General features: G+C 42.4%; 5 protein-coding genes across 12 annotated transcripts in view; 3 read left to right on the forward strand and 2 right to left on the reverse strand.

The window, feature by feature from the left end:
- Positions 1-652: 652 nt before the first annotated feature.
- On the reverse strand, positions 653-56,015 carry MOGAT1 (monoacylglycerol O-acyltransferase 1). 3 transcript variants are annotated; one of them, XM_073359950.2, is made up of 7 exons: positions 36,371-36,684; positions 35,964-36,262; positions 15,977-16,155; positions 15,362-15,566; positions 6,768-6,942; positions 3,298-3,497; positions 653-936 (listed from the first exon to the last, which is right to left on the reverse strand). In XM_073359950.2, the coding sequence occupies exons 2-7, from the start codon at positions 36,055-36,057 to the stop codon at positions 782-784; spliced, it is 1,008 nt and encodes a 335-aa protein (XP_073216051.1). In that variant the 5' UTR covers positions 36,058-36,262; positions 36,371-36,684; the 3' UTR covers positions 653-781. The 3 variants fall into 3 exon arrangements, with proteins under 3 accessions (XP_073216051.1, XP_078710566.1, XP_078710567.1); XM_078854440.1 differs by lacking the exons at positions 35,964-36,262; positions 36,371-36,684 and adding an exon at positions 55,148-56,004; XM_078854441.1 differs by lacking the exons at positions 653-936; positions 6,768-6,942; positions 35,964-36,262; positions 36,371-36,684 and adding an exon at positions 55,148-56,015 and having other exon boundaries at positions 3,304-3,497.
- FARSB (phenylalanyl-tRNA synthetase subunit beta) lies at positions 55,554-108,391 on the forward strand. Of its 3 annotated transcripts, XM_073359946.2 has the most exons (17): positions 55,559-55,663; positions 56,913-56,968; positions 57,904-58,058; positions 58,891-58,963; positions 59,473-59,588; positions 60,119-60,269; positions 62,386-62,494; positions 65,554-65,624; positions 67,614-67,675; positions 67,765-67,816; positions 69,491-69,552; positions 69,972-70,179; positions 70,596-70,676; positions 73,867-73,959; positions 75,694-75,811; positions 85,019-85,171; positions 107,713-108,391. In XM_073359946.2, exons 1-17 carry the CDS (start codon positions 55,573-55,575, stop codon positions 107,862-107,864), a joined length of 1,803 nt encoding a protein of 600 aa, XP_073216047.1. In that variant the 5' UTR covers positions 55,559-55,572; the 3' UTR covers positions 107,865-108,391. The 3 variants fall into 3 exon arrangements, 2 of the variants coding, with proteins under 2 accessions (XP_073216049.1, XP_073216047.1); XR_012160805.2 differs by lacking the exons at positions 85,019-85,171; positions 107,713-108,391 and adding an exon at positions 74,651-75,236 and having other exon boundaries at positions 55,554-55,663; positions 75,694-75,771; XM_073359948.2 differs by lacking the exon at positions 85,019-85,171 and having other exon boundaries at positions 55,557-55,663.
- Positions 108,392-117,259: 8,868 nt separating this feature from the next.
- On the reverse strand, positions 117,260-200,878 carry SGPP2 (sphingosine-1-phosphate phosphatase 2). Of its 2 annotated transcripts, XM_073359951.2 has the most exons (5): positions 200,620-200,878; positions 162,026-162,184; positions 135,340-135,513; positions 132,016-132,105; positions 117,260-120,631 (listed from the first exon to the last, which is right to left on the reverse strand). In XM_073359951.2, exons 1-5 carry the CDS (start codon positions 200,839-200,841, stop codon positions 120,086-120,088), a joined length of 1,191 nt encoding a protein of 396 aa, XP_073216052.1. In that variant the 5' UTR covers positions 200,842-200,878; the 3' UTR covers positions 117,260-120,085. The 2 variants fall into 2 exon arrangements, with proteins under 2 accessions (XP_073216052.1, XP_073216056.1); XM_073359955.2 differs by lacking the exon at positions 200,620-200,878 and having other exon boundaries at positions 162,030-162,115.
- Positions 200,879-241,110: 40,232 nt separating this feature from the next.
- Positions 241,111-245,841, forward strand: RNF228 (ring finger protein 228). The gene has a single exon (XM_073359956.1). The coding sequence runs from the start codon at positions 241,632-241,634 to the stop codon at positions 242,532-242,534; it is 903 nt and encodes a 300-aa protein (XP_073216057.1). The 5' UTR covers positions 241,111-241,631; the 3' UTR covers positions 242,535-245,841.
- A 20,053-nt stretch (positions 245,842-265,894) lies between these two features.
- PAX3 (paired box 3) overlaps positions 265,895-288,358 on the forward strand; it is a 122,142-nt gene continuing 99,678 nt past the window's right edge. Inside the window, exons 1-4 of one of the 3 annotated variants that reach the window (XM_073359957.1) lie at positions 265,895-266,317; positions 267,678-267,913; positions 269,608-269,737; positions 270,818-270,952. In XM_073359957.1, coding sequence (XP_073216058.1) covers positions 266,233-266,317; positions 267,678-267,913; positions 269,608-269,737; positions 270,818-270,952 — 586 coding nt within the window. In that variant the 5' untranslated portion in view covers positions 265,895-266,232. The remainder of the gene's footprint in view (positions 266,318-267,677; positions 267,914-269,607; positions 269,738-270,817; positions 270,953-288,358) is intronic. The other 2 variants (XM_073359958.1, XM_073359959.1) reach the window with 2 other exon arrangements.

Consider the following 288,358-nt stretch of genomic DNA (forward strand, 5'->3'; position numbering starts at 1 on the left):
GTGGGGGCACAGCCACTTGCTGCCCCCCACTGCAGCTCTGTGCTGGGATCCCAGAAAATACGGGACAATTGGCCCGTATTTAACAAAAAGTTGGCACACCTGGAAGAAGGCTTAAATACCGGATTGTCCCGTTAAAAATGGGGTGTCTGGTCACCCTACCCATTTTGGACAGCAACCTCAAACTATCCATTGTTTTGCATATTCAGGTTCTGTTCTTCATGGCCATAAGCTCTATATACATAGCTTCATTTCTACTGAAGATTAGCATGTGTTTTTCTTGGTATTCAGAGAACAACTCAATGTCACACCGAATAGAAGTTTAGTAAATCCCCTAACCTTAACTTACACACTCGTTGAGTAAAAGATAGGAACAAAGTTGCTGCAGTCAAGGGCCTTGTCTACACTAACACTTTTCCCACTGGTGATCTAGCACCAGTGCAGCTCCACCTTCTGAAACTAGGGCTGGACCACATGATGGTGAAGACACCTGTGTTCTGTCTACACTAGCATTCGCACCAGCAGAGCTGCTCAGCCACTAGTGGGAAAAGTACTTACAATTTTCAGTGCTGATTAAGCCACAGGGACCACTCACACAGAGAAGGTCTGCAGGACCAGACGCTAAATGAAGAAGGATTCTCCATGACTAAGAAGATGGGAAGGAATTCTATCAATTTAATCAAACACACACAGAGTTTTCTTATAGAAGAGTGGTTGCAAATTGAGAACTGTTTTGTTTCATCACAAGGCCACTGTCTTACATCTGGACATCCTGAATTTGCAGTTATTTAAAGATGAGCGATTCATGGTCTGGTATCCCATATTTATCTTTGTGTTCTTCAAATAATTTACTTAGTTCTCGCAGGTATGTTTGATGCAGCTGCTCGATCTCTTCAAGAGTAGGATTCAAATTCTGTTTTACAGTGATAGGTTTCCCCACTGCAAACAACAAACAAAATAGCAATGACGTTAGCTACACTGACATCTATTTGCTGCAGATAAAAGTACTCTTTCATATTGGCCAGATGCTTAGTTTTGTTGTTTTACAGATGGTTGATGAAATCCTGGGTCCACTGAAGTCACCAGCAGAACTCCCTTTGACTTCAATGGGGCTAGAATTTCACTGAGCATTAAATCAGCAAGCAGGAAGTCTTGATTTAAATTGATCTTAATCTTGTTTTGCACTTGTACTTTTTAGTTATTTTCCCAAGAAAAGTTGATTTTCAATGGTTGGAAACCATTGAAACATGCTGACCTGCAAATAAATAGAGCCTTTGCACTAAATTTGATGCTTCTTTTTGCTAACCAGGAAGTTACACATTTATTTATATAGCTTAACTTACAATTGTTCAGATCCTTAACTTTTAATTTTTTATTGTCAGAAAATGATGAATGATTCATTTCTCATTTACTAAATGGATAACTTTTTACTTGTGATTTGAGCTCTATTTGGATGGAAATTCAAATTCAATTAAAAATGCACAAAACCATCATTTTAAAGTTAGTTTTATTCCATAAATAAAAATCATCAAATGAGCTGGATACATAAGAAAAAAGTTAATCTAAACATATTTTGCATTTAAAACTAATTAAACAGAGGAATTATTATCTGTAGTTAGTGAATTGAACTGATTGTTTTGGGTCACTATATCCTTCAGGATTTTAGAACTAGTAGATTTCATCATCTCACACCTTGTTTTTATTCATACACTGGAAGAGAAAAACAAGTTTACTGTTTTTTCAATTCCCAATTGATTTTTTAACTTTGAATGAACTAGTCATTGCACTAAACAAGTAGGGTATAGTCTTCATTTCAGTTTATTTTCTCTATATCTGCAGAAAAGGATACTGCTGTCCTAAGCTAGTTTAGCACTTCAACAAATTCTGGTTCCAGGTGATTAGCCAGTGATTTCCACCAGCGCAACGGTCTGATTTTCTTTCAAACCTGGCAGCAAACATACTGCTTTTTTTCTTTCTTTCTTTTTTTTTTCTTTTTCTTTTCCTTTTTTTAAAATTTAAATGAATAGATAACAGTAAGTTTTGGCCTCAACATAGGTTGTCATAACTACAAGTTTAATTTTAAATAGGTTTATTTTTAAAGAACATAAACCTCAGTTTCATTGAAATAAAAAGTCCAGGTTTTTGAATGAATCGATTTCCCCACCACCCCACCCCAGACTATATGGGCAGACAGAACAGGACACAGGGAAATACAGACTGACTAGCGTGTTGGAATGAAGACGGAATTCCATTGTACTAGAAAATGGCTTTACCTGATAAATATCTAGGTTTTCAACCTTTGGCTTTGGGTAGCTTGCAGCATGACCTTGATTAAAGGGTGGGATTTTTCAAAAGCATTCAGCATTGGCCTAACTCCATTGAAGTTCATAGCAGTTCAACACTGTCTTTGATGAGAGAAGAATTGGGCCAATTTTGAAAAAAATGCCCCCAAATTTGATCTGTCAGCACCTTATATATATATATATGTTTCAATTAAACATTTAATGATCTGTCCATTAAAAACTCTTTTTAAAAGAAAAAGACCCATTCTATGGAGCTACAAATCCTGCATGCCACGTGCATCCTGCAGATGTGGAAGAACCTGAAGGGTGCAGAACAGAGATTACAGGAGCTGGAGGAGGCACATTCCCTGACCTGGAGCTGTGCTGTGTGCTGACTTCTGTGTTTTACTGTGGGTGGTGTGGGGACCTGTGGATCTAGCTGCCAAACTTGCCCAGAGAGAGGGATGAGGGGCTAAATATCTTCTGATGAAACTGCAAGGCTATGGAGATGCTCCACTGCTCTTCAATGGATTGGAACATCTCCCTGACTTCCTTAGGAATTCTTGAGCACTCAGCCGTCTCAGGTGGGCTGCATGCTGAGGAAAGGATTTGGGCAGGGATTAAAGTGCAGGGGAGTGCAAACAGCAGAGGGATGCTCCCCTTCCCCTCTTTGGCTTGTGTAAACAGTGCTCCCCTACACCCCACCCCATGGTTGATGCAGTCAAAGCTCTCCTCCTGTTTCAATCTACTGTAATCATTTATTACAGTGTGGCCCAGTTGGCATAAATTATTTATAAAGCCTTTTGCCTTTATCTCCTCCCCACTGCCAACAGAACAGGATAAAGACATTAGGAAAGACAAACATTTATTTCAAACCTCATGTGCTTGAGTTAGATGCACAGCAGCCAATTCTTTCTGGCAGACCAGATTTGTAAAGGAACACCGTTACTGGATTTAACCACAAATCACACATTTTAAACATTCCCATAAGAATGACAGAAACCACTAAGGAACTTACCAACAGTGTGAATAGATTTCCTGTAAGGCATCAAGCCAAAACTGTATTGAAATATTCCTCTAGCATGAAATAGTGGTAAAGTAAACCCCACTGCCTTCCTCAGTCTCTCCTGTAAAGTTCTGAGCCACGATCCTTCGGGGTTTGCAACTTGCTTAAACAGTTCATTTTCACCAAAAGAAAATATTGGAACCAAGTGAGCCCTGTAAAGTAAACAGAATTAATAATCACAGGGCGCTCAATGAAGCATGACTTGCAACTCACATCTACAGCATGATGAGTCAGATTAATAAATGCAGGTAATTTCCTCAATGCTTATAAAATTCATCAGTATTTGCATTATGCATTCAACTCTTCACTGAAATGCAGCTGAAATGCTTCTTTGTGCAGCTGGAAGGGGGCGCAATATTTAGTAAAAACAAAAAACATAGCCACCTACCGCCTCCTGCACAGCGTTCAAACCGCAGCAAACCTAAGTGAAGGTTTCCATTAAAGACAGAGGAATCCCTTTTTTCTGATTTTATGGCAACTGCTAAAATCTTATTCGTGACAAACAGCTGTTGGATTTGGGCCATCACAGTTTCACCGAGTTTGCTGTAGTTTCATAGCACCTTCTCTATCCTTATAGGTGACATTCAATGGGGGTTGGGTGTCTAACTCTATGTAGTGCCTGTGAAAATCCCAGTGTTGATCTTTTAACATTAGAGGCTGAATCCTGTTTGCAGGAGTTGCTCTAGTAGTCTGTTTCAGTTTTGAACTCAGCCTCTCCACATCATAAGGAATTCTTGGTCTTCTCCTCAGTGGGAATCTGTGGCTTGAAAGGGGTTATATAGCACCTGCAAAAACTCTCCAAATTCCACCCCATCCTAAGCATCGGAACTGCAATGGTTCTGCTGTTGTCAGGGTGAAAGGGGAAACCTTTATTGAAAGCCCTGGCTACTACAGCTGAGCTGTCAGTCTGGTAAACGTATGTGGCTATTAGAAAGCGTGTGGAACCAATACAATACTATTGTATAAAATTAAAATAAAGAGTAATCTTAAGTGATCTCTCCAGAAGCTTAACAGCTCTCAGTTTTTTTGCACTAAAATCCTAGGCAATCAATATGTTTCGTAAGCATTTTCATCTTACACCACGTTTGACAATCTCTCTATGGTGAATGGCACATGTCCACATCTTTCAGCACTTAATATCAGTGAATGCAAAATTCACAGAAATTAGGCTTGTTTATACACGAGCTAAATTCTGCTGTTACATAGTAGCTATGTATCTAGCAAGGTATTTCCTCAGTAACTAAACACTACACCTTAACAAGAAAGAGTTGAAATCATGTCAGTTCTTTGGTCATTATTGTCTTGGAGGGAGACTTGCTATAAACCAACCTCAGATTCTTCTTGAAGTAGTAGACTTATAGCCCTGGCTGGGCTGTTAAAATGGCAGTCTTGCAGCAAGATTACTCAAGGTGAAGATTTTAGAACTTGGAATGCATCAGTTGGGTATGCTAATAAGAGTAATGAAAATGAATCCTCCTGAATCAAGGATGCAGCTGTCTGGTATGTACAATGGATAGTCATGAGTTGTTTGCGTGGAACTAAGATAACTATTTATGTGGCTTCTTAGACTCTGGGATTCATAAGAAATACCCTTCCCTACCCCACACCCCTTGCCCCTCGAATGGTGTCTGCCTGGCCTAAAATTTTGAGGCGGCTTTCTCAGCAATGACAGTACTGCATCATACAGCTGCCACTGAAAGAAACATCTGAAGACTCTGTAAGCAGAGTGGATTTATAGGCTGCCAAGTTTTTGTTAGACCACTAAAGATGATGAACAGGAAAACCTTGTGGTGCAAAGGCATTTCTCTACGTGCCTGTGAATGTACTAGCTTTTGTTTTCATCTGAAAGACTTCCTACAGAGGGTTGATACACTGAAATAAGTAACATGGAGTTTTGGTTGTGAAACTCAGGAGAAACTAGTTTATTCTCTACTTGTGCTGTGTAATTATGATTTTTCTGTTTTGTATTCATCGTTTGTATGACCTTGAATCAACTGTCCTTGCCAGTAGTCCCATTGGAGAGAATGGAACTACTGAAATGCTTAAGGGACTTGATCCATCTCCCACTGAAATAAATGGAAAGACTCCCTTTGATCTCCACAGCAGTTGAACAAGGGGAGCAGGATTTGGCTCCTTACCTGAAGTTCTGCGTGTCAGTTAAATAGTAGCAACTCGCCATTGTGAATGACCTTGGACAACTCACCATTGTGAATAAGAACACAAAGCCACACTGTATCACACAGAGCTGCGCTTGGTTTAAATGGGAGCTTCATATAGGAGTAGGACAGGCGTTCTCAAACTTTATTGCACCGTGACCCCCTTCTGACAACAAAAATTACTACATGACCCTGGCAGAGGGGACTGAAGACTGAGCCCGCCCGAACTCTGCCACCCTCGGGAGGAGGGGGGGTGTGTCAAAGCCTGAGCCCCACTACCCCAGGCAGGGGAGACCAAAGACAAAGCCCATGTGCTTCAGCCCCAGGCAGGGTCCCATAACCTGAGTCCCGACACCCAGGGCCGAAGCCCTGGGGCTTCAGCTTTGGCTGCAGGTGAGGAGGCTTGGGCTTCAGTTTCAGCCCTGGGCCCCAGCAAGTCTAAGCCAGCCCTGGCAACCCCATTAAAATGGGGTCGAGACCCACTTTGGGTTCCTGACCCACAGTTTGAGAACCACTGGAGTAGGAGGATAGACCTTGGTCTCTATTTTTGATGATTTCTTCTGCTTAAACAAGTTATTAATATTACTACTATACAGACTTATGAAGGAGGCCTGAAATGCATCTGTATGCTTGGTTTTTACCTCCCCCACTTTGTGGGTCATCTTTAAAGGAAAAAGATGCCCTTTTTTCCCCAGGATTATGGCTCTGTTTCTCCAAAGCACTTAAGTGTGTGCTTAAATCCATCCCGATTCATCAACACACTTAAGCACACAATTCTGCGCTTTGCTGAATCCGGGCCTAAGGGTTATCACAATCAAGTCAAAGAGAAAAAATACTCTTTAAAATCAGTAGTGTTCAGAAGTACAGGAACAGTAGAGTCAGCAGAACTGCTATGGGACAGCCAGTAAATAGTGTGGCTGAGTGACTCAGCAACACAACCTGAGGAACTACAAAATGTTACTACATAGAGCGTCACAGTTTGTTTGCTGCTGTGGTTTAAAACAAGTCAGTCAAATCATTAGGATGTCCCAAAACCGCCACTGACCGTTGGATTATTTCTGGAAATGATAAGAAAAGGGATTTCACAACTGCCCCTGTATTATTTCTCTATTCTGTTTTAATCAAAGTACATCAGTTCTGGCTCTTATTTTAGACATCTGCATCCCAGGTCAATGCACAAATAACATGGTCAGATTCACAGTTTCTATGCTGTATTAACACTGCAAGAAGTGCAGTCACAGCCAACAGTGCTAATGGGACACCCACCCATTTTTCAAAGCCATTTTAATAAAACCTCTCCTCTTGAGGATATTCAGGGTTAAACTTCCGGGATAGGCATCCAAAGACTCTTCTGCTCCTCCAATCACAATCACTGCAATGTTTCCACCTCTGTCATTGTTCAGCACATGGGACAAACTCTTCTTGGAGGCTGACACCAGTCCTTAAGGATCAAACGTTTGTAATAGGGGATCAGTAAACCATTTGTATAACACCAAGAGAAGCTAGACATAGTTTTAAAATATTTTGAATGGCTAAGGCCCAGGATGGAGTCAAGAGACATGGGATTTGATCCTGGTTCTGTAACAAATTTGTATTTGACAAAGTTTTCTGTGCCTCTTTCCCCTTCATGCTAAATTCTGTTTTCCTGCCACGCTGGAACATTGTGAGATCTTCAGAGAGGAGGGGTCCACACAATGTAAATACAAATTCTTAATAATCAGGCATTTCTCATCTCAATGATTCTAATAATGCATTTTCTTCTCAGAAATGCGAGACTACAGAATCATGTGGAGAGAGTCAACAAGCTGAAGCTAACGCCATGGCAGATGGAGGGGTTAATTGAAAAGCAGGCGCATATAAACAATAAAAGAGAATTTGGGAGTTTGAGCAGGGTGGATATAGGATGTTGCAATCTAAACTAGGACCCATAGTGCCAGAACTGAAGTCAATGGAATGACAGTGTAATAAGGAGCAGAATCAGCTCTCTTAAACTACTTCATTAGCTTTTCCTTGAGGCACCCTGGCCATGCCACCTCCCAAGCCTGTGCTGCCCATCCCATTAGTTGGGCTGCACTTCCCATTATGTGGGCTTCACTAATTCTCTATATAACCCATCTCGGGCAAAAGGAGGCCTTCCCTTCTTCTCTGCTGACACAACCAACCCCTCTTCCATGGCTGACTTTCTGCTGCATGGGACCTTCACATCAGCTGAAGCCATGACAGACTTGGACTGAATCTGGCCCTTTGAAGACTGAGCATTACAGAAATTAGAAAGGAAAACATACCTTTGCCTAACCTAACCTAATCTCCCGCAGGATTCTTCCCCACAGCATATTTACTAGCGCTTTGTGCAACCACACTATCTTAGAGTAATATTTTTTAAAGAACAGTCTAGGGATCAAATCCAGCCTGTGCTTCTTTAAACTGGCACTGAATGCCTTTTCTTTTGGATTCAAATAAACAAATGGCCCCAACTTGAGCTGCTGTTTCCCATCTTTTCTGCTATTAGGGAAGTTATAATGTGAGAAAAGTAATGCAATTGTGTTGCTACATACTAAGAGAAATATCTTGCTAACAGACACTGAATTAAGTTTAACTAATGTTCCAGGGAGACTTGTAAATATGACCAGGAATAAGTTAACTGACTAAATGTGCTTCAAATGCTGATAGGAGAGCTCAATGTACAGATTTTTCCATATTCCAGCTGTGTCCTCACAGAGTACACAGCAGTTATTACATTGTTTGAAATGGGGGAAATTCTATGGCCTGTATTATACAGGGGATCAGATGAGATGGTCATAATGGTCCCCTGTGGCTCTAAGACCTGTGTGTCTATAAAAATCACTCAGACTATTCTACAACACTGACAATTTTGGGGCATGTCAAAATTACTTCTCATCGAGAAAGTAAAAGGATTGTTCCTATGGGTCAGAGTGGCAAAGCCGTGTGGAAACACTTCTGTACTGAGCTATATTTAGATTATGAATAACATTCTGTCAGGTCAGATATGCTCAGTTTCCATTACCACCAATTCCTGACCTGTGCAAGTTTAACAAAAATCCACTGAAAAATTATATCTTGGTGGAAGGTGATTCCTTTGCAATGTCATATGATTATAATTGGAAGTACATTCAGATTATGTTGTACTACATATTAGCCGTTTCTCTTCTCTCATACAATAATTAGTTCATTTCATCTGCAGATCTCAGCAAAAAAGCCTACAGATATTCTGATTTTAGCAATGGGTGAACGGAAGTACAGCAAGGTTGAACCACCAGCCTTAAGACACACACACTGAGTTAATGTCAGAGCCAGGAATAGAACCTAAGTCTCCTGGCTACACAGCACTCTTCCCACTATGCCATTTTGCCTTCTTGCTATAACTTCATGAACTTAAATAAAATAACTCATGATTTACACCGTAGCGAGAGGAGAAGCAGGCTCATGCTTCCTTCCATTCCTCCCGCTTTTACTATTATTTACTATTTGTATTGTGGTAACACCTAGGAGCTCTAGTCATGGACCAAGACCCCATTGTGCTAAGTGCTGGGCAGACATGGAACAACAACAAAAAGGATAGTTCCTTCCCCCAAAGAGCTTGGGGTTTATGGTGTAACTACACGTAAAACAAAAGTGTAAGTGAAGTCCTTCAGACCCCGGTAAGTAATCAAGTCCTTCACTGGAATGATGTTTGTACTGAGTAGGACTAGAATGTTCTTGGGACAGGAACTATCTCCAAGCTTGTTCTTCAACACCACAGAACATAGTATCATTGTTTAATAAACAATACTGTACTTAACTCCACCTGCCCTATTCTTCCCATGTAACCAGTACTTAGGACAGGAGTAAAACAGCTCATGGGTAGGCATGGGAAAATAATAGAGAAAGCTCAGTAATTGTCAGAGAGGAAGGATGGTCCAGTAGTTAACACCTAGCCTAGCACTTGGGCTCAAGTACTTGCTCCATCAGAGACTTCCTCGGGTAAGTCACTTTAGCCCTCTCATGCCTCAGTTCCCCATCTGTAAAATGGGGATAACAACACTGCCCTACCTCACAGAAGGATTTTGAGGAGGAATACTAGAGCTGACTGGAAAAATTCTGATGAAAAGGTATTTTTTGTCAGAATTTGCCAATTCATCGAGATCAAAACATTTTGCGGAGACGGTTTGATTTTGATGAAGTTCCTCTGGAAACCAGGCAGAGTTCTGACAGAAATCTGTCTGCATTCTGCCAACCCACCTCCTCAGTAGTCAATGTGGCAGGCTGCAGGAGAACCCACATTTCCAGAGTCCAGTGCTCTGGGTCAGCCTGCCCTGGAGCTGGGGCTCCATCCCTTATTGAGGAAAGTTTTGAAATTTTTGGTTTCCATTCTGAATTGGAACAAACCCAAATTTAGAAATAGCAAAATCTGAGTGAGGCAGGTTATCTTTCCTTAATAAATACAGCTCTGATAAATACATCAAAGGCTGTGAGGTACTCAGATATTGTAATAATAGGGAGGCCATACAAGTACCTAACATAGCTAGTTTCTCCTTCAACTCAAAAATTGATCCCACCATAAATAAAAGCTTTACGCTCCCATCCTGCAATCTGATCCTTGTAGATGAACCTCTGTGACCAGGCAGAGCTCCATTGATTGCATTGAGAGCTCAGATACTAGGGGAAGCTGCAGAAGGCTATCTGGCTCCCAGGGGTGAAAGTAAGTCTAGGGACCTACCGGTACTGGGCTGGGGTCACCTCTGGCCCCCCAAAGGGGTGGAGCCTTGGGTGGAAGGGGCGGGGCGGGGGGGTCAGAGCCAGCTCCGGCCCACCCTGTACCGGTAAGTGCCTCCTTCCCCCTACCCTCCCTTCCCCCCACCTGGGTAACAGTGGCAGCCGGGGGCTCTGGCAGCAGTTTAAAGGGCCCGGGGTGGTAGCAGCGGCCAGAACCCTGGGCCCTTTAAATCGTCCCCAGAGCCTGCTGGAACCCTGGGGAAGCGGCGGTGGGGCTCCGGGGACGATTTAAAGGGCCCAGGGCTCGGCTGCCGCTACTGCCCTGGGCCCTTTAAATCGCTGCCCCAGCCCCGCCGCTGCTACCCCAGGGCTCTGGCAGCAATTTAAAGGGCCGGGGTCTCCAGCCGCTGCTGGAAGCTGCAGGCCCTTTAAATTGCGCCTGGGGAAGCCGATCCACCCCAGTACAGCGCACCGGGGCGTACCGGCTTACTTTCACCTCTGCTGGCTCCTCTAGTAGACCCTGAGGAAGAGTATCTCCCAGGTAGATGGCCTGGAGGAGGGAGACAGGCTGCTACAGTAGGCCCTGAAACAGAAAGGAGAGAGAGGCAAAGGAGAAAAGCCCTTGGAATCTATAGCCCAGGGTGGGCTGAGGAACAGCTCTTGTGTTTGATGTCTGCCTAAATTGTACGTTTGGAGAATAAAACTGTGTCTGGAAAAAGACTCTAGGTGTGGTAGTGAGTTCTTCCTGTGCAGGTGAGATAGACCTACAGGCCTTACTTATCAATATATGTGGGAGGTGCCCAATCCTGCTACACTTACTTACGCATGCAGTTATATTGACCACAATGGGGATTACTTTGCATGAGCAAAGATGACTCAGTTTAGTAAGGGTCGGGATAAGTCAACTGAACCTTGTGTAAGCCAGTGCAACTCATTAAAGTAAATGGACTTGCAACCACTTGCAACAGATCTGAATGTGCAGCTGTAGGCAACTGGTTAATTCTTTTGTTGTGAGTGTCCTGCTCCTACATAATGTGAAATATTATGGTATTCATAGAATCATAGAATATCAGGGTTGGAAGGGACCCCAGAAGGTCATCTAGTCCAACCCCCTGCTCAAAGCAGGACCAATTCCCAGTTAAATCATCCCAGCCAGGGCTTTGTCAAGCCTGACCTTAAAAACCTCTAAGGAAGGAGATTCTACCACCTCCCTAGGTAACGCATTCCAGTGTTTCACCACCCTCTTAGTGAAAAAGTTTTTCCTAATATCCAATCTAAACCTCCCCCACTGCAACTTGAGACCATTACTCCTCGTTCTGTCATCTGCTACCATTGAGAACAGTCTAGAGCCATCCTCTTTGGAACCCCCTTTCAGGTAGTTGAAAGCAGCTATCAAATCCCCCCTCATTCTTCTCTTCTGCAGGCTAAACAATCCCAGCTCCCTCAGCCTCTCCTCATAACTCATGTGTTCCAGTCCCCTAATCATTTTTGTTGCCCTTCGCTGGACTCTCTCCAATTTATCCACATCCTTCTTGAAGTGTGGGGCCCAAAACTGGACACAGTACTCCAGATGAGGCCTCACCAATGTCGAATAGAGGGGAACGATCACATCCCTCGATCTGCTCGCTATGCCCCTACTTATACATCCCAAAATGCCATTGGCCTTCTTGGCAACAAGGGCACACTGCTGACTCATATCCAGCTTCTCGTCCACTGTCACCCCTAGGTCCTTTTCTGCAGAACTGCTGCCTAGCCATTCGGTCCCTAGTCTGTAGCTGTGCATTGGGTTCTTCCGTCCTAAGTGCAGGACCCTGCACTTATCCTTATTGAACCTCATCAGATTCCTTTTGGCCCAATCTTCCAATTGGTCTAGGTCCTTCTGTATCCTATCCCTCCCCTCCAGCGTATCTACCACTCCTCCCAGTTTAGTATCATCCGCAAATTTGCTGAGAGTGCAATCCACACCATCCTCCAGATCATTTATGAAGATATTGAATAAAACCGGCCCCAGGACCGACCCCTGGGGCACTCCACTTGATACCGGCTGCCAACTAGACATGGAGCCATTGATCACTACCCGTTGAGCCCGACAATTTAGCCAGCTTTCTACCCACCTTATGGTGCATTCATCCAGCCCATACTTCCTTAACTTGCTGACAAGAATACTATGGGAGACCGTGTCAAAAGCTTTGCTAAAGTCAAGAAACAATACATCCACTGCTTTCCCTTCATCCACAGAACCAGTAATCTCATCATAAAAGGCGATTAGATTAGTCAGGCATGACCTTCCCTTGGTGAATCCATGCTGGCTGTTCCTGATCACTTTCCTCTCATGCAAGTGCTTCAGGATTGATTCTTTGAGGACCTGCTCCATGATTTTTCCAGGGACTGAGGTGAGGCTGACTGGCCTGTAGTTCCCAGGATCTTCCTTCTTCCCTTTTTTAAAGATTGGCACTACATTAGCCTTTTTCCAGTCATCCGGGACTTCCCCGGTTCGCCATGAGTTTTCAAAGATAATGGCCAGTGGCTCTGCAATCACAGCCGCCAATTCCTTCAGCACTCTCGGATGCAACTCGTCCGGCCCCATGGACTTGTGCACGTCCAGCTTTTCTAAATAGTCCCTAACCGCCTCTATCTCCACAGAGGGCTGGCCATCTCTTCCGCATTTTGTGATGCCCAGCGCAGCAGTCAGGGAGCTGACCTTGTTAGTGAAAACAGAGGCAAAAAAAGCATTGAGTACATTAGCTTTTTCCACATCCTCTGTCACTAGGTTGCCTCCCTCATTCAGTAAGGGGCCCACACATTCCTTGGCTTTCTTCTTGTTGCCAACATACCTGAAGAAACCCTTCTTGTTACTCTTGACATCTCTGGCTAGCTGCAGCTCCAGGTGCGATTTGGCCCTCCTGATAACATTCCTACATGCCCGAGCAATATTTTTATACTCTTCCCTGGTCATATGTCCAACCTTCCACTTCTTGTAAGCTTCTTTTTTATGTTTAAGATCCGCTAGGATTTCACCATTAAGCCAAGTTGGTCGCCTGCCATATTTACTATTCTTTCGACTCATCGGGATGGTTTGTCCCTGTAACCTCAACAGGGATTCCTTGAAATACAGCCAGCTCTCCTGGACTCCTTTCCCCTTCAAGTTAGTCCCCCAGGGGATCCTGGCCATCCGTTCCCTGAGGGAGTCGAAGTCTGCTTTCCTGAAGTCCAGGGTCCGTATCCTGCTGCTTACCTTTGTTCCCTGCGTCAGGATCCTGAACTCAACCAACTCATGGTCACTGCCTCCCAGATTCCCATCCACTTTTGCTTCCCCCACTAATTCTACCCGGTTTGTGAGCAGCAGGTCAAGAAAAGCACCCCCCCTAGTTGGCTCCTCTAGCACTTGCGCCAGGAAATTGTCCCCCTACGCTTTCCAAAAACTTCCTGGATTGTCTATGCACCGCTGTATTGCTCTCCCAGCAGATATCAGGAAAATTAAAGTCACCCATGAGAATCAGGGCATGCGATCTAGTAGCTTCCGTGAGCTGCCGGAAGAAAGCCTCATCCACCTCATCCCCCTGGTCCGGTGGTCTATAGCAGACTCCCACCACTACATCACTCTTGTTGCACACACTTCTAAACTTAATCCAGAGACACTCAGGTTTTTCTGCAGTTTCGTACCGGAGCTCTGAGCAGTCATACTGCTCCCTTACATACAGTGCTACTCCCCCACCTTTTCTGCCCTGCCTGTCCTTCCTGAACAGTTTATAACCATCCATGACAGTACTCCAGTCATATGAGTTATCCCACCAAGTCTCTGTTATTCCGATCACGTCATAGTTCCTTGACATCACCAGGACCTCCAGTTCTCCCTGCTTGTTTCCAAGGCTTTGTGCATTTGTATATAAGCACTTGAGATAACCTGTTGATCGCCCCTCATTGCCAGTATGAGGCAGGAGCCCTCCCCTCACAGACATTCCTGCCTGTGCTTCCTCCCGGTATCCCGCTTTCCCACTTACCTCAGGGCTTTGGTCTCCTTCCCCCGGTGAACCTAGTTTAAAGCCCTCCTCACTAGGTTAGCCAGCCTGCTGGCAAAGATGCTCTTCCCTCTCTTCGTAAGATGGAGCCCGTCTCTACCCAGCACTCCTCCTTCATGGAACACCATCCCATGGTCAAAGAAACCAAAGCCTTCTCTCCGACACCATCTGCGTAGCCATTCGTTGACTTCCACGATTCGACGCTCCCTACCTAGGCCTTTTCCTTCCACGGGGAGGATGGACGAGAACACCACTTGCGCCTCCAACTCCTTTATTCTTCTTCCTAGAGCCACATAGTCCGCAGTGATCCGCTCAAGGTCATTCTTGGCAGTATCATTGGTGCCCACGTGGAGAAGCAGGAAGGGGTAGTGATCCGAGGGCTTGATGAGTCTCGGCAGTCTCTCCGTCACAATAATATATCAATCATAATATATTATGATTTTATTTTGGAATACCAGCATCTACTACCATTATATTTTGAATGACATTTTGCATCTAAGTTTGTCTTTTTATTTACAGCCAATGCAAAAATACTAAATAAAAATCAAAAACACTTGAAAATAATTACTATTATCCATCATGACCAGTGCATACACAACCTGTAATGACTTATCAGCTTTCACTATAATTATGTTTTAAAAAATTAAAGATCATTGCTCAATCAAAAAGTCTTCTAGCTTAGATTCCTCGTATAGTATAGTCACCCGTTCACCAAACAATCTCACTGCATGACAGATTTGCTATGGGCCTGATTCTGCTCCCTTGGCAAAGCTCTCATTGACTTCAGTGGTACAGAATTGGGCTGCGTAACTGCAATTACAATTCCCACATTATTATGTATTAAAATCATTCAAGAATTTCATTACAAGTCGCTTTCAATGATGATTCACTATATCAGAGTTCATTAAAAGTACAACAAAGCATACTGAATTGCTTTTGAAACAATCGTTCACTGTAAACAGATTTTCTACAGGGCCAGTCCTGGTTCTATTGAAGTTAAATGGCAGAACTTTTCATAGACTTCAGTAGATACAGGATAAGACCCTATATCTGAGATCACTTTATACAACTCATTTTAAACAAATGCCGTATCTGAAGCAGTGGCTAAGAAATCTTGGCTCCACCTACCAGTACTCAAAACGTAATCTCTGAAGAAAGGGCATCCGAACCAGACGGGCAAGATGTGAAGATATGGAGTAAAACCAGGGAATAATTCTTTAAAACCTGTATATTCTGTGCAAAAGTTTCCAAAGGCTCCAGCAGCAAGAATACCATGAGGGTGATATCCGAACAGATAGTTATGGCTTGGATCCAAATCTGACGTTTTTATGAGCTGCAAATAATATAAATGGAGTCTGAGTTTAAAACCATTTTCATCACACTGGTTCATAAACACAGGAAGGATTTTAAGAGTAGGGAGGCTGCACATAGTAGATCACTGATACTTTTTTTCCCTGTTATGAGCATCTTAGGTGATCCTAAGCAAAGTAAATATAAAGAGCTTAGTTCTGTCTCAGATTAATAGTTCTGTAATCTCTACAATATTTGAGCTTCTATCTTGTGGCTAGAAAGGTTCAGCTTAAAAGAACCAGTCCCCAGCTACTCTTCCTGTCACTAACCCCAGATTTTCTTCATCTAAGCTCGTGTTACAGAAGAGAGGTCAATTTCACGGCCCAAAACGTTCATGATAAAAAGCCATCTTGAGCTGCATTTTCACAATTTAGTGTGAAACTTTTTACTCACATGAATTGGAAAGTAATCCGTAAAGTACTTCCAAATAGTCCAGTTTCTGACCCACTTTGATCTTCTCCCTCCAGTTTGGGGGGTCTCCCAATCAAGATAGAGCCACAGTGCATAGAGGACAGGTATGAACCAGTAGTTTCCCAAAAGCAAAATGATAAAGACTCCCCAGCAACACTGTGCTACAAGAAACAAAAAGAAAACTACAGTGATTATTCATTACTATCTCACGATAGGAAAGAGTCCTTGGACCCAGTTTTGTTTTCATTTACACCTGTGTAAAACCAGAGGAACTCCATAGCAGTTACTCTGGCTATCCACCAGTATCAAACTGAAGTTGGCCTATTGTCTATTATTTGAATCTCTATCAGTGAGGAGAGATGCTGCCTGACAAAGAAGGTACATATTCACTTGGGTTTATTTTTACCCCAGCATATGTGTGAGGGATGGATCTTGTAAGGTGCTGAACCCCTTCACCTCTAATAGGACTAAACAGGAGCTTGGGGAAAAGGTCTGAGTAGTCCAGCACTCGGCAGGGTGCCAGCAGCAATTCAGGTCAAAGGAGTCTTATTCACTTAAGGGTAGGGGGAAGGAGAGAGCAAGAGTGAGCAACGACTTCACATATTCTGGTGGGTGAGGAGATGGAGCAGGGCTGACTGAGAGGGAGGCAGCATGATGGGGAGGGAGTGGATATACATTCCACACGTATTTTATCAGCCATTTAAACAAAACAGAATCTAACGCATATCTAATTAGATTGCTTATTAACTCTTTACAGGAGTGCTGACCTGCATTCCTGCTCTGGTCCCAGCCAGAGCAACACACAGACAGAGAGAAGCCTTTGTTTTTTCCCCCCCCTCCAGCTTTGAAAGTACCTTGTCTCCTCATTGGTCATTTTGGTCAGGTGCCAGCGAGTTTATCTTAGCTTCTTAACCCTTTGCAGGTGAGAGGGTTTTTCCTCTGGCCAGGAGGGATTTAAAGGTGTTTACCCTTCCCTTTATATTTATGACAGCGTCTTTACTAACTGTGCTAATAAAATTGCTTAAAGTTTGGCTTTGTCTTCAGTGATGACATCATTGTGCACTTTGGGGTTCCCAACCAGATACTGAACTTAACCTGAATTCTGTTGTGCGTGATTCTAGGACTAGAACCCTGCAATACCCTGTTCTTTAGGCTTGTAATTAACTGGAAACCAGTGATAATCAATAACCACTAAAGAACTGGGCAACACCCTGGCATGCCAAACAAGTCTGATATCCCAGATCTCCCCCTTACATGGTGGTCTGGCCTATTATAGGGCCTAGTGGTTATCAGGACTATTCATACAAATGCCACCCCTTTGTCCATATCTAACTTCCTCACCCTAATAATGTTGGGGTGTCTTTATCCTACAGGTTAGTATGTTAATAATTTTAACTTACATACATCAATTCAGCCCCAAGGCAAGTTCATTGTTAAGCATCTGCCAGTATTTCTATCCTAAAATATCTGTCAAGGCTAATTCCCCACTCTGGCACTTTGAGTGCTGAAGGTGGGGGCCCGCAAGGATCTAAAAAATTAATACTGTCCACTCCAGGCTTGTGTTAAACTCCCAAGGTTACAGCTTTTCTCTGAACTTGGATGGGTAGATGCTGCTACCACCCAAGTGCAAAAACCCCATTTTGAGAACCCAGAAAGGTGCACTTGGGAATTCCTTCCTGTGGGGTACCCTCAAGCCCTCCCCCCCCCGCCCCCAGGGAAGAGCTGAGAAAGGAAAACAAAGGAAATCAGCTGTTGCCACCAGCTAATTAAACAACATGGGGATTTGGGCACCAACACAATCGGGCTTGACCACTGACTGTGGGACTCTTCGATGACTCCCAGCTCCAACATCCTTCTTACTCCCTTTTTGCCGCTGGGACCCGATAGGGCCTTAAAGTTACCTTTGCCTCAGGGTCTGTAATAATGTGGTGATATGATTCGGTGGTCCGACCTGGTTTGGTTGAAAACACGTCCTGGTATTGGTTGATCATCTCAGTTACCGCCTTCTTCTGGTTTGGTGTCAGATCAGTGGATATCCTGATCTGCTCCTGCATATTATTTCCCTGGATCAGGGTCTCTTGGGCCACTACACATGCCTCTCGTTGGTGCCAAGGCTTTAAGAGGTTAATGTGATAAATTTGTTCTTGTTTCCGGCGTCCTGGCTGCCGCACCTTGTAGGTTACTTCCCCCTGGTTCAACCACCTCATAGGGCCCCTGCCATTGGGCCCAACGCTTGCTTTCTGCCATGGGTACCAACACCATCACCCAATCCCCTGGTTGGAACTGTCAGACTTTTGCCTGGCGATTGTAATGGGTTCGCTGGGCCTCCTGTGCCTTTTGCAAATGTTCCCATACAATAGGGGTGACCCGGACTATCCGTTCTTGCATCTGCAACACATGGTCAATTATATTTCTCCCCTCATTGGGTTCCTCTTCCCAGATTTCTTTTGCAACATCTTGTATGCCATGGAGGTGCCGTCTATATAATAACTCAAAGGGGGAAAACCCAGTTGAGGCCTGAGGTACCTCCCGGATTGCGAACATAAGGTAGCGTAGTAGAATGTCCCAATCCTTCCCGTCCAGACTTACCACTTTCCTTATCATTGCTTTGAGGGTTCGGTTAAACCTACCAACCCATTGGTCTGCGGATGATAGACTGAAGTTCTTAGGGTATGGATATGGAGCAGCGTACAGAGGTTCTTCGTTAGTTTCGACATAAATTGGTCTGTTAATATCTCCTTTGGTAGCCCCACTCGGGCAAAAATCCCCACCAACTCTTTAGCTATTGTTTTAGAGGCCGTGTTCCGCAGGGGGACAGCTTCTGGGTAACGAGTAGCATAATCCAGAACGACAAGTATATATCGGTGGCCCTGGGCTGTCTTCTCCAGGGGTCCCACTAGGTCCGTGGCTATTCACTCGAAGGGGACCTCTGTGATGGGAAGGGGTACTAAAGGTGCCCTCAAGCAGGGATGGGGACTGCACAGCTGGCACTCTGGGCAGGATGCACAGTACCTCCACACTTCTTCATGTACTCCGGGCCGGAAGAATCATTGCAGGAACCATGCCAGAGTCTTCTCAAGCCCCAAATGCCCCCCAAAAAGATGACTATGGGCAAGACCTAATACAGCATTCTGGTGTTTTTGAGGTACTAGGATCTGCTGTACGTTCTGCCCCTGTACTGGTACAACCCGGTATAAGAGATTCTTCTTCATTATGAAGTAGGGTCCTGGTCCCTGGGTTTTCCCTTCCATGGGGACCCCCATCTATTTCAGTCACCTCCTTCCTAATGTTGTCGTACTTTGGGTCTTCAGCCTGGTCCCGTCCAAAATTTCCTCTCCCAGGGCTAATCTGCCCGAGATCTAGGAGGCCAGACTCTGTTGCCTCTACTGGTTCAGAGGCATTAGGGTGTGGGTCAGACTCAGGTGCTTCTCCCTCCTGGGTGGCCTCCTTTTCAGCTGCTCAGGTCCGCCTACCTACGAGAGCGACCCTCTGGCTTTGGATCAGTATTCGGGTTCCCAAGACCTTAGCTGCCCTCCTTTCCCTTTTTGACTTTCTACCTTGTCTGGGAGTGGAGAACAAATCTGGGGATATTTCAGAGAAGATTGGGGGTTGACAGTCTACTGTGGATGCCTCACTGACTTCAGGGTTTCCCCCTTTCTCCAATTCCCCTACCAGGAGTAAGTCTCCAAACCCTGGGAAGTTCCTCCCTATGAGCACTGGGTATGGGAGTTTAGGGACTACACCTGCTGCTACCTCAGTAGTGTTCCCCTGAATCTTGATTTTTACTGGGATGGTGGGGTAATAACCAACTGTCCCATGGGCACGTTATCCCCGTACGCTTAGCCAACAGCAGCTGACTACGCTTCACGAGCTTCCCCGAGACAAGCGTGATAGCACTTCCCAAATCAACCAGTGCCATGGTCTCTACCCCATTTAGCTTCACTGGTCTGGTGTACATATGTGGGGTTAATGAGACCCCTACAAGGTGGATTACTGAGCATGGCTCTGCCCAGTTCCCCAGGTTACACTGCATAGGCTCCTCAGCGTTGGGATACTGTGCAGCTATGTGTCCCCACTCCCTGCAGGTGTAACATCTGTATGGAGCCGCAGGCGTTCCCCGGTCTCTTGGTTTGGGCAGTTTAACATCATGATCCTCTACCCCCTCAGTGGTCCGACTCTTTGTGGCTTCTGGTGGACCTTCAGTCCCTCTTTTTCCACCTGGGCTCTCCTGGTGGCCCAGTCACCCGACCTCTGGGGCTTGGTGCTGCTAGTTTAACCCTGGGTGCTTCTTCCTTAACTGATCGGGTCAGCTCCCTCACCGTCCTTCACCTCTCTACTCGTGCGACAACCTCATTGTAGGTGGAGGATTCGTTCTGGCTTACCCAAGCGTGAAGGTCTGGCGGTAGTCCTCTCATGTACCGGTCGATGACAAAAACCTCTAGTATCTCCTCCGGACTCCGGGACTCAGTTTGCAACCACTTTCGTGTGAGATGGATGAGGTCAAACAATTGGGACCGCGGTGTTTTGTTTTCCTGGTACCTCCACTCATGATACCACTGGGCCCGCACTGAGGTCGTTACCCCAGATCTGGCCAGGATCTCTGCTTTCAGCTGGGGGTAGTCTACTGCAGCTTCTTCAGGCAGATCATAGTAGGCCTTCTGGGCCTCCCCACACAGGAATGGGGCGAGGATGCCCCATGATCTCAAGGCCAGGCCTCCCATAGGGCTATCCTCTCAAAGGCCAGGAGATATGCCTCTATGTCATTCTCCCCCATCATTTTCTGCATTGCTGCCCTGTATGATCCGCGTCCCATCATGGCCGTGGTTCATCTCTGTAAGGGCCTTCACTTGATTTACCAGTTCCCACAACATAGCATGGTCTTGAGCAGCCTGGTCCATCAGCAGGCGATTGGCCTCCTGCTGCAGCCGCACTACCTCCTGTTGGGTGGCTGCCTGGACACAGGTAGCCTCCTACTGGGCAGCCGTGGCTTGTATCAGTGGCCGCACTACCTCTTCCATTGTGGTGAAAAAAAAACAACAGAACAAAAAAACCCTCTCTTTTTTTTTTTTTTAAATACCACCACCCTCCTTCTTCCGCCATGCTGTGCACACCAAATCCCACTGCTGACAACAGTTGTGACAAAGTTCCTTCTCTGCCTTGGTGGGTCCTGTGCTAATTGGCGGATTTTCTCGCCTCAGAGGTTCACGGCAGCCCTCAGTTTGGCCACTTTCGTGACGCAAATCTGCCGTTCACTCAGTTAGCCTCATCACTGGCCAGCATGGGGAAAGGAAGAACAATCCCCACAGTCTCTGCTGATCCACCTAGTGGGTCGGGGATCAGGCCAGAGACCTTCCCCTCTGGTGGAACCCACAGACCAGTTCAACTCCTCCGGTATCAAGTAGGGAGTTGGGGGGGATGGAGGGATGGGGGGAACCTGGGTCCACCCTCTACTCCGGGTTCCAGCCCACGGCTCTGTGGATTGCAGCTGTCTACAGCGGCTCCTGTAACAGCTGCGTGACAGCTACAACTCCCTGGGCTACTTCCCCATGGCCTTCTCCCAACACCTTCTTTATTCTCACAACAGGACCTTCCTCCTGATGTCTGATAATGCTTGTACTTCTCAGTCTTCCAGTAGTACGCCTTCTCACTCTCAGCTTCTTGCACCTCTTGCTCCCAGCTCCTTGCACGCACCACAAACTGAAGTGAGCTCCTTTTTAAACCCAGGTGCCCTGATTAGCCTGCTTTAATTGATTCTAGCAGCTTCTTGATTGGCTGCAGGTGTTCTAATCAGCCTGTCTGCCTTAATTGTTTCGAGAAGGTTCCTGATTGTTCTGGAACCTTCCCTGTTACCTTACCCAGGGAAAAGGGACCTACTTAACCTGGGGCTAATATATCTGCCTTCTGTCACTCTCCTGTAGCCATCTGGCCTGACCCTGTCACAGGGGAGAAGAATCCGTGCAGGCAGAACTCTGTTCCAAAAGATGAAATGCCAATATATTTGCCAAAATCTCCAAGGGCATGATGGACAGAGGCTACAACAGGGACACACAGCAGTGCCATGTGAAAGTTAAGGAGCTAGGCAAGCCTATCAAAAAACAAGGGATGCAAACGGTCGCTCCGGGTCAGAGCCCCATAGATGCTGCTTCTATCATGAGCTGCATGCAATTCTAGGGGGAGCCCCTACCACTTCCCCACCACTGTCCATAGACACCTGCAAGGGGGGAGTCTCAAGCAAAAGGGATGAGGATTTTGTGGATGAGGAAGATGACGAGAAGGAGGTGGTTGAGGATAGCGCACAGCAGGCAAGCGGAGAATCCCTTCTCCCTGGGAGCCAGGAACTCTTCATCACCCTGAAGCCAATCCCCTCCCATTCATCTCAAGGCGGGCTCCCAGACCATGAAGTCGGAGAAGGCACCTCTGGTGAGTGTACCTTTGTAAATATAATACAGGGTTTAAAAGCAAGTGTGTTTAATGATTAATTTGCCCTGAAGACTTGGGATGCATTTGAGGCCAGTATAGCTACTGGAAAAGTCTGTTAACATGTCTGGGGATGGAGCAGAAATCCTCCAGGGACATCTCCATGAAGCTCTCCTAGAGGTACTCTAAAAGCCTTTGCCACGAGCCCCGTTCATGCTGAGCTGTTCGCGTTTTGCTGAGAGGGATCTTCCCTGATACTAGCCACACACTTGTGGGGGGGAAGCGCAGATTAGAAGGTGAAAAAAACCGCACTCGCGATGACATGTTCTCAGAGCTCATGCAGTCCTCCCGCACTGAAAGAGCTCAGCAGAATGCATGGAGGCAAACAATGGCAGAGTCCAGAAAAGCGTTAAATGAATGCAATGAGAGGAGGGAGGAGCACGCTGACAGGGGATGGAATGCAATGCTAAGCCTAATGGGGGAGCAAACTGACATGCTCAGGCATCTGGTGGAGCTGCAGAAAAGGCAGCAGGAGCACAGACTGCCACTGCAGCCCCTGTATAACCTCCTGCCACCCTCCCCAAGTTCCATAGCCTCTTCACCCAGACGCCCAAGAATGCGTGGGGGGAGGCTACGGGCACCCAGCCACTCCACCCCAGAGAACTGCCCAAGCAACAGACGGCTAGCATTCAATAAGTTTTGAACTGTAGCGTGGTCTTCTCCTTCCCTCCTCCCCTCATCCACCACCCCACCCGGTGCTTCCCTCCTCACCCACCCCTCCTGGGCTACCTTGTGAGATTTCCCCCCTATGTGTGTGATGAATTAATAAAGAAAGAATGCATGATTTTGAAACGGTAATGACTTTATTGCCTCTGAAAGCGGTGATCAAAGGGGGGAGGTTGGTTGGCTTACAGGGAAGTAGAGTCAACCAAGGGGTGGGGGGTTTCATCAAGGAGAAACAAACAGAACTGTCACACCGTAGCCTGGCCAGTCATGAAACGGGTTTTCAAAGCTTCTCTGATGCGCAGGGCGCCCAGCTGTGCTCTTCTAATCGCCCTGGTGTCTGGCTGTGCGTAATCGGCCGCCAGGCGATTTGCCTCAACTTATCACCCCACCATAAACGTCTCCCCCTTACTCTCTCAGATATTGTGGAGCACACAGCAAGCAGCAATAACAATGGGAATATTGGTTGCGCTGAGGTTTAACTGAGTCAGTAAACTGCGCCAGCAAGCTTTTAAACGTCCAAATGCACATTCTACCACCATTCTGCACTTACTCAGTCTACAGTTGAACTGCTCCTTACTATTGTCCAGGGTGCCAGTGTATGGCTTCATAAGCCATGGCATTAAGTGGTAGGCTGGGTCCCCAAGGATAATTGTAGGCATTTCAACATCCCCAACAGTAATTTTCTGGTCTGGGAATTAAGTTCCTTCCTGCAGCTGTTCAAACAGACCAGAGTTCCTAAAGATGTGAGCGTCATGCACCTTTCCCGGCCATCCCACGTTGATGTCAGTGAAACGTCTCTTGTGATCCACCAGTGCTTTGCAGCACCATTGAAAAGTACCCCTTGCGGTTTACATACTGGCTGCCAAGGTGCTCCGGTCCCAAGATAGGGATATCCGTTCCATCTATTGCCCCACCACAGTTAGGGAACCCCATTGCAGCAAAGCCATCCAATAGGACCTGCACATTTTCCAGACTCACTACCCTTAATAGCAGCAGCTCAGTGATTGCGTTGGCTACTTGGATCATAGCAGCCCCCACAGTAGATTTACCCACTCCAAACTGATTCCCGACTGACCGGTAGCTGTCTGGTATTGCAAACTTCCACAGGGCTATCATCACTCGCTTCTCAGCTGTGAGGGCTGCTCTCATCTTGGTATTCTTGTGCTTCAGGGCAGAGGAAAGCAAATCACAAAGTTCCATGAAAGTGCCCTTATGCATGCAAAAGTTTCGCAGCCACTGGGAATCATCCCAGACCTGCAACACTATGCGGTCCCACCAGTCTGTGCTCATTTCCTGGGCCTAGAAACAGCGTTCCACTGCAGGAACCTGCCCCATTACCACCATGATGTCCAAATTGCCAGGGCCCGTGCTTTGAGAGAAGTCTGTGTCCATGTCCTCGTCACTATTGTGATCACGCTGTCGTCGCCTCCTCACCTGCTTTTGCAGGTTCTGCACATACTGCAGGATAACGTGCAAGGTGTTTACAATGCTCACAACAGCAGCGGTGAGCTGAGCGGGCTCCATGCTTTCCGTGGTATGTCGTCTGCAGGAAAGTAGGAGAGCAGAGTTGCAGCGGAAGCGGTGGATGATGACGGATGCCACGAGAACATATATTTATACAGAACGACGAGAGGACCTGCAAGGGGGATTCATGGCACCAGGAGAGCAGAGTTGCAGCGGAAGCGGTGGATGATGACGACAGTTAGCAGTCCTACTGCACTGTCTGCTGACAGCAGTACGGCGTCTGCACGGAAAAAAGGCGCGAAATGATTGTCTGCCATTGCTTTCACGGAGGGAGGGGCGACTGACGACATGTACCCAAAACCACCCGCAACAATGTTTTTGCCCCATCAGGGAGCTCAACCCAGAATTCCAATGGGCAGCCGAGACTGCGGGAACTGTAGGATAGCTACCCACAGTGCAATGCTCTGAAAGTTGACGCTAGCCATGGAACTGTGGATGCACTCCGCCGACTTAATGCGCTTAGTGGGGATACACACAATCGACTGTATAAAATTGCTTCCTAAAAACTGACTTCTATAAATTCGACCTAATTTTGTAGCGTAGACATACCCTTATTCACCTACCCTAACCAGAATAAGTTATACCAGTATAAGGCACCTTATACTGGTATAGCTACATCCACACTAAGTCCACGAAAAGTGACTGAAAATGAAGTTTTGGATCCCACAAAAGGCATTCTGTTTTTCTGATCAATCAAAAGTATGCGAATACCCCCACAGGTCAAAACCCAGAAGCGCTGGCGTTACTACAGGAGCCCACCATTCAGTGCCCTTTCTCACGCTGCGTCAAATGCCATGCTGAGTACCTGCAACATTTATAGTTGAATTCTGTTCAGTCAGTTTTCAGTCTTAGCCCTGGTCTACACTAGGACTTTAGGTCGAATTTAGCAGCGTTAAATCGATTTAAACCTGCACCCGTCCACACAGTGAAGCCCTTTATTTCGACTTAAAGGGCTCTTTAAATCGATTTCCTTACTCCACCCCTGACAAGTGGATTAGCGCTTAAATCGATGTTCCCAGCTCGAATTTGGGGTACTGTGGACACAATTCGATGGTATTGGCCTCCGGGAGCTATCCCAGAGTGCTCCATTCTGACCGCTCTGGACAGCACTCTCAACTCAGATGCACTGGCCAGGTAGACAGGAAAAGAACCACGAACTTTTGAATCTCATTTCCTGTTTGGCCAGCGTGGCAAGCTGCAGGTGACCATGCAGAGCTCATCAGCACAGGTGACCATGATGGAGTCCCAGAATCGCAAAAGAGCTCCAGCATGGACCGAACGGGAGGTACGGGATCTGATCGCTGTTTGGGGAGAGGAATCCGTGCTATCAGAACTCCGTTCCAGTTTTCGAAATGCCAAAACCTTTGTGAAAATCTCCCAGGGCATGAAGGACAGAGGCCATAACAGGGACCCGAAGCAGTGCCGCGTGAAACTGAAGGAGCTGAGGCAAGCCTACCAGAAAACCAGAGAGGCGAACAGCCGCTCTGGGTCAGAGCCCCAAACATGCCGCTTCTATGATGAGCTGCATGCCATTTTAGGGGGTTCAGCCACCACTACCCCAGCCGTGTTGTTTGACTCCTTCAATGGAGATGGAGGCAATACGGAAGCAGGTTTTGGGGACGAAGAAGATGATGATGATGAGGAGGTTGTAGATAGCTCACAGCAAGCAAGCGGAGAAACCGGTTTTCCCGACAGCCAGGAACTGTTTCTCACCCTAGACCTGGAGCCAGTACCCCCCGAACCCACCCAAGGCTGCCTCCTGGACCCAGCAGGCGGAGAAGGGACCTCTGGTGAGTGTACCTTTTAAAATGCTATACATGGTTTAAAAGCAAGCATGTGAAAGGATTACTTTGCCCTGGCATTTGCGGTTCTCCTAGATGTAGTCCTAAAGCCTTTGCAAAAGGTTTCTGGGGAGGGCAGCCTTATTTCGTCCTTCATGGTAGGACACTTTTATCACTCCAGGCCAGTAACACATACTCGGGAATCACTGTAGAACAAAGCATTGCAGTGTATGTTTGCTGGCATTCAACCAAAATCCGTTCTTTCTCTCTCTGTGTTATCCTCAGGAGAGTGAGATATAATTCATGGTCACCTGGTTGAAATAGGGTGCTTTTCTTCAGGGACACTCAGTATAGCCCATTCCTGCTGTGCTGTTTGCCTGTGGCTGAACAGAAATGTTCCCCGCTGTTAGCCACGGGGAGGGGGGAGGGTTGAGGGGGTAGTCACGCGGTGGGAGGAGGCAAAATGTGACCTTGTAACGAAAGCACATGTGCTATGTATGTAATGTTAACAGCAAGGTTTACCCTGAAAGAGTGTAGCGACTGTTTTATAAAATGTGTCTTTTTAAATACCGCTGTCCCTTTTTTTTTCTCCACCAGCTGCATGTGTTTCAATGATCACAGGATCTTCTCCTTCCCAGAGGCTAGTGAAGCTTAGAAAGAAAAAAAAACGCACTCGAGATGAAATGTTCTCCGAGCTAATGCTGTCCTCCTACACTGACAGAGCACAGACGAATGCGTGGAGGCAAATAATGTCAGAGTGCAGGAAAGCACAAAATGACCGGGAGGAGAGGTGGAGGGCTGAAGAGAGTAAGTGGCGGGCTGAAGAGAGGGCTGAAGCTCAAATGTGGCGGCAGCGTGATGAGAGGAGGCAGGATTCAATGCTGAGGCTGCTGCAGGACCAAACCAGAATGCTCCAGTGTATGGTTGAGCTGCAGCAAAGGCAGCTGGAGCACAGACTGCCACTGCTGCCCCTCTGTAACCAACCGCCCTCCTCCCCAAGTTCCATAGCCTCCACACCCAGACGCCCAAGAACGCGGTGGGGGGGCCTCCGGCCAACCAGCGACTCCACAACAGAGGATTGCCCAAAAAAAAGAAGGCTGTCATTCAATAAATTTTAAAGTTGTAAACTTTTAAAGTGCTGTGCTTAAAGTGCTGTGTGGCATTTTCCTTCCCTCCTCCACCACCCCTCCTGGGATACCTTGGTAGTCATCCCCCTATTTGTGTGATGAATGAATAACGAATGCATGACTGTGAAGCAGCAATGACTTTATTGCCTCTGCAAGCGGTGATTAAAGGGAGGAGGGGAGGGTGGTTAGCTTACAGGGAAGTAGAGTGAACCAAGGGGCGGGGGGGTTTCATCAAGGAGAAACAAACAGAACTTTCACACTGTAGCCTGGCCAGTCATGAAACTGGTTTTCAAAGCTTCTCTGATGCGTACCGCGCCCTCCTGAGCTCTTCTAACCGCCCTGGTGTCTGGCTGCACGTAACCAGCAGCCAGGCGATTTGCCTCAATCTCCCACCCCGCCATAAACGTCTCCCCCTTACTCTCACAGATATTGTGGAGCACACAGCAAGCAGTAATAACAGTGGGAATATTGGTTTCGCTGAGGTCTAAGCGAGTCAGTAAACTGCGCCAGCGCGCCTTTAAACGTCCAAATGCACATTCTACCACCATTCTGCACTTGCTCAGCCTGTAGTTGAACAGCTCCTGACTACTGTCCAGGCTGCCTGTGTACGGCTTCATGAGCCATGGCATTAAGGGGTAGGCTGGGTCCCCAAGGATACATATAGGCATTTCAACATCCCCAACAGTTATTTTCTGGTCTGGGAAGAAAGTCCCTTCCTGCAGCTTTTGAAACAGACCAGAGTTCCTGAAGATGCGAGTGTCATGCACCTTTCCCGGCCATCCCACGTTGATGTTGGTGAAACGTCCCTTGTGATCCACCAGAGCTTGCAGCACTATCGAAAAGTACCCCTTGCGGTTTATGTACTCAGCGGCTTGGTGCTCTGGTGCCAAGATAGGGATATGGGTTCCGTCTATAGCCCCACCACAGTTAGGGAATCCCATTGCAGCAAAGCCATCCACTATGACCTGCACATTTCCCAGGGTCACTACCCTTGATATCAGCAGATCTTTGATTGCGTGAGCTACTTGCATCACAGCAGCCCCCACAGTAGATTTGCCCACTCCAAATTGATTCCCAACTGACCGGTAGCTGTCTGGCGTTGCAAGCTTCCACAGGGCTATCGCCACTCGCTTCTCAACTGTGAGGGCTGCTCTCATCCTGGTATTCATGCGCTTCAGGGCAGGGGAAAGCAAGTCACAAAGTTCCATGAAAGTGCCCTTACGCATGCGAAAGTTTCGCAGCCACTGGGAATCGTCCCAGACCTGCAACACTATGCGGTCCCACCAGTCTGTGCTTGTTTCCCGAGCCCAGAATCGGCGTTCCACAGCATGAACCTGCCCCATTAGCACCATGATGCATGCATTGGCAGGGCCCATGCTTTCAGAGAAATCTGTGTCCATGTCCTGATCGCTCACGGGACCGCGCTGACGTCGCCTCCTCGCCCGGTATCGTGTTGCCATGTTCTGGTGCTGCATATACTGCTGGATAATGCGTGTGGTGGTTGATGTGCTCCTAATTGCCAAAATGAGCTCAGCGGCCTCCATGCTTGCCTTGGTATGGCGTCCGCACAGAAAGAAGGCGCGGAACGATTGTCTGCCGTTGCTCTGACGGAGGGAGGGGCGACTGACGACACGGCTTACAGGGTTGGCTTCAGGGAGCTAAAATCAACAAAGGGTGTGCCTGTACATCAAGGAGTATTTCAGGCAGGACTGCACGGAGGGTTCCAATAAGAAATGGTGCACCAAAGTTATCGTTGTTATTGGAACAAGGAGGTTAGCCTGGCCTCTGATTGATACATGGCTAGATTAACCTCGCTGCGCCTTCTCTGTGACTGACTGCAGTGTGATCTAGACAGGGGAGGAGGAAAATGAGTACAAAACAAATCTGGTCTATTTCTTGTTCTGACCCACTCCATCGATCCTTTACATCTTTGGCTGGCAGCAGACAAAAAAGGCGCGAAATGATTGTCTGCCCTTGCTTTCACGGGGGGAGGGAGGGTGGGAACGGGGTCCTGACGATATGTACCCAGAACCACCCGCAACAATGTTTTAGCCCCATCAGGCATTGGGATATCAACCCAGAATTCCAATGGGCAGCGGAGACTGCGGGAACTGTGGGATAGCTACCCACAGTGCAACGCTCCAGAAGTCGACGCTTGCCTCGGTACTGTGGAAGCGCTCCGCCAAGTTAATGCACTTAATGCACTTAGAGCATTTTCTGTGGGGACACACACACTCGAATATATAAAACCGATTTCAAAAAAACCGACTTCTATAAATTCGACCTAATTTCGTAGTGTAGACATACCCTAAGACTTCTATGGTAGGGGTCTGTGGACACCAGGTTGAATTTCCACCTCCATTTGACATTTTTTAAGGGTCCGCAAATGAAAAAAGGTTGAAAACCACTGTGTTACCTGCTGTGCAAACACAGAGGTGCTGCAACTAGCTGCATCAGTCCCCATGTGAATCACCACTTGGTAATCCACCAGATTTGATAGGAAATATGCCATGCAGAACAGCCACTTCCTGGCTCCTCGACCCGTGGCTCAGTGAGAGCATGCCATAGAGACTCCACTCACTCACTGCCCCACGCCGGCAGACTTAGAGCCCTTTGCACTGTTTTCTTTGCTCCTTAAGCTCCCCCTTGCTGCATGGAGTGAGGCCCCCCCAATAAGTTGCATAGTTTTGTATTTATCTTTGTACACAGCAGTTTCCATTGTCCCTGTGCGCACCTGGTACACGGAAGTTGGCAGTAAAGAAATAAGAATGTTATTGCTGACCTAACTCACCAGCTTGTAAAAGATCTTTAGTTCTTTCACTGCTCTTCTGTAATTTAATTCTTCCAAAATATGGATCAAAGAGGAAGAGAAATAACAGTTATTGCACCTTCACAACAGCTCATAAAACCAAACCTGATAAATGTTATTCACTGTGATTAAATTATCTTCATTTCAAGGGAGAAGGGAAATTAAATCTTTCTTCCTAGACATTGACCGTGTCCTAGCAGACTGATACAAATTGACTTGCTATCATTAATAGATCTGCAGTATTATATCACTCACCCCAGCATATCTGTGATCCTCAAATACAAGGGACAAGTACTGTATGTATACTGGAGTGGACCTACAAGCAATATATTGGGTAGGGGGATGGTGTACGTCACCATCTAGTGGGTTTCCCATCAAGAAGATGTGGGATCGTAGCAATAGCTGAACACATTTCAACAAAGGTTTTGACAAAGTGTCCAAGTCCAAAGTCAGAGGGCTTCTGTCTCCAGGGCTGTTAGCCCAGGACGTTTTGGAAGCATTAAATTTCATTTAATTTCTTTATAAAGGTTAAATAGAAAAATCACACACACAAAAAAGGACGAAATCCGACTCCAACTCTTACTGCCCACCCACGACCTGTGTGATTCTCAAAAGTTTGCAGATTCCACTTTTCAACAGGACTTGCTGCTTTTGAGACATGTGTGCTGTTTTAGTATATGGTTTGTAGGAATAAAGATAGGTTTCTTATCGAAATACTGTTTGTTTCAACTTTTTTCTTTTTGTTTAATACCCAAAGTTCACATTGTTAATATATTGCAAAACTGTGTGTAATGAGTTACTAGAGGATCACTATCAATTTAAAAAAAAAAAATCACATTTCCGTCAGAAGTTTTTTGACCTTCTGTTGTTAAAAGTAGCGTTGATGAATATTACAAGAGAGACAGCCAAGAGCAAAAGGACTTTGCGTATTTTTTTCAGGTTTAATTTTGTGGATTTGACAGCACTCTGTGTATGGTTAATTTCACTGTTTCGGTGCAGTCAGATTCCCATGTTATTTGCTTTAGATCTTTCATACAGGTACATGAGTGTAAAACTATATTTTAAAATAGTAAAATGTGATTATAAAAGCGCGAAAATTGGCTGCAGCACTCATGGATCACCATAGTGTCCAAAAGAAATTTTTAATATGACCAAATTTCACTACTAGATTTCAAATTTACATTATTTTTTTAAAAACACAACTTATTTAAACAGAATGAAAAATTGAAAATAAAAATAAGTCATTAAGAACTTTACTAAACTTTTTTTTAACCTACAGCAACCTTGGCTTTCATGATGATGCACACTGAGGTGAAACATATGGTGTAGTTTTAGCAGGTTCAGAGGAAGAGAATTGGAGGGAGGTTCCTCTTACCTGATCTATGTATTTCTAGGCATCACTCCCAATATTTTTAGGTTCATGTTTATCTCTGATGCTATGTCCCTTACCTTTACGGATGATTAAGGTGATCAGATAGCAACTGTGAAAATACGGGATGGGGTGGAGGGTAATAGGTGCCTGCATAAGAAAAAGTCCCAAAAAACAGGACTGTCCTTATAAAAACAGGACATCTGTTCACCCTACGGACGATTAATAGGAGAACAACTGCTATAATAAAAGTTTACAACAGAATTAGGCATGGGCAGTGGGTATCATAGGCAGGAGGCAGCTGTGCCTCCCTAAACAGCCTACTATGGCCCCGCCCACACTCTGCCCGCAGGCCAGGCCCCCTCCTGTGGTTCCCAGCGCTCTGCCCTGGCTGGCTGGCTCAGGCTGGCTGGCCTGCCTCTCGCATGGATTCAGGGTGGCTGGTTCTGGGGCCATGCCACGCACTGGGGTTGGAGGTGCTGCAGCCATGCCACCTGGAGCACCAGGGCTGCTGCTGCCTGGCACACCAGGGCTGGCTGCGCCACCCAGCCGCCCAAAGGTGGGTCTCGCCGCCCAGCGCTGGGGGCCGCTGTGAGGCTGCTCTGGGATCCTGAGGGGGAAGGGGGCAGAAGGGGAGGGGCAGGGCCTTGGGCACAAGGGGAGAGGCTGGGGGCTAGCCTCCCCCAACTGCTGGGTCACCGACTGCCCATGGAATTAGATAAATTCGTGAAGGATAGGCCCATCTGTGGCAATTAGCCAAGATGGTCATGGATGCGGCTCTAGGTGTCCCTAAACCAGATAGCCAGAAGATGGGTCTGGATAACAGGGTATAAATTACTCAATAAATTGCCCTGTTCTGCTCATTCCCTCTGAAGTATCTGGCATTGGCCACTGTCAGAAGACAGGATACTGGGCTAAATAGACCATTATTCTGACCCAGTGTGGCCATTCTTATGTTCTTAATGTCTTTTCTGCTTTAGGATAGACTTTGGCAGCTTAAAATACAAGAAAAGGGAGGCAAAGGAACTTGGTTCCAGAATTCTGAAGAGGTTTCACTGGCTTAATTAAATGGGTTAAACCAGTGGTTCTCAAACTTTAGCAACCCGAGGACCCCCATTTTGACTTAAATTTTTTGTGGACCCTAAGTCCCCTGCTCAGCCCCAGGCCCTGCCCCCACACCACACCTTCCACCAAGGCCCCACCCCTGCCCCACCTCTTCCAGCCCCAGCTCCACTCTTGCCTCTCCTCTTCCCTGCCTCTTTCTGCCCCTCCCCTGAGTCTGCCCTGTCCTCACTCCTTCCGCTCCCTCCCAGCGCCTCCTGCACACCACTGAACAGCTGTTCCATGGCGTGCAGGAGGCGATGGGAGGGAGGGGGAGGAGTTGCTCAGCAGGGCCAGCGGCCCTGGACATGACTTGCAGACCCCCGGAGTACCCTCACAGACCTCCAGGATCGCAGACCCCCATTTTAGAAACCCTGGGTTAAACCATATGGTATTAGCTAGTGTTAGTCATGGACAAACTGCTTTACACAGGAGAGGTCCCGTCACTGCAGGATATCTGGGATGACTAAACCTACCATGTGACCAATAGCATGCTACCCAGTGAAACCTACCAATAAAGGGAAATATGCCACTTGTTCTAAGCATGTGGGATGATGATTCATTTAAACAAAGACATTTTTGAGATATATAGATCAGGAGCTCTTGAATGATTAGATCATGGCATATCTATATTTGTTCAGTAGAAAAGAATTCTCTACTGGACATCCAAGACAAGAAAGAATGACGACGGTACTCACCTCTATGCCTCATTGTTGGCCAACCCATTATGAACTCTCTCTCCACTCTCATATTATCCACCCAACATTTTTAGATGGATTAGAGACATTTGATTAAGATTCAAGTCAGATAAGATGATCCTCCTGGGTACGGTGAAACATTCTGAGGACAGTTGACAACCTGTGCTTCCATTATGCAAGGAGTACGGACACAAAATGTGGAGGTTACCTTGACAGCTCCCTCAGCATGGAAGCTCTCCCAGCATGGCACCCAGTGGTGAATTCCTATTATTGCCATCCCCAATTTATCCAGAATATCAGACTGATTCTTGCAAGCATGGCCCTTTTCAAAGGCATGTGTGCATTTGTTATATTCAGTTTAGACTACTGAAATAGATGTCTAACTGGACTTCCCCTAAAATTGATCCATGGGGTGCAACAGTTGCAGAACACAGCTGTCTGCTTGTTCGTAGGATTGCAGCAAGGAAGTTCGTTGTACCTCTGCAATCTACACTCGTTTCCAGTATGCCAAAAGGATGTGATCTACTGTATCTGTCTTGGAGAGTGACACTCCATGGTCTTGGGCGGAGCAAGGATTGTGGATTCCTCCCACAACTCCAGCAGATTTCCACTGCACGTGACATTTATACTAGGGTTGTATGAAGGTTCAGGGGTTTGGCCCAACACTATAAAAGCTGCACAGACAATGGGCAATTATGCGACTATAAGCATAAACTGTTCAGACCTCAAATACAATTATTTGTAAACTGGAAAATACATTAAAAATATAAGGGGCTAAAGGCAAATATGTAAAGGTTAAAAAACAACCACCACATACATACACCTGGAAAAAGGGTTAAATTTACATTCTTTTCCCCTTTGTTTGTAGGTAATTAGACCACACCTAAATGTCTATACTGATCCAGACACAATTTTGGGATTTAAAAAAAATAAAATAATATATTGGCAGGCTTTGTAAGGAAGACATGTTTGTAAAACTCAAACTATGGGAATACTGAAATCACCTGACCACCACCACTAATACATAGAATAGTGAGCCTTCTCAGTGGATGCATCACAGTGTACTCCATTGACTTCAGCAAAGCTAAGCCAATTTATACTATCTTACTCATAAAAAGAAAAGGAGTAGTTGTGGCACCTTAGAGAGTAACCAATTTATTTGAGCATAAGCTTTCGTGAGCTACAGCTCACTTCATCGGATGCATACTGTGGAAAATACAGAAGATGTTTTTATACACACAAATCATGAAAAGATGGGTGTTAATCACTACAAAAGGTTTTCTCTCCCCCCACCCCACTCTCCTGCTGGTAATAGCTTATGTAAAGTGATTACTCTCCTTACAATGTGTATGATAATCAAGGTGGGCCATTTCCAGCACAAACCCAGGTTTTCTCCCCTCCGCCCCCATTGGGGGAGGGGGGGCGAAACCTTTTGTAGTGATTAACACCCATTTTTTCATGATTTGTGTGTATAAAAACATCTTCTGTATTTTCCACTGAATGCATCCGATGAAGTGAGCTGTAGCTCACAAAAGCTTATGCTCAAATAAATTGGTTACTCTCTAAGGTGCCACAAGTCCTCCTTTTCTTTTTGAGAATACAGACTAACAGGGCTACTACTCTGAAACCTATCTTACTCATGTGGATAAACATTGATTCTCAGACTTACTCCTATGATTAAACATTTAGTGGCAAGACTCCTAACTGAAATATTAGGAAAAAATCACCATCCAGTGATAAGTTAGTCAGTGGAACTAATTTAGTAAGATAACTTAGCATCACAAACTAGGTTAATTTTAGATAAAAATAAACAAGCATATGAAACAGGTAGAGTCCCATCCCCTGAAGCAGGAGGTTAATGACAGAGTAGTCCCTTATCACTGATGATTTAAGTTCTATTTGCATTGAGATTCACCACAGAAAACTGTCCTACAAAAACAGTTTAATAATCAAAGCTACATCAATCATATACAAATCTTTACATCAGACATTCTGAATTCTTTTTTGTTGTGGGGGTAGGATATTACTCAACATAAATCTAGCTCAGAGTGGGGGATTTGTTTTAATGGGAAGATACGCTCATTGTGAAATTCATTTGTAGCTGCTTTTAAAAAATATATCCATGCATAACAAAAACAAGTAATTTAGAAGAAAAACAGCAACAGCTTTTCAGACAACACAGAGCCAACAAAACTAGAAGTGATCTCCTTACTCCTTCCACTCTGAAATGCCCTGTCTAAAAATAATATAGTAAGAAAGCACCGTGGGAATTCACCAACGTTTACTACATATTCAGTAAGCCAGGCTTAGTCTCCACGTGGCGACTCAGTTTGGAGCAATCCTGCCTGTTGCTTTTTTTTAAATAATAAAGATTAATGATTTTTCCTCCAAGATGTAAGCAGGAAAAAGGCTGTTACCTTGTAAGAGGAAGGAGAAGAGCCACTGAATGACTGCAACTGTCTGAATTCTCCTGGCCAGGGGAATGTTGATGGGAGCAAACTCGACCTTCATGCTGTGTCTGTCCTGTCCTGCAGAGTTACAACCTTCGCTCTTCCTCGGAGAGGCGGATAGCAGCAAAAAGAGGAATGCAAACAACCGACTCCCAGCTCTGATCCCGCCAGGATTAAATCAGGTCCCCAGTGCTCCGGCTGGCCATCGCTCCCAGCAACTTGAAGTTCAGAGGGTGAAGGTTCCCGGCGCCGGGGCAGCCTGCTGCCTTAGGGTGAAACGATCACTGAGCGCAGCCAAAGCCTCGGGGCTTGCATGCGAGTCAGCCAAGCGGCGCAAGAGTGGCAGAGTCAGACCACAGCCCGCATGCACTTACCTTAAGGGAACTCGCTGCCCTCGGCTCCTCCCGCCAGAGGCAGGGCCCGCGCCCGGGAGGGCAGCGAAGGTGGAGAGGGGCAGTCCCGGGCCAGGAGGGCTGCCCGCAGAGCAGGAACCACTTTGCTGGGACGCGATAGGCTGCAGCTCTGGGAGGGGGCCGCCTGCTCCAGCCGTGGAGAGACTGCAAGTCAGCGAGGTGAGGGCCGGGGGAACCCTGACCGCAGGGCAGCCAGGGAGCATTGCAGGCCAGGAGACGATCCCAGCGGGGAGGGACAGCGGCCGGCCAGTGACAAGGGGAGATCCGAGAAGAGGTGGTTGTAATAAGATCTGGCTTGTCGGTACAAATAGGAACCATCAGCTGATCCCTTCTACGTGAAGCTCCACCCTGCACCATTGGACTGTGCAAAAGGTGCCTCGCATTAGGGGCGTGGGTCCAACAACTACGAGCAGAGTAAAAAGAAAAGGAGGACTTGTGGCACCTTAAAGACTAACCAAATTTATTTGAGCGTAAGCTTTCGTGAGCTACAGCTCACTTCATCGGATGCATTCAGCCTACACAGAACTCTTAAAACACCCAAAACCTGCATTAGATTTTCCCCCTAGCTTTAAGCAGCTGCCTCCACATGTCTACGGTCCCTAAACAGTATTGCCAACCCAAAAGGTTCAAAAATCACAAGTCAAACTCCAAAAAATTATGAGATTGGCCCAAATATGATGTTTTAAACTACACTGTAATTTTGGTCTGCCTTTAATCTTTTGAACTGAGCAGGGGGTTGGACTAGATGACCTCCTGAGGTCCCTTCCAATCCTGATATTCTATGATTCTATGATAACTCCCTCTGCCCGCCCTGGTGTGTGTGCATGCACACACGTCCAACCCAGAGTGGGTGTCAGTTACAGCATTAACAACTCTTCCTAATTTAGGGCTTGGCTATGTGACACTGGCAAACCAGGGGCCAGCTCTTGCCAAGGCTTTAGGCCCCTGCCAAGCACTGACAAATTAATTGCTGGGAATCAGTCTGTTTCACCCTGGGCCGGCCCACAACATTTTGGCACCTGAGGCGTGAAGCTCAAATGATGCCCCTCGCTTGGGCCAAAACTTTGAAAGGTCTCAGTTCTGCCTTCTTCCTGTTTTACTCCTCTCGTGGTACTGCTCTGCTACCTACCCCAGTAAAGGAGAGCTAACAACTTAAAATGACTTGTTCAAAAATTTTAAGTAACACTTAACTTTCTACATAGTAAACACTGGCATTTTTATCTGTTTGAATAATCAAAGTGGTGGTTTCCGTGCCTTCCTGGTTGCAAAGATTTGAACTGCTTCCTGAAAGTCCACAGTCTGGGCCAGCTCATGCTCTATTGCAGGGGTTGGCAACCTATGGCACATGTGCCAAAGAAGGCATGCAAGCCGGTTTTTAATGGCTCGCTGCTGCCTGCCGGGTCCCAGCCGCCAGCCCCGCTCAGCGCCTGTTGCCGAAAGCAGGCTGGGATCCCAGCAGGCAGCAGCGTGCCATTAAAAATCCTGCCCGCCCTAGCCCGCTCTTCTCTGCCCCCCCCCACGGGGCAGAGTGAAGAAGCTTGGTGCTGCCAGCTACTGCTGCAGAGCAGGGAAACTCACCCCTCCCCCCCGCCATACTGGGTTCCTGCCCCTCCCTCCCTGCCACCGATCAGCTGATAGCCCTTGCCAGGGAGGGGGAGAAGCTGCTCTGGGGAGAAGGCAGAGAAGAGGTGGGGACAGGGCATATCCCCACCAGCTCCCTGCCATGAGCCACTCTGGGCAGGGGGCTGAAAGCACCCCCACGACCCAAGCCCACACCCCCAGCCCTCGGCCCTGACCCCTGCACCCTCCCCACACACCCAGACCTCTGCCCTCACCCCTGCATCCCCTCACACACCCCAGCCTCCTGCCCTGACCCCTGCATCCCCCCATGACCCCAGTCCTGACTCCAGCACCCCCCTCACATGCCCTCTGCCCGACTCCTGCACCCTTCTCACACACTCCCAGCCCCTGCCCTGACCCCTGTACCCCCCACGACCCCAGCCTTGACTCCAGCACCCCCCACACATACTGAGCCCCCCCATGCCCTGACTCCTGCACCCTCCTCACACACCCCCAGTCCCCTGCCCTGACTCCTGCACCGACACACCCTGTGTCCTGACTCTTGCACCCCCCACATTCTCACCCCCACTGTGAGAACCAAACAGACTACTGAACACACACCCCATTCCTACTTGCATCCTTTGCCCAGATAAGCACTCCACACCCAAACCTCATGCCCCAACCCTGAGCCCCCTCCCTCATTCTAGCTCCTGGCCAGACCCTTCACCCCAACCCCCAGCCTGCTCCTTCACCCCCAGCCCTGTGCTCAGTGCAGAGAGAGAGAAAGAGAATGGGCTAGAAGGTAGGTACCCACTCTATGTGGGCAGGGCCGGGATCCCAGACCGGCAGCGGGCTGAGCGGGGCCGGCAGCCGGGACCCTGGCTGTCAGGAGCCGGCAGCCAGAACCCCAGACCAGCAGCAGGCTGAGCCGCTCAGCCCGCTGCCGGTCTGGGGTTCTGGCTGCTGGCCCCTTGCCATGCCGCTCAGCCTGCTGCCGGCCTCGGTGAATGGAACCCCAGGCTGGCAGCGAGCCAGCGGTGTAAGATCAGCATTTTAATTGAATTTTAAATGAAGCTTCTTAAACATTTTGAAAACCTTGTTTACTTTACATATGACAATAGTTTAGTTATATAATATATAGACTTATAGAGAGAGACCCTCTAAAAAACGTTAAAATGTATTACTGGCACGCAAAACCTTAAATTAAAGTGAATAAATGAAGACTCAGCACACCGCTTCTGAAAGGTTGCCAACCCCTGCTCTACTGAGATGGTTGCAAGGCCCACCAGCCTCTCCTGTGTCATTTTGGAGGGCAGATGTATTTTTATTAACTTCAGCTTGGAGAAGCTGTGTTCTCCACTGGCAACTGTCACAGGAAGTGTTAGAAGTGTGCGCAGAGCAACAAAAGCATTTGGAAAGAGGGTGCACATATATTCCAGAACAGCCTTTGGAGTTGACCCTGCTGAAATGTACCTTGAAAGGGCTTTCAGTTCATCACCTAAAGCACTCCCATCAATATCGCGCAGGTCATCATGTGTCAGCACTGTCTCTAGTGCCCTGCACTGCTGGTGTAGGTCTTCTTCAGGTGTAGTGAGGAGTTAGGGAATATCATACAACATCCCAAATATACTGCTGTGTTCCTTGAGCTCCATGAAACTTTCTTCAACTCACTGTACTGCACAAACTAGCACCTGCTTAAAGAATTCAACTTTGAATTGTTGTTTGGGGTCTCTTATGGGATTATCCCGTGCCTCGTAATCAAAATGTCATCTTCTTCAGTGACTCTTGTATTCTTGAATGGGTGGGAAAATAGCTTCACTGTGAAGTTCCTTTGCCAACTTCTGTGCACTCTTCAGAACATTTTGAAATCCCTCATCTGACCGGTAAGACTGTAGGTATGACTTTGCTTTGTCCAGTAATTCCATTGCTCCAGATATATCAAGGTCAACATCTTGGAGTCTCTTGCTTACAACATTTATTTCAAACAGCATGTCATGCCACAACACTAAGCCACACAGAAATCTGAAGTTATGTATGTTTCTGGTGATTCCATTTCCCTCTGCCACAGTTCTCCCACGAACAGTTCCTGTCATAGCATTATCCTCCATATGGCATCATCTATCTTCCCAATTTGGTGTTTGATAGGCTTTATCGCCTCCACTCAACTTTCCCATTGTGTGACACTCAGTGGTTTCAGTGTCAGAGAGGATGTTCCCAGATGTTGCTTCAAAATTTGCCATCAATGAGTTGATGCAGAGAAAAATACATATAGATGCTTTCAATTACATTAAAAAATTCAGCAGCCTCACTAGAAGCTGATGCTGCATCACTGACCACCAAGTTCAATGAATTAGAACTGCATGGGACAAAAAAAGCTCAAGGGTTTAACTCTCGGATCCGTGTCTGCACTCCTCTGTTCTTTCCTCTCATGTTGGCATCATTATCGTAGCCCTGATCTCTCATGTCAGCTATTACAATTCCTGTATCTTCTAGCTTTTTAAGAAGCACATTTGTCATACCAGCTCCTGTAGTATCATCAATGTCAATAAATTCTAGAAAATGCTCTCTGAGAGTCACCATTGCAGGGACATTTTCACTAAGTTCTGTGGTTGTTGCAAAACACACCATTAAAGTAATTTGTTCCGTATGACTGATGTCAGGTGTGCAGTCCAGAATAACACAGTAATATCTTGCTGACTTGTAATATCTGTTTGACTTTTGTTGCCAGTAACTGTATGATCTCATTTTGAATTGTTTTTCCAAGATAGTGGTGCGTGTACATTTCTTGGGTGGTGACTCTTCTTAGATGCTCCTGGAGTACAGCATCAAACTCAGCCATCAGCGCCACCATTTTAAGGAACTTTCCATTGTTTGGCACATACAGCTGATCTGAAGTGCCACGCAGTGCTAGGTTTTGGGTACCAAGCATTCTCACAATGGCAGTGAGCCTTTTCAGAACATTTTGCCAGTAAAGAGACTCTGATGCAATCTTCTCTTGATGCTGATCATCTATGGTGGCCTTTAACCTTAATCTCATCTCAAGCTCTTTCCACCTATGGATGCTCTCTGGTGATTTGCTGCCTTCTCATGGCATGCCAGATTTCTAGCCAGATTTTTCCAGACCTTTGTTCCTGTAGAACTCAATGTGGCTGGAACATTAGACTGGAAGAGTCTGCAACAAAAACTATATGCAGCATTCTGGGGTTTTGAGTACATAAGCCCTGGCCTCTCCACTTTGTCACCACTGGGGATTCACACCAGTAATGTGTTGGATGGAAACTTCTATTTTCATTGTCTTTCGGGCCCATGCAATACAAGGAAGTCCCTCAGGCTACTTCTCAAGTGGGTCCACAGTCCTGGATCATCTAGATTTAAGGAACTGAACTCAGCAGCAGCTGTTTCTTGCACCTCCACCACTCGTCTCTGATCTACACTTTTCTTCAGGAACGTGCATGGTTACATCCATTTGAGATGGAGATATGGATGCTGCAATAGCTGCCAGGTCACCTGCACTCTGACTAACTGGAAAATCAGGCATCTCCTCACCACTCACATCCTCACTGGGGCCGGAAGGCTCACCGTGAACATTTGGGTCTATCAACAGGTTTCAGAGTAGCAGCCGTGTTAGTCTATATTCTCAAAAAGAAAAGAAGTACTTGTGGCACCTTAGAGACTAACAAATTTATTTGAGCATAAACTTTCGTGAGCTACAGCTCACTTCATCGGATGCATTCAGTGGAATATACAGTGGGGAGATTTATATACATAGAGAACATGAAACAATGGGTGTTACCATACACACTGTAAGGAGAGTGATCACTTAAGGTGAGCTATTACCAGCAGGAGAGCCGGGGGGGGGGGAAGAAAACCTTTTCTAGTGATAATGAAGGTGGGCCATTTCCAGCAGTTGAACGTCTGAGGAACAGTGGGGGATAGGCGGTGGGAAATAAACATGGGGAAATAATTTTACTTTGTGTAATGACCCATCCACTCCCAGTCTCTATTCAAGCCTGAGGAAACTACAATCCATCGGTGATCTTCCTGAAAACACCATCCTGGCCACTATGGATGTAGAAGCCCTCCACACCAACATTCCACACAAAGATGGACTACAAGCCGTCAGGAACAGTGTCCCCGAAAATGTCACAGCAAACCTGATGGCTGAACTTTGACTTTGTCCTCACCCATAACTACTTCACATTTGGGGACAATGTATACCTTCAAATCAGTGGCACTGCTATGGGTACCCGCATGGCCGCACAGTATGCCAACATTTTTATGGCTGACTTAGAACAACGCTTCCTCAGCTCTCATCCCCTAATGCCCCTACTCTACTTGTGCTACACTGATGACATCTTCATTATCTGGACCCATGGAAAAGAAGCCCTTGAGGTATTCCACCATGATTTCAACAATTTCCATCCCAATATCAACCTCAGCCTGGACCAGTCCACACAAGAGATCCACTTCCTAGACACTATGGTGCTAATAAGTGATGGTCACATAAACACCACCCTATACCGGAAACCTACTGACCGCTATTCCTACCTACATGCCTCCAGCTTTCACCCAGACCACACCACACGATCCATTGTCTACAGCCAAGCTCTACGATACAACCGCATTTGCTCCAACCCCTCAGACAGAGACAAACACCGACAAGATCTCTATCAAGCATTCTTACAACTACAGTACCCACCTGCTGAAGTGAAGAAACAGATTGACAGAACCAGAAGAGTACCCAGAAGTCACCTACTACAGGACAGGCGCAACAAAGAACATAACAGAACGGCACTAGCCATCACCTTCAGCCCCCAACTAAAGCCTCTTCAACGCATCATCAAGGATCTACAACCTATCCTGAAGGATGACCCATCACTCTCACAGATCTTGGGAGACAGGCCAGTCCTTTCTTACAGACAGCCCCACAACCTGAAGCAAATACTCACCAGCAACCACACACCACGCAACAGAACCACTAACCCAGGAACCTATCCTTGTGTTGGATCATATTAAAGAAGTTCTGTATTAAAATCACAAATGAGTTTGATTCCCCATAGTTTAAATTCCAGGGTATTACGAATTAAGAGGTCTCTTGGTTTTTGGTACTATTTCTCTCCCTCTATGTGTGAAACTTGCAAGCTGCTAATTGTGTTAGTACATTCTAAGACAGAGTCTGTTCTCAAAGCAATTCACAGAGAGAGAGACTCAAAGCAATACTCTAACAACAGAAACAGCACCCAGAGACTCCCCGCCCTTTTGTTGTATTAACAATTGTGATTAAAATAGAGATAGAGGATGTATGTGGATGGATGCTTGGTGTGGATAATAACTGAATGATCAGGGAGGTGCCAGCCTAAGAATCCAGTGTCCATCGGCTGAAGAAGGCGTCAAATGGAAATAACCAGAGGACCGCCAGAGGGCAGACTGGAATCCACCCAACAGCCTCAAGAATGGGAGAACCAAAGAACAAGATAACATCTAGCAGCACGGAGCCATCAGGAATGTGCTATCTGCTGATTGATTCAGCAACAGCATGATGAAGCAATTCCCATAGACTGGCATAGGAAGAAATTCCTATAAAAAGAGACTCTAGAAAGTGAGAACTTTGGGGTCTGATTCTGCAAACCAACTTCCAGGAGCATCAGATGAGCATCTGACAAGGCCCTGCTCCCTCCTCATGTCCAGGTCACCTGGCCAGTGGCTTGGCATGAGCAACTCTAAGGCTGGTAACTATGATAACAACCTTGCAGAACCTGTGTGTGTGTGTTTATATGAATGAATGTGTGAATAAATATGAGATTGAATGGAATGTTATAGCTATAACTAACTGCTTACTATGATTCTTTCTGAATTCACAATAAATGTGGTATTTTGCCTTTTTCCCTTTAATAAGATCCTGCTGGTTTTTATTTTATTGGTATAACACTTGCAACAAAGCCCATTGCCAACTGTGTCCACATATCTATTCAGGGGACACCATCATAGGTCCTAATCACATCAGCCACACTATCAGAGGCTCGTTCACTTGCACATTTACCAATGTGATATATGCCATCATGTGCCAGCAATACCCCTCTGCTATGTACATTGGTCAAACTGGATAGTCTCTACGTAAAAGAATAAATGGACACAAATCAGACATCAAGAATTATAACAATCAAAAACCAGTCGGAGAACACTTCAATCTCTCTGGTCACTCGATTACAGACCTAAAAGTGGAAATTCTTCAACAAAAAAACTTCAAAAACAGACTCCAATGAGAGACTGCTGAATTTGAATTAATTTGCAAACTGGATACAATTAACTTGGGCTTGAATAGAGACTGGGAGCGGAATGGGTCATTACACAAAGTAAAACTATTTCCCCATGTTTATTTCCCACCCCCCACTGTTCCTCAGAGGTTCTTGTCAACTGCTGGAAATGGCCCACCTTGATTATCACTACAAAAGGTTTTCTTCCTCCCCTGCCGCTCTCCTGCTGGTAATAGCTCACCTTAAGTGATCACTCTCCTTACAGTGTGTATGGTAACACCCATTGTTTCATGTTCTCTATGTATATAAATCTCCCCACTGTATTTTCCACTGAATGCATCCGATGAAGTGAGCTGTAGCTCACAAAAGCTTATGCTCAAATAAATTGGTTAGTCTCTAAGGTGCCACAAGTCCTCCTTTTCTATTTGTGTCTATGTATCTCAGGAGCACTCCTTCCTGCTTAGACAGAAAAGCTTCCTTTGCTTTCTTTCTTTTTCTGAATGCTGCCCCAGAAGGGTGTTTTCTTCTTTCACTGATGACTGCTGTTCTGTGCCAGCTATAGTGGCTTTCAACACTCAGCTGAAGGGGACAAATAAGCAGGCTGGTAGCAGGGCCTGAGTGAGGGAAGATATCAGCGTCTTAAAGGCCTAACTGGCTCCTACTACTTCAGTTGACTGCCTGTTCTCCTCAAGCAGGTTCAGGGAAGCAGCAGAAAACAGGAAGCTTTCGTGAAAAGCTGGTGTTAATCAGTCCAGGCTCCTAGGGGTTCTAGAGAGGTACATAAGAGGCTCCTCCTCCTCTCTCTCCCTGCAGCTTCTGCTGCTTTCTGTTATTCCCACTCACCTTTTCTCCTGCCTGCCTGTTATGTCTCTTGTGTCCTCCTTGCTCCAGCACAGCACTCCACCCTCTCTGTGCATCTAGAGCAGAGAGAATACATATGCACCAGCAGCAGACACAATTTTCTACACTTTGGGTCGTACTGGTGCCCCCCCATAGTTTGGCACCTGAGGTGGCCGCCTTAGTTCGCCTCACAGTAAGGCCAGCCCTGGTTTCACCTATGTGTTAGCATGGCTAAGGTGGGTATTCAACTCATAACATTGTGTTAGTGTTGTAGGCTTTATGAAATGTTTGTAAATTGCTGCACGTGTTAATCTTGCTTCTATCTTTATCACCTGCTATAAAGTAATATTTAAGTTTTTGCTTTATAACTGAAAAAATGTTTAATCTGGAACTTTGAACATGTCAGGAAAGATTGTCTCCTGCTCATCAAGAAAGCTATCACAACTAAGAGCTTGGCTACACTGGCGACTTAGAGCGCATTAAAGGAGCCCCGGGCACCCTAATTTAAGACACTTCCACACTGGCAAGGCACATAGAGCGCTCTGACTCCGTGGCTAGCGCACTCCTGGTACCCCATCTCGGCGAGTGGAATAATGTTTTGTGCGCCCCTGCTGGAGCACTGCGACACCAGTGTGGATGCTCTGGTCTGTTAGTGCGCTCTGATCGGCCTCTAGAAGTGTCCCACAATGCCTGTTCTAGTTACTCTGGTCATCACTTTGAACTCTACTGCCCTCAGGTGACCGTCAGACCCGCCCTTTAAATTCTCTGGGAATTTTGAAAATCCCCTTCCTGTTTGCTCAGCCAGGCGTGGAGTGTTCTCAGCAAATCTTTTCAGGTGACCATGCTTCCACGCACCAGGTGATCCCCAGTATGGAGCAATGGCGAGGTGCTGGACCTCATCAGTGTTTGGGGGGAGGAAGCTGTCCAGTCCCAGCTGCGCTCCAGCCGTAGGAATTATGATACCTTCGGGCAGATATCAAGGGCAATGATGGACAGGGGCCGTGACCGGGACACACTGTAGTGCAGGGTTAAAGTGAAGGAGCTGCGGGATGCCTACCGCGAAGCCTGCGAGGAAAATAGCCACTCCGGTGCTGCCCATGTGACCTGCCATTTCTACAAAGAGCTGGATGCAATACTTGGAGTGGAGATGGGGTCACCCCCGAGTACCACCATGGACACTTCAGAACCCAGGTTTCAGAGTAGCAGCCGTGTTAGTCTGTATTCGCAAAAAGAAAAGGAGTACTTGTGGCACCTTAGAGACTAACCAATTTATTAGAGCATAAGCTTTCGTGAGCTACAGCTCACTTCATCAGATGCATATCGTGGAAACTGCAGCAGACTTTATATATACAGAGAGAATATGAACCAATACCTCCTCCCACCCCACTGTCCTGCTGGTAATAGCTTATCTAAAGTGATCATCAGGTGGGCCATTTCCAGCACAAATCCAGGTTTTCTCACCCTCCACCCCCCCACACAAATTCACTCTCCTAGAGGAGCAAAGCGGGAGCAAGGGTGCTGAGGAGGAGGAAAACACCCCGGCATCCCTAGATGCATGCAGCCAGGAGCTGTTCTCAAGCCAGGAGGAAGGTAGCCAGTCACGGTGGCCGGTGCTTGGGGAAGGACAAACACCAGAGGAGGTTCCCGGTAAGCGGCTTTCATTTTGGGAAGGAAATTATTTGGTGCGGGCTCTTGGGGCGAGGAGGGTTAGAGCTGCATGCATGCCTAAATGCGGAATAGAGCCTTGATGTGCTCTCTCACATTGCAGTAATTGGCCTCAGTGATCTCTTCAAAGGTCTCATCCAGAACTTGGGCAATGCGCTTGCGCAGGTTTCTCGGGAGAGCCACTGTGGTCCTTGTCCCAGTAAGGCTAACTTGTCCGCACCACTGTGCCGTGAGGGGCGGGGGGACCGGGCTGATGAACGACCTGCTGCTGTCATGGGCCTGGGAGGAACAGTGGTGCCGGGAGCGATGTCGCCCATGGGACCACGATCTCGATGCAGAGGACCGGTACCACCTGTAACTGCTGCTCCGCAGTCTGCTCGGACGGGTGGACCGGCGACGGCGCGGTGCTGGCAATCTATGCCCCGGGCTGTGGAGACGGTGCCTTGGCGGAGACTCGGAGCAGGATTCCAAGCGGGAACGGCAACGACGTCCGTGCTGCAACTGGCTGCGGTATCCCCTGCGAGATGAGGACCTCTGGCGACGTCTGCCTCGGTCTCATCGGTAATCGCTCCATGGCGTGGAGTGGTGCCAGGAGTCCCGGTCGGATGGTACCCAACCAGACAGTCTGCTGGGAGTTGAGGGCGATCCACATGGGCTGTGCCCTGAACACTCGCTGGGTGGAGAACGGCATCAGGAACGTTCCCGTGACCAAAACTGGTGCCGCGCCAGAGACCACTGTGGAGAACCCAGCAGTGGCTTGCCTCTGGAGCTGGGGGCCGACACCGGCGGCGCTCCTGGTACCGACATGGTCATGACGTCTCTGGCCACCTGCAGAGTCTCCGGCGTGGAAGGCATCCGGACATCCGGGGAGGCCCAATCTGACGCAGCTGGGCTACTCCGCTCAACGTGAGTCAGAGGCCTAGAGGCTGGAGGGGATCGAGGACTGCCCGACATGGGTCTAGTCTCTGCCCCGGTTTACCTCAGTGCCGCTGCAAAGAAGGCACTTTCTTAGCCTTCTTATGCCCCGTAGATGGGGAGCAGTGCCAACTAGTCGAAGGCACCGGGAGGTCACCGCACACTGATGCCCCAGTGCCTGGTGCCGACTCAGAGCAGCGCGCCCGAGCCAGGGTCAGCGCCAACTCCATGAGAATGGCCTGGAGCCTAATGTCTCTTTTGCTCTTAATCCAAGGTTTAAACAGCTTGCAAATCTTGCAACGATCACTGATATGGGACTCAACCAAACAGAGTAAACATTCTGCATGCGGATCACTCCTTGGCACAGATTGCCTGTAAGTGTCGCACGCCTTAAAACTGGGGGCACAAGGCATGCCCCAGCCCGGGCACTCTAACTAAATGAACTAACTGTAACAGCTAACTAACTACAGGTACTAGCACTGAATGAACAAAAAGTTCTGGGGACAAGCTACAGAAAAGCTGGAGCAGAGCAATTCCGATGCACCTTCACTGGTGGCAAGAAGGAACTGAGGGTGAGGGGGAGCACGCAGCTCCCTTTATACCATGCCATAGAGGTGTCACTCCAGGGGTCACTGGGGTGTTCCCCCTACGGGTACTGCTAGGGGAAAAACTTTCGGCACCGGTGCACGTGGCGAGCACACACACCTATTGTGGAATACACATGAGCAATCACTCGAAGAAGTGGCTTTTCTCATCCAAAAGTTCTGCAGCCACTGCTCATCATCCCAGACTTGTATGACAATGCGATCCCACCACTCAGTACTTGTTTCCCGAGTCCAAAAGCAGCGTTCCACGGTGGTGAGCATGTCCATGAATGCCACAAACAAACTCGTGTCAGATGCCTTACTCAAGTCGATATCATAGTCGGAGCCCTCGCTGTCACTTTGGATCATAAGGAATAACTCGACTGCCAAATGTGACGTGCTGGCGAGACTCATCAGCATACTCCTCAGCAGTTTGGGCTCCATTCCCGCTGACCAAAAGAGAAGACAGAGCGCGCAATACAAAAACATTGAAAAATAGCACCAAATGTGGACAGAAGCACAGGGATTGCTGGGATGCGAACCAATGCATCACGGGGCATTGGGACAGGACCCAGAATGCCCCGCCAGCACCCTTCCCACAAGCTACAGAGCCAGAATGGGAAGAGGTGCTCTGTGGGATAGCTGCCCATAATGCACCGCTCCCAATGCTGCTGCAAGTGCTGCAAATGTGGCCACACCAGTGTGCTTGCAGCTGTCAGTGTGGACAGACTGCAGCGCTTTCCCTACTGCGCTCTCCAAGGGCTGGTTTAACTGTTACAGTGCAGCGAAAGACCTGGATTACGACTTTGTGTGCTGCTTGCTGCACTTTTGGACTTTCAGCTGGTAAGCTGCAGATTCACACTATGACTTGCCACACAGTTACTCACTGTGTGGACATGTCCTTATCAAGTGATTTTGGTCCCCACTGCAAGAGCTTTCACTGGCTGCCTGATAGTGCAGAACTTCAAGCTTGTTTGCCAAACCAAAAACTCTAATTTTTTATGCCACCAGCTCCCCATCTATCTGCTCCTCAGTGCGGCTATTAATTATGCATCCCCTCATCAACTTTGTACCCTCAACCCCACATCTACCTGTCTACTGTTCTGAACAATGTCATGGCAATAAATTAATATGCAAGGTCAGCTGGCTGGAACTACATAAGCAAGGTTGGAAAGGTTAGGTTTTTAATTGGCAAATATTGATACAAATTGATTTCACCATATATGAACAAGCCAACAAAAAACTATTTCTACTTAACGTAAGAGAAGTTTACAAATGGGCAAAGTAAGAAAAATACCGCTTGAGAACTTTATTTATTTTGTATATTTTGACAATATGTTTTACCTGTTATAAAGTTTAACTTTTTAAAATTAATGTCTACTGACAGTAATTATTGTCTAACCCATCCTGTTGTCTGAATCCATCCCATAATTTCCCACAACTGTGAAAAATTGAAGCAATAAAATCTACAAAATGCTTAACTGTCAAAACTATAAAAATTAAAAAATTAGTTCTGCCAAGATTATGTATTAGGTACAAGAGGACTCACTGTCCTGTAAAATTTCCCCAACCCAAAACAGAAATAAAAACCAAAAAATCTGAGTCACATTTGCATAGGACTATCATTATATAGCTCATTATTTAGCTCAGATTTTGTAAGAATTTTCTGTGGGAAAACTCATGAAAGTCCAATTTGAGTAAGAAATTATAGAGTTGCAAGGAACTTCTGAGTCATCATCACCAATCCCCTGGCACAGCCAAATGGGGTATAGGCTATGATTTTCAAATACTAGCCAACCCTTGCTTTGAATGCACCTGATCCCACAAGGCTCAGAATGACTTTAATTGTTGTTAATGGGAATTGAGAGCATTCAGGGCCTCTTAGGAGGTGCTTAGTACCATGCAGGAACATGCTCCTAGAGTGCATGTGAATAAGTTACCTCCTTTGGAAAACCTGTTACGCTACTTGCTTGGTCTTGGGTTTCCCAACTCAATTACATTTATATTTCCATAAACCAGTTTAAAACATTAATCACGACTTCAATGATAGTTCCGTGCACGAAGAACGTGTAGGAGCAGGCATAGGGCTTCTGGATAATTTTTACAAAAAAGGGCCCAATCTTGTGAGTTGATATCAGCGAGGATTTGGCACCTCATCTCCCTTTTCAACAACAGATTTAACAACAGAGAGATTCAGCGAGGCCTCACATTACTAAGATCTCATTATTATTTTTTTTTAAACATGACAACATTTAGTAACATGCTGAAATATAAATAATTAAAACTAAAATACACATCAGCATAACTGAATAAAAATGCAATATCCTTGATTTTTCTTAAAGTTGCGCTTGTTTGCTAATTTGGAAAGTTTATCAGAAATGGGCCGCTGGGTCATTAATGTAAATGATCAAGATTCTGCTGCTACTGATAAAAAAAAGAGAAAAATGAGTTGTCTATCCTTTTCTAAGGGAGTCCACTGATTTTATTTTCATTAAAGTGTTTTTTTGTTTTGTTTTCTTTTTGAAATCAAACCTTGTGAAGGCTACTTTGATCTTAATTTAAATCAATTCCATACGTTATATTATTAAAACTAGTGTCAACTGCTATAATTAATTCTTGTTTAAACAAATAGGGTAAAATGTTTTTGCAATAAAAATAAAATGCATTTTTAAATGAAGCAGCATAGTTATTTGGACTTCCAGCTAGCTACAAGACAGGAAGAGAACTAGTTTGCCTTGCTATATATTCCCAAAGAAAGAGAGGGGATTATTTCTGTGCAAGACAGACTTTGACTTCTTATGTGGAAGAGACATTGCTGTTATGGTCTCCTCTATACAGAGCTATTGCTTTTATAAAGGACCCATAATAGCATATCACTTTTATGGATAAATGATAAACCACAACTGGAGGACCGCATTTTTGCTGATGACATTGTTCTGCTTAGTTCAACATGTCACTTAATGGAAAAAGAGACTCAGTTTTTGGCAGGTACAACAAAACAAATTGGTCTGTTCATCAACAAGGGGAAGATAAAATATAAGGCTATCAGTGTTGCAAAAGTAACCGTTAGAGTAGATGAAGAAATATTACAAGTCATTTTACCCATATAAGGAGTGCTACGTGCAATGATGGTGACACCATGTTAGATGTCAAACAACAAATATCAAAAGCAGCAAAGTGAAAAGATTTGGAAAAGTAGTATTATTGACATTGACACAAAAATACATTTTTAACACCTGCATCATGTCTGTCCTCCTCTATGGAGCAAGGTCATAGAAATCTACAACAAAAATTGATAAGATCAATTAATTCCAAAATAAATGCCTGCGGAAGATCTTCAAAGTCCATTGGAAAGAGTTTCTTGCAACATCAGAAATTCTAAGTAGAACAAACCAATCTACAGCATCAAATACTGTATTGTCAAACAATGCCAATGGACATATTTAGGACATGCTTTAAGGATGCCCCAACATAAGTTCCACAGCAAGTGATAATATGGGTCACAGGCACCGGCTTCTCCAGGCCCCAGGGTGCTCAACTCCCTGCTCTGCCCCAGGACCCGCCCCCACCCAACTCCTTCTCCCAAGCCTATGCCCCCACCCCCACCCCCTAGCACGGTCCATCCCTGCTCCTCCCTCCCCTCCCCCCCCCCAGCCCCTCCTGCACACCACAGAACTAATCATGGCGGGCGGGAGGCACTGGAGGGAGGGGGAGGAGTTGATTGGTGGAGCTGCTGGTGGACGGGAGGCGCTGGCGGGGGTGGGGGGAGGAGGGATGCTGGCTGCCAGTGGGTGCTAAGCACCCACTAATTTTTTTCTGTGGGTGCTCCAGCCCTGGAGTATCCACGGAGTCGGCACCTATGATATGGGCATCACCTGGAAAGAGGAAAAAGAGGGCAACCTAGAAAAACATTATGTAGAACAATAGAGAAGGAAGCCAAATCCATCAACATGAAACTCAGAAGCCTGAAAAGACCAGCATAAGACCAAAATAAATGGTGGAAACTGGTGGACACTTTATGCACCCGAGGATGTGGGAGGATAAAGAAAAGAATGAACACCAACATGTGTGAAACACCTTGAAATCTGAAAATAAAAAAAACCTCTTAGAAAACAATTATAAGGAGTGTCACAGATATCTCCATGATAGCATAATCCATTCTTTACAAAACAATGCTGAAGACAGTTTTTGTAATAGTTGAGGGTGACATCAGGCACTCTTAGATCTTTAGGACAGAATGGAAATGCTTTAGTCACTTCTCTGATATAACTGAATAGTGTTTAAAAGGGTGGTTACATGTTAGGCTTTTTATTCAATTTGTATATATTCTTATACACACTAAATGTAGCAGAACATAAATGTAGGATAAAACAGTAGGTTAATTAATTGATATATGCACTAAAAATGAAGTTTAAGGAAAAGTGGAAGAGAAATAAAAACAAAGCAACAAACCAGGAATTACCAGGTAATAAAACAAGGGTGACAGGATCCTCAGATGAAATCTGGGACTGTGGGCACACTCTACCCTATTTACTCACTGTTCTCACAATGCCTTATTGGTGGCAAACAGCAAACCCCTCCAGGTGCTGTCATCACTCAGCACAACAGCATGTGGAGCCCCACACCCACACCCAGCTAGATTGCATGAATGCTCCCAGAGCCACTCATGAATCATACAGAGAAAGGCGCCAGCCACATCCCCCCAGGTCCCAGCCTTACACCCTAAGAATATACCATCTCGAGCAAAACAAGTTTATTAATTGGTTTGCCACTTCATCAATGGAAAGTGGACATGCACCAACCTTTGGTAAATCTGCTCAGGTCACAAACACTTCAGGCAAACTCACTGGTAAAGATAAACAGTAAAACAAGTTTATTGATTACAAAAGATATAATCGCTTAAAATCTAAGTGGCAGGCAAAAAGTCAGAATTCGTTACCAAAGAAAACAAAATCAGCACACAATCTAAATCCTAAACCTGTAAGACACTAGGCAGTATTTAGATCAAGCAGTTCTCTCACTCCACTGGATGTTACATTTCATAAGGCACAGGTTTCACCCTTGAAACCTGGGCCAGTCTCCTCTGCTGGTGTCTTTAGTCTTCTGAGCAATCTTGTCACTTGCAGTGTAGGTGTGGGGAGGAGAAAAGGCCAAGCATGGGGCCACACTGTGTTCGGTTTTATGCCCTTGTTCCATATGCTTGGAGAACATAAGTCCAGGCATGTCTGGTGGGCGCTGCTGAGTCACCAGGCAAGGTAGAGCAACTCCCCTGGCGTCATCTTGTGCAAGTGAGTGATTTCATTGTACCTCCCTGTTGGACAATGGCTGTTGATAGTTGTTCGACACCTGCCCAGGCATTGGTTAGCTCCCTTGTTGTAATCTCTGGGGATCTAATATCTGGGCAAATCCGCACAGCATATTTTAGTGACAACCATACAACACAATCTCATAACTTCCTATGTACCAATGATATACATATTTAGATAGAACAATGGCTTTCTGCAGATCATAACCTTTCCTCTGATACCTCACATGGCATGCTTTATATGAAATATCACAATTATATATAAATGATAAATATGGGGGTTACGGGGCACTCCCCCAAGGTACAGAGTGTCACAAAGGGGCAGTATGCACAAGAAAATACTAATATGAAATATATGAAAATTCAATTTTTGTCTTAGTACTGCCTATCTGATAAGACAACTAGACTCACTTCTTCTATACTTGTAATAATGACAACTTTTATTACCTGTGTTGAGACCTAGTCTAACCTGTAGTAACTAGTCCTCACATGTCTCACTAACCTTCCTTCTTGGATTTATTATGCTCATTTCAATGGCCATTCAGATCAATGGAAAGATTCACAGACTGGCAATTAAAATACCAATATCCAGGAAAATATACCGTCTTAAGAGTTCTCTGCAGGACTCATGAACACTAGGGGTCTCCTGCTCTTATTTACACCTGTATTACATCAGCATAGCTTTGACTTCAATAAAATTACTCTTTATTTACACCAGTTTAACTTAGAAGAGCATCAGGCCTATTGATTTCACTGGAGTTATTCTCAATTTATACTAGTGTGAGAGGAGAGAGTCAGGTCTCACAACTGCACTCCTTCCAGAAAGAAGTCTCTCAGTTCCTGGGGCCTGATTTTCTGTTGCCCCACTCTTTGTGCGCTCATTTACACCACTGCAGAGTGCAAAATGGGCATGAACACTATCTAATCAGTTCGGTAACATTTTATGTTCAGTTTGCTACAGAATGTGCAGGGGTAATGGAGAAGCAGCTTTAGCTCTCCAAATGCAAATCTGACACAAAACCTGCAGAGCTTCAAGCAAACAACCTTCCTCAAGTGCATCTTGTTTTCCACTATTTCTCACTTTAAATGTCCAGCTAAAGATCCTGGAAACTGCACTTTGCTGTTACCTCAACAATCCCCCTTTATCACTACTTAGAAAGTCCCAGGGTTGCAGGCTAGCACTATAGCTATAACACCCTTCATTATAAGCGGCCTGCTGAAAAGCAGGTGTTTGTTAGTTAAACAGCTAAATTTCACACTGATTTGGGGGTTATATTTGTCCAAGGCACAGCCTACAGGCCTGGAAACTCAGCCTTTTGACTCTGACTGGGTGAGCCCCGCTTTGAAACAACCCGGTACAAGCCTTTAGTCCCCCCACAGAAAAGAAATCCTTAGCGCCCAGCACAGTCACGGAGAGCTTTACGCAGGCGCAGGGACTGCAAGACCGGGCCCACCAGCGGCACAATCACGGCTGGGAAGGGCGGCCCGGTGCCATTCCCAGGGGGCTGCGGTGCTCTGTCAGTGCCGCAGCCCCCCCGCACCGGGGCGCTGACCAGCCCGGGGGGAACGCCCCCCACGCCACCATTTGGGGTGGAAGTGTCACGTTCCGACCTACCCAAAGCCGCACCGCTCAGCACAGGGCCCTGGGTGGGAGCCGCTGAGTAAGGAGCGCGGGACGGCCAGGGAGAGGGCCAGGCCCTGCACTGGGGGCCGGTAGCCCCTAACCCAGCCCCACGCGCTGTCTGTTCACCGTCGGGAGCCGGCTCGGCCAAACCGACCCGCTGACGTATCGTCCTAGGTGCGCAGCTGTCCTGGCTCTGCCTGATCACACCAGACACATCCTTCCTTTCGTTCCGCTCGCACGCCGCGGGTGCCGCACGGGGAGCGCGTGTGCCAGCCGGCCACCGGGGCGGCGTGAGATGGGGAGAGCAGCCGCCCTGGTACAGGAGCAGAAGGAGACTCGGAAAATCAGGCGGTGCTGTTGGGCAGTCCCAAGGCCTGGTGAGTGTGGCGGAGCCGGGGCCTTCCTGCGGGCGGCGCATGCGCAGTGCGGCTGTAGTGCAGGTGTGTGACATGCCGACGGTCAGTGTGAAGCGGGAGCTGCTCTTCCAGGCGCTGGGCAGGCGCTATAGTGAGTGCGGGCGGCGAGCCGCGGTGCCGGAGCGGGGGCTGGGCAGGAGCGGGTGGGGCTTGGCGGGCGAGGGGGGCTCTCTGTTGCTCTGGCCTGTCACCAGCTCTCAGGTCACTGCCACCGGGGCACTTAGTTGCCTTCCCGCCTCTTCCTGCTTCTGTTTCTGGGGGCTGCTCCCCACCGACGGCTAGCTCCGGTGCCTGTGCCTGCCTTTGCTCGGGGCTTTCCCAGTTAGCAGCACGATGCTGCCGATCCGATCTGAGTGTCCTGGCTGTAATAGCGGCCAGCCGTGAAACTGGCAAGACTCTGGGCCGCTGTCATTGGGGGAAAGGAGCCGTCTGTGCCGTGTGGCGTTGGCTGTATGTAGGCTTAGACGTCACTGCAATAACTTACACTTAATTCCCCAGGAGGCGGTGTGTTTGCACAGCCATAAGGGCTAAAAACGCTTTTAATTAAAGCTTGGTTTCTTCAGAGGTTCCTAGCGTTTGCTTGGGGAAGCTTCTTGCTTACCGTGGCTTGGTGGATTTTTCAGGTTCTGTGTGCACATACATGTTATTTGAGTCTCGCTTACTGATAAAATATAGGTATACATTTAAAATTACAATCTAATTGTAAAACAGCGTATTGGGGAAAGCAGTTTTTAATTTGCTTGGCTTCTGAACCCTGAGTTCTGGATTCTGTTTTTCATTGTAATAGTTCATGGATTCAGAAATACATTTTTAAAAAATTAGGGAAGATAGGTAGGCCTGATAGGTAAGATAGTTTAGGCAAATTACCTTTTCCCGCAGCCCTTCCTTTTTCCTAATTTCTCTGGCAGACTGGACCTCCCCATAAGTCATAGGGTGAGTTATGCATCTAATTTATACCCAGCTGACTGAGAAGGTAATGGTTAATAGTGCACTGCTTCTCATAGGCTTGTCTGTTCTTTTGCTGATGTGATGTGTTCCTGCTCTGTTATACTGTGTGGAGACTAATCTGAAAAAAGCTAATGGTACAACAAATTGTATTCAATACTAACTCTGATATATTGTGATCTAAATCTTTTGCTATGAATTTCACAAATCAATAGCTACAATATGTATAGCAGATATTGTTACTAAAATAAAAGTAAAGATAAAATTCTCAATGACTTCCCCCCCTCCCCTTGCAAATAGTATTTAGGATTCTATTCAGGGAAAGTTGTCTTCAGAAGTCTGAGATCTGTTTTTTAGAAACCAGAATTAACCCGAGTATTTTTCTTTCTTCTTAGCTGATGAAGAATTTGATGAACTTTGCTTTGAGTTTGGTCTGGAGCTTGATGAAATTGTAAGTAATATGTTGTCATTTGTCACATTTACATTTGTCTTTAGCCACTTGGCTGTGCGGGATTGATTGCAGTTCTGTTTTGATAGAGGGAACCAGTCTGTTGTGTCTTTGGCAGTTTAGCTGCCCTCCACCAATAAAAGAGCCTTCTCCGTGAACATCATAAGTAGCGTATATGACGCACAGACACTACTGTTCTGCTGTAGTGGCCAAGAACTTCCAATGTTGGCATCCCAGTTACAGACTCTGTGTTGCAAATACTTTACAAACTGTACTTTGGCTTTATTTTTTTTATGCAAGGTTGTACAACTTCCACATAAACTTAGTGTTTTGAGCATTTTATATAGTGACTTAAAAGTAGTGGTTGAGGTCTTGATCCTGCATCAGAATTTTCTAGCACTGGCACCCACATTTTTGCAGAGTTCTGCTGAATCTAATACTGTGTTGATGTTTTTTTAATTTCTGGTTTAGTCTGAAGTGATTAAGTTGATCTTCTGATTAGATCATTTATATGTATTCAAAGGTTCTTTTCTTGTATGCTTTATTTCAGAATAGACTTCAGACATTACTGACGGGTTACTGATTTACAGCCAAAATGGAAGAAATAATTAGGTCCAGTTGTGTACTGGGATCTACTAGTCTAGCCACTTATGCCTGGGCTAGTCTTTGTTTCCAATAATTCAGTTCCAATAATAAACAAATATTCCTTTGCGTTATTGTATTAAGACTTCTGAATCTGAGAGGTACTTTCAATTAGTACAGTTTCTGATGCTTTAAGTACCCATTTCACGTATAAACCCACATTATGCCCTTTAAACCACACTTGTTAATGAATACTATTTATTTTTTTAATTTAAAATTATGCTATTTTCTAAGCATCTTCAATGCTCATTTACTCCATTATTCGTGACTCATTTCGTGATTTCATTTAATTGTAGACGTCTGAGAAGGACATAATAAGCAAAGAGCAAGGTGATGGAAAGGCGGAGGGTGCATCAGATATCATTCTCTATAAAATCGATGTTCCTGCTAACCGATATGATCTTCTTTGTCTGGAAGGATTGGTCCGAGGGCTTCAGGTCTTTAAAGAAAGGTACTGTAGCACTGTGAGATTTTTTTTATACTTTACTTATTAACGTTAAGCAGCTGATTAATAAAAGTGCTATTTGCTTGGCCTGTGAGGGATCTCTGATCTATAACTTCACTGTAATTGCCAAAATGTTTTCTACGTTCCAGAAATCTTGTCCAGAGAGGCTCACAGCAATACTCTTTCACAGAGTAGAAGGCAGCTGTGTCTGATATGCATAGTCTGAGAATGACAATAATGATTCCTTCTCCTAATTTCCTAAAGGAGGTCTTTAGGATTGTTGTTGTTGTTATTATTATTATTATTGATTGTTGATATTGTTATTGAAATAATATACAATGTTATAAAAATGTTCTCTTTTTTCAATTCACAATTTCTCTGAAATTTTCTGTGCAAGTAATTACCATTAACATTAATGATTGATCTGGCTAGACAACCTGGGATCGATCCTGCAAGGTGCTAAGTGCCCTCACCTCTGCTTGAAGGTAGTGGAAGTTGAGGGTACCCAGGATTGAATCCCCTGTGACAGAACCAGTTTTCTCTAGGTGTGTTCTTGTTTTCTTTAAATCTAGGGTTTTTTTTGGGAATCTCTGACAGCAGTGGAGTTGTCTTTTTGAGCGTATGTGTTTCATAGTACACTGTACTTAAGTTAGTAATATCCCGGTAGGAAACTTTTACATATACGTTAACAGTTTTTACAGAATTTTAAATGCTAATAAAAATTGATAACATTTTGACCATAAAGTGCATTGACACTGTTCTAATGTTTCCTCCTGGTGCTCTTTTTGGAAGAATGTTTCACCCTCAGTTGTAAACTTTATTTCCATTTTTGTTTTAGGATAAAGGCCCCTAGATACAAAAGGATTATGCCAGTGAATGTTGACGTTCAAAGGCTGATTATTACTGAAGAGGTGAAATTATTTGCTGAACCTTTGTCCGTATCTTGAAAGCTTCATCACCAGCAAACATACTCTGTAATAACTGAGTTTGTTTTAAATTTTAGTCAGACTAAGGCTACAACTTATTTCCTATGCAATAGAAGTTTAAATGTTTTCTCCATTCAGTGATGTACATTGTAACTAGTGGTCTTCATTGTAGCTCATATGGGAATACTGAACAAATTACTTTGTAAAGGATAACCATGTAATTTCAGGAAAATTCATACCTGTGCATCTCCAATGGTTTTCTGAAACCAAATTCTCTGTAGAGAAAATCCTGTTTCCTTTACCAAACTAAAAGTAAACTATTTCCTTTGGGGATATGGGTACTCTTTGTGCATTTTCCATTTTTATAAGAAAGTGTTAAGCATGTCAAAAAATTCAAGACGCACATTGTTTTCAATGTGAGAATTAAATTTTATAAATTCTGCATATATGAAATTTTTTATCGTTTGTAACTGTACTGCTCTTATAAATTGTAGACTGCTCAAGTTCGTCCTCATGCTGTAGCTGCAGTCCTTCGTAACATAACTTTTTCCAAGGATCGCTATGATAGTTTCATTGACTTGCAAGAAAAACTACATCAGAACATCTGCAGGTTAGTTTTTAAATCCAGTGAGAATAAAGCATATGGTACATCACCATTTATATTGACTTAATATTTTTTATTGTGAAATATTTAATTTTATTCTTGAGGTGGACTTGAGGTTCACTTTTCCAAAGAGATGTTATGTTTACACTCATGCTTAGACAAATATTTTTCAGCAATGCTCTTTGACATTCTTTATTTGTCTTGCTTGATGCTGGCAATTCTCAATGCATTTTGCCATAAGGGGGTGACGTCTGCTACATAAGTCGTGGAAGAAGCCTCTTGGGTAAACTCTCTGCCACAGTCCCATTAGATTTTGCATTTGACTGTTGTGTGTGTTGTTACAAAGCCAGTGTACCACGCATACTGCAGTCAGAATGCTCCTAGGTGTAAGTGCTTCCACGCTTGTAAAAATTGCTATTCTGCTTCAACAATTAGCTATGTGCATGTTTGAGACTGTAGTGCCTCAGAGGACATTACCTTAAATGAACTCCAAATACCTATAGAAAAGTCATTGTTTTTCCTTGTTTCCTTTGTAGGAAAAGAGCGTTAGTAGCGATTGGTACCCATGACCTGGACACCATCTCTGGTCCATTTACTTATACCGCTAGACCTCCTTCAGAAATTAGGTTCAAGCCCCTGAATCAGTCCAAGGAGTATACTGCTTCTGAAATTATGGATCTATATAGGGTAGGTGTCCTTTCCAAACCTTTCACATGCAGTGCTGAAATCTCAATTTCTAGAGGGATTGCAAGACTTGGGATTGGCACCTCTGCGGATCTTGCCAATAGTGGTGGTAATTTTATGTTGTGGCCACCTCTTCACTAGGAACTGGAACTAGATCACAAGTTCACTTTATGCAGAGCACCAAACAGACATATGGAAAGGTAACTTTTGTTTACTGCTGATGTGAGATCACAGTCTAATGTACAGATGTGAAATGGTATACAAGCTAAAAGGCTCCATACCCAGTTATCTCAGTCCTGGAGATGGTTGTATGAAATATGACAAATATTTTATTTGAAGGATTATAACTGGTGTATTCAGCTGTCTTTTTTTTTTAATTCCGCCTCAAAATGCTCCTTTTGTTTTCATGGGACAAAATAGAGGTCCACCAGTTGTCACAAAAATACCTTAAAATTCCTATGTGTGCTCACTGAAACATATTATAGTGAACAAAGTATCAGCCTCATATGTTGGTGGAACTAGTTTTAAATTTTGTTGCTATAGAAATTGTAATAAAAATACAGTGAGGTGGTTTGTTTTTTTTAATTCAATGCGATGAATTCTTATCACTAATAGAACATATCTGGATTTTACCTTTTTAAAAAAAACAACAAAAAAACCCCTATGTATCTTTTTACTGTTGTGATGTCTAAGACAGTGTGATTGACTGACTGAAATAATTTAGCCTTTCTCCATTTGAATCCTTACAGTTGTTTTGAATTGAGCAACTTCTGTTTCTCTCATATTTATTTGACATTACTCACCTAATTTCTGCAACTAGCTCTTGGGGTGAAATCCGGCCCCATTGACATCAATGGGAGTTTTGCAACTGAGTCTAATGGAGCGAGCATTTCACCGTTGGTCTTAGAATTGTTCATGAGCATTTGGTTGTATTTGATATTCAAAATTGTGCTGTGCAGTTCAGTTTTTATTACCCATGTAAGTCACGTGGTATTGTTTTTTGGATAAACATAACTCTTGGAATCAGGCTTCTGATGCAGATAGTCACATTTATCAACACAAAGATTGCTTTCCATGAACATTTTGCCTTAATGCTCAAGGTTCTGGAACATCCCATGAATATTCTAGGGATGAGCTTACTGGCAGGAAACTGAACACATGAAGGGTGAACTGAAGCAAGTGCAGTTTTTTTTTATTTGATCATGTATTTGCAGAAGATGTTGAAATATTCGCCTGGCTGTAGCAGGACAGGGTGGCTGTTTAAAGTGCTCAAGCTTAACAAGATGCCATTCTTGGCTCCCCTCCACAATGAAAAGAACCCCATGTGTGGGTCAATAATTAGTGGGAAGAAGTCATATCAAGTCTGTTTTAAAAAGTAACTTTTCTAATATGGAAGTGTTCATAGTGTTGTCATTTCTATAAAGCACCATGGGACACATGAGCTTTTCATAACAAGTAAAGAGAGCCCCAGTATGCTCTATCTAAGGTGATAGGACAGGACACTGAGGTAGAGAACAAGCAAGGAGGAATAGAGAAGCTAGAAGGAATACACAGAAGAAAACTGTGTTGTCTATGTTCTAGCAACAGATGTTTATATTTAAAATAACACCCACCCACCCCCAACACCCCTCATATCATGGGTCTTTTAAGATGAAATCGTTTGGATCAGATACTGGAGAGCATCTCCGTGTAAACCCATCAGTACTAGGAGACTAGAAATTTTTTTTTCTTTATTGTTCTAGAGCTAACGTTTTCACCTTTAAAACCAATTGCTGTAAACCAGGGACACAGTTACTTTCGCATGCTTAGTGCTCTCTGCTTAGGACAAGAAATGGAAGTTCCTTTACGATGAACAATCACAATGTTCGGCTTGAGTAAGATAGGGTGGCTGTGATCCTCGTACTCACAGATTAAGAAGTAATATTTTGAAGTTCGTGTTAAAATGAGAAAATAGAAAATTGTTTCTGGGCTTCCCTCCTTTTTTAAACAACTTTCTGTAGTGAAGTAATATCTGTGAGCCTAATCCTTTACTCAGGCAAAAACGTGGATGGATTATGTCATATGGTGATGGTTCGTGATTGAGATAATCTGAAATTCAACTTGTACTTTATTTCTCCAGACTGACAGCCAACTTAAGCATTATTTACACATAATTGAAAACAAGCCACTCTATCCAGTTATCTATGATAGCAACAGTGTCGTTCTTTCCATGCCACCAATTATCAATGGTAAGATTACATATTATTTTGCCACAATTATTTTTCTGATGGTGTAGCCAACAAACATTTGAGTATTATGTGGGTTGTTGCATTTTTCTTAAAATGGTGTCATGATTTTTTCATTTATTCTTCACTACTAATGCAATGTATGTTTCTGGTACCCTTGCCACTGGAAACTAAATGACGGACTTCTTTGTTGGGGCTTTCATGAGCAACTATGGGATAGGCATAACAGGTACAGACCTATTGCTCATCGGTCATTTGGCTGAAGAGTTTAGTTCAAGGTGAATCAATAACTGGTAGAATTTGTATCTCTCATTGTGTTGTAGGTAATAGTGAATGCTGGTCCATTTGCCTGGGCGTGAATCCAGTGTAATTATCAGTACTGTTAATCAATTACTGTGAGAGCATTTGGTATATAAAAAATTAGTCCAGAAGGCTTTGATTAAATAAATAATTTTTTTGGGCTGCAATTTTTGTTGGCACGGTTTCTAACAGTGTTTCCTCTGAGTATAAGAGGGACTCATGGATGATTTGAGAAGGGCATTTCTGGTGACTAGTGAAGCAGATCAATACTTGATACATGATCAATACATGATAATGGCAAGAATATTTCCTTAGACAGAAAGAGAGATGTAGTTTCATTTTACCCATAATAAGAGTTTAGACCAAGAGTCAGTATCTCTGATGTAATCAGGGTCTGACACACTCTCTACAGTGACTGATCTGATCACCAATGACATTCTCACTTTGGATGTGTTTTTCTAGTCATCCCTACAAATCTTAAACAGCTGACCTGAATTTTAAGAGGCAGTGCACTTTTATCTATCTCTGATGTTTAACACCTGTTCCAAATTCGAATATGATGTCAGCCACAGTCTCTGATCCTTTTGGAAATGTTCTTGATTAGGCTCATTGCAGCTTCAGATTATTCTAGCTCTAAACATTCCAGCTGCTTGCATTTTAATAATTCAAAAGGCTGAATTAAATTTCACATATCTTGGTGTATTTTAAGGGATGATGTTTCAGAGATGTTTCAAAGTTAGAATCAATGCATCATATAGTTCTTGAAATGTAAACACGTGAATGCTCATTTTAGATTATTGTGGGAACATTAACTAGAGCTGGTCAGGAATTTTCCAACTAAACATTTTTTCTTTGGAAAATGTTGAAACAGAACTTTTTGCCAGTGCATACCAGTTCCTACAAAAGTTTTGCTGAGAGAGGTTTCTCAGACCAAGAATGAATGGATGGGGCTGGAGCTGAGGGGCAGAGAAAGCAGAATAGCCAGTAACCAAGTCGTTGGGGTACTCACCTGGGATGTGGGAGAGGCAGGTTCAAATTCCTGCTCTATTAGATCAGGTGAGTGCCCTAGTGTGGATTTCTCTCTAGTTTATCACCAAAAAAAAAAAAAAAAAAAAATCAAAAGGTTTCAGGTTTGTCCTGATATGGAATGGGAAAATTTTTGAATCCTAAAAACTTCTTTACATCAGTCTAAGAGCGCTCCAAAATTTTACTTGCTCTTTTTTAGCTTTTGTGCTGCAAGTTGGAATCCTCCAAACTGTGAACTGGCCAAAAAAAACAAAACCCAGTAACCAATTCTTTCTTGTCAATGTTGTTCTGCTATCCATGTTATACAGCTCGCATTACCATGGGATCTGAGCACTCACAATTTTTACATATTTCTCCTTTCATCATCATGTGAAGTAGGTCAGTGCTATTCTTCTCCACCTCTCCCCAAGGGGAACTTAAGACACAGACTTGACCAAGGTCACACAGGAAGTCTGTAACAAAACAAGGAATTGAACCCAGGTCTTCCAAGTCCCAGGCGAGTGTTCTAACCAGTGCGCTATCCTTTCTGTCCATCCTTTCGGCAATTTTGAGGGAGGGGCAGAGGTGGGGAAGGTTATTGAATTTTCACAAGTAAGAAGTGTCTGACCAATAGACTGATAAGTAAGTATTGACCAATGTCCTTGGTTTAAATATGGGCTGTTTGTTTTCTCTCTCATTTTAAAGCAGGGAAGACCCTGTGTATCCCAATGTGCTTCCCATTAGGCTTTACCTAGGACATGTCAAGAAAAAGCCCTCAGTTCTTCAGAGTAGTGACTTAGACCTTGCCTACACTTGTGGTGGTATGTTGGGTACATGAACCTACAAACCCCAGTGAAAGACAGGCTGTGTAGCTACACGTGGCAGTGAAAGACTCCACCAGGGCAGGCACAACGAGGAAAGGTTGCGGCAGCGGGGCGCTGCTGGAGCCTTTCACCACTGCCTCCTCACTGCCAGAGTCTTTCTCTGCTGCCAAAGTCTTTCACTGCAGCAGGGAAAGGCTCTAGCAGGGGGACGCTACACTGCTAAAAAAGCAGTGTACATGTGGGAAGCACTGCTTGGTGTGTAGAGAGCCATGAAGGGTCTATACGCTAGAGTTAAAGCTTGTCTCTGCTTGGCTCGCCCAAGCAATGCCTTACTGTCTACACTGTTCTTTATACCCATGTTAGCTGGGTGTGCAATTTCTGTAGTCTACACATCTCCACAAGTGTAGTCCTACCCTTAGGCTATTTGTCAATCTGAGTGATGTTTTAAAAATGTTCATTCTCTTTATTCAGGGGTGCTTTCCTAATCCTGCAGCCTAATAAGCCACAATCATGATGTTGGCACTTGCTAGAGCAAACCACATCCTCTGAGAGTGCAGTGCTAGTTATGACCACGAGGTGGGCATTGTTTTGCTATTTTGCTTTCCCTGACTGGAGGCTGATATTGCCTTCATAGCTCCCACAGACCCATGCAATCTCCCAGAAATGAGTATCCCAAGTTCACTTTGAACCCCAGTCTTCCACACAAGAGTGTGTGTCCCTGCTATTATGCATTCACTCTTGCCTCTTGATTTATAAGAGGAGACTCGAATTTTCTATTTAAGAGCTGTTGGTGCTGCAAGAAAAGTGATTTTCTGGCCAGTGGAAGACAACAGCAATGTCATTGGATTCCGAATAAGGTGAATCAATATCTGTGTTGTTCCAAGAAATATGCTAACCTCTTTTAATATGTGTGTTTGGATTTGTTTATTGTAGGAGACCATACAAAAATAAGCCTAAATACCAGAAATGTGTTTGTTGAATGCACAGCCACTGATATTACAAAGGTAAATGAAGCTTTACTGTCTTTGATATGCTGTCATATCATGGTATACATGTAACTGTTTTCTTCTAGGGTAACAGGACCATCATGCAAACAAATAAAGTAGATGGGCATATATTATACATTTTGGAGCAGGAAAAGTTGAGGGGCCATTTGGGGAGTGTATTAACCAGCTTGTCCTCATGCTTCATTTTTATGACTGCTCTGGGGATAACTCAAGTTTTTTAAAATGTTTCTAGTTCCATTTGTTCAGGGCCAGACATTTTTGTTCCTGAATGGATACTGAGTGTTCAATTTGAGAGTAATTCAGATTAAATACTCTTTCTTGCTGATAGTTGTTCTGTGCTTGAACAGCTCTGAAAAGTGAAAAATACCTTGAGATTATTATATTTTAGCAGAGTTCTCTTCACAAAGAATCATTTCCCCCTTGACCCCTTAGCAATAAAACTTCTTGGGGATGCCTTTCTTCTTGATAATTCTATTCTAATTTGTTTAAAGAGAGAGAGTCAAATGAAACTGAAGATCAAGTTTCCAAGCATGAGTACACTTCTTTGTAGGGGTACAATTCTCATTGTGTCAACCCAGGGGCAACCTTTCCCCACCCAATTTTGGTAATCGCAAGTCCAAGCAACTTTTGTGGATGCACGTTCACTCCTTTGAGAATTTTGGCAGAGTCCAACTTATGCTTTGTAAAAGCAAGAACACTTTTTTAAAATTAATCCATATACTACAAGGGTTAAACTAGATTTTTGTGTTATGGGAGGACATTCTCGGGGCTGATAAATGTAATTAACACATTGAGGGAGGCCTCATTTTTTGAAAGATAGAAGTAGGGAAGCTAATGAATCATCAGGTTGAAAACAGTGTGTTTGTTCTAAATAAGGTAAGTGCATAGGTCAGCAGGCTAAGAAGACAGAATGTCTGAGCCAACTAAGAGAAGAGGGAAAAGACCCATGGAACTATTTACTATGAACTAGATAACAAGGACAAAATAAATTAGAAATGTGAAGATGAGGTAAAGAGGAAGTCAAACCATGAACAGTGCGTGGACAGTGCATGCTGTAAAGAAACCAAGCAAAGTAACCAAGCCAATCCAAAAACATGTGATGCAATGTATAATAAATACAATGAGATGTGTAATGTATATAAAGGGAGAGGGCTTTGTGTAACTTCGGAGCTGTGATGTATCCTGCATCCATCACCCCCTGCATTTGAGTCTGATCAACTCAGCCTAGCATTGCTGTGTGCCGAATAAAATTACCTGAGTGACAAAGTCTGGAGTCGAACTGTGTTCTTGAAGTTGAGTGGAAAGAGGTCTTGGAGGGAATCCCAACAATAAGCACCTTTATTGTGCTTTTTTTACTTCTTTACAACTTATGAACATTAAAATGGATGTTCAGTATGTGTAAAGGAAATGTCTGCCTCAGGCTAAATAGGTTTTTTGATGTCTCACAGAAACTGATTTGAATCTTATGACTCATGCACTAACTTCTCAAAATATCCTCCTCAAAAAACAGATTTTACAGTTTAGGTCAATCTGATCATGTTTTTTTTTTTACAGAAAACACACAGTCCTAGAGTTTATAGACTCTTACTTGCTTTAACTTCAGTGGGACTGTTCATTAGTGTAAGTCTTTGCAAGATCCAGACCCATATTGTAATAAAGGCTCTCATGTCTTTGGGAGCTGAATTTAGCTAAAATCTCTGTGTACTTCAGTGCCATCCAAAGCCTTCCATTTTTCATGTCTTTGAAGGGACTTCTTTGTTACAGAAGCCCATTTTTTTTTAATTGAATGTGACCCATGAGATGTAAAGTTGTATCTTGCATTCTAGATTTCCATTTTTTCGTTAAAGGAATAAACAGAGCAGTGTTCACTCTATTCTAAGTTAAACATCTGAAGCATGACAAAGAAAATCTGATATTTTGTGTCATTTAAAATTAAATAGCAGAACCCACAGATTTTAATGTGGTTGTATTTCTTCATTCTTGTAGGCAAAAATTGTCCTCGATATCTTAGTCACGATGTTTAGTGAATATTGTGAGAAGCAATTCACGTGAGTAGTATAATCCTTTACTGTCAGTGAGATCAGACTCGTTGGTCAAATCCCACATTTTACACACTTTGACTTTTTTCCCTCCTCAGTGTTGAAGCAGCAGAAGTAACTTATCTTAATGGAAAAACCTGCATCTATCCAGTAAGTATTCTAGTGATGACTGGGGGATAAGGATTTCTATACACATGAAGGTTTGGTAAAAGACAGTGGCACAGTCCTCATTTCCTGCTATCCCACTAGCCTGTTCACTGTAAACATTCCATTTCTGTCAAAGCTAAAAATATAGGGCTGCTAAAGTAGTCTGATATCCCAAAAGAAGGGGAAAGTTTGAAACGGGTTTGAGGTCACTGTTGTAGCTTAGAACCCATTTGAAACGTATTATGCCTGATCCAGTAGTAAGTATAGCTACAATCAAGGCATGTAATCTAGGGTCAAAAGCCCATAGAAGTTGCTTTTTCCTGCAATGATTGCTTAGCTTGAAGTTTTGCCCCCACAGCTGTCACCCCCTATAAATTGATGGGCAATTGAAATCATCCTTGGCTTAACTTTTTTGCTTATCAGATCTGGAAAGTTTTTTGATGCCTTTCAGTTAAATAACTTTAATGTTGCTTTTTTGGTCCTTTGCTCTTGGAAGCTCCAATCATACAAGGAACTGCCTGTGGGCAGATGTCTGCTCAGTGACTTCAGAGGGGCTCTGCATGTGCTCAGGTGCCCACCCATGGATTTCTCTGTAGGGTTAGGGTGATAGCTAATGCTTTTTTTGCTTTGTTAAAAATAAGCAGAATGGAAATGGTCCCACGTTTTCCCTGAAAGCAGCTGTGGACAACTGGAGATCTAGTTAGGCTTAGCATAGATATCAAGCAAGTGAAATTTGGTTAATTGAGAGGGGAAGTGACTTTTATTTAGATTCAGACTTCTTATAGTCCTATATTGGTATCTTTTGTTTTGATAATGTCTTTTTGACTCAGTGCGGTAAATGAACAGCGGGGTGGGGAGAGGAACCTCTCGTTAGATTCCAAATCCCTCCCCTTCAAATTAAGTATCCAGTATCTACATCTCTGGGTCAGACCTCCAGAAAAAAATGGAGAAAACCAGACATCATTCCAGATACTTCTAAAGCAGAACAAAAATCTTTTAAACCCCAAAATTTCCAGGCCTTTATATGGCAAAAAAAGAACTAACTCACTTTTTCCCTCTTGAGGCAACTGTTTAGGAGGGTTTGTTTTGTATTTAAACAATTTTACTAACGAATTTATCACAGGGTCTTGTTTTATTTTTTGGTTTGTGTGTGTGTTTTCCTGCTTTCTGTGGCTGCAAGAGCTGCACTGAGTTTTACAAAAGCCTATGTCTGATCTGATTTATACATCTGGTAAAACAAGGAAGAGAGAATTATGTCATCTCTCTGCTCTGCTCAAGGTGTCAGGAATTGCTACCTTCCTGGTAGTTTGATTTGCCCTACTCCCAATAGCAGAATTCCAAAGTCCATTCCAGAAACCTGAGTTCCCAGGCATGACCATTAATCGTGTCAGTGCTTTGTTTTTGGTATTCTCTTTGTCAAATGTTCACTTGAAAGGCATTAAAGGTGCCTAAAAACTTACATCTTAACTAAAAGTAACTTTATTTGAGCATATCAGGATGTTGTTTGTTTAAAGTGTATTATGGTTATTCTAAAATATTAAGCCCAACCCTGCATTCCAGAATTCTCCTCTGTGGCTGTCAGTGGTGTCAGAAGAAGTTGGATTAGAAAGATGTCACAGCTGGATCTTAGTAGTCACAAATGTAACTTTCTGTGTAAACCCTTTTTTTCCCTTGTAGGAACTGGCTTACAGAAGAGAAAAAGTGAAACCTGATTTAATTAACAAGAAAATTGGAATCAGGTATGTTGTGCAAACCTAGCTTTTATTTTAATTGAAATTAATGAGCTGTGGTAAAATACATCGGTTATTGTGATATTTTTATAATGTATATATTGTGTATTCAGTTGAATTTTAGAATGCACTAAAAACTGGCATGTTAACTTGAGTAATTATATCAGCTACCTAAAGATGCTCTTCAACTAAGTGAGTGATTCTTCATTTCCTCCTGTAATTATTGTGTAGTCTTGCTGGCAGAGAATTGCTGTCATGTTTTGTCTAAGAGATGGCACTGATAGGTGATACATATGTATACAGTTTGAAAGTACTTTGAAATTCTTTATCATGGAAGACACTGTGCAAATTAAAGGTAGTATCTTATTTAAAAGCTAATCAATGTGATGTAAAAGTCCCCTAATATTGATTCTGTTGTCTTGTTTTAGTGAAACACCATCAAGTCTTGCAAAGCTGCTGACCAGGATGTGTTTGAAGTCACATGTCACAGGGAATGGGAACAATATAGAAATTGAAATCCCTCCTACCAGAGCGGACATTATCCATGCATGTGATATCATAGAAGATGCAGCAATAGCTTATGGTTATAACAACATTCAGATGACTATTCCAAAAACATACACCATAGCCAATCAAGTAAGATTGTCCCCATAAATAAATCTCTATATTGTCAGTAAATGACTAGTGTACACTAGAAGGGTTTTGAGAAAAACAGAGCCAAAGAATTAAACAATATTTGGACATGCTTTGCTGTTGAAGGCATTTACCATGGATTGGATACAAAACATATGCCCAACTGATCTGAGTAGAGCCAAGACCAGTGGTTGCTGGTGCTTGGAAAAAAGACAGGGTTTAAGCGTGGACCTGTTGTTAGATCTTTAATTGGGAGATTCATTTTCTCAGTCAGCTGGTTGATGCTTTTTGTTTGTTTTTTAAAGCATGCAAGCAACCTTACTAGCAACATTCACTGTAGTGTAACATGCAGAGTTATCAAGGAAAAGCATCATAAATATTTTCAGATTGAAGATGAAAACTGTCTTGATTTCTTCTAGTTTCCTCTCAATAAGCTCACAGAACTTCTGAGACAGGACTTGGCAGCTGCTGGATTCACTGAAGCGCTCACTTTTGCACTGGTACATTTTTCTTAACTTTGGGATTTTTTGGTTGTATACTGAAACAATTAGGGAGCCAAATCAGAACATAATAGTCTTATGGTGTCATGCAGTGTAAATGCAGCAAATGTTATGTGATCTTGTTTTGGGACATGCTTGTTTGCTAATGTTTTGGTATTACAATATAATGAGTGTTGTGTGAGTTTGTGTCCTCAGAGGAATTGAATGGCTGACTGTTAATCTGGCATATATTTGAAAATATAGAGGTGAAATATGGATGCTGAAATGAACTGTTCTAAATTTCACTTAACATGAATAGTACTGAGGTAGAAGACTGTCAGACTGTTTCTCAAGATTGCCAGAGTTTAATAACAAACCAAATGTATTTGGTTACAATTTAATAATGTGGAAACAAAATGAATAGTGATACCCCATATATAACACTGCAGTTCATATAGTTCACAGCCATTCCATTCTGAACTCTTTTTTGGGTATTGTAACTTGTCTGTGAATGCTTGCTTCAGCTGTTTTAGTGTTATGCAAAGCCTCAGTCAGCAAAATTGTTTTTTTTTACAGATCTTTTTAAAGTTTTTAAAAAAGTATAAATTATGCATTAATTGTACTCTTACGTCCCCATGCAACAGTCTCACTTCCAGCTTCCTGCACAGATATAGACTGTTATAGTTGTTACAGTAGTACTCAGACCCTTGCAAGGGATTGGGGTTTCACAGCAAAGAGTACTTCTTACCACAGTTATGTCCGTAACTGCAGTTAGTATAGTTTTGAAAACTGGAATTGTGCAGACCATTAGTTGATAATACAGACTAGTAAATGTTTTTAAAAAATATTAAATGCACATGACCATATTTAGTTTAGCAAATCAGATATCAATGTACAGCAACTCTTCAGAATAGATTTTAAAACAATTTTTAGTATGCTAAATAAGTTCTTTAGAATAAAAGTACTTGGGTGAACATAATGGCAGGTGCCCACGTGCTAATATGGCCACAGAATTTGTACCAGATTGTGCCCTTATATTTGAGTAGATCTAGATGTATAAAGGATTTTCAGAAATGCATGAGATTTATATAACGAATAGCTGACCCTGTACGTGGTGCAAAAAATACACATGCACACATGCACCCTGAAAGGACACTCATCCTCCTTTCAGAGACTGTTATCTGATTTGCAGTTAATATTTGGATAATATTTTCAAAATCATCTAAGTGTCTTATGACACTGACTTTCAATTGGACTTAGGCTCCTACAGCACTTAAGTGCCTTTGAAAATTTTACCCTTTGAAACCAAATACCATAATCCCAATGTAATGGGATAATGTAAAACTATAAAAATTGGCTTCAAACTTCTGTCTCTTGACTTCCAGGAGGTTCAGATGTGATTTTTTTTTTTTTTCAACTTTGGCCTATCCAGGATAATAGCTACCAGTTATTTTTCACTCTACCAATATGCAGTGTAGTAAGATGATCTGTAGTAGTACAATGATAGGGGAAGCACAATGTGTTCCTGTGTTCAAAGCTTTCACAGATTTTATTCATGTATTAGTTCAATGAATGTCTCTTCAGTGTTTTCAACATCAGATAACTGGGATGCTTCAAAATGCTGAATTTATATGCATCCCGGCAGTACATGTTATCTGATCTTTATGAATTGCAGCAGCATGTGATTACAATAGTAAGGGCTGTTCACATAGGTAGGGATTTGTGAGATCGGGCACTTACATCATGTCATGCATGTTTCACATCTGTGTTTCTGCTGTGGCATTGATATCTGAGCTCTGGCGTATCACTGCCAGGTTCTTAAAACACAGATATGAAACACACCTATCATTTCAGTGTCATACATACTGCACCATTCCGCAACCTCATGTACATTTTGGATGAGAAATGTCCATTAGTCATTCTCACACGTAATCCATTCTTTGGTTTGAGCCCAAAACTATAGCTTCAAAAGAGTAACATTGAGTTCTGTATGATTTAGCTAGTGTGTATTCAGTCCCGTCATAGTCAGCTAACAAAGTTTAGCTAGACATCTGAAAACACTTGACCATAAAAAATTCCTGCTAAGGTCAGCAATAATTTTTTTCCATTCAGAAGCCCACTCTTTCCAATGGTGTCAGCTGCTAATTTTGCTCACATTTGCTCAATCAACACCCCTTTTGGAGCACTGCCAACACAAATAGAACACTCTGGGAGGATTGCAGAATACTAGCAAATCCTCAGTTACATGCAGAGTTCATGTATCAATTTCCTAATGCATTAGTAGAGCTATAAATTCTGGAAATCTGGACTGTGAACCTTAGGTCATGTCTACACTAGCATTTATGTCGGCAAAAATTTTATTGCTCAGGGGATGTGAAAAAACACACCCCTGAGCGACATATTTTTTGTCGGCATAAGCGCTTGTTGGCGGGAGTGTGTCTTCTGCTGACATAGCTACCGCTGCTCGTTGAGCTGGTTTTATTATGTTGATGGAAGAGCTCTCTCCTGTCTACGTAACGCGGCTACCGGAGTGATCTTATAGCAACACAGCTGTATTGGTACAGCTGTGCCACTGTAAGCTTGTAAGTGTAGGCATGGCCTTAATGGTAGTTTCTGTCACTCAGTGTGCACAGGTGATCAGTGAGCTAAATAGGTCACTTGTACTATTTTAGTAACTAGCTTTTTAATGATACCTTGAGAGCCTAATGGAGCCATGATAGTTGAGGGCTAGATTGTGTAACCCTTACCAATGCACAGTAGTAGCTTATTCTGCAAGTAGTCCCAGTGGGATTGGTTTCTCTGTGCGAAGGCTCAGTGTAGGACTGATTCCACTGGGACTACTTGCACAGGAAATTACTATTCAATGGAAATCAGAGTGGAAGAATCTGTCCTCTTATTTTTAAAATAGTTGATAATTACCCATGATAAAAGCTAATACACTCTTGCCTTTTCCTGTTAATCTAGCATTATTTTGGTTAGTAATTGATGCATAAATAAACCAGCCCATTTAGATAGAAGGCTGAGGCTTCATTCTTCGCTTTCTTTTGTGCTTACAAGTGAGTATTGCAGATCAGCAATAGCTCTGATGCCCCTTAACATGACTCTCGCTGATCTTGCATTGTTCTTGATATCAAGTTCTATCATCGGTTCTCTGTATATTTTAACCATTTGACTGTGTTTGGTTGGTGTTTTTTTTTTTCTCTCTCCTCAGTGTTCCCAAGAAGATATTGCAGATAAACTTGGTGCGGACATCTCTTCAACAAAAGCAGTGCACATAGCTAATCCCAAAACAGCGGAATTTCAGGTGAGTAGTTTAATTTCAGGTCTAATTCTTGCACTACCAGCTTCCCTAAACATCTGAGAAGGTAGTTACCAATCAGCAAGGTAACATTACGAAAATACAGGTAAAGCCTGCAATTTGGGAGGTAACTTAAATATCGAAAGGGAAGAAAATACATAAAATGTGGTGACCACTTTTAATGCAGTTAGAAGTCAATAGAGAGATTATGCACATGTAAAATACAGTTGCTTGCAGTTTCTTCTGAGGGCCCAATTCTATCCCCCTTATACTTAATAATATTTTAAACAGTGTAAACTTAGTGGAATGAGGTGCTACCCAATGGGATTAGGGGTGACAAAATGGGGCCCTGTTTTGTTACAGTAATTTCCACCTTTAAATCCTAAATCTCTAAATGTCCGTTTGTATCAGCAGAATCTAGACTAGTTGCAGAGTCCAAAATTCAGCAGAGAGATCAAGTTTCACCCAAAATATAGGTTAGTAAAGTCAGGCTTTTTGAGAATCTAAGTTCAGTAGAAGTGTTTTCATGATTTGTAAATTCCAGTGGAAAATCTAGTCCCACTGAGCCAATCTGAAAACTGGGGCACTTTATTAAGACAGCATTTGAAGGCAGGGCACAGTAAATGTGGGTGAATTGCATTTGAAAAAACACTAATGTGAGTACCTCGTGTTTTGTTTCCTTGTTTTTCTATCATAGGTACTTCTGGTTGTCCATCACTGTGGTCTCTCCACATATTTTAAGCATATTACAGTACAGTATCTTACAATATCACCTGTGCTATTGATAGTCACCAGCAGGCCTATGAATGACTGTTCAGAAGTCATCTTAGTATTTACTTTCTGTATCAACAGGAATTGTCTTTATATGTTTAAACTCCACATATTTATGCCCCCATCAGCTTAATCCAAATTTCAAAATTAAGTTTAAACCCATATTTTAACTTCCCTGTGTACCTGGCTGCCACCTTGCCAGGTCTCTTTGCTGCTGCTTTTGCACCACTCATCAGTCATCTGGCTGATGTCTTGAATTTTTAAGATTGGTTCACAGCTGGCTTACAAATAAATAGCTTTCATTTGTCCATTATATATACACTACTGCAAAGCAAAAGAGCTGCTGAGCTCCTAGCTACTAAATCCTCTATTCTGGAGCAAGAACCCTTTGAACTCACACCACTGACAATGAGAAGTAGAGGAAGCATCCCATCCCTCAGCCATTCTCTTGCTTAAAAATTCATGAGGACCCTTGCAATATGATGACACATTCCTTGAAAGTATAACTGATGGTACATGTCACTTTGCATCAGAAATATGTATGAATTGTTTTAGTTCCTTAGAGAAATTCTCAATCTATGTATTTGGAAGCAGTGTTACCTTGTAGTTAGAGCTGGGGACAGGGAATGAGAAGTCCTGAGTTTTTTTCCCTTCCTGTGTCACGGATGTGCCATACAAATTCAGACAAGCCTCTGAAGTGCTCTGTGCCTCGGTTTCCCCTGCAAAATGTGGGTATGAATGTTCATGCACATTCATAAGACACTTTGAGATCCTTGAGCAGTAAATGCATGAATCTACATTTTCAGGTTTAATAATCCTAAAATAAAGAGCGATAAACTTCTGAAATTACTGCATTATTTCACCTGGTTATTTTAAAACTAATTCCAAATAAGCAAACCCAGAAAAGATAAAGCACCTACGCAACCTGCCAGGTTGTTTTACGCATGCAATTTCATGTTTGACCTGTAGGTGGCACGCACCAGCCTCTTGCCTGGCCTCCTGAAGACTATTGCTGCTAATAGAAAGATGCCTTTGCCTCTGAAACTTTTTGAAATCTCTGACATTGTCTTAAAAGATTCCACCAAAGGTAAGAGAACCCCATTGAGCACACAAGAGCTTTTCATATCTTCTGTGCAAGGATTCATGATTTTTTGAAAGAACTCTGGCCTGCTCTGTTTTAAGTTGCTGTTTTTTAAGAGGTGCTACTTCTATAACTCTGTTAAAACAGGTCCTACAGTGTTAGTGGTTTTAATTTTTATAATGTCCAACCCTTTAGCTGTTTTGGCCTATGTCCTTCAGGGAATCTGTACTGTACCCAACTTCATGGGCAAGTGCCTCTCAAGAAATGCTTATTTACTTGATAAATGGTAATAGTGGGTAAATCTCTGTTTATCAAAAATATTGCTACAGAATTCATTCTCGCTTAGCTCATGCTCACAGCACCAGCGTGGAACTCCCTTGCTTCAAAGGCCAGATTTTTAATGGTATTTGGGCAACATGCAGATAGGTGCCTAACACGCACTGAAATCAATGGTTCCTGTGCACTTTTGAAAAGCTCGCTAGGTACCTAAACCAAGTGATTCCAAAGTCTTGGCTTGTCCCCCATAGAGAACTAAGTAGGTCAGAGATCAATAAGAAAAGCTCAACTCATAGCCACCTTGGCCCAGGGCAGGATCCAGGGCATAGTAAGTTTGCCAGTGAGGATTTGTCACTCATCACACGACAGCTCAGACCATGCTACAGAAGTTGGGTCTGATGATTGCAATGGTATTTTTAAATCTTTATTGCACATCTCCACCTGGGACAGCCTTTGTTGATGCTGAGATCCCAGTGTGGGGGTGGGGAGACGTCTCGTGCTGAACTACCATATCTGAGGCCCAGGAGGACCTGTACTGGGAGTGTGAGACATAGGAGAGAATCCTATAGGATAATACCGTCAAATCTGCAGAATTTATAAATAACTTTTTTTCCTTTTAGGGGTTTAGTAAAAAGTGATTATCTGATCTGACAGATTTGTCTAAGTACTTTTTATTTTGTGATACCCTCCCTCACTCGATAGCTAATGTCTCCTTTACCATTGTAATAGATATGTAACCTATGTTAGATCAATACTGGGGCTGTGCACACCCTCCCCTTGTGTAAGTGGATGTCTTGCAAGTGTATTGCTGTTTCTTGGAGAAGACTGGGGCAAGTCCACGTGCAAAAAAAACAAAAAGAAAGAAAGAAATTCTTGGTGTTATAAAATTCCCACACATCTATCAAATCATCTACTTGAGAGTATGTTCCCATTTTATGCAGAGTGCTGAGATAAACATGTCTCCTTCAGTATCATGCTGCAGTCTTAGTTGGGTTATATTTTAAATAGCCAAAGCAGTCAGTTCATGTTTCAAAGATTTTAATGGTATTCTGCCTGGTTGTAGGCAGGATTGGGGCCTAAAACAGCATAATTTTTATTTGGAAATATATAAAAGTGCTGCAAGCTGTAAGGAAAAGAAAACTAAACTATATAAAAAAAAAATCTAACTCAAGTTACTGAATTAGTTTTTCTTCACATGGTGGCTTGGTGGAGAAGGATGTATATAGATCTGTTTCTCTGCTGGCAAGACCTTGTGTGCTGCGTTGCAACCCTGAAGCAAATTTCTGCCACTTCATAATGAAAAATCCTGACACTACCTTAAATACAGTAGCAGAAATGAGTGCTGCTGTGTTATCTGGTTTCAGCTTTTCATGCTGTGTTTAACCTATTTGGTGTCTATGAAACAAAGGTTTACATAAGACGTAAACAAAATAGCAAGTAAATTGCTTTGTTGATGAACTTAATTTGTGGATTATTTTTTAAAAATTGCCAGGAAAAATAAGCAATTTTAGCAAAGCATGCAGACTCTTTATTAAATGCAGACAGTTTGGTGATCCAGGCTCATTACTTGTTGGGCAAGGAGGCTGCCAGCATGTACAAAACATGGTACAGATGGCAGAATAGCTTTAGCATTCTTCATAACTGGTGTAGAGGTTATTTATGTTGGAGGGAAGAGAGCATTCCTTCTGGCTGCATGAAATGTACTAGTTAAATAAATTACTGTTATTTCATGGGTTCTCACTGTAGGATTTTTTTAAGCTTCCACTTATACAAATGGCCACTTAACTGTGTTATAAAAGCCTACTCTTAAAGTGTACTTTAAGTTTAGCAGTAATCATTGCTGTGGATTAAAGATAAATTCTTTGAGATAAGGGCTTTGTATTCCGATGTATTTGCACAGTGCCTGGTACGGTATGAGAATTACTAGAATACAAATAATAAAATTATTTTGTGGTATATATTTTCAGTAAATCTGCTTAATGTCTTTCCCAGATTAATTTTTGGGCCTTAAATCTAAATGTGCTGTAATTCATAGTTTCAAAGGAAAAAAGGAATGAGAAATCAACAACAGTTCTGTAGACATTAAACAATATGGGGTTGTCCTGTTTTCACATATGGAATGAGACTCCCTGCAGTACACTTATGTTATCATTCTGACTAACTTAATTTTACTATTTCATATTTTTGGCATGCAAAATTTCCAGTTAATTTAAAAAGTATGGATCAGAAGATCACTGACACTCACGGAATGTGAAGTAGTCATTTGTATGTGAATAAATATAGCTGTATAAATGCATTGTTTTTTAATAAAAATATTTTTGCCCACACTTCATCTTTAGTAAGGTGAACAAAACATACTTCTCCTCCTCACATATGAGACATAGATTTTGATTTACTAAATTTGGAAAATGCATGCCAGATTTAATAAAAATAAATCCAAATCTGACTAAAGTTTCCTTCTCAAAGGATGAGAGAGAGAAAATGCAGGGTTTGAGTATGTGTCGCACAGTTCTGTGCACCCTCTGCAGAGTTGCATAGAATATTGTCTTGCGGTTTGGTCTTATTGTTAGGTTGGTAAAGTCTTCTCTAGTGTTATTACTATGTTATTGCAGCCTATAAATCAGGTTAGACCAGGCACAGAAACTTCACATCTTCCCTAACCATGATGAAAATATACATTTTACCCCCTCAAAAAGTTCTTTGAACAATTACCTAGTAGAATTTTGCAAGTATGCAGCAGTCTGCCTCTAGCATGGTTGAGATTAAATTGTGGATGCAGTTGAAGTTGTTTGTGTGCATTTTCTTGCAGGCCTTACTGTAATTATATACAAATGCGGATTTCTGTGAAATTGATTGATTGTGAGACTAGTGTTTAACTGAGCAGGTGTACGCTTTCAAAATCCCATCTTTTCTAAACCCTTTAAAGTTACTAGGGGGCAGCATGCACCACTGTTCTATCTTTCATTACATTGTTTTGGCTCGCAAAGTCCTAGCCAGCTGCCCATCCTTTAAGTTATTTTAGAGCAGCATCTCCAGGCAGTGCTTTGAAGTCGGTGAAATACATATATAATTTAGGCTGACATATTTGGCAGGCCCACAGAATTGTTTCATGGCATGATACAAGTGCTCTCTTAAATTATTTACAAAGAACTGAGGCATTTCCAACAAACCCCAGCTTTGGCATAAAGTTCCAAATACTGTTTTCCCCGTAGTGTGCAGTGAATGAACTTCCTGTGATATAATGTATTGACTCTCTGAACGACTGAGCGTTACAGCACTTACAAAGCTTGGAAGGATTGAGTGAACACAAAATGTACTCATTGGTTAAGGTTTGTTCAGTGATTTTGAAAATGTGAAGTATAAGAATTTGAAGTATTTTTTTTTGTCGTGGCCACCTTTTTGTTCGGGATAACGATATGAGGAAGTCATAAATTACCTGAGTAACTGTGAAGTAAAATTCAACCTAACTTTTGTTGCTGTGGTTTCTAATAGCGCCTACAATATGCTAAGCACTGTACAAAAAGATATCTCCAAAAAGCTTGCATTCTCAAAGGACATAACAGCCCAAGGGAATAGGAAATAGTAAACAAGGTTTTCTTCTTATCAGTTGTTTATATATGTAAACTTTTGCATACTTGCAAAATTCTATTAGCTCATTGGTCAGAGAACTTTTTGAGGGGGTAAAATGTATATTTTCATCATGGTTAGGGAGGATGTGAAGTTTCTGTGCCTGGTCTAACCTGATTTATAGGCTGCAATAACATAATAATATATATATTGCATATGTATGTACAAATTATCCTGTAACCGTGATGTTATAGTTACTTATAGGCATCAGGGAGAGGTGGGATACAAATGAAGAAAGTATTAGGTTTGAATTGCAAACCTTGGATACCCGAGAAGAGATATCAGATGTATCAGGCATCAGATCTGTTTTGTCTAGGTTTGCCATTCCGGCATTGGGAATTAACCCTAGTGAAACTACAGTTACTTTTTACAAGCTGAAAGCTACAATTCTAGTATTTAGAAGCTTCTTGGATAACAGAGAACCCTTCACTGAAGGCAGTGTCTGCACAGGCCTGCATGTCTAGCTTCTAGCAGTGGTCACTGGGCTGCAGGTTGAGAGCCACTGTTAGAGTCTAGCAAACATGGTACTAGATTATCTGCCTGCTGCTTTGTAAATATCTTCTGAAGACATGAATGACTTTTGGTCCACAAGGATGAGCTTTGATCTTGCCTGTGAGCTTTTACTCTTGTACTTTGTATTCCTCTTTAATGCAATACATTAGCCACCTAGTAACTGATGGTTCTAAATGCCTTTTTTGTTGTTCACTGGGAGATGGTACAGTAGGTATAGGTTAGTTATATGCCTGAGTTCTTGCTTTGTTGATATTAACCACTCTGAGTATGTCCAACATTTGGCAGAGTTTCTCTTTTGTTGTGTTTAGGATTGGTATAGAATAAGGAGAGAAGTGTCTCGTGAGATCTGTGGAGTACAGCTCAGATATTCTGCATGCAGATGTGATAGCTACCAGATTTACTACTTTGTATTAGAAGAGTGACACTGAAGAAATGGGTTCAGATAGTGGTTTGATAACTTGTACCAGGATCAAACCAAAATCCAAGTGACCTACTTTGAATTTTCTGAGGATTTATCAGTAATGATGTCCTCATGAATCACCTAACATGTGAGCGAGATGAAATCCACCTTTGTTCTACTCCTGTTATTGAGGAGACCGCTGACAAATATTTCCTGAAAAAAGCTTAGTCAGACCCAAACTGTCGGTATTCCAAGATTTGAATAATTTTTTATCCTTCTTCACCCTACTTGTTCTGTACTAGTTAGTACTTGAGCTCAGTAGAGATCTTGGAGCATTCTGAGCTTGGAAACTTTTCCTGAGCCCATCAGGATTCCTGGAGAATAGCTGGCGGGTTTTTTGTTTTTTTTAACTGATCAATCTCCAGCTGTTAGGGGATTTTTCAAGCTTCCCTCCATCTAAGTGCTTAAGAGGGCCTTGACACAGATGCTCTTTCCACTCCAACAGATGAAATAGGATTGTAGGGGACAGCTCCTTCATGCCAGACAGCCAGAGCCTCTGGGGCTGGTAAGATGGTGTTAAAATTACTCTCCAACTGAATTGTCTCCATCAAGGTAAGGGTAGAAAGGGATGGAAAAGGCTGACTGGCTTCATCTGGGTTCTAGTGTTGAGGCTGCTGCTTCTTGATCCCAACATCTGGTGTAGAGACATGAACTTCTGGTATTCTGTCTAGGCTTGGCAGGCTGGTCAGTTGACCACATATTATTTGTCCATGGTCAAGTGTTGTCACACATTCCATCAAGAATGCCCTGATATAGGCAGTGGCCTACCTTTTTGATTGTGGTATGGTAGTGTGTGTTAGCAAGCCTACACAAATGTCTTAAATCACTAACTTTGCTATACATTTATGTCATCTGTTGGGAAAAAGGCAAACTGACAGAAAGTTGAACATCTTGATTGTCCTGGAAGATTCCAGACAAACACTGTATATGTCTTTATTTGTATACCAAGCTATCAATGCAAAGATATAGATGAAGCAGTTGAAGCTGATAAAGAAAAAGAAGATAATGAAAAGCAGGATGCTTGAAGAGTTGGCCTGCTGCCTACCTAGCATAACTGCATTTAAAAATAACTTTTTTCTTTTATAGTTGCTATGGGTTTCTTTTATTTGTTTAATTTTTCTTTTTTTGTAACTCTTCAGCCTTGAATAACATTGACATTTAAATGCTAATCTAACATTGCTAAAAAAAAGATAATTATTCTTTCGTTTTGTAGAACTTCGTTTCATTTTACATTTTTCTGAGTTAAAATAACTCAGTTAAGTAACTTGGTTTTTGTAATTAGACATGAGTATCTACCTTACCCCTCAGGAGACCATAAAGTCTTAGTCTTTTTTGTTACTGTTGTTACTGTTCTAATAAATTAGTGTGTTTAAAATATTTGGACATTTTGGACATTATTTGACCAAATATGCTGAATTGACCAATTATTTTTGGAGCAGTCGAAGGCCAAACCCAAATTCTCTCTGACAGGGATTCCAAATTGGCGTTCCAAATCTCTTTAAGAATGCACCTAGCATCTGAATGGCAGCCATCGTAGCAAGTGGAGTGGGTCAACCCAATATACAGAAGTATGCACTAATCAAATTTAGAATGATAAATATGTGAATCACTGCTGCTAGGTCTGCATTGGAGAAAAGTGGACAGAGTTGTCTGATCAGTGGATGCGGCTTATGAGAGAGAATACAGTTCTGCCTACTGCTGCTATTTTAGGCATCCAGGTGCAAAAATATTTTAGCTATGGTAATCCGACCTGCTGCTCTTCTTTCAGGCTTTGTTTCATATTGAGAATTCTGTTGTCCATGTTTGTTTGAAAATGGGCTCGGATCCTAATGTTCCGTGATTCCTCTGAAGTCTCTAGCATCTCATGATCTTTCCCATTGGCTACACACAGATGTTGAATGAAAAGCACAAGGGGAAAAGCATGAAATATATTTTGCAGTAAAATGAGTCATCTTCATAAATAACTGTAACTTTAATTTTGGAGGCTTATAAAAACATGTCTCATAACATATTTTCTCCAAAAGGAGGAGAATTAAGGCAACCCTCCTCTCCCACTTTAAGGGAGAAGAGATGGACTCTGAGGGGAACAAAACCTAATCAGTAGGCTAAATGTTGGAGGACTCTCTACAATCTGAAAAAATCCATACATCTTGTGTGGTGCTGTACAAATAATCAGGCTCTAGCTGGTATTTTGTTGTGAGCAAATTCTATTCTAGAAGAAAGGGACTGTCAGTGAGGGCAAGTCTACACTGCAGCGCAGCTGAACCTCTGTAGTGCATCTGGTGAAGATGCGCTATTCCAACAGGAGAGAGCTCTCCCGTCAGCATAATTATTCCACCTCAGCAAAAGGCTGAAGCTTTATTGGTGGGAGAGAGTCTCCTGTCGACATAGAGCTGATGTGGACATACTTAGGTTCCTGTAACTTGTGTCGCTCGGGAGGTGTCTTTTTCACACCCTTAGGGGACGTAAGTTAGGTCGACTTAAGCAGTAGTGTAGACCAGCCCACAGAGAGCCCTTCCTGACTTCTGCAAGGGCCAGCTTTGGCACAGCCAGCCAGCAAGCCCCACCCTTGGCACGGCCAGGCAAGGGGTTTCTGCTGAGTGCACCATAAGGGGAGAAGTGACTTCTGAGAACTGGGCTATAGATAGGCTTGGGAGGATTAGATTTTCATTAATAAATGCTGGTAAATGTTGATTTCACCACACACACAGAAATTAACGAAAAAGTATTTCCATCAATGATGATTGAAATTTCATACAGACAAAGTAAAGAAAATGCAGTGTGAGAAGTTATTCATTTGATTTAAGGATGTTTACTCAGAATATCTTGAAATTTGAGATTGACAGTTTGTATTTTAACGGTTATAAAGCTTTAACTTTTTGAATCTCCACATCTGCTGTCATTAAATGATTCTGTCCCCTATATTGTCCATCCCCCCCATAATTTCCCATAACTGGAAATTTTAATTGATAAAGATAAAAAAGCTTAAAACCCATTTTACATAACTGAAAATTGCAATCAATAAAAAAATAGGGAAAATGCTTAAAAATAAACATTGATATCTGTTGAAAATATATTTTTTTTTAAAAGTCTGCCAAGCCTAGATATAGACAGCTTAGCAGGATGGTGGTATACTAACTATACCTTGAATTTCACCATAAGTGAACTGACAGATAAGAACGCATGTATTATCCTTTTCCTCTCAAAAAATTAAAAAGCAGGATTCTGTATTAGTTGAATCTTCTGAGTAACCTTTGACAGACCCAAGCAGAGTGCACTGCCATGGTCTAGTCTGGAGAGGCACAGGAATATAATGATTCTGTAGTACACTTGTGTCTAAAATGTATCCATGTGACAAGAAAATGACAAAGTATTCTGGTGAAATGAATAGTCTAATCAAAATGAATTTAAATTAAGCGGGGGGGAGGGGGAGGCTGCTGTAGTTTTAGTGCTTTGTGTGAACACATGATATATGGTGATTAATTTTGGAAATTACGAAGCTTTTTAAAATATACATTTGAGGTGTTTGATTTGACAGTCTGAGACTGATATCCATAAAACAGGTGCACCACACGTAACTGTAGCGTCTCTGCTCCACCACCGGTATTTCAATCCTGTCCTGAAAGCTGATGTGAAAATACAGTGCACTCTCATTGGATCTTCCATGCTTCTAGGACTACCAAGGAAGGTTTTAACTGTGTGGATGGCTTCTGTGATGTGGAAACCTGTCTTCTTGGAATTAGACTTAGACCAAGATCTCTCTTCACACACAGCCCCAAACATCCATGAGAGTATAATTATATTTGGCTACTTACAGAAGTGGGCTTGTTTTGTACTGGTAAAAGGCTGGGTCTCCCTGTTCATAAATCTACTTTTGCCACCAACCTTAAATTGTAAATTTAAAAAATAATAGATTCTAAGTATCAGGATCTTGTTGATTCTTGTTGAATATACATATTTTGGTTAATCTGCTTTTTAAATCCTTTAACCTTTTAATAACATGTTGGAAATATTCTGAGTTCTGTTGCTTACTTGGCAAGATATTTCTCCTTACCACATTTCTTCTCCATTTCCATCCTAATAAAGTACAGTATTTAAAATTTGTGCAGCATGATTTTTCCAAATGATGGGAGACCTATGAGTTAAAGCATGGCCAGTGCCTATAATCAACTCCGCAGAGTGTGGGATGGATGTCTGTGGGAGAGGCCATTCTGCATTCTCAGTTTCTCCCTGAGGTACAGATGTTTCCATGCACAACTGTAAAAACTGATGCAAAAGGGAAGGATAAACACGTGACAAAACCCAGAAGTACAACTGTTCGTTTGTTTCTTCTGCAGATGTAGGTGCAGGGAACCAGAGGAATCTCTGTGCCATTTACTACAACAAGAACCCCGGGTTTGAGGTCATCCATGGGTTGCTGGATAGAGTCATGCAGCTGCTGGCTGTGCCACCAAGCAAAGAGAGTGGATATCTAATCAAGGCAGCTGAAGGTAGGAGAGCAGTAGCATGGAGAGGGACCTATAAAGGAGTCCTACGATCCCATTACTATGTGGATTTAATTTTATATTGTCATTAACTGTTGGCACTACAGTACAAGAGTTGTTTTGAATATGTGTTAGCATGCTGAAAAATACTATGGGGCAAATGGGACTTTGTATTCTCATTGCCTCTTACACATTAGGAAATGGAATTGGACTTTTTTTTTTGGTCTCCGTATTTTTAGCTAGCTTCTGTGGTGGTGATCTTTACATAAGAGAGAATCCTAGTACAGTGGATATTTCTTACATGAGTAAGCTGCATGTGTATAGGAATGTGCTCTTCACAATGAGTGAATCCAGCAATTTGAGGGTTAGCTGTCAGTTTATTGAATGAGTTTTAATTAACACCAGGTATCTGCTGCTTTCCTATTGCTAGAAGTGCCTGGAAACAGACAAAAGATGACTCGTTACTCCTAATATTCTAGCTTGAAACGTTATCTAATTATTGTGGAACTAGAGCTGCTGCACAAGTGTGCTGTCTTCTAGACAAATGAGCCTGCTGCTGTATTAGTTATATTTATACAATAGGCCTGATGCTTCTTTATGCCAGGTTAGTTACATGTAGGGGACTGGACATGAAATCCTTACTTACTCTTTATTCTTCGTGTGTGTGTGCGCACACGCAAGAGAGAGGAGTGTGTGCTGGCCCACCAGCAGAAGTGGCTGAGCTGTAACCCCTGTAAAAAAAAAACTTGCTGGAGACCCTCTCTGGGCGAGGCATATGAGGGCTGCCCATCCACAGCCCCCTAGCTTCTGCTCCAGCACCTGACCTCCCACTTCCATGCTGCCCGTTGGCCATGCATTTCCTGCAAGAACTGTACTGGCCAAGGCTCCTGTGGAGTCTTTAGTTGCCCTCAGGTAGGTGCACAGTTGCAAGTCTCCATCTGTTATGAACTAGAACCGTCTAAAGTCAGATATTATTCCTAGATCAATGTTCCTGAGTTGCTTGGCTCTGGTGCATGCATTGGAAGGGTTTTTCAAAGCTTCCAGAAGTTTTGAGAAAGTTTCCAGTTCAGGAAGAAATTATGAATTGTATGGAGAATTCTGTGTCAATTTCTAACTGCTATAACCATCTCTTCCCCTCCCTCCTCTTCTACCTCATCTCCCATGTGTTAAGGAGGCGCTGTACACTCAGTGCCCAGCTGTCTACTCATTCTGATTCCACCCAGCTACCAGAATCCTCCAGCCTTACAACCCCTTTTACTTTTTCTTTATCTTTCTGTCTATCTTTTAACACTGTTAAGGAGCAGTTTAATTCCTATACAGAGAATCCTTGGTTGACAAAATTAGAGAATGTACCCCAGAAAGCCTCCAAAACCTTTCATAAATATATCTTTAAGGAGAAAGTTTTGAGTAAAGTTCTCCTTAATTGGTACCATCAAACTTGCAAAACTCAGATGTGAGAAAGGGGGTTTAATTAAATAAGTGAGCAAAGATTCATCCTGTACATCTGCATCAAAGCAATTCATAAACCATCTTGAACTTGCAGCAAGGCTGTCTCAATGCTGAAAATTTGTGATAATTTTTGTGCTACATTTTCTCGATTTTTGAATGAAAGAGGTCAAATCCCAAGGGTAGCACTGTATATCTCAGGGAAAGTGGGGATTGCAGCATTCCCGGGGCAATGTTGTTTTGGGGATTGGTATCCCATATTCAGCCCTTGTTCCAACATGCTGGAAACATGTTTGTTATCTAAACTACTTTCTGGGCTAGGAAAAGGCCTAGAATAGACTGAGATCTCTGCCTGCTGTATATTCTTTCCCACAAGAATTGGAATCTACTTGTTCCTCTATTTCTTGCCTAGGAAATTTACAGTGGAACTTTCGATCAGAAAATTGTTACTTGAGGATGATGGTGATTTATCTCCACTCCCAACTCTCTTTTCTGGTTTGTTGCATGAGTGTGTTTGTGGGAGGTTTAAAGGGGCCCAGGGACCAAAAAAATCGTGGTAGTTCTTGAGATTACTCCTGAAGCAAGGGCTAGCTGTCTTCCAAAAGAAAAGAAGCAGGAATCTGTACAAAAGAACAAGAACAGGCAGGTCATCCATTCTGTTTCTTAAAATAATGACAAAATCAATATGATAGAGAAAAACAAGACTCTGGGGATAGCAGCTGCTATTTTGTCTACTCACCATTCGTTAGTATACAAGTATGTGAGAGAGAAATTATGACCTCTGTCCTGCTTGAGGAGAAGTCTTAGCTCTGCATTTACTGTAACTAATGACCCTGGCACAACATCTTTGACAGTCCATAAGAAAGCATGTTTGAGTCCAAAGCTCTAAAGCAACTTTGTTAGATATACAGTAGAACCTCAGAGTTACAAACACCTTGGGAATGGAGGTTGTTCATAACCCTGAAATGTTCATAACTTGAACAAAACATTATTGCTGTTCCTTCAAAAGTTTACAATGGAAAATTGACTTAGTAATGTTTCAAAGCTGTATTATGCAGAAGAAAAATGCTGCTTTCTCTTTATTTTTATGTTTAACACAAAATTGTATTGTATTTGCTTTTTTTATTTGTCTCTGCTGCTGCCTGGTCGTATACTTCCGGTTCCAAATGAGATGTGTGGTTGACTGGTCAGTTTGTAACTCTGGTGTTCGTAACTTTGAGGTTCTATTGTATGTGCTGATTTTTTAGTTGTGTGTTGCTGGCTTGTCAACTTACTGAACATAACAGCACATGCAGTCTCCTAGCACTTATCCTTGATGAACATATACATGCTCACATTTTTAATGTAACTTTTTTCTATTTTACTAAGTAATGCCCTTTTAATTCTTGCAGATTTTCAAAAGATTTGCTAGCTGAAGTACTGAAAAATATAGTAAGAGCTGACTGTTGGCCAGTGAAATGTAATGCTGAAAGTACATTGTTCAGGTTGACCATATGGCTGTGCCATCAATCCAGTTCTTGTTCCCAACAGGGATAGGAGCAAGACTTCTAATTCCATTTGTAGGCTGGTATTTTCAAAGGATCCTCAGGGAGTTAGGTGCCTAACTCTTATTGAGTTTCCATTGGAGCTGAGCACCTAACTCCCTTAGGCTGTTTTTGAATATTCTAGCTGTAAATTGTTATTGAACAGACGTGTCGAAAGTGTTTGTTTTATAGCTAGAAATATTTCTAAATGTCATGCATTCTATACTGTATCCATCGCCATAATGTCTGAGCACCTTACAAAGAACAGGAAAAAGATCACAATAAAGAATTCTTATACAATATATAATTATTTTCTTGATACTAGTGCCGTTTAGTATTCCTTCTGTCTCAGCACATATTGGTTCCTTTAATAATTCCAACACCCCCATAATAATCCTCCTATATCCGCTTACTCTGGAGATACCTAATGAATGGATTAAGACTTGCTATGTACAACAGGCTGCAAACACTTTGTAGCTTTTGGGAGTGGATAAGTAGAATCCTGTTCTGTATGTTTGAAAACACTTCCCTCCTTCCTGTTACAAGAGAGATCCAGAAACTCTCTCAGAATGACTTGTAGATTCCATGCATTTCTACTGACATTGGAATTTAACCTTGGTAACAGTTCAGATGGCTGATGCTCTGGTGCTAGAGTGAATGCAGTGTCACTGCACTAACTTACTTGGAAAGTCCTTGACTGCGGAGAAAGTTGGAAGTCAAAGTTTTTGGGTTTTTTTTACTTGCCTTTCACCCTGCCAATTAAGCATATATGAGAGATAGAATGTCAAGCCAATGATGAAGTAAGGTCAATTGTGTGAAAAACAGATATCCTATAACATCTTATAAGACTGCAGAGCACTGAAGGATTCAAAAAAGAGTTGGTGCTCCTTGCCGTAGAGGTTTTAGATTAGGATATTATACCATGTGTAATCTTAATTTTTATGGAGGAAACCGTTTTAGGAGCTACACCACATGAAAATTTGTACACTTTAAAAATGGGTTTACCATATAAAACCATTTCTGAGCTGGAAGGAGTCAAACATTTTTTGTTTGTGTAGTCTTCAGCCAAATCTTGAAACTAATTTGTGTTTTAGTCCTCTGATAGTTCTGTATTCCTTGTTTAACTGATGGCAGTGGTTTGACTTAATTTGGAACATAAAGTACTGATTTCATTTCAGAAAGTGTCTGAGAAGATAGTTTGTTGCATGTTTAAATATAATTCCCATAAGGCTTCAATGCTGCTTCACCTCCTTTCTGAATTCATCGAGTAAAGTGAAGTGCCTGTGTGTCTGTTCAGTTCTTTTTACCATATGTGCAAACCATGGTTATTGAAGCACCTTCTGTTATACTAACACCTAAATGCCCACTGACTTGACCTTAGGGTCATAGCCTTTTTGCCCCTGTAGCAACACCTGTGGAAAAATTACAGATGCTGGAAAATATGGGTGAAATTGTGATGTTCCTCTGGCCTTCACACCACTCTTTAGTGTAATCTGAGCTGTACAATAAATGGAAAAGAAAAGACGTTGTGAGAGGCCTGGCAGAATAGGCTGTTTTTAAGTGACTAAGTTGAAGGATTTCAACATATATCTGATACTTAGTGATTTCAGTTTCTCAAAGGATGCTATGGCCAGTTAATATTTTCTTGCTACTAGTAGTAGTATTAAAATGATACATTCCTGAAGGGGGAGAATTGAAGTTCTACCCCACTTTGGAAAGTGTACAATACTGACATGTCTGTAGATTAATGGATCCTATAACTATTGGCATAGAAAAAATGTTTTACTTCCTTTATAGCAGATAACAATTCATACATCTATAACCAAACTTTAAATGGGTTAAAAAGAGCAGAGTTTTGTATTGGTCCTCTAATCTGTTCACTCTTAAGTGCTGTTTCTTTAAATAAAATTCTTTTATTGACATTTTAGCTAGTTCCATGTAGTTAGTAATATAAAGACCAAAGTTTATGGACTGTACAGCCATCAGGGAAAAAGAATCGATAAGCGGTCTAAACCCTTTTTGAGTAACCAGTCTATCAAGGAGAAGTAACAAAAAGATATGAGCTGAGAAGAGCCATCCAGTCAACCTGGATATGAAATGCCATCATTCCTGATTCATTTCTCTTTGTTATGGGTTTCACTGTCTTGAAATGGAAACTAACGGCATTTAGACAGATGGATTGAAAGGTAGTGTAATGTGAATCCAAGCTTGTAATCTCTGCTTAAACTTAAAATAACTCTTTCCGATAATTTTGGTCATCTCTTGTTCCTATTGGACCAGTGTACTAGAGAACTATTTTTCTTCACTCCGGTAGCTGAGTCCAGTATCGTAAAAGAGGATGCTGTACTAGGACTCCGGCCCATGCTAGTCTATAGTGGAGTCCTGAAACTTAAAAATACAGGTTTTTTATCTTTAATATCGGCATAACATTCTGCTTTGAAATCCTCAAACACAAGGTGCAATAGTATTAAAAATTCAAAGTATTTACTTGCCAGGGACACCTATGGTACTTTACTAAGTGTTATTAAAATGCAAATATTTAAGATTTGTGTGTGGGAAAATAACCCTTTTTAATGTGCCCCTCCAGCGGCTTTTATCTGATTCTCGAAGCATTTGACAAACATCAATGAATTAAACTTAACAACCTCTGTTTGAAGAAGATAAGTATTGTTATTTACAACTTTCACATAGGTAAGTGGGGCACAGAGGTGAAGCGACTTGCCCAGACTCACAGAAAAGCTCAGCAGCAAAGCTAGGAACAGAAATCAGATTGCTTGACTTTTAGTTCCACGTGCCTTCATAATGAGATTTATCAGAAAGTCTGGGAATAGTATTTATTTCAACAAAAAGGTTTTTTTTAAAATCTGGGTGTGTGTGTGTGTGCGCAAGCCCACAGCACACGCTGCTTTTATACCCTCTGAAACTTGTATGATTTTTTATTTTTGGTGTCGAATATCGGGGTAGCCATGTTAGTCTGTATCCACAAAAACAACAAGGAGTCCGGTGGCACCTTAAAGACTAACAGGTTTATTTGGGCATAAGCTTTCGTGGGTAAAAAATCTGGGTTTTTTACCCAAGAAAACTCATGCCCAAATAAATCTGTTAGTCTTTAAGGTGCTACCGGACTCCTCGTTGTTGTTTTTTGGTGTGTACTTTAACAGCTTTCACAGGACCTTTTTAATATGAGTTCAGTTCATGTCAATCATTCTTGTAGGGCATGCAACAGCTTAATACTGTAGATATGCTGGGAAATGAGCCAGTTTGGATTCAACTTAAAAATTACATACTTACAAATCTTTAGTTTTGCTTCTGTCACTAATTGCCACTTGTGTAATAACATTTAATCTTTACAAAGACTACATTACTTTCCTTCACCTGCCCCCATTTAATTAAATGAAAGGTGTGGTAAAGTGTAGAAAATTTTAATGACACAGTAAATCATAGTAATAGCTTTTCATCTAATAAGGTTTGGCTGTGAAATTATAGAGGTATAAGTAGCTATCTCTCCATAACTAAGAATGTGATGAACATTTTGGTTTTGGTTTTTACAATAAATATGCAACAGACCTGAAGACTCTCTTGAGCTTAGTTGACCTTAATTCACACTGTCCGTCCACTATCTGTAGTGTGATGCCTACAAACCTCTTCAGAGAGGAAGGATGATCCAGTGGTTCAGGTACAGTCTAGGCCTTGGGAGAGCCAGGTTTCATTTCCTGCTGTGCTACAGACTCCCTGTGTCATCGTGACCAAGTCATTTAGTCTCCCTATGCCTCAGTTCCCAATCTGTAAAATGGAGTGATCGCACTTCCCTTTCTCACATGTGTTGTAGGATAAATATGTTAAAGATTGAGGGGTGCTCAGATGCTACTGTACTGCAATGGGGGCCATAGAACCTAAAATATTGTTCGTATGTACAATAGCTAGACAACTTGTGTGCAGTGACCACTGCTTAATCTGCTGTTCATAATCATCTCATTGTTACATTGTGTTCCCCTGTCTGTTGGTGGTATCTACCTGTTATGTCTCATGACTGCAAGGTCTTTGAGGCAGGGACTGTCTTTTCATTTTGTGTATGTATGTACAGTGCCTAGTAGAAAGGACCCTGGCTTCTGACAGTACATCTAGGTGTTACTACAGCGCCGGTATAAACATAATAAATCATGTTTATGCCTCTGCTAGTATAAACTATGCCATTTCTACTTAGATGGCTCATCTTGTCTGTTAACATGTGGAAAATGTACAGCTCCAGTGTTGAGACTATCAAATAGTACAGCATAAAGGAATAAAAAGAAGCTTGTCATGGGTACTAGATGTCTGTCCTCTATTAATGAGGTAGGGAACAGGTGGTCTCCACCCACAGCTTGACAGTGTTCAAATAATGATGACCTTCATTATTACTAACATGAAATCACTAGTTCTCAAACCTTCTCCATCTGTGGGCCACTTTTTAAGATGGAGGTCTTGTGTACCACCACCCCTGCTAATCTCACAATCTAATTCTCTTGAGCAACTTTCCTTGTGGCACCGAGAGTGCTTGGTTACATGAAAAAGTAAGATTAGGACCGTTTTAAGAAGACAAGATAAAACTAAACTCACTTTAATTAGATGGGTGCGGCTGCTTGCTTACTGTCACAGTTTTAAAAAATCTATTTATGTCCTCTTTACATTTACACTTCAATACCAAATTTTCACTTCCTTCTTCATACCCCAGCTGCTCTAATCTTTGCAGGTTGCTGTCGTGTTAATTTGACCTACTGTGTATATACTATCCCTCCAGTTTGGTACTACAGATCTGATCAGGGTTCAATTTACATCCAAGGAAACACCTAAGAAAGATGTGAAGCAACAACCCTGGGTGTGGAAAGTTGTTTTTGTGTTTTGTTTAATTGGCTTGAAAAGCCTCTGGAGGTTCGAAGAGAGACCTAGATTACTGCAAGTAATAGGGAGCTTTGCAACTTGCCTGGCAGATGTTTGAGGATTGAAAAATGACAATAGTTATGTCAAACTCTGTAACACTCTGTGGAAAGAGCAGTGGTCCACTCACCACAGCCTCAAAGCCACTACACTATAAAATTATCTGTGGCCTTTAGTCACTTTGATTCTGTCTGTGAAATTCAAAACTTTTACGGTGTGTGAGAACCTAATAAAAATATGCACCGTCCAATGCAAATATAATGCATTTAGTAGCTTTATATTATATAGCCAGTCATAGATACTCCAAAACAATAGCTAGTGAGACTGTTATCTTGTTTCTAGTCTGCCTCTGAAAGTTTTTGATTGGAGTGTTCTTGTCCTATACTCTCCAAGTAGTCTGGCTGCAGAGGTCTCATCTCGGAAAGGAAAGCTTTGTTAGGTAGGGGAAAGAGGAAGAAAGGTTTTTATCTCAGCCCAATAAAGTGCTTGATGGAAATTTAAAAATACAACACTATCAGCAACTTCTTAAGTGATATAGGTGAGCATGATACCATTGGTGGGATGGGTGAGTGTTGTGGGTGTGTGTTTTTTTTAAAGACGGGGGGGACAAAGAAGTGCAAAGGAAGAAGAAGAAACTGTGCCAAGATAGCTCCTCTCTTAAGCTGAATTGCTGTCATTTGAATTGGCCTGTTTAGCAATATCTTTCTATGGTCCAGCACAGGAGTGGCAGTGGGAAGCATCTGAGCAAGGACTTCTGGTGAAAAGTCAGTGGGAAAGGTGTTTGTTTTTTGCTTCATTGTCAAATCACCTTTTGAGCTGAAAAATATTTTTCTATCCCCCTTCCTTCTGTCATAAGTGTGGTGATTACCTTGTTCCTGCTCCCATCTGGTTTTCTGCATGACTGGGTGGAAACATTCAAAAATATAAAATTCTCCTTTACATCTCAATACATTGCAGTAGTGATTTCACTGTTTACCAGTTCTATGTGAGAGGTCTTCCTTAAGAGGTCTTCCTTATGACCCTGGTATTCCGAGCTCTGATCTGGCTCTAAAGATGTTTTTCTTCTCTCTGCCCTTTGTTCTTTGCTTCATTGCTCTTTCTTCATTGTGGAGACTTCTGGGTTTAATCCCTTGCTTTCCTAATGTGACTATCTTTTTCTAATTGTACATCATAAGTAGTGTCTCTTCCTTAGTCTCAAAAGTCTAGAACCTCCAGCCTGACTCACATATTAAAACATTAGGTTGTCACTATCTTCCTCCTTCAGCCCCTTCCCTCCTCAGATTGCAAACTATTTCATAGCTAGACCAGATATTGTATTTTCAACTGTTTTGTGTCGCCCCCTCCCCCCCAAGATGATTTATATAAGTAGTTAAACATCGTATTACAAGCCTCCTTTCTTTGGGGAGGCAGCATGGTCCAGTGGCTAGGACACTGGACTGGGATCCCAAAGACTTGGGGTGCAGTTCTGTCCCCATTTAAGTCAATGATGAAACTCCCTTTAACTTTAGCAGAGCCAGAATTTCATCCTTCAGTTCTATCCCAGCTCTTGCACTAACCTGCTGTGATCTTATGCAAGACGCTTCCCCTCTCTGTGCCTCTGCTTTGTGCCCCTCCCCCCAATCCGGTCTGTCTTGCCAATTTACATTTTAAGCTCTTTCAGACAGGGACTGTGTTTATGTATTTTGTGCATCATCTAATACAATGGGGCCCTCCCCTGATCTCAGCTGAGACCTCAGTGGTCTACTACAAAACATATGTAAATAATGGTCATTTTTATGTATCCAAATTAAAAGCCCATAAAATGGGTGGATGTAAAAAGCAGTCATGTAAGTACTGTTTGTTAAAATAGTTCTAATTTTACTTAGCCCTGATTATTCTGGTTTTTTGTTTTTGTTTTTTTTCGGTGTAACTTTTTAAGAACTGGTGTAGACCTTTTCCCACGTATGCATCTGTTGTGACAGAAATGTAGAGACACATTGCGTGCCATCTGTCTTGTGAGATTCTGATTTTAAAGTTTGGGGCTCATCAGCCTGAAGTATGCTAAAAAACACAACGTCCGGCTCCTTGTAATGCAACATACAATTAAACAGTTGTTAGTATTCAAACAAGATTTTTTAAAAATTAATTTCTGAGGAAAATCATTCATCTTGAAATTGCTGTAAAATTCCAGACCTAAGCAGAGCCTTCCAAATCTTTCTCTTTAGAACACACACATGTTTCTCTTGCACTTAACTGGCAAGTGTTGAGTTCAGGATTCTGTTCTCCTTGCACAGGCGGATGCAGTAGACACCCAAAACAGAATAATTTTCAGGAAAATCTTCCCTTCAAGCTTGTTTTGTAAAGAGTAGGAAATGTGGACTCCTGTGACTGAGGAATTGACTTTACGTTCACCTAGAATCACTGAATTTTCAAGTTGAAAATGGTTTATTTCATCCTTAACATAGCTAAAAATCTTAGTCCTAATAATCTTAAAAATTCCCCTTAAAGATGAGTGATGGCTGAGGTCTTCAGTTTAATTATATAGTATTCTGCAGGTTAATTTGCTAGGCTGTTTTCTAAATAGCAGGAAAAGTGACAGTCATGAAAGTCCAATCACAAGTGGTTCTATGAATTTCAAACCAGGTAATGTCAGCATATCACAAAAGAAGATGGCTTACTCTGGGGCTTGAAATCAAATAATCCAAATAAAATAGACAGTTTTTCTGTCCAACTTAAATAAGGTCTTTCTGATGCACATGTAGACTGTGACTTGACTCTAGACTTACTATTATTTAACATTTATATTTGGGTCTACCTAATGGAGCCCTGTTGTGCTAGGTGCTGTACAAGCATATAATAAATTGCAGTCCCTGCTCCAAAGAGCTTTAGAAAATTAGATTTAATAATACTTTGTTCCCCAGTCTGTCTGTCAGATTCAAAGGACTTTAATGTTTTGGGAGGGTTTCCTTCCTTTTGATGATCAAAAGTAGATGAAAGGTAGCCATTGAATTGGAGGATTAGGCTTTCCAATGTTAAAGACTTTAGGTTCTGTAAATATTTCATTTCAAGTGTAAATTAAATGGTTATACATTTGAAAAAAGTCCGGTCTTTATGGTGGTTTGCCGTTAGGAATTCTCCTGTCTTATAAATGAGCAATGACATAAATAATGCCAGATTAACATTTGGGTTAGACAGGATGTAAGGTTTCACTGTACTTCAGTGTGAAACCACTACTTAATCATGTATAGTATTACTGAGATCTGGATTTCGGAATGGTCCTTAAAAATAGACAAAGGTGTGTAGCTGCTTCATAAAGTTAGCTTATATAACACAGGTAAATTCTGATCCCGGCCTGCCATTTTTCCTAACTGCTGCACCAAAGCAAATGCTGTGAGCTTAGTGCATTTACTGTGCACATGTGAATTCCTAAAGAAACATACAGAAATGGTGGGAGAATTCTCCCAAGGATTTGTATTCAATATATACTATACTCAGTATAAATTTTTCCATGGGCATATAATTTAGACACTCATTCTGTTCTGCTTTCAAAGAATAAATTAAATCCTGTCATTGAAATCAGTGATCTGAATCACTCATTTCCCTTAGTCGTCCTCAACATTCACAGAGATAATCAGGCTCTTGTGGGAGTGGTAGGAGTACATTATTTTTGCAGATAATGTTCAATTACATTGGAGGTTCTGTATCTATATGTACAACACTGTTTTACTGCTCCTATTTTGTTTCCTGTCTGTTATATTTCTAAGCTACCAAATGACAAAGTTAAAATACCAGCACAGAGTTTATTCTAGTACTCCAACTACTACTGCCACAGGGGGAGCAAGAATGAGCAAGAATTCTAGACTAGAGTTTGGAGTAGATGGGATGGAAGTTGCTTTTGTGCTCCAGTACAACAGGAAGAGAAATACTAGTATAGAGACAGCTTTGGAGCCTATATAAATAACATGGTTCCTTGGCATGTTTGTAACCATTAACTGTGGGCCCAAACAGTGTTATGACTGTGGACTGCAAGTGTGTTTGAAAACTATTTCAGGCATTGTTAAAAGCCAGAGTATGGACAGGAACTAAATAAACAGAATTTCAGCCAACATATTACGATAACATATACCCAGATCTGCTGGGAGGGTTTTAGAGCAGACACATCCATAGAAATAAAATCATTACAAGTCACAGAGATACTCTAAGATGAGTATAAGCTTCTATTTTATCTAAATATGACTTACAAATATATTATAAAAAGAAAAGGAGGACTTGTGGCACCTTAGAGACCAACAAATCTATTTGAGCATAAGCTTTCGTGAGCTACAGCTCACTTCATCGGATGCATTCAGTGGAAAATACAGTGGGGAGATTTATATACATAGAGAACATGAAACAATGGGTGTTACCATACACACTGTAAGGAGAGCGATCAGGTAAGGTGAGCTATTACCAGCAGGAGAGCCGGGGCGGGGGGGAGAAGGGGAACCTTTTGTAGTGATAATAAAGGTGGGCCATTTCCAGCAGTTGACAAGAACGTCTGAGGAACAGTGGGGGGACAGGGAGAATAAACATGAGGAAATAGTTTTACTTTGTGTAATGACACATCCACTCCCAGTCTTTATTCAAGCCTAAGTTAATTGTATCCAGTTTGCAAATTAATTCCAATTCAGCAGTCTCTCGTTGGAGTCTGTTTTTGAAGTTTTTTTGTTGAAGAATTGCCACTTTTAGATCTGTAATCGAGACCAGACTGGACAATCAACAGACTGGATTTCTACATAGAGTGCTTCCGCCGACGTGCACGGGCTGAAATTGTGGAAAAGCAGCATCACTTGCCCCATAACCTCAGCAGTGCAGAACACAATCCCATCCACAGCCTCAGAAACAACTCTGACATCATAATCAAAAAGGCTGACAAAGGAGGTGCTGTCATCATCATGAATAGGTCGGAATATGAACAAGAGGCTGCTAAGCAGCTCTCCAACACCACTTTCTACAAGCCATTCCCCTCTGATCCCACTGAGGGTTACCAAAAGAAACTACAGCATTTGCTCAAGAAACTCCCTGAAAAAGCAGAAGAACAAATCCGCACAGACACACCCCTGGAACTCCGACCAGGGGTATTCTATCTGCTACCCAAGATCCATAAACCTGGAAATCCTGGACACCCCATCTCAGGCATTGGCACCCTGACAGCAGGATTGTCTGGCTATGTAGACTCCCTCCTCAGGCCCTACGCTACCAGCACTCCCAGCTATCTTCGAGACACCACTGACTTCCTGAGGAAACTACAATCCATCGGTGATCTTCCTGAAAACACCATCCTAGCCACTATGGATGTAGAAGCCCTCTACACCAGCATTCCACACAAAGATGGACTACAAGCCGTCAGAAACAGTATCCCCGATAATGTCACGGCAAACCTAATGGCTGACCTTTGTGACTTTGTCCTCACCCATAACTACTTCACATTTGGGGACAATGTATACCTTCAAATCAGCAGCACTGCTATGGGTACCCGCATGGCCGCACAGTATGCCAACATTTTTATGGCTGACTTAGAACAATGCTTCCTCAGCTCTCGTCCCCTAATGCCCCTACTCTACTTGCGCTACATTGATGACATCTTCATCATCTGGACCCATGAAAAAGAAGCCCTTGAGGAATTCCACCATGATTTCAACAATTTCCTTCCTACCATCAATCTCAGTTGACCAGTCCACACAAGAGATCCACTTCCTGGACACTACAGTGCTAATAAGCGATGGTCACATAAACACCACCCTATACCGGAAACCTACTGACCGCTATTCCTACCTACATGCCTCCAGCTTTCGCCCAGACCACACCACACGATCCATTGTCTACAGCCAAGCTCTACGATACAACTGCATTTGCTCCAACCCTCAGACAGAGACAAACACCTACAAGATCTCTATCAAGCATTCTTACAACTACAGTACCCACCTGCTGAAGTGAAGAAACAGATTGACAGAGTCAGAAGAGTACTCAGAAGTTACCTACTACGGGACAGTCCCAACAAAGAAAATAACAGAATGCCACTAGCCATCACCTTCAGCCCCCAACTAAAACCTCTCCAACGCATCATCAAGGATCTACGACCTATCCTGAAGGACGACCCATCACTCTCTCAGATCTTGGGAGACAGGCCAGTCCTTGCTTACAGACAGCCCCCCAACCTGAAGCAAATACTCACCAGCAACCACACACTACACAACAGAACCACTAACACCAGGAACCTATCCTTGCAACAAAGCCCATTGCCAACTGTGTCCACGTATTTATTCAGGGGACACCATCAAAGGGCCTAATCACATCAGCCACACTATCAGAGGCTCGTTTACCTGCACATCTACCAATGTGATATATGCCATCATGTTCCAGCAATGCCCTCTGCAATGTACATAGGCCAAACTGGACAGTCTCTACGTAAAAGAATAAATGGACAAAAATCAGACGTCAAGAATTATAACGTTAAAAAACCAGTCGGAGAACTCTTCAGTCTCTTTGGTCACTCGATTACAGACCTAAAAGTGGCAATTCTTCAACAAAAAAACTTCAAAAACAGACTCCAACGAGAGACTGCTGAATTGGAATTAATTTGCAAACTGGATACAATTAACTTAGACTTGAATAAAGACTGGGAGTGGATGGGTCATTACACAAAGTAAAACTATTTCCCCATGTTTATTCCCTCCCTCCCCCCACTGTTCCTCAGACGTTCTTGTCAACTGCTGGAAATAACCCACCTTTATTATCACTACAAAAGGTTCCCCTTCTCCCCCGCCCCGCTCTCCTGCTGGTAATAGCTCACCTTACCTGATCGCTCTCCTTACAGTGTGTATGGTAACACCCATTGTTTCATGTTCTCTGTGTATATAAATCTCCCCACTGTATTTTCCACTGAATGCATCCGATGAAGTGAGCTGTAGCTCACGAAAGCTTATGCTCAAATAGATTTGTTGGTCTCTAAGGTGCCACAAGTCCTCCTTTTTTCTTTTTGCGGATACAGACTAACACGGCTGCTATTCTGAAATATATTATAGAGTTGTATCTGTATCTTGGGGGTCCGGTGACATATACAAATGATTTAGCTTTTGTCTGAGTGCTTATATTTTTACACAAAAATAGTTTGATAAAAATGTAGTCTCTTATTTAAAATTTGCATTGTGAACAGAAGATTTGTTTGCTGATAATTCCAAGTATGTCCAGGATTCTGCAGTCCCTGGGCTTATTGTCCTCCTCTCAAGGACTTCCAAGGTGAGCCCTATTTTGGGGGGTATCCACTATACCACACAGGTACATAATTGACTGTGCCATGGACCTTCCGTCCAAAACCTTTTGTCTTAATACCTGTGAAAATGAAAGAGAACCAGTATGATAAATATACATTTAATTTAACACATGCTGTGAATCTGTTATATCAGTGTGTCGTTGCAGGTGACTGTGTTGATATTTCAGTAATTATAACTTAGTAATTTTTTGGCTTTGCCTTTTCTCCCCCTAAAATTTTTACATTTAATATTACCTCTTTAAAAAAAAAGCGGGGGGGGGGCATGTAAAGGAACACGTAATGTGACCATACTGATTTGTTTGCCCTATTAGCCAGGTTATACCATCGTTATTTGGGGTATCCTGTGTAATAAGACATCTTGTTGAGAGAAAGGTCAAGTTTTTCAAAACCAGGAGCTTAAAGTTAATGGACCCCCCCAGCAGCTGCCATTGGCCTCAATAATTAACTGTATTCACTAGCCGTGACAGAGGGGTTGGTGACAATGGGTTGACTTTAATGGGAGCTCTTGGAGTCTCAATACTTCTGAAAAGTCAGGCAGGATTTGGGAGCTTCATTTTAGGATCCTGTTTTTGGACACCTTGAATTGTATCATGACAAGATGTAGTCGTGCAGAATAGTGTATTTTGAAGTCTAATTAATATTTATACAGTTTATACTGCATACAGCTATGCTAATTTGTGCCGATAGATTGTGTATTGTTATATAGATCAGGTATCGTCTTAAACCGATGATCAGAAATACAGTATTAGTAAATCTACCATTTTTAAAATAAACCAAAATAGAGAAGAATATAGAAAGTTATTTTCCCCCTGGAGTGGGGGAGAGATTATTTCCACTGACTGTTATAGGTAGGTCTAAGTTTATGGGGCCTGAGCCTGCACAGAATGCGCAAGGAATGCCAGTTTGTCTTTTCAGATGTTGACCTGTCAGGTACTGAATCATGACTTTTTTGTATATTTGCAAGAAAAAAAAGCAAATGTATAAAATGAAGAACGTGATTCAAAGAAAATCTGCAAATATAGAGAGCAGGTGAGACACTTAAAAAGAAGAATCCAGGATAAGGAAGTGAATGGGCAGATAAAGTAACCAGTGGGAATGGGAATTAAGAAGAAAGACTTTAGAAGCCACATGCTCAATAACACAGCTCTGCTGTTTTTAGAATTCAAGGTCCACTCAGTTACCCTCTTAAGCTTCGACTTCCGAAGTTCCCTCAAATTATAGGAATGAATTGGTATGTTCTAAAGCTTATCCTAACTCTAGGCCTATAATATTACCTTAATCTCTTTTAAAGGAGGGAGGGGCCAGGAATGGGCAGAGAAAAGAAACTGTGCAAGGTGTTTGACAACGAAGAGCATAGAGAGCTCACCAAGCCTTTTGAAGGTCAATTAGCCAGAAAATGTGCTAAAGACTACGTTCTTCATTGGATTACTGGCCAAAGAATTACCCCCAAAGCAATCAAAGTGGCCCTACTGTTTGAACACAGAAAGACAATTATAGATTTTGAGGAGATGCTACAAAAGCTTTAATTAAAGGCATTATTACCACCTCACTGAGTGCTGGAAATTAAATTCTTGTTTGCACCTATAAGATACGGCTTTTGTCTGTTGCTTGCATGTAGTATGCCTAAGACATTACTGGCTTTAGAGTCTTTTTGTCAGAAGGCATTGTATTGCATTTCACCCTACCCCTGTCATAGCTGCTGGTTATAATGTTGACATATTAAAAGATGATTTTCCCCCACTACCACCTTTGTTTGGCTTCTTCTGACATGTTAGGAGTCTCTATCAGCAATGACAATTAGATCTCTAACTGGATTTCAAGGTGAATTTTAGACACTTGAACTGGTATTTGCAAGTGAAGCTTTTTTAATTTCTCCTAGTTAGACAGGTTTGTTTACAGAGCATGAGGGAATTAGTTAAATCAGGAGACACTATTTTTTATCTAATAAATGTTAATTGTGAAAGTGAATGGAGTAGTAAGTTACAATCTTTAGCTAAGTGTGGGTTTTTAATAAGCTTATGGCACGAGCAGCCAGGATCTCCTTTAGGAGACTTACAACATAATTGCTTCAGTAATTATTGATGTGAAATCTCACCTAGCAGCAAAGGGTTAAGGCACGGTCCGTATGCTAGCTGATCATTACGGGAACTTTAGAGGTGAACTTGGACTTACCAACTTTTCACAACCATAGAACTCTAGAGGTGACTGTGTAGATATCCTTTCCACAGATATTACTGTTGATTCTGTATGCCCACACAAAGACCACAAATCGCCTGCTGCTAGCTTTGCTGGGAGAATGCCATTTGGACCCTTTTCTGCATTGAGGCTGTGTTGAAAATTGACTTCAGTTTAACTTTAACTTCATATGTGAACAGTCCAGTTTAATTCAAACAAGACAGGAACCCTTGCTTGTCCACTGCAGAGTTCAACAGTTGACTGGTCCAGGAGAGAGCCTAAAGCTTATGGCCCCAACCACTTTGTTCTCATTGCTTATTTACTATAGAATCTCACCTCTGTTATGTGATTTTCTTGTTTGTAAAGTAGCCTGCACACCTATTGCATTTGATAAATAATGGACATCCCAGACTGAGTAGAAACAGAAGTAAAGAGCAGGTGTGGAGGGTTGAATTGTCAGCACCATGTCCTGGGAGTCCATGGCATGACCCCTGTTAATGGGAGTTTTATGTCTAATTCCTCACACTGAGGGCGACAAGGAACCTCAAAGTAAGATATGAAATCAGAGTGCATTCTCCAAACTTAGCTGATAGGAATGAGAGCACAACATTGACAAACAGCCTGAAAGAGAACCCCCAGAACCACAGTGAGTTCTGTTCTATTCTCAGCCAGTGATGGCTACTGGGACCACACCCATATCAGTGTTCAGGTTCTAGCTGACCTTTTTTCTTCCTGCTGGTGCTTTCCTTTGTTACATTATTGCTCATTATTGATGTAGTACTAAAGAAATGCCTTTACAAAACAAGGATAAACTCCCTGCCCTAAAGAGTTTACAACCTAGTACTTGTACAATACTGAATTTTAGTTATTGCTTTTATAAGAGGTTGATTATGGTAAAATTACACATTATTGCTTTGTTAGAAAAAGTAACCAGTTTAGCATTTTATCCCATGGCATCCTAAAGTCTTAGTGTTTTAAGTTTAGCGTGTTAGTGTTTTGGGAAATATCTTTCTCAAAAACACGTAGAATTTCATGAATACCACTGCTTTTGGGTAGGGCAAAGCTGGGCGTAGCAAACTTTTTTTTTTCCCACCTAAGTGCTACTCGGTTGTGTGCATATTAGAAATGCCTGGCTAGTAGAGCATTCCTATGTAAACTAGTTTCACACAATGGGAAGCAGCATAAAGCCTGAGAAATGTGACCACTCTTCATTAAGTGCCCCTAAGCTCCCCACAGACTTATAACAGCAAATACTGTAACAGTTTCCAGGACGTCCAAATAAAACATTCTACATGTAGCATGGCTTACTGCTTTATATTCTGAAGAAAGTGTGCCATATTCTAGGATGTGTATTGGTCATATGATTCTAACTCTTCTGAAAAAAAAAAAAGGAGTACTAGTGGCACCTTAGAGACTAACCAATGCATCCAATGAAGTGAGCTGTAGCTCACGAAAGCTTATGCTCAAATAAATTGGTTAGTCTCTAAGGTGCCACAAGTACTCCTTTTCCTTTTGCAAATACAGACGAACACGGCTGCTACTCTGAAACCTAACTCTTCTGAGGCAACCGTTTTAGAACCAAAACAAAATACTGGCGTGGCTGTGGATTACTTTATGGAAGCTTTTGCTAATAACTTATTTAACTTTGATTCCAATAACAGCCCCCTTCCAGTAATGCAGCCATTCTGAAACCAATTACTTCAGCAGCCCCGCTCATTATGACCTCTAGCAAAGGAGTATCCAATATACATATGCCTTTTTATAGTTGGGACTCTACACCACGACTACTCTTTGCTGCACAAATGTATCAGTCAGAACTCCCAGAGAGAGATGTGGTATAATATGGTCCTTATTAAGCCCAGTGACAATTAAGTCCCTGCCTAAATATATGGCTTAGTATTAACTCACTGAATACCATAGGTTATATATCTCTCTTCTAACGAAAGGGCAGTTTGTATAGCCACAATAAAGATTCAGTGACAAAAACTGATTTTATTTTGGGGTGACCTCAGTACAATATTATTATAGCATGATCCAAAGATCTCAATGCATATTAAAAACAATTTAACCTAAGGAGGGAGGGTGTTGTACCCAGAAAACTGAGGCACCAGAGGATAAAGTAACCTTACTACACACTGACTGGCACAGACAGAAATTGGAGGAATAGATATCAGGAGTCCTGACTCTGTCTCCTGACTAACCGCTAGGCATATTGTTAACAGCATTTTTTGGCTACAGTTTAATGACCTTGACACAGTCTCTTGCTATAAGACCATATTGACACATTGCTCTTGTGCCTAAATTAAAAACTCAGGTCTTGAAGAGAACATCACTGTATCCTATTCAAATAAGTTGGTACAATACCAGCTTTATTCACCAAATAGATAACTCTGTCGTTACTGACAGCAAGCATACTCTTATTTCTTGAGTAGATTTTCATTGAAAGTGGAAGAGAGATTAGTATACACAACACTTGTTTAGCTTTTCTAAATTTCTTTTGTCAAGTTTTACTTTAAGGGACCATTCTGGGTACAACAGTTAGGCTGTAGAAAGAGACTATTTGGCTAGATCAACATTTCAGTAGAATTTAGGGTTCACATAATTTCAGTTTTAAATGTCCAGCATAAATACGTATACCAAAGTTGGATTGTCCTTATAACTGAGACTGGAATAGTGTGATTAGATTTAAAGACACACTTGCTCATTCAAAATATTTTTAAAACATCTCCTTATTTACATTACTATGATTGTTAAAACTGAAAGTGTTGGTAAACAAATAGTACAGAGTGAAAAATACATTTACATTCTGTTGGTATTTCCCAGAGGTTGGCTAATGAAAACAGGATAATTGATTTTACTTTCAGAGTCTTGCACATGTAAACTTTGTAGACAAACACTGCAGGGGGACATTTCAAAATAAGTTTCCATTGATGTTTTAAAGAAGAAAAAATTGGGGGCCCAGTGTCTGTTGGCCCTTTGAGTTTCATAAAAGATGAATCTGAGGTTCAGGGCTGAATTTGACCCGATGTTGCCATTTTAAGTGGCTCTTTCTAAGGACGTTATAATGACCTGAGCATTCCTGCCAGAATTTTAATAGCACTTCAGAGCAACCAAAGAGAAAACTGCCATTAGGGAATCTCTTTCTGGCCTTATGCAGTGCCCAGAGCATGTTGGCCCAGGGCTCTGGTGGGAGCTGAGTCAGTGGAGTGTCAATAAAACGGTGGCCTCCCTGCCACAGAGGGTGTGTCTGCAGAATGACCAGTCAGCACAGGGATGTGCTGTGCATCTCCAGAAGTGGGTGGTGGGGAGATGAGCTTCTCCCCTGCTGTGTCGTCCCCTGATTCTCACCGTACAAGGAGTGCTCCATTGGATTTTCTTGTAGAAGGTGTTTTGTGAGATTTTTTTTTCTTTTTTTTTTTTCTTTTTTTTTTTTTGGTACAGTAAAGGGAAGCGTAGGGCGCAGTAGAGTTGGGGATTGACTACTCTTTGTGGTCCTGTCCCCTGGTGACTCACCAGACTTCTGAGTGGAAATCCCTCTGGGTAGCAGCAGAACACTGTGGGCGATCAATGGAGTTGAGAGGCCTTGCCTACTCCTTGTACCCCTCCCCTCTCTTGAGGGGACTGTGCACAAGGAACTCTGCTAGAGCTACTAGCTACAGTTCTTCTGGTCCCATTGGGTAAATCACTGTGGTCCAGAGTTATATGCTTTGATTCCAGGAGGTCCCAGTACACTAGGACATGAGTCACAGGTCTCATTTTTAGTAATTTAAGATGAGATCAAATAGACCATAGACCCTTGCAGGTTCCTTCTGGTGTAATAAAATAACTCCCATCTACTGGTGCAGTTTAGTGCTTTGTTTGAGACTGGCCTGACAGCAAAAGAGAGGGAAGAGTTGTTTTTCCCAGTATTTTCCCTCCCTTCTCCACTTCTCCCTGGAACGTGTTTTTCCTGAATCTAAAAAAGCATTTTTGGAATCTTAAATCTTACTAACTTGGAAATACTATCCAGTAATGTCTGCCTACAGCAGTCACAGGGAATAACTACCAATAGTACGAAACTTTGTTCTTAAGCTCCCATTGCTAATTGTTGTTGATGATTGAATCCTGCACTTCATTATTAGAGAAGATAGAAGGAAATATTTATCAACTGTTTCAGAAATTTGTTAGCAGAGTAGAACTTTCTGCATCTGTGGCATTTAAGGCTTGTGTACACAGGAAAGTTTTACCAGTTATATTGGTATAATTATATAGACATTGTTAAACCAGTGTAGTTATACCTACACAACTCCCTGTGTGTATACTATTTTCAAGTATAAGAGTGACTCTCTTCAGTGTAGCTTAATACCCTTCCAAAGTGACGTGAGCTAATCCAAAATAAAAGCCACTTTTATAATGTGGAGGGATAGACCTGTGTAACTGTATTGGTTTAAATTCACGATTTAGCTTATACTGCTATAACTTCCCTAGGTAGGCAAGACCCTTATGTAGGTGTATAAGTTCCCAGACAGGGGAACTCATACTGGGCCCTCAGGAAGAAATCCTCATGTTTCTTCCTTTGCTGACTTCCTCTGTTACTGTTACAACTAATTTAAAAAAACAAAAACAAAAAAACCTACCAAATAACATTTAAAAACTTGGTGCTTGATTTGAGATATATAGAAGAAGATCTCAGGCTTCCTTTGAGTTAGTCGTTACTGTGGTTTTACAGTATACATGAAACTGCTTAAAAGCTCTTCTCCAGATAAGGAATGTAGGTCATGTTACTAGTAATGTGGCATGTAATCAAGCGTGACATTCCTGCTCGCCCCTTAGATGACAGCAAGCTTTATTTTCCTAAACATAATAAGGTGGGAAACATTCAGGTTTTGGATAATACTTGAAGTATACTAAATGTCTTAACTTCAGTGTGCCTCTGCTGACTTTACTCATCTGCACTGATTTCTATTATAGGAAAAATGCTGGTCAAAACAACTTTAGAGTGGGGGAAAATGTCCATGTTAGGGCTCCACATTTTATTTTTAACTTGAAGTGTTTCCTTGTTTTGTCAATCATTGCACATCTATTAATGCTAGAAAGTGAGAGAGCCCATTCTTAGCAGAGAAAACCGTTGAATAATAAAAGCTTTGTTCTCACTGTTAAATGTCTATTAACTTTTTTAGCCTGAAGAAATATTGATTTTTCTCTCACTTTCTTTTCAGACTCTGCTTTCTTCCCTGGCCGTTGTGCTGAAATCCTTGCCAAAGGTCAAAGTATTGGGAAGCTTGGAGTCCTTCACCCTGATGTTATCACCAAATTTGAGCTCACCATGCCATGCTCTGCCCTAGAGATCAATATTGAGCCCTTCTTGTGAAGACAAGACTGTTATATCACCTCCAAATATCCACTTCACATGCAACCATGCCCTTTAGTCTCTCTCTCTGCAGAGAACATACACTTACACTTCAATGTGCTAATAAACTAGAAAAATACGGTCTGGCTCCATGCGTAAATATGTTCCTTATATTACAATTAGGCTAGCATCTGCGATGTAAGAATGTGGTATCTAGGGCTAGAATGTGGCATCCATGTGTTTACTCTCCCCACCCCCCAAAAAAGTTGGGTAAAATCCCAAGGTCTTACAAGAGAAATGTAATGGCAAAGCACGTGATTAGTTTTCAAAATCAAAAATGTTCCACCGACAAAGCTTCACACTGTAACTGATTATGGCTGCATAACAGGAATCTCATTCTTTTCTTATTGCATGAAATAAGATAATTGATTAGCACAAATGTTGAACGAATGTGAGCAGAACTAAGGAATTGAGCTTTTATTCTGTACGGTTGTCATTTGCTCATCAGTGGTTGGGGGAGGAAAATAAACTTTTTCATGAAAACCAGAGTTATTTTGTAAGCAGGACTTATACAATATCTGTTGCAATGCAGTAAGCAAAACCTTTGATCTCTTATCATTCTAAAGTCAAAGAAAAATCAAAGTTGAAATTATTTTGTGGTAGATATAAGCCTTATCACTTTGAAGCTCGGCACTAACCAAATTGGAGAGAAAAATGTAAAAAAACCAAAAAGCAGACTGACCTTTTTGCTTAGAGTCCAAAAATATTGATCAAAGGTTTTATGGGATGGAGGCTATGATGTATGCCTGCAGAACCTGATACATTTCATGCTGCACTTGCATAGCCGTAGCAATGGATTTCACAACTCCTGCCACAGCATATGAGAGTGGACATTGATACAGTTGTTTTGCACCTCCTTACCCAGCCTTGTGCATTTGCTGTAATAACTGACCATCTGTGTTACCTACCTTGTCTTTCCAAACCTCAAGGCCTCTCCGTGCAGTTGTCATTTGCTCTGATCGCCTGTTGGAGCCTCTCAGTATGACAGAGGTATTGCTGTTCATGTAGGTCGGTTTTCACAAAGGTAGCACAACAGCTTTCTTCATGGCCTGCACTAGCCTGGAAAATGAGCCTGCCCCAAGCTGTAGCATTTCTCCAGATATCCATTCCCGCATAGAACATCTGAGTCCGTAGACTTCTTGTGTTGCTTTAAGCAATCTCTTTACTCATTGTCTAATAAACTTGACCATTTTTCACACTGCATTATAGCCAGTTCTAAAGTTGCCTGTTATGACTGTTACATATCTTGCACCAATACAGTATACCATTATTTCTACTGGGAGAGCCTGCCAGATCTAGTCCTGTAGGGCAGGGACAGTATAAATATAAGCAGCTGAGTGGTGGTGGACAAGAGTGTTACAACTGCCAACTAAATAACAGGGGAGATTTGTAGAAAATGGCGGTGGTAAGGTCAACTCAGTCTTCCAAGATGTATTACTGCAAAGCCCCCATGAATGGAACCATTAGGTCTTTTTAATGGTAAATCTTTCATTATTCTTAACAGGTGGGGGACTATGTGTTAATATATTATGAAAAATGCATTACAGCTACCCATCTGGAAATCCTATTATCAGTGAGTTACAGTTACTGTCACAGGGAAGTGTAGATTTTACTTCTCTGCATGACAAATGTGAAATGAGAAGATATTACATACGTAAGGCAGCTGAGACTACCGCGCACAGAGAGAGAGAACTGCAGCTTGCAGTTTAAAGTCCCTCGAGGATTATCATACCTTGTCAGCTGAAAGGTATATTCTCTGTGATGCCTACACAGCTACAACCAGGCAAGCTTTCAGTGTGGGAAGCAATCTTGAGCACAGATGGTAAGTATTAAAAAACCCTTTTTATTAGTGGGTCATACGTGGGGATTAGAACCACAGTAAGGCAGATTTGTATTTCAGCATCGCACAGGCATACTTCTGTACATTAAATATACTTCTATACACAAGATTTTTGGACACTGGGTGTCCCAATTCTCCTTTGAGCTTACCCTCTACTGAATAATGGCCTGGTTAGGTTGTTACTAATCACTGTGCTCGAGTGGTCTCTGTGGGAAGCGTTATGGGTCAGGTTTTTTCTCTCTGGTTTCATATCGCCGTGGCATCTGAATGCCTCACAACCAGTGATGTTATCCAATAATTCCTTGTCACAGAGAAAATTATACTTGTTACAGGGAGGGAAACTGAGGCACTAAGGAGCTGTTTTTCAGTTTCTGGCTCCCTACAACTGTACTTAACGACAGTGGAGCTCTAAGTGCTCAGTAACTGGAAGGTTCTAGTAAGTGAATTGTCCAAGGTCATCTGAGAAGTCTGACATCTGGGAATTGAACCCAAATCTCTTGCAGTTTGTACTGCAAGAGTTTATACCTTTCTTGCACCAGCAGTAAGTCTCCAGTCTATATACCCAGCTTCTTCTGCAAAAGATACTACATTTACTCTTAGCCACAGTATCCATTACACTAACTTAGCATTCATTGCCAAAGGAAACCACAGTTATGTGGTTTACTGCAATAGATTATTTTTCTGCCTCCCTTTGCTTGAATACCTCTCTCTGACACCATTGGAAGCCAATAACAAGGCGAAACTTTCAAACTGACGACTTTTAGAGAGGTTCAAAATTAGTTTGTCTCACTACTGATCCCAAACAATTATTGCTAGCACAGTCCACTGGTCATGGATAGAGCCTCTCTTCATTAGCTTTGAGCTCTGGCCATAAGTGGGAGCAAAACTGAGAAATGACTTGCAACTTCGGGAGGGAAGGATCTTGAAGATTCTGTATTTTGTACAGGTGAGAGACCCAACGTGCTGAGGGTTGAAGGTACAGACTTGTCTATAGAGTAGAACTGGTCAGAAAACATGAGATTGGGGGAGGGGGGGAGTTCAATTTTTTGTTTCTTTTTCCAGATAACTGTTAGCAGGCTGATCCCTTTTATAACACATTTAGAATTCAGTCAAGCAGCAGTAGCACCTAGGCAGCAAAATGATTGGCTCTTGTCAAGGTTAGGTGGCCAATGATGGGAACAAAACAGAAGAGGTCGTGGGCCTTCTTGCTTCTTAGACAATTCAACCTCCTTGTAACATGGGTTCTGGGAAGGAGTGTCTGCAGAGAAATTGTCAGCCAAAATTAAAGCTGAATTGTATTAGGAGATCACAGTCTGAGTAACCGAGGATTTACTATTGTCAACTGAGAGGCTTACCAATGGATCACAATATTTTACTGTTACCTGGGATTTCCAAGTGTTTAGACCAGTTTCCTGTCTTTGGTCTAAGTAAATACTCATTATCCAAACTCTGGAGAGGAGGATGTTACATTTTATTCCTTCTCAGTATATAATCCCCAAACTGACCAGTACAGTGCATATTTCTTTACCAGTTACCAGATACTAGTGCTGAGTATGAAAGAGCTAGAAAAATAAAGACAAACCTCTTCACAGAGAAAGGGAGCGTAGCAACACCTCATCATGCATTCCCCTTACTGCTAACATTACGGTAACTACCGTATTCATCAGAATACCTGCACTTAACATTTCATTTTCCTATCAGCTCTCATAATTCAGAGGCGGGTGTGTCATAAATATAAAGGGAAAGGTAAACACCTTTAAAATCCCTCCTGGCCAGAGGAAAAACCCTTTCACATGTAAAGGGTTAAGAAGCTAGGATAACCTTACTGGCACCTGACCAAAATGACCAATGAGGAGACAAGATACTTTCAAAGCTGGAGTGCGGGGAGAAACAAAGGCTCTCTCTGTCTGTGTGATGTTTTTGCTGGGAACAGAAAAGGAAGGGAGTCTTAGAACTTAGTAAGTAATCTAGCTAGATATGCGTTAGATTCTGTTTTGTTTAAATGGCTGATAAAATAGCTGTGCTGAATGGAATGGATATTCCTGTTTTTGTGTCTTTTTGTAACTTAAAAGGTTTTGCCTAGAGGGATTCTCTATGTTTTAATCTGATTACCCTGTAAGGTATTTACCATCCTGATTTTACAGAGGTGATTCTTTTACTTTTTCTTCTATTAAAATTCTTCTTTTCATTGTTCTTAAGATCCAAGGGTTTGGGTCTGTATTCACCTATGCAAATTGGTGAGGATTTTTATCAACCCTTCCCCAGGAAAGGGGGTGTAGGGCTTGGGGAGGATTTTGGGGGGAAAGACGTTTCCAAGCGGGCTCTTTCCCGATTATATATTTGTTAGACGCTTGGTGGTGGCAGCAAAATAAAGTCCAAGGGCAAAAGGTAAAATAGTTTGTACCTTGGGGAAGTTTTTACCTAAGCTGGTAAAAATAAGCTTAGGGGGTTTTCGTGCAGGTCCCCCACATCTGTACCCTAGAGTTCAGAGTGGGGAAGGAACCTTGACAGTGTGTATTTAATGTCTACTTAGAATGTTTTTCCCTCATCTATTACGAGGTCTGACTGACGTGCATTTATTTGTTTTTACAGGTGGAAGTGGGGATAATGAACTGATGGGGATAGCAAGAGGTTGGGATTCTTGGGTCTTATTCCCACTAACCTGCTGGATGACCTTTGGAAGGTGGCTCAGTTCAACCATCTATAAAACAAGTATACAACTTACTGCTCTGATGTCTTGTGAGGTTTAATAGTTGAGTTCCTCTGAAATTTGCTCTATATAGTAAGTGGGAGGAACTAGAAGTTATCTGATATATATCCCTCTACCCTAGTCTATGGTTACAACTACTATTTCTATTATGGATTAATGTCTACATTAAGGCAACTTCTGTCCTTGGGCAGTTTCTACTTTTGGATAGATGCCACTATTGTTTACAGTTTCAATGATTCTTAGCTTTGCCAAGGGGCGCTAAACAAGCACAACAGGAAATCAGAGAGCCAGGCTCTAGGTTCCTGCTTCACCTGGGAGACTGCTGTGCACATTACAGAGCTTCTTGTAAACTGGCAACCTCCCACCTCCACAAGTCATGTGACAGGAATCACCTCAGCCTAGTTGTCCTCTGGGAAGGATCACCAATCAGGATGGGTAGGGGAGGAATGGGGGACCATCACAGCCCTGTATGTGGAGTGACAGCCAGCATAGCTAAGGCTATATGGTAGGGGATTTGTGTAGAAATGTGTGTACACACACACACAGTGTCAGTTTACTTGTTTGTTTTTCTTCTCACTATCAAATACAGCGTTTGCTAACCCCCTTCCCCCGCCCCCTCATCCACACACACACACAGAAAATGTAGTTTGACAAAAGTAGGATTAAATTGGATTTTTGTGCAAGCAAACTCTGTACATGCAAATCTCCACCATCTTGTTATTCTCTCTTCCCCTTCTGGTTGGTTTGTGAAGCTCCCTCTAGTGCCTGTATATATTGCAAAAGAAAAGGAGTACTTGTGGCACCTTAGAGACTAACAAATTTATTTGAGCATGCATCCGATGAAGTGAGCTGTAGCTCATGAAAGCTTGTGCTCAAATAAATTGGTTAGTCTCTAAGGTGCCACCAGTACTCCTTTTCTTTTTGCGAATACAGACTAACACGGCTGCTACTCTGAAACCTGTATATATTGCATGTCCTAGCTTCCTCCCTATTCAGGGAGCATATGGCTTAGAACTAGAATGCAGACCAGGAATGTTGTTTCCCTTTCTTCCTTCCTCTTGTCCCCAAATCAATAAGGCGCTAGAATCCCCCTACCAGAAGAAAAGGTTGCTAATTTTGCATGTAGGTGGTAGAGAGAGTGGGCGGTTTGGGTCCATAAAGTGAGTTTACCCTTGGGCAGGGGTTCTCAAACTGTGGGACACAACCCTGTTTTAATGGGGTCGCCAAGGGTGGCTTAGACTTGCTGGGGCCCAGGGCCGAAGCCAAAGCCTGAGGGCTCCGGCTCTGAGTGGCAGGGCTCAGGTTACGGGCCACCTGCGTGGGGCTGAAGCCCTTTGGCTTTGGCCCCCCAGCCCCACCCAGGGCGATGGAGCTCTGGCAAGCTCAGGCTTCCGTCCCCCCTCCTGGGGTCATGTAACAATTTTTGTTGTCAGAAGGGGGTCGCAGTACAATGAAGTTTGAGACCCCTTGCCCTAGGGAACTGACAACAGTAAAATTTTTAAAAAAGATAACTAGTCAAACACATGTAGTATTCAGAATAGAGGGAACCATCCTGCTGGACCAGACCAAAGTATATGGTGGGAGGAAACCTCTTCCTACTCCCAGCTAGTGATCACCTTATGCCCAGATCTACTGAGACTTATAACCCATCTCCCAGCCTAGCGTCACCACGGAGACTAGATTTTGTTTCATTTGTATACACGGACCGAGCAATAGTCAGCAGGTGTAGTTCCACTATTAAATGTATATCAGAGATGAAAAACTGACAAATCAACTGAAAATGAACTTCCTACTGTGCAAAATCCATTTATCATAATTGCACTTACTGCTGAAATGGTGCACAGGGAGCGAGTGCTCTCTAGTAGCATGGATACAGCTTTATACATCAACACCTTAAACTGAACCTGGAAAAAAACGACAACACATGCTCCATACACAGACCACCCCTTGGTTGCAGCCAGCTGCTTTTTGCACTAGCTGAAATTTCCGAATAGGCCTCGGAGATAGCTCAGAGACATTTCCACTAATCTAAATACATAAAAAGTCATTTGTAGTTACTAATATTACTTAAAAGTCCTGGAGCAGTTGACTCCCAGATGGAAAATCTATAACTGGGGGATCTGGCCCCATCATCTCTGATAACAAGATTTTTAAAAGGATGGAGTTATCTCCTTCTCTCCATATGATAAATCTGACAATTATTGAACTTCACCTTGTAATTGCATATGCTCATTTAAAATCAGTGTGGCAATCCAGTGCCTGTGTGGAGCTACTTAAGGCAGTCATTACCAGTAATAGGAGCTTCTAATGCTCCCTTTCCTTACAAACCCATGGACGTCTGATTGGTGCCCTCCCATTTGTGATTTCACACAGGATGACAGCCACCACAAATATTTTGAAAATAACTTAGTAATCTTTAGCTGGCAGGACAAGAATGACAGTTTTCACACATCACACTGGCCACTCTGGCACTACGTTGTATAATCAGAGAAGCCAGCCTGTTCTCTAAGCCTATGAGAAACAATGCAACAGCTGAGAGCGAATTATTTTGAGACATAGTGTTGATGTAAAAATTGTATATGCACACACACACACACACACATATATATACACACCAAACATAAAAACCTAACTTCCCCAAAATGAGGCTTGCACTGCTAAAATCCTGGGTTCTGTGGCTAGTGATCCCTTTATCGATATATTTGTGCAGAACGGGCACAGTGAGGCAGGAAAAGTATCATGTATATGTACACAGAACATGTCTACACCACGGGCACCCCAGTGGCACAGCTGCAGCTATGGTGCCCTAGTGCTGTATTTTAGACACTTCCTAGGGTGACAGAATACTACCCTGACTGTTGGAAGCAAGGGTGACGGAAGAATTTTAGACTAGGGCAGGATTAGATCACCTTAACTAGATCACTCAGCGGTATGAATTTTTCACGCTCCTGAGTGATGTAGCTAGGTCAATCTAAATTTTAAATGTAGATTAGAGCGCTGAGGAAGCCAAGACATATTTGGTGCTATTGTTAAGAGCTAGGTTACACCTTAGTATGGGTTGAGTTAAAACTTCAATGAGACTGATGGGTAGGAACGCACCCTTCAATTAAGATAGTTGTAAGACCCATTTAAGGGGCTGACACCTAAAATAAGTCCTAACAGACTCTGCTGGGAAACTACCATCACTTGGGCTAAGGGTTTGACTAGGGATTGTGATCAGGTGGGGAGTGAGAGAGAGAAGCACAGGCAAAAAGCAAGAAAGCCACCAGTAGCCTATGAGCACAGTGTGACCCTGGGAAAATCTAGAGCGAGAGCTTTTGGGTCTGTTGTCTAAAGAGGCTTGGAGCTGTAAGCTAAGAAGCTGTTCCTTTTGTTCTTGGTTCCTCCTGTATTTGGAGAAGGTGGACTTTGTATATTCCTTGTAAATAAGATTGTATCAAAGGGAATACCAGACTCCATCAATTTCTACTTCCAACTGGAATATCCAAAATTTGACTAGTTACTCTGGTTGAAGTGCAGCCACACTATCTTTGGCAAGATTACCAGCAAGCAACAAAGCCATGTAGCACCATCTACAGAAGTAGTGTTTGCAGTGTGGGCATTTGTTGAGCAAGAACTAGACCTTCTATGTATGTCACCGAACAGTTATTAGACAATTTTTGTCCATCACAGCCAAATAACTGTGGATCTGAATCAGTGACACAAGGTATTAAACTCAGGTGTGTCTTAGGTCTGCCTGTGTTAGGAATCATCTCCCACCTCTAATGCCTGATATCCAATCACAGAGAAATAGCTGCATACTAGGAGAGTTTCTAAAGAAGGCCTCACTTCACAGTTGGTCACATACACTGCAGAGGACCATGTGAAGTCATAATAATGAGCATGTGTGTTAAACTGAGCAGTAGAGAGGGAGGGCAGGGAATGTGCAGGATCCTTTCCAAAATTATTTTTAAATAAAGAAAAGAGAAGTTTTTCTACTATTTTGATCCAATCCTTTTAAAAAAAAAAGATTTAGTACTTGGACTAATGGCTGCAATGTCTTACTGAGACACTGGAAAATCAGTACCACACAACAGAGACTGAATATTTTCACTTGATTGTGCCCAACAGCTGTGCAGGAAAAGAGCACATGTAGTTTGAGGAAGAGAGGGGATTTACTTGAGGCTATTTGGAACCCTATTATGGACTTTTTAGGTAACACAGTTGTTGATCCTGAGACATGTTTTTGTTTATTGCCACCATGTTCTTGGCTATAAATTGGCACTAACCTCATGCTGTTTTACACATGAGGGCTCATGCAGGGTTGATTGTGACTTGATACCACAATTGTAGAAGTGTTAAACCTCAATTATGCTTGGTTCTAAGTGGCATTTAAAATTGTTAGCTAGTGCTGTTTAATAAAAATAACCATAATCTAGACTAGTTATGCAGAGGGATTTTCTACTCTCTTACATTTAGGCCCACTATTAATCACTGCTACCATAATTAAAGGTTTGCACACCGAATTAAAAAAACATTTAATTTTCTGTGGCTAGCATATTTATGCGGTTTGGTAGGCTTTTTTAATTCTTCTTCCAATCTTTATTAACATCTTGCTGGGATAGTTGTAACTACAGAACATCTACATTAGTGACCATAACAGGTCTACTGTGGGAGATTATAGGTTTACTGCAGATGGAGGTGGCAATGGATTGCACAGGTCATGGTCACGTTTCAAACGGCAAGCCATTTCCCTGCTATATCAACCAATTTCAAAGATTAATAAAGATGTGTGGCAAGTTACAAAGTAAATAAAACCCACCAAGCTTTTGGAAATATATTTATTTTAAAGTTTGAGGCAAACCAGGTAGGACTTCTGGAAGAGAACAGTTTGTAGGGGTTGCATAAATCACAGGCAACTGAATGCTACAAAAAATAGAAATGTCCACATACTTTATAAATCCAAGCCTATATATATATAATAATAAAAGATTGATAGCAAAGAATAGCCACCGTTCAGAAAAGCAATATTTTAACTAAAACCATATGAAAGACCCAGCTAAACTTAAGCCACTTTTTGAGTCTAGTTGACTTAGTGTTATGAGTTAAGGAACTTCCACTTATTGTACCTTTTTTCTGCTTTAGTCCCTTCCACTATGACATGAAATAACACCTCCACAGGGCTTCAGATCTTTTGCCTTCATGCAGCCCTATATCATAAAATTCCTTTATTGGAAGGTGTTTTAAGGTACTTCTTGTGGTGTAGCGGTGAAGTGCAGCTTGATTTAGCTACAGTCTTCTATACATTTTGGTACTGAAGTGTTCATATTTACTAAACTGCTATTAAATTTTGGGTAGGCTGTGTGTGTGTACACAATTCTAAATTCAGTTAAACCACGGCCCTTATGAATCTAAAGAGAAGCACTGTATTTAAAATGTCAGCTTGTATCTCCTATTCTCCTGGAGTGGTTGCTAACTTTTTCTAAAAGCAAGAATTGCTTCCAAGTCTATTCAGTGGCGATCAGGGCAAAGCCATACTGTTTGAATACATTAATCTAAAACTAGCCAACCACTGGCCATTCGCCCTATTTACATTCTTCTTCTACATTTACTGCTGCTCACAAATTTAAAAAAAGCAGTGGCCAACAGGAAAGAGTGATGGCTCTACTTCTTATAAATTATCTAAGAAAAAGGCCCCCAGGCCATGCTTTCAGTTCTAAATGCAACAGTATAATGTGTAGGTTGGCACATTCATAATATGGGGGGGGAGAGTATAGGAGGAGTCAAGGTCCAGCAGCATTACCCATTTTTTTTTTTTTAACCACAATCACAGCTGAACTTCTAGCAGCTTATTGGTGCAATCTGTAATACTTTTTAGTAGCCTGGAAGTCACAGCAGCAGCAGACACCCTTAACTATTAATGGTTAAGAACATGACTATTCTTGTGTACTAATGCAAGATACATAGAAGACAAATAATAGTGGAGCCTAGCATCAGAAATGTATGGCCATTGTATCAGTGTATTTTATGGTCACTTGAATATTAATACTCAGCACTTTCCATAATACACTTCAAACACTAATTAGTCCTCACAACATCCCTGTGAGGTAGGCAGACATTATTGTTGCACTTTTACAGATGGGGGAGCTGAGGCAAGGTGGATAAGTGACTTGCCCAAGAGGGGAATCCATGTCAGGTGCAATATTGATTCAGGAGAATGTGGCTCCCAGTTGTGTACTCACTTCCCTAGTTGAAGCATAGCCAAGCAGAATTTTCAGTAACACTTCAGTCACATTTTTGGTATGAAACACAAAAGAAAAAAAGTTACCGGTAGTTCTTTGAAAAATTCCAATAGGTAAAACAAGTCTTAACAAGGAAAGCTGTCTGTACGGAGAAGACGGATTACGTCAAGTAGCAAGGACAAAAAGTGTCATAAAATTTCAACATTTAACAATTAAGAGCAGTCACAAGGGAAACACACACATGTAACCTTATCTAGGTTTATGGTTTCTGTGCATGTTAATTCCCAAGGGCATCTATTCAGAGAGCCTGATATGTTAGTCAGCAGGACACTTCCACTGAATCCATGCCAGTTTTAAAGTGCAGCTTCATAGCAGCATCAGGCCCTACATCATTTCCAGCCATTTTGGTTTTGGCTAACCACCCACTTAGCCAGGCTTAATTCTTTCTGATCACTTCTAATTTCCTGCTACCTTCCCTCTGGATTTGCCCCCCTCAGCAACTTCTTCCTTTGGCTGCCCAATTACCCAGGAGAACACAATATTGAGCACTGATAGGCTGGAGAGTGAAGCTTTAATACAGTGGTTCTCAAACTTTTGTACTGGTGAACCCTTTCAAATAGCAAGCCTCCAAATGCAACTCCCCTTATAAATTAAACACTTGTTTATATATTTAACACCATTATAAATGCTGGAGGCAAAGTAGGGTTTGGGGTGGAGGCTGACAGCTTGCAACCCCCTGAGGGGTCCCGACCTCAGTTTGAGGACCCCTGCTTTAATACTAGATTGGCAGCTTCTTCCCCACATGAGGCCTCCTCAACCGTGCTGCACACACGTGCATGCTTTTTTTTCCCCCTCCTTAATAGTAGTATTTTCACTAACCCCAATTCCTGACCACTGTGGAGCTGGTTCTGTCCCTGCAGCAGAATTGCTCTCTCGCATCTGCTACACCCTACATGGCATGCATAAAATAGAATCCCTTACTTGAAGCGTGGGAGACCAGCAGGGATTGCAGATGCCATGAGGGGAACCTACCCTATCTCCAGCCATGTGACCATCCCCTGAGTGATGTTTCCAAAACGGAGGAGTGAAGGACTGAGGCTGAACCCTGAGTGACACAACACTGATACTGTAGCACGTGCTGACTTTTTGGAAAGTAAACAAAAGCCATATAAACAGGAGTTCTTGTTTTTGTACTCGTCATACTAACCACCTGGATCACAGATCTGTAGCTGTGGGTACAGACTAGCCAATAATTTCTAATCTTAAATTATTTACATTCAGTGATTCCTTGGGATATTCAATAGTAGGTATTTTACACCAATGCAGAAAGGTCAAATCTTTACCTTTGTGTAAATTTTTTTGTATCTCTAACATGGTTTTGCCGTAAATTATTTCTAACAATGCACTGCACTCATATTAATCCTAATAGCTCATGCAACAATGGGACAAGCACTGTAGCACTGAAGCCAACAGAAGAATATGTTATAAATTTGTAGGGCACTTCTATTTCCAGTCGTCGCCTGGCTTCTAGATCGTTGACCGAAACCTGGTACCTAGAACACAACACACGGAGGGCCATGCCTTTGATGAAATAACGTGTAACCAAGAGAATAAAAATCCCTACTAAGAACTTTGCCAGCACCACCATCATCATCTCACTGATTGGAGGAAAGCTGAGGAGGAGAAGACTTTTGTTGGGATAGTTTGGTGCTGCACATAGGTTATTTAACCAGAATCCTATGGTTGCTCCAGCTCCTGCACCAAGGACAGTAGTTGTGTCTGCTCGGGTAGGGCTGTAATTCTCTAGTTTGGGATAGTTGTAACATAGGAGAAGGGGCACAATTATAGAAAGTATAGGGCAGAATGGACTAGTTAACATCAAGTGGTCTATGATATCCCATGCAGGATATGTGAGTGCAATTAACGCAGCTGAAATCAGAGTTCCACCAATCACATCCTGTAAACACGGGAAATTAAAAAAAAAAAAAAAAAAAACCTTGTTAAAACATGGAAGTATAAACAAGTTATCAGACTATCAAGCCAATTTTTCAGTTCAAAAGTGGGGAGTAAATTAGGAAGGTGCAGTCTCTTTACATTTAAATTTCCTTTTTTATTTTTTAAATGTATACTCTAAGATTGAACACGCTATGTTTTTTTCCCCCAAAAATACAGTTAACTACGAAGTAAAGCAGTAATATAGTGAGAAACAGGAACATTAACAGCATCAAGTATCTTATTTTTTCAAATGAACATGTATCCTGTCCTTCCTCCTCCTTCCCCTCCCCCCCACACCAGTCCAGTGCACTAATAATGAATTACTTGCCAAAAAGAGAGGTAACAGAGTGTTCAGCTAAAAATGTGATCCGACTGGCTGCAATTCCCTCAGTGCTTCATAAGAGGTTATACAGCAAAACAGACCTTTTATCTTGGCCACATAAAGATTCTATCTACCCAAATTCCCACTGCAGTGTCAGTTGGCTAGTGTTTTTCACTTATTGCCCAATGATAAACTGCAGCATTTCAGTACTGGCTGAAGTCAAAACTGCTGACTTCCAAATTCATGCCTAAGTACTGAGCTAACTGCCATCCTATATGTTTTTAATAGACATTTCTGGTCTCCGCTGTGTAACAGGCCATCATCATAACTTCTGACAATCATCAGCAATTATTTTCTGAGTTTACTTTCTGTTAATTACAATTTTTCAGTTCATGATTTAACAACACTGCATTTAACTTTGTTATTCTGGACTCTTTTAGCACACTTCAGACATTGACACAACCCTGCAAAAGCCCGTTGGTTTGCACACTGCTTTTTAAACAAGGGAGATAGGAGAAGCGCTGTACAGGGCCAATGTACTCAGTGGGCAGAGCTTTGCAGGCCCTACATTCTAGAACACTGCTACAGGTGATCAGGATGAACCAGGTTGGCCACATTAATGCACATTTGAAGCCCCATTTCTTTAGATATGAAAGAAACCTTTCCCTGAGCAAAGGAATATATTAGCTAAACAAGTGTCCCTCTTTCAGGCTTAATTCATTGTTAAATGTAGTGTTGTGTAGCCAGAGTCAAGATCCTATGCTGAAGAGTGGATGTATAAACACAGATTAGATACACAGATTTATGAGAGACAAAACAAAGTATACATTGGCCCTGATCCTTCTTGTCTCACACATGTGAGTATTCCTCTTGACTTCAGAGAGGATTTTTTCCTCCTGAGTAGGATAAGCAAGATTTTACCCATTGTCAGGGTAGATAAAAATCAATGATCTTTAAAAAATAAAAAATAAAAAAAATCAGGTTTTTTTATTGCTTTTTTTCCCCTCAAAAAGCATTTTATCTAAAGATAGTTTTAATTAAGATACATTATCGCTCAAAGACATCTCATCAGGGAATAGGGATCATAAATTCTAATTCTATAGTATGAGACAATATATTCATGTAATGTTTAAGAAAAGTTTTGTAAATGAGTTCCAATAGTTCCTGGATTAGGGGACCCAATCTTATGGGGTTCCACAGGCTTCTGTATAGATTATTTAGGTTAATCTTTCTATCTACCCAATGGGATTCAGTGCTCAGGCTAGAAGATACAGTCAGAAATGCTTAGTTTTGCAGTTCTCAAACTATGGATTTGTGTCTCCAGAGGTAACATGCTTATTAACAGCAAAAATGTTTTAAAATAAATAAATAATATAGAGAGGTGAGAAATAACAGACCTATTGCCCCTCTGCAAATTTGTGTACGCAGAGTCAATCCCTTACCTCTTTCTAAAAGTGCAAAGTTTCAAAAAGTCCAATGAAGAGAAGATTGTTGGGGCGGAATAGATCTGGACAAGGAGAAGTCTGGATATAGAGGTGAGAAGCGAGGGAAGTATGCTTGTTTTGTTAAAATATTATGTTTGCCATTGAAGGAAAAAATTCAGAATACTTAATGTTATTTTAGTTAAATAAAACAATTTAAATATCCGTTTCATGATGTTTTCCTCCTAATATAGCATGGCAAGAAAATCCTCCAAATATTAATGATTAACCTGTTGTAGAAAACCATGATTAAATCGAGTCTTCCTGATTAGTGATTTAAACCATGATTTAAATCAATTTGATCTAAATCAAATCCACCCTGCCCCTTGTACACTTGCTTTTTGAGAGCCAGTTAACTTCTGATAATTAATTAAATGGGAGAAACTATTTGCATGACTTAGTTTCAGGATCTCTATTAAAACAAGTTTAAACAGCAGATTTCTATTAATTCAAACCTTTCCCCACCCATAATCCCAAAGCTAATTTCATTCCATGGCAAAAGGATTATGATTTCTTCTTTTGCACAAGCAGGAGAAAGGTTATATGGTTCCTTTAACAAAAGAAACTTTATATTAAATTTGAGGGGGGAAACAACTGCAGAGATATGAGACAATGTAAAATATTTAAATGATGCATTTCTCTAGTTTGGCTGGGCACAGGCTCCTTTAGGCAATAACAATGCATAAGAACTCTTCTTATAGCCGTAATTGAAGTCTGGATTGTTAGTTAATTGCCTGAGGCAAGACCATGGAGGTTAAAACCTAATTTATTAAGGGAAATAAATAAGCTGCTTTGAGGACTTTTATAAAACTGTTGTCAACAGTGATACTGGGAAAGGAGACACATGCTACCCTGTGACAAACACTCTTACTGAAGTTTTGCAGCCTGCTGCAGGTAGGAAGGTCAAAAGCAATACAGACATTATTTTCCTCATAAATACTGTTCTAGTATCATTATCTAGCTGAAGAACCTGCATAAATAGCGGACTCAGTGTAATACTGCAAAAGCGCGAGTCAAGTAAATACTAAAAATTCCCTGGTTTCACAAGATCATAACTTTCTGAAAAGTTCTTTACAATTGAAAATTTCTATGCTTGGTCATAGCCCATAGGTGAATTGTTTTTGAGCAAACTCCATTTAGAATCATCAAGGCTGGATTTTTTTTTTTCCAGAAATATTTTGTGACAAGCACATAACTCAAACATGGGTGAATGTTAGAGGCTGAGAATTTTCACATGCTAGGTTCCAAGCAAATTTGAAATTAAAAAAAAAATTATTCAAAGAATCATTTTTGCATATGCTCAGTACCAGTTTCCATTAAGTTTAGTATTACAATTACAAGAAAATTATGTAAATACATAATATTGATGTTGCTTACCAAGATGCAACTTGGCATTGCTGTTTTATTATCAAGGATCCACAGTAACTGTAAACTGTTATCAATAAAGGGATTATTAACACTTAATATGCTAATGCTCTACTTGATCTAGCATAGAAGGTCCTGGCCTGAGAATCAGGATGCCTGGGTTATATACCCAAGCTAGACTTACTGGGTGATTTTCCTCAAGATCACTTCACCTCTTCATGCCTCTTTCCCCTCCCATCCTTTGTCTGTCTTATGTATGTAGGATGTAAGCTGTTTGGGGCAGGGACTCTCATGTTTGTAAAGTACCCAGCACAACGTGGTCCCAATTTCTGTTGCTCAAAATATAGAATCTGATCCTGAAATCGCAGCGTTGTCTACTCTTGCAATTTTAGTCATCAGTTGTGCGACATTTAATGCTTGTCTAAAAACTCCAGCTCCTGGAGTCTTGGGATTGTTTTAGAATCTCAGCTTTCATTTAAAAAAAAATGTTTAGGAAAACAAAGCTTGGAAAAACCAGAAAGCAAATAAAAAGAATCCAACATTTGCTTTAAAAAAACAAAACAAACAAAAAAAAACTACTCCTGACTTTTAAACCAATCATGATTTTTGGGCATGACTCATTATTTTTTTTTTAATACTTGGGGTTGGCAATACTGAAGCAACCAGAAAGTCACCAAAACCTCTCAGTAAATTCAGTGTTGTTGTTTTTAAATAGTTGTAGTTTAATGAATAGCCAAAAAGAGAATCAAGCATCAAAATCACTTATTGCTGTCAAAGCTCAAAAACTGAATGTACACAAATCCAAGTAAGTGGAGAGAAAATCACCAGAGGACCCCTTACAAACAGATCTTTTTATTAAACAACAATAATAAGTTAGACTTAAAGGTCTGAGTGAGTCTAGCTTGCCCGGGCTCAGAGAGTCTCAGTCGTGTCTGCATAGGGAATGATTAGTCACAGTACTTGTCTGTAAACATGCAATGACTTTCTGCATGGTAATAAACACACCTCTTTCTGAACCATTCAGTCACATTAGGGGTGCAAGTCTCTGCTCTAAAGCTGGTGCTTTGGACTGCTAGTAGAACGTGGTTGATAAACTCAGAAATATTGGCTGATGTTGCATTGTCTAATTAACCACACTCATAAACCTAACCAAGAGAATATTATTTACTCATTTGGAACACGGGGTTATTTCAGGCAGAGCTTTCATACTCAGATAACTATATATGCAACAACTGCAACCTACAGTGGTGCAAGCCTAATCTGAACAATAGATGCATGGGAAGTGGGGAAGGGCCTAATGTGGTATTGACTTTGGTAGCATTCATGCCATACGAAAATCTGTAAAACATTTGCAGTGAATAAACTTCACTTCCCTCCATCCCCCATCAAAAAGAGAGGCTATGATGTGACTTTAAAGGATGGCTATAGAAATCTTAATTCTCCTTCACCTTTTCCTCCTACATTCATTTTACTTGTAGTTTTTCTTTTATGAGTAAATGCAATTTATTTTTGTCTCTATTTGCCAACAGTTAACACTACATAGAAAGAAGAGGAGTACTTGTGGCACCTTAGAGACTAACCAATTTATTTGAGCATAAGTTTTCGTGAGCTACAGCTCACTTCATCTGCTGTGAGCTGTAGCTCACGAAAACTTATGTTCAAATAAATTGGTTAGTCGCTAAGGTGCCACAAGTACTCCTTTTCTTTTTGCGAATACAGACTAACATGGCTGCTACTCTGAAACTACATAGAAAGCGATCCCAGATACTAGATTTCAGGGGCTGAGAGGAAGGAAAGGAAGGTGCTGATGAAAAAGGGTTTAATTGGTTGCTTTAAAAAAACTGAGAGAAATACTGAATTCAATTTCTGCATTCAGGTGCTGGTCATTCTGTTCAGAGCACTCTTTTATTTAGAAATGTGCCTATACAAATGCCATATTTGATCAGCATCAAGCTGGGTGAAACACCATGGAAAAGAAATCTAAGTTTAAAGATCAATGAGATGCAAGGAGAAAAGTTATGCACCTGTTTGTGGCTCTTCATTAACCAAGACTGCCTTTAATTAGCTAATTAGTTACCTAAACTGCAAATATTAAGGCTTATTGGCACACTTAAATCCAAAAAGCTTCTTATACTTTCCAAGGTACATTTCTCCCCCAAATCCTTAGTGGTAACTTCAAGGAATACCTTTGTAAATCTGCATGTGGATTTATGTGAAGTCAGAGATTATTAATTCTTAAAGAATACAATGTAAAAAGGAAGGACTCAGCCTTAGGGGAAATAAGCATATGGTAAAATTCATCCATTTTGCATATGAATAGCTTCTCTTTCCAGTTAATACCTATTTTGCTACCTGCACTATATGATCACTAAAGACTACTTACATTTGGATAATAACTCCTGAACAGAGAACCTCTATTTACTGTGTTGATTAGTTAAAGTTTTTCCTTTGTGCACACTTTTATTCTGTCAGTCATTTCATAATGGAATAAAAGCTTTGTTTCTTATGGGAAACTAGATGAAAAAAATTTGGACTGAAATAATTTGGTATGCTGTACGATAGTGCATATACCAGATGTATTTTCTTCCAGTATACTTTTTTGGTGGGTTTAATTTTGTATGACTAACCTGAGATTTACCTACATGCGCATGTGCGTGTTCACACACACACACATACACACAATTACGGCATGACAGACAAGACTGAACTCCCTCTACAACGATTATAGAGATCTTAACTTGTACATGATTTTTCTGATTAACAAAGACAGTTTTAAATCTTGATCCCAAAGGCTAATAATACTGAGTAAAAAAAATTTTAAGCACCTGAGTAACTTAGAAGCCCAAGACTCATTGAAAGGTTCCTAAGTCCTTAAGTCATTTTTTGAAAATGGACCTTATGCTCCTAAATCATGTAGGTGCTTTTGAAAATATTACCTACAGTCAACAGGAATTTCTTCTAAATATGAGCAATAAACAAGTGAAGCTTATCATTCAAATACATTCTCTAAAAGCTCAACATTGTATATAAAAAGATGTTTATTACTATTTAGATTTTTTTTATTGGGCCAACTTCTATTGTGGGGGAGTGAGACTAGCTCTTGAGCTTACACAGAGCTCTTTTTCAGGTCTATCTTGGGGGGAGACCCATGTCTCAAGAAAGCCAATCCTATTTCATCTTGGGTATGCTTTTGCTTACTTTAATTCCTCTGATTGTTTTGTTTGGATATGACATTCTACCACACTGCTTGTCCCAAATTATTGAATAATATTTGCTACATACAAATATTGGACTGCCTTTCCACGGTGGGTGAAATGACCCATAGTTTGTATGTCAGTTTGTAAACCACTGAAAATCCCTTCAGGACTAATGGTGCTATCGGGGGGAAAAAAACCAAGATGTAACAGAGAATATAGGTGCATATTGTGGGATGCATATTACAGAACATAATCTGCTTCTTTTCTATGTCTTTGTAATTGTATAATCAGCAATAAATACATCAATCTTAGATCTATATTTCTTACACAAATTATTTACTTTGTTTTCAGAGGAAACTTTTTCAGAATTAAATAACAAATTACCTTTAGACTTTTCCTTATATACTGGCCAATATTTAGAATAGTATAAGATGATATTGCTTTTTAAATCATGACTGTATACATTGTGAACTGCAGTACTGATAACCTGTTGCAAGATTAAATGTGGCTCTCAAGTGACTGTCTGCTTCTACCATCTCATGTCGCTCCAGTGGTGCAACTGGTTAGTGTACAGTACTTATAAAACCGTACTTGACTGAGCAATGCTGAGGTTGTGAGTTTGAGCCTCACCTGGAGCAGGTGTTTTATGGGTATGGAATTCTCTGGCCTGTTCGGAGGAAGTCCAATGAATCCAAACAGGCAAGAGGGTCCCTCTGGCCTCAAAAATCAATGGACACTCACAAGGGGTGTGTGAGCTTTAAGCAATTAATGACTGTAAATAGCTTCCCTAGCTGCGTGTTTTGGGGGGGAGGGATAGCTCAGTGGTTTGAGCATTAGCCTGCTAAACCCAGGGTTGTGAGTTCAATCCTTGAGGGGGCCATTTGGGATCTGGGGCAAAAATTGGGGATTGGTCCTGCTTTGAGCAGGGGGTTGGACTAGATAACCTCCTGCGGTCCCTTCCAACCCTGATATTCTATGATTCTTGGAGACAGGAATGTATGCATTATGGTCAAGGGGAAACTGAGCTCTGCTCTGATCACTAATGCAAAATGGGTTAGTTTGATGCATTAGAAAATTCCCAATGCTGGCACTGAAGGGTTAAAAGGATGAAAGTCTTCCCACTGTGTACGTTTAGTGTTGTCTGTGATGTGATTCCTTATGCCTCTGTGTTATACTGTCCCACAAATGAAAGTCAGCATGCATAGTTTTCAAATCCTAGTAGATGTAGATGAATTTTGTCCCCTCCCCCACACCTATTCTACTGATCTTTAGACAGTGCACCAAGTCCTGTTTGCCTCACTCCTGCAAATGAAGTAAGTGATCAAGGATATCAGGAGTTGGCTCAGTTTTCAGGCACAGAATCTGGGGGAGATTTTCATAGATACCATTGGAGGTAGGCCCCAACTCCCATTGACTCTTGATTGGAGCACCTAATTGCCCTTTATGCCTTTTAAAACTTCCTCCTAATTATGGAATCTCTGCAGAAAAGTTAATCAAGAGTTTGGTTGTGCCTTTGAGTGACAGTTTCTCTGATTTACATACAGAACATCACTAATTCCTACTTTGCTAGTTCTTCACACCCTATAATTTGCAATCCCCCAAAAGAGTGGCATCTCCCCACTTCTCAACCAAGGTTCATTATTAGCAGATGTTGTAGAAGTTTCTCATAATAGTAGGGGTGCTGGAACAATTTGTATAGTGAGGGTGCTGAGGGCCATTGAACCAAACTTAAACCCTGTATATAATGGAAACCACTTCAAGACAGGAGGTGCAGCAGCACCTCCAGCACCCCTAATTCCAGCACCTATGCATATTAGTTAGGGCTTCTCTAGACTAACAAGCTACTCTAGTTAACTATACTAGTTAAAGCAGTACAACCCCCTAGAGTGTAAATTCAGTTATTAGTAAAAAGATGCTTTTACACCAGTATAGCTATTCCCATCCTGTATGGGGAATAACTATAATGGCGTAAGTCACCATAATCCACATTAGTCCTTTTGCAGGTATAACTATTTCAATAAAATAAACACACACACAAACCACCATGCTCCTAACCAAAATAGTTCTACCAGTAAAACTGCAAGTATACATCAGACCTTAGATTTCCTTACTTTTACAGCCTACAGTACAATGCATTTATTACATTGTGTGCTATTATTAAAACTCAAAGAAACCAAGTAAATCTCAGTGGTTTGAGCATTGGCCTGCTAAACCCAGGGTTGTGAGTTCAATCCTTGAGGGGGCCATTTAGGGATCTGGGGCAAAAATTGGGGATTGGTCCTGCTTTGAGCAGGGGGTTGGACTAGATGACGTCTTGAGGTCCCTTCCAACCCTGATATTCTATGATTCTATGAAATGCTGTGTTGCAATATTCTTGCTAATTTTTGTAAATTACATGTGTTCATTCACTTGCTAAATTTGAGGAAATTCAGTAAACCTCAGTGAATCAGCATGTTTTGTGTGAATATTTGCTTGAAGAAAATATTCATTTCCCTACAGATGTGTTCATGCACCTTCAGTGTTAGTTTTCCATCAATAGTCCAGTGGGAAATTTAGGTGGACAAAACCTTTGAGGGGAGTAAACTGAACTCAAATGTGATCATTTGTACCAGAAACCCGATTCTAAGAATTATTGTTTCTGCTTCCTGATGAACATAAAATGAGACCTGTGTCCAAACTTGGATGTCGAATACTGAATAATTGCACTGAACCACTTGAGGAGCAGTTTTCAGACAAAGTTATTCATAGAAATTTGGCAAATTGTTCTCAATATTTTACTCATTATCCCAGAAGAATCTTAAGTTGCACGTGGCCAGTTTGTGAACAGAAAGAGGTTATATTTATGAAATAATTATTCTATGTGAATTATTTCCTCAACTCCACTCACTCCCATGCCATTTTTAAGACGGTTTCAGAGTAACAGCCGTGTTAGTCTGTATTCGCAAAAAGAAAAGGAGGACTTGTGGCACCTTAGAGACTAACCAATTTATTTGAGCATAAGCTTTCGTTGGTTAGTCTCTAAGGTGCCACAAGTACTCCTTTTCTTTTTAAGACGAAGACTCTACGGAAATATGTTTCTCGCTGTTAAACTAAGGAGTTGGGGTTTAGAGGCAATCTGAGATAGGCACAAAGGGCTTTTTCTTTTTTACCCCAATTTAGAAAAGTCTCTTTCATTATCATGGAACACCAACGGAAATATGCTAAGAATTTTTACTGATTGACTTAGGGTCATCAGTTAAATCTAGACTGGAGACATCCTCTCTTTTTTTAAGACATTGTTTTGATCCAGTAAGGTTGGAAGGAAAGGTCAGGCCATATCTCATGGACAACCACCATTTTATTTATTTATTTACAATGCATCAAATTTATGTCTTCATTACAACTAATACAATTACTTTATTCATAATTCAGAATATACTTCATTACAACTAATACAATATTTCTTCATATACTATGAATGATGTATTATGCAAGTTGAAAATGTTTTCCATTCACTGAATTTCGTATTTAGAAAAGTGCTGCACATCTCTGCTAACTACATACCAATTACCATAAAGCTTCCTGTTATTATGGAGGCCACTAATGACTCCCTAATTAAGGTTTACATTGAGATGTGTACTTAACAGAAAAGTGCTATTTCCCATATGTCATAACCTAACTTAGCTCCACATACCCAAAGAGATTTAACTGAGTTCTGCCTGCACTGAAGGAACAGAAGTAAGTGTCCAGCATGCCTCACTGATTTGGCACTTCAGCACATTACATTTACCTCCTGACTAAATCAATCACTACTTAGTAGTTCTGGAATGCAATCGTGAAACTATCACACACACAATACTGTTACCTTGCTTAAGTACATTTCCTATCAATGCAATCACTGAATGGCCAGGACATCAACAATTAAATGGAGATTCACATTCACACCAACCTCCTCTCACCTGCCTTTTTGCCCAAACACTGTAATACCCAACATTCCACCAGGCTCCTCAGCTGCATGACACATTCTTTTTCAGTTACATATTTATCAGCCAACGTGCAAACATCCAGTTTCTCAAATGCACTCAAATACACAAGTTTAACCCCAAATTCAGCTACATTCAGATATCTCCCTAGAGGAAAATGTATAATGAGTCATTTGTACATGAAAAAGCATGTGGTCAGAATTCAGGTTGTGCATTTGTGTGTGGTTATGAGAAACTGGATGTGTGTATTACGGTTGGTTAGGTATTGGAATTCAAAGGGCGTGTCTTGTGGTGCTGGAGAGTGTGTTTTGGGGGCAGGTATGCACAGTGAGGTTGCTTTGGGTGGAAATATTGCTTAACTAACAATTTCCTGGATTTTTAATGATTGTGTTTGAGAAATGCATTTAGGAAAGTTTTTAAGTTGAAGTTCACAATGCTTTGTGCATGGGATAACCACAGTGACTAGTGCTGGCGCTCCTTCAGAAGTACTAGCTAGTGGCCTAGTCTACAGCCACCTTCTACTTAGTCAAACTGTTAATCAACAGAAAGTAGCTTATGGCCATGGGAGACAGAGCTTCATGGGAGCAGGACCAACAATATGGAAATCGCTAGCAGTTAAAATACCACTTACCTTTCCACATTCAGAGAGAAATGCCAATCCACCTTTTTGTCCTACTGTTCCTAGAAGTACCATTTATGCACTAAAAGAAAAGGAGGACTTGTGGCACCTTAGAGACTAACCAATTTATTTGAGCATGAGCTTTCCTGAGCTACAGCTCACTTCATCGGATGCACTGTCACTGCAATACTATTTCACACACCTAGATCTGTGTGTATGTAAAACATACCGTTTAAAATATATTTTTACATAAAACATTCCAACTTTCCCTCTGGTTGGTAGGGAAGGAAGCCAGAAATTGGCTTTTTTTATGGCTTACTCATAAGATGTGCTTAGATACTAAGGGGACGGCTGCCAGTAAAATGACACAGACAGAAGGACAGTATATCTTTACCCTTACCAGTACAGTGTGCATTCCAGTGTAAAGTCTGCTGAGACACACCAGAGTAGAAAATACAAATGCTGCCATTAGTCCTAGCACAAGTGGGTACTGTAGAAAGAAAGAGAAATGTTACCAGCATTCAGATTAAGTACATATACTGTCTGTCAGTACCTCAAATAAATTATCCAATGGCCATCACCCACATGGTAATCTAGAATCAGCTCTCGAGTTCTAACGTTCCAGAGAGCTAATGTGTGTCAGAGTTATGCATTCAGGTACTCTCAGGCTGAATGTTGGCAGCACTGTATCATGCTGAAAGCTACTTTATTACCTGTAGCCTGTGGAAGGTCTTAAGAGTCCATTTTCCCCCACTGGAAACTAGGCCTAATGATGGCATGAATGATAAGGCACCTGTAGTTTTTTTTTTTTTCTTAATGGGTGGGGGGGGCGGGATGGCTAGCCTAAAACTGTAATCCAGTTATTATAGCAGTCTAACCGGAATACCAAACTTTCTTTTGTCATTTAGGGTTTATATAAGGTTTATTCATTTTATTCTTTCTCAGAATGGCCTTACCAACATGGAATCAACTATTTTAAATTATTTGGTAAAGTATTTTCAGATTACAGAGAGGGGAGAAATGCTTGGTAGAGAACTAGGTTAATGTATTAGCCTTTCACGCCTTCATTCAAATCCTGGCTTAGGTCATCCATGAAAATGAGTCCGATGGCCTCATCTTAGCTCCAAGGGGACATTTGTCTGTATAACAAAAGTCATCACTCGATTGGCACAATTGACTCAGGAGAGTGCCATGACTGGATGGATGGTATGGGGTGATTGTAGGTCAGGTCAGAAATGCTTTTGCAGAGCTGTACGTTTGACAATCTATTTATGTGGCCTCATAGTAAATGTAGTATCCAAGACCCTCCTCTGGAAAGCTTGATCTGCACACACTGATCTGACTCCCTTTAATGCTGTTTTCCTTTCACTTTCCTGAGCCTCGGATTTATCTCCTACATAGAGTATTCCCAATTTATTCTCTCCTCCTCACGTAGTTTAGGGGCTGGTACAGATAAATAATCTATTATTGATGAAGGATTACTAATGATCAATTGCAGCTCTAGGTGACATCAAAGGAATGTACCAGCAGATATTTTCTAATAGAAACCATTTAAAAAGTTGCTTTATGGTGGTCTGTATTTTACAGCAAGTACAATACGGCTCTTCAGAAAAATGTAGGTTGCAATATTAGTGCACAAATTTATATATGGGGTGAAAATAAAGTACTGTAATGAATAAGGTAGTATGGATGTGTACTGCTGTCCTCTGCTGGGCAGGGTCAGAACTACCTAACTGGGTGCCTTGGCCCGGTACTGCTAAAAGATAAAGAAGTTTTCCTTTAGTTCCAGAAGTAGGGCTTAGCACAAGGGTGGGCAAAATACGGCCCCTGGGCTGGATCCAGCCCGTCTAACATTTCTGTCCGGCCTGCCATGACTAACTTTTCTGTTCAGCCTCTTCTGCCTCCTCGCGATCTCCGAGTCCGGGCCACTAAAAGTCCCAAGGCGCAGCAGGGCGCTCAGGCAGGATGCCTGCCTGCCACGGCCCCACGCCGCTCCTGGAAGTGGCCAGCTGCTGCTGGCACATCTCTGCGTGCCCCTGATGGGGTGGGAGGCAAGTCTACACGCTGCCCCCGCCCCCAGCACTGTCCTTACAGCTCCCATTGCCCAGAAACCGGCCAATGGGAGCTGCGGGGGTGGTGCTTGCGGGCATGGGCAGTGCACGGAGACCCACTGCCCTCTCCCCTCCAAGGGGTGCACAGAGACATTCCAGCAGCAGCCGGCCGCAGCCGCTTCTGGGAGTGGCATGGGGCCATAGCATGCAGGCAGCCAGCCTGAGCCCTTCTGTGCCACCAGCCAGGAGCCGCGTGTGGTAAGTGCCACCTGGTTAGAGCCTGCACCTTGCACCCCCTCCTACCCCCCCTCCCCTGCCCCAGGTCAGAACCTCCTCCTGCACCCGAACTCCCTCCCAGACCCTGCACCCCAATCCCCTGCCCCAGCTCGGTGCCCCTTTCTGCACCAAACTCCCTCCCAAAGCCCACACCCCTCACCCTCTCCTGCACCCCAACACTCTGTAGCAGCCCAGAGCTCCCTCCTGCACCCAGACTCCGCACCCTCTCCATTAATATAGTAGAAATGTGCGGCCCGCGACGACTTACCACAATTCATAGAGTGCCCCCCCTGTGAAAATTATTGCCCAACCCTGGTTTAGCAGGAGTAAGACCAGAGCTCTAGGCATGCTGTCATTATGCACTCCTTATAGCCATGTTATATACTATCGTGGCAAATGTGAAGTTCTAAGTGGTCCTAAATTTGCGACAGTTTCTTCATTTTTAAAGAACAGTAGCACATGGCCTGCTTTTCTAAGGTGCTGAGCTCGCACACCCCCTGGAAATTAATGGAATCTGCAGGTGTTCTGCAGCTTTGCCAATTGGGTCACTATACTAAGATTATGTCCTCAATAGAGCAAGAAGAAAGACATGTTGTGCCTCACGCTCACATTGATTGTACACCCTCACTAGGCACTATTCAAGTGAGTTTCTCTAGTTCTTGTCAATACATGGTAACAAGGAGAGGAAAATCCACACACAGCCTGACTCTTCAAACCTGAATTTCCCAATGAGTCTTTTTGATGAGGATTCTCCGAGTAGCCCACAATAATAGTGAGTGTGCAGTGAACTGGACAGTGTGACTTGCCCATCAGGTCTTGGTAATATTTTCCAATAGTACATTATAAAATATTTTAATATCTATTAATTTGTTAAGTGCAACAGGACTATTAAAGAGATTAAATTTTTAGAGGAATTTCACAAACATATTTCTTCTGCATCTGCCATTATCATTGTCAATGGCAGTAGAGAGCCCCTCTGCTGTCCATGGGACTCTGCAGTTCCTCATGTGCAATGTTGAGCTCTCTTAAAACACTACTCTGCAACTGATCCAGTGTAACTATTTCACTGTAACTGTACAATACAAGGCATACTTCATACCAGGACTGTTGTGAAGAGTTCCTTCTGTGTGATGAAGTGGTCAGTACCTAGTGAAAACACAGAACATTTCCCTGAAGCTTAACACAATTAACAAAATCCAACAATGACACTGAACTAGTGCCATCCCAGATGAGTTGGGAAATTTTCTACAACAGTTCTTGTCATATCTAGTATTAACCCACTACAACAATGGAAGGTAGGAGTGAGTGATGATGGAAGTATTGGTGGGTAAAAGCATTGGACCTTTTCATGGTTGCTGCAGTTCAATGGGATCAGACACATGCTTGTTCCTCCCTACCTTGTTTTGGTTTATTGTTGCAATACAAAATGTGAAGGAAATGGATGTAGCTGCCATGGCATGGGTGGATGGCATTCCATATTCTGCTCTCATTTCCAGCTTCACAACAGGAGGTGAATGAGGACGAGGCCATTTCAGGATGTCCTTAGTGACTTGGCCTATGTACATAGCAATCTGGGGGAAAACAGTGCACACAATTAGCTAAACCTGTTAAGGCGAGGGAATTCTCACTCCACTCACCCAAAGGCCTAATTTCAGTCTCAGCTATGTGGGCAACTATTACAGCATATAGTGTAAAATCCATTAGTTTGAGATCAGAATTTATCCCCTGAATAATTAAAGAGTACTTCATTATACTGGCACATGAGAGGAGCTGCAGTTTTACTGCACAGTGTTGTCACTGGATCAGATCTCGGATCAGAAAGATGTTACTCAGAAGAGGTACAGCATGGATAAGCAAATCACAGTTTGAGACAAGTGGTTCCCATCCTCCGGCATTTGTTTCCTCACCACTAACACATTATTAAACATTTATTTTAAATGTCAAGGTTTCTCCTCCTCCATTCACAACTACTCGACTCTGAGCAAACAGGCAGATTAGAGACTTCCTTATTACTTATTTTTCAGGCCCATGAAATTATCAGGTTTCATCTTTGAAATGTACACTGTAAAAAAAATAATAAACTGAATTAATTAAATTAAAATTAATTAAAATTAATTAAATTAAATTAAAACATTAAAATTAAATTGGTTCTCCGCAAGGATTAATTCCACCCTGATGTTTGGCATTTCTCAATTCTGCCAGCCCCACAATGTGGCATTTGAGGCACCCATAGGCATTGGTGGATATACTGTTTTAACATCCTTGGGTGGACGCAGCGGAGACAGCAGGATAGGCAGCACCATGTTTTCAAAGTTCCTCCTCCTGCCAGACTTCCCGGTAACAAACTGCTTTCATGCACTGCTTGGACAATTCCAAGTAACTGAGCCACTTTGTAATACCAGAAAGAGTTAGGTCAGGGAACTATTAATATGTTATTAACCACTGAAACACAGATGTTGTTTGAAAGATTTTTATTTATCAAAGGGAAGAAAAAAGTTATCCTCTCAAGCAGTTACTGCTTGTAAGCAGGTAGAAAGACTAAAAGAAAAGACATAGCTGTTGTCAGTGAAGTCCCCCATCTCCCCAGATGGATAGTATTTGTGATCAGAAAATAAAATAAGTTAACATAGCAGAAGACAAACATAGACTCCAACTTTGGGCTTCCACTCAGCCCATGGCCCTGGGTGCAATATGTGCTCTTCCCAAAAACAGGATTACAAGCTGCCACTCTTCAAGCCATCTGAGCATTTGTGTAAGAGGGAGAAGCTAAGCAGAAGTTAGTTCTTTATTCATTAAGGATCAGGTAGTGCTGCAACACCCTTTCCCAATTACAGTGATGGAAACCTGAAGGCCCTGTGCTCTCTGCACCTCTGACTATGAGGTTACTATATAAAACATTGCTTTTGAAATAAGTCTGCTTAGAATGTTGGTATGTCCTTTGCTGCCAGGTGTCAGCATTTTTAAAGAATGGAAAACAAGCTTTCTTTAGCCTTTTGCCATGAGGATGGTGCAGCTAGAGATATGCAAAGTAAGCCTCATAAAACAAAATAAAAACTCTCTACATAAAAATTAGATTCCACTGTGACTATCTATCATGGAAACTATTCAATTACCGTATAAGATGATTCTTTGTTCTGCTCTAGCACTGTGTGATGAGAAGTTTTCTTAAAAGCATAATTTTTTAAAACTGGTCTTGATCATGAAATATTTATAATAGTGCTAAGGTTGTTTTTATTTCATTTTCTATTTCAGAAGTGATTTCTCCTTATAAGGAGAGGCCTTGAGACTCAGGAATCTGCACTCAATCTACTTTTGAAAACAAAATCTGGCCTATACAAGGTAGCAATGAGACCAGACCATTATATGACCAAAATGTCATAACCAAACATCCCCTGAACTTCGGGGAAACAAAGTTCTGGGTCCTATCTCTGTTGGAGGGGACAGACCCTAGTAAAAATGATTCCCTTGAGGTTTTATATCATTTAACCCCTTTGTTGTCTCATGAATTTGTATATGTGGCCAATTTAACACCAACAATATGGCCCTACTGATCTTTTCCATTTCTCAGTAGCATTCTGGGAGTGGGTTTTAAACTGCAGTGTCCCAGACTGTTCACAGCATACTGTGGGTCAAAGGGAGAAAAAATCCTAGTGGATTTCTGTGGTTTAAAATTCTGTACCATTTCCAAGCAGAGATGCATTTCCATAAGCCAATTAAATTCCAGAACTAAAAGCAGAAATTATCTCTGATGGGTCGAGAAATATATTCCACTATTATTATGAAGCCTACTGTTTTTGGCATTAGCCTAGAGATAAGGCAGGGCAAGCCAGGCTGAGCTGGATTATTGTTGACATGAAAGCAGAGGTTGGAACTCCCATGCAAATGCTATATAATGAATGGAAGTAATTAAGTTTCATCGCTAATGTTTTTTAAATGGCAGCGTAAACTAGAAAACACGTCATGTTAAAATTTAAAAGCTCATGCTGCTACCACTATATATTAGGCAGTGGAAGGCTCACACTGAGCCTTTGGGTTTGTGCCCAAGAAGTCAATGTGCCTGTACTTCCTAGAAAAGTGTAATAAGGACAACACTGTATTGAGGGCAAAGATACTGCAAGTCTCCTTTAATCCAAGCTTTCTTTAGGAAGGTTGAGGGTGATGTGGGTAAGTCAAGATGGGGCAGAAGGGAACCTGGAGGCATGGGAGTGGTTGTACCAGGATAAAGATCTCGACAGTAGGGCACTTCATCTTCAATCCTTGACTTGACTCACTCGTTTTCAAAGTGTCTCAGAACCTGTGATGGCTGTGGAACAAGTTTAGCAGAGCTAGAGATGGCCACGACCATAGATCAAGTAATTGTGGGACTGGTTACGGTTACAAGGTCACAGGAAAGTTAAACAGGTTCCTTTGTGATTGGTTCACATCTAGAGAAGGCTGGGAATTGGTATTTCTGTGGCCGCTCTACAGATGTTGATCTTTTTTCACTCTAAATAGAACATGTTTGCTCCCACTTCCAGAAGCATCTCAGACTCCACACAAGGACAGCTCTTGTAAGAATTGTAGGTCAAGTTCTGTTCTTGGTTATACTGATATACGTCAGCAAAAGAACTTGACCAAGAGACAGTCAATCTGAAAAATATTCTACAGCAATGACCAGCTAATATAGATGAATGCAGCAAGATAGACACGTACAGTTGGTTTTACAATTAGAAAGTATACATCATAAGAGTAAGCTCTTTATATATTTTCTTAGGGCCTTCTTATGAATTTTCAACATATCTCCCAGTTGTCTTCACTAGACAAAATTAGGATGTTAGTGGGGCTGACTGTAAAACATTCCTACTGTTCCTGATCTTGCCTATGGCAAAACTTTGCCAATATCACAAGAATCTTTAGAATTTCTGTAAGTAAAATTCATTCCAGCAGACCCCACATGCCTGCAAAACTTTCCATCCAACAATCTCTCACGGAAAATCTGCCTACAGGCCCACACCTGAAAGTTTAGAAAGGAAAAAGGAGCAGGCTTTGAAAAGTTGGGTGAGAAGACAGAATTTGTCGTCATACAAATATACAGGAAAAGAATTAGCCAGAGCCACACAGAAAGAAACCTTTCCCCAAGCGAAGTATCATTTCCCTGCTTTGGTACTCCATTTTCATAGAATCATGGAATATCAGGGTTGGAAGGGACCTCAGGAGGTCATCTAGTCCGACCCCCTGCTCAAAGCAGCAGGACCAATCCCCAATTTTTGCCCCTTATCCCTAAATGGCCCCCTCGAAGATTGAACTCACAACACTGGGTTTAGCAGGCCAAAGCTCAAACCACTGAGCTATCCCTTCCCCCAAACTGTTTCTGCCCAGTTTCGAACTGGGGACCTTTCGCGTGTTAGGCAAACATGATAACCACTATGCTGTGGAAACTTGGCTAAACACTTTTGCTTCTTTCCTGTGTGGCTAGTGTTCAACACGTTGCTAGCGAACTATGGTTTTGGCTTTAACTGCTTTGCTCCTAAGTTTATTTCTAGGATGCACTCTGTTCTGTTCAATTTCTGAGTGATGCAGATCAAATGCATGTTTTTTTTTGTTTTTTTTTTCAGTTCTGGTGGAAAACATACAGGCAATTTCAGCATAAATCACTTTAATTTGCACATTAATAAATGTATTTTGTTTGTCTTGGCATGTGGAATTTTTCTGAACCTAAAGACTCCTCTTTTCCATTACTGAAGTAAGAAAATCAAGAAACATAATGGATTGTGCAAGACATAATTAAGTTGAGGAGACAGTTACAAAGCAATGCATGGGGATTTAAGTTGAGTGATTCATGAAATGTGGTGGGAGGAGCATGGCTAATTCCCTTTAGGTAGTTTTGAAAACTTAAGGAAGTGTATCTAAATGCAAGGTACCTCACAGTATGGAGCTGTTTTGCTTTTACAGCATGGTGTTTTTAACTCTTTCATGCCTGAATTATTTGCAAGTCAGGTTGGGATGCAAATTCCTAAGGAAAAATGGGTCTGCTGAGGTTAGTATAGAAACAATAGAGACTGGATGCTGGCAGGAGGGAGGTATGAGGAGCAGAAGGAACTCTGAGGCATCTGGGAAGTGAGAAGGTAGGATGGAGTCATGTCCAAGATCACAGTGGAAGGACTAAGGCAGCTAAGAGTTGGGCCAGGTGCATATTCAGAGGTAGAGGGGGAGGGTTGAGTGAGAGTCAGGCTTTTTTTTCCTTCTCTTTACATAGTAAGGCACACACAGCACAACTTCTCAGCGATGTCCTTAATTGCCTCCCTCACAGGGGTGTCATGGAGCCTCATTAATGCTTGTCATGTACTTGAGAGGAAGGATGAGTTTGTGGTGGAGGCGCTGGACTGAGACTCAGGAGATCTGAGATCATGTCTCCTTTCTGGCACAGATTCCCAACATGACCTTAGCCACATCTCTTAATCTTATCATGCCTCTGTTCCTTATCTGTACAATGGGGATAACATCTTTTCTGTATGAGTTTAAATTGTACACTCTTCCAGGCCGGGGCCAACTCTCACTCTATGTTGTCCAGTGAGTAGTACAAGGCCCCAGTCTATTATAATACCCCTCAAACTCCTACCCCTCCTTCTCCCAAATGGATCAGTTACAGCAGTGGTTCTCAAACTCTTGTATTGGTGACCCCTTTCACACAGCAGTCCTCTGAGTGTGCCCCACCTCCTTATATTTCAAAACACTTTTTAAATATATTTAATGCTATTATAAATGCGGGAGGTGAAGCAGGGTTTGGGGGTGGAGGTTGACAGCTGTGACCTCCTGTGTAATAACCTCACAACCCCCCTGAGGGGTCACGACCCTCAGTTTGAGAACCCCTAAGTTGCAGAATAGTAAAGAGCTGGGTTGAAGAAGAATATGTTGCAATTAGAAGAAAATAGATGGTCTAGCACACCTTGCAGGACTACTGTATTATTGGTAGCTTGTTCCATAGTCGAAGTCCGAAGGGATCATAACAATACCCTTGTTCTAGCTTTCAACAAGGGGCATCATGACTAGACGTGTACTTAGCACGGTTGGTGAAATGTCAAATGGTCTGGCATAGATCTTCACCGAAGCCTATGATTTAGCTTATGACTCCCATAATTGACAGAATGCCCTTCTACAGCTGCAATATTATAGCGTTTTATACTATTAGCACTGCATTTGTACATACTGCTGAGAAGGGGGCTGCTGAGGGTTACAGGAAAGAGGGTGGTTTTCTCCCTCCCCCCACACCCCCAAGTCAAAGTTTTTCATGTCCTTCTGTGAAAAGGAGTGCTCTGCTCTCTCCAAGCTACAATGCAGGTGTGAAGACACTGAGCATCACATTGCAATCATTTTATTTTCGTGAAGTCAAAGCATGTTCAGAGTGTTCTTACTGAACATTCATCTCTGCTATTTCAAAGCCAAATTTCTTCAAACTAGCTCACGCTCGCGCTCTCTCTCTCTCTCTCATCAGGACTATGCATGTATTAGGTCTGCACTTTTTTAAAATGAAAGCTGTTTGAACTGCGTGCAAGAAGTATAAAAAATTACTTAAGTGAAAGTTGTCCCCTTCACTTCCATTCCACACTGAGAATTCAAATAGCTGAACTAATTTAATCAAATGGTTTACTTCTGCATTGAGACAAGTATGTAAAATTTCAGCCCCAAAGGCAATTTTTAAAGTAAGTTATAAGCAGCTGAAAACAAGACTTCAGAATGGAGAAGCTTCTCAATGGTAACATTAGTCATTGGTGACAGTTGACAGCCCTGTGTTATGTGATACCTTTTATAACCCTGATGCATCAGGTGATTGAGACCAGGAAATAAAGTTTAGTTTCTTGTCAACACCTTTATTACATCAACCATAATTACAGTGTTACTACAGGGACATGACAAATCATTAAGAATCAACTAACTGCAGCTGACATTCTAGATCTGCATCATGAGTTTGTCTTCATGTCAAAAGGTGGTCAGCCTCCAAACCTACATTCTCTTGTGTGAGTTTGCAGCAAGGTCAGTGAGGGGAACCCAACCTGTGTGAGAGGAATACTTGAGAACTTCCCCTGGGGCCCAGAATTTCTGTTGGCGGGCCTGCTTGACAATGAGCAGCAACAACAAAAGGATAGTAACAGCAAGTCATGCGTCACCTCCAGCAGTCCCAGCCCCTTCATCTGAAACAGCCACATGACCAGCGTCAAGAACAGAATGAAACTCCACAGCAATTCGCATTTTTAAATAGTGATACAAAGAGTAAATCAGCCAGGATTTGAAATTTGCTTTGTTGTAGTCACATTAAGGTACTCTCCTCATCTATATCTGCGGACTTTCTTATCTGTGGATGTCCCATTCCTCCACCATTTGTTGGATCTCCCAAATATGGAGTGACCTAGTGGTCTACTCAACCCTTATGTGATATGATGAGACCCCAGGAAATGGTCTGCAGAATCATGCTGTTAGGCTTTTCAGATGGTGGTTTAAACACTGGCCTAATTCTGTCCCATTTGAAATCAATCAAACTCCCATTCACTTCAATGGAAGCAGAGTAGGACAATGATTAGCACTCTTGAAATTCCCTACCCTTAGAATTAAGCAGTGCTCTAGGCTTTCCATTAATGTCATTCCACACAAACAAACCTTGGCACTCACAAGATCCTCTGCTATTTTAAGAATTGCTACTTTAAAAAAAAAAGCCTAGTACTAGTTCTAACTAGTAACTGTGAGGTCTGTTGCAAAATACTCCCTATCTTTCAAAATTAGTAATCAAAACTAGTTCAAACACGGATAACGTAACCCACAATATACTATTTACTTTGACAGCTCTTGTTTTAATTCACAGGGCCTCAGTGCAATAGAAATGGTATTTTGTCTTCTGTAGAGATTATAAAGCCCCTGGAACTCCCTTTATTACATTGCTGCTAAAATGGGAGACATCACTGTATTTGCTTGTGAATTGCTGAGTGTGGGTTGTCAAGGCTTAACTCTGTTTTTATAAATGTATGTTACTCAAAAAGGCACTTATTTTGAATTTCTGTATAACACCCAACATATTTTCTAGACTGTATTAAATATGCATTTTTTGGGAAAATCCTGCCTTGAGATAACCTCACCCCACCCCCACCTTGATCTAATGGAGTAGGTACATTGTGTGGGAAGATAGGATGGACCCTTTGTGCATTGCAAGAAAGGAGGCCTGGAGAAGGCTGAGGGATCCATTACTGTGCAGAAGCACTGGTCAGTGCCACATTTTAAAGGGGGAAATGTAGTGGCTGAGAGAGCCATTGCAGCACCTTAATTTGCAGGAGCAGCTCTGTAGCATCTCCATAGCTTGAAAGGCAGAGGGTTCCTCCCATCCATGGGTGCCAGAGTTCTCCATTGTGCAGCTGGCTGCTTGACCTTTTATCCGGGACTAGTTTTACCACTTCTTATGAAGACAATAATGAGTGCATGTCTTTCCATCAATACTTACTTGTAGGTTTTTTTGTGTTTTCAGCATGTATATCAGTGTTGATTATCATTTCAGTCCTGCTTTATATAACCAAAAAAGGGTTTTCATGTATCTTAAGTTCATACTCAACTAAATGATCCTGCATTTTAAATAGTTCTCTCTCATATGTCACCATATCAGTCATTGCCTTTAACTGTTCTTCCTCTGCAGGATGCATGCAAATTGTATCGACACACAAGATATCCGTTAAATACCTCAATGAGTGGGAAGTGCTTTTGAGATCTACTACTTTTAAAAAGAAGCTATATAAGAGCTAGGTATTATTATATACACACTCCTACACACATATACAAAGTGTGTGTGTGTGTGTATACACACACGCATATGACATATGGTGTGGGAAGAGATAGGGAGTCTAAGCTCTCATCCCTCATATTGTTACGGTGGTTCCATAGAATCATCACAAAAGTCCCACTTGAGTAACTATTGAAGGGAAAAAGTCTGAGAATACAATAGAGAAAATAATTCATCTAGACAGTGGCTGGGTACCTTAATATAATAAGTGGCACTATTTTTGCAGCAGTTTCTTCTGTGAGAATATGTAATTTCCCATTTTACAATATTTGCACAGTAGTGCCAGGTTTCTGAAGTTGGTTGTTACATTTGCGAACTCTGGGGTGACTACATCTAATCCTAATCATTCTGTTGTGCAGGACATTATCCTGATATAAAAACAGCAACCTACTTCTAATTGAGGTCTCCAAAAAAATCTACTGTGAGAGCTTCGGTATGTGAGCTAGAAAGGTCCATTGTTCCTCAGATGTCTGAAGACTTGGCAGAGCACTTTGATCTATTTTTATACTCTGAAATATTCTTTTGCTGTCTAAAAAAGAAGCCAGAATGCATCCATTATATTTTATTTATTTTCAGCTTTCTATTTTGAGTTCTTATTATCTGAACTATTGATCCATTAATGAAAGTCAAGAGAATATCTGTGGGGTCAATGACATTGGTGAATTTTTCCTTGAGGCTTCTACTTACTCTGACTGCCTGACTTTGAACCTGTGGGTTTGCCTTTCTTTCTAAAGCATTTGTGTAGACTGGCACCAGAAATCCTGCATATCCACTCTCTTTCCTAGATTAACACACTGCTATTAGCAATCAGGCTGCTTTTGTTTTAACCTGACTGTTGTATCTGGACAGAAGTGACTTTAGAGCATCAAACACATTGGAGAGTGAAAATGTAAGGACTGGTGTCATTTGCAAGTGATATTTGCTACAAATAAGCTGGTTAAGAGAAGGAAAGGTAGAAAGACAAAACCTGTGAAAGCAGTCTTTATTTTTCAGATTTATAAAATGGATGTCTGACTCTAGGTGCACGAACAGAGATTAAAACAAAAATCTAGGATGCATTGCTTTACAGATCACCCTATCTAGCCTCCTCTGGCAAAAGCCTGAGTGAGTAGATGAACACTGTAACCCATACATTTAACTGCTTGATTCATTGAGAGGGAGATCTGAAATTGTGAAGAGACTAAGGGAGTATATTCTTTCAGGGGTATATCTGATTCCTTGTGCCAAGCCCAAGAACGAGGAGGGGTTGGCCTAAGGAGAAAGCCTAAGGTTGTAGACCTGTTCTGTTTTGTGGGTACACAGCTATTAGTCTCTGCACTGGCTACCGCCTACCTCCTCAGAAAGGGAATTGCTGGTGGATCCACTTAAGAGTAGATCCACTAAATCCCCAATCATCCGCCTTTCCGTCAGTTTACCCCCTACAGATCTCTAAAGAAACAAGCAAGGTGTCCTCGTGGACATGTTATCCATGATGCCTACATAAACCCTGGCATTCTCAGCCCCACCCCAGAGCCCACACCCCCAGCCAGAGCCCTCACCCCCTCTAACACCCCAGCCCCCTGAGCCAGCCCAGTGAAAATGAGCAAGTGATGATGGGGAGAACAAACAACGTGGGGGGAGGCCCTTGGAGAAGGGGCGGGGCATGGGCGGGGCTGCAGAGGAGGGGTAAGGCAGGGGACGGGGCAAGAGTGTTCAGTTTTGTGTGAGTAGAAAGCTGGCAACCCTACTTGGCATGAGGGTTTCCTGGTACAGTGATTTCCACAGACTGGCTACTGGATAAAGTAGTGCTTTCTTTTACATCAGTTCTAAATGAAATGCTTATTATTTTCATCAAAGCCACAGTCACCTCCAGAAAGTTAATTATAATTCACTATTCCCCCTTATTGATCGTACCAATTTTACACACAACTCCCACTTATTACTTCATTCCTCTCTCCCCATCTCACCTCTTCCTTGTTGCCCAAAGCTTTACCTCCTTTTTAAAGGATGATCAGAAACCAACGGTATTACTGAAACAAGGAGCAGCCTCAGACAACTGTGTACTGGTGTGCCATTTCCTCTAGCTCTTTTTAAACACGTGCCCTGTTACCTGCTTTTTATATGGGTGATTTGCAACAAAGAAACAGAGTGCCTGGCAGTTGCTACAACTGCTGAAGCCACATTTCTGCATCTCACCCTTATTCATTATCCAAGTTAAAATAAAAAGGCCTGGGAAAAGAATCAAAGTAGAAAAGAAGGGAAAGCACCATTAACTCTTCCAGTACCCTAACCTTTGTAATAAGCATGGAGTTATGAAATACGATTATTTCATAAGAGGGCTATTTATCACACATAGTAGTCACCATCTAGAGAGGCAGAGCAGCAACCTTTCCATGACCTTTTCGCAAAGAATCTTTTACCACGGCTAGCCAAGGGCTTCAGGGCAGTTAACCAGTTCAAACGGTGCAACTATTGCTCACGGTGTCTCTCTAGTTTCCCTATCCCTCTGTGAAAGGGTGAACTGCTTTAGGCATAACATTACAGCTTCTGATGAACAGAAGATAAAAAAGCAACCACCTTTTTAAGCTACATTCTTTCTTAGATTCCTTTATTTGTGAATCAGAGGTAATAGTTTAAGCAAACACTCTCAAGGGAGTGCAATATATAATCTGCTTCCTGTACACATTTATTATGTGCAGCACAGATAGCGAAGCCTATATAAAAGGTTAGCTGACACTGTCCATTACACAACCCTGTTTTCAGTTGCTTATAACTTTGTTGAACCATTTGGGGCGGAAGTCTTCCTTGCTGGGTGTTTCCCTCAGGTATTTTGGTTTTTGTTTGTTTGAAAAGTTTCAGCTAAAATGGTTCAATTTTTTCTAAGACTAAGTTTAGGACAAAATGTTTTTGCCCGTGGTTGCATGTGGGTTTTGGGTTGTTTTTTTTTAGAAAGTCTCCCAGCTCTTTTATTAAGAAACATTAGCACCTCTGTATTTTGGAGCAGGGACTTGAAATTTGACAGTGAGCTCCACCTCACCTACTCAAGATTTTCCTGCAACTAGACAGTAAAGGTGTGTCAACACCAGATCAGTTGCGTCATTCAGATAAACTGAAATTTTTCATCTGACGTTTAGCTCATGGTTGGTAAATGTCTTATTCCCCATATTTCCTCATAAAAGCATCAATTTTTTTTTTTAATTTTAAGAGGAGTAATTAAAGCTGCAAACTGTGGGCTGCTCATAAAATGGGAGATTTTTGTCTCAGAATACTCTCCCAGATACAGTGTCCATTCAGTACTTGGCCTTGTGGTAGAGCTGGAAACCTTAAATGGACACCCAATGCTGCATTGCAAAGGTAGACCCCCTTTAGTCTTTGAATAAGGCAAAAGTTCCTCTATGGCCCTCCAGCTCTAGTTCAGACAGCCTATTTTTCCTCCAGATAAAGGAGATATGATTCTGTGGACTGATTACTTCCATGCTGGACAGGGCTGTTCTGTCTTCAAGATGCTTGGAGAATTAGCTCCCTAAATAAGATGCATTTTCAATGAACTGGGATTATATATATTCCAAATATACAATATAGGAAATATTGCAATAGAGACAATATTGGCACCTAGAGGCCCTGGTTAAGAAAGGTGCCCCCACTGTATTGTGTGCTGTACACAGGTGTAATCAAAAGTCCTTGTCCCCAAAGCAGCTTACACATTAGGCAAACATGAGAATATAGTGGACAACTCAGAAATTCACATTACTGAAAATGAGTTAATTTGTTAATGCTCAGGGAAAAGTGCCAAGGTTTTCTAAACAGAGCTAAGATTTAACTATATACGAATGCTCCTAGCAAGAGATCTTGACCTTTGCCTAAGAAGTTCCTTGACAGGCTGAATACTGAGGGTCTGATTCTCTTGCTTACACTGGTTTTATTCTGATGTGGCTCCACTGACTTCAGTGATTACACAAATGTAAGTGAGAGGAGATAGAGTTGAAGGTGGGCTGGAAGAAGACCCCATCCCTGACTCAGGCTTACATTCTAACTTAGACCAATGATAGAGTTCAGATGCATTAGATCTTGGGTTTACCAGAAGACCTAAACTCAAAGTAGGTGAGATAACTGGTTTAGATATAAAAATAGTACTTTTTAACAATCTAAAAGAAAATTTTTTTTTTAAAAATACCCACTCTGAATACCTTTTTATTCCTTAGCTGAGAAAGAAGAAAAAGCAGGAGCTATTTTGTGATTGTGTGAAGGAAAGACAAAAATAGAACCCTTCTGCTAAGGAGACACTTGTAGCTGTTACACCCAAAGAGAAAGTACTGTCCCAGCTGTACATTTCCCAGCTGTACATTAGGGTCGAAGCCTAACCCCCTATAGACTATGAAAGCATTAACATTGTCTGCAAAAGGGCCAAGATTTCACCATAATGTCATAAACAAGCAGCCATTACTTTCTGTCCTTGACTTTCCGCAGGGTGTGTGTGGGGAATAGACTTTGGAAGATAAGAAAAAAATACACCTTTGCAATATTGCACTTCTAAATTATGTGTGCAAGGTCGGTCCATGACAAACAAAATAACCAACCCATTTAGAATCGAATATTTTCCCTCAGGTGCTTGGCTGGCTGGTTCTTGCTCATGGTCTAACTGACTGCCGTATGTGGAATTTTCCCTCAGGTTAGATTGGCAGGAATGTTGGGGTTTTTCCCTTTCTTCTCAAGCATGTGGGTATGCTTCACTTGCTGGGATTATTTTGGTATATCACTACTAATGCACCTTGGTCCCTCCTATTATCTGCCCATAGCACATAATAGGGTCCTGTAGGCTAGGGTGACCAGATGTCCTGATTTTATAGGGACAGTCCCAATTTTTGGGTCTTTTTCTTATATAGGCTCCTATGACCCCCTGTCCCAATTTTTCACATTTGCTGTCTGGTCACCCTACTGTGGGCAGAGGTGACAGTAAGCCGGTCTGGTCCAGTACAATGCACCGGTAAGAAAGTGCCAACTGTAGCAACAGGGCCGCTGATGAGGTAGGGGGAGGAAGGGGCAACTGCCCCAGGGCCCGGCGATATAAAAGGGCCCCGGGCTCTGGCAGCAATTTAAACGGCCAGAGCCCTGGGTCCTTTAAATCGCTGCCGAAGCCCCAGGTGGCATGGGCTGGACAGTGCTGAAGGGCTGGCTGGGGAATTTTGGCCCCAGCTCTGCCCCTTCTACCCAAGGCCCTGCCCCTTCCAGGGACCCAGAGACACCCCCCCTTGCCCCCGCACCTTGCCCAGGACCCCGGCCACCCTGCGTACCAGTAAGTCATTTAAATTACTTTCACCCTTGCCTGTGGGCTGTAATACTTTGGTCTCATTTCAGTTGTTGGGTTTAGTGTGCACTGTGCAGGTGGTGGCCGCCTGTGATATACAGAAGGTCAAACTAGATGATCTGGTGCTCCCTTCTGGCCTTAAATAAGTGACTCTAATTATTACTACATGTAATAAAGCAGGACAAAAGCCATTGTGAGAAGAGAATAAAAAAGCAGGATACCTTCCTGGTGTACTTTGTACAATTCCAAAGCTATATCTTACTAAATAACCCTCTAATGGAAATTTGGTTCTTTTGAGTTGTGCATCATTCAGTTGTTTCACTTTAAGAACATCTTAGTTGTGAATATGAAAGAGTAACTTATCCAGACAATGTTCTCTAACACAATTTACTCAAAATGAAGAATGTTTTTTAAAAATACAGTCAAACACTAACAAGCCTTGTGTTAAAAATAACTAAGTTTCAGATTTGCATTAGATTTGGATATGCTAGTTTTCTTTAGGACACACACACAAGCCATTCAAAACAAAAATGCAAGGAAACTACTGAAATCTGTTTAAACTCTGCAAGGAGTTTTAGTCTTTAATATGATTTCCGACCTGTCTGATCCAGCAGCGTTATTAAGCTACCTTGTCTTGGGGACCTCTGCATTTCAAACAAATTCCTCATTTAAACAAACTTTTCTTAAACAAAAACAGAAAAACCCCACCTCTTTTCATAGCCACTCAGATGAGAAATTTAAACAAAGATGAGGAGGGCTGGCCTGTAACTAGGTGGATTTAGTTTGTTTGTTCAAAGGGACAGACAGCTGAGACTAGGTTCTATGGAAATGTGCATGTGCAGATTTCTAGTCATCAAGACAGAGAGCCATTTTTCAGATTATAGTGGTAATTCCAAAGAACCAAAATTTATTTTCTGTGTGTGTGTGTCAAGGAGGGCAAAAATGGGAAACATCCCTTATTGTTTCACAGTGATTCTAAAAAGGCCAAACATTTTTGTTTGCAACATATCCCCTTGGGATTCTAAATTTAATATTTAACTAGATCCAAAGTAGAGTCTACTTGGAATCAGGAAAAAATCAAAAGAGGAAAGAGTGGCTCTGGCATGCTACTGTATAGCGAGAGCTTGTGAACGTTCCTATTTTTCTGTTCTTTGTTAATTTTAAGGCAGCATAGATCCAAAGTGAGAACTCACTCAAGTGCTTTGCAAGCAGAAGAATAATCTGGTTCAAGGGAGACTTTTCAGCAGAATTTTTAAAAGGGCTTTCTGTAGAGGATCCCCAAAATCAGACACTCAGACGACAAGCTGAATTTCCATAGGAGGATGTGGACGCTGCTGCTTTTTGAAAAATACTCACAGTAGTAGATACACAAGTTGTCTATCCACTCATGCTTAGCTGGGTGCTCAGACATTGGGCTTTTCACAGCCTCACTGGTATATGATTTCATTTGCAAATGAAATTTAGTGTGGATAAATGTAAAGTAATGCACATTGGAAAAAATAACCCCAACTATACATACAACATGATGGGGGCTAATTTAGCTACAACTAATCAGGAGAAAGATCTTGGAGTCATCGTGGATAGTTCTCTGAAGATGTCCGCGCAGTGTGCAGCAGCAGTCAAAAAAGCAAACGGGATGTTAAGGAATCATTAAAAAAGGGATAGAGAATAAGACGGAGAATATCTTATTGACCTTATATAAATCCATGGTACTCCCACATCTTGAATACTGCACACAGATTCACGGGGGAGGGATAGCTCAGTGGTTTGAGCATTGGCCTGCTACACCCAGGGTTGCGAGTTCAATCCTTGAGGGAGCCATTTAGAGGTCTGGGGCAAAATTTGGGGATTGGTCCTGCTTTGAGCAGGGGGTTGGACTAGATGACCTCCTGAGGTCCCTTCCAACCCTGATATTCTATGATTCTATGTGGTCCCCTCATCTCAAAAAAGATATACTGACATTAGAAAAGGTTCAGAAAAGGGCAACTAAAATGATTAGGGGTTTGGAACAGGTCCCATATGAGGAGAGATTAAACAGGTTAGGACTTTTCAGCTTGGAAAAGAGGAGACTAAGTGATAGAGGTTTCTAAAATCATGAGTGCTGTGGAGAAAGTGAATAAGGAAAAGTTATTTACTTATTCCCATATAAGAACTAGGGGCCATCAAATGAAATTAATAGGTAGCAGGTTTAAAACAAATAAAAGGAAGTTCTTCTTCACTCAGCGCATGGTCAACCTGTGAAACTCCTTGCCTGAAGAGGTTGTGAAGGTGAGGACTGTAACATGGTTTAAAAGAGAACTGGATAAATTCATGGAGGTTAAGTCCATTAATGGCTAAGGAATGGTGTCCCTAGCCCCTGTTTGTCAGAGGGTGGAAATGGATGGCAGGAGAGAGATCACTAGATCATTACCTGTTAGATTCACTCCATCTGGGGCACCTTGCATTGGCCACGGTTGGTAGACAGGATACTGGGCTGGATGGCCCTTTGGTCTGACCCAGTATGGCCATTCTTATGATATGTTCTCAAGGTACAAGTATTCTCCCCCACGTACCACGGTCTCCTTGTGGTACAAGCTCACCCATTGCTCCTATCGGGTGTCTGCACAATGCTATAACAGTCTCTCCAGCATCAGAATGGATAGAAAAGTGTCAGGGGGGTGTGCGTGTTTAAATGACATTAAGGCTGTGTCTACACTATGAGCCATGGGTGTGAGCTCCCCTGCTTGTGTACACATGCTCGTGCTCATCTTGTAGCCACAGGAGCATGGTCAGTGGCAGCAGAGACAGAGCTTAGCTGTGCTGAGCACAAACCCTCTGAAACCAGTGGGTATGTACTCGGCCCAGCTAAATTATGTCTCCACTGCTACTGTCTGTGCTACTGTGGCCATGCTGCTATTTATACTCCTGCTGGCTCGATGAGAGCTAGGGCAAGTACATATATATGAACAAGACAATCACAAGCAAACTCATAGTGTAGACCTGGCATAAAACGATTTCAGCCATTTGCTGTGCTGGAACATGACTGAGACTGAACATGAAGCAGATAAGGGTGGGGGGAGTTTCTGCACACTGATGCCAACATTTTCAAAAGCTTTGGCAGGATCAGAGAGTCACTTAGGAGGCTAAGTAAAAGTTGGATTCCCAAAAGACTTACAAACTAGCGCTTGACCACACTTAAGTTGCCTGAGCACACATACTGTTCAATGGGATTTTCAAAATTACTCCTACATTTTATATACAATAATGAGGCCTAGACACCCCAGTGTAGTGCGCATTTTAAAAAAGCAGGCTATTTTCAGACACTGCCAAACAGATGATGTCAGAAAGAATGAGGAGGAGCAGTACCTGGAAGAGCCCATGAGCAACCTTGGGATTTCCTGAAAATACTGTTTGGGCACCCATTTCTCAGACCACACCTCCACCCTGCCCCAGTGCTCAAGCCACTGGGTTCTTAGATTTGGACATGACCAATACCAGCTTTGAAAATTCCCTGGATTGCCACAAAGCCACTTCCCACACTTTTGAAAACTTCAAATTTCCACCTTACAGACCTAGAAATAAACTAGAGGGAAAATTCGGAAATAGGGAAGAGAACAGACAAAAGTCTTACTCTATAGATTATTAGATCGGTCTTTCCTTGGGTCCTCTTGAGAACAAACTGGGGTCTTACAAAGTCTTTAAAATTCAGTGGCAAAAAGTGATGTGCTACATTCATCCCTGGTGTATTTTGACTGGATTCAGTGGAGTTACACCCAACAATGAATCAAGCTCAACTTCAGGAGAAAGGCTATGTAAGTTATTGTAACACTGGTTTTGTATATTATCTGATCTCTCCCTCAAACTGAAAAATGCCAGCAGTTTGCAGCTCTGATGAAATAGTGACTTTTTGTTCCAAGAAACTCTTTCTTCTTTCTTAAAGAAAAACATAGCAGGAGCCTGTTCACCAAGGTCTGAATCTCTAGCAAACAGCTTGTTGCACCTTAACACGCTGGAAATGCAACATCAGGCACCTGTTGTATGAAGACAGATAAAGCATTATTTGCTTTAAGTGTGGGAACTTTCGTTGCACTTTCTACTGTGAACAGATAGTTAATTCCCAGCACTTGCAGAATCATTTCAAAGTAATACAAAGCCGGGGTTGGAAGATAATACTACTTCCATCTATGGATCACTTATTTTGGTCCCCAAGTACTATAGAAATTTAGTAGGTAACCCAAGCTTGGTACTACTTTATTTTCTTAGACTCTTCACTTCTTTGGGGCGCTCAAATTTCAAATATGGGCACCCAGGTGGTGCCCAAATATCTGAGTGGGATGCTCAGTACTGCCTTTCAGTATGCAAATGACTATTTACATGTGGTGTGAAGCACAGTTTTACACATCTAAATACAGGATTTGGATGTCCTGTCTGGGGACCTACATTTGAAAATTGGGCCCACAGTGTGAAGTGGCAGTGTTCATCAGTAGCAAACGCGGTTGCGTTTATCCGCTTGTGAAAGAGTCTTCCCCTGGAATGCTGAGGACACATTAATACACAATAAAATGTGTTGGCTTGGCAGAATCCAATTTTAATTTTTATAATTTTGCCAGATAATTCTGGTTTGTTTTAGAGGTTTTTTTTAAATGCATCAATTGTACACTTTCACAGTTGTACAAAATTATGGGTTTAAGCATTTTTTCTGATTTGTACCTTTTTCACAGTTGTGGGAAATTAAAGGTTGTGTGTGTGTGTGTGTGTGTGTGTAAAAATTATTATTTAATGATAGCAGATGGTGAGATTCAAAAAGTTTAAACTTTAACTGTTCAAACACAAATGTCAGCATCACGTGTCAAAATATACAAAGTAAACATCCTTAAATCAAACTACGTTCTCAAGCAGTGTTTTTCTTGCTTTTCCTATCTGTAAATCATCATCAATGGAAATATATATATTTGTCTGTGTATGGTGAAATTGGCATTTACTGACCAAAACTCTAATCCTTCCAAGCCAAAACATACCACAATGAAATCACAATTGATTAATAAATAAGTTTTCAAAGTGGTGCCCAAGAATCCAACAGCAGTAATGTCAATTGGAACCACGAATACAGTTAAAGTCCAGTTTGTTAATAAATATTTACCCTTAAAGTCAAAACACATCATTTACAAGTCTTGTAAATACCAACAGCTTTCAACTACTGTTCCATTGCAAGGCAACGTGTCATGCAAACGGTCTCATTAATTGAGAGAGAGAATCTTCTCCTACCCACCCACAAACCAGGGACCATGTCCTCTGATAGCATAAATCAGCACAGCCTCACTAACTTAAGCATACAACTTGATTTCATCTGCACTGATCAGGCTGTTATGGTTCGCTAATCATGGTAGCTATCTCAGTTGTTCAAGAATTGAATTGAGAGAGCTTCTTAATGTAGGCAAGGTCATAGTGGGATATTTTTTACTAATTTCACACGACTTGTACAAAATTCCCCAGATAAAAGCTCTGTAAAACTAGAAGTAAGATTGAATACTTATCTCTAACTTAAAGGTAAAACATTACAGGGATGGTTTAATTATTGCAAGCCCAAGCTTTACACACCCAAGCAATTCAGAGTTAACGCTAAAGCTAAAAGGAACATAAAAAGTTAAGGTATGGAAATGCACAATTAAGGCACCCGAACTTTTATTCTGTTTTCCACCTTCCTCCTCCCCTCTACCACTTTCTTTGGCACCCCAACATTCTCCTATCCCCACGTTCCATGATGCACACGCTGATTCCCCTCTCTCTCTCTTTCCTGTCTCCTGTATTCCTCTGTAGTTCTGGTGCAACAGGTGCTTTTTAAAAAGAAACATTTAGGATTAATGGTTACTTTTTGCTTTCAGTTATGAAGACTGACAAAAAAGCTTTTTCAACGAGTGCTCACAAATATTCTACAGAGAACTTCACACAGACTTGTCTTCACTCCCACTGAGAGCAATAGGAGACAGTAGCAGACTGAAAGAGGGCAATTCTGAATGAAATTCTTGCAAGAAACGAACATTAATCTTAATTCCCCTCTTCATCCCCCACTCACCCCTCTGAAATGTAGCCTATGCACAAGAGTTTAGTATACTGATCTGTATTGCTAGTCATGTTGCTTAATGCACTGCTTGAAAGTGCTCAGATACTAGTGATGAGGGCAGTATAAGAACCTACATACAGTAGAGATTCGGTTTGGCCAAGGGTTCAGAATCTGGGTTTGAAGTCAGACTGGGACTAATGGCTCAAGGGTCACATCTCTAAAATCTCATTAACTGTTTAAACATTATTTGAGACCCAAATTGCAGAAATATCTTGCAAGAAATACTCATCTTATGATATCTACATTGTTTTGGCCCACATCCAAATCAGATATAAAAAACAAGACCACCTGGTTTCAGGCATGTTCAGATGAGGGTTTTGAATCCAAACCCTCCTACATTTACCTAGGGATATAGTGGGTTTTTCCATCACTTGAACTCTAAATCAAGACTGGATAGCTTTCTAAGAGATGTATGCTAAAGTTCAAATAGAATTTATGGGCTTGATGCAGAAATTCTGGGTGAGGTTCTATGGCTTGTGTTTTGCAGGAGGCCAGACTAAACAATCACAGTGGTGCATCCTGATCTTGGAAGAAAATCTATTTTTTTCTATTAAATTAAATCTATTAAACTAAAGATTTTATCAGGAATTCAGATCTGAAGTATCAATCACAACCTCTTATTCTATGAAAAATAAGTAAGTTTGTTTTTAATGTGGTTTTTGTGGATATTTTTGTTCCAATTTGACATTAATGGTCTTTATTTAATTATCAGTTTATATAAATATGACGCAGGATTTTCATTTTTGGCAAGTCTGGTCCCAGTCTGCACTCCCAAGCCCCCCAGTCTCACACTGAACTGTGCCCCTTCTGAAACCTGATTCCATTTCTTCAGTTCTACTCATCAGAATACATACTGTATACTGATCAGGAAGGCCAGCTTGTTCCTCAAATGCCAGCTCTTCAGTAAATACCAGCTTATCTCTGTGACACAAAGGCAACCTCAAACACTCCCCTGGCAAAGTCCACATTGCTCACATATTCTGTGTACTTCCATAGGTGTCAACATACTACAGGGTCAGAAAGCGAATATAGTACACGCACACACACATATATATGCATTGTGTACGTTATTATACACCCACACAGGTGCACACACAACACAACAATAAAAAGTACTGGGGTAACTGTTAATCTTCCTTTGTTTTTTGTTTTGTTTAAATGTAATCTTAAGCATATTGAATGACAAGCAGGAGGGGAAAAGTGTAACAAAGTAGTTTCTTGATCTGTCTCTGAATATGTACCAATATGCAGTATTCGGTTGAGATAAATCAGCTGAGATAAAATAACTGTCCCAAACTTTCCCCTTATGAACTCAAACCTGTTGTGAGACTCAAAGACGTTCAAGCAGGTTTGTTTGACATGTCTGCTTCAGCCAGGAATTTAATCTCATGACAAATGCTGTTCAGATTTCCAGCCCAAACTGTGCGGATTCAAGAGAATTTGGATGAATCAGAGAAGGATTTTCAGGTTCTTAGAGCTTAAGGATGGGAATCAAGACACCTGGATTGTTTTCACAGCTCTTCCAGCCTCTTGCTAGGTAACTTTGAGCAAATAATTATCCCCATTTTAAAGAGAGAGGTAACACCTATGTATCTGATAGGATGCTGGTGATTAATGTTTGTCAAGTCTTTTGAGATCCTCTGGTGGGTGGTATTATAGCAGTGCAATGTATTGGTTTACCCTCCTAATGAATGATGGATTATTCAGATGGATGGGTGTTCAGCACAGTATCTAAACCTTACTGTCCTAGAGCATATTGCAGAATTCTTATTTTTTCCCACAGCCACCATCAGCCTCATTGTTAACTGACTGACTGAAAGAGGAGAATTTATATGGCTGCCCAGTAACAATTGGTGGAGCTGCCAGGAAGATTTTATCCCTCACTGGCATTCAACTATGATAAGTACTGTATGCTGTGATCGAGGATGACTTGTGATTAAAGCTGGTCAAAAAAAATAGGATGTGTCAGGAAATGTTCCAAATATGTCAGTCACTGTTGTTCTGCAGGTCTCAAAAAGGGACAATTTTTCATTTATTCAAAATTTTTCATGACAATTGTTGTTGAACATTTTTAGTTTAAAAAAATGTGTGTGTGTTCTTTCCTTCTTCCTTTATTGTCGCCGAAAAAGGGAGGGAAAAGAAAAAAGAAAACCTGAGGCCCAATTTTTTGTTTTTCCAATTTTGTTGAAAAAAAGGAAATCTCTTTAAAAATTTAACTTCTTTACAAAAAGATTCTATTTTTTATAAAAGGCTGTTTTTGATCACATAATATTCAGTTGTAAAATGTCAATCAGCTCCACTCTTGTGTAAAATGCAAGCTGTGTGGTTTCATCAACAGGGAGGCACTACTTACAAAAGAAACTGATGATGGTTTTGCAAGAACTTGATACTGTAGAGGCCAATAACACTACTGTTGCACTCTTCATTGGAAATCATGTACAATCTAATTAACTGAGACCTGGAACCGTCCAAGGGCAAAACTGAAAAACGATTCAGAGAAGCTACAGATCATTTCAATTTCTTAGCTAATGACTGATCCTGAATGTAACAAGCATAGGTTGGGCATAGAAGAGAAGATGAACGGATGGAACACAATTTTCAGGGCCTTCCATCTCCTCTCGCATTCAGAATTGAAGATGCCAACTTCTGCCCCATGACTGTATTTGGGAAGGAGGTTTCACCACAGATTGTTGCATCAAAATAGTGGGAAGTTTTGACAGTAAAATCATGAAAGACAAGACAATGGGATTTGAAACTGTCAGTTTTTAAAAGATCTGCACTCCTGCCAGTCAGCTCAACACCAATCGAGTCTGTTTGCTGCTCAGTCAGAATGGTTTGGTTAAAACTTTATAACAGGCCAAGTGCTGATGGGGATAGTAAGTAGGTAAAAATGTACCATTATCCAAGAGCAGATAGAAAAGACTGATAATTCTAACTAGTTAATAGGGCTGGAGTCTCAATTAGCATGTCTGTGTTTTACTTATAGAATTGAAAGTGTTTCATTTTGGCAACATATGCATTGTTTTTGTGGAACAAACAGGTGGACAAAGTGAATCACGTAGTATGTGTATTCTGCATTTCATTTAATAAAACATTCCTGTGCTTTTTTTCCCTACAACCAGGAATTTTTTTTTCTTTGGTCCAGTTGGGAAAAAAAGTAACAACCCTTGTATATCCCATTCCTCTAGACTACTGTATGCTACAGGAACAAGGACCCCTAGGACAGGTTATAAAGGCCATGGGTAGTGCAGTGAATGCTGTTTATTGTTCAAAGGCTGTATGGCTTCACAACAAACCATCCAGTTGCATTTGCCAAATGGAATATATAATAATGCTTAGTATTCATAGTCTTTAACTAAATATAATGAAAATGTTTAAAAATAAAAACCTGTGAAAATCCATATTTTAAGTGTAAGCTTCCTTTTTCCTTTCATTGCCAAAGCCACAATGTATCACTTAGAAGTCAGAAACAAGCAATAACGGTAGCCCGTACAACCTAGTATTCTGACCTTGAATTATCTCTTGAATTCCACAGGGCTAGACCTGGTCAATACTTGGATAGGACCTGGTTTTCTTTAAAAGTGTCCCATGAGGAGATGTTAGCAGTTCAGTAGGAATCACTCTTCCCTCTGAATATCAAACCAGTGCCTATGTGTGGAATTAGAAAGTATTGTGATGCTGGAAGTGTCATCTGCCAAGGGGAGCAGTGGGGACAAAAAAAAAACTTAACTGGCTTCAAGACTGAGCTTGATAAATTTATGGAGGGGATGGTAAGACAGGACTGTCTACCACTGCATGTGGCCCACTGGCAACTTCCAGGAGCAAAAATCTCCAACTGCCAGAGATGGGCCACTAGATGGGGAAGGCTATGGGTTACTACAACGTGCAGGAGGTCAGACTAGATTATCATGATGGTCCCTTCTGACCTTAAAGTCTGAGTCTATCTTTTGACTGAGATGTAAAAAAGAGGCACTAATTACTTATTACAAGATTCTATGGCACTTTTCCAAAAAGAGTGGGAGTATTCCTGACCAGAGCCCAACTCTAATTATATGCTGTCCACCTACTCCTAGTTCCAGTTGAAGAATTTATTGTCTATAATTATAAGCAAAGAATGGCTGTTATCTTCCACTCCCGAAATGGTTGGATTTTAGTGGAAGACATACATAAGGCATATTACTTCCGAAGATATTTTATGGTGCCTTTCATTCAAAAAATATCAGACAGCCATGATAAAGACATGGAGAATTCCCATCAGAAAGGGCTTAAATTATATCAGTAGTTCCCAAACTTTTCAGGGTTGCATCTTCCTTACTCCTGTCCACACACCCATCAGCCAAGGCCAGGAGCAGGGCCACAGCTCCTGGGGGGTGGAGTGGAGTGGGGAAACATGGATAGGGTAAGGGGGCCGAAGCTGGGGGCAGGTTTGCGGCCAGGAGCAGTCTGCAGCTGGGGGCCAAGGCTGCAGCCAGGGCCAGGCGCATGGCTGGGACCCCGGCTGGGGGCGGGGACAAAGCAGAGCTGGGAGCAGAACGAGGCTGGGTGATGCTCCCTCACTGCCCCCTGTGGGGGCTGGCCTGAGCCCTGCTGCACCATCCCCCCCCTCCCTGAATGTCCTTCCGTGTCCTTTTAGGGGGGTGCCCCCTAAAGTTTGGTGACCACTGCTATACATCACAGACAAGTTTTCACTGACACTAAATTTCTCCCAGGCTAGTCTGGATGAGTGGCCGGATCCACTAATCTGTCTGTAGGAGATACTACAGAAAATAGCTGGATAAAAAAAAACAAACCTCACCTGCAATTAACCAAACCATTCACAATGGTGAAATGTGAATTTCAGACCTGGTTCAGCGTCACACCCAATCCAGATAATACATTTCTCTAAAGCTACTAACCAAATTCTTAAATGCTCCACTTTCGTGTTTAAAATGAAAAGATGTCCCTCCCTCCACCCTGATCAGATTACTGCTGTACAAATAGGATTGTAGTATTACAAAGAAAGAATTAATATCAACAAAACTGCAGTTATTAATGGGTAACCAGGCACGTTGTTATTCTTGTATTAACTCTTGTTAGCACTAGCCTGCAACTGTACCACTGTGTTTTGTGTTTTTCAAACATCTTCAAAAGTTATCAGACTGAAAATGGAATTAAAGCCTGCTCATTTGGGGGTATGATCTTATACGGACCGTGCACCACTGGTCACTTAACTCTTTACCACCGACTTCAATGGACACAGAATCAGAGCCCTTATTCTTTGTCTGAAATGAGATTATGGATATTTCTTTATTCAAATCCAGGCTCTGGATTCCCATTTTTCATGCCTACACACTGGATTCTGCTAGCATGAGGAGTTGGATATGAAAAAGGTTAAGTGAAAGAGATAAGGGTAACAGAGAGAAAATACTGCTGTATAAACTGGAAGGTTCTTAGACAAATCTGTCATACTGAAAAAGGAATGTTTTCTAGCTAGTCCTGCTGGAGAGCCTGTAAAAAGGAAGCAAACTGGTTATCGAATGGGGGGAAAATAAACATTCAAAATGTAATACCTTTAATAACTGGGTTTTGAAACCTTCAAGATGGTGACATTTCTCCCCCATAATGATATCTACCTCTCTCAAACTTCCCACTACCGTTGCTTCATAAACCTATTGTAATGACTTATTCTGTTTTACATACCATGATATTTAACCACCTACATGACACATGTAGTGTCAATTAGAAACAACACGTTTCTCGGAATTTTTTCTTCATCTGGCTCTCTTGAGAGAACTGTCACCACGGTCTGCTTGCTCCAGCAGAGGTCACAACTACACAGCTCTGCTCTCAATGTGCACTCAGTCATATCTGATCTACTGTAGTGACTAAAACATGTTAAAATAGGTATGAACTGGAATCCTTCCCCTCCTGTACATCAGTAGAATTGCTTACCAGGTTTCCATTAGGGTCAGTAATTTATACCTGTGCAAAGCTTCTGGTGACAATGTGACTGCATGGATATAATAAACTTAATTTGGCCTCAAGAATCTTTATGATTAGTGATGATGGAAGAAGGAAAGAACCCATCTTGACTCTCAGATCCCAGGCTTTGTTTGATGTACTGGCAGTTTGAAAACAACACCAGGTTTTTGCTTGTTGACTGAGTACCCAAGACACAGAATCACTGAGTGAAAATAGACCTGGAGCTCCAAAATGCTATTTTTACAGCCACTTTTACTCATAGACCCCCACTCCTAGAGTGGATAAAACAGCAAAGAGAAGTATGCCAAGTATGAACATGGCAATAAGTAGGTCTTCACTCTTTGTGATCTTTGATTAAAATTTGTAGCCATATATGATTACAGAAGTATTTATCACGGTTGCTCTGGACAAAACACAAATAATTTGCAATGGGCTGTTGGTGACTGTGGTGACCACTAACTCAAAATCAAGATATCAGATAAGGCTTTATCCATAGCTAGAATCAGAACAAATTCAAAAGAGCAACATTAAAATGAAATCCAAATGATAATTTCAAGTTTTAAATTAACATCAGTAGCATACTGGGGGCTTGGGGTAGAGAGAAATAGCCAAATATTTTAGATCTCTCATTGCCACTTTGGGGATAGGGAGAGTGGATGCATTCTATCTTTTTCATAGCTTGTGGTCACCTCTCTTCCCAGCTGCAAGTGCAACCATACTTCCAAATAGGAGTGATACAAGGTTGATTATGTGTCTTTGAAACAGTGTAAAGAAAATCCTTTTGTAAAATTAGTTTGAAAAATTATACTTGTGCTTCTGGAAGCATAATTCATTTTACTTTAGTTTTTGATAAAAACAAGACAATCAAAAGCCAGAAGTTGATTATTATGGTGTTACAGTAATGGAATTAATAAATGTATTAATAATCACATCCGTACTTACACACCACATCATTATCAGCCTCCTCGACACATCATGATTGATGTTCCAGTAGGTGAATGGAAGGAATGTGATGTAAAAAATTTCTTCACCCAAGGCAGATGAAAACTTGAACAGGTAGTAGTAGAAATAATTCTTCACAACATATTTCTGTGCACAATCCTGAAAGTGAAATGTTTTTAGCATGTTTCAGTAAACTTATTGAATTAAATTGTTAGCAGTGCAATTGTCAAGGTTCCTTCTCCACTCTGAACTCTAGGGTACAGTGGGGACCTGCATGAAAGAGCCCCTAAAATTATTCTTACCAGCTTAGATTAAAAACTTCCCCAAGGTACAGACTTTGCCTTGTCCTTGAACCCTATGCTGCCACCACCAAGCGCGTTAAACAAAGAACAGGGAAAGAGCCCACTTGGAGACATCTTCCCCCAAAATATCCCCCCCAAACCCTACACCCCCTTTCCTGGGGAAGGCTTGATAAAAATCCTTACCAATTTGTACAGGTGAACACAGACTCAAACCTTTGGATATTAAGAACAATGAAAAATCAATCAGGTTCTTAAAAGAAGAATTTTAATTAAAGAAAAGGTAAAAGAATCACCTCTGTAAAATCAGGATGGTAAATACTTTACAGGGTAATCAGATTTAAAACATAGAGAATCCCTCTAGGCAAAACCTTAAGTTACAAAAAGGCACAAAAACAGGAATATACATTCCATTCAGCACAGCTTATTTTACCAGCCATTTAACAAAAGGAAATCTAATGCATTTCTAGCTAGATTACTTACTGACAGAGTTTTTGAGACTGCATTCCTGATCTGTTCCTGGCAAAAGCATCACACAGACAGACAGACCCTTTGTTTCCCCCATTCCAGCTTTGAAAGTATCTTGTTTCCTCATTGGTCATTTTGGTCAGGTGCCAGGGAGGTTATTTTAGCTTCTTAACCCCTTACAGGTGAAAGGGGTTTGCCTCTGGTCAGGAAAAATTTTACAGCACTGTATACAGAAAGGTGGTTACCCTTTCCTTTATTTTTATGACAGCAATTTAAACAACTAGGGCTACAAACCAGTTTGCAATTCAAACAGCAATTTGGTGCAGTGAGACTCCAGAACTGTAGGTTTAGTTTTTCATATTAAAGTGAATTTTATAACTAACTGATGCATAGATGAAATGTGTTTTCCCTCCTCCCACAGTCAGTTATGACAAGTGATATACAGGAAGACAATTAGACACACGCACGCGCAAAGGTTCAGACCTGGACTAGTCTCTGTTTTTGGAGGGTCAGACGTGGAACCCTCCTGGCCCTACATTTAGGGAGCTTATGCAGCTTTAGATAAAAGGAAGAACTATTGCTCTTGACAGAAGAATGTGATGAGAAAGCAAAACCCAAAGATCAAATAGAATAGTAAATAAAGCAACTTGTGTTTTTGCGCTTTGCCTCACTGCCTAAGGAGACTGGATTAACAGTTGCCTTTATACATCCTGAAATTTGCCCTAGGATAGCAAGTGGTATCCCTCCTTTATAAACCATTTTTTACTTTCAACCTCCATTTTTCCCCAACTCTCTTATCCAGAGGGCCACAAACTCTGCCTCTATCTCAACGGGGAATTAAGCAACTGTGGAAATAGCATATCCTCTCCACCATGTGAGGTCCTGACAAGACGCTGCAGTGGGACAAGAAGATTGACGTAACTTTTTAAAAACTCAGTAAATGCTGTGCTTCGTGACACAGGTAATTTATAAGCTAAATTGCTTAAATTTAACTTGATTCAACTTTTAAAAGGGCTGCATGAGCAGATTGCAAAATGAGGTGGGTATCTGTGAACCAAGGGTAAGAAATAGTTCTCCTATTGTTATGTGCTTTAATACTCCCTGTTTTTCATCCCTCTCCTATTTTTTGTATGTCAATACACAACATGATTCTACAGAACAAAACCTTCCAGAGCACCCATCTCTTATAGTAGGTTATTACCTGTAATTGCCCTTTGAAGATGTACATCTTTAATGTTTGTTTATTGTGGTAGTTCCTAAGGTCCAACCAAGAATGGGCCCCATTGTGCTAGGCACTATACGAACATGGAGTTGCAGATAGTCTCTGCCCTGAAGAGTTTACAATCTAACTACAACAGAGTGAGCAGGGGGAGGAAAGAGAACGTCAAGCAGAGTGAACAATGTGATGGTAAGCGTTCTATTAGTTCTACCATTTTTTTGGTAGGGAGATCAGTTAATGGAAAGAAAAGTGAAGGGAGAGGGGATGCTGAAGGGAAGTGAGCTGAGGGGGTGGCAGGGGAGTGTAGCTGAGATGAAGAGACTTTGGGGGAACAGGTGGGAGAGTTGGAGTAAACAGCCAATCAGGGCAGGGCAGAGAACACCCAATCAAAACTGAAATGCTCTGAACGTCCAGCTTTGGCTGCTCGTGCAGCTGCTCCTACCTGCTGAAGGAAGAACAGGAGGACTTGTGGCACCTTACAGACTAACAAATTTATTTGACCATAAGCTTTCGTGGGCTACAGCCCACTTCATCAGATGCATTCAGTGGAAAATACAGTAAGACTATTTTATATACACAGAGAACATGAAACAATGGGTATTACCATGCACACTATAATGAGAGTGATCAGTTAAAGGTGAGCTATTACCAGCAGAAGAGAGAAGGAAAAACAAAAACAAAAAAAAATTCTTTTGTAGTGATGATCAAGATGGGCCACTTCCACAAGTACTCCTGTTCTTTTTGCGGATACAGACTAACACGGCTGCTACTCTGAAACCTGTCCTACCTGCTGGAGTCTCTGCTTAGCTCCTCTCTGCATTTTTCCCCCCTAAGGCCATGTGGTGAGGGAGGAGGGGAGAGAGGGTTAGGCCCCACCTGACTGCTAGTTTCCCCAGAATGGGGGGATCCTCCACTGCACAGTTCTGGGTCTGGAGGGTGTTGGCTGAGGTGTGGCTGCTCAAGGCGATCTACCGCCCCAGGCAAAACATCAGTGTGCCACTCCCCTCCCACAGGCCTAGGGCAGCAGAAATTGGCCCAGCCACCTCTCCATTATGATGGTGGGACAGCTGAGCCAAATTTGAGTAAGCGGCATTGTGTCCTGACACACTGGGTCACACCGGGTCACACCACCATTCAAATAGTGCCCAGATGCCCCTCTGTCATGACAGAGAAAACCTATAATAAACAGCTTACATGTATGTCTAACTTATCAGGCCATCACCCGTCTTCCACATGGAGACCCTGATGGGACTTCTAGTACTACAGGCTCTGTCACAGGGCCTGTCACTTCGTCACAATCTTATGTCAGTTCTTACATTAAGTGTAAGTGACTCCCTCCCTAGGTCAGGGCAGTCGCTTTACATAGTTTCTAGTCCTTTGTCTGCTTGACCTCTTGACCCAGGTCACACTAGTATATGATATTCTCCCTATGCATAAAGCTTCCACAGGTTTATTACCTGTATTTTTTCCCATAGTTGGGATTTGCATTAATTATTCCTTGTTGTCTTTAGCTCCTACAGAAGCACTGTTTAGCTTTAGCTCACCCACTAACAATACAATCACAGACAAGCCCATAAAGATACACATAACTTATAAACTTGATACAGTAGTCTTTAAATGTAACATCTGTCATATCTCTCCACATAATCACTGAATATTTCATATTCCCAAAGCATTACATCTGTCACACATAGCATACAAAGCCCCTGACATTTGTCACCAAAACTAGCTTCCAAAAAAACTGAGGACTAAATTGATGATCTATTCGTGGATCTGAAATAATCATGCTATTCCCACTGCATGAAGATACAAGCCACTGGAAGGGAGAGGTCCACTAGGGGAAGCCCCTGATACTTCCTCAAACTCAGTCCACTGATGTCTCTCACTCCTAACTCTGTGGGAAACTGACAAACTAGCCACACTGCAAAACTCTGGAAATAAGACAGTGGACAGTGTAGTCTGGAGACTTATAACTTGTAAAAGAGACAATAAGCATAAAAAACAGATGGATGCACAGATTCATTTCAGCAGAATAACGGTCAAGTGTCAGATGTACCTTTTAAAAAAAATATCACCCACATCAGATGTGGCACATCAGGGAAATGACACAGACTGAGCAGGCAAAGATGTGAAGAGCTGGGTTAAAAATCTCATTCCTGACTGGAGGGAAATTAGATGTCAGAAGAGAGATAGTACATGAAAGGCACACAGACACTAAGATTGAGTCAAGTCACTACACAGTGTGTAAATGGAGTTGGGCAAGGGAGTAGATGCTATATCTGTGCAGCTGAACTCCACTTATGTTAAGGGATTAATCAATTATGTCTGAGCAGCCATCACCCACCTACACAAAGTAGGCTTAAACATCCATGCGGTTGTGAAATGGTATGAGGAGCAGTTTTCTGACAGTGACAAAAGCTAAATAATTTTTCAGTAGTAGAATTAGTTGAGAGGTTTCCAATGAAATTATTTTTCATCAGAAAATGCTGATTTGTCGAAACCAAAGATTTTGAAGAAACATACTAGTTTCAATGAACCTTTCATTGGGAAAGGTTTCTCAGAACCATGGTGGGGGTGGAAGGGGAAATGACAAAGACCAACCCCAGAACAGTCTATAGCCCAGTGGTGAGAGCACTCACTTGAGGTGTGGCCTATTGGCTTTTCTGGGGTAGGTCTCTCTCAATCTCTCCTGTTTGGAGCTGTTCCACTTTCTATTCATTTATTAAATCTGGGTCTTCCACACCCCACATAAGTGTCTTAATCACTGGGCTAGAGTCAGCCTCTCTTTCGCTCAATGAATAATTTACACAAAGTGGAACAGCTCAAACCTCAAATCTGTCAGCCACCCAAACACTCTCCTCATGGCTATGCCAGGCCCTGCTTTGCCTTGAAGGTTCATAATAGGTGCACTCCAGTCCCCAAGTCCGTTTGAAGCATACTTCTGTAGTATTCTGTTTCTTAGCTACTGAACACTCACAGAATTACGAGGTCAGCTGTCCTCAGGGGAACCATGTACCCACTGGCTTGAATGATCCAATTCAGGGTCAGCTCCTTATACAATACCACCGCATTGAGTCATATTTATAAGTTTATTATCAAAAAGATTTAAGACATAGTGAGTAAGGATAATGGAAACAGAAGGGGTTACATATAAAGTAAAATCATTGTATGATTCTTAAAGCTTTACTTTAACGGGCGAATCATTTGTCTAAAGAAGCATATCTCATCCCAAATGTCCTTTGCAGCATTTGCAACCAAGGCTGGTTGGGATCCCATTTTCATGAATGTACAGGCACTGTCCATTTACTTCCTTGGTGCAGAATTAGGGGGTGTCTCCTTGCCTTCTACTTTTATCACCAGAGTTCACAGTCTGCCCTCAGAGACAGCAGAGCCCATCACTTATTTTTCCTGCTGATTGCATATCCTCCTGTTGCTTAAGTCCCCACAGGTTAAACAACTAGGAAGCAGTTCAAAATTCAACTCTGGCAAAGATGCACCTTCTCAATAGCGTTTAGGCTGAGATTTTCAAAGCTCCTGTGGAATCTGGACACCCATTTCCCATTAATTTTAAAAAGGAATTAGGCAGCCAAATCCCTTTGTCTGCTTTGAAAATATCAGCAGGCCTTCAACAGGGGAGTGTGTGTTTACCTCAATTTACTGTGACAAAGCTCCTCTGCCGCCTTGGTGGATCCTGTGCTTTTTGGCAGATTTGCTTGCCTCAGAGGTTCACAGCAGCCCTCAGTTTGGCCACTTCTGCTGGAGTCTCAAACCCACCATTCACTCAGCTAACCTCATCACTGTTTTCCATTTCCCCCATGCCAGCCAATCTCTGCAGTACTCTGAAACCTACAGTCTCTGTTGTCCCACCCAGTGAGTCAGGGACAGGGCAGATCCCTTTCCAAATTAGGGCTTCCTTTCTAGTGTTTCCTCACAGACCAGGTCAACTCCTCTTACATCTAATCAGGAGTTGGGGGGGATGGAGGGAACCCAGGCCCACCCTCTACACTGGGTTCCAGCCCAGAGCCCTGTGGATAGCAACTGTCTACAATATTCCCTGTATCAGCTGCATGACAGTTACAACTCTCTAGGCTACTTCCCCAAGGCCTTCCCCTAGCACCTTCTTTATTCTCACTGCAGGATCTTCCACCTGATCATGCTTGTACTCTTCAGTCCTCCAGAAGCACACCCCCACACTAACTCATGGGAGGTCCTTTTTAAAGCAGGTGTTGTGATTAGCCTGCCTGCCATAATTGATTCTAGTAAGTTCTTAATTGGCTCCAGGTGTCTTAATTAGCTTGCATGTCTTAATTGGTTCTAGCAGGTTCCTGATTGCTTTAAGGCACTTCCTGCCCTGGTTACTCAGGGAACAAAAAACTATTCATCCAACAGCCAGTCCATTTGCTTTCTACTAGACTCCTATACCTTCCTGATCTGTGTCTGTCACATTACATAAAGTTGCAAACGGTCTTTGGACAGTGAGGGGGGAAGATAAGAAACAAGGAAAATCTGCATTTGAGCAAACAGAGGTAAGAAGAAACAGTGTTCATTCTCTTTCACTACTAGGAACCATGTTGCCTTCTTTTCTGTTTGAATAAACTTTGCTTTGAGGGGTAACCTTCAGGAAAATGCATCTCAAAGTGGGGCTGGACTAGAAAAGTGAGAGGCAAAACCATGCTAAGTTCTCTCTCCCTATTCATAGCTCTCTTTTCTCCTAAGAAGACAAAAGAAGTAGTCATTAGACTTTGGGAGCAGATCCTAGCCTGAGAGTTTGGTCAGCAGTGTTACTGGAAATATGGTAAGGGACTTCTCCTTGAACCAAGTCTAGAGTGTTATGTTTAGAAAGAGTTTAATCTTTATTTTCCTTGTAACCATTTCTGACTTTAATGCTTGATTTCTTCTACTCACTTGAAATCTCCCTCTCTCTGTAAATAAATGCACTTATTTTATTCTTTCATTAAAATTAATCCAGTGTTGTGACTTGTTTGGATAACTTCATTTAAGGTAAAAGCGGCCAAGAGTCCTGTGGCACCTTATAGACTAATAGAACGTAAGCTTCTGTGGGTGAATACCCACTTTGTCGGATGCATGTATTAAACATGCATTTAAGGTAGCAGACTGTTGTTATGTTGATGCCCTTAAAGGGGCAAGGGACTTAATACAACTGGACTGTCCAGGAGAGGGTTGGACAGTGCAAAGCTCACCTTTTTGAGGGGAAATCTGGGACTGGGAGTGTGCTGGGGGTCACCTGCACCTAGTAACCAAAGCTGATGGAAGCCAGAGAGTGGCTGGTGTTTACTGACAGGCGGCTAGAGTCAGAGCTTCTGGACCAGAGCTGTGGCTATATGCAGACACTCAGGGTGTGACCTGCACGTAGGTTGGGAACTACAACAGCAAAGCGGTGGGAGGCATCTCAGATTGCAGGGCAAGTGGGGAATCAACCCCTCACTGGTCTGGATTACATCCTGGAATGTTATGCAGCTGTAATTCTTTTAGTAATTGTCTGAGGATGATAGTAGCAAGAAACCTAAAGGAGCTGCATCCATTCAACTAACTCGTCTAAGAAAAGATCATTTATTTAAATTATCTTTAGATAGACAAGAGACAGAAAAGAAGAAGTCAGTGTTCTTGAAACACCAATTTGATGGGCTTATTCCCCCATGTATTAGTATTAGAAGTCATATATTAGTAACAGACATCTCCATAAGTAAACTTAACAGTTCTGCAGCACTGAATGAATTAAGGAAGAATCATGCTCAATATCTTGAGTCTAGTATGCCAATTAGAAACAACATGGACTAATTAGCAACTATGGTGCTTTGTGTCTAATATCATTAAACTGTATTTGGACATACTTATGCTTATCCCAAAAGAATCCTCACTCCTTAGTGTGCTCATTCTCCATTAAGCAACAATCTTTGTGTTAGGAATTGTGTGCTCATGTGTCTTAAATTGAAAATGAGCAGCACACTCCCAAGGTCAGTTATTCAATTCTTAAGAAATCAGATAAAGACTGTTGTAATTAAAGTTATTTAAAAATAGAACTGGCCCAAAAATGGAAACAGTTCTGTAAAAACTGTTGGTTTTATTGACTTCTCAGGATTTGAAGTGGATCCATTTGGGGAATTTTTTTTCATTATTCTTTCCTCATCCCCAGTAGAATCTGCTTGAGATATTTATTATGTCATTATCTCTCTCTCACTAACACTATAGAGTAGCATAGGGTGTAGGAACTTGTTACTCTGGACTGCACTGTTTGTTACTTTCCTTCATTTAGATACACTTTTTTCTTAAAATGTTTGTGTGATAGTTCTGGCATTCACACCTGTTTGCTTCCTAGGGAAATGGTAGCTTACAGTAACATGGTCTGTCATGAGTAGTAGTAGACTTGAACAAGCTTTGAGATTTATCACTTCATTAATACTTGATCTGCATTTCTCTGGTGGCCCCAGCAGTTTCAGCATAAATTAAGCTTTTAAAAAAATAGTTTCTAACCCTTATGGTTATGAAATACTCTGAGCATGGGAGGCCCATAAGCAAAATTAGATCAGTCCCTTTAAGAGGTGGAACCTCCTCACATTCATTTCCATAGGGTGCTAACTATGATAACATTTACTATTTCTTGACAATCATTTCAGAATAAAGCTGGGATCGTGGTAGGAGCTTTGGTAGAGCACAGTCCCCTTTTTACCCCCTGTCTAACCCTGGCATGGGATTTCTGTGGGAGCTAATCCCATTTTAAGACCGCTGAAGCACTTGAATCACTACTTTATACAGAAAGTTATTGCAATTAATTTCGGTGAACATTTACATTCTCTCATGTTCATAGCAGTTTATCCCTCCAACCTCTTCTTAAGAATAGTTCATTTAAATAATTTGTGAGTCTCCTGAGACAGTCTAAAAATTGTTTTTACTTAACCTACGGAAGTGATTTGATGTCTTTAATATTCTATGAGGTATGTTTTTAATAATTTAGCACACAGCCCACTTGGCTCAGGGAGGGAGAGGCATCCAGCTGAGTTGTAATTGGTTTTGTACAAATACCATGCACAAAAGTGTAGTGGAAATGGGAATTTTAAGAACACTTTTGGAAAGGGTTTGAGTATAATACCCCAGGACATAGTTCGATTTGAAAAAATCAACTCAGAAAACAAAATTGCACATTCATAAGATGCAGTGCTACCTGAATATGTAGCTCTGATTAAGTTAACCACATTTATAGGAACCAGTTAACCACTTGAGTCCTTCCTAATGCACTGGCAGGTAGGAGTGGGGAAAATGTACATTTATTTCTGGCTTCAGTGCAACACCAGGTAGCTACACTGATATGCTGATGTTCCAGTGGAACATCTTACCCTTCAGTATAATGTTACTAAATTCTGCTTCTAGCAAGAAGCGATGGCAGAAGTCTGCAGGGAAAGGATAAGAGACCAAACAAATTCCAGCAGAGCCACACTCAAACTATTACTATAGGCTATCAGGACACAGTTTTGTGTGCAAATGGTAAAATATATCCATCGTTTATAATTATAGACCAAATGTTATTTTTGTCCCTGTTCATTCAATATTTTCTCCCTAAGTTAAACGATTATAAATAAAACGAAGGCAGCTATTGGTAATGACAATTTGATAGTTTTCACCCCCCTCAAAATAAAGTCTGTCTTTTTCCATGGGAGTGAGGAGAAAATCTCTGCTATCCATGACTGTAACCCACCTGAAATGTATTATAGATGTAGTTTATTAAGGTGTGTCATGACTTGGGGAATCTATGTACAATTTATGAGTTCCTGTTGAAGATTCTGAACTCTGCATATATATCTTTGTCTATAAACTCCATTTTGAATAATGAGCTTGTCTGCCTTCTCCCTTGTCTTCTCATCTCCATGTTGGACTGAAATTCCAAGAGGGTAGTGACACAGGACTAACAATGAGGGTTGCTAAACCTTGATGATCCTCTATTCGCGTAGAAGCCTCTTTGGACAAAAAGTTGGCTACCACCCAGAAAAACCAGTCAGCTCAGGTGTGCTGATAACTAAGCAACAAATTGCCTGATGGGGACTGGCCACCTGAAGAAAAGGTTGATCAGCAGGTCACCTGACAAAGGGGACAAACAGTTATAAGAGAAGAAAGGGGTCTCTGACTAGCCATTTTAGAAAGAGAGGGAGAAGAGACCAGAAAGCTGGCTACAGGAGTAAGAGGTGAGTCACATTATTCCAAAGGAGAAGCTATATGCAGGAGGGAAGGGTGAGAGGAGAGATGCTGGACAATTTAAAAGACTCTGACCTGAGCCCCCAAAATGCTCAAGGGTGGTGAGGAAATAGAGACAAATGCATACAGGTGTTTTGTCTAGCTTTGTATATTTATTGTGATAGGGCCTTTACAAAGCCTGTATGTTATGTGCTTCAACTATCCCTGGAAAGGTAACTGGTAAATCCAAAACCTTGGAGCACTAGGGAAGGGTATACTTATGCTGGTGGGGAATCCAGCACTAGTGTCAGGGCCTAGGCAGCTGAACTGTGGTGTCTCAGCTCTGTGAAAGGGTGCTAGATGGAAAATCTGTCCCCTTAGTATGTGCCTAGAAACCCGGTGTCTCAGGCAGTTCCTGGATTCTGCTTGGGCTCAGGAAGCCTAAAAGTGCAAGAGTCCAATGTGGTAGGACCCAAATACAGCAGCCTAGTGAGTGTCCACCAGGCAAAGATTTACCAAGGCTGTGACAAGATGTAATGTAGCTGCCTACCTAAAATACTTCTGATCCAGGTGTCGGGGATATGGGTAAATTCTACATTGGGGGGGCGGGGGGAGAACAGAGCATAGTTTGCTTTCCAGATGAGGTTGCACTAATGGAAAGAAACATTTTTATTTGTCAATTGAGCAAGTCTAATTCAGACTCATTGATGCCTTTGTGAATAAGACTCCCTTTTCAGCCTAGAATAGAGCTTTATGTTCCATGTGACTGAGATTCAGTCAGCACAAATGAAGTGCACATACCCATCATTCAGGGTTAACCACATGGTTCAGGAAAAAATCCAAGCTGTGCTGTAGGCTCTCTCACCTTGTGGTCTGGCCAACCCCCTAAAGTCGTGAGCTCTACTGCCCCCTACTTTGTTTGGGTTTAGATATGCCCAAGATGTCAAAGCATTGTTCTATTTGTAACAATTGAAAAGTTCTTTTCAAATTAAAAATACAACTGTTTCCTGAATGTTTAGGACTTAAAAGCTAGACAAATGTGTAAAATCAGTTTCTCCTTTGCTTGCCAGCCAATGCTAAAGTTTTGTGTGTGCAAGTGGTAGCCTAGCCTGGGGAGGAGAAATACTGAACACTAAATGCAGCTCATAATGCTGTTTTATGCAATTGGCTTCAAATTCTTAGGCAGCATAACGATCGCCATTTACACTTGCTGTGAGATGTATTATCAAACTGAGCGAATAACTGATTTTTTCAGTTCAGAGGGGGAGTGTACCCAGCCCCCCAAAATCAGTTCAGTTAAACCATATATATCTTTATTTTTCTCACTAATATGAAAACAAATAGTTTACAGTTGAATGACACATTTTGCTCAAACCCAAAAAGAAAATTCAGTTTTTCATTTCATTTGGGGTATTTTTTTTAATTTAACTTTTTTTAACTGACCATTTTAGTAAGTTAAAACTATTTTGACTTAGAAAAAAATCATTTTCAGCCATATCTATTTGACAAATTCACAACTACCTTTGGTGCTCAAGGAAAAAAATGTATTTTTCAGCAAATTTATTATTCCCACCTTCCACCCCAAATCATCAGGTTCTAATTGTCAACAGTTGTAGCAGAAACGCACTATACTGAACTTAGATCTTGGCAGATAAATACCTTTCAGAGTTCATCCTGGCTTCTATACATGTTAATTAAAACGATTTTTAGTAGGGGGGGGTAGAGAATGTTAAATTTACAAAGGTTTTTCTTGTTTAACAGTGAGTTGAGGAGGGAAAACATGTATGGAAACACAGACACCTGTCTGAAATCCTGGAAATATGATAGAAATATAGTTTTAAGTGACCTAGCTGGAGTCTAAGTACTTTGGATGATTAAAATTTAGGATGGCTGGTCTAAGGGTCAACAACATTGAAGGACAACTTACTCTTTACACTGAAGCCTCCGCCCTGGTCTACACTATGGGGTTAGGTTGAATTTAGCCATGTTAGGTCTATTTTAAAATTAATGCAACCACACAACCAACCCTGTTCCGTTGACCTAAAAGGCTCTTAAAATCGACTTCTGTACTGCTCCCCGGAGAGGGGAGTACTACTAAAAATTGACTTTTCTGGGTCGAATTTGGGGTAGTGCAGATGCAATTGGCCTCCGGGAGCTATCCCAGGGTGTTCCAATGTGACCAATCTGGACAGCACTTTCAACTCCGATGCACTAGCCAGGTACAAAGAAAAAGCCCTGGGAAATTTTGAATTTCATTTCCTGTTTGGTCAGCATGGCGAGCTCAGCAGCACAAGTGACCATGCAGTCCCTCCAGAATTGCAAACGAGCTCCAGCATAGACCGAAAGGGAGACACTGAATCTGATTGCTGTATGGGGAGAAGAATCTGTGCAGGCTGAACTCCGATCAAAAAGAAGAAATGCTAATATACATGCCAAAATTGCACAGGGCATGGTGGAGAGAGGCTACAACGGGGACACACAGCAGTGCCACGTGAAAGTCAAGGAGCTCAGGCAAGCTTACCACAAGACAAAGGAGGCAAACTGTCACTCTGGGTCAGAGCCCCATATATGCTGCTTCTGTGATCAGCTGCATGGCATTCTAGGGGGGGACCCTACCACTACCCCACCACTGTCCGTGGACACGTGCAAGGGGGGAGTCTCACACCACAGGAAGGAGGATTTTGTGGAGGAGGAGGAGAATGCACAGCAGGCAAGCAGTGAATCCGTTCTCCTTGGCAGCCAAGGCCTTTTCATCATCCTGGAGCCAATACCCTCCCACAGCAGGATCCCTGACCCTGAAGCAGGAGAAAGGCAGCTCTGGTAAGTGCATATTTGTAACTACAGTACAGGGATTAAAAGCAATAGTGTTTTGCCCTGAAGAATCAGGATGCATTTGCACCCACTACAGCTACTGGAAAAGTCTGTTAACATGTCTGGGGATGGAGCAGGACTCCTCCAGGGACATCTCCATGAAGCTCTCCTGGAGGTACTCTGAAAGTCTTTGCAGAAGGTTTCAGGGGAGGGCTGCCTTATTTCATCCTTCACAGTAGGACACTTTACCACACCAAGACAGTAGCAAGTAGTCTGGAAACACTGCAGCACAAAGCATGGCAGCGAATGGTCCTGGGTTTTGGTCAGATTCAAGCAACATTTGGTATTTATCTTTCTGTGTTAGCCTCAGAGTGATATCATTCCTGGTCACCTGGTTGAAATAGGGGAATTTTTGTAAGGGAACAGTAAAAGGACCCCAATCATGCTGGGTTGTTTGTGCTTGGCTAAAAGGGATCGTCCCAGAGAATAGCCAGGCAGTGGGGTGGGGGGAGGTGTGTGCTGCACATCCACCCGGCAACCACAGCCCCCTCCTTTTTAAATGTAAAACCCAACCAGCATTGCTTGCTATGGAAAAGGATGGCCCTGCAGTTTGAAACCATTCCCACATGTTATGAAGGTGGAAGAAGCCAACCCTGCGTATCAAAAGGCTTACCATGGCTGCCTGGAAACTGAATTCTGTTGCCCAGCCATGTGTGATGTCACCATACTGACAGGTGCTCAATAAAAAAGGCAAAATGCAACCTTGTACCTAAAGCACATGTGCTGTCTGCTGTGAATTGCTTGATTCACAGTGAAAGTTTCCCTTTTGGTCTCAAATGTATCCTCTTAAATTTTATTCTCCCTTTATCTCCCTCCAGGTGCAAATGTTTCTATGCTCCCCCTATCATCTCCATCCCTGAGGTTATAGATTAGAAGGAGAAAAAAATGCACTCATGATGACATTTTCTGAGCTCATGCAGTCCTCCCACACTGATAGGACACAGCTTAATGCATGAAGGCATTCAGTGACAGAGGCTAGGAAAGCATTAAGTGAGCACAAAGAGCAGAGACAGGCTGTGATACTGAGCCTAACAGGGGAGAAAATGAACATGAAGTGTCTGTTGGTCTGCTCTTATTGGCTTTCCTGCAGCTCCCCCGCTGCATCTATTGTATAACTGCCTGCCCTCCTCCCCAAGTTTCATATCCTTCTCACCCAGAGACCCCAGAATGTGGTGGGGGAGAGGCTCTGGGCACCCAGCCACTGCACTCCAGAGGATGGCCCAAGCAACAGAAGGCTGTCATTCAAACAGTTTTGATTTGTAGTGTGGCTACAATAAGCAATGTGGCTGTGGCCTTGTCCTTCCCTCTTCCTGCACCCTACCCCACCTGGGCTACCTTGTCAGTTATCTCTACTTAATTAATAAAGAAAGAATGCATGGTTTCAAAACAATAGTGACTTTATTTCCTTTGCCAGCTGTGATCGAAGGGGGGGAGGGTGGTTGGCTTACAGGGAATTAAAATCAACAAAGGGGATGGGTTTGCAGCAGGGAGAAACACACACAGCTGTCAGACTGAAGCCTGGCCAGTCATGAAACTGGTTTTTAAAGCCTATCTGATGTGCAGCATGCCTAGCTGTGCTCTTCTAATCACCCTGGTGTCTGGCTGCTCAAAATCAGCCACCAGGCGATTTGCCTCAACCTCCCACCCCACCATAAATATCTTCCCCCTTACTCTCACAGATATTATAGAGCACACAGCAAGCAGCAACAACAATGAGAATGTTGCTTGTGCTGAGGTCTAACCTAGTCAGCAAACAGCGCCAGTGAGCTTTTAAACATCCAAAGGCACATTCTACCACCATTCTGCACTTGCCCAGCTTACAGTTGAACTGCTCCTTATTACCGTCCAGGCTGCCTGTGTATGGTTTCATGAGCCATAGGAGCAAGGGGTAGACTGGGTCCCCAAGGATAACTAGTGGCATTTCACCATCTCCAATGCTAATTTTCTGGTCTGGGAAGTAAGTCCCTTCTTGCATCTGCTCGAACAGCCCAGAGTTCCTAAACATGCACCTTTCTCAGCCCTCCCACACTGATATCTGTGATCCACTAGTGCTTGCAACCATTGAGAAGTACCCCTTGCAGTTTACATACTGATTGGCAAGGTGGTCTGGTGCCGAAATAGGGATATGTATTCCGTCTATTGCCCCACCACAGTTAGGGAACCCCATTGCAGCAAAGTCATCCAGTATGACTGGCACATTTCCCAGAGTCAGCGTTCCACTGTATCAACGAGTCCCACTGCCACCAGGATGTCCCAATTGCCACAGCCCATGCTTTCAGGAACATCTGCATCCCTGTCCTCATCACAATCATCCTTGTGCTGGCATCTGGCTGGAGCATCAATGGCTCCATGTCTAGTTGGCAGCCGGTATCAAGTGGAGTACCCCAAGGGTCGGTCCTGGGGCCGGTTTTGTTCAATATCTTCATAAATGATCTGGAGGATGGTGTGGATTGCACTCTCCGCAAATTTGCGGATGATACTAAACTGGGAGGAGTGGTAGATATGCTGGAGGGGAGGGATAGGATACAGAAGGACCTAGACAAATTGGAGGATTGGGCCAAAAGAAATCTGATGAGGTTCAATAAGGATAAGTGCAGGGTCCTGCACTTAGGACGGAAGAACCCAATGCACAGCTACAGACTAGGGACCGAATGGCTAGGCAGCAGTTCTGCGGAAAAGGACCTAGGGGTGACAGTGGATGAGAAGCTGGATATGAGTCAGCAGTGTGCCCTTGTTGCCAAGAAGGCCAATGGCATTTTGGGATGTATAAGTAGGGGCATAGCGAGCAGATCGAGGGATGTGATCGTTCCCCTCTATTCGACATTGGTGAGGCCTCATCTGGAGTACTGTGTCCAGTTTTGGGCCCCACACTTCAAGAAGGATGTGGATAAATTGGAGAGAGTCCAGCGAAGGGCAACAAAAATGATTAGGGGACTGGAACACATGAGTTATGAGGAGAGGCTGAGGGAGCTGGGCTTGTTTAGCCTGCAGAAGAGAAGAATGAGGGGGGATTTGATAGCTGCTTTCAACTACCTGAAAGGGGGTTCCAAAGAGGATGGCTCTAGACTGTTCTCAATGGTAGCAGATGACAGAACGAGGAGTAATGGTCTCAAGTTGCAGTGGGGGAGGTTTAGATTGGCTATTAGGAAAAACTTTTTCACTAAGAGGGTGGTGAAACACTGGAATGTGTTACCTAGGGAGGTGGTAGAATCTCCTTCCTTAGAGGTTTTTAAGGTCAGGCTTGACAAAGCCCTGGCTGGGATGATTTAACTGGGAATTGGTCCTGCTTTGAGCAGGGGGTTGGACTAGATGACCTTCTGGGGTCCCTTCCAACCCTGATATTCTATGATCTCTTAGCTCAGTTCTGCACATACTCCAGGATAATGTGTGAGGAGTTTACAATGCTCACAACAGCAGCGGTGAGCTGAGCAGGTTCCATGCTTCCTGTGGTATGGCATCTGCACAGGTAACCCAGGAAAAAAGGTCCAAAACGATTGTCTGCCATTGCTTTCATGGAAGGGAGGGAGGAGCGACTGATACCATGTACCCAAAACCACCCTTGACGATGTTTTTGCTCCATCAGGCATTAGGAGCTTAATCCAGAATTCCAATGGGCAACGGAGACTGCAGAAAAGCTATCCACAGTGCACTGCTCCATAAGTCAATGCTAGCCACAGTATCAAGGATACACTCCACCGACTTAACATACTTAGTGAGGACATACACAATCAACTGTATAAAACTGATTTCTAAAAATTAACTTCTACAAAATTGCCCTAATTTTGTAGTGTAGACATACCCTTCAGGAGACACTACTAGGAATTTGTGCAAAGGATTTTCAGATGCTTAGTTAACATTTGCCACTTCTTCATTCTTTGACTAGCAACAACATTAAGTTAAGTTTGAACCTAGCTTATAGTAAACCATTGCTTTGTGCTTACTACAAGAAGGCTGCTGCCATTTATCAACTTCATCCTATTATACAGTGTTTGGAGGCAGAAATCAATTGTATCCTCTCCCCTACAATATGAGACTCAAGTCACTTGATGACCATGAAAAAGTAATGAGATGACCCTGCATAGGTCATCTGCAGCTGGGCTCAGATCTCCGGATCTAAAAAAGAGACTCTGTTGCTAGAGCTAAGAAAACCAGGACTTTCAGCTCAAGAGCATAAATCATTATGTAGATTACAAGACAACTTGCTGTTTAGCAGTGAGACCAAATATTTAATGCCAAGAAAGATGCTGGACAGCTGAAAGTCTTACTATAGTCGGAGCTCGTATCATAACTTATAGTTATGTTTACCTAACAGTTCCCCAGGTAAGACCCCATTACAGTTACTTATACATTTTCCAGACTTTAACTATTCAGGCTGAAGTTTCCCATGCTGAGTGTCTGCCTTATGTAAGCGGGGGAATAGTCCCGCTATTGTGGGGAACTTTCCTGGCTTCTGTACTACCCCGGTGAAGTGGGCTAGCGAAAGGATCTGGGTCCTCGCTCCCACTTCCTTTACCCAGTGGCCTCCCTGCCCTTGAGGACTCCCCTTCCACTCTCCTGTCTGGCAGAGTCCTCGTAACCCCAACAAGGCTAGGCCCAGGATTCCTGGGGGGCTCGATCCCCAACCCTACTGTGGTCAGCTAGGACAGGGGCTAGGGTGTCCCCACTTCGGGGTACTCTCTCTGCCCTGGGCACTTCTCTGACCCACTGACCATTACATACAAGTTAAAGCAAATGCAAGTTATTTCATCAACAATTTATTTTAAAAAGAACAAGGGGAAATGGGAAAGGTTAAAGGAAACATCACCCCGCTCTGTGGCAGGGAACATCACAAACAGTGTCTCTGGAATGTCAGGGCACGTCACAGTCTGTTCCTTGTGGCTTTCTTCTCAGGCCCTGGTTGTGCTACAGGGATGCTGTGGGTTGGGCGCTTGCTCTGGCGGTGGCCACATGCTCTCAGGCTCTAAGTGGTAGGACCCTTCTTCCCAGCATCGCCCCTGCCCTGTCGGGGTTACGATCCAAGCCTGACCTGCAGAGCCTCTTGGCTGAGGCGTCTCCCTGTGCTGGGCCCGCTGCCCAGGGCCCCCCTCGCTCTCCCCAGCTGCTCACCGCACCCAGCTCCGGACTGCTCCAGCTCCACCACTCTGTCTCAGCACTGCTGCTGCTGCTCTGCCTCCAGCTCCCTGGGCTCTGGCTCTGGTTACTACAGCTCTGCTCCCAGGACAGGTCTGCTCTGCAGGCTGCTTCTGTGACTCTGCTCCCAGCACTGACCTGCTTCATGGGCTGCTTTTCTGGCCCCTCTGGCTCTGGTTGCTGCAGCTCTGCTCCCAGGGCAAGTCTGCTCTCTGGGCTGTGCCTCTGGCTTTGGGGCTGCAGCTCTGCTCCCAGAACAGGGTCTGCTCTCTCTGGATCTGGCACAGCTCTGCTCCCCAGCTCAGCTTGGGCCCCTGCTTTCTCCTTAGCTTGGCCCCACTCTGTCTGACCCAGGCAAATCCAGCTCACATGGAGGACGGGACCTTCCTGGCCTCCTGACTCCCTGATTAGCCTGCTCGCCCTGTCATTCAGGCTGATCTGGACCATTGGCCTCTCCCCATTGTTCCTGGGGGCTGTCAGTCTCAGAGTCCTGATTCCCCATCGACCCTTCCCCCTCTTTAATACTAGAAGCTAGAAACTAAAACACCCCCACTGAATGTTAGTAAGAGGGCAACAGTCCCTGACACTTAGGCTGAATGTTTTTGGAAAGTTTCTGCTAAAATGGTTCAGCTGTTTCAGAGAATGAGTCTAGGGAAATTGTTATGCCAAGGTGAAATTCTTACACAACCATTTCTTTGGACAGGATTCCAAAACTCCACACGCTAGAACAAGAACTCAAAATGTGGTGATGGGGAGGGTGTCAGGGAATATATCTTTTCATGTCCCATGAAAATCTACCCAAATTTAGCCAAGTTAGAAGCCCTTGAAAGAACTCTGTTCATACATAGTCAGTAAAGGCTTGTTAGAGAGTTTGGCAAAAAAATTTTGAGAGATTCCATCTGCTTAAAAGTGTGGGCTGAGCAAGCTTTCCCTGAAATTGATCTTCCTGGCTACCACAGGTTGCTATGGTGCTAGCCACAGCAACTGAGAGCAGGCAGACTCTCCCTTGTACTTTGTGCTGTCGGGTGAGGGGGGAGAGAGAGCGTGAGGGTGGCTAGGAGACAGGAAAAGCAGAAAACAGAAGCACAAATATTAACACCTAGAGCACACTCCCTACCAAAACCTGGAAATTCACCCAAGGCCCAACATTTCTATGTTCCTCTGCTGTGTCAGCAAATAATCTTGAAACCCCCTGGTAGTGTGTGTGAGTGCTGACCAGAAAACAAAAATGAAATTTTGTGAAAAACTCTTAAGGTTTTAACACATTTTTTTTTCAATGAAAAATTAAACTAGACTAATTTGTCTAAACTGAAACTTTTCACATAAATAATCTGTTTCAACAGGAAGGCTTCTCAGGTCCAAATTGGAATGTGTGGTCACACAGACACAGCCTCCAAGAGCAGCCAATAGCCCCGTGGCTAGGTTCAAGTCCTTGCTCTGTAAGGGTGGGTGTCTCTCTCTTTCTCTGAAATGCCATCTTGGACCAGAGGAGCCTTCCTGACACAAATTTTGTCCAAACGTAAGTGTCTGAAAAAAGTTTGTTTTGACAAATCAATATTTTCTAATGGAAAAAAAAGCTGAAGAGTTCCCAACCAGCTTTAGTGCCTGATCTACCCCACAGTCAGCCTACTACTTCTCCCAATTACTATGTTAGCACACATGGCAGAGGTCGGTGCTGTGGAGGTAAAGATCCAAACACTGTTAGTGACCCAGGTTCAGATTCTAGGCAATGGAATTCCTATTTTACTGTTTTTAAAGATTAGGAAATTAAATAAATAAACCCTAAATTAAAACATTCAGGTTGCAAAAAGAGGCACTCAAGATAGGAAATGCTAGAACTAAGGTTACCTGAATTCGGTCCTCCCTCTTTCAGTAGTAAAGAGTAAAGCTGAATACATGGAACTTTATTAAACCTTGTGGGCTATTCTAATCATGGTATTGAGTTAATTCCAGCCTAACTCCTTGCATTCCCTGTTCCACTGGTCCCCTCAATATCAGTCCCTTCAGGGAACATGGGCCTTCTGACTCCAGTTCCACTCATGATACAGCTTCCCTATTTTAGACAGTTTAATATCAACATTAAAGCAAATTATTGATGCCCAGATCCTACCCTCGTCCCTTTGGCCAGAGGCTGCTAGCACATAGCTGAGCTGGAGTCTAGTCTTCACCACAACACAGCTGGTTAAATAGTCTTTCAGATGGTCTGGTTTCCTGTTGAGGAGAATAAACTGGGAGTGACCTCTCCCAGGCTAGCAAACTCTTGGTGGAGTCTCTTCCCTCTCTGTGGAGGTGACCTCCAGATGATTCTCCATCTCTGTTCTGTGGTTATCTCTGTAGGCTTTCTCTGGGTGTTGGCTGCTGGTTTGTAAGTGTCTTCTGTTCCTTTAGATCACTTGTCCCTCTTGTACAGTCACCCTGTGAGAGCTGGCTGCCACTGCACCCCTCATGACTCACTGAATTCACTTCACTCCTCTTGGTGTTTTTTCAATGGCTGGATCCTCACAGGAATTCCTGTCTGCATGGCCAGTAGGTAAGGCTAAAATTTAATCATGGAAGTCACGGATTCCGTGATTTCAGCCAGCCCTGGCTGGGAGCTGCAGGGTCCCCTGCTGCCTTGGGCAGCAGGGGGAACCCTGCTGCTGCTCCCAGCGGGGGGAACCCTGCTGCTGTCTGGTGGGGAGACCCCCAGAGTGTCTGGCTGCTGTGGGGCGAAGGGGGAACCCCCACTTCCCCCTGCTGCTGCTCCTGGCAGTGGGAACTCCTGGAGCTCCTGGCTGCTGTGGGGGGCAGGGGGACCCCTGGAGGGGAGCCAGCAACGAAGGATGACCCTGGAGCTCCAAGCCCACCCACAGCTGTCCAGGCTCCTCCTTTTATTATGGATATCTTTAGAAAAAGTCAGAGACAGGTCACAGGCTTCCATGAATATTTCGTGGATTCCCCATGACCTGTCCATGACTTTTACTAAAAATATCCATGACAAAATCTTAGCCTTACCAGTAGGTCATTGGCTAACCTGTTGTACTTTAGCACATGCTTCCTCTGATTGTTCTCTATCTCCTCTGTGTTACCACCATCCTTCTGGCTGCAACAGGCCTCCTCATTCATAGCAGGGTTTTGGGGCTTCGTCACAGCAATGGACTATTTTAGAACTCCTGTGAGGGGGTATTCCTGTGTGCCAAAGATGCTCGCAAGCGATCTGAATCAGAAGAAACAGCCTTGTGTAACACTCTTAGCAGCTTTCACAGCTGATTCCACCTTGCCATTACTCTGAATATGCTGGGGAGGAGATGTGGTGGTCAAACTCCCATTTTCATGCAAATTCCTTGAATTCCTCCAAGGCAAATTGGGGTCCATTGTGGGTGAATACTGGACCCAGAATGTCATCTCTCTGTGGGCCTTCAGTTTCCCAAACACAAACTTACTTCCTGTATCAGGTAGGGCATCAAACTCCCAAAATTTTGAATAATAGTCCACTGTAATCATGGTAAATAAGTCCATTCTCATTTTCCCATAGCCAAGTGAACAGCCTATGTGGTAAGTCTTTCTGCTGGTAGTTATCACACAACTGGCAGGTTCAAACCCTTCTATCATGAAGTGGAGCTGTGTATTCATTCCTGGCCTGTAAACATACTCTTGAGCCCACATAAGACCACTGTCAATGCCCAGGGGCAAGGCACGTATTTTTTGCATTATCTCTTTATATGAGAGTCTGGGACAACAGCTCTGTCCTCAAAATATGGTTTGCATTCTGTACGCTCAGCTCATCTTTAGTTTGAAAATATAGTTCTGCTCCTACTGGTAGATGGCGTTTGTCTGCTGGCCACACTGCTAGTATCACTGTCTTGACTAGAAGTTAGATGTTCCTTTCCATAACTACTTCCACTTCCATCAGCTCACTGTTGAACTGGGAAATAGTGCAGCATGTCAATGGATTCCACGTCCTGATCTCCTTCCCACAACTCATGGATGCTGAATATGTATGTCCTACTCAGGGTGTCAACTACCACCAATTATCCTGGACAATATCTGAGCTTCACCTGGTTTAGGGCCAGAAGTGCATCAACATGTGCTGCAATCTCTGGAGCACTCAGAAGGGGCTTTCCCATGATCGTCTCCAGGGGTTTGTGATCTGATTGCACTAGTACTGGAGAACCATAGGTGTTCTGATAGAATCGCTCCTCTCCAAATGCCATAGTTCTATTGTTCAATCTCTGGTTTCAGAGTAGCAGCCGTGTTAGTCTGTATTCGCAAAAAGAAAAGGAGGACTTGTGGCACCTTAGAGACTAACCAATTTATTCCAGCATAAGCTTCCGTGAGCTACAGGAATGCATCCGATGAAATGAGCTGTAGCTCACGAAAGCTTATGCTCAAATAAATTGGTTAGTCTCTAAGGTGCCACTAGTACCCCTTTTCTTTTTGCCCAATCTCTGATAGGGCTCTGCCAGCATAAGTGGCCAACTGTTGCTGCAAAAGAGTTATGCCGGTCCTTTCTCCAATGCATCACACTTGAGTGTCAGTGGCTCTCCTGGCAGGCAGTACTTCAGGACAGGGGCATCCATCATCATTTGGGGCTGTTGGGGACCTGCCCAGTTCCAGTCAACATCTGTGAGCTGATGTATAGATAAGGCTACTGCAGCCAGGTGTTGGACTGAAAATTTATCATTCCTGTAAAGTGCTGTACCCCTTTTCACATACACTGGAGCTGGCATATCCGACTGCCTTCATCTTGTTGGGATCTGCTTTCAGTCCATCTGCTGTGAGCAGATGTCTAATGTATGTCACCTCATGCTGTTTGAGTTGCATTTTTTCTGGGTTGAAGTTTGTTTTTGTCCCTGCATTGCAGCACAAAAGCTTGTAGTTTTGTGTCATAGTCTTGTTCTGTTTCTGTATCATTGCTCCCTTCACCTTCAATGAGAGATATCATGTGCAACTATTTTTAGCACAGGCCGTACTTGAGTGCTTGAGCAAGTCTTCTCTGAAACACTTTTGCTGCTGGGCTTATGCCCATCAACATGCGCAGCCATTTGTAATGACCAAATGTTGCAAAGGTTGTCAGCATACTGGATTCTTTATCCACTCCTATATGCCAAAACCTATTCCTCACATCACAGACCGCAAAGACTCTAGCTTTGGAAAGTTCTATCAAAGTGCCATCAATTGTGCGCAGTGGATAATAGAATCTTTTCAAAATCCATTCAATGGCTTTGTGTCTACACAGATGCGTAACTTACCTGATGGCCTCTTTATCACCATGCTATCACCCAGGCTGTACTCTCCTATACAGATACTACAATACCCCAGCTCTGCAGACTTTCACATCCTGGATTACATAGTGTTGCTTGAATTTTATTCTGTAATAAGCATACAGTTTCTACTCTGGGGGTCTATGTCGAGTCACAGCTTTCCTTCAAGGCAACAGTCACCTTTGAAAACATCCCCATATGCATTGTCTCCATTGTCCATGGGACTTCCCTTTTCTCTACTTGCACTGCAGCTATAAAATTTGTATGGCTATATTCCCCAAGAAGGGTCCATGGTGCTTATCATCCACCACCACAAAGTTAAGTAGGTACTGTCTTATTTTTCAAGTTATTTACTATGAGGTCACATTTTCTCCAAATTTGTATGTAGCAGTCACTGTGTTCATAAGGCTCTTGCATAAGGCTTCATCCCTTCCCCTTTGGACTGGTATCTAGTGAAAAAACCTGCGTCCTTCCATAGCTTTGTTTTGCTTTGGAGAGCAATAGGTCCTCAGGGCTTCTAGGACTGAGGCAGTGGTGAGTTTCAGAGTGGTGCAGACCTCTCTGTCTTGTTCCCCAATAAGGCAAAGTAACAATTTTAGGTTCCTGGTATTATCTTGCAGCCTGGCCATGTCTACTTACAGCTCTAACTCCTCTTTCTACTGGGGTCCACTGCTGGGCTAGGTTTGTGTCTGCAAAATCCAGGGATCTAGAGGGCTTCAGACCAAGTCCCATAGCTCATGCTGCCAGCCGCTGCACTTCAGGGAATGAACAGTGTGACCATGTTTCACTCAGAGTAAGTCTGAATACAGGTTAAGCTGAACAAGTGGAACTTTTTTAAACCCCGTGTACTGCTCTGTCCATGTAGCTGACTTGCTTCCAGCCTAACTCCCACAGCCCCCACATTTTCTACTTTTCAATATTTTCTCCTCTTAATCAGTTCCGAGATTTTCCTTCATTTCTGGTTCTACCAGAAACCCCCCCACAAAACTCAGGACTTCAATGACAAATTCATCCCTGAGCATAGTTCTTTTAGATAGAAAATTGCCCATTGAACCAACATAAAAGCTAAATTTGGAGAAGTCTATAATAATATCTACTATCTCTTCTACCAGATCATGTGTCAGGCCAAGGACACAGCCTGTGCAACTAAGAACATCCTCCAGTGTGAAAACAAAGCTATTCAACAGCTTCTTTTTTTAATTGGTGATTAACTCAAACCAAAAGATTGCTATTAAGGAAGCCGTGCATATAAATAAATAAATAAAGCTGTGTATATTTTTGATAAGTGTAGAAGGTGCATCCCTCAGCCTCTTCAGAGGTATCCGTGTTTGGGGTCACAAAATTTGAACAACCTTGTCATAGACTGTAGGAAAGAGCATGGCAAAGAGGGGGATTTCCACATTCTTAAGCACCAACTGGAAGGCAGATGCTTGTTTTGGAAGGAACAAAAAGGAAGGGAAAGGAATTGAATGATTTATTTTCTCCCTACTTGCATTATTACTTCCTTATTGCACAAAAGAACTGTTCCTCTGTATTTTCATTAGAGAGGAAAACCAGGTTTGTCCCAGAGTCTGAAGGGTATCAAGGAGCCTACATTTGAAATGTTTTAGCAAGTCCTGTTTTCCTCATTCCTCACACTACTTCTGTTAAAGCCAAAACATCTGAGGAATGGAAAAAATCCTGTTTTAAGAAAAAATTAGATGGTGAAAATTTAAGCTATATGGAGAGAGATTACAGAATTAGACTAAAATTCCCATCCTCCCGATTTCAAGATATAGCCATCAGAAGAAATTTGTGAACTCAGTGTTGCTCTAGACGTCTAAAATGAAAAGATCACCAGCTGCATATTTGCACAGGAAAACTACTTGCCTCAGATGAGTGGTTCTCAATCTATTCTCTAGCAAGGTTCCCTCCCCCCACCCCCCACTCCCCGTCACGGGCCACCTTTAGGATTTATGGCGCCCTAGGCGGGATTATTAAACTGGTGTCCCTATGCCTGACTTGCTCTTAGCAACACAAACATAAGCTTACAGTATTGGAAAACTTGCCACATGCACTTTATTAAAAACAGTTTAACTTAATTAAGCACACTGTAATGCTGGTGGACTAGCACTAAAGAAGCAGTGCAATAGAAAAAATTCTGATTTATTGACAGAATGATGCAAATAATAAATTTTTTTTAATTTGTCAACATTTTATTGGAAATTTCTATGAAGAGGTATTGAAACAAGGATTTGTTTTTAATTAAGAGCGATCTTTCTGGCTTTTTTGGCTGCAAAAATCAGTAATAATGTCATCGTATGACAAAGACAAAGTGACGTCTTGTTCGATTGCAAGAATAGCAAGACCAGTCAATCATTCCTGACTCATTGTAGAACAGAGAGAGTTTTTAATGAGCTTTAGTTTTGAGAAACTCCGTTCTCCTGATGCTACTGTTATAGGAATTGTGAGTAGAATACAAGTGGCAATGTACACATTAGGATATATGTCAACAAGTTTGCTGATATGAATAAACTGTACAATGTCCATCACCGATTTTGCATGCGGCAACGTTGATGACAATGTACTCAATTCTTCGTACAGTTCAAGTCCATTTAAATCAAAACTATCACCGTGCTTCAGGAGGCTCTCTAGGTTCTTGCACTTCATTTGCTGCTCTTGTCTTCCTATTTCGTTGAATTTAGTTGTGTCATACAAAAATCCAAACTGTTCATGGTGTGCTCATAAGGTATTAAACCTTTCATCAACGGCAGATATTGCTTTAAAAATCACAACATTAAAAAATTCAACCTCAAATTTTTTTTCTGGATCATCTATGGGCTCATCTGCTTCTTCATATTCTGCTTGGCATTTTTTCCTTGAAACTCATGTCACGTTTGGACATGGAAATTTTGGTTCTACACAGAGAGCCTGTGCAAGCTCTCTTACTGTAACCTGTGCTTCTTTGAATCCATTTTCTCTGTATTTCACTAAAAAGTCTTGTGCTGTTTAGTAAGGTAAGTGTTGAATCAAGCTGCATCGTTGGACTCTGCATTATTTTGCTTACACTTGAGATTTTAACAAGAATGCCATACCAAATTACGACAGATGTTAGAAACTTGAAGCTGGATATTTCAGGGGCCAATGACTATGCTTCACTTTTAGCTTTTGGATCTCTGGCTTCTTCTGAAATAGCAACCAGTGCTTCATAAACTTCCTCAGATTGATATCTCAATGTTTTTGCACTTTCTACTCTGCTTTCCCAGTGTGTCTCAGATAGAGGCTTAATGGTAATACCACTGACATGTGTTTTGAATATTTGCCATTGTCGAGTGGAAGCTGAAAAGAGCACGTAAATGCGTTGCAGCAAACCAAAAAAAGAAATAGCTTCTACAGAAGACTTGGCTATATCACACACAATCAAATTAAGGCTGTGGCATACATACAACAAAAAAGGCTCGTGGATTTTTTGCCAGCAATCTAGCTTTCACGTCAGAAATGCATCCTCTCATATTGGCACCATTATCATAACCTTGTCCTCTAATGTTCGTTACGGACAATCCCATTCATTTTAGTTCATCAGGGAGAGCTTGAAGAAGTCCAAAACCTATAGTGTCGTCATCTTCTAAAAATGTGATAAATGATTCCTTGACTGTAATCTGTGCTGAATCACTAATGTCGACAAATCTCACTACTGACGACATCTGTTCTTGATGACTTCTGACCAGAGTGCAATCTAGAATTACGGCAAAATATTTTGCCAAAGTAACCAATAAAACAATTTTGTCTCTCACTTTATCACTCATTAGCATGATCAGTTCATTTTGAATTCTTGGTCCCAAATAGTGGTCATGTATTTCATTTTCAGTTACTCTTTGGAGAAGTTCACTCATCACCATGTCAAATTTTCCCAGCAGTTGTACAAGGCCCAAAAAATTGCCATTTTTGGACTGGAATAATTTCTCAACGCTTCCTCTAAAAGCAAGATTGTTTGTCGATAGATATTCAACAATAGATAATAGACATTCAAGAACACGACGCCAATGCTGCTTCTCTGACTCCAGCAATCTTTGATTTTGGACATCAAGAGTTGTCTGATTGTTTTAACCTTACACTCAGCTCAAACCATTTGTGCATACTTTCAATGTGGTGTTGTGCCTTTTCATGTTGCGGTAATACGTGACTAAGATTTTTCCAATCATTAATACCCATGGTTGCTATCTTAAAATTGCAACTATTGAAAAGCTTGCATGGGAAACAAAATATAGCATCCTTGCATTTAGAGTACCCAAGCCACCATCCGTTGACAATTGCACCATTAGAAAGTCTTTTGTAGTAATTGTTTTCTGTGAATTTCCTATTCAAGACCTTTTATTCTCCAGGGCCTTTCTCAAGTATAATGGCACAGAATTAGTTGTTTAAAAATTGCGGCCATGTGCCAGTGTTATCTATATCCCATGCTAGTACAGCTTCAACTGTTGTAATTTCTTGTTTTGTTTCCGCATCTGTTTCAAATGATTGTTCTGTGTATTGTTGCATTTCTTGAGCTTCGTCTGCATAAAAATGGTCTTCAGCAGTTACTTGATGATCTTGATCAACTTTGTTGTTTTCATGATGTACAAACTTAAGTATAGAACCCTTCTGTGCTTGTACAGCTAATCCTATTTCATCTTTCCATTTTCTTTTTTGCGACCTGGAAAGTTGTTTTTTGATACAACATAACTTATAAGGGTGTTTTTTAAAGAAATAACTGTTTAAATTATCAGATTTAAAATAACTAAATATAGTATAGTCGTGAGTCTGTGACCTTGCGCTAGTGTGAAGACACCTTACAAGGTGCTCCACCCTGACTGAGACACAGTAGCGTTGGAAACCCATGTCATTTTCACAAAGCCACTTTTTAGTTTTAAATGTATAGTGGGCATCAGTCTTAATGTTAGTTACAACTCTATATCCACCTTATACTGTAAATAGATCAATGGCATTATCCAGTTAAATAAGCTGGGTTTCCAAACAGTGGCAAAATATAACCCTAGTTTTACTCCCAGGTAAAGCACAAAGTGACCAAAATGAAGTCAGCACAGAATCATCTCATCTAGATTAAGGTAGCACAGAAATGTTACAGGAGTCCTATTTGTGCCTTATTTTTGTTTGGAAAGACATTCACAATAGCAGCACGTTTTGGGCATGGCCAGAAATACATGATAAATCACTGCCTCTAAAGTTCCATCAAAAACTGACATTTCCACAGCTCTAGCATGATCTGCTGCACCGATTCTTCACAAGGAAGTGTCCCTGGCCTTCTTAAACCCACATTAACTGTGTATTTACTTTATGACAAGTTGGACAAACATTGTGAAAACATAAGACATTGGCTGCCCAACCTCACTGACTCACTGGGAAAAAAAAAGCAAGAGAATCTTAGTACAACATGTGGTCACTCTACACACTAGTAAGGAGATGAGCATATTACAGTTGTTGGAGGGCTCTATTTAGCAGTAACAGGGCTATAGGAAAGCCAGTCAACATTTTTTGTTTCTCTGATGAAAACTGGCCCACTCCCTGCCCCAAACCAAACTTGTCACAAATAATTGTCAACAACTTAATTTTCTGTTTTTGGCTAAGATATTGATTTAAAAAAATATATTGAAATTGGATTCAGGATTGTTAGCAAGCATTTTTGGCAAACAAAGTTGTTAAATGAATCTAAATGGCAACACAGTACTGCTTTCATGCTTGGCTCACTCAGCGCCCCAGCCTGCTGGTCCAACAGCTGCAGTAGAGGAGGAGATAGGTGGGAAGCTGCAGTACCCCAAAATCCACCCCTTGGGGTGCAACAGCAAACCCTCAGGCCTGATCACACGCCAGTGGGCACCACCGCCAGCCCATGGTGAAGTTAGCACAGCATCTGATCTCAGGGACGGGGCACCCACGGAGCCACAGCAGCTCATCCTGTCCTGCGCAGCTCCCCTCCCCCCGCATGAGATGGATCACTGCCAGCCCAGGGGAGAGATGCGCTTCCCAGCTAGGGTGACCAGATGTCCTGATTTTATAGAGCCAGTCCCAATATTTGGGGCTTTGTCTTATATAGGTACCAATTACCCCCACCTCGGGTGATCAGACAGCAAGTGTGAAAAATCAGGACGGGCGGAGGGGGGTAATAGGAGCCTATATAAGAAAAAGACCCAAAAATTGGGATTGTCCCTATAAGAGTGGGACATCTGGTCACCCTACCCCAACCCCCATCCTGATTTTTCACACATGCTATCTGGCCCAGCCAGCTGCGTGTGACCATTCCAATCCTGGCCAAGGAGGTGAGTTACTGTCACTTTCATTCCTCAGCACGCAGCCAGTCAGCCCCCCCACCCCTCACCCAACCCAGCCCTGCCGGAGGGGAGGGGGGAGAGAGGGGTGCTCTGTGGGGGGGGGGAAGAGAAGAATGGACATTATGGGGGGCAACAAAGGATACTGCAGCCGCCGAGCCTGCCTCACCTCATGACAGGGGAGAGAGTCACACTCACAGGTGAGTTCCTCCTTTCCCCACCCCTATCCCCTCTCTTTCCCAGAGACCCCAGCAGCCAGTCTCCTCCCTCAGACTGTACTGCGTTCAGCTCTCTCTAGGACCCAGCAGCCCTGCTCTTACATGCTCCACTGCTTCCCATCTGTCCCGACTCCCATCACAGTGGTGTCATAACGGCTGCCTATTCTGCCTATGGCTAAGGACGGCCCTGCCTCCCGCCCACATACATTCTTCAATTCCTCTCATCTCATCAGCCCTTTGTTTTTATTTTGGTAGGGATTGAGAGGAAAGTTGACTGGTTTATTGTGGAGAGGTGTAAGGCTGCAAGTTACTTCAGGAGAGCCTGAGGAGGAATGCATATGCTCGCCTTTTCTAATATGTCCAGGTGTTTGCTATTTCTCAGTTTGTTGGCTTTTTGTGGATGACACAGTGCAACTGTGTAAGAGGATCATCATCATTCACTGGTAGAAAAACCAGCATGGAAGGCAAAGGTTCTGGGGTTGTTGGGGTTTTTATTTTTTTTAATACAGAAAGTTTTCTTAATGTTTGGCTTTAGAAGTCAATTCTAAGCTTGAAATTTCACTATGAAAGTTTGTCATTTGCTACCAACTATGATGTATATTTAGCCTATGGCTCAATTAATACTGTTCATTTGCCTATAGAACAAGGTTTCTATTTTCATGACAATTTGACAAGTGGCACAAGGCAGCAAGATTTCAGAGAAACAAACAAGGCAAAATTAGGTAGCTAATTTATTTCCTCCAGTGTAGTGCAACAAATTTTGTAAGTTCATTGATATGGGTGAGGGGAAAATGGGTTTCCTTTGCAGCTGAATTTAAAATCCTAAATCAAAATTTTCTAAGCTTGGACTAAGTAAAACTTGAACATGGTTTAAGAAGATGGTTATGGTCCCAGGTAGACTCTCCTCTACAAGGCAAAGCCATGTTATAACCAGCTTAGTGGACAGTGCTCTCATTTTAGCTGTGACAGTAGCATTGATGTGCATGAACTTCATCTACACTAAGAGAGTGATCCATTGTTGATGATGGTTGTAGATAGCAACATAGGTGCTGGAACTAGGGATGCTGCAGCTTGAACTGCAGTGGCTTGAAGTGGTTTCCATCAATAACAGGATTTAGAGTTTGGTTCAATAGCTCTCCGCACCCCCACTATAAAAACTGTTCCAGCACCACTGGAAGCCATTCCTTCCTTCACTCTTCTCAACATCATTAGTTGCTAGTGTAAACCAGGCCAAACTGATTCAAAAAGTTATAGGCAGTGTCCTTGAGGCCAGGAGAGCAGTAGTTTGAACCCACTGTCAGCACTGAGTCATCCTCCTACTATCTAGAGACCCTAATGATCTAGCAACACTGAAGAGAAGCTATTAGAACCACAAATTCAGGCACCTGAAAAGGTGGGTCGACCCTTCAAACCCAGGAGTGCTCCTAGCGACACAGTTCGGCCAATAACATTGAGTGCACCTTCTTCATCAAGGCTTAACAATACATCAATTCACTATACGTCAGCATGCTGCCAGGCTTCAGGAAAACTGGCACTGCAGGTGGACTGTTGTAACTGAACCTCCCAGTTCCCTCCCACAATGCTTAGAGCATTGTATCCTCTTCTCCATACAGCAGCTCCTTTCCCCTTTTAAACAGGCTACTCCTAACCAAGGAACTCTGTCATCACTGAACAGTGCTTATTGGAAACACACCACTGAATGCAATACAAATGTTTAATACATATTTTAATACAATATAACTGGACTGGTGAAAGCCATGGTATGGTCTTCTCCTGTAAAATGAAAGATGACACTGATTAGCCTCCTCTTACATACTACATAGAAGAGGGCAGGGAAGGAGAGAATGTAGTTTTATATTGCAATATTAAAAACTTATCTTAATATGAATCAGGATTGGTAGACATCAGGGAACTGACTGCAGCAATTTACACATCCCAGACACCTTTGAGAAAAACAACAGAAGAAACATAGCTGACCTCCAGTAAGACAAACAACAAAACTGTCACTAAACAATGACCTACACATGGTTGCTCCAGATAAACTAAACCATTTTTAAACCAGTGCAAATCCCTATAGGTAACTTTTTTTTAGGTTTAAAACTGGATTTAAATTTAGCTAGTGTAGGTAGATTTAAACATGCAAGCTACACAGAACCATTTTAAACAGGTATTTCCCACAAAGAGTTTTGCACCAGTTTAAGCTTATTGTCCTTCACAGATTTTAATTAAGCCTGGTGCAACTTGTGCATGTATAAACAAGGCTTAAGCAAAGCTACCCACCCAACCTTAAGAAATCCTAGACCTCAATCTTACCAGCAGGTGAGATTCTAGCACTCAGCAATCCTTCCCCATGCCCAAGATGAGTAGTAAGTGTCTTGTAGGGACCATCACCACATCTGGCAAAGAGAAGAGTAACTTGTTGGGGGTCAGATGACTTTCCCAGGAAGGTCCTTTTTCCTCTAGACCTGTCCTGTATAATCCACTTCTGTGAATCTCTGGAGTATGGGGGGAGAATGAGAAACCATTAACTCAGCTACAAGACAGAAAACATAAGCATAAAAGATTAAGATATTCAGTAAAATTACATAAAAATCAAGCAACTTACCTCCTCCACTAGCAATGCCTACTGTAATCATTGCCAGGATTCCAGGACTGCAGATTTGGCGTTAGGATGAGAAGACAATGGCCTCCAAGGACAGTAAAGAAGATGGGACTAGAACAGTGGCGGACTGTGATGAGTCCACCCTTCAGTAAGGTTTTAGATTATCAAACACTGGTAACAATGGCAAGCGTATGTCATGTTATGTGGCTGCAATGCATCTAGAATTAACAGATGTGCAATTTCTCCTAGCCATTCCAGCTATGGACAGATTTCATCTATACAAAGGTCAACTTACAAGACTCCTACCAAGAGTACATCTTTATCAGAGGTCAGCACTATATTCACTTTTAAAAAAAAAAAAAAAAGAGAGAGACAGGCTGATACCAATATGGAAACATTATACCAGTCAGGAGTCCTTTAGACAATTAATGTATCTACAGAGTAAATATAGATATCCTTCCGTAGTTCAATGAGATGCCCTTGAGCATCTGTTGAAATGTTAAGACATCAAAGCTAAGACAACATTTATTCAAACCATTTATTTGGGGAAATTTATATTTCTCACCTATCCCTAAATTATTGTTATAACTTAAAAGAAATGGAGGAAGAATATTTTATCTGATCTTATCTACAAAAGAAAGAATCATCCAGAAGTTGAGACACTATTGGTAAGCAAAGGGAACCTGTTTTAAAATGCAGTTATAGTTTGTCTAGAACCTCCATTTGATTAGGAATCTGAACACTTGCCAAAATAACATGGGGCAAGTTTTTTCAGTAATGGTTTTGTGTTAAACTGCCAAGGACTTCAGAAACTCTCATGACTAAACTCCCTAAAAGCAAAAAAATTCAGAAATGAAACCCCAGTGAGTCTGTTACACTAAAACCACAAAGATGTTCAGGAAATCAGGAAGTATTAAAGGATGGTTGGCCCCAGGTATAATCAAGACTAGGGGCAAGTCTACACTACAGCGCTACATTGGCACAGCTGCACTGCGATAGCGCATCTGGTGAAGACACGCTATGCCAACGAGAGAGCGTTCTCCCGTCGGATAATTACTCCACCTTGGCAAGAAGCAGAAGCTATGGCATTGGGAGAGCATCTCCTGCCCACAATAGTGCCAGCATGAACAGTGCAAAACTTGTGTAGCTTGGGGAAGGAACTTTCACATCCCTGAGCAACATAAATTAGATCAACTTACTCAGTAGCGTAGACCTGTCCCTAGGAAATATTTAAGCACCTCTATTACTAAAGGTCCTCATCTTTTCCAATCCCTTCCAAAGAGCACCTCGATCTTTAGGTGTTTATCCTCGTAAGGCTGGGAAGTACTATTAGTCTCATTTTACAGATGGTGAGCTGATGTACCCCCCCGCCCCAAAAAAGTGACACTTGCGCAAAGTCTCACACAGACTGTAGCAAAGCAGGGAATTGAACCCTGGTCTTCTAAATTTCAGGATAGCATCCTAACCACCATGTTATCCTTCCTCTGCCTATGTCTGCAGAATCTGAACTAATAAGTCAGAGGTGTGAACTGATCCATTCATCTCAGTGTGTATTAACTCAGAAAACCAATTATTTTAAATGTCAACATTGTTATAACAACTTTCTCTGACAGTTAAAGTATTAACTATTTCTCTGTATTAACTATTTCTGGAAGGGAGGGTCCTATTATGAAGATTTGCATAATTTACTGTGACTGCAGACCATTTTGACACTACAAGCAAGAGGACTTGGAACAGTACCATGAGTGAGTCTTCCTGACCTTCCAATCAAGGAAGAGCCAAGCAGAGACCAATGGGGCATCTGAGGCCCTCCAAAGGGGAGCGGAGTTCAAGAAGCCTCTAGGAAGAAAAGCCATGTAGGGAGAAACAGCAAAACCCATGTATTTAGACCCCAATGAAAGGAAGCTGATCGCAAAGAACTAAGAGCATGAGTGAGCATACTTGGAATACTTGCACAATTTCATGTGGGTGAGTTTATTTTGTGAGCTGAGCTTGAAAGATTACAACTCCAAGTACACACCCTGCCTTTTCCTGAATGATCTGTAACAAATCCAATTTGATGCAATGGGAGACAACTGTACATGCACACTGCACCAGGCCCTTCTTGCACTTTTTCTGTGTGTAATACAAATGCATAAGACTAAATATGTGCATTGTAAATTTCAATCCTTCAGCGCTTTCCTTGCTTGGTCAAGACCAGAGAAAGCAAGGAAAGCACTACCTGTATACAGCCACACTCGCAATGGACAGAGCTGACTAAGGTAGAATAGTATCAGAGGGGTAGCCAAGTTAGTCTGTATCCACGGATGTAGTGGCTGGCTCACTACAAAAGCAATTTTTCCTCTCTTGGTATTGACACCTCCTCCTCAATTATTGGGAGTGGGCCACATCCACCCTGACTGAATTGACCTTGTCAACACTGGCTTTCCACTTGTAAAATAATTCCCTTCTCTTCATGTGCCAGTATATTTTTGCCTGTATCTGTAATTTTCACTCCATGCATCTGAAGAAGTGGGGTTTTTTACCCATAAAAGTTTATGCCCAAATAAATCTGTTAGTCTTTAAGGTGCCACTGGACTCCTCATTGTTTTTAAGGCAGACTAATTACACTTTGGGGTTAGCAGCATTGGTGTAGCTACTTCAATGGAGACCTCTAGTGAATTATCAGTCTGGCTTAGTGACCTTAGGACGTTCTTGCTGGCTGCAATCTAGAAGGGGGTCTAGAAGCGATGGGGGTGTCAACATCTCTCTATCACAATAATAGTTGGAGGGAGAGAACAGCCTTCTTAAAAATTAAGGTAATTCAGGCAACATCTCACCTCAGAATGCTGCTTTTACATTTAGAATTGGAATAAGAACTTACAAATAATTTCTTGAATTAGTATCCATAGTTAATGCTGTGCACCTCATTGACGCAGGCTTTGTTTTTAGTCAAGAAGACTTCACTCTGATTTTCACTTTAAAAATTCTCCTCTATATTTTGTCATCTATCCCCACTCTAGCTCTTTAGTTCCCTTTTCTGGCTATAACTATTAGGGATTGTGTAAACACAAATTTGTACTAGTTTAATTCAACCAATTTAGTTGAAGCAAACCCCTGTGCTGAGACACTTTTTTAACCAATTTTAAAATCAGTATCAACTTAAGGTTGCCCTTTATGAATTTACAGGAGCAAGCAAAACAGATATAAACCAGGTTTTGGCTGATGTGTCTACACAAAGTTGCGTTGATTTAGCTCAGTGTTTAAAAATCACACTTTTAGTTAAACTGGTGCAACTTTGTGTTTGAACCAAGTCTTTATTTACTTTCTGTTCTGTTCTCCCCACCCCACAGCTGATTAACACTTATCATATATCTATATATCAACACCTGTGGCTTTTTGACCTGTTAGACAACCTTTTAGTTACGGGGTCAGATCCTCTGCCATGTCAATGGAGTGATGCAAATTTACTTCAATGAAGTTATGCCAGTTCACAGCGTCTGAGGATCTGAACCATGTTATCTTTCTATCTCCTATGCAGAAACCAGCTATATTTATCTTCTTTCCCAACACCACTTTTTCTCTACAACATCCCCAGTACTTTGCCTTGTCATCCACCTTTCCCTCTTCTGACATGGTCTTATAAACTGACAAACTTGGCCATGCTCCTCAGATCAGATTTTCTTCAGAGCCTTAAAAAAAAAAAAAAAAAATAGATAAAATGAAAACCAGACAAGTTTTATAAACAGCAGTATCCCTAGGTGATTTGAAGTTTCAGATTAATCAATAACCCAGTGATCTAAGCATGGACACTATTTCCCTTAGCGCCCCTCCTCTATTTGTGCTACGTTGATGACATCTTAATCATATGGACCCATGGAAAGGAGGCCCTTGTTGAAATCCAGGTGGAATTCTTCAATCTGTAGACCACCATCAACCTCAGCCTGGACCAGTCCACACAAGAGACCCACTTCCTGGACACTACAGTGCAAATAAGTGATGGCCACATAAACACTACCCTATACTGGAAATCTATTGACAGCTATACTTCCCTGAATGGATCCATTGTTTACAGCCAAGCCCTAAGAGACAACCGAATTTACTCCAATCCCTCAGACAGAGACAAACACCGACAAAATCTTCCTCAAGCATTCTTAAAACTATAATACCCACCTGGGGAAGTGAGGAAACAGATTTATAGAGCAAGACGGGTACCCAGAAGTCACCTACTACAGGACAGGCCCAACAGGGAAAATAACAGACCACCACTAGCTATCAGATGCAGCCCCCAGCTAAAATCTCTCCAGCACATCAATGATCTTTTTAATGTTTCTCTCAGTGACTTATTCTTGTAGGTACAAGGTATACAGTGTCATTTCTTGACTCTTGTAGTCAGATATTAAATTGTATAATTTATATATTTATATATATACTTGTATAATTGTTGCACACTATTTTCTAAATTAAAATAAACTTTATACTTAGAATTTCTGTTTGCTAGGTCTGTTTATGCTAGTGACTTTCAAAAACAAGCATGAGTAACTGAATTTCACATTTGAAGTTGTACAGTCAGATTCTTTGTTGATTGCTACCTAGAGTTTAGATTTGCTTTCATAATTTGCTTTCTTGTGTCTATGCTGTTGTTTGTTGCCATGGACAGGGCTAATGTTATAATGTATGTATATGTATGTATGTGTGTGTGTGTATATATATATATATATATATATATATATATATATAGTATATATAGCAGTGACTTTTTGTACAGTTGAAACTAGAAAATGAGACCAGTGCTGTCTGTGTACAAACTACAAAACAGATGGAATGCTGACTGGCTATGTCTGAACAAATAGAAAGATTGTGGCACTTGCTGATGGTAGGATAGCCTCCTGAATAAACCTCAAATGTGGAAAAGTTGAAGGATGTACTAAAATGTAAAAACTTTCCCTGAAGTGCCACTTACTATTATGAATGTTTCCTGAAATTAAGGTGGAAATAGCGAGGAGTCTGGTGGCACCTTAAAGACAAACAGATTTATTTGGGCATAAGCTTTCGTGGGTAAAATCCCCACTTCACATGCATGGAGTGAAAACTATAGATGCAGGCATAAATATACTGACACATGAAGAGTAGGAAGTTACCATACAAGTGGAGAACCCGTGTTGACAAGGCCAGTTCAGTCAGGGTGGATGTGGTCCACTCCCAATAATTGATGAGGCGGTGTCAATACCAAGAGAGGGAAAATTGCTTTTGTAGTGAGCCAGCCACTCCCAGTCCCTATTCAAGCCCAAATTAATGGTGTTACATTTGCAAATGAATTGTAGCTCTGCAGTTTCTCTTTGAAATCTGTTTTTGAAGTTTTTTTTTGTTGAAGGATGGCTACTTTAAATCCACTGAATGCATCCGATGAAGTGAGCTGTAGCTCACAAAAGCTTACGCTCAAATAAATTTGTAGTCTCAAAGGTGCCACAGGTACTCCTTTTCTTTTTGCAAATATGGACTAACAGGGCTGCTACTCTGAAACCTACTTTAAATCTGTTATAGAATGTCCAGGAAAATGATCCTCTTTCGCTTTCATTTGAAATGTCATTTTCTAACTTTCTTGCTTTAAGTGACCCCACCCCTCCCTACAGTCCCTCAGTGCCTCTTTCTAAAGTTCCTAGGCTCCCAGTAAAGTTTCACACTTTTAAATCACGATGAATTTCTGCATCCACCTCCAAGAGAGTAAAGTACCCTCTAACAGCAAAAGGTTATTAAGGAATTCCCCGAGGGGTACACGCCCTCCCACTTTGGCCTGCGGAATAAAGGAGGGGGGAAGGAAGGCAGAGAACAAGATCACTGAAAACACCCCTCCTTCCCCAAGATTGCAAGAGAAATGAGGCAGGGAGGACAATGGAAGTCAATAAATATCCCAAAGCCACTGATGCACCAGGAAAAGGAGGGGAGGGAAATGGGAACTCCCCCCCATTTACCCCACCGGGGAAGTGGGGGCATAGGCGCGATGAGAAGACGCCGCCGCCGCTCGCTGCTGAGGCTGGGGCTGGGGTGGGGGCTTCCCTAGTCCTGGCTGGCGCGTTACCTGCGGCGGGGGGCTGCTCTTCACACCGTTGGCCTCTGGCAGCCGCTGTCTGGCGGGGCTGCCCCCGGGGCAGGTGTCCCGGGCCGGGAGATGGTCCCCACCGCCCGCGGTCCCCGCCAGCCCGTCGCCGGCTCCTTCCCCCGCGGCGGGGAAGAGCCCGCAGCAGCGCTGGAAGCGGGCGACAGGCTGGGAGCTGTGGAGGCTGCGGAGCACCCGGGCCATGCTCCAAGGACGCGAGCGCCCGAGCCGCCTGCGCGCTGCGGGAGCCCCGGCACTGGCAGCGCCCCAGGCCGGCGGCCGCGGGTCACTGAACAGGTGCAGCCGCCTGCCCCGGCCCCGGCTCCGCCCCGCGCAGGTGGGCCTCCCCCGCCTGGCTGCGTGGCTGCTTGCGGCTCCCCGCACCGCACGCCGGCACCATGCGCCCCTCTGAGCCCCTGTCCCCGGCGCCATGGGGTGTGCGCGCCCCTCTGAGCCCGTCTCCCCCCCCCCAAACCCCTGTCCCCGGCGCCATGGGGTGTGCGCGCCCCTCTGAGCCCGTCTCCCCCCCCAACCCCTCCCCCGGCACCATGGGGTGTGCGCGCCCCTCTGAGCCCGTCTCCCCCCCCCCAAACCCCTGTCCCCGGCGCCATGGGGTGTGCGCGCCCCTCTGAGCCCGTCTTCCCCCCCCCGAGTCCCCTCCCCCGGCGCCATGGGGTGTGCGCGCCCCTCTAAGCCCGTCTCCTCCCCCCGAAACCCCTCCCCCGGCACCATGGGGTGTGCGCGTCCCTCTGAGCCCGTCTCCCCCCCCGAGTCCCCTCCCCCGGCACCATGGGGTGTGTGCGCCCCTCTGAGCCCATCTCCCCCCCCCCGAACCCCTCCCCCGGCACCATGGGGTGTGCGCGCCCCTCTGAGCCCGTCTCCCCCCCCCGAAACCCCTCCCCCGGCACCATGGGGTGTGCGCGCCCCTCTGAGCCCCTGTACCTGGCACCATGGGGTGTGTGCGCCCCTCTGAGCCCATCTCCCCCCCGAAAACTCCCCCCCCCCGGCACCATGGGGTGTGCGCGCCCCTCTGAGCCCATCTCCCCCCCCGAAACCCCTCCCCCCGGCACCATGGGGTGTGCGCGCCCCTCTGAGCCCATCTCCCCCCCCCGAAACCCTTCCCCCTAGCACCATGGGTCGTGTGTGGCCCGCCAAGCCTGTCTCATCCCCACCCCAGCAGGGGATGTGTGCGCCCTTCTGAGCCCATCTCCCCACCAAGACACACACCCCCTGGCACCAGGGTGTGCGCACCCCTCTGAGCCCATCTCCCCCCTGAATCACCTCCCCCTGCCACTGTGGGGTGTGTGTGCCCCTCTGAGTCCCTCTCCCCTGCACGGGGGTGTGTGTGCCCCTGTAAGCCCATCTCCCCCCTTCCCAAGTTCCCTCCCTCTGGCACCATGGGTTGTGTGTGCCCCACCAAGCCCATCTCACCCTCCACCCCAGCACTGGGGTGTGTGTGCCCCTCTAAGCCCATCTCCCCACCAAGACACACACCCCCTGGCCCGGGGGTGTGTGCACCCCTCTGAGCTCTTCTCCCAATGTGACACCCCACCCCCCACCACTGAGAGGATATGGGGAGTGGTTATAGGCAATTGTGCCAAAATTGAAGTCTTGTGTCCTGGTTGATTCATCGTTACACCTAGATGATTAGGTAGCATCAATAGTGGGGGGAAGCTGCCTTCTGGCTGTAACTTGCTAGATGTAACTCTTCCTGGCTGAGGACTTGGCCACAGCTATCCATGCTTTTGTCATGTCCAGACTAGATTATTGACACTCGCTCTATCTGGAACTGAACAAGGATGCAATGCAGAGGCTCTAGCTTGTATGGGAAGTAGTGTCTGCATTATTAATGGTACAAGCTGCTGTTAGCACACCACCCCGCTATCCCTTTTGAACTCCCAGACCGTTTCCATTGTTCAGCAAAACCTTTGGTCCTGATTTTCAAAGCTAACTACAGGTTGAAGACTGAGATACATGAGTGTCTATGCTTCTAATCATGACCTGCCAAGACAGCTGTGCTCTTCTGGGACTGTGCAGTTTACAAAGCTCCAGCTTGTTAGCTGGAGATAAAATATTTTTGTTCAAGGGAGTTTGGCTGTAGAACAATCTTCTAGAGGGGATCAGACTAATCTAGATCCTGACCACTTCCACTCTCAAAATCTTCATATTTGACAAAGCATTTCTACCACAACAGTGATTTAATATACAATACCCAAGCTGGGAGAGAAGAAGAGCATGAACCCCCTTGCATTTCACGGAGGAATTTACCTGAAATACACTTAGTGATGGATGTTATAGAAAAAACATAGGCAGCTGTGTGTGAAAGAGTCCCATGCCACACTCTGACCCAGTGTGTCTGCCTCACAAAAATATATCTGTACTCCACTTCTCAGCAGTCCTAGCACCTCTTCACCCCCACCACCAGATGTGCACTCTGCAACAATTCTGACACTGGCTGACAGCACTCTGGCCCCATTCTGACCTAGAGCAATCCCATCCCCATACAGGTATGTTAACCCCATCTTCCTCTGATATCCCAGTATCTCCCTCTCCCTGTACAGGCATGCAGATGTTGCAACTTGCACCCCACTCTGGGCCCAGCATTCACCCTTCTCTGCACATGTATATGCAACACATTCCAGCCTGGGCATCTCCTCCCTCAAACAGCTGTATGCAGGTCAGTATCCTTGTGCTCTGCACCAGTATAACATCACGTACATTACACCTAGGTCTGTCTATTCCCCACACTAGCCCAGGGAAATATTGAGGAGAGGGGTGTAGCCTAAAGCTAACCGGCAATTAGGCACTAAATCCCTTTGTGGATATTTGCAGCCTTGGTCAAATATTGTAGGTATAAATTTTCAGAAGAGGCCACTAATTTCGTGTGCTTCAGTTTCTGGGTTCCCAAAACGGAGACACTCAGGGTCTGATGTTTAGAGGCGCCGAGCCACCACAAATCCATCTGCAGTCACTTTTCAGGTAGAACTGCATTTTGAATAGTTTGTGTGTACTCATCTGCTCTCATGATTAAACAGTTCAGCTTATTTGTCAGCATGATTTCCCCTGGGACGACAGCATGGAGTTTCCCTTGCATCATGCAGAAACAGTTCACGCGAGCTTTAGGGTGCGGGACATCCATTCAGGCATTATTATGTGTAAAAGCAGGTGTTATGCAAATGATTTTTATGAAATGATCTTTGAGGCTGCATAATACTTTGGGTGCATTCATAAATACCTGGGAAAACTGTTTCCCACTGCCTTTTCTCTCTTTAGGACTCAGGAAACCTCTGTGGGGTGGAATATTTAACAAAAGAAATACATCTGTATTTCTCAATTCCAGATATAGGGCCAAATTCATCCCTGGAGTGACTTCAATAAAGCTGCAACAGAGATGAATTTGCCCCATATATTCTTTGACTGTTTCTTCATATTACAGGAAATATCCCCCAAGACAATCCATTCCCATTTTATCCATCAATATGAAAAACTACGTGAAAAGTTGTAAACATATTGGTTGCAAAGGGTGAAATCTCAGCCCCACTAAAGTCAGTGGAAATTTTGCCATTGACATCAATGAGGTCAGGATATCACCCAAACCTTGCAACAACAACAAGAACAAAAAGGAAACTATGTAATGACAGATAGATACAGAATAGTTTTTGGTATTGACAGAATGTGACTGGTGGGACAGTTTGCAACAGCTATTTCTTTTTAAAGATCTATTTTGCAGGCACAAAGCCTATATCTATCTGATCAGCCTGGCTAAGTATTTAAATTGTCTTTATCATAATATGTAAATGCCTCCGAATTATTTTCAAATAGAAATAATAATCCTGACATCCTTACCTGATTTTTGTTCAGTCTTTATTCAGGCAAAATGCCCCCTGAAATCAATGAGAGGCTTTCCTGAAGACAGCCAGCAGGATTTGACCCATGAAATTAAAGTTGAGTGAATGAGCTCATATAAGAATTGCCTCCAAACTTGTATCTTACCTTTGAACCTAAACTTTGTCTGGGCTAAAAAGTATTGGGCTAATATTTATTTATTTTTTTAAAATATTATTTTGCACTTCTGGTTTTAGCTAAAATACTGCAAGGAAGGCTATTGTTATGGTAGTTCAAGCTAGATGGAACCCAAGAGTTGCTGGATGTTTGTGCTTGTGGGAATTCCCGCATTATTTTGCTGCTGTTTTGTTTAGAAGCTTTTCATTTCAGTTCTTCTCTGGATGGTTGTGTTTGGCTAAGTAGCAGTACGACTAATTAGGCCACCCGAAAAGTGGCTCAGTAACTCCAGTGCAAACATGCGGTCTTCAAGAAATATAACTGGAGAACTATTAAAAAGAAAAAGAGAAAAATACATTTATGGGGCAGCTACAGAAAGCACAAGCCATTGAAGACCCTGGTAGGCACTGGAGAAAACAAACTGAAGATCCCTCAGGAAAATGCCTTGGGCGGGAGGGGGCAAGCTGCATTTATTTCCTTCCTACCTTTTCAGCATAAACTTTACTCAGAGTCTTTGCCAGCTACTCACTACGTTTTCCCAAGAAAGTTTGTGCCAGAGCTCTGCTTTGTTTTAGAAAATTTCAAGGTCAAGTTTACTATTGGTGTAAGTAAATGAATGTCTACCTTCCTCAGTTTCACCTTCTTATGCAAGCAGTGAATTTGGTCTGTCTGATCTTTGTCTATTTCAAAACAAGACATCACGCATCTTCTTTCCTTTGGGTGTTGGCTACAATTTAAAATAGAGGTGTAGTTAACTGCAGCCATAATTTTACACCCAAGTGCAACTGCAGGTGTAAAATTGTACTTGCAGTGCTGGAGGCCATTGCTGAAAATGGAGGCTGAAGGTGAAGGGCATAAGGGGAGACTAGCAACTAAAATCAGGCCTAAAATTTAGGGGTGTGTGTGTGTGTGGGGGGGTGTTTTCAAAAACTCTGTTAAAAATAATGTTTCCATTATTTTAGAATCATAGTGGATGCAATGTTTTGTTGCTAGTCAGTATTCTACTCTATTGTTTGTGACTGACACAAACATTGCAGGGGAATGCATGCATGCACACAAAGTCATGGGCCTGTGGTCCACAGCAGGAGCACCTCTGGCACTGGACTACAAAGGGGAGAGGAACTGATGCTGCCAGGAGATGTTCTCCCCTTTGAGTGGATGCAAAGAGGCACCATTGCTTTGCTCCCTCTCCAGGAAGTGGCTGGGTGGGTAGGAGGGGAACAGGAGCTTCTCTGGGAGTGGCCTCCCTTCCCAAGGGGTAGTGAAGAGGCATCACTACAGAAACCATAGTGACATGAGACCCATATAAGACTCCGGATAGATAGATACAAGCTGGGCCTTCCCCTGGGTGAGGTGGGGGGAATGAAGTGCATCCTCCTTCAAGTCAGTGCAGTATTGGAGTAACGGGGGAAATAACATGTGGGGTTGGGTATTAGGACTTGCAAGTGGTATGTGTTTATGGGTATCTCTGTATGTGTTTTATGTTGTGTGCAGGCAGAGAGGGAGGGGAAAGGCTGCCTGTATGAGTGCTGTGCATGTTGTGGTATGGAGAGCTTCCGTGTCTATGTGAGTGTTATGTTGTGTTGTACTGCCTGCATACAAAGGATGGCATTTGTGTGTGGTGTGGAGAGGCTTACCAGCGTGTAGGATGTGTTGTGTTTGTGTGTTGTGTGAGTGTGTTGTGTTTGGAGCGGAGTGCTGTTGAGGGAATGGTCAGAAACATAGGGTATGTCTACACTACGAAATTAGGTCGAATTTATAGAAGTCGGTTTTTTTGAAATCGGTTTTATATATTCGAGTGTGTGTGTCCCCACAGAAAATGCTCTAAGTGCATTAAGTGCATTAACTCGGCGGAGCGCTTCCACAGTACCGAGGCAAGCGTCGACTTCTGGAGCGTTGCACTGTGGGTAGCTATCCCACAGTTCCCGCAGTCTCCGCTGTCCATTGCAATTCTGGGTTGATATCCCAATGCCTGATGGGGCTAAAACATTGTCGCGGGTGGTTCTGGGTACATATCGTCAGGACCCCGTTCCCACCCTCCCTCCCCCCGTGAAAGCAAGGGCAGACAATCATTTCGCGCCTTTTTTGTCTGCTGCCAGCCAAAGATGTAAAGGATCGATGGAGTGGGTCAGAACAAGAAATAGACCAGATTTGTTTTGGACTCATTTTCCTCCTCCCCTGTCTAGATCACACTGCAGTCAGTCACAGAGAAGGCGCAGCGAGGTTAATCTAGCCATGTATCAATCAGAGGCCAGGCTAACCTCCTTGTTCCAATAACAACGATAACTTTGGTGCACCATTTCTTATTGGAACCCTCCGTGCAGTCCTGCCTGAAATACTCCTTGATGTACAGGCACACCCTTTGTTGATTTTAGCTCCCTGAAGCCAACCCTGTAAGCCGTGTCGTCAGTCACCCCTCCCTCCGTCAGAGCAACGGCAGACAATCGTTCCGCGCCTTCTTTCTGTGCGGATGCCATACCAAGGCAAGCATGGAGGCCGCTGAGCTCATTTTGGCAATTAGGAGCACATCAACCACCACACGCATTATCCAGCAGTATATGCAGCACCAGAACATGGCAACGCGATACCGGGCGAGGAGGCGACGTCAGCGCGGTCCCGTGAGTGATCAGGACATGGACACAGATTTCTCTGAAAGCATGGGCCCTGCCAATGCATGCATCATGGTGCTAATGGGGCAGGTTCATGCTGTGGAACGCCGATTCTGGGCTCGGGAAACAAGCACAGACTGGTGGGACCGCATAGTGTTGCAGGTCTGGGACGATTCCCAGTGGCTGCGAAACTTTCGCATGCGTAAGGGCACTTTCATGGAACTTTGTGACTTGCTTTCCCCTGCCCTGAAGCGCATGAATACCAGGATGAGAGCAGCCCTCACAGTTGAGAAGCGAGTGGCGATAGCCCTGTGGAAGCTTGCAACGCCAGATAGCTACCGGTCAGTTGGGAATCAATTTGGAGTGGGCAAATCTACTGTGGGGGCTGCTGTGATGCAAGTAGCTCACGCAATCAAAGATCTGCTGATATCAAGGGTAGTGACCCTGGGAAATGTGCAGGTCATAGTGGATGGCTTTGCTGCAATGGGATTCCCTAACTGTGGTGGGGCTATAGACGGAACCCATATCCCTATCTTGGCACCAGAGCACCAAGCCGGCGAGTACATAAACCGCAAGGGGTACTTTTCGATAGTGCTGCAAGCTCTGGTGGATCACAAGGGACGTTTCACCAACATCAACGTGGGATGGCCGGGAAAGGTGCATGACGCTCGCATCTTCAGGAACTCTGGTCTGTTTCAAAAGCTGCAGGAAGGGACTTTCTTCCCAGACCAGAAAATAACTGTTGGGGATGTTGAAATGCCTATATGTATCCTTGGGGACCCAGCCTACCCCTTAATGCCATGGCTCATGAAGCCGTACACAGGCAGCCTGGACAGTGGTCAGGAGCTGTTCAACTACAGGCTGAGCAAGTGCAGAATGGTGGTAGAATGTGCATTTGGACGTTTAAAGGCGCGCTGGCGCAGTTTACTGACTCGCTTAGACCTCAGCGAAACCAATATTCCCACTGTTATTACTGCTTGCTGTGTGCTCCACAATATCTGTGAGAGTAAGGGGGAGACGTTTATGGCGGGGTGGGAGATTGAGGCAAATCGCCTGGCTGCTGGTTACGCGCAGCCAGACACCAGGGCGGTTAGAAGAGCTCAGGAGGGCGCGGTACGCATCAGAGAAGCTTTGAAAACCAGTTTCATGACTGGCCAGGCTACAGTGTGAAAGTTCTGTTTGTTTCTCCTTGATGAAACCCCCCGCCCCTTGGTTCACTCTACTTCCCTGTAAGCTAACCACCCTCCCCTCCTCCCTTTAATCACCGCTTGCAGAGGCAATAAAGTCATTGCTGCTTCACAGTCATGCATTCGTTATTCATTCATCACACAAATAGGGGGATGACTACCAAGGTATCCCAGGAGGGGTGGTGGAGGAGGGAAGGAAAATGCCACACAGCACTTTAAGCACAGCACTTTAAAAGTTTACAACTTTAAAATTTATTGAATGACAGCCTTCTTTTTTTTGGGCAATCCTCTGTTGTGGAGTCGCTGGTTGGCCGGAGGCCCCCCCACCGCGTTCTTGGGCGTCTGGGTGTGGAGGCTATGGAACTTGGGGAGGAGGGCGGTTGGTTACAGAGGGGCAGCAGTGGCAGTCTGTGCTCCAGCTGCCTTTGCTGCAGCTCAACCATACACTGGAGCATTCTGGTTTGGTCCTGCAGCAGCCTCAGCATTGAATCCTGCCTCCTCTCATCACGCTGCCGCCACATTTGAGCTTCAGCCCTGTCTTCAGCCCGCCACTTACTCTCTTCAGCCCTCCACCTCTCCTCCCGGTCATTTTGTGCTTTCCTGCACTCTGACATTATTTGCCTCCACGCATTCGTCTAGTGCTCTGTCAGTGTGGGAGGACAGCATGAGCTCGGAGAACATTTCATCTCGAGTGCGTTTTTTTTTCTTTCTAAGCTTCACTAGCCTCTGGGAAGGAGAAGATCCTGTGATCATTGAAACACATGCAGCTGGTGGAGAAAAAAAAAGGGACAGCGGTATTTAAAAAGACACATTTTATAAAACAGTCGCTACACTCTTTCAGGGTAAACCTTGCTGTTAACATTACATACATAGCACATGTGCTTTCGTTACAAGGTCGCATTTTGCCTCCTCCCACCGCGTGACTACCCCCTCAACCCTCCCCCCTCCCCGTGGCTAACAGTGGGGAACATTTCTGTTCAGCCACAGGCAAACAGCACAGCAGGAATGGGCTATACTGAGTGTCCCTGAAGAAAAGCACCCTATTTCAACCAGGTGACCATGAATTATATCTCACTCTCCTGAGGATAACACAGAGAGAGAAAGAACGGATTTTGGTTGAATGCCAGCAAACATACACTGCAATGCTTTGTTCTACAGTGATTCCCGAGTATGTGTTACTGGCCTGGAGTGATAAAAGTGTCCTACCATGAAGGACGAAATAAGGCTGCCCTCCCCAGAAACCTTTTGCAAAGGCTTTAGGACTACATCTAGGAGAACCGCAAATGCCAGGGCAAAGTAATCCTTTCACATGCTTGCTTTTAAACCATGTATAGCATTTTAAAAGGTACACTCACCAGAGGTCCCTTCTCCGCCTGCTGGGTCCAGGAGGCAGCCTTGGGTGGGTTCGGGGGGTACTGGCTCCAGGTCTAGGGTGAGAAACAGTTCCTGGCTGTCGGGAAAACCGGTTTCTCCGCTTGCTTGCTGTGAGCTATCTACAACCTCCTCCTCCTCCTCATCTTCTTCGTCCCCAAAACCTGCTTCCGTATTGCCTCCATCTCCATTGAAGGAGTCAAACAACACGGCTGGGGTAGTGGTGGCTGAACCCCCTAAAATGGCATGCAGCTCATCATAGAAGCGGCATGTTTGGGGCTCTGACCCAGAGCGGCTGTTCGCCTCTCTGGTTTTCTGGTAGGCTTGCCTCAGCTCCTTCAGTTTCACGCGGCACTGCTTCGGGTCCCTGTTATGGCCTCTGTCCTTCATGCCCTGGGAGATTTTCACAAAGGTTTTGGCATTTCGAAAACTGGAACGGAGTTCTGATAGCACGGATTCCTCTCCCCAAACAGCGATCAGATCCCGTACCTCCCGTTCGGTCCATGCTGGAGCTCTTTTGCGATTCTGGGACTCCATCATGGTCACCTGTGCTGATGAGCTCTGCATGGTCACCTGCAGCTTGCCACGCTGGCCAAACAGGAAATGAGATTCAAAAGTTCGCGGTTCTTTTCCTGTCTACCTGGCCAGTGCATCTGAGTTGAGAGTGCTGTCCAGAGCGGTCAGAATGGAGCACTCTGGGATAGCTCCCGGAGGCCAATACCATCGAATTGTGTCCACTGTACCCCAAATTCGAGCTGGGAACGTCGATTTAAGCGCTAATCCACTTGTCAGGGGTGGAGTAAGGAAATCGATTTTAAGAGCCCTTTAAGTCGAAATAAAGGGCTTCACTGTGTGGACGGGTGCAGGTTTAAATCGATTTAACGCTGCTAAATTCGACCTAAAGTCCTAGTGTAGACCAGGGCATAGTGTGGCATGGGTTATAAACTTATTCAGAAAGAGGAAGTACAGTTTAGGAAAAAAATTGAGTGGTACAATTCATTTACCAATAAGCATTTTCTCCCATTCCTAACCCTAATGCGCAGCTCTGAACAGCTAATCTCCGAGTGCTCTAATAGATGGAGGGGAAGGTGTATGGCTTCCAGAGCAGGGCATGAACATCGACACTGGACATTTTCAGCATTTTTTCTACCATTGGTGTGACACCACTGCAGTTCTACTTGTGATAATGACAGTGGAAGTGCTAGTAAATACACTGGACTCGTGCAGTTTTGCTACTACGTTTTCTTTTGATAGACCAACAGTGGCAAAAATGCTAGCTAAAACCAGGCCCATGATGTCACTGTGCTGTTGTATGAGACAGAAATCACTACAGTGAGTAAATAAACTCTTTCCAGTTGCACAGAACTCAGCATATAAATAATTAATATTATGAACAAGGAGAAAGACAAATCCAGAATTTCAGTCTAAGTAGTAAGATAGGTAGGGAAAACTGGTTTTTAAAAATATGTCAGATTTTCAGAACTTTAGAGCACCCTCAACCTCCATTGAAATCAATGGGAGCTGCAGATATTCACACCTCCGACAAACAAGTCCTATGTGTAGGACTATCGGCCACCATCTCCAGTTTAAGCACTGTGTTCATTAGACCTGATCTAAACAGGGTTAAAAACGTGGTCAGATTTACAATGTTATTTAGGTACTTAAAGATGTCTAGTGGGAATTACAAAAGTGTCTAAGCAGGCTATGCTGTCATAGCCTATGTGCTAGACCATACACTAAGTAAATGTATTTTAGAGAAAAGCCTTGATAATGAAAACCTCACCAGTGCTGATTTTTCTGATGACGTAGCTCCGGTTTGTCAAATCAACAGCTGAGCTAGCTGCAGCACTTCACACCCTGGAAAGCTCATTGGCAAAATCTGGCCTGCATATTAATTGGGTAAATTCTTCCCATCAGTGATTTTGAACATCCTGCAGGCTCTAGCGTCTTAGTGGGTGATCACCCACTCGAGATGGTCAGTGATTTCGCCTCCCTCAGCTCTGCTGTTTATAAGATGGGCTGCATTGAGAAAAAACCTGAAGCCTGCATTGCAAACGTGCCATCAGTAATGGGGTGTCTCATCAAGAATGTTTTTTGTAAATCAAACACCTTGATAAATAGAGACAGCTGAGGATATATAATGCATCAGTGGTCAGTATCTGACTGAAAAATGCCCCCTTGCTGTCAAGATGAATGAAGAGATTCACTTTCTAAATAAACAGGTCCCACTCTCTCAGATGGTTGCCCAGTGCTCTCCAAGGGGTATGGTCGTCTGCTCCAAATGCCTACCAACTTCCCTGTGAGAATCATCTTTGACTTTGATCCAAGGAGAAAGCAGGATAGAAGACACACACCCCGGAAGACCTAAAACATGATAGCTGTGGATGACATCAACAGACACCTGTCCCTCACAGGAATTTTACTCTGTAACACACCAGATTTGACTTAGAACAGGACATCATGGAGTCACATAATTAGGGCCCTATCAAATTCAGGGTCCATTTTGGTCAATTTCATGGTCACAGGATTTTTAAAATAGTATATTTCATGATTTCAGCTATTTAAATCTGAAATTTCAGGGTGCTGTAATTGTAGGGATCCTGACCCAAAAAGACGCGTGTGTGTGTGTGTGGGGTGACAAGGTTATTGTAGGGGGTGGGTTGTGATACTGCTACCCTTCTGTGCTGCTGCTGATGGTGGTGCTGCCTTCAGAGCGGGGCAGCTGGAGAGCGGTTGCTGCTGGCCAGGAGCCCAGCTGTGAAGGCAGAGCCACCACCATCCGCAGCGCAGAAGTAAGGATGGCCTGGTCTGGTATTGCCACCCTTACTTCTGCACTGCTGTCTGCAGAACTGGGCCCTCAGTCAGCAGCCACCACCCTCTGGCCGCCCAGCTCTGAAGGCAGCGCAGAAGTAAGGGTGATAATACTGCGACCCTCCTAAAATAACCTTGAGATCCCCCCCTTCCCCCGCAACTCCCTTTTGGGTCAGGACCCCCAATTTAAGAAATTCTGACCTCCCCCATGAAATCTGTATAGTATAAGGTAAAAGTACAGTATAGTATAAGGTAAAAAGGCCAGATTTCATAGTCCGTGACAGGGTTTTTTCATGGCCATGAATTAGGTAGGGCCCTACACATAATGTATTCAGTGGCCTCTACACTGTCCAAGAGACAGTAGTAGAACTAACATAAGCCAGTTATGCGCCTTACCAGCTTAGACACTTTTGAAGATTCCATTATGCACCTATCTGCATCTTTGAGCACCTAAGTACCTTTATAAATTTGGCCCATGCTGGTTAAACTGGTTGTGGAAAGCAGTAGCCTATACACACAATGGCCCCCAATGTTGCTTACACCAGAGAATTTTTAAAAAAATATTTCTGATATAGACAGGATTGGAGATTTGTACACGGAACTCTTTTGCTGGAGCTCTGAAAGTTGTTGTTTCATCACTGTAAGATTTGCTCTTGTTTTTATTCTTTTTATTTATTCTTGTTCAAAGCAAGAGTAGGGATACTTTGTCCTTATTTTGGAAAAATCCTGTTTGGTGCTAAGTTCCTGCTAAGTCCCTCCAATTCCAACTGTCATCAATGGAATCTGAAGATGTGAAGCATTGAATAAATTGAGGGGGAAAAAATTTCAAGATTTGGTCCAGACTTCTCATGCATAGTACAAGATTGTCCATTATTTAGAAATGAAACTGCCTTCAAATGTATTAAAAACAATATCATGATGGAGAACTAAATCCATGGCAAGTCTGAAGTATTAAAAAGAAGTTAATGATATATTATCCAGATGCAAAGAAAACTTTTAAAACTGGAGAAACTACCTCTTTTTAGTACCTCAGTAGTACATAAATGGCCAGGCAGAGTTCAACTAAATATTCACAAGGAAAAATCACCTTTGGGCTGATAATAAGCATAAAAGATTAGAACTCAGTGGCTTACAAGAAACTACTTCCTTAACTATAGCTAGTGTCGTTAGTGTGATGCGATACAATTTTGCCTCCAGCATCAACAAAGCTAACAGCTTAGTACAAATTCCAGAACTGGGGCAGATAATGATGATGTAAGAACTCAGCTCAGTTTTCAAATACCAGCTTGAGCTTGCAGTCCTGGCAGTCAGACAAGTCTTGTTTTGACTTGTAAACTAAAAAACCCACAATATTTCAGGGAGAATAAATATGGATGCCAAGATGCTGTTTGCAGAGTCACATTTCAGACAGTAACCGTTTTATCAGAGACGATAGTCCTTTCTTATAAATATCAGCCAATATCCAATCCAACCAGCACCGTGTTCTCTGGATTCAGTAGCAAGCCTATAGTTTTTGGTTGGGTGAAACCTCACTGAAGCTGTTGGCCATAACAGCCCTCCATTTAAGATAGTCATAAGACATGATTAAGCTACTTTATGGAAATAGGTAACTGAAACAATAGGAGCACTGCTAAAAACACAGGCATGCGGCATGGCTTGAGTAGAAGTTGAACCATGTAGGCAAAGAAGTTTCCTTAGAGACTGATATGGCAACTGCAGAGGCTAGGGCATCGATTAGTAGTGGTGTGGGTGTGAGAGAGGGAGAGAAAAGCAGGGCAGAAGCACAAGAAAAAGTAGAAAGCCAAGGACACAGCCAGAACAAGCACTGGGAACATGGTCCTGAGGAAAGCCTAAAAAGAGAAAGCTTCTTGGGCTAAATGCTGGCTGGAAAGGGGCTTGGAACCGTGAACAAAGAAAGGGTCTCCTGCTGTTTTATTTCTGCTGTGTTCGGGGAAACAGGACTTTGTAAATAAGCAGGGTTGCATCAAAGAAATACTTAACTCCAACATCAGCTTCTTCTCCTAACTAAACAGCCCATTAGACCCTGAATTATGGCTCGCTGCTTGGATCAAAAAAGGGTAACACTATCAATTGTGCACAGAAGCAGTAGAATTGTAGATTTCCAAAATAAATAGTATAAACTAAAATATCTGGGGGTTCATCTGGACATGGACATGTGTGCTACAAATAGAGCAACAATCAGCTGATGTGCTTGACAGCAGGCCCGGATGAACAATGTACATCAGATGCCTTTGTTTAGCACTAGAGAAGAGGGCTCTTCTATATCTTTCCTGTCAGACACAGCATGCTGTGGAAAATTTGGCACTGTGGAGCTAGAGTGCACTAGTCTGGGCACCACAGACCTTCTTCTGAGGGGTTTTGGCCTTGACCAAAGATCATCCATTCATTCTTATCCTGAGTCAAAGGTCCAGATTCAAAAAGGAAGCAGCCTCACCAGCCCACATCTGCAATGTCCTGTTATCATAGGGCTGCTAGTTGGAATTCACTTCATGCTTTTGTGACTACGTCAAGCTTGCTAGTTTTGGGAAGGCAGTGCCGCAAGCACTGTTCAGCTAGCAACTCCACTGCTTCGTCATCTGATGAAACTTATTCCTAATGTTGAATTTAAGGCAATATTTTGAAAGAGCAGAATGTTCTTTTTCCTTACTCTGGAGAAATAGGCTGGTCCCTTTATGAACAAGCATTTTGAGGGATGTATACCCACCTTCACAACATGGTTAAAACAAATTTTCTCTCTGAGCTTTGTATCATATCTTTTCTTTCTCCTCAACTCTTCTGTATTTCAGAGCCCCACTGTTCATTTTTGAATCTTTCTTCCCACAGCTTGATAGTTTGTATCTTAAAAGTATTTACATGTCAAAAGAACATAAGATTTTATTATGTACTTTTATGACCACAAACCCTGAACACCGTTTTTATATGCCTATTATAGATTTCTTTGGTTTATATACCTGTTAGGCTATTAAGCACATACATTTTAGGTCTGCCAAATCTCCAACTAAAGTCAGCGCCAACACTCCCATTGAATTCAATGGGAATGGCATGGGGTCTTTAGTAGTTTATGCAGAAGAATTTTAGAGTTTATAAGATGAAAGATGGTGTTTAAAGTAGTGTGAAATTTAGTGGCTGCCATTCACATGGGAGTGTGAACCTCTGTATTTTCATCCTCATGTATTCACACTTCTTAAATGTAACTTTGAGCTTCTGATTTAAAGAAATCCAAATCTGAACAGAAAAAGTTGATGAAAAACAATTTTCTATGAAAAATATTTTCCATTTTTTGCCCAGCTCTGTCCAAATCTCAAAAACTAAACACAACCAGAACTATCAATGTTCACCTGGTTTTGCAGCATGACCATGGAAAATGTTCAGTTTTTCATGTATACGATGCAAAAACCATAAATAGGTCCAATTCTTGGTGAATCTCTTAACAAGATTGATCTCTGTTTTCAGCAGGTAATGACACAAAACCAGGTTGGTTTAGTAACAAAAGTCTTGCACAACTCTAATGGGTCTCAAACCTGCATACTCTGTGTTATGCTTTTTCTTAATAACAATAAGCAAATCCTTTCTGTCACAATGTCCTCTCTTTTAGATTAAGAGAAGAACAAAACAAGATAGGAATAAACTAAAATCATCATGATCGAGCAACAGAGTTTATGTCTCTCCTAAAACTGAACTGAACACAATGTGGCTGACTCTCTCTGCAAAAAGTAGAGTCCTTAAAAGTTTTAAAGGTAAACAGGAAGTAAATGTGTATTATATACATCAAACCTAAATCTTGCCTTGCAGGTAACATTCAGTGAACCCCAGTTCCTGATTTCCCCGGAGACATCTTTCTGCAGTATCTAGCCCCTATCACTGGACACTCACAGAAATTACCAAGTCCACTGCCTCCAAAGGGACAGAGCACACGCCAGTCTGTTAGGTTAGCTGAAGACCCCACTTTACTTTAATTCACAGCACTGAGATGGTCTATAGCAGTGTTTATCAACCTTTTTGATACCAGGGACCAGCTTGCTGCTTTCCTAAACTGTTTCAGGGAGATCTCAGGGACTGGTGCAGTCCATGGACTGGTCATTGAGAAACACTGGTCTATAATAAAACTAAGAATAAGTTTATTAATAAAGAACATAGATTTAAGTAATACTGAGCAAGAGAAAAAAGAGGCAGATACGGTTACAAACAAAACAAAAAATAACATGCTTTCTAGTGTCTAATACTTAATGCCAAAAATCTGCAATCTTTGCCTAAGAACCTTTCTCACTTACATCAAGCTATCAGCATCTCCAGTCCTTTAGGCTGGAGGATCCACCATTCACAGAATCAGAGGGCACTGATCCTTTTGTTCCCTGGGTGGTGGATAACAAAGGAGTCCCCTTTCTTCCCTCTTAAAGCCTTTGAAATGTATCCATTGGAAAGTAAGCCCAGACAATGTTCCTCTCCCCTGCTGCTTGTTTTTCAAGGTGTAGGTGCCAAACCCCTTCTTCATCCTCTGGTCAAATTGCTTCCTTTTTTGCCTTGATCACTTCGTTTACCTTAGATGCAAATGTACTTTCATTGTTCTTTGCTTGTAATCAAGTCATACCCTTTTCTCATCTGTCTGTTAGCTTGATCTGTGCCAGCAGGTAAATCCATATTCCTTTATCTAGAGCAGGTTTGTTTGTCAACTGCCTTCAGAACATATTTTAAGAACATATTTCCAGCACACAACCCATACATACATCACACAATGATATTCATAACCAGCATGTCACCAGATATCATATGATCCCTTACAAGACACTCTTTGCCTAAATATTCTGACAGTAGTTTGTTGGGTGTATCCTTTGCCAGTGGGCATAAAGGGGCTCTTCAGGTCACACCTCCCCACTGCCTGTTCAGGTTTGGCCCTGCCACCTCTCCATCATGATTCAAATTTGAGTGAGTGGTGTTGAGACCCAGGCACGTGCCTACGTTGCCTGTGCCTTAATCTGACCCTGAGTATAATAATTCTTGATATAGTTTTATTATAAATACACATTATGTATTTGGTTCCAAATTTTATTTTTAGGTAACATTGTTCCAAAAGCAGAGTGAATTGTAGAACACAGCGAGATGAAAGCATCTTCATGAATTGCTAACAGAGCATGCGTCAAAGCTTCTGCCTGCTGCAAATTTATCTGTCTTGGGTAGAAGTAATTAACTTTCCTGTTTGTAGTGTAAGTAACCAGATAATGCTATGTAATTGCTTATGATTTGCATTGCTTAAAATGGGATTGCTAATTTCCATTGATGATTAGCATAGCATTTAAATAATTACTCTTCACCAAATGATTTTAATTTTACAAGAAAGTTGGGATGGTTCAGTTTCACATAACTCTAATACAGAAATTCCTACACATTTTCTAAGAGTGTACAGCTATCCATAGGATGTTCTCAATGTTTGTGGGAAATAACATATGAATTTAATGACAGTGTCATAAGTAATTATTGTCTTATCCTCTAAGAGAAATACAGATAATTTTATGATTTTTGAAATGTCTCTAATAGCTACACCATCTGATTTGTTTCCAGTTTCTGTCCAATCCCACATCTTAACCTGTATCTCAGAAATCTCTTCCTGGATGTCTCAATCACATTCTAAGCTCAACCTGAGCTAAAACTGAGCTCCTTCTTGTTCCACCTTAGTCCTTTCCTCTTCCTCCTTTCTCCCTGATTTATAACCAGAGGATCATTTCCAACCTTCCTCTTTCATTCTCCCCACACATTCAAGTTGGAGCCAAATCATGCTCCTTCTCCCTCCATAACATCTTTCTCAATAGCTAAAACTCTCATTCATTTCCTGATCATTTCCTGCACTGACTATTGCAACCTCCTCCTGGCTGACTGTCTTGGCACCAATATTGCCCGTCTCTAGGCAGCAGCCAGCGACAACTTTTGTCTTGATGTGCTTGGAACCATGTGAAGTGATTCCTAAACTCTTTCTTTTAGTGGCTGTGATGTTGTCATTTAGGCAACTTGTCAGCACTCGAACTGCAGGGGAATACCACAGAAATGCTGTCTTGGTCAAGGCTAATCTCCTGGATTAGCTCCTTTAATAGTTCTAGGGCTTGGATTACACTCTCTGTGAGACTCTTGTGAGATGGAAGCAGGAGGATGGTATAAAGACAGTGGGAATTCAACCAGATCACAAACAGCTTGGACTAATTGCTTTTGTTTGCTGTGCAGTTAGGGGATATTGGAGAAGGAATTCTTGAAACGGGTGATCAGCTTCCAGCTAATCATAATCAAGTTCCCCATGAATGGTGGTTCTGATACTGCACCATTAACACAGAATTGCAGTGTGTGTGCGTGAAGGAGCTCAAGATGTACCCACGTGTTTGTTCTGTTGGCTCCATTCTCTCTGATCACCACATGGATGCTAATAAACTGCCATTTATTCAGCATGCTGAGAAATGCCTACAAAGTGACAGATCCTGGGCAGCTGCTATTGAAAGACACACAATGCAGCACCTCTTGTCTTCTTATGAGCTCTTGTCTTCCCAGAATGCCGTTAAATCCTGGAAAGGCCAGTGTTGCTTTGTGTCCGTATGCCAACAGTAAAGAAATAGCATTTTATGTGTGAAAGAGATCAAAGATAAAACATTGCTGGCAAAAATTTGTGGGAGGGGAGCTGCTAATGAAGATCCACTACTTTCACAAGCCCCACAAAAGTGTATGACTTCCACAATGGAAATAGGTTGGTTATCTACAGCCATTAACTCACCTGGAGCAGTGTAGATTTATTTTGTTCTGGGGAAGTCAGTTTCCTAAGGCCTCCATTGGGTTGCAGAATCTTCCATAGTTCTTTAAACTGGGTAAACCTCAGGTTTGATTACTATTCTGAAGATACGTTTCGAAGATACCTGCTTGTCTATGTCTCCCTCAGGCAACTCCATGTTTTATCTTGTGTTGCCCCTTATACTTGGGAAAATCATTCTGTCAGCATTGTATAGCTGTAACATTACCTGTTTTAAAATCCTCCTTAAAATCTATCTCTGCTGTGAGTCACTGTTGTCAAGCATTTGTTATCTGACACTTCTATTTCTCTGTTTAATTATGTCACCCTCCTTCCTTCTTCAACCTGTTTGTCTGTTTGACCACCAAATATATCCTGCTGGATACCTAGACTGTTAACTCTCTGGGGCAGAGACTGTCTTCTTTGTATGTGGCCTAGCACAATAGGGCCATGAACCTTGATTGAGGTTCCTAGGTGCTACCATAATATACATAAAAACTGTAATAAATAATAATGAATAATGCTGGATTTTTGCAAAGTATCTTGACAAATCTCAGGGTGCCTGATTTCTACATGGCTAATGTGGTACAGCCTGACACCAGGTTGCCCGGGGAGATTGTAGATATAAATGCTGTGCAGTCAACTTTTGCTGAAGAAGGCCCTGAAACTGCAAAAAATTCTATATGAAGCCACGTTGACTTACTGGGACACCGTGTGTGTGTGGGCATTCATCCATGCAGAGCTCTTTGCAGGATTGAAGACAGGCTCACAGGGCCTGATCTTTACTCTCTGCCAGAGTAATGTAAAGGGTTCTTAGTGTACATGAGAGTCAGACCCACAGAGAAGATCTCCCAAGCAATACTCTGCTTTTTTTTCTTTCACTGTGTACCAAGCAAAGTAGAAATAGAGAGCCTCACACAAAAAAACTACCTGGTTGACTTCTTTTGAATAGCGATTGACCAATCACAGGACTTGACAGGTATCACTGGCATATCATTGACTTATTTGTATTGCAGGTGAGCCCAGAGCTTAGACAAGATTTGGGTCCCACTTTGCAAGGTAGTATACAAACATAAAATAAAAAGAGTCACTGCTCCCAACAGCTGATTTAATTAGGAAAAAGATGTAACAAAATATAATTTTTTTCAAGATTGGGACCTACTAGCCTGCAAATATGCCCTTTGACCCTTGTATAAGCCACACAAAGGCAGGACTAAGTCCATAAACCAATTGGGCTGTTGAATTATTTTTTTACTCCAGCTTTTGTTTCTACTGTACGTATTACTTATCCTGATTTTGGAATGCAAAAGACATGTTTTTATTTTTATTTATAATTAATATTTTTTAAATGTTCGTGACTAATATTTTCATTTGTTCTGAAAATCTTTTACCAGCAATACTGTAATTCAGAGATTTTATTTTTTGTTTGCACACACAAGATTAGTGTAACTAATATTTTTAAATCAACCCAAAAAAACGTTCAGTTGATTCATTTAAATGAGAGAGCATCGCAGCGCTCTCTTTACTTTTCATTCTCAGAAAAACAGGCAGCTCTGAAGCAGCCCACATTACAGATGTCATCTTAAAACAGCCCATAGCTCAGTGACTTTCAGCTTTCTGTTATTTGCAACATTTGGACTTTCTTTGAAAAAAATTAAAATCCTCTTCAATGTCACTGATCCTGTTAAAAAAATCCCACATGTCAAAAATTTTTTTGAACACTGATAGACTATTTGGCAGTAAAAAATTTTTTTCATATATATGTAACGAAGGTACTGTAGGAAGAACTGGTCATTAGCAAGTCTAAAAATGTCAATCTTCGTCCATTAGAAACAACGTAGATCATCCAATTTGATTGTTCATAATAAAATATTAAATGAATCATACAACACAGTAAACCTTGTCTACGTTGGGAATTTGCCCTGATTCCAGCAAATGATAGCCAGCTAGCACTGTAGCTGGACTGATGCAGCCCACATATGTAGACAAGGAAAGCTGTGATTTTCATTGGTGTCAAGAATGAAACTAGGGTAAGTGCCAATGTTGCAAACTGCAGCTTTTCTTTTCTTTTCTACACTGGGGCTGCACCAGTGCACCTCTTTCAGTGGCTAACCATTGATTGCTGGAATTAGGGAAAATTCTCAATGTAGGCAAGGCCCAATATATTGCCTTCCTTTTCTAAACACAGTTTGCATAAAATGACATTACTCATACCTCTGTAATTAGTGGTTGAAGTAAAATAGAGGGAGGTAGGGGATTTCCTTGCCTCTTCCATCCCCCTCTCTGATAACTGGTCCTATAAGAGTTGTCTGTTATCCTTGGTTCATAAAGATACTTCCAAGGAGCAAATGTTTTGCCTTTGGAATGCATTTGCTTTCACCAAATGGCAGGTATTTTTAGGGTATTTGCTGGATAAAAAATACTACCAGATTCCACTTGCTGGAGCGTATCACCTCTCTAATGTGTAAATTCTATCTAAAGTTAAATAATGTCAGTAACAATCCTTATTTTTGATCATCATAGCAAAACTATTTTCTCTGTATCAAAATTTGGCATATCAGGTCTCTGCCAAGAGGCAATTTACTTTACTAAATCTGGGGTGATGGGAGCTGTTGCATCCTTTTTTAAAGAAGTATGAATGGTCACCATCTGCTTGCACCAGAGGGGAAGGGAATACGCTGGGCCAGTATGTATAGTATTGCATCCTGGCTTGTGACCCAGACAAGTCGATCCCGCACACACGCTGAAGAAGTGGGATTGCTCAATATCATGCTAGCACCACTAAACTTACAGAGCTATTGTCTATTCACAGCTGCCCTTCCAATGGTGCACACCAGGTAAGTGGGCTTGCTACCTATGTGATTTGCATTACATACCTGATATGTTGATATGACATGAAAACAAAGGGCTTGGAGTGTCAGTTGGCTGGTATATGGAAGACATTTATGGTATTATTCCCATTTATTTGTAGACAACTTTAAAAATAATTACAGGCATACATTCTTTGCAAAGACAGTGGCAGCAGCTGGAGAAGGAGCAAGGCTTTGAACCATGATTGCTCATCAGTCACCAGGTGAGCAGGGCTTTGATGGAAGTGGCCCCTTCCATCCTTTTGGTTCCTTTTAGTGGCTGGAGAGCAGCCACAGTGCCCCCAGGCAGATGGGCACTGATGAAAGAAGCACCCCTCAGCTGTTTCTTGCACTGACATCTACAAATTCAAGCCATGATTGAGACTCAAGGTCCAGATTCCTATTATAATGAATCTAGAAAGCCCCTTTGAATTTCAAACAGTTTTTGACAAGTTTCTGGTATCTTACTTGAAGTTTCAGATGTTCAAATAGATAAGACAAGTTTGTAAACATAAATAAACACTGAAATGCATTGGATCAATATTTTTGTGTAAAACAATATCTCTTGTTGAGATGTTAGAGGAGAAATGGCTCTAGGTTTAGAGTACGATATAGGGTCTTGTGGCAGAGGGATGAGAAAGGGCAGATTGGAAGGGGCTGAGAGGAAGGGTAGCTTCCAACACATTATGATAATCCTAAGGAATAATTTCCACACATTTGGTAATTTCCTCTTAGTCTGAAGGTCAGTCAATACAGACACATTAGAGTCACCAGGTGGCCAACTGAGGCAGGAGCACATGCAAGCTCAAACAGGCATGGGCTAGAGTAAGAGCAGAAGCAATAGGCATATTCCCAACAAGATAATGATGTTGAAGAAACTAGAGAGACTGTTTCCCTTAGGACCCTATATATCTGCTTTGGAATCACCTGGATGGGTCCTCACCTGGATTGGCTAAACCCTGGTTGGATCGCATGGGGCCTAACACAAGACATGCAGGTAATTGCCTCTGATGACTCATCACACTCTCTGGTTCAGGGATGACTAATCAGGCTTAAGCAGGTTCAGATACAGAGGTAACTCAGGGCTGGTCTACACTATGGTGGGAGATCGATCTAAGTTACGCAACTTCAGCTATATGAGTTACGTAGCTGAAGTTGATGTACTTAGATCTACTTACTGCGGTGTCTTCACGCGCTCTCCCATCGATTCCCCTTGTGCTTCTCATTGAGGTGGAGTACCGGAGTCGACGCTAGAGCGATCGGCGGTCGATTTATCTCATCTATATTAGACACAATAAATCAACCCCCACTGGATTGATTGCTGCCCCTCGATCTGGCCGGTAGTGTAGACATGTCCTCAGGTTTAAACAGGTTTGGGCTCAGAGGCATTACAAGTCTACAAAAGAGTCACATGCTGTGTCTCACAGTTTGGTATATGTGCTAATCCCTAAGAGGTTATCTGTGAGCTAACATGAACAATTAATTACCTCTTTCTTTTGTTGTGGTTGAGAAAATTGTTTAAAGGTTGTTTTTAAATCATTGCCATGCCAGATTTGTTTTCTACTGGTTTCACTATCTGCCTATTAATCTTAACCTTAATGCTGAATGGTACTTTAACCTGACCTCCCATTGTTTTCCTTAAGTTCTGCAAGTGAAAAAACCACTATGAGTGCATGGCCAGATCCTATACTCTAGATTTACACCTGTGTGAGTAACCCTAGTGACTTCAATGAATTTTTTGTGGGCCCAACTTGATGTCATTAGTGGCATAATTACCTCATATGCCCTTGCAGTTATTTGCACCCCCAAAATGCCAGGTGCTATGTGGGAGGATGTATATAAAACTCATGGACTAAATACTCTTCAAAGAAAATAATCTATAATTCAAGTCTAGGGTGTAGGAGACTCTCCCTGACTCTGCTGGGGCTACATCTTTTGCTAATTATTGGAGAATTTTTCTTTGTAACCTTAGAAACCTTAGTTTTCACTCCCATAAGAAAGTCATTCCAATTGTTAATTTGGTTTGTATTGGGGTATTTAATATCAAATCAAGCCTTTAGAAATAAGTTCCTGTTCCTCATTTCAGATATGAAATTTAGTAGGCTATTATAGCAGAGTATGCAAGGAATGTACACCAAGTCTCTGATCAGATGTCCTTCTCTGTCCAGAATTATAGTCATTCTTGGTGGGGGAAGGTTGAAAAGTTGTTCTGACATTTATTCTGGCAATTTGCTGCCCCTTATAATGTTGGGGTTTTGTTAGCTATGTCAGAGTTGCTAGGCTTGTCTAACAGAATCAGAAGCACATTGTTACTCTTGCTAAACATGTCTTGGTCTTATAAAGGGTTAAAAAAGGTTAAATTAGTAACTTCCATAAAAAAGTCATACACTTTTGTAAGGGTATGATAGGGTGTACCAGGCATTCACTGCCCCCTCCAGAAACCCAACAGCCTTCGTGCATCCTGGCCCCAGGAAGTGTCCCTTTAAGGAGAAGGGCAGCAAGTCTGGACCTCCAGGGGTTACCTAGCAAGGCCTCCCAGGGTCAGTTGCTGCTGGAACTAGTGACACTTGGTCCTCCAGAGACTAGAAGAGCTGGGAGGAGACAGACAGGGCCGTCCTTACTCACAAGCAAAGTACGCAGTTGCTTAGGGCACCAGAAAATTTGGGGCACCAAATTTCTTGGTGCTCTGCGCAGCTGCGTGCTGCTCCAGCCGCTGCTACGGCTCTTCCTCAGGGCCCCCATTCCTGCTCCGCCCCAACCCTGCCCCCACTCCCTTGAGCTCTGCAGCAGCACCGGGCCTGCACTTTCCAGTGGCGGGAAGTGCAGGGACCTGGGCCCAGCCGCGCTACTGATGAGTGCTGGGGGGTGGTTCCCCCCTGCCCGCAAGCCAGTCCCCCCATTCCCCTCCCCACAGAGGCCTGGGGCCCGGCCCCACCCTACCTCAGCCCTCCCCTCCCCTCCCCCCCCCGGGGGGGCTGCGTAGGGCCCCAGAATATCTGGGGATGGCCCAGCAGACTAGATAAAAAGGTGGGGCGGCTTCTATCAAGCGGCAGTTCTGGATGAAGCCAAGAGGAAGGACCTTCCCACTGCCTTAGCTCAGGGAGCCAGGTCTGGTCAAAGACTGAGTGCACTTTGCATTTAGGTCAGTGAGAGACTTTTGATTCATTTTGTGAACTGTAAGGCTCAGATGGGCAGTCCTGAGTTAAACATTAATTGGACTTCTGAAAATTGGGAGAGGCAGCGACAAAGGGGTGAAGCAGTGTTTTGTTAATAGTTATGTTTTATGGGGAGCAGCATGGTCTGGTGAATTGCCCAGTGGATTGGGAGACAGGCGATATGGGTTCTAGTCACAGCTCTGACATTGACCAGCAGTCTGAACTTGGGTCCCTCATTTCATCTCTCTGAGCCTCTGTTTCCACTCCCACCCTTTGTCTCTTTCTGTTAGAGCTCTCAAGGCAGGGATTGTCTCTTATTATGTTTGTACCATGCCTAGCACCATGGGCCTCTGATCTCAGTTGGGGCCTTTTTCATTATCATAATAATAATTTAAGATCAGTCACTGGAGAGTATCTCCACAGTAAATGGTTTATATATATCTTCTCCTGCTGGTCTTTTGTGATGTTTTGGGAGTGGCGATCAGGGGATTAATAAAGTTATATCAAGCCATTATCCTCTACTGATGAAAAGCACAATATAGGGGGTATTATTAGTAGTAGCAGTAGTTTGATCCATATCAAGGTGGTAGTGGCTGAGGGTATGTCTTTGCTGCATGGTTAACTCAGGCTTTTACCTGCGTTTTAGCCCAAGCCTCCCTACCGTGCGCACAGAAATACCTCTCAGGCAGGTTTGGAGAGGCTTTAAGCCTGAGCCAGCCTACCTGGTTGAGGGTGTGTGGGTTAGAACATGAGTTCTGGTTTAATTTGGGCTGCAACCTGCTCATCTTCGCAGTACAGATGCAGGTTAAATCATGTGGGTGCTGTTATTCCTCCCATGCCATTTCCACAGTTCCTGCACAAAGGACAGACAAGCTCTCCCACAACTGACTGGGAAAGAAGCCAAGGGTACATCTACCCAGCAAAAGAAGACCCGGGTCAACTGATTTGGGCTCGTGCTGTGCAGCTAAAAAAAGTCTGTGTAGATATTTGGGCTCAAGGTGGAGCCTGGGCTCTGAAACCCAGTGAGGAGGAGGGTCTTGGAACCCTGGCTCCAGCCTGATCCCGAACATCTACATTGCTATTTTTAGCCCCATAAGCCAGAGTCAGTTGACTCAGGTTCTGAGACTTGCTGCTTCAAGGGGGGAGAGGGTTGCTGAGTAGAAATAGCTCTAGAGTGTTTCAGCATGAAGAACTATGGGATACACCCCCAGACGTACGAGTGAGTGTAGAAACCATGAACACACCGTAATGTCAGTAGGGTTTTGGTGTGGGGATGCTTACCTCTGGGCTAGGCTAACCCAGGTGCTCAGGTCTATCACTCAGATTCACTGTGCAGTGAAGACATACCCGAAAGGTTATCACTGTCTGATGGTTGCTTCAAGGCAGAGGTGAAACCTTAGTGGTGAAGTTTCCACACCAGCATCATCACTGATACTTACTGGCACTCTTGTTGGCCAGCTCAGCAAAGGCTAAGGATGCCATGGGCATAGAGCATGAATCCTCTATTATGTCAGATCCTTCCAGGTCAGAGTATAGGGAGCCCAGCACGGTCAATCCCTGTGACCCTTCTCTTCTTTGGATAGACAGGATTTTAGTCTTCATGGTTGACCATCTTTTATTTTCTGTGGTCACTAAAAATGTGTTAAAAATAAAGCATTTCAGACATAGGCCTCAATTAACTAACCTCTCCATAATTATTTTGTGAGATATTTTCTAAAGCCCCTGTGTTCGCCTTTATGTGTGCGAACAGAAGGGAGTCAGCCCTTGTGGAGGACAATGCATTATAAGTAACTGCAGACAGTGTCAAAAGACATTTGAATGGCTTCCCCACAGGGTAATCCAGGAACAGCCACAGTGAGACAGGAGGGGCTGACAACATAGCTGGTGATAGGAGCTGTACTGTCCCTGGGCTGCAGGGACCTGGCATGGCAGTGCAGAGACTTCAACACTTGCCTTTGGAAGGTCCTGTAAGACCTGCAGACTTGCAGGAGAGGGACACACTCCCTAACCTTTTGGAGGTGGGGCAAATCCTGTGTCTTCATCCGACCTCACAACTGAAGAATCAGAAAAAACGCAGCCAGGTCAAACTTCTGTGTGTGTATGGGGGAGTGGAGGGGGGGTTCTCTATGCAGACGCTTGTAGAGTACAAAGATAGTGAACTTCTACAGTATAAAATAGGTTCTCAGAGGCTGATCCAAAGTCCATTACAGTCAAAGGAAAGACTCCCATAAACTTCAATACGCTTTAGATCAGGCACTCAATGCTTAATCCATTTAAAATAATTTTTTAATCTGGTATTTTTTAACACATTGGTTTTTTGGTGGGTGGACACGAAATTTTAAAAAACACAAACTGTCGTTTCAGGTCAAAACACAGCAATTGTAATTGTAATCCCTGACTAGATATGATAGTATGAGTGCAAAACCCCCTGAACCCTTCAATATTTTCTCTCTTTTGGACAAAATCTGGTTGAACATGTGTACATAATATTGTGGTCTGACTGGACAAAACATGTTTAAAAGAACTGTTTTAAAAAAACCCTCTGAATAAATATCTTGGGTAAAATCCTGGCCACACTGAAGTCAATGGCAAGACTCCCACTGACTTCAATGGGGCCAGGATTTCACCCCAAATATAATTCCTATCTTAGTTCAACATTGCTAATGGTGGGCAGTGATGATAATAATAGTTGACATTTATGCAGGGCCTTTCAAGCAAATCTCCCACAGTGCTGAACAAACTGCTCACAGGGATTACATATAGAACAGCCTCATGCAGCTGAGAAATGTAGGGAGTAGAGACTTCGATGGTGCCTGTGTGAAGAGCACTGAGACTCTGATCCTGCACCATCAAAGTCGATGAGACTTTGCCGTTGGCTTCAGTGAGTGCCAGTTCTAGCCCCTGAAGGATCAGGCCTAAATCAGTGCCAAAGTAGACACTTAAATGACTAAAAATTCAGGCACCTATGTTTGAAAATGGGCGTTATAATGATACCTAGCTCTTATCTAGTCCTTCTCATCAGTAGATCCCAACACGCTTTACAAAGGAGGTCAATATCTTGATCTACATTTTACAGACAGGAAAACTGAGGCACGGGCAGGTGAAGTGACTTGCCAAAACTTACCCAGTAGGCCAGTGGCAGAGCCAGTAATTAGACCCTGGATCTCCTAAGTCCCAGTCCAGTGCTCTATCCACGAAGCCACACTGACTTATTATTTTAGTGCTGACAGCTTCCTTGGTGCTGTACAAAACAAAGGGCTGGTCTACACTCAAATTTTGCTTCTGTTTAACTAAATTGTTTGAAATAACTTAATTAAATCAATGCAACCCCCAAGCATGTGGACTCAGTTATACTGATACAAAGGTGTTTCGATCCGTATAGTTTGTTTCAGTAAAAGCTATATTGACATAAATGCATGTATGTGAGTATAACTGCATCCATGTTAGAGAGTTATACCAAAGTAACTAAATTGTTTTTTCTACAGTTTTAGTTAAATCAGTACAAAAATTGAGTAGACCAACCCTAAGACAAACACATGGTTCCTTGCCTCAAGGAACTATTACTAAAAATGTATAGGCAAAACAATGCTTAGGGTCATATTAACTCCTTGCATTGTGTAGCTTAAGACAGTGCAACCCAGATTGCAGGTCTTCCTCCCCTGCCCCTCTTGCAAATTCTCCCAGTGATGGCTGCAGTCCACTTGAAACAATGGTTCTGAGAGGTGAATATTGCTCTGTAGCTCATTGGGATGTTAATTCTTGAACCTAAAGATGACAATCTAAATATCCGCATTGTTAACTATTCCACTGGCGACCAGTGTAGGAGAAATACTCAATTTATATGCTTATTCCACGGTTCCAAACTGCCCCTTGTGACATCTTCGGTGCCATAAACCAAAGCTTCCAAACCTTCCAGCGTCTTCCTCACAACTTTTGCAGTATAGTTGATATAAAAGCTGTGGCACACCGAACACTGTAAATGTAGGACAGTGTAAAAGAAATGGAACTGAATATAAAAAATTCCAAGGGTTACTGTAGTGACTGTGTTTATTGATTTCCATATTTAAATCAATAAACCTCGCCCTCCCCCATTTTAATGAAAGTGCTGCAGAATTTCCAGATTGATGTAGAAATAGGATGGCAGGGGTTGTCACTGAATTTAGGACCCACTTGCCGGGGAGCACGTGGGGCACTGGGTGTGTTGATAGTGAAGAGGAGAAGCTCAAATTTAATGCAGAAGAAAAGGGGAAACCAGTGTAGAAACCTTCAACAATGGAGGAGTGGAATGGTCAGAGTGGTGGGAAGAGTATGTCTCGGACTGGAGTGGAGCATGAAAGTTAATTGTGGATGTAATGGCTCAGCTGTTTAAAGGCTGTCTACACTATATGTTAGGAGTGTGATTCCCCTGCTTGTGTATGCTTACTCACGCTAGCACTCATTGAACTCGTGTGAGTATAAAGAACAGTGTAGCCATGGTAGCAGCATTGGAGACACAGCTGAGCCGTGCCTGAAAGTGGCAGGTATGTACTCAGCACAGCTCAGCCATGCCTTTACTGCCGTTACTCATGCTACCGCAGTTACACTGCCATTTATGCTAGGGCTAGCTCAGTGAGACCTAGTCCAAGTATGTGTACACAAGCAGGGAATCACACTCCGAGACCGTAGTTTAGATCTACTCTAGACAGCTTGGAAGGTTCCTAGTTTTAACACTAAGAGGGAAAAAAAGGTAATATTTTAAAGTTCATGAATGTGATGACTCTTCAGCTAGAGACAGGCCCAAGCCAAAACTTTGTATCTTTAAGAATCGTCCAGTTTTGAGGAAATTGAGATTTGGATCCAATTCTGAACTCTGCAGCTCAGATCTATCTCTATCCTTAAAACAGTCTGTCATGACTGAAACACTGGAGCCAACCATATTTTGTAACAATGAGCCAAGAAGTCAAACTTTGATACCGAGGTTTTACCTGTACCTGTTGCACTGGCAAAATCCACATTTGCACGTCTAACCCAGTTACTGCATGTGCAAATGGGTACTTATCTGGATGCGTGCACAAATTCTGGAGGAATAACTTGCTTCTAAAACACCCAGTTTAGCTTTAAGTAGCATTTGGATCTTTTAATCTGTTTGTGAGACAACTGATACAGAGCCATATTCAGCAGCTACAGTACAATAGACAGTTGTGGGGTAAGGATCAGGCTTATATAAGCATCATCTGTACTTGAATATCACAGTATTTCTCCTATTCAATTGAAGGAACCATAATGTTAATTTTTTTCAGAAATCTTGGAAAACTTGGGGAAATTCCAAAAGATTGGAGGACTGCCAGTGTAGTTCCAATATTTAAAAAGGATAAAAGGGATGAGCCAGGGAACTATAAACTGGTTACCCTTATGCTAGTCCCAGGTAAAATAATAGAACAGTTATTTCAGGACTCTAGCAACAAAGAATTAGAGGCTAATATATGATATAATAATAAAAATATAATTAATGCCAGTCGGCATGGTCTCTTGGTCTTGTCAAACTAATCTGTTCTCTTTTATTTTGAGAAATTTACAGGTGAGGTTGATAAAGATAACAGTGCTGATATAATATACTTGGATTTCTCCAAGGCATTAGTACCACATGGTATTTTGATTTTAAAATGTGCATTATAATAGCCCCTTCTGGCCTTAGATTCTGTAAAAGAGGGTTGACTATAATGGGGCTATTTGTATGTCTCAAAAGTAAGGCATGAAGTTAGTCTGAACTACTGCTAAATTAGGCCCCTAGACACTTGCCTTCCACTGATTGCAATAAAGGAAGTGTCTAAATCCCTTACACTGCAATTAAAATCTCAACCTCAGACTTTAAATGTCAAAGAGGGGTAACTGGGTAAAAATTAATGGAGGTCAGACTAGATGATCTAATTGTTCCTTCTGGCCTTAAACTCTGATATCTATGACTGACACATGGGATTGGGTATAAATGTAATCTTTTTTTTTCTTTACCTTCCCACCATAGAGTGCAAACATTATTGGAAATTAAAATTCTTTTCAGGAATACTGCATTCAGTATGCAGCATTTGCACTTGTTTTTGCAACAGCTCCAAAAGGGAAAAGGTAAGAAGGCACTTTAACAATAAATTATTCAGAAATACAATGTATTAAGTAAAATGTTAACGTGAAGAAGAAAGCAGAAGCTGATCTCTTAAAACTTGTGATATAATGACATGTCATGAAAAACAATACACAGTTTTGGTCAATCCTCAAAAGAGAGAAGAAACTGGATAGGAAGGGGAAATTCAGGTCTTCTTGCTTATGTAAATGAATTAGTTGTGTGAAAAGATGGAAGAGAAGAGTTCTTTGTTAAATATTTACCATGTGAGCCATGGGTTTACTTACTTAATGAAGCCTAGAAATGTAGAGAAAGGAATACAGTAAAAAATGTTTTTCCTTGATACTAAAATGTCATCTGTGCACTTTTGATATCACTGGAAAGAATTTTTAATCATTAAGGGTCTTATCTAAAGCAGACTGAAATCAATGGAAAAGCTCCCATTGACCTCAATGGGCTTTGCATCCGGCCCTAACTAAACTACTTAATTATTAAAATATTCTTTCATTTTTTATGAATTTTAATCAGTAAGAAGTTCAATTTATGAGACTGCCTGCTTTGTTAAAGTGAATGAAAATAGTTGTTGATTTTTTTCTCAATTTTTTTTGTTAGCATTTGTGTCATTTATGTGTCTGAAATAACAGATGTTACAGCACTTATTTTTACTACTGGCCCTCATACTGAATTGTTGAGACACCATACTGGATCTGATGTTACAGTCCTAATTCAGGATCAGTACACATGGATTTATCTCAGTGGAGATTTACCTGTGTCTGGGCTGGATCAGGTCCATTCCTGGGTCACGTGTTCATCAGCTAGCATTTGCTTCTTTCATATATAAAATAAGCCAGATATCAAACCTAATCTATTTTAATATGTCTATAATACAACAACATGGAGACTGTGTATAGCTAAAACAATTTAATGATAGATGATTGCTATGGGGATTTATGCCAACACAGGCTGGGTGGAAAATGTGACTTCTTTTATTACATTTTGGGACTGATTCACCAAATGCATTACTTCATTTTACACCAGTGTAACTCCACTGAGATCAATGGAGTTACCCAGCATAAAATTGGAGCAATGCACTAGTGAATCAGGCCCAACATTATAATTCAGTTCATCCAAGCTGCAGGATGAAAAATATTAAAGATTATTGCAAAGTGAACAATCTGTATTTCATTAAAAGTTGTTTGCCACTTTTGCTCAGAACTGATAACAAGATTTATGCTGAATAGCATCCAAAGCCTTAGACACTGGTTCAGCCAAATGTCAACTCGTCCTTTCCTGTAGATACTTAAATTTTTATTTTTTTCTTCAATTAATATATTTTGCCCCTAAGAACTGGTCTTAACAATCTGAAATCCCAAATAAAAAAAATGAATACTATAACTGAAACAGGGAAAGAGTGGAGAGCAAATCCAACTCTTTAGAAGGAAGAGAGGTTCTTGTAGTGCAAAATCTGAAACATTTTCACTATTGTTCAGAAAGAACACTATGGGGATGCAAGGTATGTGTGGATCTTTACAATTTTGTGAGAGAGGTTACTCACGATTGCTTTGACTCCAACAACACCCTTTCCTTTGATAGCATCAATGGAGCAGCAATAGGTGCATCTAGAAAAGCTATGCTCAAAAATGTAGAGAAATACTAACCTAGAAAAAGTAATAACATTCATTGGTGGATACAGGGATACAGTCACTCTTTGGATAGTCATGAGACATAAGAAATGATAATTTCCCATGGGTTGTCCTGTACCAGAGTATCCTTATACATACAAGGCAGGGAAGTAGAATTGGACTCGAGATACCCAGAGTGAAATTTTGACTACGTCAAAGTCAATGAGAGTTTTGCCATTGACTTCAGTGGAGTCAGGATTTCACCCCTCGGCTCAATTCCTGGCTCAGCCTCACAATTCTTGTTTGATCTTGGGCAAATTACTTAATCCATCCTGTCTCAGTTCCCTATTGGTAAACCAGGACTAGCACTTCTCTACCTCATAGAGGTGTTGTGAGGATAAAATCCATTAATGTCTGTGAGGTGCTAAGATGTTAGGGCGATAAAGACTAGATAAGTAAGCAAGCAGATAGATAAATATCTGAATTGCAGTATTTCTGTGTACCATGTTTTTTCTGAGCCCCGTAGCTCAGGGATGACTGCATTTCAGTGGTGTTGTGTGCATATAGTCCTTAATCTTGCAAACATTTCACACACATGTGTCTTTACATATGCGTATAGCCTCACTGACTTCAGTGGGGCTCTCATTTGTGTAACATTAAAACATGTGAGTGTCTTCAGGACTGGAGTCATAATTTGTAAAATATTTGGGTATTATATATATATATGTGTGTATATAAAAGATGTTTACTGTGTACCCATGAGTACTAATCTTAGAACCAGCCAAAATAAATTGAAGCAAAAGAACAAGGTAAGTGGAAGTTTGGCAATCATCTACATTAATTGCTTACTGTCACAGCGTGACTGAACCCTTTTAAGGAAGAGTGACTGTGTGACTGAACAGGTGCACCCTGATTAGGGGTCAGGGTAGCACCTGGGGCTAGGAGAGTACATAAGGAGTCTTGGTCAGTAGAAAGGAGAGACGAGTCAGAAGCAAGAAGGCTTGGATGGTGGAGACTCTGGAGCCAGAAGAAGGGCCAGGGAGTGGCCCTGTGGCCACTGTCCTGTATAAGCGGTAGAGAACTGGGAGAGAACCAGAGCTGAAGGAAGCCAAGGGGCTGCAGAACAGTAAAAAGGAAGTTTCCTGCAAGTCCCTGAGTGTGGGGAGAAGGAATGCCCAGGGGAGCAGCCTTGTGACTAGTGTCCTGGCCAAGGGCAGGCAGCTGGGAAAGGATCCAGGAGAGATCAAGGCTGGGGTGGGTAGACACTTTATGTGTAATTCATTTGTGTGTCTGAACTGTATTGCAGTGCACAGGGATACTTCCCTTCAGACTCAGACTGAAGAAGAGTTAAGCGTGATAAAAAACAAGAGAGCCAGAAGGGTTTGAGTTAAGACAGTTGTTCTCAACCAGGGATGCACGTACCCCTATGGGTACGGAGAGGTCCTCCAGTGGGTACATCAACTCATCTTGATATTTTCTTAGTTTTACAACAAGCTACATAAAAAGCACTAGCGAAGTCAGTGCAAACTAAAATTTCATACAACTTGTTTATACTGCTGTATATACTATTCACTGAAATGTAAGTACAAGATTTATATTCCAATTGATTTATTTTATAATTATATGGTAAAAATGAGAAAGTAAGCAATTTTTCAGTAATAGTGTACTCTGACACTTTTCAGAGTAGCAGCCGTGTTAGTCTGTATCCGTAAAAAGAAAAGGAGTGCTTGTGGCACCTTAGAGACTAACAAATTTGTTAGTCTCTAAGGTGCCACAAGTACTCCTTTTCTTGTGACACTTTTGTATTTTCTGTCTGATTTTGTAAGCAAGTAGTTTTTAAGTGAGGTGAAACTTGGGGGTACACAAGACAAATCAGCCTATTGAAAGGGGTACAGGAGTCTGGAAAGGTTGAGAGCCACTGAGTTAAGATATGCAGGGCCATCCTTAGGATTTATGAGGTCCTACGCAATATTATTCAACTGGTGCTCCTGTGCCCGACTTGCTCTTAGCAACACAAACATAAGCTTACAATATTGGAAAACTTACTGTATGCACTTTATTAAAACCAGTTTAAACAAATTAAGCACACTGTAATGCTGATGGACTATGTCGTACCCCCCCACACCCCCATTGCTGACACACCCCGAGCTTTGAATGGAGCAGATGCTGCAGCGGCCCGGGAGGGGAGGGATGAGGCAGCAAAGGATACCGAGCTGCCCTGTTGGTGGGGGGGATGGGGCAGGGGGAAGTGGCTCTTCAGTTGTTCGGTGGGGCCCCGGCCAAGGGGGCTTATCTGGAACAAGAAGCACCCACTGGTCAGGGTGTCCGTCCACTGGGTGCCGGTGCCGCCTCCTGCCCGGCATGGTCCGGGAACCCCATGTTCCCAGCCTCTGCATTCAAGTAATGGCAGGGCTGGGGCAGGCGCAAGGCAGGGAGCTGCATGCGCAGCACCCTCCCACCAGTGCTGCCCCAGGCCTGGCAGGGGCCTGAGAGTGCAGGGAGGTGGCGGGAGCCGCACCAAGGGAGAGCCCAGCTGTGTGCAGTGGCATGGCAACCAGAAAACCCCAGGCCTGCCGCAAAACCTCCCCTCCCACCCCTCGCACCCCCAAGCAGTACGAGCCTCTGGGGGGAGGAGGTGGGGCCAGAGCGGAGCTCCCCTCCGCCCCTGTCACTGGCAGAAGCCCTCAGCTGGAGACTTGCTGGTTGAGAGGAGCAAGTGGGCTGGGTGAGGAAAGGGGAGGAGAAGACAGCCCTGGGCCCACCAGCCGAGAGCAGTGGGGAGAGGGGCTGGGCTGGAGAGGAACCAGCACCTTGGCTGCGGTGTGCATGGAACATCGGGCCAGGCCAGCGCATGGCGCCCTCTTTGGCGGGCCACCCCGGGCACCCACCCCAGGCACCCGCCCCAACTGCCCACCCCAAAAAGGCCATCCCTGGTCCCAGTGGTGCCCTACGCAGCTGTGTATGCCTAAGGACAGTCCTGAAGATATGGGACTTTAGTTTATTCCTTTGAGATGTGTATAATAAATTATCCTGTGACAAGGGTTCACAGCCCAAGACTGTGTTTGGAGGGACTCTGAGAAGGGAGAAAACTGAGGTTGGATGCTTTGGGGCACTTTCCTGCTATCAGGGGCCCTTGAGGAGGGCTGGCATGTTATGCTTACCAATATCCTTGTTTAGATTAACATATGTACTAGTTATTGGGACGCTGGCAGCTCATGCCAAGGTCCTCATATTTCTACTGAACACTAACAGATGCATAGCTGGAATCAGACTTCTTCACTTGTGGGTTAATATTGATAAAGTAGAAAGTGTTTATAAGAAAGTGTTTTCACTCTATTAAATGCTTGTGAGTTGCTGCATGCATTAATCTGACTTATAATATTTGTGTTCCATATGGTAATGTAATATTTGAGTAATTGTATTGTGAGCCTCTGTGAGTGTATGAATCACCATACAGGAGAGGGACATTAACTAGTGTGAAAAGCTGCTCTTCTACAGAAATTGTTATGCCCCACCACAAAAAGGAGACCCATCAATACCAGATGGGCTCTGGTTGGATTTCACAACTGTAAACTCCTTACATCTGGATTGAGAAATAGTCAACAAAAGAACTGAAGACTCTTATTTTTCTGCTCTTCTCCACTTAAGATGAGTCATGCAAGTGGACTTCTCCCATCAGCTGAGTTTGCAGCTGAGAGCACCTGGTAGGAGGGGAATAAAAACCCCAAACCAAAGGAACTAAGCATGTCCATGCTGCTTGGACTCGGGAGAGGTAGGGGCAAGGTATTTCTAGGCATAAGCAAGAGATCCCCAGCTGCTTAGCCTGGGCTAGCCCTAAAAGTCAAAATAATGCTTGCTGATTATAGAAGCCTATATTACTTTTTGACACCTAAGACTGTAACTCATTAGTGTGTCTATGTTTGCTTGCTTCAACCTTGTAAATAACTCTAATTCCCTTTTTCTATTTAATAAATCTTCATATAGTTTACTATAGAATTAGTTAGGAGTGTCGGCTTTGGAGTGAGATCTAAAGCACAATTGACCTAGAGTAAGTCACTGGTCCTTTGAAATCAGGAATAACCTGAATACTGCTGTGATTCTTGATGTAAAGAGCCATCTACCACAGAGATATACTCAATTGGGTGAGAAGACAGACCAGAAAACCCAGGGGGACTGTCTGTGACTCCATGTTAAGGCTGTTAAAGATGACTGCTAGCAATTTGCATCCCTACATAGATGAATATCCCATAGCTCGTACACAGAGAGATATCAATAGCTAATGTGATTCTTCATGTTGCTTACATTTTTAATGTACTAATGGTCTGTGAGACTGCATGTCACAATAAGCATTGCTTAGACAGAATGTGTCTGTACATCATCATAGGGTTCACACTAGCAATCATTATAGCTAAGGTGAAGCTTTTACCCAGTGAATGCCTCTTTTCACTTGTTTTATCAAGATGTGAATTTTACATATTGCCCATTAGCTAATTAGCATTTCTTTCTGTTGATCTTATAATTATGCCCAAACTTCTCAATTTGTTCCATGTGTTTTTCAAGCCAGAGTTATAACAGGCTTTCCCAAGTTTTAGAGCGTGCATATCCTTATTAGGTGTAGCTTCAGTTGACCTCAAAGCAGATATAAATCAGATACGAGAAATCAGGACATATAGACGAAGGCCAAGCAGTTAAAACAAGAGAATGCAGAAGATAGATCTGGACTTCATTAAAACGTTTGATACAGTGCCTCAAAAAAATCTGATGTGAAAAATTAATTCAAAGTGACTTGGGTTTGAGCACTTTCAGATGGCTTGAAAATTAACTGAAAGAGAGTAATGCAAAATGACGATAATATCAAGCTGGTGGTGTCAAGGATGATTTTATTTACAACTGTATTACAGTTCTGGAAGAATGAAACAGTGCATTACTTGAATGTGTAGATAATACTAAACTGGGAGGTGTCAAAAACCACAGTTAGGAAGAAAACGGTATATGAGGAAACCATAAGAATAAAGATATTACAGGAAATAAATTGAGATTCACTGTAGGAAAAAATGTAGACCAATGCATCTGAGGGGAAATAATCCAAAACACAGATATTCATTAGGAGAGAGATGCAGCACTGGAAAAAACAATAATATTGAAAAAGACTTGAGGGTGATTGTGGATGGCAGATTAGCTCTGGGCCTGCAAATCAATATGGCATTTTAGAAAAGTGTGATTGTTGGGACACACATGGAAACAGCACACTGTGGACTATGAAAGCAATAATCTCTCCCTGTATTGCAGAAGGGAGACTGAACCTACAAGTCTGTAGAATTCAGTAAAGTGATTTTAAATTTACATTTTGAGGTAAATAAGCAAAGAATAGAGCTACTGTTTGGAGAATAATAATATGTAGCTGTTATATAGCTCCTTTCATCAGTAGAACTCCAAGTGTTTTACAAAGGTCAGTATCATTATTCCCATTTTACCAGTGGAGACACTGAGGCACAGAGGCACAAAATGACTTGTCCAAGATCACTCAACCAGCCAGAGCGAGCAACAGAAACAGAGAGAATGAGAAAGGTTAAAGGTTTAGAAAACACGCCTTTCATAGTGAAGGACTCAAGGAGCTCAAATCAAATTAAGGGGTAACTTGATTACAGACTATAAATACCTACATGGGAAACTAATACTTGATAATGGGCTCTTCAATCTAGCCGACAAAGATATAGCAAGATCTAATGGCTGGAAGTTGAAACTAGGAGAACTCAGACTGGCAATAAGGTGTCAATTTTTTTAAGTGAGGGTAATTAACCATTGGAACAATTTACCAAGTGTATGGTGGCTTCTTCATCACTGGCAATTTTTAAATCAAGGCTGGATGTTTGTTTAAAAGATATGCTCTACTTCAAAAGGAATTATTTTGGCGGAGTTCTATGGCCTGTATTATACAGCAGTTCAGGCAAGATGATCTCAGTGGTCCCTTCTGGCCTTGGAATCTTTAAGCCCAGATGTCCTGAGTACCAGTACAGTGTTACACTGCTTTATTCTTTATATTCAGCCTACGCTTTCCTCTACTAAATTTTATCCTATTACGCTATGACCACCTACTTTAAATAAGTTTCTCTCTCTTGGTTTCATCATTCAGATATGTGCTGAGAGTTTTCTAATCTGCCCTTATCATTTAGCAAATAATATCCACCTTTTGTTTTAATCTTCTCTGATAAATCAGTCCCTCTGAACAAGTAACAATGTATTTACCTCCCTCAATTCCCCCCATTTTGTACAAATCTTTCTGGTACTAAAATGTCCAGAACTACCAGCAGTATTGTGCATTCTAGAGAAACTAATTTGCCTATCATAATATAATAATTGAAGCCAGGGGAGTTACTCCAGGTTTACACAAAAGTAACAGGGCAAAATTTTGTTTAGTGAGACCTGTTAGACTGTGGAATATAACCTCATTGGAAGTGATGAAAGCATCATCATTTTGGGTAATTTTAAATGAGACCAGACAAAGCACTTGATGCTGTAATGCAATGGTAGAATGTGAAGAAGGAAACCTTCAAAGCTACTTTCATCTCCAGATTCCATGATGCATGAAATATCCTGCATTTCCAGCATTCATAAGGAAGGTGAATCATATTGCTCTGTATGTTCCTTGCAGCTCACCAAAAAGAAAACACTGTGTACTGGTAACCAAACGTTATTTAACAGAACAAAGCTGTATCTGCAATTGTACTCAACATCATACTAGCACTAATTAGCCTTAGTCAGAGCATAATGAATGATTTTCTAGAAAGCCAGATCAAACCTACTAATCCTAAATTGTACTTCTCACTGGAATACCTTTGACAGAATCAGTGCAACATCTTTTAACACAATTAAAGATTGTGAGAACTTATCCAGGATTCTCCATCATGAACATTCTTTTAGATTACTGGAGGTTCAAAGAACCACTGATGATTCTTCACATAATGCTAGGCAGTTAGTAAAATGGGTACTGCTAGTAAAGAATAGACCATTTGGCAGTCCATTTGGAATTTTGAAAGCTGATGGGAGGTACATTGGAGGAACAAAGAAGATAAATAAAAGTATATAAAAAGGCAAAATTATTTATTGTAGTAAATTTGCTACATGGCTCTTGTTAGTTGCATGAAATCCACACATATTTAAAAATGTAAATATCCATGATAGCTCCACAAAATATTTGATTTTTTTTTAAATCAATACAAACCACAAATTGTAAAAAGTGATAGCACTGCTTCCTCTGTATGAACATGGGCCAAATCACACTCCACTCACTCACACAAGTAGTGCCATTTAAGTCTATAATATTACATTCAAATGAGCATGGCAAAGAGGATTTGGTCCCATATTTGGTCCTGGCAGAAAATTATGTGAAGAGTGAGAAAATATATCCAGATCCAAATCTACTGACAGTGAGCTGAAGAAAAAAAATTTGGGCAACATAAGCTGAAACTGTCCTTGAACCAGACCCACACCCACAAACAAATCACACTTTCCTAGAGGATCCTCAGTAAAGGCACCTATATTAAGCCAAAAGATTGAAGTAAATGAAAGGCTAGTAATGTGCTATGGGGAAAAAATCCTATATAGGGGGTCTGAATATGCTCTTAGTTTAATGAATAACAAAAATCCCACTGACTTCAATGGGATTGGCCTCATAATTGCATTTCTAAAACATAAAAGAGTACAGTGAGAGAGCACAATTGTTTAAATACATGTCTCTAATCTGGTAGTCAGCTCCTGTTCTGACTCTGAAACAGTCCCATATCAGGGCTCAGTGCTGGTCTATTCATTAGATCTCAGTTCAATTCTAACAAAGAAAAACCTCCTTCAGAATCATCAGCAGTAGGGCATTTGTAAGAGATCATTATTTTCAAGAAGAGAGAAAACCCCACTCTCTCTTACTGCTCCAGCCTGGCGCTGGGCTTCCTAATTACAATCAAAAGGTTAAGCTGGCCTTGTGATCAGTGGGCTTTCGTCCTTGAACACAGAAATGAGCTCACAGCTGATCATGCAGAGACAACCGCTGGTGTATGAGTCTGTCTCTCCCCTGCCGCCCGAGCCTGTTCGGAGCAGGAACCCCGCATTACATCACCGGCTCGCTCGCTCGCTTCTCGGGAGGGAAGGAGCAAAGCGGCGACTCCGGGGGGCTGCTGCTGATGGTGAGAAGGGAGAGACTTAGGAGCCAGGGGGCGAGGAGGCTACTGCGGAGGGGCGGCCGCGCACGCAGGAGAGGCTGGAATCCCGCAGCTAGAGGAGGATGCAAGGGTTACGAGACATGCATTAAAGAAGAGGGCTAAGGGGGAGCCCAACCCCCACCCGGTCTAGCCGCCTCTCCCTTCGGCATCCTCCCATGCGACGGTGCCTGCACCCCAAGGGCAGCCGGGCAGCGAGCCGGGGGCTCCAGCTCCCCGGCTGAGCAGAGACAGGCCGGTGGGGGAGGGTCGAGCTTTTCTTTTTCGGTGGCGCTCCCTCCCTCCCCCGGCTGAGAAGATGTTATGGCCGAGCTGGCGGAGAAGGGCAGCGGCAGCCTAGGGGCGGCGGGCGGGCGGCAGCAGCAGGATGGGGGGGCGGCGGATGGCGGGGGGGCGGAGGAAGAGGCCCGGGCCGCCAACCCCCCTAACTACGAGGACTACGAGTGCAAGATCTGCTACAATTACTTCGACCTGGAGCGGCGCGCGCCCAAGCTGCTGGAGTGCCTGCACACCTTCTGCCAGGAGTGCCTGAGCCAGCTGCACCTGCGGGCCGCCCAGCGCCCCCCGCCCGCGCAGCCCGGCCCGCCGGGCGCTGCGCCGTGGCGGGCCGGGGCCAGCGGCACCATCTGCTGCCCGGTGTGCCGCCACCGCACCGCCCTGCCCGACCAGCGCGTGCACAGCCTGCCCGTCAACACCAAGCTGGCCGAGGCCTTCCCCCTGCAGCTGCGGGCCCGCGACCCGCTGCCCCAGGACAGCCTGCCGCCCGCGCCGCGCCCCGCCGCCGGCCCCCAGCCGCGCGCCGCGCCCCACGAGGCGGGCCCAGCCCCGCGGCCGCAGCGCCGCGGCCCGCGCTCCGCGGGCGGGGGCTACGAGAGCTGCCAGAGCTGCAAGCGGGCGGCGCTGAGCGCGGGCTGCGTGTGCGTGGTCTTCTCCTTCCTCTCCATGGTGGTGCTGCTCTTCACCGGCCTCATCTTCGTCAACCAGTACGGGGGGGAGCCGGGGCCCGGCGGCCCGGCCTCGCCCTCCCCCGTGGGGCCCATCTGCCTCTCGGTCGCCAGCATCCTCGCCCTCTTCTCCGTCGTGGTCACCTGGCTCATTTGCTGGCTCAAGTACCGACCCGAGGCGGGGGCCGGGGCGGCCCCCGGGAGCGGGACCCCCAGGGGGCGGGCTGCTGCTGCTGCAGGCGGCAGGAGGAGCCACACGTAGCGTTGGGGCCGCGGCCGCCTGTTGCTGCTCCTGCAGCTGCCGCCGCCGCCTGAGGTTGGGTGCCCCCCTCCCCCAGGGTGCGGGAAAGCGGGGGGCCTGGCGGGGTACTCGGCCCGGGCGTTTCCACCCACCTACGCGCTCGCCGGGTCGGGCCTGGTCCCCTCTCGTCCCGGGAGGTAAAGGGCGGGCGGGTGTGAGAGGAACGGGGACCACAGAGCCTCGGTGCATTGGCCTGGTCTCGTCCCTTCCACACACCCTGCACTCCTTATCGCCTCTCTGCCTCCACGGGGGAATACATGGAGCCCCTGGGGGTGGGGGGACCTGCTGGCCCTCCCTGCACTTGGCCTCTTCTGTGCACGTGGAGGACGCACCTTACCTTGTCTGTGCTCCACATTTGAGGAGGGACCCTGCAAGAGGCTTGAAGGAAGTGGGACCGTTGCACCTCAGTGCACTTGCCTTCTTTCCTACGTGCAGGGGGCACTTACCTGTGCTTCAGATTTGAGGGTGCAGGGCTGGGGTCTTGAGGAAGTGGGATCATTGTACCTCAATGCACTTGTCCTGCTACTTCCTCCACAAAAGTCATGAACACAGTTCTTGATCCCAATCTGTGGGTGTAAGGAAAGTCCTAGTCATGCAGAGAGGTGAAACCATTTTTCCAAATTCACTTGAACTGTTACCTGTTACTCACCACACATGCAAACTTCTTATGGCTCTCTCCCTTATGTTCCCAGCCTACGGGGAAAGACCATCGGTGGGAGAATTGGAGGAGATGGGTCAGTTATTTTCAACTCAATCCTGATATGCAAATCCTTCTTTGGGAGAGTAGGATCTTGTTAGTGGATAAGGATGCAGGGCCATCATTTTGAGTGGCAGTGTTGTCTAGTGGATAGAGCACAGACTGGGAGCCAGGCACTTCTGAATTCTAATCCTGGCCTTGCTGCTGATCTGCTAGGGGCCTTTGGGAAAGTGATTTAGCATCTCTGTATTGTGGTTTTCTCCTCTGTAAAATGGGAATAATAATTCTTATTTACCTATTTCAAAGGGAGTTGTGATGACTAATTAGTTAATGTTTGTAAAGCACTTTGAAAATATCAAGTGCTATATAAGTGCTAAGTATTATTTATTTTTCACTACATCAAGAAAGGGAGGATAATAGAAGGAATGCTATCTCAGCTCTATCATGGACAATTAATGAGTTTGAGATGAATGCATTGTGTACATGTATAGAGGGATGGGAGGGATGTATGATGGAGGGAGCAAACAAGGTGGGAGAATTAAGGCGTAAGATCTATCAGCTATCTTCTTGCCAACTGGAGGGGAAGATATATGTCTCTAACAGATATACAATGTCTTGGCATCTTGGGAAATTAGGAAAAGTCAAGGGGTAGGAAAGGGTCACACACCATTTCCCCACTTTTATGATTTATCAGCATACCCTTGTTTCTGTGCTTGCTAATGCAGAGGGGATGAAGCCGTTTATCAAAGAAAACTGGCTTACTGTTGCCCCCACCTGGAAGATAATTGAAGAGATGCATTGTTGTTGTTATGATCAGAATGAGATGACTGTGTTCATTGTATTTTGTACTTTCCCCTTTTTAACCGTAAAAAAAGGAACTACAGTACATGTACAAAAGAGCTGTCTTAAACTCCTGTCTTAAAGAGACTGCGCCAAAGTATCCCCACATGTATCGAATACACCTCTGTTCCCCCATATAAGAAAACAGCCTCTATAAAGCAAATGAGTTTTTGCCAGGCTCCTGAGTGGTTGTTTAAAATAGGCTTTGCTATTTCTTTTTTAGAGATGTTGTTGTGAGTAACTGAAACACTGTTTTGTGCATTTTAAACAGTTTACAGAAGGTGGTTTAATTAATAGAATATAGCTCTAAAACTGGGATGAGAGATTTCTGAGGCACAGAATAATGTTTGATTGGCCATTCATTAAACTTTTATATGGTGAAAGGAATCCTACATTAAAATATTGATTTTTTTTTCAACAGCACAGTAAAAGGGGAATATGATCGTATCATTTGCGTATTGATAATTAACCTTCAGTTATGATAGTTACAACTAGACATTGTTTTTCCCCCCTTCTTGATATGTTTCACTTCTGTATTATGAATTTCTCTAGAAGGCCAGGAGAACACTTTGTATATGTCAGGTTGGGGCTTTAATGCATTTCATATATGGTGAGATATTCATAATGGGAGATGAAAAATAATGCCATATAATTTCTTTTGTAATGTACAAAGGAGAGCACTCTATGTACGTACTATTGTATGTTGCAGGATAATTCATTTGGTGCCTGAATTTTTAAAAAAACTTAATTAGCTGTTATCTCTTATATCTGGAATGAGAAACTGCTTCTTCTTCCATATTTCTACATAGTACTGTATTGGAATGAAATGATAATTTTTGTGCTTAACAATTGGAGAATTTAAAGGTGGTTGTATATTATTCCCTGTGTATTTATGCAAGCTTTCTGCATGCTATCCTGACAAGTATTCTATTAATAGATCCTTACTTGACCACTTCTATTTATGACAAGTGAAAAGAAATGTATTGACTATTTAGGAGCAGAAAGCAGCAACTGAAGATTTGTTTTAAGTGTGATGTGTTTTATGACTGCACAAGTGATGTTTAGTGTGCATTGTCTTGATTATCACAAACCTGTAAAAATGTAGTATTTGTACAAAGATCTATTATAATGAAAGTATTTGATGAAAACCATACGTGATCTTTGTGTCACTTATATTCATAAACACATAAATTTGCACCAGCCTTTTCACACAACAGAAAATAAAAATGTTATGGGGAGATAAATTACTGGATTCTGTTCTGGCGCTGCTCTAACTTTCTGCATGACCTTGGTCAAGTTATTTAAGCCAGTATTTTCAAACTTGGATTAATAAATTAAGCAGCTAAATAAAAATATATCTTTTGAAAACTGAGCATAGCATTGACTTGAGTAGTAGATGTGGATACTTTGCACCTAAGAAATCAGACTACTTTTATTTAAGTTTCTGTATGATAATTGAGATGCCCAACTTCGGACACAAACATTTGAAAATTTTGGTTCTAACCTCTCTGTCCCTCAGTTAATCCATGTAAAATTGGATAGCAATACTTACCTCCCTAACTGGTGTTTATTCATTACACAGTTTAAAGTAATTTGAGATCCTGAGATACAAGGTGTTATAGGAGTGTGTAAAGCATTATAAATAATTTTAAGAATAAATGTATGTAAATTAGATGACATTTTCCCCAGTAATGTTTACTGAGGAAAAAATAAACAAGAATTTAAAATATATACATTCTTATGGATATCATATCCACTAATTTATAATTTAATTGTACATGTTTCTAGTGCAAATATAGCATTAGTTCATCAGTATTTTTATTAGTGAAGAACCAATAATGTTCACAGTTTTAAACAGTGTCATATTCTCCCAGTTGGAAGCATATGCTTCATCTCTGTATTTTCTATTCCTTCCACAAAATTATACACCTTCATGATTTTTCTGAGTCAAATTAAAATGGTATTGAAACACAGACAGTAGACCAGATCTATGTGAAAATTAGAGTAACTTCACTGATTTCAATAGTGTTACTCTGGATTTACACCATAGTAGCGAAGAACAGAATTCATCTATACAGTGATTGGATTCTGCTTGTTTTCTGGATTCTCTTGAAACTACAGATTACTTATGCTAAATCTAGCCTTGATCATATATCAGTTTAAAAAAATCAAGTAAAATTGTTGCTAAAGAAAATCCATGTAAGTATTGTGTCCAGTTCTGGTTGCCACATTTCAGGAAAGATGCGGACAAATTGGAGACGGTCCAGAGAAGAACAACAAAAATGATTAAAGGTCTATGAAGCATGACCTTTGAGGGAAGATTGAAAAAATTGGGTTTCTTTAGTCTGGAGAAGAGAAGACTGAGGGGGGACAAGATAACCGCTTTCGAGTATATAAAAGGTTGTTACAAGGAAGAGGGAGAAAAATTGTTCTCATTAACCTCTGAGGCTAGAATAAGAAGCAATGGGCTTACGTTGGAGCAAGGGTGGTTTAGACTGGACATTAGGAAAAACTTCCTAAATGTCACGGTAGTTAAGACTGGAATAAATTGCCTAGGGAGGTTGTAGAATCTCCATCATTGGGGATTTTTAAGAGCAAGTTAGACAAATACTTGTCAGGGATGGTCTAGATCATACTTAATCCTGTCTTGAGTGCAGGGGACTGGACTAAAAGACCTCTCAAGGTCCCTTCCAGTTCAATGATTCTAAGAGCTTTTGTTTTGGTCAACACAGCCAGAGGCCAGTGCAGTGGAAGATTTTCCTCTGAGTTGATAAAGTGTTGTAAAAGGTCTTGATTTTGCCTTCTTTCCTATCTAGGGTTTATGGTTGTAGTCATTACTTATGGAAAACTCTCACTGAAGTCGGTGGGGATGCAGGATTGTGTCCTCAAATAAACAGCACTTTTTTTTTTAAATTGGAAATGGATACTTTACATGTTAAATTTACAAGCTATAACGTTGTGTATGCTGTTTCCCTAGGTGTATGGGACTCTGTTTTGTAAGTTTTGGGGGCAGGATTAACCCTGACACTCTATCATAGAATCATAGAATATCAGGGTTGGAAGGAACCCCAGAAGGTCATCTAGTCCAACCCCCAAATCATGTCATAGAGTTGCTTCTTTTTATTTGAACCTTTCAGAATAACTCCATTCTAGCATCCCTCTTTATTTAAAGCACCATAACATTTGTAGCAAGTATTTGTTAGGCTGGGTTGGACCCCTTGGGAAGTCACCTGATGTGCTGAGATAACCACTGAGTCTACCTGTTCTGTGAGCGTGGGCCCCCTTTAACCTGTCTTGCTGAGCCATGCTCTTAAAACCTCCTCTAATATACACACATAGGCAGGGCCACACCCAGCTGCAGATCAGCTCCAGGAAGACTCATCTTAAAGGACTTGCTCCAGCACTCGGATGTCTACCTCTCTTGGAGTACAGACCCAAAAACATATTATATTTGCCTCTTCCCTCAATGTGGAAAAGGGTATGCACAATTTCCCCCCCACACCCAGTTAGAAATCACATAAACTGGGTTGTATTATAAACCAGAAATAAATTTATTAACTATAACAGGTGTATTTTAAGTAGTTGAGGAGGTAACAGACAGAACAAGGCAGATTACTAAGAAAAAAACAGAGCATGCAATCTAAGCTTAACTAAAGAAACTGGTTACATGTCAGTTCTCACGCTAAATGTGGTTCTAATAATCTTCACAGGCCAGACCCCCTTCCAGCCTGGGCCCAGTTCTTTCCCCTGTTCAGTCTTAGTTGTTTCCAGCTGTCATCTTGGGTGGGGTAGCTGAGGAGAACGGAGGACCTGGATTACCTCACTCCTAACCCTCAAATAGGATTTGTATAAGGCAGGAGTCCTTTGTTTCCTAGTTTGACCCCCCTTCCCTTCCAGTGGAAAGTTACAAGAAGTCCCAGGTAATGTTTTAGTATCAGGTAACGAGACCACCTGACTCTGTAGGGCCCCTTACTACTTTCAGGCTGTTACCTCACTTCTGTCTTATGGCCTCCTTCTCTCTACTGTTTAATTTAAAGCAAGCCACTTGACATTCAGGGCACATCTGCTTTTTCTCCATAACTGGAGCACTATTCACAATTTAGCCCATAAGAAATGCCAAGGAGAGGGGCTTAATTTGACTAATTGTCATTTTCACTCTTTTTGGCCTTATGCACTAACCACTTGGCTAATTATTTATATACAGTGGAACAGCTTCAGTAGGAGAGATTGAAACCCACACCAGAATATCCCATGTTCCTATAGTTAGGGCATTCACCTGAGAAATGGGAAACCCAAGTTCAGATCCCTATTCCACAGTAGGGGGAGGGAGACTGAACGTAGGTGTCCCACATCCTGGGTGAGAGCTCTAACCACTTGGCTAAGGATTCTAAGAGAGGCTGCTTCCTCTTCCTTCCTTTAACCCTCTCTTCCCACACTATTTTATGTGGGTTTAGGCATGCTCTGAAAGTGTCTACAGGATTGGGCCCTACAGACAAGAAAGGCAGGGGAACTCCTAGTTTGATGATCCCACTTAGGTGTCTGGGTGTCTAGGCTAAGGCAACTGTGCGCATGCTCACTGGCAGAAACTTACTGTAGGTACCTAGGGAAAATTAACCATGGAAATTCCAGCATCTAGGGATTTTAGAACCTCCAAGGTTAGGCAGCAGCTGAACAGAGGTTTTGAGAATCTCTGTGGTACCTAAACGTTGGACCTAAAGTGGCAGTTAGGATCTCAAGTACTTTTGTGATCTAACCCCAAAAGCTTCATTACCCACCCTCTGAAAATCAGGCCTCTTTAGGAGCATAGGAACTTCCTGGGTCACCAAATCTAGTCCCCTGTTATTGCATGCAACCCTGTCTTATAATCCTCATTTATACATTCATCAAACTCCATCTTAAAACTGGTTAATTGTTTTCCCCAATCTAATTCCTCTGATAGTTAGAACCCATCTAATTTTCAACCTGAATTTATTCATAGACAGGTTATACCCATTTGTACTTGGGCTAACATTGTCCTTCAGCTTCAATAGCTTTTTTCCCACCCTGGGGTTTACACCCTGATTTATAAAGAACGGTCATACCCCTTTTAGTCTGTGGCAAGGCTAAACAAGCCACACTCTTCCAGTTTCCTCTCATAAAGTAGGCTCTCCGTTTCCTTGATCATCCTAGTAGCTTTATTGGTACCAGTTCCAGTTTGAATTTATCTTTCCTGAACACGGGTACCCCCAAAATTGTACACAGATTTCCAGATGAGGTCTCATGAGTGCCTTGTATAGTAGCATTAATTCTTCCCTCTCTCTGTTGGAAATACCTTGCCTGATATGTCCTAGGCTTGCATTTGTCTTTTTCTTAGTAGCTTCATGTTGATGGCTCATAGCCATCCTGCCATCTACTAATACACCTAGGTCTCCCTCTTCCCCTGCCATTTCCAAGTGAACTCCCACCATATAGCAGGAGTTCTCAGTAGTCCCTAAATATGTGACCTTGCACTTCATAGTATTAAATTTCATCCCACTTCCATTATTCCTCTAAAAACCATCCAATTCTTGCTCTATATCAGTCTGATTTTCCACTGTATTGATGATACCTCCCAACTTTGTGTCATCACCAAATTTCATTAGCACACTCCTACTTTTTGTATCAACGTCATTAATGAAAATAAGATCGATCTTGAGGAACTCCCCTAGTAACCTCCCTCCAGACTGGTAGTTCACCTTTCAGCACAACCCATTTTCATCTCCTTTAGTTAGGTCCTTATACACCTTACTATTCTTGAACTAATCCCATCTTCTCCATCTTAAATAATAACTTACTATGTGGTACCATGTCAAATGCTTTACTGAAGTCCAAATAGATTAGATCTATTCATTTTTCCTGTCCAAAAAAATCTGTTATTTTATTAAAGAAAGATACAAAGTTAGTCTAACGTGCCCTATCTTTGTTAAACCCATGTTGCATTTTATCCTAATTTCTGTTTACCTTCATATCTTCAATTATTCCCTTCAAAATTTGTTCTAAAACTTTGTGTACTATTGAGATCAGCCTAATGGGTCTTTGGTTGCCCAAATCACCCTTTCCCCCCTTTCTTAAATATAGATATGGGGGGCATGGATCAGCGTTCATGTCACACTTCCTGTCAGTACCCGGCCTGGGTCGGGGAAGCTAATGATCCAACCAGCGGACCAAATTGAGTGACGAATCCTGATCACATGCTACCCAAGGAACTTTGCGCATACACTAAGAAGAGGAGTATAGGTATGATGTTAGTTATTCTCCAGTCATACAATACCACCCTCAAATTTATAATTTCCTACAAATAATTGCTACCAGACTTGCAATTTCATGGGCCAGTTCTTTTTGTATTCTGAGATTGAGATTATCCGGTCCCCCCCATCTCCCAATTTGAGCACATTAAACTCTTTGAATTTTGCTTACACCTTGTTTCCATTTCTGTACATTCATTCCTGTTAACCATTCTCCTGCTGCCCCCTCCACTCCTCATTGTCACCCTGATTGAAAACTGAGATAAAGTATTCATTTAGTTTTGGGACCATACATAGATTATCTTTAATCTTCACCTCTTCCTCACTGCACAGCGGCTCCACTTCTTTTCTTGTCCTTTAAAGTGTCTCATCTTGGGCAACCAAAATCACAAGTCACTTCTGAAAAATATTGGCTACATCTATGCTTTGGGAAATTATTAAACAACTATTTCCTTCCACTGATACAACTTCTTGTTTATAAATTTTGGGTCATAGTGTGTATTGTAAATCCATTTGCCTCTCACATTGATGTTCTTTCTTATTTTAAGGTCCATGTTGTCCTTTGTCAGCAAGTAGCGCTGTTTTGTCCAAAGTCAAAATTCCCAATGGAAGCAGGATTTTGTCTAAAACAGTATAAAATCTCTGCAGATTGAAATTATTGTATCTGACAAGTGATCAAAAAGATACAGAGCCACTTTCACATATATGGCCACCTTAATTAAACTCTCAAAAATACAAATTAATGTGCTTTCCCAGTTCTCTTGACTTGACTATCTTCTTACTGAAATCAATGAGAGCTTTGCCTATGTGCATACTGAAGAATATTGCCTGGATTCCTTCTGCTGACCTATAACAAATATATTCTAGATCACAGAAAGTCAATTTACATTGCTAAAATAATTGACTGCCATAAGACACCTAAATACGTATTTGTATTAACCCCAAGTCACTTTACCACATCAGACACAAGAGCAGGTCCCTACAGGTGGTTACACTATTGCATAATAAAAGCACACAGACACACCAACTGTATGCAGGTCCCTCTCATCCTACAAATATGAATGAGTCAGAAGATGTGGTTTCAGTGTACTTGTCCCTTCAACCAGTTACATCATGGTCACAATTTGTAGTGGTGCAGGGCCCTGAGCTGCCCCAAAACAATAGTCTGGTTTTATAATACAACAGGGTTGCAAATAGGGTGACCATATGTCCCGTTTTGGCTGGGACAGTCCCTTTTTAAAGCCCTGTCCTGGCCATCCTGGCTTTTTTTTTTTTTTTTTTTTTTCAAAAGTGGGCATTTGTCCCATTTGCTCTTACTGACTTAATCAGTTGGCAAGAGCAAATGGGAAAAATGCCCACTTTTGTCAAAAAAAGGGGGTGCAGTGCAAAGGAACATGCAGGGAGGAAGGGGTGGTGCCAGCCCCATGCAGGGGGGGAGGCAGGGCTTGAGTGAGCAATGACCCCAGCCTGGCATGGGGGGCAGGCAGGACTCGGATGAGCAGCAACCCTGTGCAGGGAGCAGAGCTCTGGAGAGCAGCTTGGGCTAGCCCTGTGTGGGGAAGAGGGGCTTGGACAAGCAGCTTACACCATCCCAGCTGGGGGAGGGGGGCACCTCAGGCCAGTCCCAGGGGGGAGGGAAAGGCTCAGGCCAGTCTTGCGTGGTGTCCCATTTTCCCTTTGGGAAATATGGTCACCCTAGTTGCAAATTGTAGTGCAGATTGGATCTTCATTATAACTGAGTTTCTTGACTTCCATGTTGTTATTTCAGCAGTCACACTGCAAATTCTCCTTCTTTCTGTTGTATTTGAGCCATTTAGAAATTGGCAATATTTGGAAGAGGTGGTCACAACAATGGCCATACAGCCCTCTGTATGTATCTAGGAAGATATATGTAGGCATGTATGACCTTTGATCCTTGATGCACAAATGATATTTATTGGTTTGCTTTAAAGAGATGGACAAAACCTGGGCCTCAGTTTGGTGGGTGTTTCCTGTTACAGTACCATGATATGAAACTGCCCCTGCAACTTTGGTGCAGAACTGGACCCAGGCTTATTTTTCAGATGTAGTTCAGATGCAGCGTCTCTTCAGCCCATCTGTCTCTCCTATTAACGTGTTGTGTCACAAAAACAAGAAAGATTTTATTTCTTTTCCCTTTAACTTTTTATATCCAGGAAAACCTCTGTACACCCATAGTACAATTTTTACATTTTATTTTCTTTGTTATTTACAATGGTTGAAATTTGCAAAAAATGTTTATTTGTGGGAATCTCAAGCAAGCAAAACTCCACACTGCCATACAGGGAGATCTATGTAAAGTTTATGTATACTATATAAAGGTATATAGGTATAATTAGGCCCATTATGACTTACAAAATGTGAAGGGAAAAGTTAACTTAGCTTTAGCTCCACGTTTTAAATACAACATTTTTGATTAGCTGGCAATATTTGTCCATGACAAATTATTTTTCTTGTATCAGTTGGAAACTCATTAAAAAAATTGGGTGGAATTACTTGAAATAATGATAATAAAAACCCTACTCTTACCTTTATTCAGGTAGTAAACAAGGTTACATTTTCAATACCCATTTACATCCTCTCTTACTGCAATAGACAAATGAAATGGGAAATGTGTTCCATGCTAGTGATGCTTCAAATGATTTCTACTTCACTGCTGAAGGAGAGGGAAGAGTAGGAGAGTTTTTAAGGTTAAGATCTATATAGGTATTTTTAAGGATAGCAATTTAGTCATGTTCCAACAGCAGTGGGTCAGATGTGTATCTTTTATCTTCACTCTGCAATATTGTTTTAAAACTTATGTAGCACAATCACGAAGTTCTTACTCCATTTTTACTCAGTCAGTGAGAGTTTTGCTATTGATATCAGTGGAAATTTTGATTGAGAAAGGATTAAGAATGTCAGAGTTTGACCCATATCCTGAGCGTCTGAATAATAGATTAATACATTTACCTGCCACTTTGGGAGTCTCCAGATTATATGCTGCTGTCTGAAAATAAATCTGAAAGCACTATCTTGAATAGACTCTCAATTCCTGGGGATAAGCATGGTGTTAAAATCTAAATGGAAGTATGCATCTCACAAAACCATGAAGTGGTTCATCGTCACTGGCAGCCTTGGCGCAAGGAATAGCAAATGAGCCATCAGGATGGAAGGGCCTTTGCAGAGAGAGCTGTGTTAGGAATCTTGTACTACATCTGTTCATATTATTCTTGACTCACACAAGCAATATTAGGTCAAGAGTCAGCAAAATACTAAAGCATATGATGAAATCAATCTCCACTCAACAAAGCACTTAAGCATCTGCTTAAGTTCCATTGAAGTTACCTACGTAGTTGTGCTTAGCTATCTTGTAGGATCAAGTCCTTAATTCCTTATAAAATTCACAACTTTCCAACCCCAACCTCCAGAAAGAATAACTGAGGCGTATTATATAAGGATGAAAAGTCTTACTGCCTATATAGTAAATGTGGTGTTTAGTATGTTCAAAACAGAGGCCAAACATGACTTCTGAAAGCAAGCGCTTTGCATTGTTAGTGCCCCTCTTTCAGTTAAGAGGGAAAGGAGAGAGACAGGTGGGCACAGGTTCTTCCAAAGTTACTAATGGAATGAATAGGGGAAGTAACCAGCACTGAATTCTGAATAAATGTTGCCGGTGCTCTCTGCTGGCCAATTAATAAATAAAATAATATTTCGTAGCATCTGGACCCAATCCTCCCCGCCTCTGGGATTTTGCCACTTATTCTAATGGGTTCAGAATCAGCCCCCTTTTCTCAGAAAAATGTGGGTTATATCTATTTTTACTAAAAAAATATCCTGCTCTTTGAGTAACATGGATGAGAAGTGGGGGAAAATATTACATTTAAATTTCAATCTGCTTCCAAAGGGAAAGAGGTGTATTCTGAAATCTGATGCAAAAATGAGATTAGAATTGCAGGTGTAACTTGGGGGTTATTTTTTAAATTAGCTGAGGGGATTGTCTTCTATGAAAAGCTGAAATCACAAACGTGAGCAAACCTGATCTAATCAGCTCAGGAAATAGAAAGTCCAGCAACAAAAATCTAGTTGTCTGGATTACAGAATTAAGCCTTTAAAACGTGTGCTGCTCACAAGACAGAAGGACACTATATACACAAGAAAAAAATGCTCCCCATTAGCAAATACCTTGTGTTGTACTTTTAGGATGATCAAAACATTACTCGTTTTATATGTTAATATTAAAATTATAAAATTCTCTCTTACACTATTGCAATTATTTTGGGTGGGGAATGAGCTCCTATACTATGACATCTATGTAGCACATATTAAATATTCTGAAGTGACGGTGTACTTACGGCACCTTAGAAACTAGCAAATTTATTTGAGCATAAACTTTCCTGAGCTACAGCTCACTTCCTCGGATGCATTCAGTGCTGTATAGTCTCTAAGGTGCCACAAGTACTCCTTTTCTTTTTGCGAATACAGACTAACAGGGGGGGCTACTCTGAAACCTGAAGTGACGGTGTTACTCAACAGTGACGGTACCCCTTTTTATGGCTCTGAAAATATTCCTTGGCCATATAGTTTGTTTACATCTGTGATACCCATGCTAAATTAAGTATCTAAATAACCAGGAGAAGGGGCGAGAACACAAGCTCTGTGATCATTCCTGGTTACTTCTGTTCGCTACCATTCCTGTTTTAAAAGGCAACTTGAATAAATAAGGTCTCCCTTACTACCAGCAAGCATTCTTTTCAGATGAACATAGAGGTTCCTTCAGTAGAGGAGACATCGGGGCCGATCCTGGTCCCATTAATATTAAGTGTGCCAAATACCCTCTCAGTGCGATGATGATCCGACCCTCAGTTCGTGTCTGAGAGCAACTCAGCCCAGACTGACTCTTCGGAATAATTTTTGGCAGGAGGGGGTTTCTTCCTCATATCACGAGGCCTTTCCCCTTTTGTTCGAGCTAAAACGGTCTGAGTCTGTTGCGGGGGGAATAGGTCTGATGACAATTCGGACGTGTGAGAAGAGTTAGAGCAAGAGGAGTGAGATCTGTTTAGCAGAGAAAGGGGTGTTTTCTACTTGGTCATTTCATCGCTGTCCATTTTGAAACAGGACGTCAGAAAGAATACCAGTGGGTGGCTTTCCTGTGAGTCAGACTTTTTCTTTAGTTTTAACTCCCTTCGTGATGACTGTCTATTACCTCTTCTTTTCTTGTGGTCTCCCATTTAGTTGTACTAACGTAAACATTTTCAATTACTGATTGATTTAGGGCCGACGACCGCATTGTGGATTTTTTTAAATTTAGTTTTACCTATGTGGATTCCTACAGAGAGAGCGAGAGAGAGATTCAAACAACAAAGCTAACAGAAATTAATGAACAAATTACTTTCTTTGCTTTGGAGTATATATTCTGCATTTGGGTTATTAAATGCTGTCAATATGTGATCCAAGTAAAGTCATATGAAAGGGTTCCTTGTATGTTTCCCTTTCCTATAAAAAAGAATCTGACTTTTAGCTGCTTGTCTGGGTAGTGATTTTGTGATATATCACTGAAGAAATCTTGGTGCCAGCTGCAGTCAGGGGGTGACGTCCTGGGCCCACTGAAGTTAATGGCGAAACTCCCATTGACTTCATAAGACCAAGATTCCGCGCAACAGGCCGAAAACTTTCAGTTACGCCTACTGCCAGTCCATACAGGGTCAGATTTTGATCTCAGTTATATCGCAGTGACTGCAAAAACATTAAAAGCTGTAGAAAAGAGATCAGCCGGTATCCTTCACATTTGCCAGACACCTATGGAACAACTGCAGCGGTAACACTCTGCTTTAGACTATATACTTGGCGTTTAGTCTAGACTATCTACTCTGTCCAAACTGTATACTGCATACAGGGTGAATGAAGCAACTTTGTTTTCGCGGTGTAGAACTGCAGCAAGCCCGTATCCATCCTTCATATCGAAGTGGTCTTTTCTTTTTCCGTTCGAAATCGATTTTAATCCAGTTCACCTTTAAAAGAATAAGTGGTGAAAGCATATAGCTGTAGGCGACATACGGATTAACGAATTCAATGTCTGTGCTGGAAAGACCGCTTTCTTAAAATTTCTGCCTGTGTCGTGTCATAGAAAAATCATTGCTGTACCAGTATAAAATGGCAGCGACTCTTTCAAATGAAGAAAAGGAGGACTTGTGGCACCTTAGAGACTAACACATTTATTTGAGCATAAGCTTTCGTGAGCTTCAGCTCACTTAGCTCACGAAAGCTTCTGCTCAAATATATTTGTTAGTCTCTAAGGTGCCACAAGTCCTCCTTTTCTTTTTGCGGATACAGACTAACGCGGCTGCTACTCTGAAACCTGTCTTTCAAATGAGGGGTTGCAAACTCTTTTAGTACCGATTACCTGTTGGAAGACCTGGAATGCTTAAACATGGATTTAAGCTAAATTAGGCATAGGTATAAAGAGCCAGATGTATTCCTCGTGTTTCTTTCGCTCTTATGAAAATCCCTTGTTCTGAATACAAACGCATTTGATCAAGCCTCGAGTTTATAATGCTTTGTTACAATAACAACCCCATTGAAGTCCATTGCGATACCGAAAGAATGAATCGTCATTCCTAGTGTTACAATTAATAGGAAAGTAACAAGGATTAGAACAAAAAGAAAAGGAGGACTTGTGGCACCTGAGAGACTAACCAATTTATTTGAGCATAAGCTTTCGTGAGCTACAGCTCACTTCATCGGATGCTCACGAAAGCTTATGCTCAAATAAATTGGTTAGTCTCTCAGGTGGCACAAGTCCTCCTTTTCTTTTGGCGAATACAGACTAACACGGCTGTTACTCTGAAACCAAGGATTAGAACGTTCTTTTCAAAATGCCACTGTTACAGCTTCGGGGGGATGTTGATTAACATTTTTCGTCCATACATTTCTAGTTTGTATAGGTGAAATCCTATTCTCCAGAAACAGATATTTAAGGCTGGTGCGGTAATCTACGACATACCTGCGGTATGAAATGAAAATGTCTTTGATTTCCCGATGGCTCACTTTTTCCCCCCCTCTGAGACTAGTCAAAGTTCAGCTCAGCTCCATCTTTTTAAAATGCTAATTCCACCGATTTATTGGCAACTAGCCAACCATTCCTCCTCCTATTTTCCTTGCTGGATTTACCTTGCAGTTTCACCTACATGAAGAATGCCATCAATACCAGTAGACAGAAAAATTTTACAGTGCTTCTGCTGTTTGTCCAAAGGTTGCCTTTCCTCCCTCCAAGTACGACGCCAGTGCAGATGGAATAAATAGCAAAAACGCAACAGGTTTTTATTTCAACATCCTGCCCCTTTAATACTTGCTTGGGATAAAGTAGACTTCGTTGGACGTATTTTTCTGCAGAAATATGCGCAAATTATGAGATGAATTGGATCTCTTCGGAGTGTGCTTTCTGGAGCAAATCTTTCCTCCACTCCAGGGTGCAAAAGCAGTAAAATAAGATCCTTTAAAACAGAGAGAGTTTGGACAGCAATTTCAGGGTTTCCAGCGCATGGATCCCATTACAGGCTAAGCAGAAACGTGCTCTCTCTTAACAGATTTTAAATGGAGGGGAATTTAACACTATTCTCTACCCGTATCTATCAGCAATAAGATAATAGGTGCACCTCTATACTCACCCGAAAAGGCATTTATTATTATGAAGTGGCAGCTGTAGTAACTTTTACTGGAGGATCTGGTAGTAATCAGAAAGTTACTGAAATAGTTAGTGAAATACATGTTGCATTTATTGCAGTTTTTAAAAAAGATTCTAGAAAGAGATTGGTCCTGTCATTTGTAGGGTTAAGTGTTTCAGGGCTCTTTCAATAATAATCCTTCTCCGCTACATGGAATCCGGTTTCACAATGAAGACAGAAATATTGACAAGGAATCGACTCCCAGATTCGTTTCAGTCATTGTTCCAATAGCTACCTCTGCCAGGCAGCCAACAATTACATGTCCCTTTTGCTGAAGAAAGGGGCCCTCAGAGAATTTAGGGCTACAGTAAGTCTTCTCACTACTCTTATTAACCTTTGTTTCTCAGTCCCTGTTTACTGGAAGCCGTGAAACCAGATTCAATGGAGTTACTTCGCAGTGTCACTGAGAACAGAATGTTGGTCATATCAGCATAAAGTGAAGACACACATTTATATTCTGATGAATCCAACTCTCTCCCAGTGACACCTGGCAATAACAATAGAGTCATATTAGATCAATTGAGAATTGAGACAATTATTCAGTCGGCTTTTATTTTATTTCCTCCTTTTCATGGTAAAAGTGTCAACCCTGGATTTTGTCCAAATGAGCTCCATTGATACCATATTGTACTGAGCTCTACAGATGAAAAAAATATATCTCCTTCCCCCAGCATCCCAATGAATAAATAAATAAACCTAGCATTGCCTTCTGGAACCAGCTGCCTCTGATTCAGATGGACTCGATTTTAAATTAAATTCAAGGTGTTCTCAGCATAAATTCTGTCCCCACCTTCACCCCGCGCGGGCGCACAGATTCCATGGCCCAGTATGAAAACATTTCCTTTTACAAACAGCTGATTATTCTGTGTCCATTGCTGAGTATTCCTTTCACCTCACTCCATGTGCTGATCTCTTTGTACACCTGCCGCAGCCTCGCGCTTCCCCCGCCCCCAAAGGTAAGTGTTTTATAGCTCTCTATTCAAAAACTAACGTGCTATTTTACAAACACCTTTTAATTTTGTGAAACCAACTAACTGAAAAACTGGAGCAAAGACGGCGCTGAGACGTGTGGATGCGACATAAAAGCGATGGAGTAAACTTCAAAGGTTTCAGTGGTGACTTTTCAACCTTTATTTATGTGCCTATTAATGCAATATCCATCACGTAGATATACATCTTTATCCTTTAAACTGATATGCTGGGAATCAATTAGATATGCAGATTACATTTCATAAGTTTCCAAATGTTAATCTTTCTGGCCCTTTGCTGTTAATTTTTTCTCCAAATAGTATTATGTTTCGGGGGGAAAATGTCCTTCAAACAATTAATCTTTAGGCTACTTGTCTCAAAATATTTACTAAGGCTGAAGGCAAGAAGGCTCTCTGGAGTTTGGGTCCGTTTTTGGTCACGTTTCTCCCAGACAGGACGAAGCAAAGGGGGGACAGTGTGTCCGCCAATGGATACCATAGAGGTAATCTTTATATGTTTGATATTTTACTAAGCTTTAGTGGAGCTGTTAACCCAGCACGGGGATTTTTAAAACCAGACCATACCCAACCACTCCAAAGGGAACATGTCACTTTGTAATTCTTTCACAGACATGTTGTCTCTTGCAACTTTCTCCCATTGCTTTGCACTGTCTTGAGCAGATATGAACAATACTTTAGAACATACACACACTTCACAGCTAGGGGCTTTCCAGTATAGCACTTTGTATCCTGTAGAAAAACAACGATGTTGTTGTTGGTTGGTACTGTTGTGTTTTTTAAGATTTATTTTCTTCTCGAGAACGGGCAAATCTGTCAAGCCTTTGGTTTCTCTTCATCCCAGTTGTAAATCTAAACGATGCTTCCTTGTTTAGTTTTTCGTGTCCATTGCTATAGATATTCCTTTGGTTAGCGTCATGGTGTTACTGTCTAAAGCCTATAAAATGCAGATACCCTGGTGCGCGTGTATTTGCTATGGCAATTGCCTAATTCTAGAACCAGAGGGAAGTCCTACATTTCCTATCTCATCCAATAGTCACTAATCATTACCTTTTGCATAGGAAAGCAATCATCTTTCCCTGAGGACCTTTCATTTGTTATTTCTCACTAAGGACCAGATTCTGCCACATTTAACTACCTGGAATAATACTTTACTCCACAAGAAGATATCAATGAGCCCATTTGTAAAGTAAGTTCCTACTCGCATGCGAGTAAGAGCGTAAAAATCTTGCTGTAAATTGCTTTCTCTTTTTATTTGTTAATAGCAACACTTGTTGCACACAATTTGCTGCCGCTTTTTTTAAAGGGAAGAGTTTGGATTATGAATAGTTTTAGCTCGTTTGTTAGTGAAATTTGCTAGTAGATTGTAGAAGTTTTCACTCCACATTACACCATCTATCTATCTATCTATGGATATTCTACGTTTTATTTATATGTGATGGAAAAATATGTAGTCCAAAGTCTAAGCCTAAGAAATTTTGAACATTCTTACAATACGAATCCCAAATTACTGGTCTCTCTTTGAAGTTTATCTTCAGTAAGGTTTTATAGCTTGCAGTAACGTGTCCTTAATTCTGTTCCAAAATGGTCGATAGTTGTTCAACTGACCTTGCATCTGATTTGTTACAGCACAAAAATACAATCCTATCGAGTAAAATGTATACCCTTTACCAATAAGCAAACACTTTCAATCTGGGCTTCTACTTCTTAATGTATCAGAATAATGTCCAAGATTAAAGTGCATCCTTTCCTCTGTGAACCTTCGCTTCTCCTTAGCTAACCACAGAAAATCCTCAACACCTGGTTTGGAACATCCTCAAATCAAGAAAACGGTGCATCCTTTATCCAAGATATATGGTTACAAACTTCCAAAGCAGAAATTCCCTAGCTGGAAACAAAGCACCCTCTGTGCCCAGAATTATGCTTTCTTTTATTTTGTCTGTTATTTCTAGATACACAAAAAGAACAAAACAACAGGCATGGGGGGGGGGGGACGGAAGGGGCACAGGACTCTTTCCCTACTAAAAGTCGACCGACAAAACCAGCAGCAACAACAAAATCTTCAGGCTCCAGGTAAGGTAGAAACCATCAAATTCCTTTTTGTGAAAAAAGTGGCCGGATTCAAAATCATCCGGACAGCAAGATGTCTTGCTCCTTTATGGGCAATTTAGAACTACAACTCCACATGTGAATTTGTCTCTAGACACCATTGCCTGCTTTCCAATCAAATATATTGTCAAACGTATCAGCTAAACACAAAGTGAAGAATGAAAGCTACCTAACGACTTCTTTCTTTCTTTCTTTCTCCAAAACATGGTCCAAAATTAATTTACACTTAAGATAAATTTTGCTGTGAAAGTAGTTGTGTGGTGAATTCAGGCTAAATAATCTTCATGATAAATAAGAATAATAGCAATTCACACTGCATTTGGAGAGCCCCGAAAACATAATTGATTTTTTGTAATAGAAGAGAAAACAGTACTGTTATCATTCATAAATAATTGCCTCTGTTCCTAATAGCTCTAATTTTCACTGCCCATTTGATGTGCTGCAGGTTTAATATAGAGCATTTACTAATCCAATTAAAAGTGCACCTGGCCTGGAAGGGCTTTGTAATTAGCAGGAGTATTTTTAGCTATTTCCACTAGAAAACCGTGAAATCCTCTCTGCTGGACTAAAGACTCTAATATAGGGGGCTAGGCATTCATGTCTAATCATTTTGCCTGGAATTTTAACAGTTCCTGTGCGTGAGAAGATGAGGGACTATTTCGACTTTTGTGACATTGATATCCACGGCCCAGAAACTGCAAATTCAGGCCAAACTCCCAGGGCAAGTGGTTTTTAAAAATCATTTTCAGACTTTGTAGATTTGATCCTGCCCCATTCGAGTCAACGGGCATTTTTATATTGTCCTGACTGGGAAGCAGGATAGAACCTGGCGATTATAGAAATGTCCGGGAGGGCCCGATCCTGTCCCCGTTCAAACCCTGGAGCAACTGCCATGGGGTTCAGTGGCCGCAGGATCGGGCCCCGAGTCAATGAAACATTTTCATTCCCCTCCTACAAAGCAAACGGTTGTTCCGTGCTATATGAGCGAGCGGGAGGCTCCACATTTTATGCTGACCATATTATTTCTGAATGAAAAATGCCACCCGGGAGGAACTGTAGCAAGTAAAGAGACATTACCCTTGAAATGCCGTACTGCCTTTACTTCGCATGAATGGAGCGTCTTGTTATTCCTTTCCCCCTTTCTATTCCCTCACGTTCTGGTTTGTGGGGCAATTCTGAATCCCCATGAACCCGCTGAATTGTGTGCCGTGAAAGAAGCCTCTGAGTGAATAAGAAAGACATGTGTATTCAACCATTTTCCATGCCTGATCTAGGAAGATTGGGTGTGCTCCCTACCACGGGAAAATATACAGCCATATATGACTCTGAGGTGCAAAAGGAAATAATATCTATAACATGCTCGCCCCCCCGCCCCGTCGAGAAAATAAATCTGTTTCTTGGAAAACACTGACGGGACTTGAGCTTGCAGAGGTTTCAAACTGCAGGCAGGCTTGGGGCGGTGTTGCTCTCCGGAGTTCACTTTTTCCGCCTGTGGGCCCTAAAGGGTACTAGTTTTCCAATTAGGAGCTCCGACTCCAGCCAGCCCCTCTCTGCTTTATGTAACTCTTGGGCTCGGACTCACTTAAAGGGAGCCCTGACATGGCGGAGAGAAGGGGGCTAATGTTTCTGGTACAGAGGCCCAATTTACTGCAGCGGACACAACCACAACAGCAACAACTGGCTTCCTTGCTAGGAAAGGCTCCATAAGGTGACCCGGCGATGGGGCCTGGCTAGGCAGGGAAGATGAGAGAAGGGTTTTACCCTGTGGTCCCTGAAGTGGCTGGGTATCAAGCCCAGTTTAGTCTGCCCGTTCTACTCTAAGCCAGAAAAGGCAGCGACCGTTGTAGAGGAAAAGAGATTATGTTAGTTATCGGCAGAGAGAGAACATCCAGCGATTTACTAGCAATGTGTTCGGCCAACTAACCCCTTCAGCCAAGCCATTTTGCACCCAGAAGGGTAGTGACTTGAGCTAGTTTCTACATGAACACAAAATCATGGGCGAGGGTTGTGTGAGGTAAATGGAAATTAACACTTCTGGGGTCTCACCCTACTGGCTTTGAAATCAATGGCAAAAATCCCTTCAACGTGAGCGAAATCGGCCCCGATCATTGTAGATTTTACGGAAGCAATGACTTTCAGCAAATGCATCCTGGCCCAAGAGGGCTTGGGAGTCAACCTATCTCCGGATAACAGCTGTAAAGCTATCAGGAGTTACCGCTAAATCCATATATACACTCACAGGGCAGTGACAAAAGGAAAAATACATACTGTGGGGAAATGAAACGATGTAGTTCACTCATGTAACACCTATCATTGCAGTGCAGCAACTCTCCGTGGGTTACCACCGTCTTATTTCTAAAACAGAGAGTGGTACCATATTATATCGTGTCTACATGGATTCCTATATCATACTACACACTTCGGTTCCAGATTCAGGTGTCAAAATGATTGTGCTGTACTTCAGCAATGTGGCAATAATATCTGTCTGCATTTTCCGGTTTCAGGGCTCTGTAATGTACAACTGCTGGTGAGGTCACTACATTGAAATCGTGTAGGTTATGAAATATTGTAAGCTATTTGCTATTGGGTATCTGAAATCCGCATGCACACACTTTTAGCTCTAGATTTTTTTTCAAGCACGATTCAACTTTAAAACCCAAACAATATATTTCCCACATATTCATTTTAGGAAGCTAAAATTAAATGGCAAATCATGTGGCCTAAATTAAACTTCTGGAAACTTTCTAGACAAGCTGTACGTTTCAATGTTAAAACATCTTTATATTACCGTGTGCATTAAAAACATGACCACAAGTCAGTATTGTAATGTACGGGGAATATAAATAGCTATAAAAAACAGAATAATTTGATAAACAGCATTTCTCCAGGTTTTTTTCAGATGCAGCTGCAGTTTTCCTCTCACTATTTTAGGTATAAATAATAATTAAGACACTCTGATAGTAGAAAAATATATAAAATAGTTTTTAAGTATACAAACTTTTGTTAGTAACCGGTTTTCTGTCTTTAAAAAAACAAAGGTTTTCCTACCGGCTCTGTTCCCAAATGTCGGAGTCCAGAGGGGCTGAATCATTTTTATATGATGCATTTTAAAAGTGATCTAGTTTCTTTTATTTTCTTTCTGATATGCAGGGTCGGAGAGATCAGAATCAACGGCCCGGAACCTCGTAAACATCTAGGAGGCAGATAACTAATCGTTATGGCATTTGTGTGACTCTAGTTTAAATTACTGTCTATATTTTTAAATTATGGTAGCATCAATGCAGGGATCTTTCGTCAGATCTTCCACTCTAAACTACCTTTATTTTGCTGTCTAAAATTCTTTTTTACAGTGCCCTTTAGTTTTCACTGAGGAAAGTCTGAGACCTGTGACTTCTTCGTTGTTTGTTTATTTATTTATTTATTTATTTTGCGGGCTGATTCAGTTTATTAGTTATACATTTTTAAACTAACATTAATCCCCAAAGAGAACGGAATCAGCAACAGAAAAATTCCCAAAATCGTAAAGGGAAAGGGGAAACTTTAAGCCTAGAACTCATTGTTTCCTTTATTTCAAAGGGGGGAAAACCTGAACGATTCTCATCCTTTTGATTGATTAAGGTCTTGAATAACTTGAGGCTCGAGAGTGACAGTTACTGAATAGACTATTGCAAATAAAGAGCACTGTGCAAAGCCGGGCTGGCACTTCAGAGTGTAAAGGAGGCGAGTTTGCTGGCACTTACCAAGTTATAAATAAAAGGACATGCACAATAGTACCTTCTTTAAGGACAGACAGTCTTTACAACACTCCTGGCGTCATATCCTGCTGTGGTCACTTCAGCTCCTAGTCAGACTTTACTTCTTTTATTTTTCCAGCAGTTTAGTTTGAATACTACAATAAATTCCTGGGAACAAATGTTTGTTAGCAAGACTTGCTTTAACACACACACACACACACACACAAATATATAATATAGGGCCACATCTTGCCATCCGTTTTTAAAGCAGAAATTCCCAGTGGGAACAATGGAGACTTCTGCCTGAAAACTGGATAGCACCGTTTGCTCCAGAGATTTTATTCTCCATTGCTACCGATTTCAGTGAAAAGAGAAAGCGAGAGAGAGAGAGAAGGAGAGAGAGGACAGTTTTATTCCCCCTTCGCACAATCTCAGAGAAGATGTGCTGATGGAAATAGGCAGACAAAGAACTGTATCAATAGAAACACAACTTCCCCTTTAATTTCTCGCAGGCTGTTTGACCAGGACAGCACACAGCCGTACGTACAATCCCCCAGGAAAGGAAAGGTGACCAGAGAGACCGACTTCAAGAAATGCAAGTGTCTGGTTGCTTCCTTATTGTAATCTCCTTCAAGTGGCATTGTGCCAAGACAGTTGTAAAAGGAATGAAGAGTTTCCCCACTGAAGGCTGCTTTCTCCCCTGCTTCTGCATTTTCTCCTGTCCAGCCATTCTATGAAAGGACACTTTATCAAGGGAAGAGGCAATGCCTGGGTCACACTCCTAGATTGAGGCCTCGATTGTAATGATGAGAAGAGAAAGTTGCAGATTTCACCCAATCAGCTCCTGTCTTCTCCAGACGGGACAGTCTCCCTGCTGGCCAATCGCAGCTCAGAGATCCTGATGTAGCTTTGGGGGAAAGAACTAATAAATACTCCAGAGCGGAGTTCCTTTCACTCTGTATCAACAACAGGAAGAAATCATTCCTGGCACCCCCTCCCCCTTTTCATATCAAAGTGCGCTCATCTTCACACAGTGGCCAGCAGCCGCCCGAGCTCTTTCCTGCGACTTGTATGCAAGTTTCCCTTCCTCGCCCCAAACTTTGTTTCCCTTTCTCCTTTTTGTCTCTCTCTCCCCTTTGCTTTGGGATACCACGTCTTATTGACAAAGGGAGAGCAAGCCCCCCCCCCCCAACTTCCCCATCCCTTTTTTCCAGGACTTTTCCTTTTTCAGTGGGATCTATTACCAGAGCTGATCTCTCGTATATCAGCATTCTCCTGGATATAATATTAAAGTAAAGCTGTATACAACATGACAACTCTAGCAGGAGCTGTCCCAAGAATGATGCGACCAGCTCCCGGGCAGAACTACCCTCGCAGCGGATTTCCATTAGAAGGTAGGAATGCTCTCTAGCTGTATGATGAATTTTCAAACCCGTGTGTGTCTCTGTGTGTGTGTGTGTGTTCAAACCTGTGGGGGGGAAGGGGTGTTCAAACTCGTGTGTGTGTTGTTGAAAAACATTTTTTTTCATCCAATGCTGTGCACTAGTTACTTAGATTAAAACATAAATTAGAACTGCAACTGCACAAGGTTAGAGCAAGAAAAAACCTCTTTAACAACATGGAAAAGTGAGTGCACAGAAGGACTCCCTCACAATTTATGCACACACATATAACATGCATTATTTGTATTAACGTTCTCCACGGATTCTGCTTTGAAGAAGGCAGCATTGCAAATTAGAGCCCCAGAACAACTTTGGGGGGAGATCCCGTTGATTGTCAGGGGTTCTGTCGTCTTAATCTTGGGACCCGATCCTGCACCCCTTACTCAGACAAAACTCCCACTGATACCAATGGGAAGTTAGCCTGAATAAGGACTGCAATATCCGGCTCTAAATCTCTTCCGATTCTCAGCAAATTTAAGGACGGCAATACTTCAAAAAATTGAAACGGACTTTTAGACATCAGTTCACTTCCCCTATCCTCCTGGAGTAGAGTCTCTTAAACTTTTGTTCCTTATTAACGTTTCTGTAAAAACGGTTCCAGGGGCGAGCGATGAGGGGTTAAACGAAAAGAAAAAGAGACACCACGGACCCAATTTTAGAGTCACGGAAGAATAATAACAAGAAACATGTTGGAATTACACAGTCCAAACCCTTTAAAAGATTCTTCTTGAAGTTTTATATTTCCCCCCCTTTTCACTTCTACCAGGAGCCCATTAGTAGCGGCTAATTAAAGCAGGTAATAAAAGTCTTTCCAACAGTAAATGATGGAGTGTAACAGGTGAAAATTTTACTCTGGTTTTCTCCTGCAGTCTGTTTTACAGATAGATTAGATGGATGGATTCACAAAACCCCGAAATGGTCAGGGCTCTCAGTTCCCCCTCTGACTGGAGGGGCCGAGTGGTACCTATGTAACTAACATGCGAATAAGATGTGTCATCTGGCTCCTGAAGTTGCTTCTGGAAATAGGTTCCCACTAGCACGTAATATTTCCCTTCTCTGAAGACGCTCTGTTGATAAGTCTGAAACATTATTTAACCTGTTGACACTCATCTGTCAGGCACTCCCAGGGTTTCTAACTATCACAGATCTGTCCAGCCAGGCAACCTAGTACTAAACTGGCGCAAGGATGGGAGCGGATGAACTCATGTACATGTTTGTGTGTATGTGGATAGGGGAGTGTGCGCGCACAGAGAAAGTCGGGTTGACTTGAAAACACACCCAACAAGTAACTCCATTTCCCCCTCCTTTCTAGTGTCTACTCCTTTAGGCCAGGGCAGAGTCAATCAGCTCGGTGGAGTTTTTATTAATGGCAGGCCTTTGCCCAACCATATCCGACACAAGATAGTGGAGATGGCCCATCACGGGATCAGGCCCTGTGTCATCTCTCGCCAGCTGCGCGTGTCCCACGGCTGCGTCTCCAAAATCCTCTGCAGGTACCAGGAGACTGGCTCCATCCGGCCGGGGGCCATCGGGGGCAGCAAGCCCAAGGTGAGGAGATCAGCAAGGCAGTGGTGACTATGTTTAGGGCCTGGCCCTGCTAGGTGCTGAGCCTCTTCCCCTCCCGTCGATTTCAGTGAGAGCTGAAGCTCAGCCCCTTGCAGGATAGGCCCGGGGGAGGCAGGAGGGCACGCTGCGCTTTTGCTGTGGATTGGGGAAGGATGCTCATTTGGACAAAGCCTTACTGGGGCTAGTAAACCTCACACAAGCCTGGTTCTGACTAAGGATTTACAGGCTGCAGCATCTGGGGAGAAAGAGTCTGCTGTATTTAATGCAAGAGACAAAATATAATCAGCGGCTGCGTAATTGCCTGTGCCCATGTAAACACCTTCGAAATCAACACACTCCTCCACACAGTGTGTGCATGGAGATGCACACACACACTCGCATGCAAAGTGTTGTGTGTAACCCCCCCGCCTCCTCCCCACCCTATTTCTAGAACTTCTCTGTCCCATAAAATATTTTTAAAACTTCGGAAATGAATCAAAGAAATAAGGCCCGATCCTGCAAGCTCTTATTCACCTCCGAATGGTCCCTACATACCCACCACCAAAACCTATGGGAGCTTCTTAGGGGTTGAGCACTTTCAAGATGGAGCATGCAAGCAGTCCAGGTGGAGTCAGTTGGTCTAGCCATTGAGTCAGGATTACTAGCGGGCGGGAGAGTTTACAGGATCGGGTCCTATATTCTGGAGTGGGTTTTTAGCATGCTGCTGTACAGCTCTATCAATGTATCTCCAGCTAATATCCTAGTTGTCTGCCCAAACGCTACTTATATTTACACATACATACACCCAAAGAGTGTGTATACAGGCAAATATAGATCCTTGGGCGATTGTTAACTTGTTTGTATTATTACATATATCCCCGCCAAAAAACTTTTCTTTCTTTCTTTCTTTCTCCTTTGCTGCTCCTTTAAAGCTGGGATTATTAAACTTTTATACCAAACATTAGAATAAATTACTTTATCTATTTTACAGGCGTATTATCTGGAAAATTATTTCTTGCAGGGTTTTTAATTGAACGTTATTTTCGTTGTTTAGGACATCCGAGCAAAACTTCAGAACAGTGCGTTTGTCAGTGTTTGTTTATGATATTTAGAAAAATCTACATTGTTGTTATTAGACTTATTTTCTGTTGTTCCTAAATGTCCGAGGTTGGGTCTGTATTTGTAGTTTGAGTTATACTTTAGCACAGTTTAATCTCTTTTCCCGATCATTACACTGTCACTGACAATACGTTTACTGCCATTTTCATCTTCTCTGTGGACATTTCTTTGCTCACCACCCTCTGTACAGATACACAAAAGTTATTACTACATCACTTTAGGTTTTGATTACTATGGGCCCGATCCTTCAATTCTCATGCGAGTGCAACCCTAATGGACTTCTTAGGGAATTTTGCCGTTCTGGGGACTACAGGATCGGGGTCGTTGTATGTATCTGGCAGTCCTGAGCCAGTTTTAAAAGCAGAAGGACGTTGATAATTATGAGAGGCTTTCCAAAGGCCCTTAATTATAACGTGCCCTTAATTATAACGGGATGTAAATCCGGAGCGACTCCAGTCAGGTTAAAGGAGTTACTCCGGATTCACGCGGCAGAATTTAACCTTCGCGTCTTGCTGTGATCCTTCTGCATTAAATCCAAACTGTACAAACTTGGTGTCCGCCCGGTTTTTGTATTAAAGCAGGTGACAACGCCGGATGTTGAGAAGAAAATCGAGGAATACAAGAGGGAGAATGCCGGCATGTTCAGCTGGGAGATCCGGGACAAACTGCTCAAAGACGGGGTCTGCGATCGAAACACGGTTCCCTCAGGTACTGGGGTCTATTCCTATTTCCGTTCAGCGGGCTCAGCACAGCCACTCGCGCGCTATTGATTGATGCCATATGGAGAGGTCACCTTTATCCAGAGTCGTCTTCCAGAGCCATCAAATATTTAATAAACAGACATCATCCCCCCTAGGGGTATGAGATCTGGGTTCTTATGCAAAGCGTGTGTTTGGGGTGGGCGGTTGGGCAAGCTGTGTATCCCGTGGGTCTACTGCAGGCAGAGGATGGAGGAAAGCGTTCAGTGATGAGCATCATTTCTGAAAGGGAATCTAAAGCTAGAACCCAGTAGCTGCCCCTGTGCTGTTTGCAAGAGGCGACAAGCGGTCCGGCCTAGGCACTTTCCTAACTTCATAAAACGATCGGCATTAACCGCGGGTACAAGTTAAACATCTGAATCCCGGGGCGGATTTCTACACTGGTGTGGGGCAGTTTGTTTTTAATTAAGAAGCAACTGCATTCCTTTACCCCCCCCCCCCGCCCTCCCCAGCTTGTGCCAAGGAGATAGTTCAGAGCATGGGTTTGTTTTGCAGATTGGAATCTGGAAACAAATAAATGAACCAAGGCTGCTTTTCTTTTCTCCTCTGGCTTGTTTTCTTGCTTGGTTTTGTTACAATAGGCAAGTATTCCGGCGTGGAAATCGAAACCCTGCAGTCTGAGGCCTCCTAAATAGTTTGCTCTCTGGGTCATTTTGTTGTAATTTCCCTTGTAATGCTTTCTGGTCAGCAGACTTTACTAGCTTGGAGAAAACAAAAATATCTTGCAGTATATGTTCCACCCCTTAAAAAAAACCCATCGGGAAGATAAGGATTTATAGACACTAACCTCACAGGCAGTGAAGCCCCTGAATTTAACCAGGGGGGATGTAAAAAATCAATGCACCGCAGTGGGCTGAATTGCCCAGGATCAAGCCAGCACGTCTCTGGATGTACGCTGGTGTCGGGGCAGCAGTTCTCCAGGGATGAGGGTGCAGCGGAGGGGCAGTCACTGCCGAGGTCCCCAGAGCGAGAGGTTGTTTTAAAGCCAGCAAAGCGCCGCTGCTTTACGGCTCTTCGTTTTTCCTTGAAGTGAGCTCCATCAGCCGCATTCTGAGAAGTAAATTCGGGAAAGGAGAAGAGGAGGAGGCCGAACTGGAAAGGAAAGAAGCGGAAGAGAGTGACAAGAAGACCAAGCATAGCATTGATGGGATCCTCAGCGAACGAGGTAAAGCCAATCGCTCCCCCCAGACGCTGAGCGAAGTGGGGATCTTGTTTGCAGCTTCCGGATCGGGCTTTGCTCCTTGGCAGCCAGGGAAGGACGTGGGGCGAGGCGCACACATGTTAGTGCTGGGGAGGGGGCCCGGTCCGGCAGCGCTGAAGGCAGGTGCCTGCTTGAGGTGTCATTAAACCCAGCCCAATGGAGCGGGGTTCACGTGCGCTCTTTGTTTCCCTCTTGACCCTGGGAACCTTGTTCGCCGGGAGGTCAGATCTGTAGGTTATCTCGCCCCTGTTTGTTGTCCCGGCCGGGTTAGTCTCTCGCTCTCATTAGAGGCTGGTGGCTTCGGAGAAAGTGTGTCGGAAGTGGCTGGTCCGGGCCCGGCTAGGGGTTTTACGAGGCCTTCTCGTGGTGGTGGTAAAAGCTGGCCTTAGGCGTGAGAGCTGCTGGCACCTTTCTGCAGATGGCAGCGAGATCAAAGGGGGGCCGCTTCTCTCCAGGCATCCTTTGCTCCCCAGGCTCGCAGCCTGCTGAGGGTCCCCAGGAAGGCAGGCGATGCACTTGTAGAGGAGAAGCTCCGAGCCCACCTGTGTTGCTTTTCCTTTCATTGCTTCCCCCCGCCCTCCACCCCCATGCCCATAGGAGTCGTGTCCACGCTGCACATGGCCCCTAGCCTTAGTTGCGTTTCACCGACCCCGGACTCTGCAAGGATCATGTTAGAGGGCGCGCAAGAGACAGGTGCACACGAGCCCAATCCTGATTAGCGCAAGTTCTCCAAAGCCCAAAGGGAAATTCCCACGTGCAAATCGAAATCCCACGCGATTTTAAATCCCATCCAACGGCCGCTTTAAATTAACGGATTGGTGCAGTTCATATTCAAGAGGGAGTCGGAGGTAGGGAGAGAGAGTTGGTTCCTTTGTTTGGGATTTTCAGCAGCAAGGGAAACTTTAAACAATCCCGGGAAGGAGATCGCAGAGACAGCCCCCCGTTACAGATATGTCCTAATCGCACGGTGCAGAGCGCAGCGTGAGGGGCTAAAGTCACCGGGCCCCGAGTTAGCGCTGGCGTTCAGCTTTCCCACGCTTGGCCAGGTACTCTGGCTGGCCGCGGGAGGCGGCGCTTTCTCTGATCGAAGTGGCTCGTTTTGGGGGCTTGGTGTAAAAGAAAAAGTATATTCGGGGTGTGCAATCTTGTGGCCAGTAGGTCAAACCCAGCCCCTGCCCGTTCTTCAACCGAACCGCTATTGTGACTTTCATCATTCACATTGAAATCACTTTTCAAAGGGGAGCGAGTCTCTTGATTTGGGGCCCCAGCCTGCAATCTTTGCTCTGGCTCATTGGCTTCAAGTGAGGGAGTTTTTGCTTGAATAAACCTGGCAGGATCGGACCCTGCGAGAATAAAACCAAGAGTTCTTGTAATTTCCAAGTCCATCTCAGGCAGAGAATTTCCTTCTAGGGCAGTTTTGCATGCTGCTGAAAATTTTCTCAGTTCTAGCCCGCTATTGTTGTGAATCATTTGAAATAGTTCTGGTTCCTGGGAATTGGAAGTTAGGCACTAGGAGAACATAGGGAGGAAAGAAAAGAGTCTTCTTCAAAATAAAACCCAACCAAACAAGAAGTCTAAAAATAAATAGCAATTTGAGCTGGAGAAAAATAGAAACCCAGCTCAGTGGCTTGAGGTTTGCATGTATTTCAAGGCTAGGTTTTTATTATTGCCTCCTGAAAAGCCTGTGTGAGGTGCTGGGAAGTAGATGCAATGAAATCGAAACCTGAACAAGAAAGAGGAAAATGATACAACTCTCTGCAGGTTGTTGTTGTTGTGCCTAGTATTCCAGGCCTGGGCTTGGTAGGGAGATAGAGAGTCTGTTGCCAGTGCTGTGGGACTTGTTGCTAGAAGGTCCTAGCACTCCTCCTCCAGAGCTTGTTCTGCACATGCATAGGCGCTGAAGAAGAGGAGACAAAAGTACCAAATGAGCTGGTCAAACATTTGTACAACTTTTCCAGCTTTTACAAAGAAGGCCTTCTATACACAATCTACACTTGGAGATGAACTTGGAAAACAAAGAGGGGAGAGTCCATTGAAACTCACACTTTAGCTTTGCACAGACAAAGCTTCAGCTAGCAGCAGCTTGATGTGAACAAAAGAAGGCAACCTTTTTATAATTCAAGGAGAAAAGAAGAGAAAACAGCCCCACAAAAGGCCGAGAAAAGACATTATGGGCTTGCAATGAGGGATGAATTATTCAATGAGCCCCAATAGCTGATGCTTCGAGCAGTTTTATGGACTCTCCACCGTGGAAAAAGTGGCTATTTTCACCTACAAAATGTTTCTAGTCTTTCTAGACATCTAGAGATGCCGACTGCCATTCAAGAAGGACAACTGCTATTCTTTAAAGCTATAGTATCCCTCTGTATTGTAAAAACAAAACAAAAAACCCCTAAACTAGACTCTAACTCAGTGTTACTAGGGCTTTCAGGGAAGCTTCATCTTCTCTCTCTCTCTGTGTACATACATACACACCAAAAATACTAGGGAATTCATACATTTTAAGGCCAGAAGGGACCATTTGAACTTCCTTTATAATGGAGAGTGCAGAATTTTACCTAGTAATTCCTTCAGGCAGGGATTGGGCAAGCAATGGCTAAAATCAGTGTCCAAGATTTTGAAAAAAAACCTGTCTGTTTTGGGTGGCTTGGGGCTTTGAGTGCCCAGCTTGAGACACTTTAAAGGTGCCTACTTTTCAGAAAGTGCCACACACTTTTGAAAATCTTCAGTGTGGCTCAAATTGGGCACACCAAAATGGAAGTTCCCCAAATCACTCGTCATTTTTGAAAATCTGGGCAAATATGTCCAGAGAGTTTATCTTAGCTGGCTGAGCACTAATATTAAACAAAAGATAAAACAGGAAGCCTCGCTAGTATCCCTGATCCAGTCAGCAGCAACTATTACATGGATGGAGATCACCATTTGATTAAAAAAACAAAACCCCACAACTCAACTCTAGCTCAAAATTCTTTTGGTGCTCTTTCCCTCTCTGCTGCTTGAAGCTTAGGCTTTAGCCCCAGTATTGGCCTGGGCCAAAGTTTCAGTGATATTTCACAGACTCAGGGAGTACTAACAACCTGGATCTCAAAGGAAATGGAGGGATCTTTTGGGAAAATAAATCCCCACTGCCAGTGCTGTTGTCATTACTGTCAATATTTAATACTGATATTTTTAAAAGTGAAGTTCTCTTAGATTATTTGGGTAGAAAGGCTTGATGCTCAGATGGTGCTGCTTGCCTCTTGAAAGGTATTGAACTCTGAACTCCTTGAGCTGCCACTGAAATTAATGACCCATGGTGCCTACTACCAACGAAGCTGATGGCAAAACTCCCGTTAATTTAAATGGTGCAGGATTGGGTACAAGGGCTTTACTGGAAGTCAACGCCACACAACTCTTTGCAGGATCAGGGCTTTTAAAATGTGTCTCTTAAGTTCCTGGTAAGAGTTGGTTATCACATGGAAATGAAACTCTTCATTACAATAAGTCATCCTCCCATCCTCCTTTGTGTCCTTCTGCCACTTAATATTATTTTAGGAGTGGCAGAGATGCTGGAAAGGGTGAGATCAAGAAGAGATTTGTTAGCACAAATATTAGTGCGGGCAGGGTATTATAGAGAGCATTTTTTGGAGAATATAATTTAAAATGCACTGCTCCTTTACATATCCAGCCAGTAATCAAGATTCTGTTTCAAAACTCACTGATATCAGCAGGGCAATGATTTCACCCAGAATCTGTATTTAAGGTTAAAAACATCATCAGATCCCACTCTCTATATTCACATAGCCTGATTCTGCTCCCATTGAAGTAATTGCTAAAGCTCCCAGTAACTTCAGTGCTGCAGGGTCATGCTTGAAGGTATCCCATTGACTTAAATCTGAGGACTGTGAATAAGGAAAGCAGGACTTGTTCTCATACAGAGGTCTAGATAGAGAATACATGGTGGTATGGGTTATAGGGTTTATTGTCATGAGTTTGGGCTGGGTTTGTTGTTCACAAATGGTGAAGTCGCATGTGATTTATATGGGTTGTCACAAACAAGTGCCAATCAAAGCTTACCACTGCACCACACCATCATATATTCTGTATGGTAGTGGTATGTACTTTGCAGGGTGGGGGGAACTCTTTTAGGAATGTTTTGAAGAGTTTTATACAATGCTATTATTATTTTTCATAGCCCTGGCCCCACAGAGCCAGGTTACCTTAATACCATAAGTGCAGGATTCAGAGAGAAAAAAAACCTGACTAATAATCTCCAGAAACCTTTAGAATTACCTATAATAGAGCTGCAAACAAATGATGCTTCCCTCTGGAGAGCTAGCAATCTCCCCTTTCCAAAGCTAGCACTCTGTTCAGTTAGAAGATATCAGACTTTTAGCTCATCTCTGATCCATTTTGCACCTCAGTCTTGTATGATTTCTGGAGGGGGAGGGAATTCCTCATTTGAAGGAAAGAAAGAAACAATGTTTTGGTTTTGATGGCAGCTGTTTAAAGCTGCTCAGAGATTTGTGATGTTAGAAGTAGCCCTGGGAGAGTTGGACGAGAGGAAGAGCGCTGATAAAGTGCGCAAAAGTGCTTGACAAATGGCCAAGCCATGTGATATACTATATTTATCACATAGATGTAAACACCACATAAATAATCGTAACATAAACTCAAATCTGTAATATAGAAATAAATCATATCTATATCTAGCTCTATTTCTATTTCGATTATAGATACTTAGATCTTGACTGCCCCCCAACCCCCTACATTAATACTTAGTCCTACCATGCATGCAGGGGACTGGACTAGATGGCCTCTCGAGGGCCCTTCCTGTCCTATGATTTTATGGTTGACATAGCTATATCTTCTTCTAAATATACAAAGGGTTAGGCAACTTTTTACTGGGGGGAAGGGCTAGAGTTAAAAATAATAAAATAATAGCTGTTGAATACATCTTTAATCAGTAGTTTTGTAAATTTGTCTACTTTAAGTAAAGTGAGATAAATGACCTTCTGTTTCAGTGTTTCTTTTATTTATTAATGCAATCCCTAAATTTTGAGGGGGCTCAAGTCCCCCCAAGCTTTCTGTTGTCTAGGCCAATTATATGTAACACTTGATACTAATGTATTTTGAGAGATCGATATAGGTATATAGATGTAGATTGGTATAGATATAGATGGTATAGATATTATATATTATATGCATGTAGGCATATTATATACTTCGAATAAAGGCTTAGTCCATAAATAAGGAGCTTTGAAGAGAAACTTTTATGTGCCTTTATACATTATATTTTTGGAAAAACTGATTTATAAGGGGGAGTTGCATGCACCTTTTAATCTATGTGTGAAACGCTGTGTTGGCTAATTTGATGGCTCCCTACTTCATGAGATGGCTGTTGTTTTGTGAGTGAAAGTTAGGTGGTTTTAAAGTTCAACTGATGGGTGCAGCAGCATAGAGTTCTTTCTCAGCCTTTCTCAGTGCTGGATCAGGAGCAGGGTTGTGCTGGTTGGGAGACACGGCTGCTGCTGCTGCACTGGGTGACACAGTCTGCTTAGTGCTTAAATGGGACCCTCTGTTCTCCTACCCAGTGGAATTGGCCCCAGGCATGGTCACAATGGATTCTTCCCCAGTCATGCGCACTATTCCAAAGAGCCCTAGTCATCCCTACCCTTGGCTTCTCTGAGTGAGCAATTCAGGCTGCAGCAGACTAAATTGCCTCCTTTATTTCCTTCTTACTTTCATCTTGGATCAAACTCTCCTCCTCTTCCCCCCCCCCACACTTTTTTTTTCTTTTTTCTTTTTTGGCCTGAGGCTCACATTAGTGCAATTTCTGCCACCACCCCTCTTTTTGTGGGGGGAGTTTAAAGAAAAGAAAGATCTTAACACAAAAGCCCCACTCAGTAACTAGAAAGCCGAAGCTGTTGCTGCTTCTATAGCCGTATGATGCTTTTCCTGTTTGTGAGTTTTGGGAAACATTTTTGCTTTGTACTGTAATGGAATTAGAGGACAGATGCTGACTGTAGATGGGACACGCGACTACCAGCCTCTAGCTTAAATATTTAGATGCAATGTTACAATTACTGACTTGATGCATGAGCTTTGAAGTGGTTACACATGATCTAAAGGGTAGCATAGGCTAGATGAGCTCCAAGATGGATTAATTTTGGTTGCTAGATAACCTTCAGGAGGATATTTTTAGTCTGTTTAATTAATCTGATTAATTTCCCAAAGAAGAGGGTTGATGTACAGGAACCAAATATCAATCTGTGTATCTCCATTCATTTCTTCATTGTGGGGATGATGTTGGTCCAGTGGTTAGAGCATGGGACTGGAAAGAAGCAGAGTAGTTTCTATTCATGGCTGTGTGACCCGGGGTGTACCATCTCTTTTTGGTGCAGTTTTCCTATTTAGAGAACAGGGCTAAGTACACTTACCCACTTTTGTAAAACATTTGTGATCTTCAGCTGACAAGCACTATATATGTTCTGTGTATGTCTGCCACCAAACCATATTTTCTCTAAAACAAGGGACATGTTTTATTTGTTCCACTGTAAGCAATACACGTGCTATATGCAATTCAATAGTAAGACCACAAATTTTGTCTTACGGCGTTCTAATAAGGGTAGTTGTTCTAAATGTTCCTAGTAAAAAAATATCAGATATGGAATTAAATGAGATGACTCTGTGATTGAGAGCAAGGATTTTATTGAATCTATAATTTCTTAAAAGTACTTTCAAGTATTTTATTACTAGTATCTCTAAGAATTAAACTTGTGTAATTAGAATGGAGTTACTGTACTCAAACAGTTGAAATAGACAAAAAAGCAGGGAAATTTTCGTGACAAACAAGTGAGTAAGGACTGCAGGATTTAATATTAATATCACTATTTATTATTTTTATAGTGATAGTGCCTAGCATGCCCTGTCATGGACCAGGACCCCATTGTGCTAGGTGCTGTACAAACAGAACAAATAAATCCCAGATAAGATTGCACCTATTATTGAACCTACAAATAAGTTAGGGTCTAATCCAAGAAGGTGTTGCTGAGCATTTCCAGAGTGGTATTGAGCACCCCCAACTACCACTGGCTTCAGGGAGAATTGAGGGTGCTCCACACCTCACAGTATCAGGCCCTTAGATTACTATCTTGAAGGTCGATTAAGGCAAGAAACATTTTCAAGGAGTGTTAGATGTTTTACTCATTGCACACCAGTAGTGCCATATAGACAATAATGCTATCAACACCCCAAACAAGAGGGAAAATGATTCCATTTAGCAACAGGGCCTCTGATATACACACAGAGGAATGACACCTCCCTTTTTTGAAACTAAGGCTATGTCCACACTAGCACTTCTGTTGGTAAAACTTATGTCGCTCAGGGATATGAAGAAAACACCCCTCTGAGTGACATAATTTACACCGACAGAAGTGCCGGTGTGGACAACTCTATGTCAGCGAGAGAGGCTCTCCTGCCGACCTACCTGCTGCTGCTCATTGAGGGTGACTAAATGATGTCAACGAGAGCTCTCTCCCGCCGGCATACGTGGGAGATCTTACAGACGCACAGCTGCATCAGTACAGCTGTGCTGCTGCAAGGTCTCTAATGTAGACATAGCCTAAGATTTGATTAACGATGGTTTTATTTTGTTTTGTGGTCTTAAAAAAGTAACCTCCTTAACTTAAAAGGGCCCGATTCCAACTCTTCCCAGTAAATAAATTTAAAACAAGACCAAACTTCCCTTAGCAAATATTAGATCACAGATTCATGCATTTCAATTTATATGACAAAAACTGACATTTCAAATCATGCAAGGAAACTATTAAAGATGTTTCAGAGTAACAGCCGTGTTAGTCTGTATTCGCAAAAAGAAAAGGAGTACTTGTGGCACCTTAGAGACTAACCAATTTATTAGAGCATAAGCTTTCGTGAGCTACAGCTCACTTCATCGGATGCATATCGTGGAAACTGCAGCAGGCTTTATATATACACAGAGAATATGAAACAATATCTATTCCCACCCCACTGTCCTGCTGGTAATAGCTGATGGCCCACCTGATGATCACTTTAGATAAGCTATTACCAGCAGGACAGTGGGGTGGGAATAGATATTGTTTCATATTCTCTGTGTATATATAAAGCCTGCTGCAGTTTCCACGATATGCATCTGAGGAAGTGAGCTGTAGCTCACGAAAGCTTATGCTCTAATAAATTGGTTAGTCTCTAAGGTGCCACAAGTACTCCTTTTCTTTCTTTCTTTTTTTTTTTTTTATTAAAGATGTTATCTGTTTTGACTACTCTCTACTTCTGAATTAATATTTGACTAGACTTATAGGGTAACATTCTGGAGTCACTGAACTCCATGGCTTAACTCCCATTGATTTCAGCGTGGCCAGGATTTTGCTCATAAAATTCTTACTCTGTCTGTTGGCAAACACCATGCAGATATTGCTTTCAAAATCTTTGACTTTAATGGGAGTTTTGCCTCAGTATGAATTGGGCTCCTTTTGAACCCAACTTTGAAGGTGCTGAGCACTCTTAGCTCCCTGTGAAATCCTTGGGTTCAGGACATAGTAAAGGTTTACAAGATTGGGCCCTAACACCTCAATCCTTCAAACGTTGTCATATTTGAAAAGGAAAATGGAAAATGCATCAGATGAAGTGAGCTGTAGCTCATCTAATGAAAATGGAAGGAAAATGGAAAATGCATCCGATGAAGTGAGCTGTAGCTCACAAAAGCTTATGCTCAAATAAATTTGTTAGTCTCTAAGGTGCCACAAGTCCTCCTTTTCTTTTTGCGAATACAGACTAACACGTCTGCTACTCTGAAACCTGTCATATTTGAGTAACTAGACATCCCATTCAAAGGGCCTACTCATGTGCATAAAGTTACTCACATAGGTTACTGCTTGCAGGACTGAGTCCTCGATTTCTTTTGTCCTGTTGAGGGCTAAATGATAATGGGGGGGGTCTAATCCTGAACTCATTATTCGGGCAAATTTCTCTCTGAAGCTAAGGATTTCTGGCACTGCGTTAGCCAAAGTGATATCAGTTGGGAAGATAAGATTTTGTAAGTTTAGTCAGAGATAAATTCAAATTTACAAAAAAATCTAAGATGATGAAAACCTTAGAAGATCATTTTTGGGCGATTTAAAATGGTAATTTCTGTTGTATCAATTGAAATAAGTGAATTTGTTATCTAATATTTGCTGGAGGAAGGTTTAGTTTTGTATTTATTGATAAGATGCATTTATTGATAAGAATGGGGATATGTATTTGGAAGGGGAGAATACATAAAGTTGATCATGATAGATTATTGAGAGTCCCCAGGGTTAAGTAATAAAACTGTACTGGGAAATGAAGCAGAACTACAAAGTGTTCTCTGGTTAATTTAAGAAGAAATTGAGTGAAACACAACATAATAAATCAGACCAGTGTAGTCAATGTGAATTTCTCCATATAAAAATCACTTGAAATGCTATGTAAGGGGAGAGAAAGAACAAAATAAATGAATAAAAGTTTTGTATGCTTCCAAAAGTTCCCAAAATGCAGGGATCTCTTGCTAATAAAAGTGATGTACAGTAACATAACTCACCGCAAGACTTTGTTTAGTGCAACGTGGTGCATAATTTTACTTCATTTGCCCTGAAGTACTGCTGCCCCATGCTGTTAAACTAATTCTGTTTAAATCACGTTACTAGAGAAAAAGTGACGCATAATGAAATTAAAATAAAATCACCGTGGACATATTACAGTTAAACTGTTTCATGTGCTGAGAATATTTAGTTAGTTGGACTTCGATGCAGTCTATGGGAGGTCATTTATTTATTCTGGTAAATAAAGATTCAAGAACTATTAAGAATGTACATATATAACTAACATGACAGTAAAAAGGCAATTAAGTAGTCAGTTTTATGTCTTATCTCGCTGGTTGCTCTACAGTTGTTTTACAACTAGGAATTAAAATCTGAAAAGGAAGTTTTCAGTGTCTCTGGCCAAATATTGATTAAGTAGTTGTTTGCTGATACCTTTGTTACCCATAAAAAGGCCAGTAGCTCTGCCCCTTGTTGTTCATCTGCTATTGTAACTGATTCTTAACCATAGAGATCAAAGCAGGATCATTTCAATTTATCTGTCTTGGAAAATCCTTCTTTCCTTCTAAAACCTCCGTCGATTAATGATCAAATTGTCTTGGTGAGATGTGAAACTGAATGGATTCTTTATTTAATATGGTCTGAGGATATGTGCATTATATATATATATATATATTTTACAATTTTGTGGATTTTATATTTATAATTAAATATTTAGGTTATGTGAATGTATATATTGTATTATAAAATGCAATGTAATTTTGGAGTACTAAGATGCTTAATATTTCATTGAGTTTTAATTAATTTGGTTTCATTTAATCTAATCTTGCTGTTGGTGATAGTTTAAAGGAAGAAAGAAAAGAAAAGAAAAGAAAAGAGAGGTTATTGTTTACACTAAACACTGGCTCATTGCAGGGGGTGCTGGGCGAGACCAAAACTTCCATTGAAGGCAATGGGAATTTAGGAAACTCAGCGCATGGTGGGACTGGGCCCTAACTATAAGAATAATGCAACAATTCGTGCACTATTTTTTAATATGTGGTTTCATTATGATGATTTTGTAGGTGATTCTCATTTGCATTAGTGAGGATGAATGTATTGCCCCTTCTCAAAACTATGGGGCAAACCTAATACGATAAGACATGTGAAAAGGATTTAGCCCTTGAAACAATTCTCAGCAGCAGAACATAAACCTGTATTATGAAATGCATGCCACCCCATCCTCAATATGCAAATACAGCATATATAGTATATGCAGTTTAGGGCTCTTTTACAGATGTACAATTATGATATGGAGTTTCAACTAAAATGCAGAGTCTGAAAGCCAGATCTTGGTCCCATGATTACACTGGTTCCACTGATTACACTGGGACTTTAACTTTAGATACAATGGTGGTGAGCATGGTATGAAAAGATAGATAGATTAGATACTGCTAGGGACATTGCTATTGATTTTACATGGACGGTGCTGAGATATTACAGCAATATACATCCAGCTATATAAAATCTATAAAATAGAGATTTTTTAAAATCAGCACTTTACCTACTGTCTTTCTTAAATAAATATTTGTATTTGTTTGATCTGCAAATCTCTTGATAAAATAACAATCTATGTACTCTTCACAAATAACTGGCTACTTCTGAAGATATTTTGCTCCAGTCTGATAGTTAAGATTCTTAAAAAATATTTGTGGACAAAAGTTCCTTGAAAAATCAGAATTTTTAACCTGTACCTTTCAGTGGATCTCTGCATGATAAGAAGAGTCACATGTATTCCACATTATGATTTTTTAAAATTTTAGTGGATATCTGTCTTGGAGTAGAATTTCTGCCAAACATTGCCAATGTTTATATCATGCCTGAGTCCATATACGGGTCTTTCTTAAAGATTTATATATCCATCATGTGGCTCATCTTGGAAGTCCAAACCAAAAATGGCTATGTAGAAATTTCTTTATCAGCCATACTACCACATAGATCATCAGAGTGATTTGTATTATGTGAGGACTAAACAATCTTCAGCTGACATTTCAGTGTCCAGAAAGTTTATGCAACATCAGTCAAATCCCTTTCACCTTACTCTTGCCTGTAAGAACATATATATGCCAAGTTAAGTAGGATTTGGCCCATATGCATAACCCAGAAAACCAGTAACTGCTCCAGTTCTCCTAGCTCATTAGTTAATTACTCCACTTTATTAAAATGCACCTTTCTATTGTTACATACCCCAGTTAAATCAAATTCTTAATTTAACCAAATCAGACTTAACCCCCCTCCATAACCCATCAGAATTACTCTCACGCATCACTCTCCGTATCCTCAATCAATTATTCAGAGAAAGGTTGGAATAAAAGTAGGCAGGCCTTGCAGCAAGGTCAACTGACTCAGGCGCTGTTAGATGTAGGGAGTGATTCCATAGTTGGAAAACACTTAATTGAAAATGTCCTTCCAGTAGCCCCTGCCCATTTAAATCCCCAGGCTGTTAGTTTTATTTGAGCTGCTGTTCTAAGAGTTGAAGTCTCTCAGGTAGCCAGGACCCGGTCATAAGAATCAACCAGGTAGCAAAAGCTCAGTGATGGTTGTTGCAAACTTACCAATAGAGTTTAGTGAGGGGGAAAAAAATCATGCTATTGACCATCTGAGATGGAAGTCATGTTTCCACGGGTTTCATGGAGAGCAAAGTATCTTGTGGTTCTCGACTCAATATTTTTAGCAAAGGAAGGACTCTGAGAAAAAGAGAAAAATGGCAAGAGTTTAGCTAACATTAATGTCTGACTTGCCATTTCCCCATTTTCACTAAGAAAAACAGTCAGTTTGTCCTAGATCAACTTTGTGGATTCTTGGGAAAATTTGCAAAACCCTCAGTGCACAATACTGATCTCACTTAACCTATCAAAATCAGGAGTTACTCCAGTGAAGTCAGTGGGGGGTAGGGGTGGGAATAAACAAGGGGAAATAGTTTTACTTTGTGTAATGACCCATCCACTCCCAGGCTCTATTCAAGCCTAAGTTAATTGTATCCAGCTTGCAAATTAATTCCAATTCAGCAGTCTCTCGTTGGAGTCTGTTTTTGAAGTTTTTTTATTGAAGAATTGCAACTTTTTGGTCTGTAATCGAGTGACCAGAGAGATTGAAGTGTTCTCCAACTGGTTTTTGAATGTTATAATTCTTGACGTCTGATTTGTGTCCATTTATTCTTTTACGTAGAGACTATCCAATTTGACCAATGGCCATGGCAGAGGGGCATTGCTGGCACATGATGGCATCTATCACATTGGTAGATGTGCAGGTGAACGAGCCTCTGATAGTGTGGCTGATGTGATTAGGACCTATGATGGTGTCCCCTGAATAGATATGTGGGCACAGTTGGCAACGGGCTTTGTTGTAAGGATAGGTTCCTGGGTTAGTGGTTCTGTTGCGTGGAGTTTGGTTGCTGGTGAGTATTTGCTTCAGGTTGTGGGGCTGTCTGTAATCAAGGACAGGCCTGTCTCTCAAGATCTGTGAGAGTGATGGGTCGTCCTTCAGGATAAGTTGTAGATCCTTGATGATGCGTTGGAGAGGTTTCAGTTGGGGGCTGAAGGTGATGGCTAGTGGCGTTCTGTTATTTTCTTTGTTGGGCCTGTCCCGTAGTAGGTGACTTCTGGGTATGCATCTGGCTCTGTCAGTCTGTTTCTTCCCTTCAGCAGGTGGGTATTGAAGTTGTAAGTTGATAAGAAGGTGTGAGTAACTGTAGGGGGAAACATTAGCCTGGGTAAATAGTTTTTAGTTTTAGAGGCTAAGGCTCCCTTTGTGAACCGGTGCACTCAGTTCACTGACTTAGGGTTAGTCTACACTGGCAACGCTTGAATGTGGCTTATGTAGTCACAGCAGAGTGCTGAGAGAGAGCTCTCCTAGTGCTCTAAAAAACCCGCTCCATGAGAGGCGTAGCTACCACTGCTGGGAGCATGGCACTGGTGCACTGCCTACACCGGTGCACTGTCTTTACAGCGCTGAAACTTGCTGTGCTCAGGGGTGTGTTTTTTCACACCCCAGAGCGAGAAAGTTGCAGTACTGTAAATTGACAGTGTAGACAAGCACGTAGTGATTCAAGATTATAGTATTATACAGTCAATGTTATAACTGGAAAAGCAATGTTAGATCACTGAGTCCACTCCCATGCAAGTGCAGTATATAGGGTCTGCTCCTGCGCCCTTTGAAATCAATGGGATCCCACTTCCCTGCAATCAGGATTAGGCAAAAAGTGCTCCTGATATTTGATTTTGCATTTGGAATGCTCGTTTTCCATCAAATTCATAGGACTCAGACCTGTATGTTGTAGAACGCAGGCCTACTTTTTAAATAGTCCATTAGAGCAAACTGTTTGTCCACCACTTCTGATGAGCATGCAGGTTGCTGGCTGTATGAGTGGCTATTTCACATGCTGTTCTGGGTTATTCAGGGTTTGTTCAGCCCCAACTCATTCTCCAAGGCCTTGCCTGCCTGCCCCTATCTACTGAATAGGAAAATATAGCTGGCTTCCAAGTCACTCACTTCCCATGGTAGACATGGAAAATGAGTGCCCATGGCAGCCATTTTGTTTGTCTGGTTATTTCTTCACTCCATGTATATATGTGGTGTGTGCATAAATATTCTGCAACCAAATTGTCCCTTCATTTACATCTGAGCAACCACAATGTCTTTAGTGGGGCTAAGCAGGTGTAACTGAGGTTAGTATTTGGCTTTGCTTTGGGAATGGAAAACTTCTTGAGTTTGAGGGAACCAGAATAGAATCCAGCTCACTTTCCCATAGATGTGTTAGTGCTGCAATGTTAACAAGCATGAAAAATAGTAACAAAAATGTACTTCTGTTGGTAAAGTAAGCAGGCCTGACTCTGAATACAAACAGGGAGCAGGTCTGATTAGTAAAAAGATGACATTTTTACAGTCACTTTTCAGAGAACTACACTTTAAAAGGCTGTAGCCAGGGCCTGATCCAGCCAAAATGGTCTTCACAGCCTGCCAGAGCTTGGAAGCTGTGTTACGTATTGTGAAAATCCCCCTAATAGCTGGTGCTAATACTCCTCACTTGATCCAGATTCTTGGGCTCCCCAGTGGCTGAAGCTTAATCATGATTTTGAAGGGAGCTATACTCTTTCTCTGCCAGCTGTATTTCTCACCCCCACTTCCCAAACAGAAAAGCAGTTGGAGTTTTGGGAAAGAAATCAGAATATTGTTGGGATGCTCAGAGAATCAATGGGCTGGAGAAGCTAAAAGTACTTCTTTTCCTCCTGGCTGACATGTCTTTCCCTGAGGAAAGTTAGAAGGTGGGATTTATGCTATATCTATTTCAAAAGAGATGGAGAATGGATGACACAAACATTTCTCCTAGTCTGACCTCAGGAAAAGATTTGTCAATAATAGAAAAGTTCATCAGGGGCCAAACATTGCCTGAAGATTTAAAAAAAAAAATAAAAAAAATCCCCCCAAACAAGGTCTTCCCAATGTAGTGGTCAGAGGTGAGAGGTGGGACACTTCCAAATCTCCACAGAGATTCTTAAATTTAAAACAACCTGGCTGACTGGGGAATAGACTGGTTAGTGAGACTTCCTGTTTCTAACACCATCCATGACAATGAAGGAAAGTCACTCTAACTTGGAACTAGACCAACTCACATTTGTTTCTTGCCCACTGGCAAGAAATTTGAAGGGAGCCAGAATTAGAAGTTCTGCTGCATAGAAGAGGGAGAGCTCATTTGGATAAGTAGCTCTCTTTTACTGGGTAGACTTCAGATTTTAGCAATTTTTTGAGAAGCAGTGCTTCCTGGCAATGCCAAGGATAACTTTAGCTGGCCTGTGACCACTGTTTAGAAGTAATCATCACATTTCTGTATAGTAAAATATAAATACATTGAGAGTGTGTTGATATATAGCTCTAGGAGTGAAAAGAGGTGTTACCAGTGTTATACCAATAAAATAAAAACCAGCAGGATCTTATTAAAGGGGAAAAGGCAAAATGCCACATTTATTGAGAATACAGAAAGAATCATAGTAAGCAGTTAGTTATAGCTATAACATTCCATTCAATTTCATATTTATTCACACATTCATTCACACACACACACACACACACAGGTTCTGCAAGGTTGGTATCATAGTTACCAGCCTTAAAGTTGCTCATGCCAAGCCACTGGCCAGGTGGCCTGGACATGAGGAGGGAGCAGGGCCTTGTCAGATGCTCATCTGATGCTCCTAGAAGTTGGTTTGCAGAATCAGACCCCAAAGTTCTCACTTTCTAGAGTCCATTTTTATAGGAATTTCTTCCTATGCCAGTCTATGGGAATTGCTTCATCATGCTGTTGCTGAATCAATCAGCAGATCTCACATTCCTGACGGCTCCGTGCAGCCCAATGTTATCTTGTTCTTTGGTTCTCCCACCCTTGAGGCTGTTGGGTGGATTCCAGTCTGCCCTCCGGAGGGTCCTCTGGTTATTTCCACTTGACGCCTTCTTCAGCCGATGGACACTGGATTCTTAGGCTGGCACCTCCCTGATCATTCAGTTATTATCCACACCAGGCATCCATCCACATACATCCTCTATCTCTGTTTTAATCACAATTGTTAACAAAGCGAGATGAATACAACAAAAGGGCGGGGAGTCTCTGGGTGCTGTTTCTGTTGTTGCAGAGTATTGCTTTGAGTCTCTCTCTGTGTGAGTAGTTGTTGTTACAAAGAATTGCTTTGAGAACAGACTCTATCTTAGAATGTACTAACGCAATTAGCAGCTTGCAAGTTTCACACATAGAGGGAAAGAAACAGTACCAAAACCCAAGAGACCTCTTAATTAGTAATACCCTGGAATTTGAACTATGGGGAATCAAACTCATTTGTGATTTTAATACAGAACTTCTTTAATATGATCCAACACAAGTCTGGTTTATGTTTTGTGTGCTGTATCTTTAAATTGAGAGGGGTTTGCAGGAGCAGCTGTGAGCCAGTTGCCATTTTGTGTTGTTTTTTCTGTTTGTTTTTCTCTATCTGAAATTTAAAGTAATTTAGACTGAAAATGAGACTGCTTTGCTCTTTGAGTCTGGGGAAAGTATAACAAGGAATGTCACACACTGTGGCTTTTAGATGGGACGATAAAAATGAAGGTCCTGCCTGCACCTCATGGACATTGAAGATTGAACAGCACTTTTAATAAGAGTAAGGGATTGCGCCGGTGTGTCCTCTCCCCACATCTGCAAAGAGTGCTGCTGTCTGCCTGACTACCGTTATCAGATACCTGCCATTAAGTGGTATTGAATGGACATTGGGCTTGATCAAAAGCTCACCACAGACAGTAGGTGTTAATATTACAGCTTTCTGCTGTGACTGTTCACCAGTACAAATGTAGTGTGATATTTGCCTTCTGTGAATATTGGCCCAGACGTTCAAAGCTATTTAGGGGCCTAACTCCTAAATAGCTTTGAGGATTTGGACCATTCTTCTTAAAATTTGCTGTTTTTTTTTTAACACTCCTTCTAGTGAGTACGTTTGCTAGAATATTCACAGAAGATGGACACAAAAGGGGCACAAGCACAGTCAAAGGGTATTTGTTAAAAATTTAAATTGATATTCCCACAGCATATTTTGCAGTATTAGCCCAGCTTTTAAAATATGTCTTTCTGTGAAGGCATCTGTGTTAAATGGATTGACTCCAGAGAGAAATAAAAAAGGAAGTTCATAGTTCACTGTGTTTATTCGATAAATTGGTACTTTCTGTTATAAATATTCTTACTGGCAGAAAGGTGTGGGCTAGTGGTTTGAACACATGA

Source organism: Lepidochelys kempii, chromosome 9, assembly GCF_965140285.1.
Source record: "Lepidochelys kempii isolate rLepKem1 chromosome 9, rLepKem1.hap1, whole genome shotgun sequence".
NCBI classification, from domain to species: Eukaryota; Metazoa; Chordata; order Testudines; family Cheloniidae; genus Lepidochelys; species Lepidochelys kempii.

Excerpts from the sequence above, each read along its gene's own strand:
- FARSB (XM_073359946.2), top strand. The coding sequence starts at position 55,573 with ATGCGCAGTGCGGCTGTAGTGCAGGTGTGTGACATGCCGACGGTCAGT. Across the intron at positions 75,812-85,018 it reads CTTAAAAGATTCCACCAAAG|ATGTAGGTGCAGGGAACCAG; the intron begins GTAAGAGAACCC and ends TTTCTTCTGCAG. Across the intron at positions 85,172-107,712 it reads TCTAATCAAGGCAGCTGAAG|ACTCTGCTTTCTTCCCTGGC; the intron begins GTAGGAGAGCAG and ends CTTTCTTTTCAG.
- RNF228 (XM_073359956.1), top strand. The coding sequence starts at position 241,632 with ATGGCCGAGCTGGCGGAGAAGGGCAGCGGCAGCCTAGGGGCGGCGGGC.
- MOGAT1 (XM_078854440.1), bottom strand. The coding sequence starts at position 55,607 with ATGTCACACACCTGCACTACAGCCGCACTGCGCATGCGCCGCCCGCAG. Across the intron at positions 16,156-55,147 it reads GCTGAGCGGTGCGGCTTTGG|CACAGTGTTGCTGGGGAGTC; the intron begins GTAGGTCGGAAC and ends TGTTTCTTGTAG. Across the intron at positions 937-3,297 it reads GAAATCTATTCACACTGTTG|TGGGGAAACCTATCACTGTA; the intron begins GTAAGTTCCTTA and ends TGTTGTTTGCAG.
- SGPP2 (XM_073359951.2), bottom strand. The coding sequence starts at position 200,841 with ATGGCCCGGGTGCTCCGCAGCCTCCACAGCTCCCAGCCTGTCGCCCGC. Across the intron at positions 162,185-200,619 it reads AGAGCAGCCCCCCGCCGCAG|GATTGTGCACAGAAATATGT; the intron begins GTAACGCGCCAG and ends TTTCACTTTCAG. Across the intron at positions 120,632-132,015 it reads CTGGAATGCACACTGTACTG|GATGTGATTGGTGGAACTCT; the intron begins GTAAGGGTAAAG and ends CCGTGTTTACAG.